At 39.5% G+C, this 242,672-nt stretch overlaps 7 protein-coding genes, 2 non-coding genes and 2 pseudogenes across 18 annotated transcripts in view; 5 read left to right on the plus strand and 6 right to left on the minus strand.

The window, feature by feature from the left end:
- The window catches only part of LOC142861185 (ankyrin repeat domain-containing protein 26-like), an 8,990-nt gene extending 2,726 nt beyond the window's left edge, over positions 1–6,264 (minus strand). Inside the window, exons 1-3 of the mRNA XM_075993419.1 lie at positions 6,161–6,264; positions 3,294–3,387; positions 897–970 (exon numbers count right to left, since the gene is read on the minus strand). Coding sequence (XP_075849534.1) covers positions 897–970; positions 3,294–3,387; positions 6,161–6,217 — 225 coding nt within the window. The 5' untranslated portion in view covers positions 6,218–6,264. The remainder of the gene's footprint in view (positions 1–896; positions 971–3,293; positions 3,388–6,160) is intronic.
- Positions 6,265–27,474: 21,210 nt separating this feature from the next.
- On the minus strand, positions 27,475–27,580 carry LOC142861469 (U6 spliceosomal RNA). Its single transcript, XR_012912694.1, has one exon. It is a non-coding gene; the product is annotated as a U6 spliceosomal RNA (small nuclear RNA).
- A 1,078-nt stretch (positions 27,581–28,658) lies between these two features.
- Positions 28,659–38,374, minus strand: LOC105880363 (putative ankyrin repeat domain-containing protein 26-like protein). The gene is made up of 5 exons (XM_075993420.1): positions 37,860–38,374; positions 34,658–34,772; positions 34,322–34,495; positions 30,388–30,509; positions 28,659–29,011 (listed from the first exon to the last, which is right to left on the minus strand). Exons 1-5 carry the CDS (start codon positions 38,372–38,374, stop codon positions 28,870–28,872), a joined length of 1,068 nt encoding a protein of 355 aa, XP_075849535.1. The 3' UTR covers positions 28,659–28,869.
- Positions 38,375–50,321: 11,947 nt separating this feature from the next.
- ZNF133 (zinc finger protein 133) lies at positions 50,322–71,197 on the plus strand. The gene is made up of 5 exons (XM_076011161.1): positions 50,322–50,454; positions 51,741–51,919; positions 61,986–62,112; positions 62,585–62,680; positions 69,272–71,197. Exons 3-5 carry the CDS (start codon positions 61,992–61,994, stop codon positions 71,014–71,016), a joined length of 1,962 nt encoding a protein of 653 aa, XP_075867276.1. The 5' UTR covers positions 50,322–50,454; positions 51,741–51,919; positions 61,986–61,991; the 3' UTR covers positions 71,017–71,197.
- A 9,430-nt stretch (positions 71,198–80,627) lies between these two features.
- DZANK1 (double zinc ribbon and ankyrin repeat domains 1) lies at positions 80,628–160,190 on the minus strand. 8 transcript variants are annotated; one of them, XM_020282023.2, is made up of 21 exons: positions 160,101–160,190; positions 158,136–158,249; positions 157,215–157,368; positions 146,561–146,690; positions 145,040–145,136; positions 143,944–144,068; positions 138,812–138,897; positions 131,549–131,666; positions 126,409–126,522; positions 123,718–123,810; positions 116,175–116,297; positions 114,816–114,980; positions 112,928–113,135; positions 100,774–100,877; positions 98,781–98,855; positions 96,891–96,987; positions 96,342–96,442; positions 93,205–93,285; positions 92,217–92,344; positions 88,277–88,351; positions 80,628–87,829 (listed from the first exon to the last, which is right to left on the minus strand). In XM_020282023.2, exons 2-21 carry the CDS (start codon positions 158,242–158,244, stop codon positions 87,664–87,666), a joined length of 2,349 nt encoding a protein of 782 aa, XP_020137612.2. In that variant the 5' UTR covers positions 158,245–158,249; positions 160,101–160,190; the 3' UTR covers positions 80,628–87,663. The 8 variants fall into 8 exon arrangements, with proteins under 8 accessions (XP_020137612.2, XP_020137611.2, XP_020137610.2 ...); XM_020282022.2 differs by having other exon boundaries at positions 160,085–160,189; XM_020282021.2 differs by having other exon boundaries at positions 158,136–158,252; positions 160,085–160,187.
- Positions 109,124–109,249, plus strand: LOC142861532 (U4atac minor spliceosomal RNA). The gene has a single exon (XR_012912758.1). It is a non-coding gene; the product is annotated as a U4atac minor spliceosomal RNA (small nuclear RNA).
- Positions 151,265–151,726, plus strand: LOC105879674 (small ribosomal subunit protein uS17 pseudogene; annotated as a pseudogene).
- A 284-nt stretch (positions 160,191–160,474) lies between the features above and the next one.
- On the plus strand, positions 160,475–176,920 carry POLR3F (RNA polymerase III subunit F). The gene is made up of 9 exons (XM_012780068.3): positions 160,475–160,662; positions 162,084–162,201; positions 166,628–166,695; positions 167,186–167,253; positions 168,683–168,795; positions 173,269–173,412; positions 173,635–173,742; positions 174,581–174,772; positions 175,815–176,920. Exons 1-9 carry the CDS (start codon positions 160,601–160,603, stop codon positions 175,890–175,892), a joined length of 951 nt encoding a protein of 316 aa, XP_012635522.1. The 5' UTR covers positions 160,475–160,600; the 3' UTR covers positions 175,893–176,920.
- A 2,542-nt stretch (positions 176,921–179,462) lies between these two features.
- On the minus strand, positions 179,463–189,447 carry RBBP9 (RB binding protein 9, serine hydrolase). Its single transcript, XM_012780032.3, has 5 exons — positions 189,271–189,447; positions 187,967–188,009; positions 186,739–186,844; positions 183,573–183,658; positions 179,463–183,161 (listed from the first exon to the last, which is right to left on the minus strand). Exons 1-5 carry the CDS (start codon positions 189,367–189,369, stop codon positions 182,935–182,937), a joined length of 561 nt encoding a protein of 186 aa, XP_012635486.3. The 5' UTR covers positions 189,370–189,447; the 3' UTR covers positions 179,463–182,934.
- A 6,522-nt stretch (positions 189,448–195,969) lies between these two features.
- On the plus strand, positions 195,970–239,722 carry SEC23B (SEC23 homolog B, COPII component). Of its 3 annotated transcripts, none has more exons than XM_076011162.1 (21): positions 195,970–196,423; positions 198,419–198,653; positions 199,801–199,858; positions 200,975–201,049; positions 202,695–202,781; positions 205,451–205,687; positions 205,796–205,881; positions 206,693–206,837; positions 207,187–207,345; positions 207,703–207,818; positions 211,023–211,146; positions 212,414–212,494; positions 216,841–216,930; positions 221,145–221,251; positions 224,056–224,209; positions 226,945–227,022; positions 229,381–229,542; positions 230,447–230,533; positions 232,421–232,576; positions 232,954–233,019; positions 239,250–239,722. In XM_076011162.1, exons 2-21 carry the CDS (start codon positions 198,433–198,435, stop codon positions 239,337–239,339), a joined length of 2,379 nt encoding a protein of 792 aa, XP_075867277.1. In that variant the 5' UTR covers positions 195,970–196,423; positions 198,419–198,432; the 3' UTR covers positions 239,340–239,722. The 3 variants fall into 3 exon arrangements, with proteins under 3 accessions (XP_075867277.1, XP_075867278.1, XP_075867279.1); XM_076011163.1 differs by having other exon boundaries at positions 195,970–196,405; XM_076011164.1 differs by lacking the exon at positions 200,975–201,049 and having other exon boundaries at positions 195,971–196,423.
- On the minus strand, positions 203,647–203,970 carry LOC142876902 (cysteine-rich and transmembrane domain-containing protein 1 pseudogene; annotated as a pseudogene).
- Positions 239,723–242,672: the final 2,950 nt, after the last annotated feature.

The following is a 242,672-nucleotide window of genomic DNA, read 5'->3' on the forward strand; positions in this document are numbered from 1 at the left end:
AGAAAGTTGTTTGTACCCTAACACCAAAGGTTCCCTTCTTAAAGGTATGATTCTCCTAACAAGACAGTAGAGATGACTTTATGACCCTATTCTCACCCTGGACATAGTCAATTAGAGACCACAAGGCAGAATAAATCTTTAACCATGGCATTAATGACTGACAATATAAAACTGAAAATTTTGAGCCACTGGCAATGGTTACTCCTTTGACATGAATCCAGCTCATTGGCCATCACTGTTAAATTGCTCATAATTTCTATTGCTTATAATTTAATATTTGATGTCACCCTCTTTATCATGTAAGGAGGTTATAAAAATGGAAGAGTAAACAAAATTCTCAAATACATTTGCTTCAATTCCAAGGTACATATTAGCTATAAGTTACTAGAGATTCTAAGAATATTTTAAGTTTTATAACTACTTTAAATTGTTTAAAATTATAAAATAGTAAATTATGAACTATTTATTCTAAAAGCTTAGTCCAGTTACATTTTTTTTTTTTTTTTTTTGAGACAGAGTCTCAATTTTGCTGTCCAGGCTAGAGTGAGTGCCGTGGCATCAGCCTAGCTCACAGCAACCTCAAACTCCTGGGCTCAAGCAATCCTCCTGCCTCAGCCTCCCGAGTAGCTGGGACTACAGGCATGCACCACCATGCCCGGCTAATTTTTTTTTTTGTATATATACTTTTAGTTGGTCAATTAATTTCTTTCTATTTTTACTAGAGACGGGGTCTTGCTCAGGCTGGTTTCGAACTCCCAACCTTGAGCAATCCGCCCGCCTCGGCCTCCCAGAGTGCTAGGATTACAGGCGTGAGCCACCGCGCCCGGCCCCAGTTACATTATTAAAATAAGTAAAATGATGTTAAATCAGAAATTTAAATTAAAATTTTTCCATACCTGTGGCTGGTTATTTTCACTTCCTTCATGCCTTTCTTGCTCATCCTCTGATGTCACTTCTGGATCTTCTGCTGCTAACAAATCCATATATTGAGTTAAAATGGACTACTTAGAAGACTGAGATAAAAGGTAGTCTTTATAGAAATAGATAGAAAATAACATTTTTATTGTATAAATTGAGAGTTTAAAGGAAGTTAAATCTGTGATAGAATACTTCTTTACAAAATACTTCTAACTAAAAAAAAAAAAACTTCAACAAACAACCTGGGGAGACACCAGATGTCACCTGGTCCCAGGCATACAACATTTCAAAGATGCACTCACAAATTCTATTAACTATTAGCCATTTCTATTAACTCAATAGAAAAGTGGGCATAGATCTGTGTGAACATGCTGACTGATGAGGGGAAAAGGGATTATTAATCAGTGGAGAAAATCATGACCCTGAGATGATAACCATCAAAGCTGATGGTAGAATGAACTCAGCAGAATTACTTGTATCATTATACTACAATTATCATGTTCTTCAATTCATCCTATGATTTTAGGAAGTACTCAGTTGCAGCACAGTTCAGTTGAGAGTATAATTCTTCTCTCATCACAGAAAGTATTTGAACTGAGCAGCTTGTATTCATTTGTAGAATGCTAGTTAATGAAAATATTCCTCTTTTTTATTAGTTATATGGTCTATTGGTATGCCTACATTTCTTGTATCCTCTGGGTTAGTCATCTTAAACTTTCTTGATACGCTCATGCAAGAAGCCACAACAACACATCTAAGAAAAAATATATACTAAGTTTTCAATATTGAAATATTTATCAAAAAGGAAAAATCAAATCACTTCAGAATTATTAGATATTAATAACTCTTGATATATCAAAATCAGTACAATATTCATTGCAAATAACAATTTTAGTATTCAAGGAATGAACTCTATAATTTTCTTTCTAAAATTAGTTTGGTTACCATGTTAGTCTTTCAAAAACTTTTACAAAACAATTACCTTACCAGAAATTTAGCTATCTTAAAAAAAGCAGCTGATGCTTCTATATTCAAATTAATCTCATTTGATTAACTAATATTAATACAACATGTATATTTGATGTATGACAGTTATGGGGAAGAAAAAAGTTACTATGGTTCACCCCAATTCTACCACTCCTTCCTGCTTCCAGTAACCTTTAGAGCAGCAATAATCTAAGCTTCTGTTTGAGTGTGAATATACTGAAGTCATCTGAAGTCCTCTCAAGTTTCCTTATCAACTCCAAAATCACCTTCCAAACTTTTTCTTTCCTCCCTCCTTCACCCCTCACAATCCTTCTTCCTTCACAATAGTCATCTCTAGATCTGTGGTCCTTATTCTACCCTTTTTTTTTTTATGTATTATTCCCACCACACCTTTCCTCTTTATTTAGCACTAGTATCTTATATCTCTAATTTCTCCTTCCTAATCACTTGGCTCCTTCCCCTTTGGCTACAAACAAGCTGAGAAATAAAATAATAATAATGCTTTCCCCTGATCCTGTAATGTCTTAAATTGTTATCCAATGGCTCTTCTTCCAGATTTCTCTAAAAGGAAGTATTTACTCAAGGACCACCAGCACCAGCATCAGCTCAGAACTTATTAGAAATGCAGAATCCCAGACCTGCTGACTCAGAGTGTGCATTTTTAACAAGGTCCCCAGCTGATTGATGAAAATTTGAGATGCGCTGGTCTACACTGAGTATGCTTCCAACATTCCCTTACCTGAACTTACCCCTTTTTGAAATCTAACCTCAAGTTCCTCCTTATCATGTCCCCCAAACTGAAACTGCATTACAAGTCATAATGTTTCTAATGGGCTGTTTATAAGGCTATATCTTCCCTGATTTCTTCATAACTGACCCTACTCTCTTCTTCTTTCCAATGCCTTTATGTTGAGCTGCATAATTCTATCCTATGAAGTAACATTTCATACCACACTGAATTATGCATATGCATGGCTGACCATATATGTTTACATTTCTCTGTGGGAGACAAAATATAGTTCTGCAGGTTTAGGTGCCTCAATCCTTAATGCCTTCCCAACAGTGAGGGAGATAAGAAGAGTGAGAAATGTTTGCTATACTTCTCTGACACATTCTGGTATTAGAAGCTCACTTTATATGCTTCCCACCTTTCTAATACTCTGTTCTTCCTTTCTCTGAAGAATTATTTTATTTGACCACCCTCTATCACATATGCCTACTTCTTTTTTTTTTTTCTTTTTTTTTTTTCTCAAAAGTGAGCAAGATGAAACATATGCCTACTTCTTGATGCTTGATGATATTCTTTGGATTTTAGAATATGTCAGCACAAATGTTTTTAAAGAAATGGTCTGTTAAATGAATTTCTTTTCATAAAATATGGTTCTTACCTTCTACTTGTCTATTGGCTGTATTTTTTTGTTTGTGAACTTCAGACCCACATGAATCACCACCATACTTCTGTAGAAGATTCATGGAGATACTCTGTTAAAAGCAGTATCAATAACAAGTTTTAATTTAAAAAATAACAGTAATGAGTCCCATCAAGATTTCCTAATCATATTCTTAAAAATATCTAAATTTCCTATTTAAAAGCAATTAGACTTAAAAACAAGAGAAGCATGTATTGAAAATCAAAACATTTCAATAGGGAACCTCATATACGTTATCTACATCAAGCTTACCTTTTATATATTTATGGCTATTGACTCTGAAAACCAAGAATAGATGGAGAAAGGGAGTATATTCACCAGACAAAATATTAATGGGTATGCACATTTCAACAAGGAAGTAACTTCAAAATACCTAACTGTACTTTGCAATCACCACCAGAAATAGGAGTACTTAAAAATATACATAATACACTTACTGTAATAATTAGATAATTAAATATTTAACATAATTTTAACTATAGAAATTTTTAGTGTTAAAATAAGATACTTAGCATGATAAGAAACATCAGAGTATATAAAGTTCAGGATGAATAGTTCATTTAACAAGCTGCACCATTTTGGAAACAAGGGCTTGCAAATATCTAAATATTTTTTAATAAAATTTTTACTAATAGTATAAATGGTTGAATAAAATGATGAAGTAGTAAGAAAAACATTTCTTTATGTCATATTTCAATAAAACCAAGCAAATTTTAGAGATGTACAAAGTAAAGGAAGCAAACATTAGAGATACATGAAGTAAATCTTTCTCAATTAAACAAAAAAAACTTCAAAAAAGAATAGCAGGCCTTAATAAATAAGGAAGAATAAGAATATTTACTCATGAAGCATCTGAAATGTGCTGGACACTTATTTGCACATTTTTTTCTATACTTAATAATAATAAAAATGAGTAGGGTGGTGGTTATCCCACTTCCTAGTCATTCCAGGATCTTAAGGGTAAAATGAAGAGATGTAATCGACTCATCTCTGCGTCCAGAATGTCCTCCTCCTAGACTTTCACATGGCTGGCTCCTTTTCTCTAGTCATGTGAAAGTGGGCAGCTAAAATGTCACCCTCAGAAAGATCTCTGACTACAGCATTCTACTCTCACTTCCATCCCCATATTAACTACAAACTACATCAATATTTTCTAACCAAACAGTTTCTGTTTTATTTATATGCCGAACTTATAGTGACCTATAGGTCTTTGTTGTTTGTTTTTTATTCCTACTCCTACAGCACATTTCCTCATCTTGCATTTTCAGTGTCTTACTGCCCAGCATGTAGTTTGTACTCAATAACAGACATTTCATCAACATCAAAACATTCAAAATCCCATTGGGAAGATCTCAAGCATCAAATCACTATATTCCTATGGGACATCTCTAGTAATAGTCTGCCCAAACTTAACATAACCCAAATTAGGAATCCATATGCCTGTTATAACTTCCATTCTTTTTTTCTTAGCACTACTGCCTTCTGTTTTGTGAAAAGTACCCTCAGGCCGGGCACAGTGGCTTACGCCTGTAATCCTAGCACTCTGGGAGGCCGAGGCACAAGGATCACTCAAGGTCAGGAGTTCAAGACCAGCCTGAGCAACAGTGAGACCCCGTCTCTACTAAAATAAGAAAAAAAACTAGCCAGGCATGGTGGCACATGCCTGTAGTTCCAGCTACCTGGGAGGCTGAGGCAGAAGGACTGCTTAAGCCCAGGAGCTTGAGGTTGCTGTGAGTGAGGTGGATGCCACAGCACTCTAGCCTAAGTAACAGAGTGACACTGTGTCTCAAAAAAAAAAAAAAAAGAAAGAAAGAAAGAAAGAAAGAAAAGTACCCTCAATATTTATTAAGTCAGTGAATATCAGTGTAATCATTTAGTCCTCCATTTGTATAAACACTCTCCACTTTAAAAATGTTTTCACATTTCTTCCCACATTTGTTCATTACACATACTTAAGGAATAGATGTCACTACCATGTTTATGAAGAAGGTCACTGATATCTGAATAGAATAAATCATTACTCTCAAGATTCCATGGCTAGTAAGTGACAGTACCAGGATGCTAACATGCCTTCTGACTTCCACTCAGTGCTGGTACCACTGTGCAGCAGCTCTTCTATCATCAGACCCTTCCCATCTCTTTCTACAGTTGTCACCTTAATGTACAGTGTCATTACTTTATACTTACACTAGTACAAACATCGGTGCCACAAAAATATCCAATGTGTTCTATTTTTAAAAATGAATTCTACTTATTAAAACACCACTAAACCAAACTCTTGTTACTATAGTCCTATATATTTACTATTCCCATACTTTTCCTTCTCTTGAAATATTGCTTGCAGATCTATACTTGACAACCCAATTACACTAACACTTCAAGTTACAGATACTACCTTTTTAAGTTCCAAGTTGGAAAACACAATAGTCCAAATGGTTTCTCTCATTATCTCAATATCATCAATATCTCAATATCATTAGAATTTTTACACATCTAGATATATCATAGAATGATTCATTTGCCCATAGGTTGACCTGGAATAATTCTTTAGGTTGTAGATAAACATAACATCAGAACCCAAACTGATTCCTTTTCTAAGCCTTATTTTTTTGCACTATACTATAGTAGCTTCTTAAATGAATCCCACAAATGAGCAGAATTGTACTATGTATTAATAATCACTTTCTTAATTATGAGCTGAAAATATAAGAAAATAATTCCTTATGGGCATATGCAGAGGTGAGAATGTAATGTCAAAATACCTCATTTTAGGTTTTAATATCATTTGATACTTATATTTTAAAATATATAACAATAGACAGTACCTCCAAATCCTGAGATGATTCTGAATCTTCATTTTGTCCAGATTCTAATGCAGACATCTTGTCTATAAAATGTTATTCACAGATACATTCATGAGAACATTTTTATTGTAAATTTTAAATTCATATGCAAGTCTATTACCATTCATTTTTATTTCAATAAAATAAAATTAATAGCAAAAATAATTTCAAGGTTGAACCGGTTTTAAGAAGAAAAATTAGACAGTATAAAGAAAGACAGCAAAAGAAAAATATTTAAAAGAAATGGATAATATATTTGGGGCTACATACTTTAAATTTTTTTTCATGATGGCATTTAAGGATCAAAAATTGTCAGAGATATTCACTAACTTACCACTTCTGTTATTAGTGTGCACACATATGAAACTGACATTATTTTTTTGCTGTCTTGGAGTATTTCCAATAATACCAATACCATTTTCCTTTTGTCCAGATACTGGCTTTGTTGCTCTATCCTATTAAAAAAAATCCCAACTTCAGAAAACGTTGCATTTATTCACTCACTCACTCACTTACTTGCTCAGTCAGTCAGTAAGACAATAAGCATTTACTGTGTCTGTCAAGTCATAGGCACTATCCTGAGAGACACTGATAAGATTCAAGGGGAGGTTGAGATGCATGAAATGTATGAGATGTATGAATCAGATAAATGAAATGAAAGAAAATAATAATTCATTGCTTCTACCATTAAAATGAATAAAGGACAGTAAGAGCACAAAGCAGAGAAGCACCTGGGAAGCACAGGAAATGCTGCAAAGATATATGGCCATATTATGAAAGATAAACCAAGTGCAGGAAAAGGGTGTGAAGGGTTGGTAGGGCAGTGAGACAAAAAGGATGAATATTTGTAAAATGTACTTAAATATACTAAACTGGTAGAATTAAATAATGAAAACCTACACAGAACTCTGAAATTTTGAAAATGAAAACAACAGGAAGAAAACATATGATTCAATTTTTTAAAAATTATACCTTTTAATATGTGAATGATACAAGATACAATAGCATTAATATATGAAAATATTTATTTCTTGATTATGGTAATATGCATTTTTAAATTGAATAAAAAATTTAATTCTAAAATACCAATTCAAGATGCTGCAAGAAGACTATTTTTTAAATTAATCTTAAAATTTTAAACTGTAGAAGAGAAATACTTATGTGATGCAGAATTATGAGATATTTCTAAGTACTATTATCATGTAAGAAAGAAACATAAAACCCTCCACTAAATTTCACATGGTTTTCTTATTCCCATGTAAGCAACATTTAATTGCTGAGAAGCAGTAATTAAGTTTTTTAAGCTTCGTTGTGGAACATCCTAGAACAAAAAACAATAGCTTTAAGAATAACAAGTATCAAATTGGTAAAATAATTATAATATTCACCATTACTATATGATCTAACACAAAGAGAAGAGGATTTGGAGTCACTCAGCTATAGATTCAACCCTCAATTCTGTCATTTACTAATCTACATCTTCTCATGGGGTGAAGATTATGAGAAGATGATACAGATGTCCTCAAAATGTTACTCCCTTTACCCATACTTGATTATTCTACAAATTTTATAATATCCATTAGATTATATTCTTAACCAAAATAGCCTGGGACAAAAATGTACCTAGTCAACTTAGAGGATTAGTAAAATAACTATCAATGAAACAATCAATTTTGAGTTACATTGTGAAATGTGTTTGTATGATTTACATTTGGATGACTTGCCTCTTGCCAAGGAAAATGTTAGAGTTCAGTTTTTAGTAATAACTTATTTTAATGGGTTAGTTTTGCAAATAGTATAAATCACTTCTATTATGTTTGTCAAAATGCTAAAGATAAATTATTGTATAGATTTAGGTGAAAGAAAGAAAGAAAGACAGACAGACAAACCTGTGAGACAATGATTGATGAATGAAAGCCACACATAGCTACTCAATAGAAAGTTTTAACTAAATACGATGACAATGAAGACAGAGAGGCACTGAAAGGATAGACAACTGAGGAAAAGGATTATGTAGGAAAACTTTAGGCTGGGGTAAAATCCAAAAATATCATTTCTTCAAAAAATCCATTTAATATATAAAGATTCTCAAAGAATCAAAGTGAAGAGCTGGAAAAAATAGTCCATGCAAATCAATATAAAAAGCAAGCAGGCATAGTTAAACTTGTATCAGGTAAAATAGACTTTGAAACAACAACAATAACAATATAAAGATGGTTATTATATAACGATTAAGGAAACAATTCAAGAAGATTTAACAAATCTAAATATATAACAACAGAGCTCCCAGATTCATAACACAAATACCACTAAACCTAAGAAAAGAAATAAATAGAAACATAATTATAGTGGGGGAATCTAACACCCTACTGACAGAAGTAGATCACTGAAACAGAAAATCAACAAAGAAACAATGGACTTAAACAAGATGATAGAAAAAATGTACCTAAGATACATTTGCATAACATTCTACCAAAAAACTGCAGAATGTACATTTCTCTCATCTGCACATGAAACATTCTCCAAGACAGAACACATTCTAAGCCACAAAACAAGTCTCAGAAAAATTTCAGAAAATCAAGATCATACCATGTATTTATTTTCTCAGACTACAGGTGAATAAAATGAGAAATGATTCCAAGAGGAACTCTCAAAACAATACAAATATATAGAAATTAAATAATCTCCTGCAAAATGATCTTTGGGCCAAAGATGAAATCAAGTCAGAAATGAAAAACATTTTTGAATTGAATGACAATGGCAACAAAAACTATAAAATTTTCTAAGATATAGAAAAAGTAGTGCCAAGAGGGAAGTTGATAGCACTAAATGTCTACATGAGAAAGAGAACAAATTAGTAACCCAATATCATACCTCAGGAAACTAGAAAAATGAGAACAAACCAATGCCAAATCTAGCAGAAGACAAGAAATAACAAATATCCAAGCAGAACTAAACAAAACTGAAATCAAAAAGAAAATACAAAGTGTCAATGAAATGAAAAGTTGGTTCTTGGTAAAACAATTGACAGACCATTAGGCAGATTAGCCAAGGAGAGAGACAATGATTCGAATAAGCTCAATTCAAAATGAAAAAGCATCTGCTGGCTTTGGGTTTAAAATTAAAAAAAAAAAAAAAAAAATGAAAAAGCAGACAGTACAACAGATACCACAGAAAGAGAAAAGAAAATCTGAGGCTATTATAAACACCTCTATGCACACCAACTATAACATCTAGAGGAAGTGGATACATTTTTTGGAAACACACAACTCCCCTACTTGAATCAGGAAGAAACAGAAATCCTGGACAGACCAATGATGAATAACAAGATTGAATCATTAACAAGAAATCTCTCATGAAAAAAACAGCCCAGGACCACATGCATTCACAGACAAATTTTTTAAGACCTACAAAAAAGAACCGGTACCTATTCTACCGAAATTGTGCCACAACACGGACAAGGAGGGAATCCTCCCTTACTCACACAACAAAGCCAGTATCATCCTGATACTACAGTCAGGTAAGTAAACAACAAAAAAGAAAATTATAGGCCAGTGTCCTTGATGAAAACAGACAAATCGTCAAAAAAAAAAAAAAAGCTAGCAAACCAAACCAAAAAGCACTTCAGAAATATAATTCACCATGATCAATTGGGTTTCATCTGAGGGATGCAAGTATGGTTCAACATACAAAAGTCAATAACTGTGATTTACCATATAAACAGAATTAAAAACAAAAACTATATCATAATCTCAATAGATGCAGAGAAAGCATCCAACAAAATCCAACACCCTCATGACAAAAATCCTCAACATACTAGGCTTAGGAAGAACATGCCTCAAAATAATGAAAGCCATATGTAACAAACTCACTGCCAACATCATAGTGAATGGGGAACATCTGAAAGCATTCCCCTTAAGAACTGGAACAGACAAGGATACCCACTTTCACCACTCCCATTTACATGGTACTGGAAGTCCTAGCCAGAGAAACCAGGCAAGAGAAAGAGATAAAGAGCATTTGAATTAGAAAAAATTGAAGTCAAACGATCCCTGTTCACTGATCACATGATCTTATACCAAGAAAAACATAAAGATTCCTGAAATTGATAAGTGAATTCAGTAAAGTGACAGGTTACAAATTCAATTTACACAAATCAGTAGCATTTCTCTGCATTAATAACAAACAAGCTGACAATCACATCAGCAACTCAATCCCATTTAAAATAACTGCAAAATAAATAAATAAATAATCCTGGGACTATACTTAACCAACATTGTGAATGATCTGTAAAAGAAAAACTACAAAACACTGATTTAAAAATATCCTACATGATGCAATTTGAACAGTATTTCATGATCATGGATTGGATGAAAAAATATTGTGAAAATGTCCATATTGCCAAAGTAATCTACAGATTCAGTGCAATTCATACCAAAAGATCAATGTCATTTTTTCCCCAGAATCAGAAAAAACAAACCAAAAACTCATATGATACCAGAAAAGAGTACACATAGCCAAAGCAATGCCAAGTAAAAAGCAAATCAGGAGGCATCACTTTATGTGATGTTAAATTATATTAGAAGGAAATATTAACCAATACAGCAAACTACTGATATAAAAGTAGGTAACAGACCAATAGAACAAAATAGAGAACAGGTGGAAAGTGAGAACCCATGCCCATTGGGAGGGTGTGGATGAGCCACAGGAGAGCAGGGTTCTGTGGGTGAGCCCCATCCCCCTTCCCCACAGAGAACTACCATATTGGAGTTGGCTGTGCCATTGGGACTCAATTTGCATAAGTACTGGTTGCTAGGGAAACTGAATGCCTCACGTGCATAGGCTGACTCCTAGCAACTGTCCAGATCCCCACTAACCTTAATAGAGAGTTCAGCTTGAACCAAGATTTCCATGAACTGCCATTATTCCCCTTGGTGGTGACTTCTGGGGATAGAGAGGCCTACCCACCTTGCCTTGGGGTCTAGTGGCAGAAAACGAATGTACAATTGGAGATCTCCCTATCTGCCAGCAACGTGTAGAGACACGCAACAACAGGCCAGACACACGAACTGTGGGGAAGCTCAAGAGCCCATCTTGGGTGGAGAGGAAACAGAAGTGGACCCATCAGAGGGGAAAGTGACCAGGTTTGTAGATATGGATGGAAAATCTGGCCAGAGGCTTCAGCAATCACATGAGGAGGCACCTCCCATCAGGAGCAGCCCTCCAACTTGGAGAGACAACTCTCAACTCTTTATCAGTGGCTCACCCTAATGGCCAGAGAGGCAACCTCTGAGCCCCATAGAAGCTCACACACTCAGTCTATTGCACCCCAGCTGTGATCCACCTTGCTCCTCTCCCCACCTCAGGGGGGAGCAGGGTCCAAGCAACCCCTGGGAGCTACACCGCCCCTCCCAAAGCTTAAGGCATTCCTATACTCGGGCTGGGAGACCAGAGCCTACCGTGGGCACAATACGCTACCTCAGTAACTGGTTTCTCCACACAAACTAAAAGCAATGACAGCAGGAACAACCCCACAGCTAAACAGTGCTTTCCATCTCAAGCTATTCGGGAGCAGTGGATTCATACAAGTACAATCCACAAGCTTGGACCTTAAGCTGGGGTACCAAACTCCCTACACTCCATTCGGAAGAGGTGAAGACAACAAGTCAGAGGTTAACACAAGTGGTTCATCAAACTTGTATAGAATGATTTTCTGGAACCAATTTTCTATTATAAACATAAAATCATCATAGGTAAGCCACTGGTAAATTTTAAGAGAAAATACTATACAAAATTAGATTCAGAGTGATAAAATTAATTTCACAAGAAACCACTTTACCTTGATATCGACACTGAAGTCTTCACCATCTGATATAGGCCATAAATCATCAATACCCATGTTGGTGGAAATCCTTTAGAGCAAAAATGTACAACAAAAATAAGTGAGGCCATCTTCTTAAAATAAAAACATCTGCAGGGTTATATCCAAGTGCACCCAGTCAAAAACAATAAAACAAGGTGAAAGGTCAGTTATCTATATATTAAATGATGTTTCTTGATATAATTATTAATAAAATTTGGTCTCTGTTTTAAGAAATATTCTAGTGATTTACTTCTGTCTCCAGCTCTCACAATCTTTGAAATATTCAATGAAGACTTACTTTTAGTTTCATAACAAATATTGACAGCCAATATATTGGCAAAGCCTGAGTATGTCTTCACAAATTGTCTATTCACCTAACAACTGACATAACTTCTGCTACCTGAACTGCAAGACAGAGGTAGAAAACAAGGGAGAAAATATACTGTCCCTTCTCCATTACAAGTCTCTGTTTCAAAGACTAATCTGTATCACTCAGAAAATTGACAGTCTTGCTTCTACAAGAAGGAAACCACCTAACAAGGCCCTATTACTTCCCTTTACTCTAAAACCATATAGGGAGTCCCCTGAAACATTTGAAATGTTTGAAAGATAAATGTACAAAAGTCAAAGAAAAATTTATATGTTGTTATTGGGGATATTCTTTCAAGAAAGAGTACAAAATTAAAAATTATAATATCCAATTATTTTGCCTATATAGGTCCAGCCTTATTCAAATAGTTCTATATAAACTAACAAGCCCTTAAAAACATTCATACTCAAGCAGAGAGACTACTGGAAAAAGAGAATCCTGGTAGTCATACTTCTATCTCCCAAAGTACTATCTAAGTAGCTTCCTTCCTATGGGCTCCCGATTCCAGATCCCTCTTCTGCAGGGCTCCATGGCAGTCTCCAACCTTTCAATCTTCAGTCTAATAAAGCTCAGGTTCCTGAAGAAATAGGCTCAAACAACCAAGAGCAAGAAACCTCTATTTCCCTCCTCCTGATAAACAGGCTAAACGGAGTCTCAGTCATCCTCTCCCAGAATGTGCATGTTACCAACTACCCCAGCTCCATGACTGGTTTGCCAGCAAATCTTATCCCTGCTCTACTCTACATGTACATGGGAAAGACATCAGTGAAATGGGAAAAAAGGCAGAGGTGAGGGGACACACACCATGGGCCACAGATCTATGTAATTCAGCAACCTCAAGCCCCCTAGTACTCAAGGAGCTCTAATCCACCCCTGTGTAGATTGGAGTGGAAGTAGACGATACCACATTCCATCTGCTATAGAGACTTGTCCCAGTGGCTCAAATTCTTTTAACATCTTTCGACAGAAACTTCAAGTTTGCCAGTTCCTCCAATTAAACAAACAAAAAAAGCAGCAACCTGTTCAGAATTCCCTTGAACTCTTTATTTTAATGTGCCTTGTTAGATAAATCCCAACATCCTTTCTCATTCATTCATATGATTTATCTTTATCAAACTTGTCAGAAGCCCCAATATTCTGATCTCTTTCCTTAAACCTGTATTTCTCTCCAACCCAGCATTGTTTTTCTTCAAACTTGGTCTTCCACTGCTAATTCCACCCTTACCCACTGCCACTGGGATCAGCAGCTTATTCTCTTCCACTGGGTTCACTAGACCCACTCCGCCTTTCTATTATTAAAACACTCACCTACAGGATGATAAAGAAGGAAGAGCACTGGGCTTTGAATGAAGAAACATGAGTTCAAATCTCATCTCTACCACTGACTATATTCAACTAAATCACTTAAATATCTTTGGGTTTCAATCCTTTGTTATTTACCAAAGTAAAAAGTTTCAGGTATGCTATCTAAATAACTACTTGACCAGGATGTTAAACACAGATTAAAGTACCAGCGGATATTTTTATTAATCTCTAAGATTCCTTAAAATCTTGAATTTCTATGTGCTTTGGAGTCTCTGTATAGAACAATAGGGAATATTTAACTGGCAGAAATGAAAAAAAAAACAAGAAATGCAAAGTAGAAGGTAAAAAAATATTAAGACAAAAGTACAGAAAATCATGAGAGAACAAAAAAGACTATAGAAAAAATTATAAAGCTTCATTGGCTTACACAGGGATACCAGCCTAATGGGAAAACCAAACTGGGAAGTCATTAACTAGAAAAATCAATTAGAAACAACTTCTAAATAGATGATAAGTATAATTATGATAACATGGCCGATATGTAGATATCCTTCACTTACAGTAAAATAATTCCTCTCTAAGACTTGCCTAGTCTTGCTTATATAAAATCCATGGTCCCATGGTCACAGTGAAATGAGATCTGCTCTACAACCTTTGATGTTAAAAAGAAGGACCACTGTAATTGTCAAATACATGAGGATAAGCTCTTGGAATAACCGGACTTCTAAGAAAAACTCTTGATGAGAATTAACATATAACTAAAGCTGACTTTCTGAATTGATCTAGTTTATACCTGTACCTTGATCCCAATACTGCAGAGGTTTCTACTGATCTATGCTAAGGGGCAAGAAAACACATTTGGGAGCCAGGCAGACTGATGATCAAACTATGGGATCATGGGGCAATTAATTAACTTCTTGGAACCACAGTTGCTTAATTAGTAAAAAGTAATAACATGGATTCTTTATGAAGCAGTTGTGATGACTATAGATGATATAAAATGTTAAGCACATAATGTGGTATGTATGTATCCCAGAATAGAACACTCAAATATTAGGTTATTTTCTCTGCATTCCTTTAGTTAACATACAATTTTTAAAAATCTGCAAAATCCTACCTGATTGTATGGTCTTCAGAAATTCCATCCACTATTAAAGAAAAAAAGTAAAATATTTATAAATCAACAATAGAAAAATATAGAACATTAAAAGCATAAAAGAGTATGGGGTTACGTGCCTATAACCTCAGCTACTCTAGAGGATGGGCCAAGAGGATCCTTTGAGGAGCCTAGGAATAAGATCAGCCTGAGCAACACAGCAAGACTCCAACTTCACAATAAATAAATAAATAATGCACACTTCTGTACATGTTTTAGACTTTGTACCAAAATAAGAAAAAGACTGATGCTTTGTTACAAAGTATTCTTTTGGGGTCATACCTGGAGACCATATTAGTATTAATATTATTTATACTATTGGTAGGTAATTAATGCATTAGTAACTCTTGCCTCCCCTCCCCATTGTTATCAAATGCATGGAAGACTGGAATTTATCAAAATTTTGATACCTACAAATGAACCACTGTGTACAATAATCATAATCCCAACTGAAATCTACCAGAGTGACAGAAAATGGTCTCACTAGTAGAATCAGTATTATAAGAAGACAGTGTCAAACTTAAACAGCATGATTTCTGGACTAACAGACAGGGAGCCGTAAGAACAGAGTATACAGCAGTCCCCCTTGCTGTTATATGTTCTCACACCACAACAGTAATTATCAACACAAAAGAGTTCTGTGACCAAATGTGGTGGTGGTGCAGGGGGTTCCCCACAAACAATCAAGCCATTCATTCTGCAGAAGACACCAGCTGAGAGTCCTCTGATTCAATTCCAACACTATCTCCATGGAGATAGCTTCAGATCCCACAGGTTGAGGGTCAGTTCCCAAGGCTGGCTTTTTCACACACAAGTCACAAATATGGGCCTCCAGAACTCCTCACAGATCACATTCAAGCCAAGGTTCCTGTAATTCACTCTTTGCATTTCACAAATTTCCTAGAACAGCTCACAGAACTTGGGAAAACATGTTGCAAAAGATACGGATGAAGAGATGCATAGGATAAGGAATGGAGGAAGGAGTAGAGCGATTCCATGCCTTCCCAGAGCTGGCACCCTAGAAGAACTTCCACATATTCAGCTATCTGGAAGCTCTCTGAACTCATCCCTTGAGTATTTATGAAAGCTTCATTACAGAGATATGACAAATTAAATTATAGGCCATTGAAGATCAAGTTATCTTCAGCCCCACTCTACTCCCTGGAGGTTGGAGGTGGGGTGGAACTCCCAGCCCTCTAATCATGCCTTGGTCTTTGTGACGACCAGCCTCCATCCTGCAGCTACCTAGTGGCTGCCAGCCATAAGTCAATGCTTCACACACACAAAAATATCCCTTCAGAAAGTCTAAAAATTTTAGGAATTGTATGCCAGGAAACCAAATCAAAGACCACATATGTATTTCACAATATCACAACCCATGTTTTGATTTCTGTGGTATCAGTTACCCATGGTCAATCAGGGTTCCAAATTGTTAAGTGGAAAATTTTAGAAATGTGCAATGCAGGTTCCATTCATCATGCCATTCTAAGTAGCATGATGAAATCTTCAGCCATCCCACTCCATTCTGTCTAGAACCTGACTCATTCCCTTGTCCAGAGTATCTAAACTGGATGAGCTATCCACCCAATAGTCATCAAAATGCTCTGCTCCTGATATCCAAATGTCAGTATCATTGTGGCTCCCAGATTCAGGATCATCCAAATGTTCATCCAGATGTTCTTCTTTCTGATGTATAGTCAGAAGGTCAAATGTAGTCTAAACATGCTATGTTATTCAACTTAACTCATCTCAACATGTAGGCATTGTATCATTTCATGTCATCACTAGAAGAAAAAGGGTGAGTATGTACAAGGAGATAATTTGAGAGACCACATCTCCATAACTTTTATGACAGTGTAGAGATATAATATAATTGTTCCATTTTATTGTTATTATTGTTAATCTTTTACTGTGCCTAATTTAGAAATTAAACTTTAGGATATATGTATGTATATAATATATGTGTATAAATATATCATACATATGTGTATCTATGGGATACACATATGTATATATAGGGTTTGGTGCTATTCAAAATTTCAAGCATTCACTGGGAGTCTTAGAACATATCCACAGATAAGGGTGGACGACTGTACTTATTTTGTCATGGCACAACACAGCCTCTCCAGATTTAGTTCAAATTGTTCAGTTTAGGATAAAACACCCCACTGAAGGAAAGCTAGGTATAGGGGCATTGTACTTGGAAGCAAGGCAAAACAGGAAACAGGTCAGGGACAAGGATCTTTGAAAGACTTTGCAGCTGCAGTGGAAAAGAGCTCAAGAGAGATCAATGTACTTACTCTCACTAATCTTCTGAGGCAGATGCTAGTAAGTTTACTTAGTTCTAGCTATTTTTCTGCCCTATGTATGTTGCAAGCAAGGCACAAACTCACCTGCCATTTTTATCTCTCATGGAAAGAACCACTGGAATGATCACTCCCTCAAGCAATAGCTTATCGACTCTGAACTGTTTGTCACATTCAGAGGAAAGCTTAAGACAAAATACTGGGGAGGTGATGGTAAGTTTCCAAGGAGTACTCGCTGATATGAAAAAAATATATATGTAGCTAAAACTCTTAACTTGCTCAAGCTCCAAAAATGGACCAACAGTTGTCCAACTCCATAGTGGAAGGAAAAGAAATGCTTTTTCACTTCACGTAAAGCAAAACAGTGTGACTCTCTTGGCATTCCTCATGACTGATAATCTAGTTTGCGAGCCTTGTTATGATTATATAGACCTTTGTCAAACTCATCCCTCAAAGGAAAAGAATCAGAGAGGAACATATTTATTCACCTATAGTATTCACTGTTAGGTCTCATTGCCAATTACATGGTAAGTATGAAATACTTTGTCATCCAAGTTTTATAAAGTACAACCTTGTGAGATTGCCCTCTTCCATTGCAAGAGTCTATCTGGACCCAACTCATACAGAAAGATAGTCCAGTTAGTGCTGTGTAATACTGCATGATGTCATTCTTCTGAACCCTCCCCATTATGTGGCAAATATGTACAGAAAGCATGCTTTTTTTTCAGTATATAAAGCATATGTCATCAGAACCCACACTGATGAACAACAAAAAAAATGAGAGGATCAGTAACAAGGAATTGTCTTAAATGAGTACCTTTAATTACCTTAGAATTTTCATTTTTTAAATGTTTGAAAAGATATCTATTGTATTATTCAAAATGTGTGACTATTCTGGGAAGAGCAAAACTATGGAGACAGCAAAAAGATCAGGGGGTCATGGGGAGGGGAGAAAGGTGGATGAAAAGGCATGGTATAGAGGATTTGTAGGGCAGAGAAACTATTCTGCATATGACACTACAATGGAGATACGTGTCATTATACATGCCTCTAACCCTATAGAATGCACAGCACCAAGAGTGAACCTTAATGTAATCTATAGACTTTGGATGACAATGATGTGTCAATGTAGGTTCATCAATTGTAACAAATGTGCAACTCTGGAAGGATATTGATAATGGGGGAGGCTGTTCCTGTATGGGAAACATGAAGTATATGGGTAATCTCTGTACCTTCCTCTCAGTTTTGCTCTGAACTTAGAAGTATTCTTAAAATAAACTCATTTATTTGAAAAAATAGATATTCAGTGAACCTGCTACTACCATATATTAATAGTATAGCAGAATGCAGTCACCTTGAAAATTAGGCATATTTAACCATCAAAGTTACAGAATATGTGTATTACCTCCCAAATTGAAATATGCAAAAATACATAAGCCAAATAAGTTTAATTGCAATTTAGGCAAGAAAATAAATAATAAAATTATTTTTTATTTCATAATTATAAATAGTGAATTAACTAAGATTAATTTAAACTGGACCATTCATATAATTAACCTACGAGACAATCTTTATTCTAATTTTAAATCTGAAGTCAATATGCTTATTTTACTTAAAATTTTCCTGAAAGGTTAATCAGATGAGAAAGACAGATTATAATTGCCTGTATTACCATAGTGACTTATGTACAAATATCTGTTAAATATTCACTAATAGTAAATAAATGTAAACAGCATTGCAATTTAATATGGATCATGCAACTGAAACCAGTATCATGTTATGTTATATCATTACATTATCTGCTATTAAATAAAATTTTAAAGCCACCAAAAATTAAGTTGGGCTGTAACTGCTGTGCAGAAAATATTTCATATAGCAAGAATGAGACTGCTATCATTGGCTTTCAAAGTTGGCCCATGGCTGGCATCTGGGACACTGGCTTTGAGAGGATTCCCACCATACCATAAGTGAAAAGAGTGGCACATTGTGTCTAAACTCTTCATACAATGTGACTTACTCTGAAGAGCTACTTTCCTTCTGGAAGTCTGGAATTTGGGTACATGTGAGGGACAGAATGCCTGTTATGACTAGCCTCCGTAGAAAACTTGGGCACTGAGTCTCTAATGAGGCTCTGGTACAGGTAGACAACACAAGCTTGGGGAATTAAGCACATCCTGGTAACTCCACAGAAGAGGAGCTTGTGATTGGTTTCCTCTAGACTTCACCACATTTGCCCTTTGCTAATTTTGCTTTGCATCCTTTCACTGTGATAAATGAAAGCACTTAGAAGGACCATTTTCTTAGTCCCGTGAGTCCTTCTGGTGGATTACCAAACCTGGGTGTGGGTCTTGGGAAACACTGACACAACTGCATTGTATAAATGTTATTATTTAAATTGATATTATGTCATGGAGTAATTATCGCTAATCTGCTTTTTTTTATATTTGCCTTGGATATTTCTACATTTCTATGCACATTTGAATATAAGGGATAGATCCAATAATGAAGCCAGAAAATAATGAGAAACAAGAAACAATCCTATTTTTACCAGAATAAAAAGTGGAGAATCTTAATGATTGATGATATATTCTATACTATGAAAGTTTCTAGAAAAAAATTAAAAACATAACAGTCAATTTTCTTTGATTCAGCAAGGATTAATTCATTTTAATAATAAGGGTACATCAGGCTGGGTGTGGTGGCATGTGACTATAGCCCCAGCTGCTAAGGAGGCTGAGGTGAAGGATCCCTTGAAGCCAGGACTTCCAGATTGCAGTGCACCATGACTGCACTATGTTAATAGCCACTGGACTGTGGCCTGAGTGACATAGGCAGACCACATCTCTTAACAAATAAATGAATAAATAAATAAAATCATTTTTATCATTTAAGTAACTGGAATAATTGTGTAAAAACACATGGCCATTGGATATAGTATAATACTATATTATTGATCATATAGTTACTTTTATTAATTTCAAATATTTCTTAAATTCTTCTAAAACTAAAAATATGGCTCATCCATTGAAGGCAGAACAAGTCAAAAAGTTAAAAAATTTGTTCTTGGCAGAACAAGTGAAAAAGTTAAAAAAATTTGCATCCAAAGTATAGGATGAATTATCCACTGCTCCCCGAAAAGGTGGCTTTGATTATTAAGGATCAATAGGACTTTTAAATACTAGGAGGAAAAGAGGTGTTATCTCATAAATAGAGGCTTAAAAGTGTGGTAACCCAATTCACCACATATTGCAGTTAAATCACAGATCACCAATTTCTAAAGAAATGTAATACCAGGAAAGTACTTCACAGGAAAACTATGTCAGATAAAACAATTCACATTTGACATCTAAGAACATACTTAAAATCTTGGCAAATCATCATCAGAAACCCTGTCATTGTGACACGAAGAAGTTTAGCAAGAAACTAAGTTTAGTCAAAAACTAAAACTATATTGAGTATACTTTAGAAAGGCAGCCAGTTTTCTTAAAATGAAATAATATTCATTTGGCAGACATATATATGTTAGAAATGTATCTTAATAGGATTTTCTTTAGGGATGAAATTCAAAAGGAAGCAGTAAGAGCAGAGATACCAGAAGGCAAATAGAAAGAGAACTGCACTAACAAAAAGATTCATATGCTGACTTTTCTACTGATGTCACCAGAATTCCCAGAATAGTGAAAACCAGTATATTCAGAATCTCACCTGATATTATTCTTTATGATATTATATTATTTTCTGCAATAATGTATTTAATAGATATCGGTTTCTCCAAAACGCTTGTTGGTAAACAATTTCTGATCAAAACTTCAAACTCTGGCAAAACATGGCTTTGGCCAGGCCTGGTGGCTCTCCCTGGTAATCCCAGCACTTTGGGAGCCCACAGTGGGAGGATCACACCAGGAGTTCAAAACCAGACTGGGCAACATAGTGAGACGCCATCTCCACAAAACAGAAGAATAATTAGGCAGGCATGATGGCACATGCCTATAGTCCCAGCTACTCCAGAGGCTGTGGTAGAGGATTGCTTTAGACCCTGAGTTCAAGGCTGTTGTTTGGGCCACTACCCCCCAGCATAGGCAACAGAGCAAGACACTGAATAAAATTAGGGGAAAAAAATGGCTGTGTTATGATTCCATGTCAGAGGGAGGGTATGGATGTCTGACAGTGGCTTCCAGTTGCTGCTGCCAGATTTTCGTTTCTGAATGCATCCAGAACAGCTTATCAAGGACTTGATACAGAACAAGCATTTCAAAATCAAATAAAATCAGATAATCAACAAAAATCAGATAAAAAAGACAATGTTGGCCGGGCGCTGTGGCTCACGCCTGTAATCCTAGCTCTTGGGAGGCCGAGGCGGGCGGATTGCTCAAGGTCAGGAGTTCAAAACCAGCCTGAGCAAGAGCGAGACCCCGTCTCTACTATAAATAGAAAGAAATTAATTGGCCAACTGATATATATATAAAAAATTAGCCGGGCATGGTGGTGCATGCCTGTAGTCCCAACTACTCGGGAGGCTGAGGCAGAAGGATCACTCAAGCCCAGGAGTTTGAGGTTGCTGTGAGCTAGACGCCACGGCACTCACTCTAGCCTGGACAACAAAGCGAGACTCTGTCTCAAAAAAAAAAAAAAAAAAAAAAAAAAAGACAATGTTTGTCCTCACATGTGATCCTTAGATTTTGATAATTCTGGAAAAGTAGTAGCACTCACCAGTCTAGATGATTTTCCCTGACTCTGTGTAGATAGCTGCAGTTACAAAAAAATTAACTAGGACCATAGTAGATGTATTCTTCCAAATGTGGACAACACAAGTACAAATCACATAAATAATAGAACTTACAACTCCAAAATTGTTCTTTTAAAAAGGGTACCACGAAAGAACTTTTAAAAGTTCAACCAAACTTACTTTTTAGTAATCCTATGTGGAAGAATTGGTACTTCCTACGTGAAATTCTCACAATTTTTTCGTTTTTATTTTTGCAACATCATTTCCTCTGATTCCTCTTCTATTTTTCTGTAGCCACTTCTCAATCTTTTCCACTAACTCCTTTTCTTCTGGGAAATGTGGACATTCCCAAAGTTTTGTCACTGGCCTTCCTCTCATTCTACATCTTCCCCATTGTGGACAAGTTCATTTTCACTTAGGATTTTGCCTAATATTCCTAGTTACAACAAGATCACTCCAAATCTGCATCACCAACCTCAGTGTTCCACCTCCAGGTAGAAACACCTATCATGCAACTACCAACTGAAAATACTGTATACCAATATCCATTAAACTCAACATTTATAGAAAAATGTTCATCTTCCTTGTTGACCTGCTGCTCTTCTCTATTCACCTGACAATTGTCACTCCTTCCTCATATTCAGTTTAAATGTTAGTGCCCAACCTGGAAACTTATACATCATCTGAGATTTCTCTCCATTACATTCAGTAATCATTAAATCATATTAACTATACCTCCCTTCTGCCTCTGCTTTAAATTTCCACTGCCATGGGAAATATAAGTAAATCTTTTTTCTTAAATTTTACTTAAGTTTGTTTTATGTTTATAGTTCCAGGTTAAGCATGTGCTTTTAACTGGTGGCTTTCACAGGGAAAAGAAAAACAAAACCACAAACAATTATTACTACTTCTTATATGAAAAAAATATTTTAAGAAAAACAAATGAAAAAGGTCTAATACCAATAAAAACACAACATTTTAAAATGAATAAACCCACCTTGCTAACTACTTCACAAAGGATGGGTGAAAACCTCATGATAGATTGATACTAGTCCAAGGACTGGTAACCGGGAAACTTTGGCTTGGACTACTGCAAAAGCTGCCTTTGTCTCCCAGGTTAACTTCTATCTATCCTCTATATGAAAAGTCAGTGAACTATAGCCCACAGGCCAAATTGAGCCTGCCACATGGTTTGTAAAACGAAGTGTTACTGGAGCACAGTCATGCCTATCTGCTTACATATTTCCTATGACTGCTTTGACACTACAATGGCAGGGTTGAGCAGATGTGAAAGAGCTAACACGACCTTAAATATTTACCACTAGGTCCTTTATAGACAAAGCTTGTCCATGCCCGATTTAGGCCATAAATAGAAGGCCCTGAAACGCAAATCCAATCTTGAGACTCCCCTGCTCAAAATTCTTCAATGAATCCCTACAGCAAACTTTACTGGCTCCATACTCAGTAGCCATTCCTCCTTTCTTGCTGGAGAAACACAATTCTATTTGCATATTTATCATCCCAATACCCCTCCCCGGCTCCACAAAGAGAAATAATTATTCTAAGCTAATCACAGTAATTAAATCTGCTTCCCAGTGACTAATTTAAAAAGGAGCATGTGGTGTAACCCAGAGAATAAAATGTTACCCGGAGTCCACTGCATCATTCTGAGTTTTCTCCCTAGTTACAACAAACATATGAAGAAGTGCAGCCCTTACAACCTTTAGATATTGTCTTGTGAGAACATCATGTTTGGAACTGGTGCTAATCAGCCACCCAGGAAAGGAGACATAAGCATAACACTGCCAAGAGCACCCCTGAAAAAGGGACAACCAGTGGGATCCTGGTGACACCACTGAACCACGAAAACAACTTGGTTTCTATTGTTTCAGTCACTGTTCCTTAGGTTATCTATTACTTGCAGCCAAAGGCACTGAACCTGAGACATTTCCCATGACCTAAAGGATAATATTTATTCTTTTCTATAACATAAAAAAGTCTTTCACAATCTTGCCTTAGCTAAGTGTTCATCTCATTCCCAACCATTCTCATTTTATGCTTTTTGCACAAGCAAAACTGAACTACTCACACACCCTGCAAAGTTCAGTTGTGCATCTCAGATTTTGCACTTGCTGTTCCTTCTGCCAAACATACAATCTTGTTAGATGTTCTTTCTACCAAGCATCATTCTTCTGCCGCTCTACCTGGCATGCTTACCTGACATGTTACCCAATTTTTTAAAGCATGAATTACTTGCCATGGACTTAACCTGTCTGGCATATATTTAACATGGTAAGTACATAAGAAATGATAATTATGAGCTCGCAGAGAGCATCAGACACATAGTAAGCACTGAATAAAGAAATAATAAAAATGACAATAGAAATATAAAGCTTCTGAGTGTATTTCTTAGATGTTTGTATTCTGTAACATTACAAAAATGCTTATTGCCTAAAAGACACTTGACAGTTATTTGTTAATTGGGCAAGGAAATAAATAAATAAAAATGATTTTTGACAATTCTGTTGAAAAAACACAGAAATTCTATAGGTACAGCTCTAACTTATTATGACAACCCTAAAGACTGAACCTGCATCTATCATCATCTCCAGCAACTTGCAAAACCTAACTTATAAAAGTTCTTTGATAAATACGTACTAAATTAAAGGTGTCATCATACAGTACAGATTAGCAGGTGCTAATCCTAGGTGTCACACCTAAAGCGCACAGTACCATTTTTGTTATTGTGAAATGTTATTGTACTTTTATTACAATTTGTTGAGCCTAAAGTTAATCCGTTGGAATAATGACTATGATAATCTTTTGGCTAATGGTAACAGGGTATCCTATTCTAATAAAATTACTGTTATGACGACAATTACCTGGCAGATAGAAGAATATATCTTGTTTAATGTTAATAAATCTTGTTTTAATGAAGTAAATATATCTCATTCAGTTTCAATTTATGAGTATGAGGTCGATAATAGTGAGACCATGTTAGTATAAAAACATGTAAGATGGTTTGTCCTTCTCAACAAGGAATTTCATTTCTGACTTCTGTACTCAGTATCTTTAAAAAATAATCTGCTGTTGGCAGTGGTGCACACTGGCCAAGTTTTACAGTTCTTATTGCTATTTGTTTACGGTACCAGAAAGCTATTTTTGAGTTCCCAGTTTTAAAGATAGTTCCTTTCTTTCTCTTTTTTTTTTAAGATAATTCCTTTCTTAGTAACAGGAATCACTATGTAATACCATTGATCGCTGAACAACAAGGATCTGAACTGCAGGCGTCCAATCATAAGCGTAGTTTCTTCTGCCTCTGCCACACAGAAACAACAGCACCAACTTCTATTCCTCCTCCTCAGCCTACTTCGTGTGAAGATGATGAGAACAAACACCTTTCTGATGATCCACCTCCACTTTGTGAATAGTAAATACAGTTTTTCTTCCTTATAATTTTCTTAATAATGATTTTGTTTTCTCTAGTTTTTTACTGTAAGAATACAGTATATAATACATACAACATACAAAACATGTTAACTGACTGCTTATGTTAACAGTAGGCTATTAGTTAAGTTTTGAGGGAGTCAGAAATTATCCACAAATTTTGACTGCACAGGGAATTGGTGCCCCTAACCCATGCGTTGTTCAGGTCAACTGTAATTAATATTCATTTCCTAGATATATAAATATAAATAACTCATTTTAATAAGAAGCCCAATTTATTATAATGTCACCATAGAGGAAACATATAACATACTAACTTTAAAATCTTTTTTTTTTATTCAAAAACATCAGAAAGCATTTTAGGGACCATAATTAAATGAAGACTTTTTTAGACAATACTGTTTGACATTATAAACTCTCTACAACTAAGTTATTAAATAATTCTGAATTCTAGATTACTAAGAAATAAATTTTAAAAATACACATGCAATTTACAGATTGACTTTTTAACTGCTCTTCTGTGTTCAAAACTTCCTTACTCTTAATTTTTTATCCCTAGAACCACCAAGAGTAATTCACTATCAGAAGTCTTACCTAGACTGCTATTTTGAGCATTGTCAGGCATCTTTTCTTCCTTATCTTCTGAAGTTTGGTGGTGAATGCTATGTATAAAAATGTAATAAATAATATTACTATTTTAATGCTGATATGAAAACATTTACCAAATATATGAAATTCTCAAGAGTATTTCAATAAAATCAGAGCTAATATCAGAACTTTAATTACCCCATATACTTCAAATTTGTAAGCTCTGCAAAGTTCTTATTAAGCTTCTAATTAAAGAATTAAAAGGTAAGGTGAAGTCCTCATGAAGTGTGTGCAGTATAGTTCAGTCAACTAACTAGAGTACGCTTGACATAATGAAAACTGTCCTGAACTTCAAAGAAGTCTTAGCACTATAAGCAACAGCTATTTGTTCATTGACAAGTTGCTTTTTGTAGGCTCGACATCTTCAAAACATGAGGATTTTTCTGCCTTCTGTCAGTATTAATAGATTGTTATATATATTTGATATTAATAATATAACATTTTTACAATGCTTGAAGAAATAGTGAAGTAATGGAATACTTTGTTCTTGAATTTAATTGCTGATATTACTTTAGAATCTCAAATGCAACCCATTCTGAAGCCAAGTATAGTGGCTGATGCCTGTAATCCTAGCACTCTGGCAAGCCAAGGCAGGAGGGTCACTTAAGCTCAGGAATTCTTTCCCAGCCTAGGCAAGAGTAAGACCCTGTCTTTACCAAAAACAGAAAAAGTTAGCGGAGCGTGGTGGTGAGCGCCTGTAGTCCCAGCTACTCAGGAGGCTGAGACAGGAAGATCACTTGTGCTCATGAGTCTGAGGTTGCTGTGAGCTAGGCTGATTCGACGGCACTCTAGCCTGGGCAACAGAGTGAGACTCTATCTCAAAAAAAAAATTAAAAAAATTAAAACCCATTCTGTATTTTTCCATAGCTTGCAATATGCAAATGTTGAAGTTTTCAGAAAATGTTATTAAGTCCTACTTTTCATTTTTAGTAGTCCTATTCTTTGTGGCTTGTAATTCAGGGTATCTCGGCTATTTCATAATTTGTAACGAAATTTATTAATAAATGTATTATCTCTTTAAATTAGATAACACAAATGTCCCCCATTACTGAGCTAATCAATCACACCAAGAGCAGAAAACTAACAAATGTCAAGACCTGGCTAGGAATGCTACTGTTCCTTTTTACCTACTCAAACTCTGAACCAGCAGATCTTCATTATCATGATGCTTAATCTCCATGATTCTCACCAAGTGATGTGGAAAGCAACAAGTTACTTTTATTTTTTCTAAGTTCAATAAAGGAAATGCAAGTTAACAATTTCTCATGTCTGAGATAAGTACCAATAACATATTTGCATGATAACATTATAGATATACAATACTCAACTCCACTGTCATTTCATAGTGCACTTTACACAATTCTCTTCTTAGTGAAAACCACAATTTTAATATTGGGTGACATCTGTTTTGCTTTGACACACACTGTTTCCTTGGAGCTAGTCAGCAAATAGGCAAATGATATTCAAAGGACTGCACAAAATATGGATGCTTCATAAATTTCCATACCATCCTTGAGAGCAAGGACCATGCTAACCTCCATTTTCTTTCAATTTTATTGTGTGTGCTGATGAAGCAAGCACAAAGCCCTGCGTGGACACTGATGAGTCATGGATGAGGCTTGGCCCTGTTAAACCCAACAACCTCCTGTTTATTTCTTTATTTATTTAATCAACAGAGGAGCCAGTCAACCAATTAACCTACTTTAGACTCAGAGAATTCTGTTGACTGGCTTCCTTGTGTGGTGGAATTTGAAAATATTTAATAAACTTGAAGTACAGATCTAAGTATTCATAGCTTGGTAGATTTTCACTATGGAAAACAGATCACTTGAGGGACCAACTACAAGACTGTCACCATAACTCTGCAGAAAGATGAAATGTAACTTTCCAATACCTAAGAAAAGGTACCACACAGGGGAAAAAGGAGGCTTAGCACACAAATCCACTAGCAAAGAAGAAAGGAAGCTCTAATATCTTCCAGCAACACTATTTGAAACTCTCTGACAGTTTAGAACAATCCCAACTATTTGCTAGAGGGAAGACAAACAAGGGCATCAAGGGATAACTTATCAAGTCTAGGCTGAGATGAGCGCACCATGTAAGGTTGCGAGAGTGGACGGGGGGCCATTTTGCTCACTGTGTGTGTGGCTATCGCTGGGAGGCCCAGCTGCCAGAGCAGGGCACTGGTGCTTTAGGAACAATGGTTGAGCATATGCGCCTATGCATGTGAACTCAAAAAATATGTAATGTTGAAGTCTAAGTATGGATCACCATGAAGACTGAGGAATGTGAATCTGTAAGGGCATCCTGGTTGCAAAGGTCAATCATTTCTAGATAGCAAGACCAGTGTCAAATGCAACAACAGAATAAAAGGAGACAATAGAATAACTGAAATGTCCTTTCATTCCCCTCCTTCTGACTTGTAAAAATGACTGTCTTCTTTGCACTTAAAGAAACCTTTAATTTCTTCAAAAATTCAAGGAGGAGGCTATAGGAGATAGCCCCTAGGGGACAGTACAAAATTTTCTGTTAACCAGACACTTCAAGACCCATATAACTAATTAGAAGAATCAAACATGTCACATGATTATTATCCCATGCTGAGGGGTTATTCTTTGAATGAAATGGACATCATTGATATCACTAAAGATAAAGGTCTTAAAACTCCTGAAATAAAGAATTCTGTATTTATTACTACTCTTAACAATTTTAGCCTTTTGTTTGATTTCTGGCTGATGAACTGGACTAACTCACTGCCATTCCCATACTACCTGAAACACACCATGAAATTTCACCTGATGTATAAGATACAAGACTTATAATTATTTTAAAGCTCAATTTAGTGTTAATTAGTCTTTTAATGTAAATACTTACATATTTAAACCACTAGCAGTGGGATAATCTTTTGCAGTCCATCCAAAGATATCTTCAGAGAAAACATCAAGATCTTGCTCAAGAAGAAGAGTGACTGTACTTGGTGATTTACAATGTGCAGCAAGCACAAGGGCTGATCTAAAATAACAGAGAGAGAACTTCATGCCTAGGAACTTTAATAAAGTTATTTAAAATGCAGATTAAATATACATTACCAGCTGAATATTTTGCCTGTCAGTGTAGAATTAACCGTTTACATGTACTAACTGGCACAAGCATCTTGGATGCTCAAGTGTTCATCTTTGCAAATTACCACCAACGTTAAAAGGAAGGGACAAAAAGGGAGCCTTTTGTCTCATTAAGGTATGACATAGTAGAAGTTGGTCATTCTTTGCTGAGATCACTTATCTAAAGTAAGCAAAGTATTAAGTGAAGTACTGTCCATGTCTTCCCTATTTTGTACTGTAATACAAAGTCAACTAGGAGTCAGTTAAGTAAGAGCTATCTGCAGGCTTAAAACAATTACATCAATAATAGTGATAAAAATAGTAGTCACATTAGTTTCAGTTAATGATACTGATGAGCATGCGCTGGGCACTGAATTAAATGTTCTATATATAATCTTACTTGTACACAAGCACCCTGGAAAGGTATATTGTTATTCTCCTTTTCATATGAGAATATACATTTGGTGGTAAGTAGTGTTGCCAAGGTCACACACTTAGCAAGTGGGAAAGCTAGAATTTAAATTTGAATTCTTATGTGAATCAAAAGCCTCTTTTCCCTTTATCATCTACTTATGGCTTATCTTCTTCATTAAAGAAAAATGTTATTCAAATAAAGCTGTCTTTTCTCATAACAATTAAGAAGAAAAAAACTCAAAATACATTAGAAATAAAAATGATAAAAAAGCTGATGAACCCACAGTATCTAGTTATAGCAATTGATAATCCTTTAGGAATTACCTAACATCAATATTCTTCAAAGAAAGCAACTTAAAGCAAAGAGTCATCAAAAAGACAAAATGATTTTCAACTTCTATTTATGTTTCATGTAGCATTTTTGAAGGAAAACTCTAGAAGAAGCAGAAGTTAAAAATATTATAAAAGGATTAAGAACTTCAATATTGAGTCATAAAGTACACTAAAAGTCCACACTTTAATAAAACTAATATGAAACCTCTTTAGCTGATATAAGATCACATGATCAAAAACATCAGATTACAAATAACAAATATCAGTCAGCATTATAAGAGATGATGAATCCTACTGCATACTGTTCTTTAGGTTGCTCAGTCCACATAGTTGCTTTTCTACCTAACTGATGATTTGTGTTGATATTTGTCACTGTATCCTCCCAAAAATTATGTTAATCTTCTTGTTCATTTAATACTTCTGACTTGAGTGACTCTTACTATCCTAAAATAACATTCACATTTTTTTATTTTTTTTTTATTAATAACAGCTATAACTTGGAGGTGGATACATTTTTTTAAAAACCACTAAATACTATACCTTTTCATTTTATCTACTGCATTTACATTTGCATTCTTCTTTACCAAAAAATCTATCATTTCCTCCTTTTTTCCACTTATAGCAAGTAAAAGTGGAGTGAGGTGATCCTGTAATACAGCAAAATCAATTTATCATTCACAAAATTTCATATTTCTCAATTGAACTGAAAATTTGATGTAAGATCCTATGAACTTAAACATAGCATACAGAAAGGAAATGAAAGGTAGTTTCATCCTCTCACCCCTCTATGCTTTCCCATGTGCTGCTCCTTCCCTGAGAAACTCCTCTCCTCTCCCTCCCCACACTAACTCCTGCCATCTCAAAAACTCATTTCAAACATTTATAGGTTCCAAGAATCTTTGTTTCTATCACAACATTTACCATGGTATACTGTCATTATTTTATTGTTTTCCATCCAAACCAAGAACTTCTTGAGGGCAGGGGTTGTATCTTTTATTTCCACATTCCCAAACCCTAAGATGTAGTAGTAAATGCTTCAAATATTTTTATTGAATTAATGATCTCAATTATTATATCCACAGCAATGTTTCTTAAATGACATTCCAAAGAGTATTTATTTACCAGAAGTTAAAGACTGTTCCCCAACAGAAAGATTCTATGACCATCTATGCCACAGAAAGGATGCAAAGCTGTATATCATATGTCCAGCAATGAAGAAATCTCTCAAACTTTGCCTAATCTCTATTTGACAATACTTTTTTGGCAAATTACATGTGAAGAATTAAATCTTGAGAGATACAGTTTTAAGAATTTTCCAGTAAATGTGTAGGTTTCCTCCAGGTGATACAAACTCATGGGATTCTCTTCTATCAGTGGTGTAGGACCCCAGGTGCCAATAACAGGCACCCTTTCTCCAATACTAAGGAAATGGACTCTGAATAAAGGAGAGAGGTGTCAAATGAACTTCAATTCCTTATTATTACGTGGTCCATGTTGTTTCTCCTATGACAAGATGAAAGATGTTTATCTTACCTGTTAGAAGCCTCAGTATGACTTTTCTCCTCAATTATGACAATCCTGGGATGCTAATGCACAACTACTTTATTATACTCTGCTTGTATTCTGATTTCCATTTTAATTGGTACTTACAAAGTTATTTTTACTTTATGCAAAATATAAATCAGAAATAAAAATATAATGGCTTATCAATAAAAATTCTAATAGTGATCTCTGTGGATTATTGTAGCATAATGGAAGCCACTAAATCATTTGCACTTCGTAGTATCTATGCTGAGGAGAAAGATATAATGTTGTCTGAATTATACACAGCCTAGCCAACTATAACCATGAGTAACTTAGAAAACTTATAGGCTTTCTAATAGGAGTATGATTATTTATGGTATATATAAAGAAAAATAGATTTTGTTAAAAAAAACTTCTATATTCTAAAATCCAATCATATTACTAATAGATTAACATATAATATAGATGACATACATCATCAACAAGTATAAACTATCTTGAAAACCTTGAAATCATTTCAAAATATACTATAAAACAAGATTTCTCCTCTCAAATGCTTATGTAGACAAAGTAGGTGACCTTAACATGTGAAGCGCCTAGGTGGGCACAGGAGCAAACTGGAGAACATACACCTTGTATAAAGGGGGAATATCTGCACAGCATAGCAAACAGTAATATGAGCTCAAGGGACAATAGGTTTGATTCTTAGGGGAAGCCTGAAACCCAGGTTCCTTCATGTCTCCTAAATTTTACATGTGGACTCAATTTATGGAGGCAAACTAAACCTCATTATGGGCTGCGTTTTGACTATAGTCCTTGTGTTCTAAAATTTGCTAAAGATGTTTCCAAATAGTTGTGTATAAAGCACATACATATATGTGATATCTTTCCTTAGTATCATAGGTTTTCCAAAATACCAAACCCTAACATGTAATAAAAGTTGCTATTAAGACTCATAATACTCACTTCAAGAATTTTTCAGACATCTGTTTATTTACTGTCCATTCATGTTCATTTTTCCCCAATTGTTAACCAAATTGTTATCTTATGTGGGGTTAGGGTTAGGGTTAGGGTTAGTTCATAGGACTGATAAAACTAAATTATTAAAAGAATTCCTATCTATGTTCTTAGGAACTTCAATGCTTTCAGTGTTTAAAACTGCCATCCTCATTATGCCAAAGCTCTATGAACTTAACAGACATACAGAGATAGTCCATAATACAGCTGCATCTGAATAAAAGGTTATGCTATGATTCTCACTGAGAAAACCCTCTTGTAGTAAACATTTGTTGAACGAATCCCCTGAATGTTAACAAAGAAATGTGAAATCCTTAAAGGGCCTGCTTCTACTTAATGAAAGACTGTCTATAAGCAAATTTCTAACAAGTTTCTGAATAGCAGTGAACAATTGTTAAAGAGAAGGAAAAAGGTGTTATCCTATAAGCTGATAGATATTGCCAATGATATTCTTTTGAACTGCTCAACCACAGAGCTAGAGAAAGGCAGATAAAGTCAGACTAATATTATTAGAAAGGAGAGATTTGAAGGAAGTAGCACCTATCAAACTCCATTTTTTCTGGCGATTTCTTTAGCTTTTGAAATATGGGAATTCACATATTATATTTATCTCTTCAATGGTTCTTAAATATGAGTGCATCAGCATCTCAAGAAAAATTTTTTATTGCTTAGAGAGAGGGTCTTATGTTGCACAGGTGGACATGAACTCCCGGGCTCAAGTGATCCTCCTGCCTCAACCCTCCAGAATAGCTGGGACAACAGGCATATATGAGTGCACCCAGCTTTGGAGAAATCAGTTTAAATATATATGTCCAGGCCTTTTTAGATTTACTAAATCAAAGTCTTCAGGGATTAGCCAAGACTTGTAGATTGTTAAACAATTTCCCCAGGTCACTGTGATATACAGTTCTAGCTGACAATCAGTGGAGTAGACAATCACTTCAGTGTTGTATCTCTCTCACATAGCCAAGTCCCTTTATCATTTGGAGATTTGGCCAAAAACAGGAAATATTAAGACATGGAGTTATTTACCGAAAACTCCATTTAATTTTACTGCATAGAGTTAGAACAGGGACTAAGAAACTAAAAATACAACTTGATTTTGCTTTTTATAAGCTCTGTATCTCCCACCTTCCCAACAAGAAATTCCAGTGGAGTCTTGTCTAAGTGGCAGTTTCTACAAAAGTAGGGTAAGAAGTCAGTTAAGTACTTATTCTTCCCTCTTCTGAAGTCTTTTCCACATCATCACCACCTATTCACTGCCAATCTGGTTTCCTCACAGTCCCCCTAAAATTGATTTTTGGGCAAGTTTACAACTCACTAACACTCTTTCCCAAAATGAGAATTATTTTTCTGAAAACTGAAGAGCACTTTGTCTAAGCATATAAACTGGGAACAAACAAACACACAAAAAACATCTTCATTGTATTTTCCCTAAATTACCTCATTTCCAAACTGGCCTGCATATTTCTGATTGGTTTTTTTTTTTTTCCGTTTCCATTTTTCTCTCTTAAGATTTGCCAATTAGAGATAAGTCACTTTTATATAAATTACATTTTTAGGGAACTTGTCAACAGCAGCAAGACTTCCATTTACTGTATAATGCTTTAGGTATGAAATTTAAGATAAAGTCTATTTTCAGGACATATTTGGCTTCCCTGGGTTGTTTTATACGAATTAGAAAAAAAAAAACTTGAAAAAACAAGTTTTCCTTTAACAAATGCACGGTTTTCACAAATATTAACCATGAATGTATAAAAGAAAGCTGCATCCTCTAATGCTTCTTTAAATGTTTAAATATTTAAAGCAAAATCTTAGACAATTATTTCAAACTATTTTCATTCAGGGAATATTTGAGCTTCCAAATATGGAAAATTAATGTTTACATATGTCAGTGTTCAATATTTCGAAAATAAAGTTCGTTGATCTATACCTTGTTTATTGCTTCTATATTTGCGCCATGTGAAAGGAGTTTTTCTGTGATCGATGTGTTCTCATGATAGACGGCGTAGTGAAGAGCTGTGTTGCCATAGACATCACTGTGATTCGGATCCGCACCGTGTTCCAACAGGATGGTGGCACATTCCTCTTCCTGGCATTGTACCGCCTATCAGTGTCAGATCAAGAAATACATCATAAATTCTAGGAATTTGAAATAAACATTCCACAGATTCCACCACCTAGTTATGTTTAAATAAAATAAATTTATTCTTATTCTGTGTATTGAAATCAAATCCATCTCATACTGAAATAGATGGCTGCTACATACCTTAATCAGAGCTGTCCTTTTTTTACTGTCGGGGACATTGAGCTTGCATTTTCTGTCCACAAGGATAGTAACCACTTTTGGATGGCCATTGGCACAGGCCAAATGGAGAGCAGTCCTGTGAAAGTGAGAGGGATTTTTAGGAAATTGTAGTGCACTATCTTAAAATATACAGTGATTCAGGTAATTGTAAATTTTAAACAGCATGTTATTCCTCCACCTTCAAAACAAATCAAATATGTAATTTTGTGAAGAAAGTACAATATTTATTGGCTCCTATTCTTCACTACATTAATAAAAGAGCAGCTTATTTGAAAAGAAAGAGCTTGGTTTTTGGAGTCAGTTCAACTTGGGTTAGCATCTTACTTTAACCTCTGTCAATTACTAGCTATCACCTGGCCTTTTCTGTGCCTCAATTTCCCCTTCAATAAAAAAGGCAAAAAAAAGTAGCTATTTCATAGGACATCCGTGTGATGCTTAAATGAGAATCTATACAAAGTATTGTGAACAGTTCCTAATGCAAATAATAGCTCAATGATCGTTAGATAATATCATTATTACTACTGTTAAACAAAGACAACATTTTAATTAAGTAAAATGATACAATTACACCTACTTTGTGTTTTTTCTTTTCCAAGACTAGAGATAACATTGTATTTCAATGATGCTACTGTGCTCATTTTCTCACATTTTAACATCACTGACACTGGAATGGTGCTTTTTATTCATGACTTATTTAAATTATAATGAGCAGCATTTAAAAACTACCTCATTGACAAACAAAATAATGGGGCACCACACAATCAATGGTGTCCTATATTAAGTGAAATATGGCATCTACAATAGGTCTATGGCAGTTCTAGTGATATAATTTTGCCATTTATATAAATTTCAGAATCCCATTACTGGGCATCTACTCAAACGAAAACAAGACATTCTATAAAAAAAGACATCTGTACTTGAATGTTTATAGCAGCACAATTCACAATTGAAGAGATGTGGAAACAACCCAAGTGCCCATCAACACAGGAGTGGATTAATAAAATGTAGTATATGTACACCATGGAGTTCTACTCAGGTACAAAAACAATGGTGATCTAGCACCTCTTGTATTACTACCCTGGACAGAGCTGGAGCCTGTTCTACTAAGTGAAGTATCACAAGAATGGAAAAATAAGCACCATACGTACTCACAAGAAAATTGGTATTAACTGATCAACACTTACGTGCACATATAATAGTAACATTTGCTGGGTGTTGCGCAGATGGAGGGGGAGAAGGTGATGGGTATATATTCACACCTAATGGGTACAGTGTGCACTGTCTGGAGAATGGACATGCTTGAAGCTCTAACTCAGGTGGGTCAAAGGCATATGTAACCTAAACATCTGTGCCCCTGTAATATGCTGAAATAATTTTAAAAAGTTATGATAAAAGGTTGAAATAACAAAGATTTTAGAACCAAGTAATTCTTACTTTGATTTTCAAATAACTTCAAAGCAAAGAAAACCCAGGACTCAAATGAATAGATATGTCTCCTTTGTTCAATATTTAGATTTATATAATGTGTGAGAATCAGATATTTTCAATGTTTAATATTAGTATTTAATAGTGTTACAAATTTTAAAAGGGCAGTTAAAGCTCATCTTTTATAATTTTCCACCTTCAGAAATGCTTTCATTTGAAAGGAGGGAGGAAAAGTTTTAACTGAATTTAAGTCCTAATACTCCAATTTTAAATATCTCAATTGCTCAGGCTGCTCAGGTAAATAGGAAGTTTTTAAGGATGGATGTGTCCAGAAAGATAACAGAATATGTCTGCTACATAATAGGTATTCACATTATGTTGGATGAATAAATGGATTAAAAAGAGTTGAAAAGTTCAATATTTTAAAAGAAAACTCTTATAAAGTGATAACTTTGTAATAGTAACAATCATTTATATTTGCTATTTTTCATTTTCATAATGATACAACTAAAATATGATTAATCTGAACTTTTTGCATATAAATAATACATATATAACAAAACAGATGCACATTATACAAATGTATATATAATAAAATCTTCAGGAACAGATAAAAAGATCCCCTTTACTTCTAAAAAGCTAAAAGTTGGTAGAAGACTCTAATCCACAAAAAAATTAAAAATAAATTAATAGAAATTTAAAAATTATTTCTGTCTCTGAATCATATTACTGCTCTTCCCAGGGATCATGTCATTAATAATAAACTTTTACTAGGACTTTTAAAGCATACATGCTAATTGCAGAAATCACAGATAAGAAAAAGGAAAAAAATTCACTTATAATACAAATGCCCAGATATACCAAATTTTATCACATTTTGTACATATTTTCAGCTAACATAAGACCACAGTGTGTTTGTGTATATGTATAATCAAAATGATTTTTATTCTTACTTGATATACCTAAATACTCTTCACATGTCAGCATACATATATATTTATGCCACCTTCTATGGTCACATTTTTCCATCCTATGGACACAACCAAATTGATCTATAAAATCCATCCTATGTGTTCCTCTTAATACATTATTATTTTAAGAAGTGCTGAGAAAAACAAATTGTATGATCTCTATTTCTTGAGGATATTTTAGTAAAATGGAATTGATGTGTAAAGGGCATATATATTTTTTAAATGTGTAGTTACAGTTGCTGCCTTAGTGCAGTAGGCAGCGTGTCAGTCTCCTAAATGTGCATGTAGTTACCACCAAGTTGTCTATTTGAAAAGAAATCAGCAATATAAACTATAAGCACCAGTATAAGTATTTTCAATATTTAATATATAAGTATTTAATATCTTCATTCTTGCAAACTTTGTGGATAGATTAACAGTATCTGATTCCTCTTGTAATTTAAAATCCTTCTCTTAGAAAGGACATTATTTTTTCCTACTTGTAGATCCTCAAAAAATGTACTTTGCCCAATTTTAAATTACCAGTTTTTTTCTTGTTCCCTGAGTAAAGGACACACTTACGTAGGTGTACAATGACATAAAATGGATACTGAATTTCATGCAAAGATGTTTGGCCCAGAATTCGATACATTATGTGAATTATTACTCTCATTATGTACCTTTCTATAATGTATATAACATAATGTTTTAAAATGTGTACATTAAAAATAAAACACCGTATATACTTGTGTTAGTTAAGTAGCTAAAATTGGCGATAGTTCCATTACCTCTTCTGTCTGTCTCTGGCATCCAGGACCTTCTTCTTCAGAGAAAGGACCTGCTCCACTTTCGCTACATCACCAGCGCCGGCAGCCTGGTGAATTTTGCCGAGATCTTTTTTCCGGATGTGGTAGCATGGCTGTAGGAAGGCGCTGTCACCAGCCTGGCCTTCCAGGCCGACCCTGGTCTTGCCCCAGCTGCTGCAGGGGCCGGAGGGCGGCGCGCCCTTGTCTCCCCCAAATGAAAAGGTCTTCTTCATGGTGGTGGCCGCCGGCTTCGGAGGAGCCTCAGCCCACTCCCACCCCAACCCCAACCCCCTGCTTATTCCCCGCCTCAGGTGCCCAGTGCTATCAAGACAACCCGATCTGACCACAACCTTCTTTTCCTTTTCAAGGAAAATCTCAGCTTCCAATAACTGACAGGAACAAATCGCCAGGCAGAGCCAGGCAGCACCAAGCACAGCCAAGCACAGCCAAGTGGCGCCGTTAAAGCAAGTGCGCGTGCGCGCATCAGAATGTGACATCCCTGCGCATGCGCACAACTGCCAACGGAAAAACCGTACCTTCTTTGACGCCCCTGTAGGTGCACGGTGGGTCGGAGCTGCTAGGTCCCCACTGCCTGCATGTCGTGCACCTGTGCGGGCTGGCTGGGCTCGCGCGGGGCTGCCTCAGCGTCCTCGAGTGCACCACCCACTGGGTCTGGCCTATAGTGCCATGGCATCACCCTAGCTCATGGCAACCACAGAGCCCTGAGATTAAGCAATCCTCCTGCCGTAGCCTCCTGAGTAGCTGGGACTACAGGCATGGACCACCATGCCCAGCTAATTTTTGGCATATATATATATATTTATTTCAGCATATTATGGGGGTACAAATTTTAAGGTGTCAAATAATGCCCTTTCTCCCCCTCTCCCCACAAGTCTGAGTTTCCAGCATGACCATCCCCCAGATGGTGCACATCTCACTCATTATGTATGTATATACCCACCCCCTCCTCCTCCCACCTGCCCAATACCCTATTACTATAGTTCCTATGTGTCCACTTGGGTGTTGCTCAGTTAATACCAGTTTGCTGGTGAGTATATGTGGTGCTCGTTTTTCCATTCTTGGGATACTTCACTTAGTAGTATGGGTTCCAGCTCTAACCAGGAAAATACAGGAAGTGCTATATCACCATTGTTTTTTTTTTTTTTTTTTTTTTTTTGCCTAAAACTATGGTGTTCAAACCATTGTTTCTTAGAGCTGAATAGTACTCCATGGTATACATATACCACATTTTTGGATTAATGGCCACTTGGGTTGTTTCCACAGCTTTGCAATTATGAATTGTGCTGCTATAAACATGCATATATATTTTAGTTGTCCAACTAATTTATTTTTAATAGAGACAGGGGTCTCACTCTTGCCCAGGCTGGTCTTGAACTCCTGACCTTGAACAATCCTCCCGCCTCAGCCTCCCAGAGTGCTAATATTACAAGCGTGAGCCATCCCACCCAGCCCAGGCTTAAAATCTTGTTGCAGTCAAAAGCAACACTCTTTTACCAAACAGAATGTGTAGCACCCTTAGTTTCTGTTTACATATTGTGGAAGTGGGAAATAAAGCCAGAAGATATCTTGACCTACACGATTCTTTTCTAGGATTCATATATCAATTCCTTAAGTAAAAGTTGTTCTCTTACATGAACATATATCATCAAGAACATCACAGATAATATTTTAATGTTGTTAGAATTATTTTCAAAGAAAAAAATACCACTCACATCCACTATACCTGAACTAGTTTATTTACTTTTTTATGTATTTACTGCCTGAAATCCCCTGGAAATTGTAAGCTCCTGAGAAGATAGAGGCTCTGTCTTGTTGTTGCCAAATCCTTACTGCCTAAAACAGTAGACTAATAGATGTTCAATAGTTGTTTTTGTTTTGTTTTGTTTTGCTGACTAAGCAAATTTATTCAGCCTTTTATAGTAAGATGTAGGCTGGGCATGGTGGCTCACGCCTGTAATTCTAGCACTCTGGGAGGCTGAAGCGGGAGGGTTGCTTTAGCTTAGAAGTTCAAGACCAGCCTGAGCAAGAGTGAGACCCTGTCTCTACTATAAATAGAAAGAAATTAGCCAAACAACTAAAAATAGAAAAAATTAGCAGGGCACGGGTGGTGCATGCCTGTAGTCCCAGCTACTTGGGAGGCTGAGGCAGGTGAATTACTTGAGCCAGGAGTTTGACGTTGCTGATGCCACAGCTCTCTAGGAGATGCAAGAGAATGAGACTCTGTCTCAAAAAAAAAAAAAAAAATCAGGAACCTAGGCCAAGTTAAGACTACAATGATAATCATGTTGATGAGTATGGTGTTTAGTAAACAATTACTATGTGCCAAGCCACTGTTCTGGTGGTTTATATACATGTACCCACTGAATCCTCATGTCACCCACAGACAGTGTGACAAAAACAATAGTAAAATATTAACTGCACAATTCTCCCAACTTTTATGTTAAAAAACTTTCATAATAAAATGTTTTCATGAAAATAATTAAGGTAGACACAATCATTTACTACCTTTAAATACAATGTTACTCCAGTTTATTCCACTTTCAATTTTCTGCTTTGTAAAAGAGCATTTATAAAAAAATACAAAATTTAAAAAAAAAAGAGCATTTATAACAGTTCTAACCAAGGAAGTCTGCAGAGTGGAAAGCCAATACCTGGGTGGTACTTTTCTCTACTAACATGGCTGGATGGTACTTACAGACACACCCTTCTCTCCCTTAGACTGCTGGGGCACAGGGAGTGCATCTCATTCATTTTGTGAGCCCTGGGCAGTGGGCATTTAATGTGTGGGAAGAGCAGGGTTTTGGAGCCAGAAGCGTTCATATTTGGGTTCTTAAACTTACTGGCTGTATGACCTTGGGCAAATTATTCATGGGCTCTAAACTTCCATGTCTTGTCCATAAAAAGGAAGTAACCTCCATTTGGCAGTCCAGAGGGTTCAATGGGATGGTATCAGTAAAGCACAGCATGTAGCTTCTAAAAAGAGCTTAAAAAATAGTAGCCCATATCTGAGATTGAGTCAGACCTGGATCCTTGGGCTGTCACAGAACTACCGGGGAACAAAATCCCAAAGGAATCACTAGATGATAGCAGTTCATTTCATCAAGACCAAGGTATTATGTCAACCCATTTCTAGGACAAACCTCATTCAACTGCTTCTTCTTTGGTTTGCTTTATCCACACCCTACCTGTTACTTGCAACATGCATCCTGGGGACTGACAATTCCGAGCGTGATCCTGGGACAGAACCATCCCCCTTGATGGAAAATTCAGGCCTCTTGAATCAGAATCTGCATCATAAAAAAATTCTCAGAATATTCAAGTTCTAGTCTACATTAGATGGGTTTTCTTATGGTTCCCTTTTGCTCATTGATAATAAATCTCATTTGTCATTACCAGAGCCATTACCAGTCCTTTACTCTCTTTATCTTACTTATAGTCCTAATTTCTTTTCATTCTTTAGGATCTGCTTCTCACTGTACTGTCATTTTTTAAAAGTCTGAACATGACACTCAGTCTTATCTTAACTATGAATATGGTAAAAAAAATTAACTTATTAAAGGACAATCTGCTATTTTGAAAATATTAACTATATGGGTACATGGATATAGTCCACCCCCCTTATCTGCAGTTTCACTTTCTAAGGTTTCAGTTACCCATGGTCAAACACACTGTGAAAATATGTGAGTACAGTAAGATATAGATAGAGATGATATTCACATAACATTTTTTTAGTATATTGTTATAATTGTTCCATTTTATTACTAGCCATTGTGGTTAATCTCTTACTGAGCCTAATTTATAAATTAAGCTTTATCATAGGTTTATATGTACAGTAAAAAACATAGTATACAATATATAGAGTTTGGCACTATGAAAGGTTTCTGGCATCTACTGGGGGTCTTAGAACATATCCTCCATGGATAAGGGAAACTACTATAATTAAATTTTTAAAACTTAATACATCAATAAGATTCCTCTTCTCAACTGCCAAGTTTTGTGTTGTCATGATTGATTTCATATGCTCAGAGTATGCTGGATCAAGTCAAGATACCTCAGCCAGGCAGGTAAGGAAGCTCACATAGCCCCAACCTAACTGCTCAGTCTGGCCTCCTACCGCTCTGTGCCCCATGCTCCATCCTTCAAGCTCTCACAGGTCTCTGCAACTCCCAATAGCCCTAGTGACACTGGGAGCAGTGACTTGCATATCCTCTCACTGCTACCTGAATACTGTACTTTCTCTTTGAAAATAGTCTACTATCTGAAGGCCTAGTGCTGACTGGAAAATATGGAGGGAGTGCTAGAATTGGAAATCATAGCTTTGTAACCATCAGGGTAAAACCTAGTTTAGGCAAGAATCATTAATGTGAATGCATAGCACATTACTATGCATAACGTGAATGCATAGTACAAGAGAAAAAACTGTACAAGCCAGAAATCAGACACCATCAAAATGTGATAACCACAGAAGATACCACTCCATTTGTGCAAGTAAAACTAGGATTGCATAACTTGAACTTAATCATGTGGAAACAAACCTTACATAAACCCCAAATAAGAAATGTTCACCCACCAAAAAGGACTCTGTTCTAAAAACAAACAAACAAACAAACAAAAAACACTAATAAAAACATTCCAGGATAAAGGAGATGAGAGTCATGACAGCTAAACCTAATTCTAGGCTGGATCCAGTACTAGAAGGGAAAAACGGTTATAAAACATATTATCAGATCAACTGTCAAACTGGAATATGGATGGTAGGTTATGTAAAAGTATTGCATCAATGTTAAATTTACTGAACTTGATAAGTGTACTGTGGTCATGTAAGAAAATGTCCTTATTCTTAGGAAACACACACATATATGAGGGTCTATGACGTATGCAATTTACTATCAAACAGTTCAGGAAAAAAGTACATACATATGTTCATTTGTATGAGTAGAAAGAGAAAGGAGGAGAGAGAGAAAGGAGAGGTGGAGAGAGGAAGGGATAAAGGAGAATTTGCACTTGAATGGGCACGTTGATGAGAGGATTAAGTCATTTGAGATCTCACCAAGGAGTGTTGATAGATTCAACCAAATAATCACAAAACTATTCCTCAGGAGAAGATTCCTTCTTCTTCTCCAAGACTGACATTGTGTGGTGATCATATCTTGGCATAAATACATCAAGCCAGGAAGGATACAACCAGAGTAATTTGGTACATTCTATAAGTGTATTTCTCAGATGTCAGGGAGCTGATGTAACAAAACATGCTTGCAGTTCCAATTTAAAAGTGTATTTAATTCAACCAGCACAAGGACACTGATTAACTAATTGAATGTAAAGAGTGTAACTAGTCACGTCCTATAATCATCAGCACAATTATGTGTTCCAAGAATTTATAGAAAAGCTAAAGTATCTTGTAGTTGAAATTTCATGCTGTATTTCCAAGAATTATTAGTAATACAAATCACATACCTTTTAAAATTTTAGCCTATTAAACTAATTTCATTTTACCTCACAACTGGTTACTGAATACCATTAACTAGTGAAGTATATTTTTGTGAGTAGAAGCAGAAACATAAATTAATATTTTTTTATGGATGAACCTTATTACAACTGCAGCTAATGATTTCTTTTTTGATAGACTACCCTAATTACAGGTACCTCACTGATATTTCAAAGAAATGGTGACAAACTCAACACTCAGTTAAAGTTCCTTATGTACCTCTGGCCTTATTTATTTTAATTAGTTCTATAAGGATGAATCATAGAACTAGGATGGTCAGAAAAATTAATTTTGTGATTTAAAGTAGTTAGCAAATTAATTTGCTCTCCTGGCCGTAGTGGATAACTGGTACCATATTATTCTTCTCATCATAAATAACCGTTAACACTGGAGGAAGTATGAAGCAACTATTTTCAGGCATTGGACCATAGGTTGCACAAAACTGTGCTCCCCAAGAGATGAGTAACTCATAAGATGAATCCCATATTTGCCCTGACTGCTTGGGGACAATTTCCTGACCACAATATGGGATTATGAGGCCAGAGCATACTGGTCCCACTGACATAAGGAGGCAGAAAAGACTTCAGGGACGGTGAAGCAGATGGAATTGTTAGAGCAGATCTCAGAAAGGAGGCAGCTGAGCAGATGGGGCAGTATCCATCTTTGGCTAAAGTTAGGCTTCACTTGTACAAGGCAAGCTATGCAATTATCAGAAAACAGCTGCTATGGGACTGAGAGAAGAATGAAAATACTAGAAGTTGAGCAGGGCTGGAAAGTATAGAAATTCTGGCCCAATCAGAGTAAACAGACTTCTTTAACATCTCAGTCATTCTGCTGAGAAGCCAGAGAGGCCATGCTACAGGGATAAGAACCACATATCAAAATAAAATAAAGACTTAACAATATCTGCATGGGTCAAAGAACGTGGAGTTTGAGTCTTGCCAAGTTAGAAAGGTTTGGTAAACACCTTGAACTCTTAAAGATCTACCCTAACAAAGAATAAAATGAAACCTACACAAGTTCAAAATAATCATCCAATAATTAAACTACCTAAAGTTACAAAAAATCAATTTTCAGAGGAACATAAGAGAATTTACAGTCTTATGTTACATTGATGTCCAGCATAAAATAAAAAAATTACTAGACACGCAGAGAAACAAGACATGTGACCCACTGTCAAGAAAAAAGGCAGACACAGAAATAGATTCTGAGATGGACCAGAGGTTTTAGCAAACACTTTACAGAAGCTATCATAAATCTATTAAATGAAAATAAGTGCATAATAAGGGAGCAGATGGGGGTGGAAATCTCAGCTGAAAAGTGGAAATGATCTTAAAAAAAAAAAAGAACCAAGTGGGAATTCTAGAACTAAAAAATGTAATAAATAAAATTTAAAACTTAACTAGATGGGCTTAAAAAATTGAAGATGGCAAATGGAAGCTTAAGTGAACTTGAAGACAAGTCAATAAAAATGATCCAATCTGGCACATAGAAAAACATGAAGAAAATTGGAAAGAGCCTCAGTGAACAATAAGACAATACCAAGTGGTCTAACATATGTGTAATTGCAGACCGAAAAAAAAAGAATAAATTAAGAAAGGGGCTGAAAAATTATTTAAAGATATGACAGGCATAGTTCCCAAATTTAATTTAAAACATTGGTTTACAGCTTTAGAGACTCTCAATAAACATCAGGTTGGATAAATACCGAAGAACAAACCATTTAGATACATCAATGTCAAAGTGCTGGAAACCAAAAATAAAGCAACACCTCAAGAGCAGCCAGAGGACAAAGAAGCATTATATACACTGAAGAGCAGTATAAATTAAAGCTGACTTCCCATTAGAAATAATGGAGGCTAACCTGGACAACGCAGCAAGATCCTGCCTCTACAAAAAAAAAAAAAAAAAAGCCAGGTGTGGTGGTGCATGCCTGTAGTCCCAGCTACTTGGGAAGCTGAGGCAGGAGGATCACTTAAGCACAGGACTTCAAGGATATAGTGAGCTATGATTGCAGTCACACCACTGCACTCCATCCTGGGTGACAGAGTGAGACCCCATCTCAAAAGAAAGGAAAGAAAGACAGAAAGAAAAAAAGCCAAAATGAAACGGAAACACATCTTTTAAAGTGCTAAAGGAAAATGTGTCAACTTAATCCAATATCCAGCAAAAATAATCTTCAAAAATAAAGGCAAAATAAAGACATTTCCAGATAAACCAACAAAAAATTCATTGCCATCAAACCTGCATTACAAAAAATACAAAAAGATTCTGGGAGGCCGAGGCGGGAGGATCGCTTAAGGTCAGGAGTTCGAAACCAGCCTGAGCAAGAGTGAGACCTCGTCGCTACTAAAAATAGAAAGAAATTAATTGGCCAACTAAAAAAATATATATATATAAATATTAGCCGGGTATGGTGACACATGCCTGTAGTCCCAGCTACTCGGGAGGCTGAGGCAGGAGGATCGCTTAAGCCCAGGAGTTTGAGGTTGCTATGAGCGAGGCTAATGCCACGGCACTCTGGCCCAGGCAACAGAGTAACACTCTGTCTGAAAATAAATAAATAAATACAAATACAAAAAGGTGTTCTTAAAGCAAGAGGAAATTAATACTAGATGGAAATACAGAAAAGAATAAAGAACACTAGAAATGGTAACGATAAAAAAGACTTATTTTTTTCTCTCTTAATTTCCTTATAATACAACAGACTCTTTAAAGCTAATAGTAGTAAGATGGGGTTTATAATGTACATAAAAGCCATGACATACACCAAGAAAGTGGGACGTCTTGTCTCCTTACAGGTCACATTAGTGAAATTTTGCTCTGTTATATTTCATACACTGGAAACCATGATCTTGATACCCTATGAGAGGGCAAGCGACTTGCCCCGGATCACAGTCAATTGTCCCACGCCAAACTCGTTGGATCAGAATGCAGGAACACAGGTGGGACAGAGAAAAGATGTTTATCAGATCCCTCTAACACTCGACACACAGTTTCTTGAGCAGCCCTGGGCACACAGTGTTGGTGCTCATTTGAGATCAAGCAGACAGAAAGAAGCGCATGGATACAGAAAGACCGTGTAAGCTACAGAAGGCAAGCCCAGTGAGAGACAGGGCAGTTTACTGGTAGAGGAGACAAGGTATACCCTTTGTTGGGTAAAGATGAAAGTGCTATGGACTGAATTGTGATGCCCCAATATTCATATACAGAAGCCTAACCCCCAATGTGATGGTACTTGGAGATGGGGCTTTGTGGAGGTCATTCAGTTTAGATGAGGTTATGAGGGTGGGGCCCTCATGATGGAATGGATTAGTGCCCTTATAAGAAGAGGTACCGCAGAGCTTGGTACTCTCTCTCCACCACGTGAGGACACAGCAAGAAGGCAGCCATCTGCAAGCCAGGAAGAGGACCCTCACCAGAACTCGACCATGCTGGCACCCTGATTTCAAACTCCCAGGAGAATTTTGAAGAAAATAAGTTTCTGTTGTTTAAAGTTCTCTAGTATTTTATTATGGCAGCCTGAGCAGACTAAGACTCAGGGCCAAGCAGTCTAAACAGCAGCCTAGGAAGCCAAGAGAACAGCTTCCTCCTCAGCACCCCAATGATGTCTCCTCCATCCTGAGCTGCTGAGTGCTGTGTCATCTGCACGAAGGTCCCCCTCACCTAGACTAGACAGGGTCCCAGGGGATGTTGTGGCTCCTCCAGGGCATCTCCAGCTGGGCAAGGAGTTTGGGTTTGGAAAAGTGCAATTTCTACTCATAGGGAAAGACAATAAGGTGACTGTAGGTTAATGGGCTCAAGATGCCATTTCAGAACTCAGAGCTAAACTGGGTAGAGAAGCCCAGAGTGGCACGGCATAAGAGGCCTCTGAAGAGTGAAAACTCTCAGCACTGGAAAGGGGGATGAGTAAGGAAAGGGAGCCTCAGATGAGCAAGACAGCACACTTAGTCTGCTCCTTGCTGGGTGGACAAAATCTCCCATCTGAATCTAGATTACCTGAGCAGCGAATCCAGTCTGGGGAGAAAGACCTGAAGTGCAGTACGGAAACAGACACAACCCTATTCTACTGCTCTCGAAAGTACCAAAAACAAAACAAAACAGAATTTCCCTGAGGAAACATGAAAAAGTGTGTCTTTGTTTTTAAGTCCAACTCTAAGGCAAAAGTCAGCTATGCATGGCAGCTGCTCTATGCACTGGTTTTTCTGCATGAAGGCTTTAGGCTGCTCAGCAGGTCAGATTTTAAGTAGTAAGAGAAGCCATCATCATCCAGTGAGATTACATTGCCATAGTTCTCCAGCACCACCTTCCTGGACAGGTCCTTCTGAGCAGGACTCCAGAGCCTCCACATCCAGCCCACAGCCATAGCCGCAACCCTGAATATCATGGAAACCCATCATGCCAAGCACAGTCCTGCTCACTCGGTTGCCTCCCTTGCACATGGTTCAAAGTGAGGGAGCAAGAAGGCTGCCTTGGGGAAGATATATAAAATATCTAGATCCTGGTTTTGATTGCACCCCTGATGCTTAGATTCTATGACCATTAACCCTGGTTTCTATCCAATCAGCATCATTTGTCTACTATCTAGATCCTCATCTGGCTACTATGGGTTTAGAAGAAAAAAAGAGTTTCTAACCTCGAGGTACTTTAAATTTAAGGGAATGACACATGAAAATAAAATATATAGAACTGTAATCTGAGTTTTGTGAATTTGGAGATTCCATAATCTAGCGTTTATGTTAGATTTAAGGATCTGAGCCCCTGATTGGGTTAAATCCTTGCTACCCAGTGTGGTTTGAGGGCAAGCAGCATCAGTATCATCTGGAAGCTCGGTAGAAATACTGGTGCTTAGGCTCTATCCAGACATGCTAATTCAGAATTTGCATTCATTATTCAGAATTTGCATGTTTACAAGTCCCAGGTGATATATCTGCACATGCTTGAGAAGCACTGGGTTGAATGACCGACCTAGGCATACGGTTCAGTAATAGCAACAAGTAACCAACAACCAAACTTCTGAGTTTTCAAAATAGTATCTCTCTTCTACATTATTACATGACACTTTGCCTTCCTAGGGTGAAAGCAGCTTTGTTATGAATAATGGATGCCAGGGCTCCACTCTGAACTCATAATTTCTTGGGGTAGTATCCACGGATTGTATTTCCAAAAGGCCCCAGGTAAAGCTGAGGTCAGAGGAATCACAAGTTATCATAGGATAGTGATCAAAGAAGGCTTCATGAAAAAGAGGTGGGTCTTTGGTCTTGAAGGACAGGAAGGATTTAGAGGAGCTAAGGAAAGGAAAGCAGGCAAAGTATTCCAGATAAGGTATGCAGTGGGATCGGGTGGGCTGGAGTGGGTGGGAAGTACCAGGAGGTAAAGAGGAAATGGAGAAAGTAGCAAGGAAAGCAGGTAATCCATATTTTTGGATGGAAACTCCTATATTATTAAATGCTGAGAAGTCTTTCAAATATGAACAGGAGGCTTGCCAAACCAAATACCTGTATGCCACTTGTGGACATCTAGGCAGCATCCTTGCCTATATGCATGGAAAATCAGCCTGCTGCAAGACCACTTGCTACTGAAAACCTCTCTTGCTGTGGTCATGACAGTCTGCCCAGTGGCTCAGACCCTGAGATTATGACCACAGTTCCTGCTTTCTTCCAACTGGCATATGTTTTTCGAACTCCTCATCTGGTCTACTTCCTGAGCGGAGCTCAGGAAGCCACTCATCCTAGAAGTCTTCCCTGGTCTCTTATCACCAGGCCCAGGAAATCTCAGCCATTCATGCCCCTATCATACAGCAAGCATTGCTGAACATTTAAACATGGGCGTCCCTGCGTTGTTACGTTGAACTTCCAGGTCTATTAACAGCTAATTTCTTAGTGAATTACTGAGTCATGGGTGGAGCAGAGAGGGATATCCAAGGATGGATAGAAGTAAGACTGGACACTTCTCCTGGGCCAGGACTGAACTGAATTCACGAAAAATAATGCAACCTCAAGGCAAGAGAAGGGAACAGATTCATCCTCCGGGAGCTAAGAAGGAATTTTAAGAAATTCTCAACTATCCCTGGCTCTCCAGGCCACGCAGTAACTTTGTTGGTCTTCCTAGGGAAGCACAGAGTTTCATAAAGCCTATTTGAGGAAGGTAATGACAAGTGAGAGGGTAGCGAGGTGTAAAAGCCCTCTCACGAGTGAAAGGGGGCTTCCTCCCGAGCTCCCCAACTGGGGCATCCAAGATGGCACCATCGTGGCCTTGTTTTCAACCAGGATCCCGAACAAAGACCCAGAGATTCAAGCTGACAGCGGCGTCAGCTCCAAGCTCTAGCCTAAGAATGAGGCATCCGTGTCCCAGGAGATTAATGAAAATTTGCCCATAAATTCGTGGACTTCAATTAAATGAAAAAAGGTCTCAGGGCACCTGCGGACATTCGGGCTGGGGGTGTGGGATTAGAATCGGGTTCCGTCGTAGGGCATGCGAAACCTTGGGTAGGCTGCTCGGCCTTACCCGGCGCTCACGACACATGGGACGCAGGTTTCCAACCCCACAGCTAGAGCCGGGGAGTCCAGAAGCCACCGCGACACTGACAACCCGGGCAAGAAGTTCAGTCCAGGGTCAGCAGGCGCCACCCTACCCCTCCCAAAAAAACGAACAGAAGTGCCCCTCGACGTCATTTCTGCGCGCCGAGGGGCGGGTGAGAAGGATGCGGAAGTCACCCGCAGGGGTCACTGGGGAGTGTAGTCTTTGTAGTCTTGGAGGCAGAGGCGTTCAGAGAGAGGGTCATCGTAGGGCGAGGAGCTTCACCGGAGTCTCTACGTGTTTTATGCTTGTGGTTTTAAGAAAAAAGGGGGAAATCCAGGTGCCACAGTGGCCGTTCTCCAGGTGACAGGGCTCGTTACCCAGGAGCGGCTCCGTCGGAGGCCAGTGGGAACTGCCGGCTGTCAGTGCGCTTCTGGTCGCGCTGAGCATCCTGGGAGCTGTGGTCCCGGCGCCGTGCCGAGCATTCGTGGTAGTGGAGGAGGTCCTCAGCTGGTGGCCGGAACGACCCCTTGTTCTTTGGGGGCGCTGGTGAGTGAGGCTCCCGAGGGATCCTTGCTGCAGTCGTACCCTTTCCGTGCGGAAGGGAAGGTCCTAAAAGGCTGGCCGGTCTATGGGCTGGGCCTGGGGATGGCGCGGGGGGTGGGGGGAAGGTGCTGGCATGGCTCAGGCCGTGCCCTCCCGGATGTCTTATTTTAGGGGTGTGGGCGCGCATCTCCGAGAGAGCTGAGTGAACCTCACTTGTGAAGCTGGGTGGTGGTGGGTGCGGGGCTCAGGCTTTCTGTCTTAGAGCTCTTAGGGACAGGTTTGGCCTGGGCTGAAATTGCGGTGTTGGGCGGGGTGGAGGGTGGGGGCGTCGCTCATGCTACAAATAACCGGGTTTTGTGGGATTGAATAAAGGGAAGATTTTGGCAGTCAGATATTGCCCAGGTGGTGGGGTGGGGACTGTCCTTTTGGTCATGTGCCCCCAAGGTTTGGTCTGTTAGGGGGTGATTGTCTTCTGGCCTAACTACCCCTCTGCTTTTTTGGGGGTGGAGCGAGGTACTGGCGGCTGACTTGGCCAAACAAGCTGGAGTTGGAGTTGGACTGAGTGTGGGGTGACAATTGTAGGCGATCTCAGGGTCTCAACTGGGCTGGTCGCCCCTGGGTTTGGGGCTTGGAGAAAGAGGTCGGGCTGGGGCCCACGGGGCAAGTTTTAAAAGAAAGGTTCCAGAACTGTCACTGATCACAAGAATCATGGATTCCTATGTTTCTGGTATGGCCAAGCTTTGGGATTTTAAGTTCCATTTAAATTTTTTATTTCAGGAAAATTTTAAACAGCCAGAAGTAGATAGAACTCCATAGACCAAATCTCTGTCTCCCATATTCAACACTTGCCACTTCTTGACCAATCTTGATTCATCTCAAAGTGGACAGGAGGAGAATCCTTACAACCCCCAGAGGTTCACCATCATTGCCCTCACTGTTTAAGAGCATGGTCTCCACAGCCAGATTTCCTCTAGGCTCCCTCACTTTGTAGCTGTATCACCTTGAGCAAGTGGCTGACCTTACTGTGCCTCAATTTTCTTATCTGTAAAATGAGGATAATACATTGAGTTGTTGCAAGGATAGAATAGGTAAAACTCATAAAGTGCCTGGAACAGTCTCTAGTATTAATATTTACTAAGAGCTCAATATTTGTTACCTTTCATTATTAATAGCAGGCGCAGAGAGGATCACCTCATGCTGAGAGTCAACAGCATGTCAGGACAGCCTGTATTCCAGCTCTGTTCTCAGGAAGCTGCCCACAGTTCTTTTCTAGTTTTTTTCTGTGACAGATCCGTTCCTGATGCCATTAAGAAAGAGAAAGTGCTACTCTGCTGGAGCTTGAGGATTTCCATTGACATTCCTGAACATTTTTTGGTTCTTGTTCTGCCTCCTGTGGCCCCTTCCTGCCCAGAGAGGACTGCCTGCTGGGGAAAGGGAGTCTCCCGGGCTCCTGACAGCCCAGCTTCAGGTGGGTGCTACTTACCTTTTGCATTTCCAACCATGAATGGGTTTCCTTTGCTCAAGTTGGACATCTGTGTCCTACAGTGTCCCATCCAGGGATCAGAGTCTCAGCTGGTTCCCGTAGGAAAACAAGCCTATTCTAAGGGTGACAGCTTTCACAGGGAATATATTTGAGGCCTCATGCTCTCATTTATTAGATCTCCATCCTTGCCCCTACTTTCCTTCTGCCAGTGTTTGTTCAACCCTGCTCATTCCCAGGGTTTGGCCGGTGCTATCAAGTTGTCAACATTCTGTTCTTTTGTCTTCTAATGCCCTTCCTTACTCTTCTCCCTGATAGACTAGTTAAGCAAATCCAGTCATATCATTTCACCCGTGAATACTCCAATAGGCATCTCTAACACAAAAGGACTTTTTGTTTTAATGTAATCACGATTTCACTGTTACGTCCAACAAAATTAATAACTAACCTGATTTAATACCCAACCCATATTCAATTTTCCCCAATTGTTTATTTTTATTTAGTTAGTTATTTAGTTAGTTAGTTATTTTGAGACAGGGTCTCACTCTGTTGTTCAGGCTAGAGTACAGTAGTGTCATCATAGCTTACTATAGCCTCCAACTCCTAGACTCAAGTGATCTTCTTGCCTCATCCTCCCAAAGTGCTGGAATTATAGATGTGAACCACCACACCTAGCTTCTCCCCAATTCTTTAAAAAATTCCATTTTTCCCCGGTCAGAATAGCCCTGGTCAGAGGCAGGAGAGGGAGAAGTATCTGGAAACAACATGATAGTTTTCTCTGTCTCTGCCCCTCTGGCCTTCTCTTTCTTCTGACCTTGCTGATCTGCATTAACAGCTGTCTAACTTGATACAAGCTGGGCATCTGTATTTTCCTTGCATCCTGGTGGTTTCCAAATATACCTTCCATTTGATTGGCTGTTGTGTCCTCTCAGTTCCACCTGTGCATACTCCTTGATTCCTCTTCCTTCCCTTTGTCTCCATTTCTGTACTGCCCAAGCTTCCTGTCTCTTCCATCTTCTTGCTTTGCTTTTCCTCCCTTTTAGAACTCAACTCCTTGAAAGAATTATCTGTACTTGCTGTCTCCATTGCCATCTTTCCCTTGTCTTTTAGACATTTCAATAAGGCTTTTCAGTTCTACCCACCAAAACATATCCTTGTCAAAGTCACCAGTGTTCTCCCTGTGGTTAAAGGACCAAGTTAGTTCTTAGCAACATTTTATATAATTGCTTATTTCCTCCTTAATATATCCTTTCACGTGGTTGCTCATGATTTTTGGGTCTTCCTGGTTTTCCTCCTGCTTCATAGGCTGCTCCTACTTTCTCTCCTTTTCTAGCTCCCCCTCTTCTTCCAAACTTCCACTGTGGAAGGTGCCAGTTTAGTTTTTAGACATCTCATCTTCAGCTGTACTGTCTCCTTGGTGGTCTTGTCTACTCTCAAGTCTTTAAATGCCATTTGTCTGAGACTCAGGCTAGATCTCTGCTTTCAACTTTACATCCCAGTGTCCTACTATCTCCTTCACATTTCTACTTGAACATCTGATGGGCATCCCAAACCTCAAACTCTGATCATGTCCCCAGAATATGCTCTGCTTCATTGGAGTATAGATAATTCTTTCAAGGAGTTTAGCTCTAAAAGGGAGCAGAGACGTGGCAACTCCTTCCTTCAGATGGCTCAAGCTCAAAATCTTGGAGTCATCTTTGATTCCTTTCTTGTTTTTACACCCCATCCACACTAAGCAAATATGGACTCTAACAATCTCCAACCCTTGCTGTCTGGTCCAGGCACTATCTCACCTGGATGATCATAACCTTCGAGTGGTCTCCTTGCTTCTTCCCGTGTCCCCTAAGGTATATTAATCAGTACAGCAACTGGAGGGATCTTTTAAAATGTAAATCAAATCATGTCATGTGTTTGCTCAAAACCTTCCAGTGGCTTCTCATCCTAACCAAAGTCAAAACCAATGTCCTACAAAGCTAGGTCTGATCTCCCTACATTTTATTCTTGGATTTCATCTCTACCACTCTGTCTTAGTCATGCCACACCAGCCCCAGTGAACTTCTGTTCCTTGATCACACCAGCCTGACTCTTGCACCAGGACCTTTGCTCTGCCTGTTCTGCTGCCTGAGATGTTCTTTTCAGAGCTGTCCACTTGGTTACTCCCCACTGTCCTTCAGATTGTCACTCAGTCACCTCAAAGAGGCCTTCCCAAACCACCCTATTGAAAATTCCAAAACCTATTTTTCTTCTTCCCTGCTTTATTTCTCTTTATATCACTCGTCACGTTCTGATAATACTCTGTGTCCTATTTATTCATGTAATATGTCCATCTTCCTCCTCTAGACTTCCATGTCAGTGAGGGCAGGTGTTTTTCTGTTTGTTCACTTTTGTATCCCCAAGGTCTATAGTAGTATGTATCACACAGTAGGAGCTTAATAAATGTTTGCTGAACAAAGGAATAACCCAGACTTGTGTGTATAGAGCTAATTCTTGGAGTAATGGGTGAGGCAGCCTGGAATATTGGAAAATGGTCTGCAGAGACTGTCACAAAGCTCCTGCCATTGCCCTAGTACCTCAACTGGTGTACAGGTGGGGAGGAATTGAAAGAGTTCACAGAGATGGAATCAGTCAGTCTTGGTAATTGGTTTGATATGGAAGGTAGGGGAAAGTAGTCATGGGACTAAGTAAATGCATGGATGATAGGGAAGATGCTTTGTCATTAAGAAAGCTGAAGAGAGAGAAGGCACAGTGTGTCTGGAAGGGTTCTGGTTATTGATTGCTATACAGTAAATCACCCTAAAACGTAGTGGTTTAGAAGAACGACCATGTGATAATCTCTCACAGTTCTTTGGGTTTACTTGCATCAGCTGGGCAGTCCTTGCTCTGTGTGATAGATCTCACTATTGCTGCAGTCATTTGGGGACTCACTTGGGTTGGAATGTGCAAGATGGTTCCCTCACATATTTGGCACTTTAGTGAGTTGGCTGGAAGGCTGGAGTCTGGTAAGACAGCCAAGCCTCATTCTCTCCATGTAGTATCGTGGCCTCTGCCGCTCTGCATGGTCTCTCCAGCAGGATATTGAACTTCTTACATCGTATCTTAGGGCTCCCAAGAGTAAAAGCTGTCTAGCCTTCTTAAGACTTAAGACTGTAACTGGCACCGTGTCACCTGTGTCACATTTACTGGTTAAAACAGGAACAAAGCCAACCTGAAGGAGCTCCTAAAGCTTAAAGCTGGAGTAATTTTAACAGCAAAATTAACAGTGATGATACAGCTGATAAGATATGAATTCATACTGATATAAATAAATCATTGAATATAAATAAATAGGGAGACTGAATAGCTTTTGCTTACAGAAGAATTCTAAATAATGAATTTAAAATGAAAGAAGGAAATAGAACATTGTCATTTGGAAGACATCACAATAATACCTGTTGCAGACAGGCCCCACAAACATACTCTAAAATCAGTGGATGGAAGTTTGAAGAGAAATAGGATATTTGTATAATCTTGAAGTATTTCTCCCAAGGTATTTATTCATTATAAAGGGAAATATAGTGACTTTACAGTGGAGAAACCCAGCAGACACTACCTTAACCAAGTGGTCAAGATCAAAGTTAACATCACCAATAATGAGATATATCAGTATCATGAACTCATTGAGATGGTGAACTGAAAAGGATACATTATCACAGCAGCTGAGATATTCTAATGAAAAATGAAATAACCTCATTCTAATCATGAAAAAACATCAGACAAACCAAAATTGAAGGATATTCTTCAAAAGCATCAAGTTCACAAAAAAACAAGAAAAGACACAGGATCTGACACAGATTGGAGGAGGTTAAAGATATATGACAACTAAATACAATATGGAAACCTCAGTTGGATCTTGGACCAGAAAAAGTACATAAATGGAAAAACTGGCAAAATTTAATTAAGGTCTTTAGTTCAGTTAGTATCATTGTGTCAGTGTTAATTTCCTGGTCTTAATAATCGCACTTACAGTTTTCTAAGATGTTAACATCAGCAAAAGCTGGGTGAAAGATATATGGGAATTGATATTTTTGCAGTTTCTCTGTAAGTGTAAAATTAGTTCAAAATAAAAAGTTTTAAAAATCCATCAATCCTATATTCTTGAATTTTGTTGTTTTTTGTTTTTTATCCTTAGACCTCTTCATATGGTGTATTATAATAGATTTCCTAAAACTGAACGAGATTTGCATTCCTGGGTAAATTTCAGTTTTTCATGGTGAAATTTTTTGTTGTGGTGGTGTTAAACTCACTTCACTAATATTTTATTTAGAATTTTTTTCAATATTTATAAGTGATAATCTATAATTTTCCTTTTTGAACTGTCATCAAGTTTAGGTCCCAATGTTATACTTTCTTTATAAGAATGAGGACTTTTAGCCAGGCGCGGTGGCTCAGGCCTGTAATCCTAGCACTCTGGGAGGCTGAGGCGGGAGGATTGCTCGAGGTCAGGAGTTCGAAACCAGCCTGAGCAAGAGTGAGACCCCATCTCTACTATAAATAGAAAGAAATTAATTGGCCAACTAATATATATATAAAATTAGCCGGGCATGGTGGCGCATGCCTGTAGTCCCAGCTACTCGGGAGGCTGAGGCAGCAGGATTGCTTGAGCCCAGGAGTTTGAGGTTGCTGTGAGCTAGGCTGACGCCACGGCACTCACTCTAGCCTGGGCAACAAGCGAGACTCTGTCTCAAAAAACAAAACAAAACAAAAGAATGAGGACTTTTTTTTCATTTTTCAGTGCTCTGGGGACAGTATTTGGAGCATTGGGACTATCTGGTGTGAAGGTTTAGTAGAATTTCACTGTGATCATCTTGGGTCAATTTTGGTAAATTATATTTCTTTGGAAGTTATTCACTTTATCTAGGTCTAAAAACTTATTTGTATAGAGCTCTGCAAATTGGTCTTACGTGACTTTTTAAAAATTGTTTTTTGGTGATTCAATAGTTATTTCCCCTTTGTCATTATTTATTTTGAGTATTTATGCTTTCTTTTCTTGTTTAAGTTAGCTAGTGTTTATTTTGTTGGGTTTTTTTTTTTTTTTTAGAAACTAGGATTTGATTTATTAGATCTACTGTTTTCTGTTCATTAATTTCTGCTTTCATTTTTATTATTTCCTTCTTTGTACTTTCTTTTGGATTACTTAATTTTACTAGCTCTTTAAGCTGGAAATTTAATTCTAATTTTTTTTGGAAAAGTATTTTTTTTTTTTTTTTTTGAGACAGAGTCTCACTTTGTTGCCCAGGCTAGAGTGAGTGCCATGGCGTCAGCCTAGCTCACAGCAACCTCAAACTCCTGGGCTCGAGCGATCCTTCTGTCTCAGCCTCCCGAGTAGCTGGGACTACAGGCATGCGCCACCATGCCCGGCTAATTTTTATATATATATATATATATATATCAGTTGGCCAATTAAGTTTCTTTCTATTTATAGTAGAGACGGGGTCTCGCTCTTGCTCAGGCTGGTTTTGAACTCCTGACCTTGAGCAATCCGCCCGCCTCGGCCTCCTAGAGAGCTAGGATTACAGGCGTGAGCCACCGCGCCCGGCCTGGAAAAGTATTTAAGACTATAATTTTCCTCACTTCACTGTTTAAAATAAATCCCATACATATGTAGTGTTTTCATTATTATTTTGTAGGAATTTGTAATTTCATTTGTGTATTCCCTTTAATTCCCACCTTTGGGTATGCAACATTCAGCAAACTTTTTCTACTTTCCTCTTCTCCTTTCTCTTCTATTTTAGTGGCCTTTCAACCTTATTAGGACATACAGCGATATAACTTAGCATATATTTTTTGCTTCTTTTTTCTTCCCCTTTTTATAATATATCTACAATTATGTATATTAAATGCTCATCATCAGTCTTTTGCTAAAGTTTCTTCTGGAGTATCTGGCTTTGAATAATTTTTTTGGTCAGACTTTTTTTTTGTGGTAACTATGCAGAACATAAAATTGACCATTTTAACCATTTTTGAGTGAACAGGTTAGTAGCATTGAGTACATTCAACATTGTTGCACATCATCACCACCTAGAAATTTTTTCATCTCCCTAAGCTGAAACTTCATACCCGTAAACAATAACTCCCCACTTTCCCTTGCCCCTAGCCATCTCAATCACCATTCTATTTTCTGTGAATTTAACTATTCTAGGTACCTCATATGAATGGAATCAAATATTTGTCCTTTTATTTCTAGTTTATTTCACTGAGCATAATGTCCTAAAAGTTCATCCATATTGTAGAATGTGTCAGAATTTCCTTCCTTTTTAAGGCTGAATAATATTCTAGTGTGTGTGTGTGTGTGTGTGTGTTTTCTAAGGGATCCTCAAAAAAATTATCAGCAGAAATCTTGGGAATCCAGAAGGCAGTGGATTGATATATTCAAAGTGCTAAAATAAAATAAAAACTGCCAATCAAGAATCCTATATCTGACAAAACTTTCCTTCAACACTAAGAGAAAATTAAGACATTCTCAGATAATCAAAAGCCAATGGAGATCATTACCACTAGATCTGCCCTGCAAGGAATACAAACAAGAGTCTTTGAAATGAAACGAAAGGACATAAGGCAATTACTAGAAGCCATGTGAAAAAATAAAGTTCTTTGCTAAAATAAAGTCCTCTGCTAAATACATCAGTAGTAATATAAGCTAGCATTTCATTATAACTTTGGTTGTAACTTTTTGTTTTCTACATGACTTAGGAGGATACTGCATTAAAAAAATTTTGTCTTGACCACATAATACATAAAGATATAATTTTATGACATCAATAACTGACTGGAGATGGGATGGAACTGTATAGGGACAAAGTTTTTGTTTGTATTGAAGTTAAGCTAATAAATTCAAATTAGGGTTTTATTTAACTTTAGAATAATAAATAAAATCTCATTGATAACCACAAAGAAAATTGCTATAGAATATATAGAAAAGGAAATGAAAAGGGAATTTAAAAGTTGCACTAAAAAAAAATGACCTAAAGATTCAGGAATCCGTGTGTCTAGTGAGTAAAAGAATGAATAGGAAATTAAAAAAAAAGAATTAAAATTAAAAAAAAAAATGACCTAAAGATAAAAGAAGAGTACTACAGGAGATGAAGGACAAAAAGCTGCAAGACATGTGGAAATAAAAAGCAAGATGGCAGATACAAGTCTCTCCTTATTAGTAATTACTTTATATGTAAATGGATTAAACTCTCCAACCAAAAGACAGAATTTGACATAGTGTAGGGAAAAACACCAAAACATGATTCAACTATATGCTATGTACAGGAGACTCATTTTAGATCCAAAAACACAGGTAGTTTGAAAGTAAAGGATGGGGCCAGGAGCAGTGGCTCATGCCTGTAACCCAAGCACTTTGGGAGGCCAAGGCAGGAAGATGGCTTGAGCTCAGGAGTTTGAGACCAGCCTGAGCAAGAGTGAGACTCCATCTCATTAAAAAAAAAGAAAAGAATAATAAAAAAAGAAAGTGAAGGATGGAAAAGATGTTTCATGCAAATAGTAACCAAAGAGAGTGGAAGTGGCTATACTAATACCAGAAAAAATAGACTTTACTTTAAATCAAAAAAAGCTTACAAGAAATAAGACATATTAGTGTAAGTTTTAGTACAGCAAGAAGATATAAAAATTATACACACTTGCACACCTAATAATAGACCCACAAAGTATCTGAAGCAAAATTGGCAGAAGCGTAGGAAGAAATAGACAGTTCTACAAAACGGAGATTTCAATATTCCACTCTCAATAATGGATAGAACAATAAGAAAGACAATAGGTAAAGAAATAGAGAACTTTAATAGGACAATAAACTTTAATAGGACGATAAACCAAACAATAGGAATACATATTCTTAAGTGTAGATGAGACATTTTCCAGGATAGGGCCACAAATTAAATATCCATAGATTTAAAAATATAGATACCTTAAGAAGTATCTTATACCACAACAAGATGAAGTTTGAAGTCAATAACAGAAGGAAAACTGAAAAACTAACAAATATGTGAAAATTAAGCAACATACTTTAAACCAGTGCATAGAAGAAGAAACCACAAGGGAAATTAGAAAGTACTTAAGAGACAAATGAAAACAAAAACAATATATCAAAACTTATGGGATAAAAAGAAAACAAACTAAAATCTGGAGATAAAAAGTACAATAACTAAAATGAAAAATTCATTAGAGGGCTTCAGAAGCATATTTGAACATACAGAAGTATCAGCAAACCTGGGATAGGATGAAGTAAAAGTGCTAGGAGGGAAATTTTTAGCTGAAATGCTTATATTAAAAAGAAGAAAATTTTCCAGGGAACAACCTAATTTTACAACTTAGGGAACTAGAAAAAAAACCTCAATAAACTAAACCCAAAGCTAGCAGTAGGAAGGAAATAATAAACATTAGAACAGATTCAAAGAATATAGAGAACAGAAAAATAATAGAGAAAGTCAATGAAACTTAAAGGTAGTTCATCAAAAACATTGACAAATCTTTAGCTATCCTGACTAAGAAAACAAGCAACATTTACTAACCTCAAATTATTAAAATTAGACATAAAAGGATTATCACTTATTTTTGCAGAAATAAAAAGGATTAAAAGAGAGTACTATGAATTATATGCCAAGAAGTTGGATAACCTAGATGAAATAGACAGATTCCTAGACACAAAATCTATCAAGACTGAATCATGAAGAAATGGAAATTTTTAATAAGCATGTAACTAATAAGGAGATTGAGTCAGTAATCAAAACCCTCCTGACAAAGAATCAAATCCTTCTAGACCTGATGGCTTTACTGGTGAATTCTACCAAACATTTAGAGAAGAACTAACACCAGTCCTTCTCAAACTATTCCAAAAGTATTAAAGAGGAGGAAGCACTGCCTAACTCATTCTATAAGGTCATCATTACTCTCATAGCAAAATCAGACAAAGATACTACAAGAAAACTATAGATAAATATCCTTTATGAATATTTATGCAAAAAAACCTTCAACAAAATACTAGCAAACGGAATTCAACAACATATTAATAGAATTATACACCATGACCAAGCAGAATTTATTTCAGGAATGCAAGGATGGTTCAACATATAAAAATATCAATGAATATAAAATGTTACTTTAACAGATGGAGGAATAAAACACATGCTCATTTCAATTGATGCAGAAAAGAATTTGACAAAAATCAGTATCCCTTTATGAAAACAAACTGGAAACTACCTCAACATAATAAAGGTCATATATGAAAATCTCACAGCTAACATACTCTATGATGAAAGAGTGAAAGCTCTAACATCAGGAATAAGGCAGCAATACTCACATTTGCCACTTATAGTCAACAGAGTATCAGAAGTAGGCAAGAAAAAGAAATAAAAGCCATCTGAATTAGAAAGGAAAAATCACAATTATCTGTGTTTGCAGATAACAGGATCTTATATGTGGAAGACTCTAAAGATTACACATGTACACAAAATCTAGAACAAAATCAACACACAAAAGTCAGTTGCATATCTATAGACTAACAATGAACAATCCTAAAAGAAAATTAAAACAATTTTATTTAAAACAGCATTGAAAAGAATAAAATACTTAGGAATTAATCAAGGAGGTGAAAGCCATACACATTGAAAACTACAAAACATTGCTGAAAGAAATTAAAGAAGATATAAATGGAATGACATCACATGTTTATAGATTGGAAAGCTTAATAATGTTAAAATGATAATACTACCCTAACTAATCTATACAGTCAGTATAAGCCCTGTCATAATCCTATTTTTTTTCACAAAAATAGAAATATTCATACTAAAGTTCATATGGAATCTCAAGGGACTCTGAATACCTAAAACAGTCATGGAAAAAATAATAAAGTTGAAAGACTACACTTCCTTATTTCAAAATTTACTACAAAGCAACAGTAATCCAACCCATGGTTCTGGCGTAAAGATAGACTTACAGACCAATGGACTAGAATAGAGCACATCCATGGGCAAAGCTGGCTCCTGGGTAACCAGGGCTGGGTTTTGTGTTACAGGCACACATGGCATTCAGGGATGTGGCTGTGGACTTCACCCAGGAGGAGTGGAGGCTGCTGAGCCCTGCTCAGAGGACTCTGTACAGGGAGGTGATGCTGGAGAACTACAGCAACCTGCTCTCACTGGGTAAGCATGGGACATGCAATTTTATTGCTGAGAATTTTAGGCTATGCTTGAAGCAGCCATCTTGGTTTGTGCCTTGGCTTTGCTTTTTGTGTTAGACTCCAAAGCAAAGACATTTTGTTTCCTGTTTCCCCAGTGAAGGTCTGATTTCATAGAATTGAAAAGGGATAGATTTGTGTCTGCACATGTATGTGTGCGATGCTCTGCATTTGTAGCCCTTGCCCAGGCTGGGGCTCTCTTCCTAAATTAACTTCTTTTGAATAAGAGAGGTGTTCATCCACTCAATGTGGAGTGGAATCAGTGTGCTCTCATGCAAGTTTACCTTCCCCCTTCCTCCCTTCCATTGCTGAGAGCCCACTGTTCTCAGATCTTTGTGCCATCCTTTGAAGTTCCTCACCTAGTTTGGATCTGGATTCTTGACTGGGCCCTGGATCCTATAACCCACAGTTACCTTGTTTTCTTTTCCTGTGAGCAGGAATTCCATTTTCTAAACCAAAACTCATTACCCAGCTGGAGCAAGGAAAAGAGACTTGGAGAGAGGAGAGAAAATGTCCACCAGCCACTTGTCCAGGTGAGTGGAGAACACTGGGCAGATGGGGCCCAAGGCTGTCAGTAGCCCAGAGGCTTGGGAGAGAGGAGCCATTGCTGAAATGCTGAGATGGGAAGGTATTCTTCTGCCTCCCAGGCTGTTGTTTAGATCAGCAAGAATATGGAAGAAAAAACAAACAAACAAAAACTGATCTAGAGAGAAAAGACAAGTCTGGAGGGAGAAGAAAAGCTTAGAAAGCAAGTCAAGAAATTGAAATGGAATTCTAAAAAAACTGTGAGCTAAGTATGTCTCTTACATTTTTTATGGTCCATTTCACCTCTTAGCCCTTAAAGCCTAAACTATTTACTATCTTTAAAAAAAAGTTTGCTGACCCCCACCTCTAGTAGTGTATAATATATAGCCTTAATGGTTTATAGTCTACTTAATTTGGGTACCACTTTATGTAAATCATACAAACATTATAATTGCACAGTTTCAGTTAGCCCTTTCTCCCAGCATCCTTTATGCCAAAGTTGTCATTTGTATTATACGCTCCATATGTGGTTTTTTAATTAAGAGAAAAAAATAGTCTTTTTATACTCATCTAGATAATTTACTGTATTCTATTCTCTTCATTTTTATCCCGAAGATCTGAATTTCTCCTTGGTATCATTTTTCTTCAACCTTAAGGACTTCATTTAGCATTTCTTGTGGTGCAGGTACAATGTATTCTCTTATATTTTGTTTTTCTGAAAGTGGTTTTTTTTCACAACTTCATTCTTGAAGGATATTTTCATTGGATATACAGGGTGCTCCTTTGTTCATCTTTTTATGTTAAAATAAAAATAATATGACTTGGGTGTTTTGCTTTTTAAGTAGCAGCATGAAGTTGGTATAGCATTTTATGCCAAACTGAGTGGTATTACTTTTAAGAGGGACTTTGGCCTTTCATGTTTTTCTTTGTAGAGACTAGCTCTCACTATTGCCCAGGCTGGTCTCAAACTCCTGACCTCAAGCGGGTCCTCTGACCTTAGCCTCCCAAAGTGCTAGGATTACAGGTGTGAGCCGCTGTGCCTGGCCTTTTTTTTCTTACAGTTCTGGAGGCTGGAAGTCCAAGATCACAGTGTTAGTAGGTTTGGTTGCTCTGAGGCATCTCTCCTGGGATTACAGATGGCCACCTTCCTGCTGTGTCCTCACATGGCCTTTTCTCTGTGCTTGCAGTACACCCCTGTTATCTCTTCCTCTTCTTAAAAGGGTACCAGACTCATTGGAGTAGGGCCCACTAATGACCTCACTTACCTTTTAACTCTTTAAAGGCCCCATCTCCAAATATAGTCACACATAGGGTTCAATGTGAATTTGGGGGAACACAGTTCAGTCCATAATAGCATCCTTGTGAGGACCTCATAGTAGTTTCATAGATTCTCAACTGAATATACAGTTCCATAAAATATCAGTTGGGTATGTAAGTCCATTGGATCTCAGTCCTATGAAGAAAGAAGTAAAGATATGAGGGACTGATGTATAAGGAGAAAGGTCATGGTTTGGAGCCCCAAGAAGAGTTAGGGAACTAGGGTGGTCATGGTGCTTAAGCAAAGTGAGCCAGAAAGTAGAATAAAAGGCTGTATCAGAGAAGGGAATGGGCACAGGAGTGACTTTGAAGATTGTGCAGTGTCTGTGGACAGTGTCCAAAGTATTATATAAGTGCCTGTTGAAGAGTAAAGTCAGTGTTGCTGAGAAGCCAGAATGTCAGCCAGTGGTTCATCCCCACAGAACCCCCTGAGAGTGGTGACAGGTACTGGAGTAGAGAGGTTGTGAGCCAGGTGATCTGGTCTTCAGGGGAGGATGTGAAATGAAGAGGGCTGTGGACGATCCTAAAATAAGTTTAATAGGTTATGGTGTGGAAGGTACATTACAAAACAAGGACATTTGCCCAACGCTGTAATGCTCGACATATGAGAGGAAAAAGCTGTTCATCTACTTGAGGAAGACACAAAAGTCTTCCTCTTAGGGGACAGCAGAAGTACATCTAGCCAAGAATATGGAAGGCATATTGGATAGAGAGGAAAACGACATAGGGACATTATCTGATCTGAATGTTCATTCTAAATTGTCAGGAGGAGGCTGGGAAAATGCCATATACCCAGACCTTTGTACATTTATACAAATACTTATTTTTTTCAACCTGAAAAATATGTAATTATTGAAACATTTACATTAATAGTAAGCAGTTTACTCATAATTGTTTTAAGTTTAAACTTATCTTTTGATTTATCTGTTTTGTGTTTAATCTTTAATTTAAAGAAAAATAGTAGCTCTTACAACAGTGTTAAGCAAATTAAAACCTGAAGAATGCTTTACAAATTTAAGGAACAAATCTTTGTGATTGCCTAGAAAGCTATCTTAGAAATCCAAAATACAGGTATAATGGAGGAAAAGACTGTTCTGTTTTAGGTATAAAATATATCTTGACAGTTTCATTCTATATTTGAGACCTGGATTTAGGAAAGGCAGTAAGAGAATCCTCAGAACAGTCTAGTTACAAGAAAAGCATAGAGTTGTCTTGGGTACTTCATTGATCAGAATACTAATACAGTTATATAATATAGTAAATAAACATAACAGGATTGTTTGCAACAACATGGATAAATCTGGAGGATAATACCTTAAGTGAAATAAATCACAGCTAAACAAATACTGCTCAGTCTTACTTATATGTGGAATCTAAAAAAGTCAAACTCATAGAAACAGAGTGGAATGGTGGTTACAATTGAGGGATGGGATGGTTGGGGAGATGTTGATCAAATAATACAAAATTTCAGATAGAAGTAATACGTTCAAGAGCTCTATTGTATAACATGGTGACTATAATTAATAGCAATGTATCATATTCTTTAAAATTGCCAAGACATTGCGTGCTGATAAGTTTCATAAAAGAAAAAAAAAAATAAATAAAAAATAAAATTGCCAAGACAGTAGATTTTAGGTGTTCTCACCACAAAAAAATGATAGATATATGAGGTATTACCCATGTTTATAATGTTGACTTAGCGATTTCACAATGCATACATATTTCAAAACATGTACATGATAAATGTATACAATTTTTATTTTTCAATTAAAAATTAATTCATTTTTTAAAGAGTAACAGGAGTCACCATAATCATTAAGAATTTTAAACCATCCTGAAGTAAACTATCCTTGTTATTTAACTTGACTGAGGAGTCTGTTAAGAGGTAACACAAAAGCATAAGAATGAGACTGTTGAAAATTAAAAATATACATATAGTAAGGCAAAAATAGAGCTTTTGTTTCCTAATTAGAGTACACAGAAGACAAAAATTAATTATTTTTTATATAGAGGATAGAAATTATACACTATTATAATTCCCTGTTACCAGTTTTCTTATTGGTTTAAGCTATTTTCTTTATGGATATGCTATGTAATTGTACATGTTTTTAAGCATGTATATTACTCAGTGTTGATAGACAGTATTTAAAGTTTTAATTTATAGTCTGTAAAATAATTAACTTATTTAATATTAACATAAGGCGATCCTGTTAGTTTAGGCAAGAATATAAGTAAAATTATTGCATGGGAACTCTATATTGTTTAGTTTTTTCAATTTTTTGTTTAAATATTTATTGATTTTCATAATGCTTTCTTAATAGGAGGTCTTAGAAATTAAAAAGCAACTTAATCAGTGTTGATGTAAAAAATTGTCTAAAAAATAATTCTGGAGTTATTTTGTTTCAAGTAATTGTAGATTTTCATAATTTCCAGCACTATCTGTATCCTTATCATAAACATGTGTGAATGCAATATTATTCATAGCTTATCTGATTTCTAAATAAGTATAGGTGAGTATCCCTTGTCTGAAATGCTTGGGACTATAAGTATTTAAGATTTCATATATTTTTGCATTTTGTAATATTTGCATATATGTAATGAGATATCTTGGGGATGGGACCCAAGTCTAAACAGGAACATTGATGTTTCATATATATCTTAAATACATAGCCTGAAAGTAATTTTATTTTTCCCTTGGGGATGCTGAATAAACCATGTTGTGTGCCTGCATTTTTACTATGACCTGTCACATGGGGTCAGGTGTGGAATTTTCCACTTGTGGGGTCATATTCATGCTCAAGAAGTTTTGGATTTTAGAGCTTGTCAGATTAGGGATGCTCAACCTGTATATGAGTCTTGTAGGTTTAGATTGATTAAACTTTCTTTGAAAAAGTGAACCAAGTTTTCTATAACTAGGATATTATGCTAATGCTATATTTACACTCTGATAAAATAAAGGAGAAGCTATTACATCTGTCTAATTTCCAGGCTTTATAATATTTAGAAATGTCACCCTTATAGTTACATACCAGCTAGTAAAAGTCTTTACATACGTAGTTTATAAGCCCTGAATGCCTCACCTACTTTCTTACAGTGTAACCTACTAACCAAAGCCCCTAACTTAACTAACAGCTGAAGTTTTTTCTTTAGAGCCAGAGCTCTAGCTGCAGCAAGATTTCCTTTAGAAACCAGCATATTAAAATAATTAGGAGTTCAATTTTTATTGTAATTTGGATATTCTTGAGATTTTAAATTTGTACCAGTGCTCATTAATCTCTATAAACCTATCAGTATGGGAGCACCTATAGACTTAAAATACTTTATAAACTAATTCATTAAGTTGGTAATATTTTGTGTTAAATCTCTGCTCAGACTAAATGTTTTGAGAGTATACACATAATGGCTGATTTTATAACCAACTGAAAAGATTGACCAGTGGAGAATTGAAATTTTGTTTTTCTTCTGTTATTCCCTATCAGTGTTAAAACTATGTTAAATTTAAAATTTCTCTGAAGTGGCCACTATGATTCTGAATTATATTTAGTATAAACAAAAGCCTGCCACTTTATATACATAGGCACAGAAATTGGATATACATATATAGGTATAAGAAGTCGACATACCAGAAGCCGTGGTTCCCATGGGGGGTTGAGGGCTTACCTGTGTGCCATAATCATAGTTACCATGCTTAAAAGAGAACAGACACAGGAGTTCTTTCTGCTAAAAGACCTACTTACCTAGTGACCTAATATGTATGAAAGGAAACCAAGGAGTTATCAGCAATTGCTTCCTTTTTCCCATCATATCGAAGAGTAAAAAACAGCCAACAAATCAAATCTAAAAACTGTTTGCTGGCCAGAAATAGAAATACAAAATCAGTTACAAGTTGTGGACTCCCAAACAACCTACATTAAACAAAATAATCTTAGTTAGAGCTCAGTGAAAGCAGTCAGGGTTCAGTCGTTGCTGTGGAATAGTCTAGAGAGACCATTGGTTGACCAGTCCTGAGTAGAAAGGGTTCAGGGAAAGCGTGCCTTCCCAGCAGGAGCCCCACAGCACTGGAGCTGGGGAGAAGTGGGCATCAGGTGGCTCCTCAGACTGGCAGCAAAGCCTGATAGCTACTGTCATCAAAGGCCACCAGAGCTACTGAAGAAAGAAGCTGAGCTTATTTATTGGCTAGGCAGTCAAACACAAAAGGGAAAGGATTCACTTAGCCATTTGCTGAGTGGAAAGGGTCAGGATTTTTAAGTGTTAAGAAAGGGTGGTTATGCTATTTATAATCAGGATTGCAGAGTAACATTCTGTATAGGATGGAATAATACTGGAATGTAGATGTTTACACAGTTCTAATAAGCCTGATTGTTCATTGGTCACGAAAACTGTTCAGGTAGATCTCATAAGATCTATAACTGGTTTCTCAAATTGCTTGGTCATTGATTGCCTTCAGCTGACCAGAACCAGTTGTGATGAAACAACACATTCAAAGTTGACATCTCCTACACAAGAGATACTCTAAGTAGAAAATTTTTCTTTTACATTGGTTTCTGGGGAAAATTTTATTTATGCTAATTATGGAAATAAACAATGCTTAGGTCAGGGACAGCAGGAAGAAGCATCTTTTAAGTCAGTAGGGGTCTAGATTATGTGCGTGTTGTCCATTGCTGACAGCCTACTGCCTTGTAGAAATTTTGGTACAAAGTAATCCTCTAACAAATATTTGTTAATGAGTGGGCAGACTCCTATGCAGGTGTTTCACACTTTCTCTTTAATCACTCTCTTATGCTGCTTCCTGCACCAGGGGTTTTCTGTCCACTCCAAATGATTGTTCTCTTGGTCTATCCCTTTGTCCTTACAGGGAAATAGGGGGAAATATAAGGACATTTTCACATGAGTCCTATGGTTAGATATCTCTCAAAGAAAAAAAAATATTTGTGGGCATGGTTTTTTATCAGTGTGGTGTGTATGAGTTGGAGGGTAATTGTAGTGTAGGGGAGACTGTTCCATATTAGCCCTATTTACATACCCCAAACTGCCTGTGATGCTTTTATAGTCTGATACATAGAATAGGTCTTAGGAGTAGATTTTCTGGATTGTAATAGAAGATGTAAGATGTAGTAATGGGCTGGAAAGTAGGCCGTGTAAAGGAAGTCTTGGTTGGGGAGCCCTTAGCTTGTAAGAATTTCAAAGAACAGGGGATCAAAAGTGTCACCATCAGACTAGGCAGAATTGCTCAGGCTGCCCCACTGAGGATTCAGTTCTGACTCGAACTTTTCTCTCTACAGAACCAAACACAGAACTCCACCTTGGTCCTTTCTTCCCTCCAGATTTGTCCAGTCAGAAATTCCCCGTGCAGCGTGTGCTGTGTAGTCATCCCCCCTGGATCTTTACATGCTTGTGTGCAGAAAGTCACGTCCAGCCGGGGGATCCACGCCCCGGGGACGAAGAGAAGCAGCAACAAGCCTCCGATAGAACTTCCTGGAGTGATAAAGCACAAGGTCAAGAGAGGCAAGGTGCCAAGCCTTTGTTTGGAAGGACAAAGAAAAGGACTCTGGGAGCGTTTCCCAGGCCACCCCAAAAGCAGCCAGTCAGCTCTCGGAATGGCATCAGAGGGGTGGAGATAGAGACCACACCAGCCCAGACAGGGAACCCTGAGGAAACGGACAAATTGTTGAAGAGGATAGAAGTCTTAGGATTTGGAACAGTCAACTGTGGAGAGTGTGGGCTGAGCTTCAGCAAGATGACAAACCTGCTCAGTCACCAGAGGATACACTCAGGAGAGAAGCCTTACGTGTGTGGGGTGTGTGAGAAGGGCTTCAGTCTAAAGAAGAGCCTCGCCAGACACCAGAAGGCACACTCAGGGGAGAAACCTATTGTGTGCAGGGAGTGTGGACGAGGTTTTAACCGGAAGTCCACACTCATCATACATGAGAGAACACACTCCGGCGAGAAGCCTTACATGTGCAGTGAGTGTGGGCGAGGCTTCAGTCAGAAGTCAAACCTCATCATACACCAGAGGACACACTCAGGGGAGAAGCCTTACGTGTGCCGGGAGTGTGGCAAAGGCTTTAGTCAGAAGTCAGCTGTCGTTAGACACCAGAGGACACACTTAGAGGAGAAGACCATCGTGTGCAGTGATTGTGGCCTGGGCTTCAGCGACAGATCAAATCTCATCTCCCACCAGAGGACACACTCAGGGGAGAAGCCCTACGCCTGCAAGGAGTGTGGGCGATGCTTTCGGCAGAGGACAACCCTCGTCAACCACCAGAGGACACACTCAAAGGAGAAGCCGTATGTGTGCGGAGTGTGTGGGCATAGCTTCAGCCAGAATTCTACCCTCATCTCTCACAGGCGGACACATACCGGGGAGAAGCCATATGTGTGTGGGGTGTGTGGGCGGGGCTTCAGTCTAAAGTCACACCTCAACAGGCACCAGAACATACACTCAGGGGAGAAGCCCATTGTGTGCAAGGATTGCGGACGAGGCTTCAGCCAGCAGTCAAATCTCATCAGACACCAGAGGACACACTCAGGGGAGAAGCCCATGGTGTGTGAGGAGTGTGGGCGAGGCTTCAGCCAGAAGTCAAACCTCATTGCACACCAGAGGACACACTCAGGGGAGAAGCCTTACGTGTGCCGGGAGTGTGGGCGGGGCTTCAGCCACCAGGCAGGCCTCATCAGGCACAAGAGGAAACACGCAAGGGAGAAGCCCTACATGTGCAGGCAGTGCGGCCTCGGCTTTAGCAATAAGTCGGCTTTAATCACGCATAAGCGGGTACACGCAGAAGAGAAGTCATGTGCGTGCAGAGAGTGTGGCCAAGGCTTTATCCAGAAGGCACTCCTCACCTTACATCAAATGACACACAAAGGGGAGAAGCCATGCCTGTGCAAGACTTATGGGCAAGGCATTGGCCAGAAATCTCACCTCAGTAGACACAGGAAAATGAAGTCTGGCCACCACAGACAGCCACTCCAGCCTGACCCTGAGGCCTATTCAGGGCAATCTTCTGAGCCCTTATATTCTCTTTGAAAGTGAAGATGATGACAAGGACTAGCAGTCAAAATTTTTATCCTTTTATGAATTGGAGAAGGAAATGCATTCCATAAGTGGTCAGAGGGCATTTGACTTAGTTTATTTTCTTCACACTAAGTCTTGTCCATGTTTTGTGGCCTTTTGTTCTAATAAACTTAGCTTCCTTACAAATCTGTAACCTTGGCTGTGTATTTCATTCTCTCACCTACAAAGGTAGGGAATAAGGAGCGATATAGATAGCTCGAACTCTTAAGTCCACTACTCCGCCAGCATTCATTTCTTTAGAAAACATAAGAACCAAATCATTTGTATATTTATTGGAAAGTCTAATCCTTTGTCTGAGGAGAGAATCTAGGAACTGTAGACAGAGATTTCAGGAGGGAAGAGAATCTTCCAGAAAATGTGGCTTCCTCTAGTCCAGTTTCATCTGCAGTGACCCTCCTCCCTTGGCTCTGTGACAGCTCCCTTTCCTGCTTCTCTCCTCCTGACTCTTAACATCTGTATTGTTGCCTTTGTGGAATCATCCCCTGACTTCCTGTGTTGCTTTCAGGCTTTAGTCCCTGGTCCTCCCTCTTTGGGGCCCTCTCACCAACACATTGTCCTCTGTCCTCAGGAGCCCAGTCCTGGGGCCTGGTCTTAGCTATGACTAAGCAGAGCCTTGGATCTCAGTTACACCTATATCATGCTACCAAGAACATGGATAACACCCAGCCACCCCAGCTATACCACCTCACTGGCACTCCGGTAACTACAGTCATGCACTGCATAATGATGTTTCAGTCAACAAGAGACCACATTATGACAGTGGTCCTATAAGATTATAATGGAGCTGAAAAATTTCTATCACCTAGTGACATCATAGGCCTTCCAGTGGGACAAAATGTGGAAGAAGAAAACTGGTATTGATGATCCTGACTCTATAGACCTAGACTAATATATATGTTTATGTCTTAGTTTTTAACAAAAAGGTTTAACGAGTAAAAAAAAATAATAATAATAAAAAATGGAAAAAAGCTTACAGAATAAGGATATAAAGAAAAAATATTTTTGTACAGCTGTACAATGTGTTTGTGTTTTAAGCTAAATGTTATTACCAAAGGGTCAAAAAGTTGTATAAAGTAAAAAAGTTACAGTAAGCTATGGTTTATTAAAATTTATAAAAAATTTTTAAATCAATGTAGTGTAACCTAAGTGTACAGTGTTTATAAAGTCTGTAGTAATGAACAGTAACATCCTAGGCCTTCACACTCAGCACTCACTGACTCACCCAAGGCAACTTCCAGTCCTGCAAGCTCTATTCATGGTAAGTGCCCTATATAAGTATATGATTTTTTATCTTTTATACTGTATTTTACTGTACCTTTTCTATGTTTAGATACACAAATACCATTGTGTTACAGTTGCCTACAGTATTCAGTATGGGAACTTCCTGTATAGGTTTGTAGCCTAGAAGCTATAGGCTGTACCATATAGCCTAGGTGTGTAGTAGGCTACACCATCTACATTTGTGTAAATAAACTCTACGATGTTGACACAATAATGAAATCGTCTTAGAATGTATTCCTATTCTTAAGTGATGAAATGATTGTATATGACAGTCTTTAACCATGTGTCTTCCTCAGCCCTCTAATAATAGGGATAAGACCTTTGAAACCACGCCCCCAAATCAGTCCTATAATTTCAGGGTATAAGACTTTCAGTCATGCTCCTTGGCACTATCCCTGGACCTACTCCTTTTGCCAGTCATCAGGTAGCTGGTCTAAGACCCCTTAGCCACACACCCTCAATAGTTCTCCAATAGCGGGGCTAAATATATTTCTTAACCATGCCTCCTACACTGTGTTCAAGTGCAGAGTGGGTTTGCTCAAAATAAGTGGCTTTCAAGATAAAGATCATCTCAAGGATACAACTGTAAGACCCTTTTTTATGACTTCAAAAAGATTTAATTGTGTGGTAACTGGACATACACAAAATGGTTTCTGAATTTTAAGGGCATTATCCCATAGCACCTTGACACTCAACCCAAACCAGAGAAGCACTTATCTTGAAGAGCTTTGTGGATATGATTTTGTCTAATGGGATGAACTTCAATAAGAGGCATAGGAAAACCATAACATTTGTAATAGGAAAACCAGCTAGGTCTGAAAAGGACAGAAAGGCTTCTACCTTTCTGTGGGCAGAGGGGCAGGCTGAGAAATCTACTAAGCTGCAAATATGGGTCATTTCTCATGGAAAAGGAAAAATAACTCGGAGTGTAGACATTGTGGAGAATCACTGCTAGGGAGCAGTACTGGGCTCTAAGCAAGGAGCTGGCAAAATGTGCCCAGCTGAATTGCTGAATTTCTGTGAACCTGTGCCAGCCATTTCCACATTTTTTAATAGGAACTTTTATTGGGGTTATCCTGTCCCCATGTGAACATTGGATGTTAGATATACTTTTTTAGATCACAGGTCTTCCAATAAAGCATCTACACCTTGACTTGATTTAGGGAACAAGATCCTGAACTTTGCACCAACACCATAGTGGGATAAGACTCTGGGGGTCTTAGGAGGGATATTTCACATGGGATAGACGTGCAGTTTGGTATTCAGAGAGTGGACTGTGCAAAGAATTTCCAAGATGGACACCATCTATTCCTTCGCTTCTTATGTGTATATCATAATGAAATCTTGTTGCCCTTTCCGTGGATCTGGACTGGCCTTAGTGACTTTCTTGATCAAGAGAGGGTAGTGACATCATGAGACTTCTGAGACTGGCTCAAAAGAAACCTCACAGCTTCTACTCTTCAAACCCTGTTGCCATGTTGTGAAAACTTCAAGCCATATATGGAGAGCCTCATGGTGGCACTCTGGTCATTGGCCACAGGTGAGCTAGCCAATAGTGAACATCAGCTCCAGTCGTGTGAGCCAGCCACTGTGGATGTCCTGTCAGGCCTTCAGATGACTAAAACTCCAGCTGACATCAGCAACCATGTGCGGGACCTCAAATAAGAACCACTCAGCCAAGCTCAGTCAACCTATAGAACTGTGAGGGATGATATTAATAATTTGCTTGAAGCCCTAAATTTTAGGATCGTCTGTTACACAGCAATAGGTAGTTGGAACACCTTTATAACCTAGGACTGGCTTCCTAATTATGGCTCAAAATCTCAAAGTCATAATGAAAAAGGTCAAATTTGTCTATAGCAAAATAAATTCTGCAAGGCAACTCACACCCCTTCAGCCAAAATAAAAGACAAACTGTTGGAGGTGGGGAGCACCTATATAGATAGTTTTTCCTATCTATATTATATAATACCTCTAGAAATAAAGTTTTAAAAAATAATACAACAGAAAATACTCAAATATAAGAACAGACAAATCACAGTACAGGAAGCCTTTTTTCATTTGAAAATATCCCTTACATCAGTAAAGATAAAAATGAAAACGACACACAGATATCATTTGCACCTATCAGATTAGCAAAAACTACAAACTTCGAAAACAGTATTGTAGACTGGAAACAGGAACACTTACACATTAGTTTTGGGAATATAAATTAGCACACGTCTTATGGTGGACAACTTGGTAATACTACCAAAACTAAAAATTCATATTCCCTTTGAGCCCTTAATCTCACTTAAGGGAATTTATCGAATAAGCTGTATGTATTCATGCACAAAATTGTTTATATAAGTTCTTCAGTGCAGTAATTAGTAGTAAAGAAAAAAATCTTCAGTAGAGTGACTGCTTAACTAAAAGTCAGTCATGCACAAATAGAACAAGTGCTGTCATAACAAAAAATGAGAAACATCATTATATACTTATATGAGAGAATCTTCAAGATCACAAAACAATCTGTTTGCTAAGTTTTAGATTAAAAAGAAGCAATAAGCCGGGCGCGGTGGCTCACACTTGTAATCTTAGCACTCTGGGAGGCTGAGGCGGGCGGATTGCTCGAGGTCAGGAGTTCGAAACCAGCCTGAGCAAGAGCAAGACCCCGTCTCTACTATAAAGAGAAAGAAATTAATTGGCCAACTAATATATATAGAAAAAATTAGCCGGGCATGGTGGCGCATGCCTGTAGTCCCAGCTACTTGGGAGGCTGAGGCAGGAGGATCGCTTGAGCCTAGGAGTTTGAGGTTGCTGTGAGCTAGGCTGATGCCACGGCACTCACTCTAGCCTGGGCAACAAGCAAGACTCTGTCTCAGAAAAAAAATTAAAAAATAATAATAAAAAAAAAAGAAGCAATAGAACACATTTTTAAAAGAGAAAAATTGGAGAACTTATGCTTATCAATTTCAAAATTTACTATAGAGCAATAGTAGTCAAATAATCGGTGGAGTTTTCTTTTTAACATAGCCCAATAGCAGAATTTTCTTCTAAAATGGCCCCAAAGGCATTTGTCTTCTAAATTTGTATAACAAGTAGGATTTTCTGGATGTAATACCACATTTTTCTTCCAAAATGGTCTTGAAAATAGGATTTTTCATCCAAATTCACTAAGTCTTGTGGGCTTTTAACCACTTTGGGACCACGCTCACCGGCTGGGAAACCTTGCCCACAGCCGGCACTCACAGTCCGCATGATAGCTTGTGCTGTGCATTGACGACGAATCCCTTTTGCTCTTGTGTGATGAGGAAAGCTTTAAAGCACTGAAAGCTTGTTTTACTTTACAGGCAGCTTTACTTGTAATGTAAATCAGAATAGGTAACATATACATATATGTTTTCATTACGTTATTTTTAAATGTTCACAATTTTACTTTGAGAAATGAAAAATTAGAAAAATCATATCACAGCTGTTGGCTAAAGTCGACACTCGGCTGTGCACCTTCATATCACGGCTCTCGGCTAAAGTCACTGTGCGCGTTCATCTGTGGCTGTCGACTATAGTCGACGCTGGTACCGAAGTGGTTAAAAATAATTATTAGGCCAAGGGTGGTGGCTCACACCTGCAGTCTTAGCACTCTGGGAGGCTGAGGAGGATTGTTTGAGCTCAGGAGTTGGAGATCAGCCTGAGCAAGAGCAAGACCTGTCTCTATTAAAAATAGAAAAATTAGCCAGGTGTGGTGGTGCATGCCTTTTGTCCCAGCTACTCGGGAGGCTGAGGCACAGTGTCGCTTGAGCTCAGGAGTTTGAGGTTGCTGTGAGCTACAGTGATGCCGCTGTACTCTGCCCAGACGACAGAGTGAGACTCTGTCTCTAAATAAATACATAAATAAATTTTTAAAATGTAATTATTATGCCAGACTTTTCTAAAATGACCCAGAAATGTGATTTTTCATTTAAATTTGCTCGAATGTTTAGGATATGTGGTCATAAATTCTATGCCACATTATTTTACAAACCCACCTCGAAGTAAATACATTTTTCCACTAAATTCATTTAAGTCATAGGTTTTGGGAGGCACAAATCCTGGGCGTGGTAGATGGGGTGAGGTGTCAGGGAAGGGGCTACAGTGAGGAAACCAGGAAACTCCATGTGAAGCCAGATTTTTCCAAGCACATCCACAGAGTGTTGGCTAATATTCTCAGGTTTTGTCTAATTCCCACCCTACCCCCTGTGTGAAAGTGCCAAGAGACGCAGGGACATATATACTTTCCGGATATATGCTTTTTACATTTTTATATTTATCTGCATAATAACTTTCAGTTTTAGGTGATCAATGATGAAAAGTAAGGACCATGTTTTCTGAAGCTCATCGACAACTACTGTGGAGTGCAAAGCCTTTATTCTCTAGGAAATTTAGTAATTGACTGTAATTTGTTTATTCCATTAATTTACTCACTGTGGTGGCCAGCTTCCCAAATGGCCCCCAGTGATCCTTACCCCTCCACATTTGTGCCCTTGTGTGATTGCTTTTCACACTAAAAGGAGCTGACCACAATATAAATGGAGGACACGATGGTAAGTGATTTACGAGGTGAGATGATGAAAGACAAGTGGCCTCTGCTTTCTGTCTCTCACATTGCTCACTTGAGGGGAAGCAGGCTGCCATGCTGTGAGGCCACCCAAGCAGCCCATGGAGAAGCCCAGATCAGGAGGGATCGAGGTGCTGACAACAGCCAGCACCACGTGAGCAACATCTTGGAAACATACCCTCTGGCCTCAGCCCGGGACTCAGGTGACCAAAGCCCTGGCCAACATCTTGACTAAAACTCATGAAAGACCCAAACCAGAACAACCTAGTTCAGCAGCTGCTGAATTTCTAACCCATAGAAACTGTGAGATAATAATCTTATACTATTTTAAGCAACTAAATTATAGAGTAATTTATTATGCAACAATAAATATTTAATGTACTTAAATATTTACTATCTATTGTTTACCAGGCATGGGTCTAGAAAGAGAAAGAACAGAGACGGAAGCTTCCCTGCATGTATGGTGTCTGAGGTGGAGGGTCTGTGGGAGACCTGAGGACGCTGTGGTGGAAATGTCAGCTGGAACAGAGAGCGAACAGCCTTGGGGTTCTGCATGCACAGGGCTGCTGGGGAGAGATTGGGATCAAGGCAGCTGAGACCTTATGAAAAAATAAGTGAAAACACAAAAAATACCCACACTATTCAAACCTTAGAGCAAGGGGTGTTCAGAGGCAGACAGGTGTTTCTAAAAATTACATGTCTCATACCCCATGAGGCCAGCACCTCCCTCATCAAACAGACTAGGGAAGGATGTAAAATGTCAAATTCTAAAAATCTCTAATACCTCCCCAAATTTGAAGGGAAAACAACTGAGGGAGAGAATGCACTTGAGAAAGGTAAAGACACAAATGTCCTTCTAATCATGACACCTCCCTAACAACTATTACTAAATACTGTCAAAGCAAACCAAGACTGGATAGTAGTTAAAGAGGTAAAAACAAATTTGATTCAGGAACTATTGCAATAGGGGAAGAGAGACCACACTATAGAATTGGGCTCAATTCTGAACACAGCAGGATAGATAAATGGGGATTTATAACCAAGGAGCAGAGTGGTGGTCAGTGGATGATACATTACTAAGAAGGCTATTGGCTGTAAAAGCTGTCGCCCCCATGCGGGGCCAGGCCAGAGCCACTAACAATAGTGAGCCACTCTGCAACCTGAGCACCGACCACAGGGCCTGAGCTGAGCTTGCCGGGTGTGGGCTCTAAGGACAGTGTTGCTGCTGCCCTCCCTAGCATCCAGGAGCTGGCTCAGTAGCAGCTGTGGGCAGCAGCCAGGCCCGTGCCTCCGGCAGCTCCCTGATCTCTGCCTTCAGCTTCCCTGTGCCTGGGTCAGGCACCCGTGCAGCTCATGGTAGACAGAGATGCACGCCGCACCTCCTTCCTGGTGGGGCCTGCTGCCTGGCTGCAGAGCACGCAGCAGCAGATGTCCTCTGGCCTCAGCAACTTCAGAGAGCTGCCTGCCCTGAGGTCCTACCTCGTGGGGAAGCTTTCCTCTGGTGACTGAGCACAGGGGCTACAAAGGCACAGTGGACACCATGATAGGCAATCACAGCTCATGAGTGTGTCCCCCGCCAAATCCAACAGCCCCCTCCAATGGCCGTGTGGCTGTTGATTTCTCTCTCACACCATCCTTCCCACAAGTGTTGGCCCCAGTAAACACACATCTTCCATCCCAGGCTCTTGGCCTGGGACTTGCTCCATGGTGAAAGATGCCAGTGTCTCCTCCAAGTTGCCTGTGACCCTGAGGAGGGAGCAGGGAGGACGATGTGTCCCATTGGGTCCCAGCTTGTCCTCACTCATCCCACTTCATGCCCACCTTTGCTTCCCAACTGCGGCCCTGCTGAGCCACAGTGACTTCAGGCCCATAATCAGACTCACCAACTCAAACACCATGGAGGGTCTAACTCCTTTAATCAACCTTTCATTCCTTATCACTCATAATGGCTTTGCTCCTGTCATCAAGCCCCAACATGATACAGAGTCACCAGGAAAAGAGAAAGAAAGCTTCAAAAAGGACAAGAAATAATCAGAAAGGCCCTGCCTTAAAACATGTTTAATTTTTCAGAAAACACTCACCACATACCACTGCTCAAGAAATGAAATTCTCTGCAATTACAGCTGCTGAAACTCCCTGTTGTAACCTGAGACCACTTTTAACTATAATTGCTGAAATATCTGGCTACAACCCTAAGACTAATTTTGCCCGTGGGCGTTGCTCACTGGAGCTTGCCAGCCCTCCAGAACCTGCCTAGCACCAGTGAACTTCTCAAAGAGCAATATGTAACATTTCTCTGTTTCATAAAATTTCCAACCTTCTCTTTGTTCTTTGGACAGGACATATCAAAGACCACCCAGCCTGCATGTGTGCTCCAAACTGCAATTCTTTCTTCCCAAATAAAGTGTTAAAGTTAGAGACTCTTTTTTTTTTTTTTTTTTATGGAGACAGAGTCTTGCTCTGTCATCCCAAATAGAGTGCAGTGGCCTCGTTGTAGCTCACTGTAACCTCAAACTCCTGGGTTCACATGATCCTCCTGCCTCAGACTCCTGAGTAGCTGGGGTATGCTACAGGTACATGCCACCACACCTGGCTAATTTTTCTATTTTTTGTATTATTTTTTGTAGAGATGCTTAGGCTGGTCTTGAATTCCTGAGCTCAAGTGATCCTCCCACCTCAGCCTCCCAGAGTGCTAGGATTACAGGCACGAGCCACCACGCCCAGCCTCATCTCTACATTTTTATTTTGACTTGCACAAATGTTTTATGTGACCCTGAGGATTTCATCAGAAAGTGTTTCCTCAAATCTTAAATATTAAGCTACCTTTTCACTTTTTAGTCCCATTTTAAAAAGATGATTCTGAAGGCATGAAATTCAAGAATGAGGAGTGCAAGCCATGGGCTGTAGGGAAAGAACCCCAGCACGAGACATTGGGTGCATGCTTTACAGATCCCTGAGTCTGGCCAGTGCCTCTGGGGTACAGAGGGCAAGACCCTCCAAAAGGGAGTGTGGAAAACCCAAGGAATCCTGAAGACAAAGTTCCTGCACTCAGGGCATGAAAGTGCCCCACAAGAGCCCTGAGGTGATTGTTTCTGGAACCCATGGGCCCTACCTGCTCTATGAGGTCTGGGGAAAATGGCCTTCAGCTCCACACCCCCCAGCCCCTGACCATCGATTCCAGAGCCTGTGGAACTTGAGCAGCAGCGGCGTCTGATGCTCCACATGCATCATCTAAGCACAACAGCTGTTGCTTCTCTTCAACCTTCTGAAACTCATGCAGTTTTTCTCGGGGTCAACCCTGAAGGGAGCCCTAGGGGAAGAGAATTATGGGCAAACTGCCAAACCAGATGATCACACTCCCAGGTACTTCTGGACACTGGTCACCCACACAACAGCCTCTCTTGCACAGATGGCCGAGGGGCTGCTGGGTGGAGGGGCAGGCAGTGTCTGTGCCTGCCCGGTCCCACCAAGGTCCTGTGTTCCAACAACTCTACACCCTCTGACCGCACCCAATCTGAGGGAATAACGTGCAGGTAGTAATAACGGTAACCACCTCAACAAGGTCCATTATTTATTGTGCTGAATTAATTATTCTATAAGAATAGTTTATTTACATACCTTAAAGGAAACAATTTGGGGACTCCAAAACTGTAGTGTTCCTATGCAAAGATCGAAATAATGACTCAAAGAAAGGAGGAAGTCAAAATTACACATTCCTGAAAATCCTTTATTTAATGCTGATTTATAACCAAAGAACACACCACAATAATAGGGACACTGATAAGTTCAACATCAAAAAATTTCAATAAGCTGAATCGTTACATAATCATTTGTAGCCACCTGCAGGATATATTTAGCAGAAAGAACAAGACGCAGAACACTGTGTGGTTGCTTTGCTACTATTTGCGTTTAATAGAGGGGAAGGAATATATATGTATTATACATTTACATTCCATGATTATCCTTATGTACACATACATATATATCACATGTATGTGCTTATCTAACCCTGTACCACCCCTAGAAAGACACAGCCGACACTGGCATCACAGGTTTCTCTGCAGAGGGAGGTGAAGCCTGTGGGGCAGGATAGGGGCAACACTTTCTACATAGGACTTCATACCTCTTAGCTTTGAACCATGTACAATTGTTATTTATTAAAAAATAAATTAAAAACTAAAATCCAAATTCCAAAAATACCCAGCAATAAACCATTAAAAAACAAACATAAGTTCATCACAATCCAAGGTATACTGGGAGCTGCCCATGTGGTATTGATGACTTATACTGTCACATAATTTAAAATAAATTAAAAAAAAAAGATTGGAAATAGAGTGGAGGCAAGATGGTGGACAAGAAAAACCTCCAACCAGAGTGTCTCTGCAAGAAAGAAAGATTTTAGATGACAGTGAAAAAAACAAACAGGCAGAAAAACATAGATCAGATGAGGGTCGGAAGGAAGGGTGCCTGAAAGTACAGGAAACTCCACAGGAAGAGGCTGCAGAGCAGAACTGGAAGGAAAACGGCACTGACAGGGTCTAAATCCCGAGAGGCTTGGAGACCAGCAATAAGGGTAGGAAAAATGGTTAAATTTCCCCTTCCTTGCCTCTAAGACTGCTGGTGGGCTCCTGAGTTGCTGGAGGGACCTGCCAGCACCAGCCCAGAGACAGCTGACGCCAGTGAGCTGTGAGCCTCTTACAGACAGGATACCAGGCTCCCAGCTCCCTTGGGATACCATACCTCCTGCCCCACAGACCCAAGCCGATTGGCAGGTGCCATATTGCTTCATTCTCCCCTTCCCCTCTTCTACCTGCGGCTGCCAAGAGAGACAATTTAGCCACAACCCAGAGGCATCTGCAGGGAATGGGACCTTTCCTTTTGAGGCCCTGCATCAGACTGAGGGATACTCAGACTGTGAGCTCCCTACCAGCCCTCTCAGGTGCCGCTTGCCTGGTGACTCTAGCAGAGTGGGGAAAATCCCAAGGTGGAGAGACATTGATCCAGCTTGGGCACCCTGTGGGTGACTTGAGACCAGCACTCTTCTTCCTAGAAAGGTCAAGGATTGATCTCCAGGGCCAAGGGGGACAGGCATGCAGGGCAGATCCTGTACAGGTTTCAATCACATTGCCCAGGGGCACAGAAGGGATATCTGTGAACTAGTCTACTGAGGTGTGTGTGCCTTCAGGGGCAGATCTGAGTGAGTCCTAGCTGCAGCATGCTTGAGGGGCAACCCTTCTCCTTGGGGAGGGCTGCACTTCCAGCTGAGGCTGTAATCCTGGGCAGAGAATCCCAGGGCGGAGAACTCCCAGCTCGCATCGCAGTCAGAGAAGCTCTGCGAGCTTGAGGTCCTGCCTGCCAGCAGAGGCCCAGGACAAACTGCAGAAAAGGGGAGGGTGGAAAGGAGCGAGGCCTGCTCCAGACTGCAGGTCTCAGACAGCCCCACCTAAACACGCAGTCTTTCTGGCTGAGCGAGGCCATTCCAGCCCCTCCCTGGCAGCTTTGCCCAGAAGCAGAGAACAGACCTTTGATCCCTGCTAACAGGTGTGGAGCCTTAAGGCAGGCTCACACAATCTAGCTCTGCATAGCCTCACTCTCCTACATGCCCCTGCTGTGGTGGGGAATAAGGGCACACCTAGAAGTCCCAGGGCCCTACCCACCATCTAAGGCACTGACGTGCCTCCACAGAGGAATGAAAGCTGGTTACAGGTCCCAGAAACAACACTGCAGCTTACTACTCCCAGCAAGCACGACCTACTGTCAGGGAGGTCAATTTGCATGCCTTTTTACTGCATTTACTGACTCATCATACAGGGTGTGCTTGAATCTCACCCACATGCACCACCTACTAGCTCAGAGACTAAACTGGGCATGTCATTATCTAAACAAAAATCCAAAGGTAAGTGGCAACAGCTGCTCCAGATGGGAAGAAATCAGTGAAAGAACTCTGGAAGTATGAAGAATCAAACAGAAAGCACACCCCCAAAGGGCAACACCAGCTCTCTAGCAATGGATACCACCAAATTCAGAACGCTAAAATGACAGAAGAATTTAGAACATGGATTGTAAGAAAACTCAAAGATATGCAAGAGAAAATGGATACCATACACAAAGAAACCATAAAAAAATCCAAGAGTTGGAAGAAAACTTCAGTAAATAAATTGAAATATTAAAGATAACTGAAACAGATCTTCTGGAAATGAAGAATTTATTCAAAGAATTACAAAACACAGTGGAAAGCCTCAAGAATAGGGTAGATCAAACAGAAGAAAGGATCTTGGGGATTGAAGATAAAACGTTTCACTTAAATAAGTCAGTTGCAGAGATACAGCAGAGAAATAACAGAAAAGAGCAAAGCATACAAGAAATGTGGGCTTATGTGAAGAGGCCTAACATGATAATTATAAACATCCATGAGGGTGAAGAAGAAAATATACGAGAGTTGGATAAGCTATTTGAGGATATGATGAAGGAAAATTTCCCTGGCCTTGTTAGAAATATAGATTACCAGGTACAAGAAGCTCAAAGAACTCCTGAGAGATTAACTGCAAACAGGAAGACACCATGACACACAGTCATCAGACTGGCCAAAATAAACATAGAAAGAGGCCCTCCTACGAGCTGTAAGGCAAAAGAAGCGGATAACCTACAAAGGAAAACCCATCACACTAACTGCAGACTTCTCAACTGAGACCTTACAAGCCAGAAAAGATTAGGGCCCCATTCTCACTCTTCTCAAACAGAATAATGCCCAGCGTAGAATCTTGTACCCCGTAAAACTAAGTTTCTTATACAAAGGAAAAATAAAGACCTTCTCAGACAAGCAAAGACTGAGAGAATTCATTATGACCTGCCCTGCCTTCCAGGAAATACTCAAAACAGTGTTACACATGGATCAGCATAATAAACACTTACCAGTAGAAAATCATCCAAAAGCTAAAGGTTAAGGGCCAGGTACCACAATGGCTCAAGACAGAAAACAAAGCAACAAAATTCAACTCAACAGGAAAAACAGAAATCTTCCCCCCTTATCAATTCTTTTGATAAATATAAATAGCTTGAACTGCTCATTAAAGAGACATAGGCTAGCCGAATGGATAAATATATACAAGCCAAGTATCTGCTGTCTTCAGGAAACACATCTAACCCATAAGGATGCATTCAGACTCAAGGTGAAGGGATGGAAAACAACATTCTACTCAAACAGAAGCCAAAAGAAAGCTAGCGTAGCAGTTCTGATTTCAGGTAACTTAGTCTTCAAATCAACAAAACTAATGAAAGACAGAGATGATCACAATATAATGGGGAAGGGTAAAATTCAACTAGAAGATATAACAATTCTAAATATTTATGCACCTAACTCAGGTGCACTAAGATTCATAAAGCAAATCCTACTTGACCAAAACAAAATGATAAATAGCAACACTATAATAACGGGGGACTTCAATACCCCTCTGACAGAACAGGACAGACTTTCCAAACAGAAAATAAACAAATAAATAATGGAATTAAACAGAACTCTAGAACAAATGAGCCTGACATTTATACAATATTCTACCCCCAAATCACTGAATATACATTTTTCTCTTCAGCTCATGGGTCATTCTCTAAGATTGAACATATCCTAGGCTACAAAACATATCTGAACAAATTTTAAACAATAGAAATTATACCATGCATCTTCTCAGACCACAGTGGAATAACATTAGAAATCAATTCCAACAGAAACGCTCATCTCTATACAAAGACATGGAAACGACTCTAATAAGCTCCATCAGGAATGAAAAAGGAGAAATTACAACTGATACCATGGAAATATAAAATATTATCTATGAATACTATAAAAACCTCTATGCACATAAACTTGAAAATGTGGAGGAAATGGACAAATCCTTAGAGACATACAGTCTCCCTAAGCTCAATCTAGAAGAACATAATTCCTGAACAGACCAATATGAAGTACCAAAATTGAAGTGGTAATAAAAAAAACTTCCTAAAAAGAAAAGTCCCAGACGAGATGGTTTCATACCCAAATTTTACCAGACCTACAAAGATGAATTGGTGCCTATCCTGCAGAAATTTTTCCACAACATTGAGAAGGAAGGAATCCTCCCCAACATGTTTTATGAGGCCAACATCACCCTGATACCAAAACCAGGAAAGAATACAAGAAAAAAAGAAAACTACAGACCAACATCCCTTATGAATATAGATGCAAAAATTCTCAAAAGAATCCTAGCAAACCAAATTCAGGTGTTTATCAAAAAAATAATCCATCACAACCAAGTGGGCTTCATCCCAAAGATACAGGGATGGTTCAACATATTCAAATCTATAAATGTAATTTACCACGTAAATTGAAGTAAAAACAAAGATCAGATGATCTTCTCAATAGATGCAGAAAAAGCATTCAACAAAATTCAGCATCATTTTATGATAAGAATGCTTAACAAAATAGGCACAGATGGAACTTACCTAAAAATGATACAAGCCATATATGACAAACTCACAGCCACCATCATACTGAAGAGGGAAAATTTGAATGCATTCCCACTTAGACCTGGAACCAGACAAGGTTGCCCTCTATCACTGCTTCTATTCAACATAGTGTTGGAAGTTCTAACCAGAATAATCAGATGAGAGAGGAAATCAAGAGCATCCATATGGGAGCAGAAGAGGTCAAACTATTGCTTTTTGCTGACAACATGATTTTATATTTAGACAACCCCAAAGATTCTGCCATGCAACTACTAGAATTGAGAAACAAATTTAGCAAAGTCTCGGATTACAAAATCATTGTACAGAAATCAGTAGCATTCCTATATGCCAACAACAGTCAAACTGAGAACCAAATAAAAGACTCAATACCCTTCATAACAGCAACAAGGAAAATAAAATACCTAGGAATATATTTACGTAAGGAGGAAAAATACCTCTACAGGGAGAACTACAAAACACTGAGGAAGGAAATAGCAGAGGATGTAAACAGGTAGAAAACCATACCATGCTCATGGACAGGCAGAATCAACATTGTTAAAATGTTTGTACTACCCAAAGTGATCTACAGATTCAAAGCAATCCCTTTTAAAATACCAACATCATTTTTTTGCAGATCTAGAAAAAAATAATTCTATACTTCGTATGGAACCAGAGAAGACCCCGTATAACAAAAGCAATCTTAAGCAAAAAGAACAAATTGGGAGGTATCAGTTTACCAGATTTCAAGCTATACCACAAGGCTATATAGTAACTGAAACAGCATATTACTGGTACATGAACAGAGACATAAACCAATGGAACAGAACTGAGAACCCAGATATAAAACCATCCTCATATAGCCATCTAATCTTTGACAAAGTAGACAAAAACATACACTGGGGAAAAGAATACCTATTCAATAAATGGTGCTGGGAAAATTCACATGCAGAAAACTGAAACAGGATCTGCACCTTTCATTTCTCACAAAAATCAACTCACTTAACAAATAACAGACTTAAACCTAAGGCATGAAACTATAAGAATTCTAGAAGAAAATGTTGGAAAAACTCTTATAGACATTGGCCTAGGCAAAGAATTTATGAAGAAGACCCCAAAAGCAACCACAGCAACAACAAAAATAAATAAATGGGACCTGATCAAATTAAAAACCTTCTGCACAGCCAAGGAAACTATCACGAGAACAGACAACCTACAGAATGGAAGAAAATATTTGCATGCTACAATCTGATAAAGGGCTGATAACTAGAATCTATATAGAACTCAGGAAAATCAGGAAGAAAAATATCAAACAACTCCATTAAAAAGTAGGCAAAGGGCACGAACAGAAACTTTTCAAAAGAAGATAGACTAATGGCTAACAAACATATGAAAAAATGCTCAACATCTCTAATCATCAGGGAAACGCAAATCAAAACCACAATGAGATATCACTTAACTCCAGTGAGAATGGCCTTTATCAAAAAGTCCCAAAACAAAAAATGTTGGCATGGATGTGGAGAGATAGGAACACTACTACATTGCTGGTGGGACTGCAAACTAGTAAAACCTCTGTGGAAAGTAATATGGGGATATCTCAAAGAGCTACAAGTAGAACTACCATTTAAGCCAACAATCCCCATTACTGTGCATCTACTCAAAGGAAAAAAAGACATTCTCTAAAAAAGACATCTGCATTTGAATATTTATAGCAGCACAATTCACAACTGCAAAGACGTGGAAACAATCCAAGTGCCATCAATATGTGAGTGGATAATAAAATTTGGTGTATATATATACCATGGAGTTCTACTGAGCCACAAAACACAACAGTGATCTATCTAGCACCTACTGTATTATATTGGATAGAGCTGGAGCCCATTCTACTGAGTGAAGTATCACAAGCATGGAAAAACAAGCACCACATGTACTCACCATCAAATTGGTATTAACTGGTCAACACTTATGTGCACATACAGTAGTAACATTCACTGGGTGTAGGGCAGGTGGGAGTGGGGAGGAGGGGATGGGTATATTCACACCTAATGGGTACAGTGCACACTGTTTGGGGGATGGACATGCTTGAAGCTCTGACCCGGGTGGGGCAAAGGCAATATATATAACCTAAACATTTGTACCCACGTAGTATGACGAAATGAAAAAAAAAAGATCAGAAGAAACATGATTGGAAATTAAAAAACTCAAGTTCTAAAGTCAAATACACATTTTGGAAAGAAACGAACAAATAGCCAAGGCTGTGTGCCTTGGGCCTAACGGTCATCCAGGCTGAGGCTCCTGGGGCGGACGAGCTGGTCCTGAAACCCTTGGTCAAACTTAGCAGCAAAGAGTGAGGAGATAAGATCATCCCCAATGCTCAGAGCCAGGTCGTATGCCGTCTGGCCTGTTGCATTCTTCTTTTGGATGCTTGCATTGCATCTGTGGAGGAAATGGGAAAATGGAGGTGCAATGAAGGACTCAGCACACAAGCCTGGGGACCCGACTGTTCCCTGCCACAAAGCCCAGTCTCGGCACCTCCGGATCCCACCTCCCAAACCCGTCTCCAAGAGGCTATCAAGACTTCAGCTCTCAGGGGAAGATATACCCTGAGAACTTTTAAGTGGCTCTGTGATTTTAAAATATTAAATTGCCAACCCTGGCCATTGGTTCCCATTGAATCAAAGGCCTACAACCAAGGATGTTTAACAGGGGCAACATTTTCATTGTGCTTTGAAAAGCCCTTAGTGCCCTGGGGCCATGGTGAGATGGGTGCCCCCAGTCAGAGGTACAGTGGTTCAGGAAATAGGGACCTTCTAAAATCACCACACATCAGTAGGGAGATTGCTGTGGCCCTAAGAAGTGCCCACCAGAGGCCAGGGAACATACCCCAGTAGAGTGGTGATGCTCTCCCTTCCCGCCAGGCCAAGTAAAGTTGCTTCATGAAGAGCTGTATTTCTGAGCCTATTTAAGGAAAAAAAAAATCGTGGATGAATCTTTAGCTAACATCCTCAGAAAACTTCAGAGGGTGCATGTGACCCAAGGGGCCTTGGTTTTATTCAATGACCTATTTAACTAACCTGAGAAAATCTCAGGTCTCCTCTCTATGCCTTTCCCTTGGAGAAATACTGTGATGGAGGGTAAACTTTGACATTAGATAGAAAGTAAAAAGTCTATAAACACATTCATTTTTCAATATGAGGAACCTATAAGGATCTGGTTTGTAATGATTTAATCAATGCTAATAAATGCTATTTTACTAAATTTCCTGCAAGAGTTTATAGAACATATTGGACATACTCTCAGCATTGGCTTGGGCCTCTTGGGCATTGCCTATATGATAAAAAGTTTTTAGGGCTGAGGATCCTGTTTTTGTTTGGGGAAGATGACCTTGGCTCTAGTGAGTTTGGTTCTCATGATATGAAAATAAACACCAGTCTTAGAATGCAAAGGGCAGGCCTGAGATGTCAGGAAGATCGCCTGTACCTGGCTCTCAGCCACTCTGATTATTTGTTCATCTATTCAGCACATGTGAATGCCAGCCTGGTGCCCCCATTTGTGCCAGTGTCAGAGACAACAGGTCACATGTGACACAGTGCTTCTCCCTCTCAGGGGACTCAGAGGACTCAGTTGTCAATGTGGGATGGAGGGGTGCACAGCACACCGTGGAAGCACTGATATAGGATGTCCCAATCAAGACAGTGACACCAATCTCCTTCTCATCTTTCATCCTTCCTTCCTCCCTAGTGGCATATTGCTTAACTGTCTGTCACTTCACCCCTCAAGTTCCTTGTGTCTTTTAAGGCATTTGCCATTTGAACTTGGATACATTCATAGGGTTGCCATGTCTCCTAAGTGGACATATGATCTTCTTCCTTCACAATTCTCCTTAAACCGAGAGCAGAGTATTCACTCAATTTCCTGAATGGTGGTTTGCTGATGGCTAGATTTTCTGTGCTGGCTGTTTTCTGTGTAACCACAGTTCAGTTTTGGAATACGCAGAACTGCAACCCTGCCAACTCTAATTTTGTACGTTGCCTCTCAAACAACTTAATTCCTATAGGGCAAGGTCACTAGATGGAAAACACCTTCTTGTTAAGAACCCCATGTTTCAGAGAAGTGATACTCCAGTATTATCTCATCAGACCTTCTAGAGCTCGGTTTGTACAGTGGGTATACTATGGTGTTCCTGAATTTGTATTTTAAAGAAACTTTACTATTGCTGTGAGCTAGGCTGATGCCACGGCACTCACTCTAGCCTGGGCAACAAAGCGAGATCCTGTCTCAAAAAAAAAAAAAAAGGAAGAAAAGAAAGAAACTTTACTATTAATACACAAACAACTCAAACTGTTGATTCAGATCTGGATTAAGGTACATTCTCTCCTTGAAAATCCTGAATTACCTAATAGAATAAACCTCTACTGCTGAACCTCTAAGAAGTAGACTGAGGGTGGCATCTTCCTCACCCGGCTACTGGGGCAGAGGGCAGCTATTGTCCAAAAACAAACAGAACTTCTCTATCTCCTACTGAGATCTTAAGTCTGTGTTTCTAAAGTCTGCTGGTAAGAGGCATCAGCTTCAGTAGATGATGTGGATTTCTCCTTAGCCATTCTTTTTCTCGATTATGAGCTCACTCTGGTGGGAAGGATGTACACCTGGGGCTTTCTACCACCTGCCAAGCTGCTTCATGGAAGTTATCTTGTGTAGACCACGTAGGCTCCACTAGTCCAGGCATCCTCAAACTACAGCCCGCGGGCCACATGTGGGTGTTTTTGCCCATTTGTTTTTTTACTTCAAAATAAGATATGTGCAGTGTGCAAAGGAATTTGTTCATAATTTTTTTTAAACTATAGTCCGGCCCTCCAACGGTCTGAGGGACAGTGAACTGGCCCCCTGTTTAAAAAGTTTGAGGACCCCTGCACTAGCCAAACACGCTTGGATGGGAGACAGGACCCCTGCACTAGCCAAACACGCTTGGATGGGAGACAGCATTTTAATCTTTGTTTGCTGAGGAACAACTTGTTGAACCTCTTTCACAGTAAAGCCAGATCTCTGGATGGCATACACCTAAGGGCATTGGGATGGATGGAACCTTGAAGTCACATTCCTGGATCTACAGAGGTGCAGCTGTGGGGCAGAGGCCAACTGATCCAGGCCTAAACTCTTCAGACTAACGGATATGAACCAGACTTAGCAGAATTTGGCTCTCTGGGCGAAAAGCTACTTTCCTCTACTAATGATCACTGAAAAGAAGGGAGAGATCCCTGTGCTCCATTTGGGAGAGAGTCACTAATCTGGCTCTCTACCACCACCACCACCACCACATGAGCTAAGTAAGTAGTGCTCACCGTAACCATAATAATGCAGTGGGAGAAACGAAGGGCTATTATACCCCAATCAGATAGATAGGTATAACCAGAGTCAGACTTTACAGACATGCAATGGGATCACATGCAGATACAGGTCAATCTGTAAAATGGTGATGAAGCAAACACAGAAAGTGAGGAACATCAAAATAAAACAAATAATCTGTTCAATGCTCAGAATAATTTCGTCCTCTTAGCTGCACTTTTCAGAAAGCCAGGATTCATCATACTTAACATATCAATTCATATCAATAGCATGCTCTAGTGATTTTTATATCAACCATAAAACATTATACTTAAATGGTATATGAAAAGCTTTTCTGATTATAAAAATATACCTTAACACAAGACAACATAGCATCATATTTATTAACAATGATGAAAATACAACAGTGTGGGACAAATGAAGAAGCTGACACAGTATGATAAATGTAAACCTTAAGAAAACTTGAGAAAGTATATTCTAGCCATCAAAGCTTTACCAATATACCAAACATTCTGCTATAAAATAAAACTAAAAAAGAGATAATGTCTATTGATATAACTTTCCTGTTGCATAGAAACTTATAAAAATGCACATACAAAAAATTAACAAGGATATATTTTGAATAACAACACTGGAGAAAATTTTGAACCCGAGACTAATAGAAGCAAAGCAATTGAAATTTTGGCCTCTGCAGTGGCTTGACATACACAGCAGCATGTTTCACTGATCTGGGCCTTGACCTTGTCTAAGAATTCAGGAGGCCACAGGTGTGAAGATACCTGTGATATCCCTAGAAGACTTCCTTCAATAACCCAGTCAGCAGGATACAAGTGTTGACATGAATGATCCATACTCAAGGAACTTTCCACCCAGGTTTTCAAAGTAATTTGCAAGAGAACCATAGAATCTTAAGGCTAGGAGAGAAGGTTGTGGGGCAGGACTAGACTAAGACAAGGACAGGAAGTAGTATGACTTGGTACTTCTCCGTCCTGTTTCACAGGTGGGAAAACAAGGCACCAGGAGATCAAGTGGTGAAGTCAGACATACCAGCCTTCCCCCTGGTGGTGGTGGTATCTGGAGATAACCATGTAATGTTTTCTTGCTGCATTAACTTCGCGGGTATATTTCTACAGGGAATTCACTGAGATCTCTCTTCTCTTAGTGCTGATCATGATTAAAACATTGCTAAACACCCCAAGGGCTAAGGATTTGCTGGCCCCAGCCATTATAAATTTGTGAGTTCACAAAATGTATCATTATTACAAAAGCTACTAAATTAGGCAACCTAATAGTCCATTTTTTAAATTTTGTTTTACCCAGTGTTGGAAAGCAGAAGTCGTTAGGCCTTTTATTAAGTAAGGCTGAAACAGGTTTAAGCGGCTCAGCTTCTAAGTGGTTTAAACCAAATAAGGCCGTGTGTATCGGCTGACTCTGCAGCAGGGCCTGCCTCAGCTCCCCTTCCAGGCCTCTCACTTACGGTCCCCATGGCTGGTCAATGTCTGCTCCTCTCTGCACAAGAACTGGAATCACTTCATGGTGCCTATTCACAACAGCCACAGTTATCACGGGTCGATCTTCCTTATCACAGCAGTTGGGGTCTGCTCCCTGCAGCATATAGAAAAGGACAAACTTGCCACAAAACCTTGCACTCCACAGCATCCGATAGCCATCCTACTGAGTGTAACAAGAGTCCTATTAAAGAGCTGATGGGGTTGGGTGCAGTGGCTCACAACTGTAATCCTAGCACTCTGGGAGGCCGAGGCGGGCGGATTGCTCAAGGTCAGGAGTTCAAAACCAGCCTGAGCAAGAGCGAGACCCCGTCTCTACTATAAATAGAAAGAAACTAATTGGCCAACTGATATATATATAAAAAATTAGCCGGGCATGGTGGCGCATGCCTGTAGTCCCAGCTACTCGGGAGGCTGAGACAGAAGGATCGCTCGAGCCCAGGAGTTTGAGGTTGCTGTGAGCTAGGCTGATGCCACGGCACTCACACTAGCCTGGGCAACAAATCGAGACTCTGTCTCAAAAAAAAAAAAAAAAAAAAAAAGAGCTGATGGAACTAAACTGCTCTTAGATCAAAGAAGAGGAGAATTAGGAGCCTCAAAATCCAACCTAGAATGGGCAGAGCTTCGAATCACCCCACAGTGTGGGAGGCACACACCCTGACGACCTTGCTTCTTAGGAAACTCAGGCTGAAGGTCACATGGGGTCACAGATTCTGTCCTGCTTCATGTGTGTTTCTTGGGTTCGTGTGTGCTTGTCTGCCTACTTTCTTTGCTATAAAATTAACAGGTAAGAATTAACATAAAGCTTTTCACTAGCCATTTACTCCATTCCCAAACAGTTTTTCATTAAAGTGTAGTAGAATTTCCATAGTGTTGAACAAAACTTCCATCCTAAAGAGCTGGAGGTGGAATGCCAGGCTGAAGTCTTCAGCGACTTGTTCTTTTGCTCACACTTACTTCATCCAGCAGCTGTTCAATCACAGAGATTCTCCCTTCCCCTGTTGGTCCGACTTCCTTCAGCAGGAGTCTGTTTTCAGGCTGTGGGATTACAGAATGTGGTCATTCCCAGTGTCTCAAAATAGTTTTACTATCAAGTTCCAGGCTCAACACTCAAGGCAAACACTTCCTTTCCAAGGTTGAATTCTGAGTCCTGGGGACCGGTGAGTGAGAGTGTGTGCATGGGAGTGTGTGCATGTGAGTGTGTGCATGTGTGTATGTGGTCTTCAAGAGCCTACAGCACAAACATCCACATCTAATGTCAATCCTGCTGGTCCCCAAAACCTTGCTTTGGGCAAGGTCCCCACACAGACATTGTTTTACATTACGACAGAGATGCAAAGAAAAACCTCACAAAACCCCAGAAACTCTACACTAGCTTTATTGTGACTGCTTCTAGAAAGAGCAATGAGGTGAATCCTAAAATTTACTCTGCATGCTTTATAAAGCCTTCAAGGTCAGCCTAAGCATGACAGCTCAGAAAGTGTGCTCACCTAAGGAATAAGCCAATTAAGTTGACCTCTTGTTTAGGAAAAGAAAAAAAAGCTCTTGTTTATCATCAGAAATTGGAAGAATTTATCTTTTTATATTTCTTAAATGCCATGAAATTCATCTTAATATAACTGTTCTTTATTTATAAAGGATTTAAAATGGTGGAAGGCTGAATTGGAGGTACGTGAACTTCAAAAAAAAAAAAAAAAATGCTGGAAGGCTGAAGGAAGCCATCTAGGCAGGAGAGGTACTTTCAGGATGTTCTTGCTCCTGTGTCCCTGGCATGACTATGGTGGTCATGGGACCACCATTTCCATTTGTAAAGTGGAAATAACACCTACCCCTCCCTGGCTCCCTGAGAAGCCATGAGGATGAGGACACTGGTCAAGGCCCTTAAGCCTTTCAAAAGAAGATACCCGATCCAGTCTGTGCCTCCTCTTACCCCACTGCCCCCACCTTGCTGGTGCATAGCTTAGAACAATGTACTCTAATCTCTAAACCCCCAGGAGGGGTCTTAGGGAGCGCTTGTTCATACTGAATTCCATTCCTTATGGAAAAATGTATTACAGTGCACTAGACTATAAGCTTCATGAGATCTGAGACCTTTATGTCTGTTGTTCATATTTTATTTAAACAGTGGCTGGTATATTAATATGTGTGTTCAAAAATAATCACTGAATAAGCAAACAAATGTTATAGCTTCTGATACTTATTCCCTAAATGCAAATGAGAAAATAAAGACATATAACAACGGGAGATTCAGGTCACACACAGAGTAAGTGGGTAAAGTCTCCAAAATTGTGAATTGTTAAGTTTATGGAACTCTATACTTCTTTTGTACTCATTAACAATATTTCAAACTGGGAGAAGGTGGACAGTACAAGAAATCATAAGCAATAAAAGTTAAAACAATTTTAAGATCTTTTCCCCAAGTTTACTGGTGTTTCTTATATGCAAAGCATGCGGTAGGGAAAACAAGATAAAGAACAGAGTCCCTGCCTTCAGAGGAACCAGCTGGGCAATGGTGCATGCACCGAGGAGGATGGATGCCTCCAGAACCTGGTGGTGGAGATCAAGGTGGAGGGAAGCACCTGACACTATGCCTGTGTCCAGCTCTGGCCTGTGGCCCAGGCCTTGAGGTTTGCTCCACAACACGTCTCTGTACTGCAGCCGAAGAGGACCAACTAAAGGCAAGGTGGGGGACGGAGCAAGGGCATCCACTGACCCTTTCTCCAAAGCTCTCTTTGGTATTATTCATGGCATATATTTTTGAGAAACAAAACTCTGGCTAAGCATGGTGGCTCATACCTATAATCTCAGCACTTTGGGAGGCCCAGGTGGGAAGACCACTTGAAACCAGAAGTTTGAGATCAGCCTGGGCAACACAGCGAGACCTCATCTCTACAAAAAAATAAAACACTTAGCTGGTGTGGTGTGGTGGTGCACACTGGTAGTCATCCCCAGCTACTGGGGATGCGGAAGTGGAAGGTTCACTTGCGCCCAGGAATTTGAAGTTGCAGTGAGCTACGATCGAGTCACTACACTCTAGCCTAGGTAACAGAGTGAGACCCTGTCTCAAAACAAAAAAACCAAACTCTAAAAGCTGTGAAACTCTAAAAGGGTAATTTTGAGAAAGTCCAAGAAGATTGAAATTAAATGAAATCTGACTGACAGGGAAATCAAAGCAAAGAAACCCAGCTGAGACACCAGAGGTATGTTTTCTTTCCAGGGGAGCTCTGCAGATGCTCTAAGTAATCAATTAGGAGGTTAGGTGCTGGTTGTAGGCAGAAGCACGAATGGATTACTAAGGGCTCCACTGTGAATAGCTGAGACAGCTGCTGGTCTTCCCCATGTCTCCCAAGTAAGAAGGGCAGGAGGCTTGTGTTCTTGACTTAAACCCTGATAAATGTTTTCCAGAAAGTACATAATTCACCCAATGAAGGCTTCTACTGAGATCACTGGGGCCCAACAAGGGAGAAGGGCAGAGCCCAAACCTCCACAACACACAGAGGAGGGTGTGGTGTGCAGCGAAGGAAAGACCACTCCATCCAAAACTGAAACACAAGCAAGCACTTCACACCACCAATAGCAACACCACCAGGGGAAAGACCTTCTACACAGGCAACACTGAGAGCTGAAGGCTCTCCCCTGCACCCTGCCCACACTCCCTCCAGGGACATCTGTCCCATCACATGCCCATCCACTCACATAGGGACTTCGGGCCCACATACTCATGTTGGGCAGCCATGCCAGACACCTGTCCTAATCCAACTAGGCCTTCATTTGTTGAATGACCCCACAACCAAGGATCATCGTGTACATGAGGCAAACCAAAACAAGAGAAATATAGGCAGATAGAACTGATACCAGAGGAAACAGAGATGATTCAGGAAACTGATGGGAACTTTTAAATAATTCTAATTCATAATCTTGAGATATTTTAAAGAATTTTGCCTCCATAAAGTAAAAATGAGCTATTTTATATAATATATATATAAAAGGAACAGAAAATGGGAGATTATTCTTCCATTTAAAAAAAAGTCAAAATAAAACATGAAAATGATAGGCTGATGAAGACAACCACAAGGACCAAGGAGGATACTTACTATAAGCTGCTTCTTCTTTTCTGGAAAGTTTTTAGTCTTGTAATTCCTTGCCCTCATGACTTTGTCAGGGATTTCTGAGGCACCGTGCATGTAGTCATTTGCTGAAATGACAGAGTTGAGGACTGAGATGATGCCTTTCCTCCACTCCCCACATGTAAAGAGCCACTTCTACTGCCATGCCCCCCTCTAGAGTCAGAGAACAAAATGGCTTTTCTAGAAACTCCTATTTGAGTAAACCTGGTAGAAGGGACTACTGGAGCCATCCCCCTATACAGGAACCAGAGAATGGATGGGAAGGAGGGGACAAGAAAGGACTTCAGGTTTTAGGCCCAAAAGTGCACTATCCCTAAAATGAATCTCTCTAAGCCCTGTACAGGACTTCAAAAGTCTCACCCCTGACTTCAGAGAAGCCAGAGAAATAAAATGGCTGGAACATAATGGTAACATGCATGATTGGGCTGGCAAATTTTTAGCAATTCTCTGCATCCTTGACAAGTCAATGTGTCCCTGGTAAACTGTTCTAATGTCACCTGGAAGGGAAGAACTCACCCCAGCTGGCCCTTCTGTCATATAGCCCATGACCATCGTCAATGGCACAGCTCAGGAAGTAGTCACTGAAATTCTCTGCCTTGTTCACATAAACGCTCTGGCCGGTGAAAAAATTCAAGCACCATAAATGATTAGGTTGCTTTGTCACAACAAAAAGAAGGATCTCCCTGCTAACCTGCTCCTCCTTACTAAAGATGGGTCTACCTACCCAGAGAGTCAAGCCTGACACCTGGACATCCTTCCTGACTCTTCCCTCACCTCACAGGAGCTTTACCTGTCTCTTAATCAGCAGCTCAGTCTGGCCCCTCTTGCCCCCCTCACTACTGCCATGGCCTCCTTTTTCTCACACTGGGACCATCTCAACAGCCTCCCAACAGATGTCTGCCAGCCTCCCTGCCATGGGGCTGCCCCAGTGACCTGTACACCGTTTAGAAGTAACTGTGTCATTCCCCTGCTTAACTCCCTTCAGTGTCTTGGGATCAGGGTGGCACGATGGGGAGGCCTCAGGCTGCAGAGTTTGAATCCTGGGTCTTCCACTTACTAACTTTGTGACCTTGGGAGAAGCAAGTTGCTTAACTTCTCTGAGCCTCAGTTTCCTCACCTATAACATGGAAGGATTATGACCTCCCTCAAAGGGATATTGTACAAGTAATGAGGTAAAACAGGTGTCTATAAAATGAAGAAAGATACTCAGCAGACATAGAGTTCCATGTGTACCTGGCCCAATTCCACAGGAGGACAACCTGCCCCACCCTCCCACAGGGAACCACTTGCTGCTTCCTGAACACTAGAACATGCAGGCTAAGAAAAAAGAGTCCTCAAACCTGGGGCAATTACTCTACTTCTATTTGATTGACATCATGTTGTAGATGCTGCTGTCAGCCCACCCAGTTCCCACCAGCCAGCCAGGTCACTCATCCAGCTGCCGTGTGGTTGCTGACAGCTCACTGCTGGACCCTCCTCCCCAGTGAACTGTCCTCAGTAGATGGGCGCTGCCTTGACCTACAGGTTATGCCCCTGCCCTCCCGGTCTCAACTGGGGACAACTTTGTGGTGTGATTCATGCTCCAGAGCTCCCCCTGGATCAGGCTACAGCTAGATTTTTCTTTTGATCATCTGCTCATTCAGCTCCTTCCTCTGCCCTGATCCACTTCCCCCACTCCCCTTCTCCTGAAGTACCTCCAGATCCATGCTGTGCTCTAGCCACACAGCTGAAAACACAGCATTGAGTGTTTTCCCTGGTTTCAAAGCACTTTCATGTGCATTAGCCTGTTTGATACTCCCAGCCACCCCTTGAGTTAGGCAGGGCCTATGTTTCTATCCTGATTCTAACAACACCATTAGTATCTTGCTAGGCATATAGCCAGAGCCTAATAAATATTAGTTCCCCTCCTTTTCCCTGCCTTCCTTACCCATCTTCTTAATCCATTAAACATTCGTTTGTATATTCTGACTTCTTGACCAATGAAACTAAAGCCACTAAAATCAATCAATTAATGTTTGTTACACACTACAGGCTCTGTGACAATGTCCCAGTCACCATATAAGAGGGACGATCAGGGATAACATGCCACTAATTTGGTTTATTTTATAAAAGGAAATAGGTCAAAATGCATATCAGCAAACATTTTTGTCAGTCTTTCCTCAAATCAGTTGTATCACAGACATGTCATCAGACTTCAGTGAGCATGAATAAAGCCTGAGAACTACAGGACAATTCCTGTTCTTACTATATCTTTATGTGCCTGAAAGCTGGCTTCTCTGAGGTTTAGATTAATTATTTATCTAATTAGTCAACTTTCATGTTATCTGAAACTTTTCCTTAACTTGTAAGCCACAATTTACTATTTCATTCAATTCTCAAATGAATAACTTCTGAAGGCTTGCTTACCTTGTTTGAGACTTGATTATAATTCAGCCTGATGCTAACTTCATAACCATCTTCATGGACAGTAGCAGAGAGAAGCTTTTAAGAGATTTTTAGAGAGAATTAATAACTGTGGAGGTGGGACTCATTGCCTTGAACAATAGCCTAGAAATTCTGAGATGATAAACTCTGAATTTAATCAAATATTTAATTAACACAAAAGGAGGTAGGAAAAGAGAAACAGAAAAACAAAAACTAGATGAAATAATAGAAAACAAAGAACAAAGTGGCAAACCCAAATCCAGATACATCTTTATTTCCACTAATTATAAATAAACTAAATACTCTTATCAAAGGGCAGAAACTGCCGGATTGGATAAGAAAGCAAGATCCAAATTTATACCTCCTTCAAGAGACACACTTTAATCAAACCACATGACTAAATGTCCCTTTGGAAAAGGTATTCTGGTGGGGAGTAGGGGTAGGCCGTTAGCAATTAAGGGAAAAGCATCAAAGTTGAGCAGCTTTCTCTGTAAGTAGTGACAGGAATTTAGATTCAACCAGGGAGTAGCAAATGTTTTCAGGAAGGGTCAGATAATAAATATTTTAGGTCTTGAAGGCCATATATTCTCTATCATGCAAATTTAACATTGATGTTGTAGCATAAAACAGCCACAGATTACAAGTAAATAAATGGGTATAACTGTGATCCAATAAAACTTTATTTATAAAAATGAGCAGCAGGCCAGATTTGTCCCACAGGCCATAGTTTACAAACCTCCATATTAGGTTAAATCTACCAAAACAGATTATCAGAAGAAATTGAGAAATACTTGAGAATTAGGGAGTTTCAATGTTTGCCTATTTGGTGGCAGAGGAGCAGAAAGTCTGTTTTAAAAGGTTCCTTCTAGTCTTACAACAGAGGAAAGGTGCTCTCACAGAGATGTTTCTTTCAAATGGCGATGTAGTGCCAAAGAAAGGGCCTAGGGCTTGGGGTCTGACAGACCTGTTTTATTCTGAATCCCCTGAGACCCAGCAGTATAACCTTGGGCAAGTCACCAAACTTCTTGGAGCCTCAATTTTCCTGGGTGTCAAATAAGGCTTGTTCTGATTATCTATTGCAGTATAAAAACCACCCCAAACTTAGTGGCACTGGCATTAAACAACCACCACTTTATTATGTTCACAGATTCAGAAAGGGCACAGCAGTAATAGCCTGTCTTTGTTCCACATGTCTGAGGCCTCAGCTGGGGAGATTCAATGGCTAGAGGTGGTTGGAGGTGGCTTGGACTTCTTGCAGGATAGTGGCTGGACTCTAAGGAGTGCTGGAGGTGAGTGAGCCAAGCAAGAGAAAGCCATGTGACCTTACTGGGCCATGCCTTGGAAGTCCCATAGCATCACTTCTACCATACTTTATTAGGTGAACAGTCATAAGCCCACCCAGATTCAAGGTGAGGGGACATAGATTCTACTGTTTGAGGGAAGACTTTCAAAGAATTTGTGGCCATTTTTTAATAAAACCACCACAAAGGTAATACTCCTAACTCATAGGTTTGTTATGAGGGCTAGAATGATGTACATGATGCTGAAACTCAATGTACTGTTAAATGGTCACTCTTATGATTACTATTGCTATATTTTATTTTTTAATTTTTATTTATCTTTTCTTGCTATATTTTAACACTGTATGATTTAAGTGCACAATCTGGCTAGACTAAACTATTCCAGGTTTTTAGCTCTGACCCTCAGATTTTCCACAACATGTGGCATCCAAGCATGAGATAATCAGAACCTTACTGTCTTAGGTCAGGTGCCCCAGAAGCAGACTCTGAGACAACACTCATGTGCAAGTGGTTTATGAGGCCAGAGCTCCCATGAGAGAAGAGTAAGCAAGTGTGGGAAGCAGAGCAGGAAAGGGGAAGGAGTCAAGCAGATGCAATTTCGGGCAAAGTCCAGGGAGGGCACCTACAGCCCGACCCCATGAATGCTTCTGGAGTGGAAGTTTCATCTCACTCACCTTACCCATCCTGGGTTCGGCAATTAAAGCCCGGAATTCAGGGTTGTTCTGAGCATAAGACCGGAGGTGAGCAGAGATGTGCTCCAACTGTTTTCTCCAGTATCCTAAAAAAGAAGAGAAACCAAGCCGTCTGGATAATTCTGAAGCTAAGAAAGAAAAAATGCTGGGGTGGGATATACGTCCTCGTGGAGGTTATTTTCCTTTGGCAAACTTTGTGATGGTTTTTCCTCACCGAACTTTAGGTATGCACTGGAATAAGTTCCATCCCCCCACAGCTTCTTGTTACACATGATTAATCATAGAAAATTACAGAATCTCAAAAGAATATATTTCGATCACCACACATGGGCTCTTCTCTTTTTCTATGATTCCCCACATATAACTTACATAGTACTTTAAATGTACATTTTGAGTTTTGTGAAATGTACACATCCCAATCAATATATAGGACATATCCATCATTCCAAAAATTTGCCTTGCGCCTCTTTCCAGCCTGCGGAGGGTTTAAAACACATTTTGAATTAGTTGCCACCATTAAAAACTTAGGAGATTTCACGTAGGGCTGACCTCTGGTTTCTCACATGCCAGTGGAAGCTGCAGCAGCAGGGGGCCTGCTTTCCTACACAGGCTCTGTGCCTGGGGTGGAGGAGCAGCTGGCCGCTGTGGACAGGGCCTGGCCTTCCAGCCAGACATAGCTCCTGTGGGCCCAGCTGGCTCCCTTTACTCCCTTGTTGAGCCTTGTGGCTACTTGAGTCTGCAAACCCACACTGGATCCCACCTCATCATTTTACCAATGAGGACACTGAGAGCAAGTGGGTGGTTTTTCCAAGGTCACCCAGTGTGGTTTAGTGGAAAAAGCACATGAATTTGAGTTCAGACAAGCCTGCATTTAAAACCTAAATCTACCATTTATTAAGATGAGCAATCTTGAGCCAGACACTTAAATCTCACTAAGCCTTACTTTCCTTACCTACAAAGTAAAACTAATGCCTCCTACCTCACGCATTATTGTGACATTAAATAAGAGAACCTAAGTGTCTTAGTTTGGGTTATTCTGTAAGCAGAGCCTGAGATAAAGACCTAGGACAGGTGGTTTCTTTGGAAGATGATCCTGGGTTGCACATGTGATGAAGTAGAAAGTGCAAAACAGGGAAGGGAGGGAAGAAGGAATGTGTTAAAAACTGGCCAATACTTCGTGATGCTGGGGTGTGATCCTGCTGGGGACCCGTGAGGAACCATGTAGAACATGCCCCAGAGTTGTCCACTGAAGGACAGAGAAACTGAGGGATTTACTCTCTGGCTCTTTTCCCATGTGTGAGAGGGGCCCCAGCGATGTTAACTCTCCAGCACTTCTGAGATGCACCTGCCCGTGGATAGGCAGCTGCTGTTGGGGAGAAAGCCAAAGCCAGCAAAGCCAAGAGGGATGATGGGCCACATCTGGTGAGGCACGGAACTGTCTACCACAGCTGCATAGAAATCAGGCAGGCTGATATCTGACACGGGGCAGCATGAGAGTCATGCTGGGGGTAACTGAGATAACAACAGAGATCATACTGAGCCTAGCACAGAGTTTGGCACAAAGTAGTCATTCATCCCACAAATATATATTGAACACCTACTATTCATCATGCACTATTCTAGGCCTGGGATATAGGAATGAACAAAGTTCTTGTCCTTGTGTAGCTAATCACATTCTAGTGGCTATAGATAATATGTAAATAAATAAATATGAATGTAGGAGTATGTAAAAAAATGAGGTTCTGACTTAGAATGTACAATACAATCAGTATACAATAGAAAATTTCCAACACCAAATCTCAACTCTCAAAGAAGCCCTGAGAAAGGGCTTTGTGAGGGGGTTCCTTTGGAAAGGGTCAGTGTAAGACTATGTCCTCCACTGGGAGGTAAGGTCTGTTTCCTTCCAGCTCAGGCTGAAAGAGGGGGTTGCAAGGGATTGCCTTCTGCTATAGGAAACTGAAAACCAGTTTCTATCATCCATTGCTTCCAAACAAAACACCTCAGAACTCAGTGGCTTAAAATGTCAACCACTTTATTGCTCATGCTTCTGTGAATCAAGAATGTGATCAATGCTCTGCAGGGATGGCTCATCTCTGCTCCACATGGTGTCAGTTGGGCCATCTCAGCTTGGGCCTGGGGGATCCAAGATTATCTTACCCACAAAGCTGAGGCCTCAGCTAAGATGGTACAAACTGCTGAGGGCTGGCTGAGATTACTGGGCCTCTCTCTTCTCATAGTTGCTGTCTGCACTCACTCAAGTGTCTAGAGCCTTTGGATTTAACGTTGGCTGGACTGCCTCTGTTCTCCTCCATATGGCATCTCTCCTCATTCAGTAATCTATGCCAAACTTCTTTACATAGTGCTAGCTTCCTGAAGAATACATGAAAACTTTCAGCTCTTGTAAAACCTAGGCCCAGAGCTATCTTGGTGTCTCTTCTACCACTTTCTATTGGTCAAAGCAAGTCACAAGGCCAGTCCAGATTCCAAAGGAAGAGATACAGCCTCTTCCTTGTGAGGACAGGAAGGATGTGAGGAATGATTCTGACCATCTCTACAAACAATCTACCATAAAACTGATACCACACTCATGCCTGGAAAAACTCAACCAGACTGTGGACTAGGTTCTGACTCCCAGTAGAGAAATACAGAGGGCAAAAGAAGAGCTGGGAATGATCAACTTCTGGGGTGGTAGCCTAAGGAGTTGTGTGGACCTACTACCCAGTAAAACTATGTTTAAAAAAACAAAAACAATTATTTAAAGTCTCTAGAAATGGTTTTAAGGCCATACAGCAAATGAAGAAACATTTAATGAAGAAAATGTATTAAAACTCAGAAAAGTGAGAGTCTGTGGTGTTTGAACCATGACTCACTCCCTTCTGCACCTTCTTAGTGAGGCATGGTCAAAACTCTACTACAGATAAGTGTAGCCAAGAACACAGGGCTTCCTCCCCTCACATCTCCCAAATCAAAAGGCTGCACTATCTTCCTAGAAGGGACAGGATGTCAGTATCTGTCATCCTGCTCAATTGTCTGTTGCACAGGCTAAGTTCTGGGCAAGTATAGTCAAGAGATGGGGCTCCCTATTTCTGCCCAGCTATCATTCATAGGGTGGAGGCTCTACCTTGGGTCAGGTAGAGTACTGAGGTCCAGGTCACCTATTCCTGGCTCATTCAGCACAGGTGTTATGTTGGGAGAAGGAAGTCATGAAGATCAGAGGCTGAAGCTGCACTCACCTCTGCTGGGTGCCCAGGCCCTGGCACAAGGGTGTTCATCAGAGAGAAACACAATTGTCCCCAACACCCTGGTCCAGAGCATTGGCTCAGATTTTGCTGAGGGGAAGAGGTAGGCCATAAAACAGAGGGTTCAGAATCCTTCGCCAAAGAACTGACTTCATTTGCAACAGAATGTGGCAAAAAGTTCAAGCCTGATGATGTTCTCAAAACAATGGAGGGTATGGTAAAAAGAAATTAAAAGGAGACTGGCATATTCATTACAGCTAAATAGGCTGGCCAGTTTACCACAGAGAACCAGGAAAATAAACAGCCAAGAAGAGCTCCCTGAGGTCAGAAAAATATTCAAATACTGACCTAAAACACTAACCCTGGAAAGGATCCCAAATTTAATTAGATCAGTTTGTGAAGCAATTTCTGCCCCATGGCATGGCTGAAAGTAATAAAGCTGCGGTCCCCAACCCCTGGGCCAAGGACTAGTACTGGTCCGCAGGAGGTTAGGGGCAGGCCAGTAAGGCTTCATCTGTATTATAGCCGCAGCCCATGGCTCGCATCACTACCTGAGCTCCACCTCCCTCCTGTATGCTCCCCACCCCAACTGTGGAAAAATTGTTTTCCATGAAACCAGTCCCTGGTACCAAAAAGGTTGGGGACCACTGCAATAGAGCAATCATCTAGCAATAAATGGAGCTTAATGGCTGCATGTGATCAGGAAAAGAAACCAAGAGAACCCTGCCAAAACCACCATCATCTTAGGGTGACAGGGTACATACCAAGAATATACTCCTCACTAAGGAGCAACCTTGGGGGCTTCACACTGTGAGTGTGGAATAGAGTTGACTAAAATGTGCTGTAGTCTCGGCTATTTGGGAGGCTGAGCCAGAAGGATCATTTGAGCTTAGGAATGTGAGGTTGCAATGAGCTATGATGATACCACTGCACCCTAGCCCAGGCAACAGAGTAAGACCCTATCTCAAAAAAAAAAAAGAAAAAAAGAAAAGAAAGAAAAAAGAATTTATAAAACAAACAGAAAACAATTAACAATATTATAGGAATAAAGCCTCATTTTTCACTATTAACATGGAATGTAAATGGGTTGAATGCTCCACACAAAAGATAACAGATTGGCAGCATGAATAAAGGAACATGATCCAACTACATGCTGCTTATAAGAAACTCATCTTACCTAGAAAGACACATAGACTGATAGCAAAGGAGTAGAAAAGATATTCCACACAAATGAAAGCCAAAAGTGAGCAGGAGTAGCTATACTTATAATAGACAAAACAGACTTTAAATTAAAAACAATTTTAAAAAAAGACAAAAAAGATCATTATATAATGATACAGGGATCAATTTAGCAAGAGGATATAATAATCCTTCAAGATTTGTACCCTAAATGTATATGCACCCAACATTGGAACTACATGATTCATGAAACAAATACTACTAGACCTAAAGAAAGAGATAGAAAGTAACAGAATAGGCCGGGCACGGTGGCTCAAGTCTGTAATCCTAGCACTCTGGGAGGCCGAGGCAGGCGGATTGCTCTAGGTCAGGAATTTGAAACCAGCCTGAGCAAGAGCAAGACCCCGTCTCTACTATAAATAGAAAGAAATTAATTGGCCAACTAATATAGATAGAAAAAATTAGCTGGGCATGGTGGCACATGCCTGTAGTCCCAGCTACTGGGGAGGCTGAGGCAGGAGGATTGCTTGAGCCTAGGACGTTGAGGTTGCTGTGAGCTAGGCTCATGCCACGGCACTCACTCTAGCCTGGGCAACAAAGTGAGACCCTGTCTCAAAAAAAAAAAAAAAAAAAGAAAATAGGACAATAGTGGGAGACTTCAACACCCCACTAACAGCACTGGACAAATTATCAACACAGAAAATCAACAAAGAAACATTAGACTTAAATTAGACTTTGGACCAAATGGACTTAACAGACATTTACAGAAAATTCTACCAAACAACTACAGAATGTGCATTCTTTTCATTAGTGGATGGGACATTCTCCAAAACAGACAACATATTAGGCCACAAAACAAGTCTTAACAAATTTTTTAAAATGTAAACATTATCAAGTATCTTCTCAAACCACAGTGGAATAGTGCTAGAAATCAATATGAAGAGGAACTTCAGAAACTATACAAATACATGGAAATCAAACACCATGCTCCGAAATGATCATTGGGTCAATGAGGAAATTAGGCAGAAATTAACTTTTTTGAAATGAATGAAAATGAAAACACAATATTCCAAAACCTATGTGATACAGCAAAAGCAATGTTAAAATGGAATTTTATAGTAGTAAATGCCCACATCCAAAAAGTCAAAAGATCAAAATTAACAACCCAACATCATACTTCAAGAAACCAGAAAAACAAGAACAAACCAATTAAAAAGTTAGCAGAAGAAAAGAAATAACAAAAATCAGGGCATAACTACATGAAATAGAGAACAACAACAACAACAACAAAAAATACAAAGCATCAATAAAATGAAAAATTATGTTTATGTTCTTCAAAAACATAAACAAAATTGATAAATGACTAGTTAGACTAACCATGAAGAGAGAAGATCCAAATAAACAAAATCAGAAATGAAAAGGAGACAATACAACTGATACCACAGAAAAACAAAAGATAATCAGAGACTACTATGAATAACTATATATTCACAAACTAGAAAACCTAGAGGAAATAAATAAATTCCTGGAAACATACAACATGTCAAGATTGAACCAGGAAGAAATAGAATGCCTAAACACACCAATAACAAATAGTTATACTGAATCAATTAAAAAAAATCTCCCCAAAACAACAACAAAAAAAAAACCCAGGACCAGATGGATTCACAGCAGATTTCTACCAAACATAGGAAGAACAATACCAATCCTCCTGGAACTGTTCTAAAAAATCACATAGAGGGAATTCTCCCTAACTCATTCTATGAGGCCAGTATCACTCTGATACCAAAACCAGACAAAAACACAACAAAAAAAGAAAGCTACAGCCCAATATCACTAATGAACATAGATGCAAAAATCCTCTACAAAATACTAGCAAATCAAATCCAACAGGACATCAAAAAGATAATATACCATGATCAAGTAGGTTTTATACCAGGGATGCAAGGATGGTTCCACATATAAATCAATAAATGTGGCGCATCACATAAGCAGAATTAAGGACAAAAACCATATGATCATCTCAGTAGAAGCAGAGAAAGCACTAGATAAAATTCAGCATCCCTTCATGATAAAAATCCTCAACAAACTAAGCATAGAAGGAACACCTCAAAATAAAAAGGCTGTATATAACTCGAGCCAACATCATATTTAATGGGGAAAAGTTGAAGCATTCCCCTTAAGAACTGGAAAAAGACAAGGATGCTCACTTTCACTATTCTTATTCAACACAGTACTGGAAGTCCATGCCAGAGTAATCCGGTAAGAGAGAAAAAAAAAAGGCATACAAATTGGAAAAAAAGAAGTCAAATTATCCATTTGCTGCTGATATAATCTTATATCTAAAAAACTCTAAAGACTCCACTAAAAAACACTTAGATTTAATAAATGAATTCGGTAGGTTGGGCGTGGTGGCTCACGCCTGTAATCCTAGCACAAGGGGAGGCCGAGGCGGGTGGATTGCTCGAGGTCAGGAGTTTGAAACCAGCCTGAGCAAGACCTCGTCACTAGTAAAAATAGAAAGAAATTAATTGGCTAACTAACATATAGGGAAAAAATTAGCCAGGCATGGTGGCGTATGCCTGTAGTCCCAGCTACTCAGGAGGCTGAGGCAGTAGGATTGCTTGAGCCCAGGAGTTTGAGATTGCTGTGAGCTAGGCTGACTCCATGGCACTCACTCTAGCCTGAGCAACAAAGCGAGACTCTGTCTTGAAATAAATAAATAAATAAATAAATAAATTCAGTAAAATTTCAGGATAAAAAATCAGTATACCAAAATCAGTAACAGGCTGGGCGCGGTGGCTCAAGCCTGTAATCCTAGCACTCTGGGAGGCCGAGGCGGGCGGATTGCTCGAGGTCAGGAGTTCGAAACCAGCCTGAGCAAGAGCAAGACCCCGTCTCTACTATAAATAGAAAGAAATTAACTGGCCAACTAATATATATATAAAAAAAATTAGCCAGGCATGGTGGTGTATGCCTGTAGTCCCAGCTACTCGGGAGGCTGAGGCAGAAGAATTGCTTGAGCCCAGGAGTTTGAGGTTGCTGTGAGCTAGGCTGACGCCACGGCACTCACTCTAGCCTGGGCAACAAGCGAGACTCTGTCTCAAAAAAGAAAAAAAAAAAATCAGTAACATTTCTATACAGCAATAATGATCTACCTGAGAACCAAATCACAGCACAAACTGAACATAAAAGCCTATAAAAAATAATTACACACCCAAAACAAGTGAGATTTATCCTAGGAATGAAACATTGGTTTAACATCTGAAAATTAATTAATATAAAACACCATATCAATGGAATAAAAACAGCAATCACATGATCATATAAATAGATGCAGCAGAAGCATTTGTCAAAATCTAGCACCTTTCATGATAAAAAAAAAAAACAACCACACTACAAATTAGGAATAGGAGGAGAAATCCTCGATCTGCTAAAGGGCATCTAACATCATACTTAATAGTTAAAAACTAGATGCCTTGCCCTAAAATCAAGAGCATGATAAGGATTTCTGATCTGACCATTTCTATTCAACACTGTACTGGAGCTTCTAACTAGGGCAAGTAGGTAAGAAAATGAAATAAAATGCATTCAGATTGGAAAGTAAGATATAAAACTGTACCTGCCTGCAGATGACATGATGTTTTACATAGAAAATCTTAGGGAATTAATTTTATTAGAGATAATAAAAAGGTTCAGCAATGTTGTAAGATACAAACAAGATCAATACACAAAAATCTATTGTATTTCAATACACTTGCAATGAACAATCCAAATGTGCGTTAAAAAAATTCCATTTCAATAACATCAAAAACAATAAAATACTTAGGTATAAAGTTTTTAAAAGAGGTACAAAATTTATACTCTGAAATCTACAAAACATAATTAAAGGAAGTTAAAAAAGATCTAAATGAACCATCCTTTTCTTGGGGTAGTACTACAGTCCAATGAATGAGTAGTGAGGGCAGTACTGCTAATGCCTACACAACATGCCCACATCAGCTAGAGCTTTGCTTTACTTTGGTGCAATTTTTGGGAAAAGAAAAACCTCTTTTCCACAAAAAGAAATAGAAATTAAAGAAGATCTAAATGAATGAAGAGACATCTCATGTTCATGAATCAAAAGACTCAATATTGTTAAGATGGCAATACTCCCCAAAATGATCTACAGATTCAAGACAATCTTGATCAGAATCCCTATTGGCTTCTTTGTAATAACTAGCAAGATGATCCCAAAATTCACACAGAAACTCAAGGACCCACTAAAGCTAAAACAATCTTGAAAAAGAGCAACAAATTTGGGGACTCACACTTCTCAATTTTAAAACTTACTACAGAGCAAACATAATCAACAGTGCAGTTCTGCCATAAAGACAGACATACAGATCAATGCAGCAGAACTGAGTCCAGAAATAAACCCATGTATCCATGGTCAACTGATTTTGACAGGGGTGCCAAGTCCATCAATGGAGAAAGAATCATCTCTTGGACAAACAGTGTTGGGACACTTGGAGAGCCACATGCCAAAGAATGAAGTTGGGCCCTTACTTCACACTCTATGCAAAGACTAACTAAAAATGGATCAGAGACCTCAATGTGAGAGCTAAAACTATAAAACTCTTGGAAGAAAATATAGGGATAAATATTGGTGACCTGGATTTGGTAATGGATTTCTTAGATAAGACACCAAAAACATAAGCAACAAAAGAAAATACAGATAAAGTGAACTTAATCAATATTTAAATTAAAAAAAAATTTAAATAGACTATCTTTTTAAGAGCAGTTTTAGGTTCACAGAAAAATTGAGCAGAAAGCAGAGTTCCCATATACCAAACTCCCACTCTTTTCCCTATGATTAGCATCTTGCTTTAGTGCCTACATTCGTTACAGCTGATAAGCAAATATTGATAAATTATTAACTAAAGTCCAAGGTTTACATTAGGGTTCACTCTTTGTGTTATGCAGTTCTATGGGTTTTGACAAATGTATGATACAGTATCATACAGAATAATTTCACTGGACTAAAAATCCCCTGTGCTCTACTTATCCCTATCCCCTACTCAATCAATTTTCAAAACAGTATTATGAAGGGGAATTTTATAGGCATTGTTTTAACTGAGAACTCCAATTCCTCATTTTCCTTCTCTATAAGAAAGAATAATAATAGCATCTGCCTCATAGTGTTGCCGTGAGACTTAGTGAGTTAGTATACACAAAGGCCCAGGTATGTGGGATCTGGTGCAACTCTCAATTATCAGACTTATTTGCTCATATGGCCAGAATAAGATTTTCCCTTCTGAGGATGCTGATTGGTTTCACCTCTTGCTTAGGAAAACAGGAGCCATAATTCTGGGAGAAGCAGAAGATTTAGGATTAGTCTTTTAATAACAGCAAGAACGAACAGAAAGATGGCTCCACGGAATAGCAGCACCCAGCAGTTTCTTGCTTCGTTTTAAGCTCCACAGACTTTGAGATGGAGTGCAAGCCAGAACGCAATGTGCAGTGCCCACAGCGCCAGGTCTTGGGTGGTGGTGGGGGTGAGAAGCAGGTCTAGGCCGGGCCCAGTCAGTGCTCATTGAGATGCTGAGGCCAAGCTGCAGTGTGCCAGGGAGGACATGCAGCCCTGCAGCCTTTCCCTGGCCCCTGCCACACTGTCCCCATTTCCTGAGGCTCCGGGCTGCCCTCACTGAAAATGAAGTCTTGTCCTACCTGTAGGCCACTGGGATAGGGCTTGGACATCCTGTCTAGCTGTTACCTGTCTCCTAGAGAGCAGAAGCCCAAATCCTCAGAGGCTCCCTACGTCCCATTCTGACTTTCCAGAGTCAAGGTGTGGTCTCCCACAGCAACCCTAGCCTCATGGTTCCACCTCTTTGGCCATCACCTCCAGACTGCATACAGTCTGTGCCATCCACCAGCCCCACCTGCCTCGTTTCCCCAGAGCTTTCTGAGGAGGCCTTATTATGTGTGTGAGAGTGTGGACAGGAGTCACCAGAGTGGTTGCGAGTTCTGTGAGGGCAGGAGTGTGTCTTTGCTGTCCACATAATTTAAATAGCATGACACAGAGGACATTGGTTAGGAAGATGTAGGAACACCCTCTTGAACATATCTAACAGGCCCCATTCTGACTGGCGACACTGGCTCCCTGCCTTCTGGTCCAGCCTGGGGCCAAGAAGGCCCCCAAAGAGAAGATTCTAGACTGCTCAGGCTGCCTCATAAATATATGACTCAGGAGCCTCAGCAGCACTTCCTAAAGCAGACCCTACACCCAGGTCATCTAATCCAGATCTCCCCACCTTTGCTGGAATATTCCAAAGTTCCAGCAATCGGAATCACTGCAGGGAAGAGTGGGTACCTTCCATGATAGGGTGGAAGTTTAGAAGTCTTTGTTCATTTGCTTACTTTACTTCTCACTTGCAGAGTTCTGAGCTGTCTAAAATTTAAAATTTTTATGCTTCATAGGATACTATTCAAAAAGTTAAAAGACAACCTATAGAATGGTAGAAAGTATTTGCAAATCATATATCTGATAAGAGTCTAGCATCCAGAATATACAAAATACTGTTACATCTCAACATAAAAGACAACCAGCCAAACTGAAAAATGAGCAAAGCATCTGAATAGACATTTCACCAAAGAAAACATACAAATGGTCAATAAATACATAAAGAGATGCTCAACATCATTAGTCACCAGGGAAATGTTAATCAAAACTATAATGAGATACCACTTTGTACCTACTAGTATGGCTATAATGAAAAAGTCATATGGTAACAAGTATTGGTAAAGATGTAGAAAAATCATAATTGTCATATACTATTGGTAAAAAGGTAAAATAGTGCAACCACATTGAAAAATAGCCTGGCAGTTCCTCAGAAAGTTAAACGTGTTACCATGTGACCCAGAAGTTATACTTCTATGTATATATCCAAGTGATATTTTCACAGAAAAACAAATGTTCACAGCAGCCTTACTCATAACAGGCAAAGGGTATACACAACTCAAATGTCCATCAACTGATGAATGGATAAACAAAATGTCATATATCTGTACAGTAAAATATTATTCATCCATAAAAAAGAATGAAGTTTACTAAAAATGCTACGACATAGATGAACCTTGAAAACAATATACTAAGTGAAAGAAGCCAGCCACAGAAGACCATATATCACAGGCTTCATTTATCTGCAAAGTGGGCAAATCCATAAATACAGACAGCAGATTGGTGATTACCAGGCCCTTGGGAGAAGGGATGTGGGGAGTGATGACTGCTTAAAGAGTGCAGGGTTTATTTTGGGGGTGATGAAAATGTTCTCAAAATCAATAGTGGTGATGGTTGTATAATATTGTTAATGCACTAATTGTTACTAAAATGTACACTTTAAAATAGTCAAAATGGTATATTTTATGTTATGTGAATTTTACCACAATAAAAAACAGAGAGATAATCACAAATGGCAGAAACATCACAGACTAAAAGAAGGACTCCATCTGTGCCATTTGACTGATAAACCAGACAACAGGGCTGTGAGCTAAAATATCAGGAGTACTAAAAGTTTACGGAAGAGCTATTTTCATACAAAGAAAATTACTTAAAAAAAGAAAACTAAAGGAACTAACTTCTTACACATAAAAATACATCTAAAAGGAAATAAAAAAGAAATGTTTTTTCAAAGAAAGAGTTCCCAACCAACCAGAAGAAATCCCATCATCCCCCTCACCTCTTCCTGGGCTGACAGCTGTGATGAAAGGTCTGTGGTCACTCATTTTCTCCTGCCTCTGCTTTTGAGCAGCCAGTTCCAGATCCTTCTTTGCTATTAGCTTGCCGGATGGGTAGAACAGGCCAACGGTCTGCGTGCCTATGTCCTTCTTAGTCTCAGAATAAGATTTGGGCAAAGGAAAATATAGGGAATGCCAGGCAGATGGGGGCTATGAGCAAGCCAGAAAACATCAAGATTAGAATATAACTTAATTAGTCCTCCATTTTACTCATAGAAAACAATTCTAATCAGAATGAAAAATATCTCCAAAAAACTACACTTTGAACTAAAAGGAGTTTTCCAGCCCTTGCCTCACCATCCTTGCTGCTGTCTTTCTCAGCAACTCCCAGACTGATCCATGAAGCAAGCCCCATCCCCTTGGCCATTTGTTGTTTCAAATTCAGCAAATCAAGGGGTGTTTCCTGGTCTGCCTAAGGCCTAGAAGACATCTATACTTTCAGCTCTACGATCCGATGGAACACGCAGATTCACTACTCATCCAAACTCAATTACTAGGCACCAACATTTTCTTTAATAGTCTCTCTTGCCTCTGAACCTGAGGACCTGAGAGGACTTCCATGTAAGGTTATATGGGTTGTGTACTACACATCACTGTATCTAAAGCAGCATCATTCACATGGTGAACATCATATTTCTACATATATATTAGGATAATTTTTCTGGTAGAGGAAAGTAAATATCTAAAAAATTTAGTACATTATAAGCAATTTTCAACAGATGGCAGTCAAGCATTTTGAGAAAAGAACACCTTTGTTTCATTTGCACAAAGGTATTATATGGGCTAGTGGCAGTCCTAGGATCTATGTCTTTCAATTGGGGTTAAGAAGGCCATGAATTTTCTAAAATTGTATGCAAAATGTTGAGTACATGTGCATTCTATCTAATAATTATTAATCTTCAAATTTTTATAATGAAGAGATAAGAAGAAACCTGGAAAGTCTTTACCCAGCTTAGAGAAATTCATAAAAATCTAACATAAAGCCAGTGGTTAGAGCGTGTTTCTGAAAAATAACTGTGTAAAAATAAAATAATAAATAACTGTGTAAAGATTTATAACTGTGTTATAAATGTCAAAAGCAATCTTATATACCCGACATAAGTTTTCTAAAATATAAAAAAATAGCTCTTGGAATGCTACATAAGAAATTCAAGAGAAGTACATTCTATCCCATGTATTTTAAATCCACTTCTTCTTTGTGGCATTATGTCCATTGCCTTGCAAATGCAATTTGAACTCAATCTACCACAGACAAATATGTATCTAGATCTTTGATTTCTTTTTTTTTTTTTTTTTTTTTTTTTTTTTTTTGAGACAGAGTCTCACTTTGTTGCCCAGGCTAGAGTGAGTGCCGTGGCGTCAGCCTAGCTCACAGCAACCTCAAACTCCTGGGCTCAAGCAATCCTTCTGCCTCAGCCTCCCAAGTAGCTGGGACTACAGGCATGCGCCACCATGCCCGGCTAATTTTTTATATATATATCAGTTGGCCAATTAATTTCTTTGTATTTATAGTAGAGACGGGGTCTCGCTCTTGCTCAGGCTGGTTTTGAACTCCTGACCTTGAGCAATCCGCCCGCCTCAGCCTCCCAAGAGCTAGGATTACAGGCGTGAGCCACCGCGCCCGGCTTAGATCTTTGATTTCTAAGAGAAATCATTTAAGTGTTTCACACCTAAATTGATTGAATTTATTTATACACCTAGTTGAATGTCCATGTGAAAGGTCTAACTGCTTTGGCTCTCTTGGGTTGATTTATACGGTAGAGAACACAAATTCAGAGTTACATTCTTCTCCCAAGGAGAGACCAGTTCTCACTATAGTGGAGGTCTCACCTCAGAATAATGGCGAGGTTCCTCAGCAACTAGAGCCAGGCCGCCGTCCAAGCTAAGTCTTGCCGAAGACTTCACATAAAAACCACAGGAGCCACAGAATCGGGCAGACAGGTGGTTGTTAGCCCTACAGTTAGGGCAAACAGAGGAGCCAGAAGGAATGCCAAGCTAGAGGATAGAAAACATTTTAATGAATATTAGAATTACAATTTTTCCATATATTCTCATACCATATAATCTCTAACCACCAAAATAACATATGCCCATACCCTCTGACCTAGGGATTCTACCTTCTAGAATTTAACTTACAGATGGACAAGTAAACAAAGAAGTATATTCCAGGCCATCCCCTGCAGAATTGTGGTTTTAGAAGAAATCATTGGAAACAACCTAAGTGTCTATCAATAGGAGATGGCCTAAGTATATCATAGTACATACAGACAAAGAAATATTATGAAGCCACTGAAAAGAATGAGGTGGTTACTAACGATATATTGCTAGGCAAAAAGAATTAGATCAGTGATCATAATAAGCACCAGTTAATGCATAAATGCATCAGGACTGGGTGTGGTGGCTCACACCTGTAATCCTAGCACTTTGGGAGGCCGAGGTAGGAGGATCACTTGAGGCCAGGAGTTTGAGACCAGCCTAGGCAACATAGCAAGACCCCCATCTCTACAAAAAATAGAAAAACTTAGCCAGGCATGGTGGCGCACGCTTGTAGTCTCAGCTACTTGGGAGGCTGAGGCAGGAGGATCCCTTAAGCCTAGGAGTTTGAGGCTGCAGTGAATGGAGCCACTGCACCCTAGCCTGGGCAACAGAGTGAGACCCTGTCTCAATCAATCAATCAATCAATCAATCAATTGATGCACTGAATAGCTGAAAGAACACTTCAAGAACTAGATATTAGCAATTGGTTCCAGAAATGGAAACTGTGAAAATGAGATGAGAAGGGAGAATAATCCTTCACTCTAAACCGTTTTTATCATTTACATGCAATACTCAGATATATAGATAGATAATTTTAGTGTCCTATTAAAAAGGTAGAAATGCCAATAGTCAATAAATGAATGAAAATGTTTGACCTCAAAGAAATGCAAATCAAAACAGCAATGAGAGATGGTTCTCAATGTAAGAGGATTAATTATCTCTCTCTCCAAATTCTTAAGTAAATAGGTGCCAATACCAAAATCACAAGAAGTAATTTCTGCAAGCCATGCAAGATCCTGGCTCTCTCTAGGCTAGTGATAAGATGCTCAGCACAAAGAAGTTCAGTTTTAAAATACCCACCCTCTTTGAGATGAGTCTTTATCCTTAAAAAAAAAAAATAAAAAATAAAATAAAATAAAATAAAATACCCACCCTGGCTCCACACCAGTCGCAGAAGGTCACCTCCCGGAGATTCATGTGACCACAGCTGGAGCAGGAAATCGCCTCTCCTCTATGAGTGGACAGAGAAGGGGCTCTATCCCCACCGCGCATTGACTAGTGAACAAAATAGCATTTACAGAAAGGATTAATATTATACTCGCCAATCTCCCTCACAATCCAAAAAAGATAAAAAGCCCGCCAACAATGCAAGCCCTGGAAACAGTATTTTTTTGCCAAAAGAAGTAAAACTATGATGTGCTTCACCAGTTAATACAAAGAACACACATTCCTTTACACAGATCACAGAAAGTCAATGAAACTGATGCCTCAAAGATGTCTCTTGATATTCTGCAATATCTTTAATATCAAAGGTAGCAAGCCTGTTGATTTAATAGAACAATATTAATAAATAAAGGAAGGAAAGTGAGCTGAGCTACCTAAGGTATAATGATCAAGGTTTATTTTCTATACTTTGGGGTTCTGGTTTCCATATGGAAATCTCTTACCAGATTGCCTGTAGGATACTCTTAAAACAGGCAATCCGGCCGGGCGCTGTGGCTCACGCCTGTAATCCTAGCTCTTGGGAGGCTGAGGCGGGCGGATTGCTCAAGGTCAGGAGTTCAAAACCAGCCTGAGCAAGAGCGAGACCCCGTCTCTACTATAAATAGAAAGAAATCAATTGGCCAACTGATATATATATAAAAAATTAGCTGGGCATGGTGGCACATGCCTGTAGTCCCAGCTACCAGGGAGGCTGAGGCAGAAGGATCGCTCGAGCCCAGGAGTTTGAGGTTGCTGTGAGCTAGGCTGATGCCACGGCACTCACTCTAGCCTGGGCAACAAAGCGAGACTCTGTCTCAAAAAAAAAACAACAAAAAAAAACAGGCAATCCTAGTAAGGTATTCCTTACTAGGCAATCCTATTAAGAGATTTTCTCATTTTCCAAATGGGGATGATAGTCACAGTGACTGCTGCCTGGTCGCCTACTGTGTCCAGATACTATTCTAGCACTGCCCCACACCTGTGAGGTGGGTGCCATCGTCTTCCCTATTTTACAGAGGGAGGGTAAGTGGGGCATAGAGAGGGTAAGATCCAAGATTTGAACTCAGGCCATCTGACTCTAAAGCCTGACTCTTCTCCATGACTCCATATAGCCCCTTCAAATACAACGGCTTCCTCACAGGACCGTAGAAGGTTTCACATGATCAACAGCAACTCAATGTATAGGAATGCTCTGCACAGGGCCACACTGCGCCAGCCAGCTTCCTTTACTTACCATCTTGGTTTCCACTAGATGCTGATTTGTTTGAGAGAAAGAACTATGATTTCACATTTTTTCCCCACTAGGACAATACTTGGTTCCTTGGCACATGAGAGTCATTAAAATAGTCACTGAATCAATCAATGAATAACTGATTCAATTGATAATTGAACACATGTATTGCCACATATTCCATGAGTAATACTAAGGATGTGAACACTAAGGGAAATGTTTGCTAAGGGCAATTTCCCCTCAATGGTGGATACTTTAGTTGACTTTATTTGTCCAGCTATACCCTGTTTTGCTTCAGGGGCTGCCCTGTTATCCCCAAAGAGAACTATCCAAAAGAGGCCACATACCCCTCAACATCTGCAGAGCCCCTGAGAAAGGAGACCTCTCTTGTTGTGTACACTTACCCTCATTTCTGTGCAATTAGAGAGATACTCCTTTGGGTAAATCAAATGAGAAATTCTTTGCAAACTTTTTCTTCAGACCTTACATTTCAAATATCCCACTCTTAAAACAGAATGTTGACATAAAACTTGCCAACCTGTGTTTTTAAACATATTGCCTTCAGAACTTTCACTGAAATGAATCTACTGTTCAAGCAGATTTTTAAGATAACATTGCTTTAAAGAAAGAAAAATTATCTTACACCATCATATTAATGCTGCTAAACAAACAAGCAAAAAAGACATAAAGCTATCAGATTAAACGTGCATTGCTACTTCTATGCCACTTCAGTGATAAATGTTCTCATTGTGATATCTAAACTGTGATATACCATTCAGATAAAAGACAATTGCTAAAACAAATTCAATTTTGGGAATGAGACCTAGAAACAATTATATCACTGAAAATTCATAAAGTCAATTTAAATTATTTTACTATTTATAAAAGAAGTTCAGAATGCCCGAGGAAAGGATGTCTGAGAAAATAAATCTTTTGCTTGGCAATTTACTTTAATCTATCAGCAAGACCATTTCAAGAATTCCAAAAGTTCCACTGTTTTCTGTTTTTATGTTTTTCCAATCTCAGTATTTCTCTCTCTGGTGCCTTGAAAAATTATAGATGTCATTTCATGATGGGAGAGTGATATAAAGTCTAAAACTGCATTACCAGACAGACAGACAAATAACTATCAACAGACTACCATAATATCACATCAGGTTTGACTTTGGAATGTGTTTTCTGATTAAATTCACCACTGCATTAGTATGTTTTTGGTCTCAGTTCTGAAAAAAATATTATGCAACAGAAACCGTTAAAAAAAAAAAACTACACAGATTTTTCCTTCTGGTAATGTAGGATTAAGACCATACCAAATGATTCCCACACAGAAAACAACTAAAAATCTGCTCATTGATACATGAAGGCAGTGGAGAATGAACAGAAGCAGGTAAATTCTTGTAGCAAGTATACACAGAAGGAGAGGAGTTATGTAGAGTTAGTTCCCATCTCCACAGCTTTTAGCCTGGGGATAAGGACAGTACACATAGTGTGTGTGAAGGGGTGGGCAGAAGGCAGCATTTCTGGCCAGGAGAACCAGAAAACTGAAGCTGAGGAATATTTGGCTGCCGAAGAGGTAGGCACCTCCCAGAAAGCAAACAGACAGAGAGGGGATTCTCAAATTCTATATACTCACATCTCTTACTGATCCCTGAACAACATATATGTAGAATAGATTCAATGCAGATCAACTAAAGAAAAATACCTGAATGGAGACCAAACTTGCGGCTCCCCCTACCAAAACGTTTTTTCTTGGGCTTTAGTATGTTGGGGAATTTTATTATTGTTTTTTTTTTTTTGAGACAGAGTCTCGCTTTGTTGCCCAGGCTAGAGTGAGTGCCGTGGCGTCAGCCTAGCTCACAGCAACCTCAAATTCTTGGGCTCAAGCAATCCTGCTGCCTCAGCTTCCCCAGTAGCTGGGACTACAGGCATGTGCCACCATGCCTGGCTGATTTTTTCTATATATATGTTAGTTGGCCAATTAATTTCTTTCTATTTATAGTAGAGGCGGGGTCTTACTCTTGCTTAGGCTGGTTTCGAACTCCTGACCTCGAGCAATCCATCCACCTCGGCCTCCCACAGTGCTAGGATTAGACTTGAGCCACCGCACCCAGCCTGTTGGGGAATTTTAGATTGTATCCTACCATTATGAATGTTAGGCCGTGATGCTTTGGGATTATTACTATTCTTTGATGAATAGTAACTGGGTTTTTTGTTGTTGTTTATTTTTCTGTTTTGTTTTAACAGGTAATAATATATATGTCTGATTTGGGGAATGCAATGCCTAGAAGGAACCAGAACCAGTCCCTCTCCAAAGAAAAGAAAATCAACTGAGTTCAACTCTAAGATGAATCAGATACTGGAACTAGCCAACCAGAATTTTGAAGCATACATTTTGTTCACAAAGAATAAAAAGATAGGAAATCTCAGCAAAGAAATAGAAACATTAAAAAGAAAAACAAATGAGAATTCTGAAAGAGAAAAAAATAATATTTGAAATAAAATGTTTACTAAGTAGACTTACTAGCTAAAAGGAGCTGCTAAAAGAAAGAGTACATGAAGCAAACTTTCTACTGATAGATGAATAGAAATCATACAATGTGACAAGAGAAAAAAAGATTTTTAAAATGACTAGAACCTCAGGGATCTATTAGCTAATATCAAACAATCCAACAGATGTGTATATGGAATCCCAGAAGGAGAGTAGAAAGTGAGTGGGATAGAAAAATACCTAAAGAAATCATGGATAAACAATTCCCAAATTTGACGAAAGACAGAAATTTGCAGTTACAAGATTCTCAATGAACACCAATCAGAATAATTGCAGAGAAGTTCACTCTGAGGCACATGATAGCCAAACTGTTAAAAACCAACAAAAAAAGAGTAAATCTTAAAAGCAGCAAGAGAGGGCCGGGCGTGGTGGCTCATGCCTGTAATCCTAGCTCTCTGGGAGGCCAAGGCAGGCGGATTGCTCAAGGTCAGGAGTTCGAAACCAGCCTGAGCAAGAGTGAGACCCCCATCTCTACTATAAATAGAAATAAATTAATTGGCTAACTAATATATCTAGAAAAAAAAAAATTAGCCGAGCATGGTGGTGCATGCCTGTCGTCCCAGCTACTCCGGAGGCTGAGGCAGGAGGATCGCTTGAGCCCAGGAGTTTGAGGTTGCTTTGAGCTAGGCTGACGCTATGGCACTCACTCTAGCCTGGGCAACAAAGTGAAACTCTGTCTCAAAAAAAAAAAAAAAAAAAAAAACAGCAAGAGAAAAATGATGCATTGCATACACAGAAATGTCAATCTGATTTACATCTGACTTCTGAGTTAGAGGCAGGAGATTGTAGAGTATCTTTAATGTTCTGAAAGCAAGTAACTGTCAACACAGAACTATATATCAAAAATAGTCTTTGATTCATGCATTATGGGATAAGAAAAAAATAAAAAAAAATAGTCTTTGAGAAGAAAGGTAAAATAAAGACATTTTCAGATAAAAGAAAACTAAGAGAATTCACTGGCAGCAAACCTGCATTATAAGAAGTGATTAAGGGAGTTCTTCTATTTGAAGGGATATGATACCAGAGAGAAACTCAGATACTCAGAAAAGAGTAAAGAACATCAGAAATGGTAAATATTATGTGTAAATGCAAAAAACTAGTTTTTATCTTTTTGTTTTTTCCTCTAAATTTCTTCTTAAACCAAATTATTTAAATCAGAAATGTAACATTATCTTAGGACTTATTTGATATATATATGTGTATAAATATATAACTATAACATAAAGTATGGGTGGGAGGGATATAAACCTACATAGTTGCAAGATTTATATATTTTACTTGAGTTGGTACAATAATAACTAAGTAGACTATGAAAAGTTAAAGATGTATATTATAATCATTAGGGAAACTACTTAATAATGCCAAGAAATACAGCTAAAAGGCAAATAGAGAAATTAAAATGGAATTCAAAAAGGTAACCCCAAAAAATCAGGAAAATAGGAATAGAAGAAACAAAACAGATAAGAAAAGTAGAAATCAAATTAAAAAATGGTAGCTCAAAACTAATCATATCAATAATTACATTAAACTTTGATAAACTAAATGTTCACTTAAAAAGGGAGAGATTGTCACAATGGATTTAAAAAGAAAAAATACCTACATGTAAGCCACAGACAAGCACCAACTATATACGCTAGAAGGAAATATTTAGAAAGAAATATTCCATGTAAACAATAAAAATAAGAAGGCTAACTGGGAACGGCGGCTTACGTCGGTAATCCTAGCACTCTGGGAGACCAAGGTGCGTGGATCCTTTGAGCTCAGGAGTTCGAGACCAGTCTGAGCAAGAGTGAGACCCCCGTCTCTACTAAAAAAATAGAAAGAAATTACCTGGACAACTTAAAATATATAGAAAAAATTAGCTGGGCATGGTGGCGCATGCCTGTAGTCCCAGCTACTCGGGAGGCTGAGGCAGGAGGATCACTTCAGCCCAGGAGTTTGAGGTTGCTATGAGCTAGGCTAACGCCAAGGCACTCTAGCCCAGGCAAGAGAGTGAGATTCTGTCTCAAAAAAAAAAAAAAGAAAGGGAAATCTGGACATAGAGGCAGATACACAGAGAGACACAGGGAGAACCTCATGTGACAGCAAAGGCAGAGACTGGAGTGGTGCATCTAAAAACCAAGGGAAGCTGGAGGCTACCAGAACTAGGGTAGAGGCATAGAACAGTTCATTCCCTGGCACCCCTTCAAAGGAAGCATGGTCCTGTCTACAGCTTGATTTTAGACTTCCGGCTCCAGAACTATACAACCATAAATTCCTATTGTTTTAAGCCACCCAGTTTGTGGTGCTTTGTTTCAACAGCCCTAGGAAACTAATGCACTCCCATTTGATACTAACCATGTTGACCATGCTAATCATCACATGTTGTCCAGTTTTCTGAGGAATCCCTCTAAAATGCAACAAACCCCACAAACAGTCAAAAAAATACGTACGTAATAGCCCAAAAGAAACTTTTGTTCTTTTCTTCTAAGTTGGCTAGTAAATGCCACCTTCTCAGTACTGTTAGGCCAGGGCAAGAGTCACCTGGAAGTAATTTTAAATTTCAAGGCCCAGTGCGGTGGCTCACACCTATAATCCTAGCACTCCGGGAGGCCAAGGAAGGAGGACCACTTGAGGCCAGGAGTTCGAGATCAGCTTGAACAAGAGCCAGACCATGTCTCTACATAAAATAGAAAAATTAGCCAGGCATGTTGGTGCATGCCTGTAGTCTCAGCTACTTAGAAGGCTGAGGCAGGCAGCTTGCTTGAATCCAGGAGTTTGAGGTTGCAGTGAACTATGATGACACCACTGCACTCTAGCCAGGTGAAAGAGTGAGATCCTGTCTCCAAAAAAATAAATAAATAAAATAAAAAAATAATTTTATCAGAAATATTTTATAAACATAAACTAGGTTATCTGAACAGAACACATTCACTGTACCTAAATTGTACATACTCCTATTCCTTCATTTCAACACTCAAAATAGGCCGACAGGAAACCTAAGAAATGAGTGGTGGCCGCATGCTATGGCTCACGCCTGTAATCCTAGCTCTCTGGGAGGCCGAGGCTGGCGGATCCTTTGAGCTCAGGAGTTCGAAACCAACCTGAGCAAGAGCGAGACCCCGTCTCTACTATAAATAGAAAGAAATTAATTGACCAACTAATATATATATAGAAAAAATTAGCCAGGCATGGTGGCACATGCCTGTAGTCCCAGCTACTCAGGAGGCTGAGGCAGGAGGAGTACTTGAGGCAAGGAGTTTGAGGTTGCTGTGAGCCAGGCTGACGCCACGGCACTCACTCTAGCCTGGGCAACAAAGTGAGACTCTGTCTCAAAAGAAAAAAAAAAGAAGAAGAAATGAGTGATGACAATGTTTTAAATTTCAAAAAGCAGACACATATATAGTCAGCAAAGACATATCTGCCTGTAAATGAAATGTGAATGGGTTCACTTTCCCACAGGCTACTGCCAGCCTCCCATGCAAAGTCGTTAAACAAAACTGCAAGAAAATTTCATTTTATTGGAATCTTTTTGAATTTAAGACTTTGAAAATAATTTTGTCTTGACGAATACATAAAGTCCTCTTCACATATAGATATGATGCTTTCAGTTTACCATGAGAAGCTTTTCTTGGTCTCTTTCCTACCACTGTAAATTATATTTCTCTACTTTTCATTAACACTGAACATTTAGCAGCCACTAAATATAGGATTGTCATATGCAGTCAACTTACCTCATGTGATGAAGGCAGAGGCCCTTCACAGGTAACACAGTATCTCAGGTGGGGAGGATTCCCCGTGCCACAAGTCCTGCAGATTATCTTCTCCTTGACAACAGAGAATAAGAAATACATGTTCTTCTGAACAAACAACTGTGCAAACAAATCATCAATCAGTATTTTCCATCAGTCAGCCAGCTACAGACCCCAGGCCCTGAATATTGGATTGGTTTAGGAATTACTACAACATAAATAGTGTCAGACAAATTAATGGAGTTTCAAAAGAAACAAAACCACAAACAAACAAACACACTAAAAAGAGTATTCATTTAGTCCTGGGAAAACAAATTGAAAAATTTATACTGATTACGTGTGAGATTTTTGTTTGTTTCCGATGTGGAAAATGGGATAGTCAGTGGTAGGCTCTCTATTTCATGGCTTAAACAGTAAACAGAAAGACCAGCAAAAGATCATCTGTGTTTACAAGTAATCTGGTTCCAGGGTTGGGGGGTTACCCCATAGGGCTTTCTGTTAAATATGAATTTAGGTTTGCTCTATAGTTTCTCACTTAGAAATGGAAGGAGTGGAAAGACTGCCTTAGAAAGAGAATGGTAAGTGCAACTTTCTGACTCAGGACTCTGGGGTTAAGTTGCAACACAGAAAATAAAAAGAAAAAGAAATGGTTAAAATAGTCTAACTAGAATTCAGCTAGCAGAGGCTTGATAGCAACTGTTTAATCACTGGACCATTCTGTATTCTCAGAATACTATCTTTTCGAATTGCCAAAAATCAGATGCTCAGAGTTCCTTTCTATTCCAAGACTGTGGTTTCTAGGTGTCTTGAAAGTAATACAGTATGTTCTGAAACTGCTACAGGTAAAGAGGATGATCAAGTAAAAGAAAGCCCAACTTCTGGAGTTTTATTTCTGATACTGACAGGTAAAACTGTCACCGCGTCCCCCCTGCTCCCGCCTCCCTGCCGCTCCCACTCCTAGAGTAGGTGTGCAGGTGAGGCCCTCGCCTCCCTCTGCTGCAGCGCTAGATCTTGATTGGATACTTTTTGAATCCCACTGCTAAGTGGATAAAGCTTGTTGCTGATTGGACGCTTTTTGAATCCTGCCAAGGGTATAAAAACTGGAGGAGAACAAAGAAGGGGGGTCAGAAGTTGGTGGCATGTTGAGCCTGCTGGCGGAATAAAGGCTTTCTCCGACTCTCCGTGTGCCACTCGGTTCTTTCCCCGGTCAAGTGCTGTAACACTAGCTGTAACATTTGCCGTAACAATACCACTAGGTAGTTTTATGAAATCCCAATCTATTGCACCCATCACTGCTAACAAAAAAAAACAAGAAATCCCAATCTTTCAAAGTCTGGTTAACTCCACTGTTAGTAGAAGACTCTGACGTCTTCATAGGAACCTGAGCCAACTCAGGCTTGATTTTCTAAATTTCATCTTTGAATTCTTAGTTGGTTTCCTCAGCATGAGGTTTATGTTCTAACTTTGGCCCACCAATAGAACAGAAATAAATTGCAAGTGACCATCTCTCATAAAAATTGCCCTTTAAGAAAGGGACCACTCCTGGATTTAATTCTACTAATCACGAAAGAAATCCTGTTTACATTCTCAATGTAGGATTTACAACAAATGAAGGGAAAAACTACTTACTAATACTTTTCTATCTCTCTGTCTTCCCACAAAATGGAAAGAATTCTATATTTCAAATGCCAAAGATGGCATGACATTTACCCTTACCTCTTTTCCTCCAGTTTTAAATAGTCCAAAGAGTTTGGAATAGTATTATCTTCAAACATTCTGAGTAGATGTATTAATAAGAATAGGTTCTTCTGTGATTAACAGAACACCCAAAATAACAATGAATCGATTAAATAAAAGTTGATTTCTCTTTCTCATATATAAGAAGTCTGGAGATAGGTTTCTAGGGCTGTATGGTGGCTTCCTGGGGTAGCTTTTAAAGTTTCTTAAGATTGAAAATACTCATCTAACAAAAAGCTTAGTAAATTTTCATATAATACCTGACTTTGGCCCAGCCAGTTCTTCAAAATTTCTGGAATTTTTTTATCACCCCAATTCCCTCTATTAAATCTATTTTATCCTCTAGTGACCTTTACTTGGGATTAAAGAGGAGGTAAGTGGGACTGTAAATTGAAAAAATGGAGAAAAGATACAGTTGTATGTTCAATGATTCTACCAAAAATGTTTTCATGATATGATATCATTTGTCTAGCAAAGTTTTTTGAATGTTGTGATTATATGTAACTTTTTCTTCCATGTGACTAGTTCTAATCACTTTTTCTACATAATAGGGACCCATAGTTAAATAAAGCAAACAAAAACCATGAAGCCACTTTAAGAACAAGATTATAAGTCAATTATTGATGTTTAAATGTATGAAGTAAAAAATTGTCTAAGTTAGCTGTAGTGCAATTTTGTCCTCCAAATCCATGTTCATGGAATACATTACTATATATCTCTTTTAACATTATAGATCCAACCAGCAAGTTAAACTCTTTACCTTTCCAAAAATTAGAATGGATTTTGTCCTTGCATATTAGTTTATTCTTTGTTACCCCATTCCACCAGCTGAAGAAGGGCATAAAATTGTTCAAACATTACTTTCTATGTATTTCATTCATAGAAAGATATATACATACATAGATTCTGTATTTCTACAGAATCACATTTCATTACCTTCATGCGGCGGCTGGGCTGTGGCTGCAGCTGTAGAGCAAGAGGGGCCTCACACACCACACAGTACGGAGTGTTCATAGGAACCATGCTTCCACATTCTGTACATAAGCCCCTCTGCACAAAAGAAAAGGCCAGGTTTGTCTTGGAATGCAAAAACCAAAGATATGAGTAGATCTTAGTATGTAAGGTTTAATTTGCTTTTGTAAAACAGCTTTTAAAATAATTACCTTTATGGCAGATATGCTTATTAATCTGATTTGATGGTGGTCAAATATCACTATGTACCCCATAAATATGTACAATTAATATGTGCCAATTTAAAATAATAAAAATAAAATAAAATACAATTACTGTTATTATTATTTTAGTCCCAGTAAGAGTAAAAACATGTGTAATGTAGAAAAAAAGGTATTTTAAAAAGAAAAAATAACCATAGGAAATTAACTTATATAACAGCATGAGTTAATGAGTAGGTTGATAAATTCTCTTCCTGAAAAGCAATTATAAAGTGAGATAAAGTTGTCAAAAATCAACCATTCAGCACTCTGAAAGTCAACCAAGGGCAGACAACAAACTGAAAAGTTCCTGAAAATGACTGAACTTCAGAAAAGAACACTACATTTATTGTAAGTTGACTAGGAAGAAAAAAATACAGCTATAGAAAATTTAAAAAGAAAAACAAAACAAAACAAAACACTACAAGTGTGGTTCTTGCCTGAGGCTGTTTCTCCTAGTTCTATCTGTGTGGTAGCTCCAACAGGGCAGGGCAGGCTGTGAAAATCAGCATTATGGGTGCTGATGGACAAAGTTGACTTGATTTGAAGTGTTGTTAAGGTGAGATCTCAGTGGCAAGCAAATGGGGAGGACCAGCAACTCTATGGACCTATTTAGGGTAATCAATGGACCTGTAAACTGGCCGAGGATCTAACAGGGAATTTCAGAAGGTGATTCAACTACAGAGGTTTGAATAGCTTTCCACATATGGCTGACTGAAGGCTATGCACATGCACAGTATAAACCAGAGTGGGCCCAAGCCATCCCACATCCCTAGCTGACGGAGAATGCACATGGAGATGCAATAGAGCTCAACATAGAGTAAAAGCTGGGGTGGACTTCAAAACAGCCTGATGTTCGAATGTTCTACCCAGCCTACACACAGATCCATCAGCGGAGAAAGGAAGCCTTACTGGCTCAAGGTAGTTAAGCACAATTTCTGGCCAATCTTCAATTGAACATTAAGATATGCAGACTCAAAGGTAACTCCAGGCTTAAATATAAAAATAAGAAAAAGCAAACAAACAAAAACCTTGACACAAATGGCCACATATTGCAAGGGAAACAGATGTTAAATATTTAATACAAGTAAATAAAAAAACAAAACAACAATTCACAGGGAAAAAGTCAGAATCCAGAGTTGCTACAATATGTGACCTAAAATGTCCAATATTCAAGAAAAAAATATTACACATGCAAACCCTAGAAAGTGTGGCTCATACTCAGAAAAAACAGATAACAGAAATTGTCTCTGAGTGTCCTCAGATGTTGGATTTAGCAGACAAAGATTTCAAAGCTGCTATTATAAAAAAATGTTCAATGAACTAAAGGAAATCATATTTAAAAAATTAAACAAAATATGACAATGATCTGATGAATAGAGAATCTGAGTAAAGAAGTAGAAATTATAAAATAAGAACTAAATCAGGCCGGGCGCTGTGGCTCACGCCTGTAATCCTAGCTCTTGGGAGGCCGAGGCGGGCGGATTGCTCAAGGTCAGGAGTTCACCAGCCTGAGCAAGAGCGAGACCCCGTCTCTACTATAAATAGAAAGAAATTAATTGGCCAACTGATATATATAGAAAAAATTAGCCGGGCATGGTGGCGCATGCCTGTAGTCCCAGCTACTCGGGAGGCTGAGGCAGGAGGATCGCTTGAGCCCAGGAGTTTGAGGTTGCTGTGAGCTAGGCTGACGCCACGGCACTCACTCTAGCCTGGACAACAAAGTGAGACTCTGTCTCAAAAAAAAAAAAAAGAACTAAATCAAAACTCAGAGTTGTAAAGTAAAATAACTGAAATGAAAAAAATCACCAGAGGGATACAACAGCAGATTGGAGGTGAAAGAAGAATCAGTGACCTTGAATATAGTTTGATAGAAATTATCCAATCTGAAGAACAGAAAGAAAAAAAGATTAATGAAAATAAGCAGACCATCAAAGACATGTGGGTCAACATCAAGCATAGCAACATATGTGTAATGGGAGAAAGAGAAAGAGGCAGAAAAAGAACTTGAAGAAATAATAGCCAAAAACTTCCCACAGTGGAAAAAAATTAATCTACAGATCCAATAAGTTCAATCAAGCCCAAGAGGGATAAATATAAAGAGATCCACACTTAGACACATTATAATCCAACTGCTGAATGTCAAAGACAAAGAGAAAATCTTTATAGTAGCAAGATAAAAAAACCTACTTATCATATACATCAAAAGCAATAGAGACCAGAAGGTAATAGAATGACATATTCAAAGGGCTGAAAGAAAAAAATAACTGCTAAATAAGAATTATATATATAGCAAACCTAGGCTTCAAAAGTGAAGGTAAAATAAACATTCTCAGAGAACCAAAGACATACAGAAATTGCTAGCAGACATGTCTTATAAGAAATATCAAGGGAAATCCTTCAGGTTTAAAGGAAATGATCATCTGAGTTCACAGGAAGAAATGAAAAGACAAGGTATCATAAACATGTGGGTATATATAAATGACTCCATAGACAGTTTTTTGCATTGTCTTTAAATGACATAAGATTGTATAACACTGCATTTTTCCATTTAAAACACATAGCTGTATAATACATAAAATTATTACATGTATATAAATATACAAGTAATATATATTACATAAAAGATAAAGGAAGAGGAAACAGAGATCTACTAGAGCAAAATTTCTGTATTTTAGTAGAATTAAGTTAAATTATTCTGAAATAGACTGTGAGAAATTAAGGTCCATATTGCAATCTCTAGAGCACCAGATAACTTTAAAAATTGTACAAAAAAATCAACAAATGAATTTAAATGACACAAGAAAAATTATTTCACACAAAAGAAAACAGTAAAGGAGGAAAAGTGGAACAAAAAGACATGATACAACTTGAAAGCGAACAGCAAAATGGCATATGTAAATATTCAACCACATTGATAATGACATTAAATGGTAACAGACTAAACACCACACTCAAAAGGCAGACTGTCAAAATGGATAAAAAAGTAAAATCCAACTATATGCTGTCTACTCTAACCACACCTTAGATTCAAAGACACAAATAAGTTGAAAGTAAAACTATAGAAAAAGATATACAACACAAACAGTAACCATAAGAGAACTGGAGTGGCCACATAAATATTAATATCAGAGAATAAAGAAATTTAAGATAAGAAATATTACTAGAGTGAAAGAGAAGACATTTTTATGATAAAAGGGCCAATAAATCAGGAAGATACAGCAATTATAAATGTAGATGAACTGTCTTAGTCTGTTCAGGCTGCTATCAATATAACAAAATATCATAAACTGGGTGGCTTATAAAAACAGAAATTTATTTCTCAGTTTTGAAGGCTGGAAAGTCCAAAATCAGGGTGCCAGCAAATTTGGTATCTAGTGAGAGCTTGCTCTCTGCTTCATAAATGGTGCCTCCTACCTGTGCTACACGGTAGAGGGCATTAATCCCATTCATAAGGGGCCTATCACGACCTAATTACCTCCTAAAGGCTCCACCTCCTACTACCATCACCTTGGGGTTTAGGATTTCAATATATGAAGTTGGGGGGCACAACCATTCAGTCCACAGCACAAGCATGAAAACAAACACCCAAAATATATGAAGCAAAAACTACAAGTCAGACTTGAGGTCATACTCCCTCTATCATCTGAGCACTTGCAGTCCCAGCTTTTTCTGGTGGACCACAGTGGTGTTTCAGGTCTCCAAGAATTAGTATGAATTCAGAGCCAGTATTAACAATCTCCCAAAGGTTTGGTCATTTCCTTTTCAGAATGCACACTCTATTGAAAGAAACACATCCTTTCTGGAAAGGCTTCAAGGAAGATATATGATATGAACTTGCAAAGCTAGTACATATCTTCCCTTCAACCAAGATACTCCAGGTTTGTGAACTGGTGTATTGTCTGGAAACACAGTGAGAAACTCGAATGCCCCAATGTAGTAACTTAAGTCAGTTTTTGGCTACAAGACCTAGTGTTTTTCAATTTATAGACCAAGAAATATACTAGTAGGCTGCTTATTTCATTCCTAGGAACACCATCATCAGACCCTGCTTACTCAAATGTCACTGCTGTCCTTGTCTTTGGTAGTTACGTGCTGCTGCTTGACCTCTGCCACTCTGGAATCCTGTTAGCCCCAGTGGGATCAGGGAACCAATCTAAACAGCAGCACCCCTTGTGATCATATCTGGCATACAAAGGAAAGCAGCCATGGAACTTTTTAAGAAAGCAGGTACAACTCTCACTTAGGTATTCTTCAGCATCTTAGTGAAGGAAGCGTCTTTCTGGGCCTTCTTGTAAAATATAGGGGCCTATAGGACACACATGATAAACCCACTCCAACATTCCTGTTTTCCTAAGTCTTCGAATTCCCTCCTCTACATGATGTTGGGTGTTGTAGAATAAACTGTTTCAGCCAAAGCTTTTAAATTTAAATATAATGATTAATCTACAGCTTCTTTGGACAGAATGATACATCTTATGGATATATACATATATACAGATATAAAGTAATTAGTGCTTCTCTCCATTTATGATTTCTAAAATATATTTTCTTATTGTACCCAGGTTATGAGCAAAGATATCAAACAGATAGTAAACATTTATTTATCTATGCATGCCTCATTGAAACAACACAATTTCAACCTCTTTCTGAGCATGTGAATCTGTAAGGCCACACAAAAGACATAACATTGTAGATAAGTTTTTCCATTCTTAAGTAGGAGTCTGGATAATAAGAGTTTAATCTGCCAGTGATTCTTTCAACAAGTATTTGTTAATACGTGTGTGGTTCGTGTATACCAGGCACTGCTGCAAATAAAGATCAGATCAACCAATGAAAGATATTTTTAAGATTCTGCTGCTTACCTGAGCTGCTTCAGGAGGTGGGAGATGATAGCCATATATGGGCGGGACAGGAGAGCCACATTCTTGACAGAAGCGAGCAAAGGGATCAGATGGACGAGAGGCAAGGCAACCGGCACACCTACAACAAAATAAGTTCCCAATTGGCCATGACATTGCTAGTTAATGATGATATTAACAAGCCTGGTGAAAATTTAAAAGCATTCAAACAGTTTTAAAGACAAAACAAAAGCAAACCATGTTCAATGGCTATGGAACAAGTTCAAGATAAGAAATGCTTCCCTAGGGAAAAAAAAAAATTTTTTTTTGAGACAGAGTCTGACTCTGTCACCTGGGCTAGAGTGCAACAGCATCTGCCTAGCTCACAGCAACCTCAGCAACCACAGCAAACTCCCGGGCTCAAGCAATCCTTCTGCCTCAGCCTCCCGAGTAGCTGGAACTACAGGCATGTGCCACCATGCCTGCCTAATGTTTTCTATATATTTTTAGCTGTCCAATTAACTTCTTTCTATTTTTGGCAGAGATGGGGTCTCACTCTTGCTCAGGTTGGTCCTGAACGGCTGAGCTCAAATGATCCATAAGCCTCGGCCTCCCAGAGTGCTAGGATTACAGGCATTAGCCACTGTGCCTGGCCTTCCCTAGGTCATTTTATTACAAAATGACCTCACAGCTGGAATCCCTGGTGTCCTTTTCCTGTAGGCCTGGTCCATCATACTTCCTGACTGTGGCTATGTGTAAGGGTGAGCCCTAGGAACTCCACTAATGTTTACATTGTACTTTTCTGACTTCTTGCAATTGAGCCCAGTCTAAGGGACAGATCTTCTTTCTTGCCTAGTACTCTGGAGGGTCGCTGTGGGTCCAACCCTACTTTTCTCTTTGCTTACCTGGTCAGAGTCCCAAGGCCCTGCTCTAGCAGCATCAGCCCCATATCTTGGGCAGCTGAATCCATCATTTAGCCCCTACCCACCCAACTGGATTCCAACTGCCAACCAAAGTTAAAGGATTCTTGGAATTAGGCTGCCTTGTATGTACACTGCTGCTGCCATGCCTTCCCAAGCAGGTTGGGCCATGATCCTGTCACCTATTGATATGAACTGCTCCTCAGTGACTATGATGCTCAGATACTGTATACTGGATTGCCTGGTCAACTACACCAATCTCCACCATGGCCTTCTGACAATTACCAGCCTTGATGGTTGAGCTGACTTCCCACATTCTTCATCCTACTCAGTCCTTGCTCACTGTACCATGTTATGAAGATTTTACCAGGTTTCCTGCCTAGTCCCACCCACTAGGACAACAACAGTTTCCTACTTTCTATGCCCAAAGCTTACTAAATGTTACTCAACAATCCATGGAATAACCTTTCTCATTTCTTTTATATGAATTGAGGGCATAAATCTGGGAGTCTGAGAAAGTCAAAGCAACCAGAGTTTTTAGGACTGAATACCAAAGAAGAGCTGCAGAGACAGCTTCAGAATTTTGCAGAGGGTCACCCTCAAGTCTTCAAATGGGTACTACTGATCAGTGCATGTGTTGGAAGAAACTACTTAAGGCCAGAAAATAAACTCCAAAGGGGAGCAAAGGAAACATCCTTAGGCCTCACACAGGGCTGGGAAGTTCATGCTTGCACCAGCCAAAGTAAAGAAATTCATATGTAATAATGGGGCATCAGTTAGAATACATATACTCTAAATACCCCAATTAGAATGCAGAGCTTATCAGATATGATTTTTTAAAAGCAAGACCTAACTATATGCATATAAGAAACCAACTTTAAATAGAGAGACACAAATAGATTAAAGGTAAAGGTATGGAAATATATGTGAATTATTTTATGTTTTATATATATTTATACACATATAAACACACACATCATATAAACACTAATCAAAAGAAAGAAGAGTGGCAACATTAACATCAGAACAAGTAGATTTCTGAGCAAAGAGTATTTCTAGAACTAAAGAAGGTTATTTCATAATGATAAAGGGGTCAATTCAGCAAAAGGACATAAGAATCCTAAAGGTCTATGTACTTAATAGCAGAGCTTCAAAATACATGAAGAAAAACTTACAGAAATGGAAATGCAAGGATAAACAGGCAAACTTACAATTACCATCATAGATTTCAATATCGCTTTCTCAATAATTGAATATGCAATAAACAAACTCAGTAAAGATAGAGAAGGTTTAAATGATACTATCAACTAACAACCTAACTGACATTTATAGAACTCATTTTAACAGAATACACATTGTTTTAAACTGCACATGGAACATTTTGCCAATCAAATCATACAATATATATTTTCTGATAAAAAGGAATTAAATTAGAAATAAATAACTGAAAGATATAAGGAACATCCCCTAGTATTTGGAAATTTGACAGAACACTTTTAACTAAGCCATAGGTTAAACTGAAATAACAATGCTAATTAGAAACTGTTTGAAATGAATGAAAATGAAAATATAACATATCAAAATTTGGGGGCTATAGGTAAAGCAGTCCTTGGGGAAATGTATAGTTCTAAATGCTTATATTAGAAAAGAAGAAAGGCTTAAAATCAATGACTTCATCTTCCCATTAAAGAAACTAAAAAAAAAGAGAAGCAAATGAAACACAAAATTCGCTCAAAAAGCAGCAGATAAACCTGAATGAATGTGTATCTAAGAAAGAAATTGAATGTGTAGTTAAAAATCTTCCTGAAAGAGAACTCCAGATCTAATCATTTTACTTGTGAATTCTACCAAACATGTAAGGAAAAGGTAATACCAATTTTATACAAACTCTTTCAGAACACTGGAGAGAAAATACTTCCCAACTCATTCTATGAGGCCAGAATTGTCTTGATACTAACAGCCAAAGATACTAATAAGAAAAGAAAATCACCCATTCAGGTGCATTCAAAAAATTCTTCAAAACCTTTTAGCAAACCAAATTCAACAATATATAAAATAGATAATATTTCAAGTGGATATATCATAGGAATGCAAGGTTGGTTTAACATTTGAAAATCAATCATTGTAATTCACCATATGAACTGAAAAAGAAAAATCATATGATCCACTTAATAGATGAAGAAAATGCTTTGGATGAAGTTCAACACCTATTCCTGATTTTTTAAAAAGAAAACTCTTGGCCGGGCGCGGTGGCTCACGCCTGTAATCCTAGCTCTCTGGGAGGCCGAGCCGGGCGGATCGTTTGAGTTCAGGAGTTCGAAACCAACCTGAGCAAGAGCGAGACCCCATCTCTACTATAAATAGAAAGAAATTAATTGGCCAACTAATATATACAGAAAAAAATTAGCCGGACATGGTGGCACATGCCTGTAGTCCCAGCTACTCAGGAGGCTGACGCAGTAGGATTGCTTGAGCCCAGGAGTTTGAGGTTGCTGTGAGCTAGGCTGATGCCATGGCACTCACTCTAGCCTGGGCAACAAAGCGAGACTCTGTCTCAAAAAAAAAAAAAAAAAAAAGAAAACTCTCAACAGGATCCAGGTGTGGTGGCCTGTAATCCTAGCACTCAGGGAGGCCAAGGCAGGAGGTTTGCTTGAGGTCCAGAGTCTGAGACCAGACTCAGTAAGATTGAGACCCCATCTCTACTAAAAATAGAAAAAATTATCTGGGCAACTAAAATAGAAAAAACTAGCCAGGCACGGTGGTGCACAACTGTAGTCCCAGCTACTTAGGAGGATGAGCCAGGAGGATTGCTTGAGTCCAGGAGTTTGAGGTTGCTGTGAACTAGGCTGATGCCACAGCACTCTAGCCCAGGCAACAGAGCAAGACTGTCACAAAAAAAAACAACAAAAAAAAAAACAGAAGGCCGGGCGCGGTGGCTCACGCTTGTAGCTTGTAATCCTAGCACTCTGGGAGGCCGAGGCAGGTGGATTGCTCAAGATCAGTTCAAAACCAGCCTGAGCGAGACCCCATCTCTACTATAAAAAAATAGAAAGAAATTAATTGGCCAACAAATATATATATATATAAAATTAGCCGGGCATGGTGGCTCGTGCCTGTAGTCCCAGCTACTCGGGAGGCTGAGGCAGGAGGATTGCTTGAGCCCAGGAATTTGAGGTTGCTGTGAGCTAGGCTGACGCCACGGCACTCACACTAGCCTAGGCAAGAAAGCGAGACTCTGTCTCAAAAAAAAACAAAAAAACAACAACAGAAGAAGAAGAAGAAAGAACCTAATAAAGGTCATTGACAAAAAACCTACAGTTCATACCATATTAATGCTGAAAAACAAATGTTTGCCCCCTAGAGTTAAGAATAAGACAGGATGTCCATTCTCAACATTTCCATTCAAAATTATAGTAGAAGTTCTCACCTGTGCAAGTCAAGAAAAAGAATGACAAGGAACACATATGGGAAAGGTAGTAAAATAACTGTCTTTATTTGCAGGCAACCTGATCAACTATTAATACATAGATAATCATATGGAATATATAAAATAGCTAATAGAATAAGTGAATTTAGTAAGATTGCAGGAGATAATGCCACTACAAAAAAAATTATATTTTATATTCTAGTAATAATCAGAAATTAAAATTTTTATTGTGGCAAATATATATATAATACATAAATTTACCCTAATAATTTTTAAGTGCACATTACAGTATTGTTAACTTATACACACTGCTCTACAAAGATCTTTGGAACTTACTCATTTTGTATTACTGAAACGCTATACCCACTGAACAAACACTCCTTGTTTCCTCCTCCCCTCTGCCCCTGGCAACTACCATTCTAATTTCTGTTTCTATGAGTTTGATTACTTGAGACATTTCATATAAGTGGAATCATGCAGTATTTGTCTTGTGAGAAATTAAAATTTTGAAAGCATTTACAACAGGATAAATTTGACAAAAGATGTGCAAAGCTTGTGCACTGAAAACTACAAATATTGATGAAAGAAATTAAAGAAGACCTAAATAAATGGTGAGATACAGCATTTCTATGTATTGTAAAGACTCAATATTGTTAATATGTCAATACTCTCTAAATTGATATGTAGATCCAATGGAATCCCAATTAAAACCAGCAGACATTTTGTAAAAGTTGATAAGCTGATTTTAAAATTTATTTGAAAATATTAAGGGGATAGAATAGCCAAAACAGATGCTGGGCGCAGTGCCTCTTGCCTGTAATCCTAGCACTCAGGGTGGCCAAGGTGGTAGGATTGCTTGAGCTCAGGAGTTTGAGACCAACATGAGCAAAAGTGAAACTCCATCTCTACAAAAAATAGAAAACTTAGCTGGGTATGGTGGCATGTGCCTGTGGTCCCAGCTACCTGGGAGGCTGAGGCAGGGTGACAGAGTAAGACTCTGTCTCAAAAAAAAAAAAAAAAAAAAAAAAAGAATAGCCAAAATATATTTGATAAGAAGAACAAAGCTAGAGGATTTACAATATTTGGTTTTAAAACTTATTATAAAGCTACCATAATCAAGGCAGTGTAGTAGTAAATAAATATAGAGAAACATCAATGGAACAGAATACAAAGTCCAGAATTAGACCCACACGAATATTGTCAATTGATTTTCAAATATTCCAAAACAAATCAATGAAGAAAGATAATCATTTCAAGAAATTGTACTGGAATAATTGGATATCTATATTCAAGAGTATGAACCTCAAAACCCTTACCTCATATCATATATAAAAATTAACTTAAAATGGATGATAGATCCTAAATATAAGAGATAAAATTTCTAGAAGAGAACATAGGAGAAAATCTTAGAGAGTGGAATATATCTTGAGTTTGGAAAAGGTTTCTTAAATATGACAAACTTAAGAATGAAGTATGAAAGAAAACAAATAAATTGGGCTTCAGGAAAATTAAGAAACTTTAGTTCTTAAAAAAACATTGTTAAGAAAACAGTCAAAGACAGGGAGAAAATATTTACAAAACTCGTATCTGACAAAGAAGAACATGTACAACTCTCTAAGAAGAATATATATAACCTAATTTTTTTTTTTTTTTTTTGAGACAGAGTCTCGCTTTCTTGCCTAGGCTAGAGTGAGTGCCGTGGCGTCAGCCTAGCTCATAGCAACCTCAAACTCCTGGGCTCAAGCAATCCTCCTGCCTTAGCCTCCCGAGTAGCTGGGACTACAGGCATGCGCCACCATGCCCGGCTGATTTTTATATATATATATATATATATATATATATATATATATATATATATATATATATTTATTAGTTGGCCAATTAATTTCTTTCTATTTTTATAGTAGAGACGGGGTCTCGCTCAGGCTGGTTTTGAACTCCTGACCTTGAGCAATCCACCCGCCTTGGCCTCCCAGAGTGCTAGGATTACAGGCGTGAGCTACCGCGCCTGGCTATAACCTAATTTTTAAAAAAGGAATAGACACCTTATCAAAGAAAACGCACAATAGCAAATAAACACATGAAAAGATGCTCCACAACAGTCATGAGGGAAATGCAAATAAAAACCACAATGAGATACCACTATGTCTCACTAGAATGGCCAAAAATAAAAATAAAAGTGTTGGTGAGAATGTAGAGAAGTGGGGATTTTCATACACTTCTGGAGAGAATACAAAATGGTACAATTGGAAAAACAGTCTGGCAACTTCTTAACATATCTCGAGTTTGGAAAAGGCATTTACCCCAAGGGAAATGAAAGCATATGTACCATACAACGACTCCTGTATAAATGCTCACAGGAACTTTATCTGTAATAGCCCCACACTGGAAATAATACAAATGCACATAAATAAGTGAATAAACAAATTGTGGTGTATCCATGTGGTGAAATACTACTCAGTGATAAAAAGAAATAGATGTTTGTTACAAGCAAACACAGATGACTCTCAAAACAACTGTGCTGAGTGAGAAAGAAGCCTGGCAAAAAAGAGTACAGGCTGAATTACTCCACTGATACGTGGAATCACATGCAAATTAAGCTGTAGTGACAAGAAGCAGATCAAAATTGGCCTGGGGATGAGGAGGGGCAAAGGTGAGGACTTACAATCGGACACAATACAGGAAACTTTGGGAGGAGATGAATTTGTTCATTTTTTTGATGATGGTGACAGTTTCATGGTTACATTACATACATCAACTCGACTCTTTAAATACATATGCAGTTTATTGTATGTCAATTATACCTTCTAAAAAGCTGTAAAAATTTAATTAAAAAAGTTGGAGAGGGGCAAAAATTATTATGTCCCATCTTCAAATTCTCTTTGACCACAGTGTATCTTTGTAGAATGTAAGACAGAGTAAAGACAATATGATACTTACCTCAGAAAGTCTGACTCCCTCTGAATTCTCATGATCTCCGTGCTTGTCAAACTCTTCCGGCTCCTTATATGTGCAAAACCAGGGGGCTAAAATTAAGAATACAGGTGTATGTAGATATGTAGTCAATATAACAGTGGTAGAGGCTATGATATAGTAAAATTATGGGGAAGGTCTAGGTAATTAATACTCTGGCATCTAATATTTAAAAATTACTTAAAGTGCTATTCATAATCAGATATGTATATTTCATTAAAAATAGAGTTTATAATAAAGAAAGATCTGAATTTACCATCACAAACCAGATTTTAGAATTTAAAGACTTAAGTTAGTACTCATTTTTCTCAAAAATTATTTATCTCTAGGAAACTCCTATAAGAATGTGTGCATTAACTGTCTGCTGTTATCCAGAAACACTTAACTTCCTTCAATACATTATTATTTGGGTATCCCCTTTGTACCAGGCACTGTGGGCGATGCAGGGAAGGGGACAGAGACAAATATTACATGGTCCCTGCCCCCAAGGAGCTGAACCCATGTACATATAAAATAATTGAAACACAATGGGTTCAGTAGGGTGACACATTTGTACTGAGTCTCAAGGGAACCTAGAGGAGGGAACAATCACATTCACTTGCTCCAGGGAGCAAAGCTTCTCAGAGGTAGTAATATCGGAGATGGGCCTGGGAGAGGAAAGAAAAGCTCGTCAAGTGGACAGAAAGACAAAGGGAATTCCCAGTAGAAGAAACCCTATGGCAAAGGGACAGTGGCAGAGCAGCACATGGCCTATGCTGGCACTCAGGGGGGTAGATGTCGTCTAAAGTGGCAGGAGAATGGGACAGAAAGAAAGGTTTGAAGAAGGAACTTGATGGGGAAAAGCTAACACTTACGGAGGATCTAACAGTAGTAAAATATGCCTGGCATTTTGTGGCAATATCTCCTTGACATGTCACAAGGACCCTATGAGTTAGGTAATATTAACCAATTTTATTTTTGTAACATTTTATTTTGATATAATTTCAAACATGGAAAAGTTGCAAGGATAGTACAAATAATGCCCAGCTTGACAAATTGTTTATGTTAACATTTTGCCCCATTTGCCTTTATTCTCTCTCTCTCAATCAAGTAAGAAGAAGTTGCAGTCATGATGTCCCTTTGCTCCTGAATAATTGAGTGTGCATGTCCTAGGAAGAAGGCTGTCCTCTTACACAACAGTGTATCCAAATCAGAAAAGGTAACAGTGATATGATATTATTATTCGCTCCACAGGTCTTTATTTAGACTTCATCAGCTATGCCAATTATGTCTTTTACAGCTACATAGTTTTTCCTGGTCTAGGATCCAGTCCCATACCACACTCTGCATTTAGTTGCCATGTCCCTTTTGTCATTTCTAATCTGGAGTAGTTCCTCTGTTTTTCTTTATCCTTCATGATCTTGACATTTTTTTTTTTTTTTTTTTTTTTTTTTTTTTTTTTTTTTTTTTTTTGAGACAGAGTCTCACTTTGTTGTCCAGGCTAGAGTGAGTGCCGTGGCGTCAGCCTAGCTCACAGCAACCTCAAACTCCTGGGCTTGAGTGATCCTTCTGCCTCAGCCTCCCGAGTAGCTGGGACTACAGGCATGTGCCACCATGCCCGGCTAATTTTTTATATATATATATATCAGTTGGCCAATTAATTTCTTTCTATTTATAGTAGAGACGGGGTCTCGCTCTTGCTCAGGCTGGTTTTGAACTCCTGACCTTGAGCAATCCGCCCGCCTCGGCCTCCCAAGAGCTAGGATTACAGGCGTGAGCCACAGCGCCCGGCCGATCTTGACATTTTTAACAGGCCAGTTAATTCATAGAATCTCCTTCAATTTGGTTTTGTCTGATGTGTCTTCATAATTGGATTCAGTTGTGCATGTTCGCACCGATTCCAGAGAAATGATATTGTGTCCGTCTCAGTGTACATCAAGAGGCTCATGTAATCCCCATTTTTGAGATGAGGATACGGAGGCTCAGAATGGCTGAGTCACTTGCTTGAGCTCATCAACAGTATTTGTGCTGAACTCAGGCCTACCTGACAGCCTGTGTGCTGAGCTCAGGGCTTTAGACTTTATCTTACAAGCAATGGAGAGCAATCACAGCTTTTCACTGCTTTTGTATTGCATCTAACATGGCCTAAACCAGAAGTCACCAAGTCGTGGTCCTCTGGCCAAATCTGGTCTTCTATTGAGTTTCATCTGGCCCAGTGTATACTGGCCCCCACAGTGTTTCAAAATTTGAACTAACTGTCAAATTTGTAAGTTAGGTTATTACACATAAAGATGTAGGTTTCTGGCTTCTCATGCAAATTCATTAGATGTGGCAATACTGAGCCTGCAATCCTTCTTGTCAAGGGTTGGCTGGAGCTGAGTAGAGTGACCCCTTTAGCTAGCTGGGGCATTCCACATTGTCAGAGAACCCACGACCCTTGTGCCCTCTCACTAAGACCGAGTGGGATTTCATTTATTTTATTTTCAGCTATCATTTATCCTCTACCCAGGCTGTGGCACACATTTAGTCGGCTGCCTGGCCCTTGAAGACATCCTCAAGCCAAATGCTTAGCTCAGAGATATACTGTCTCCCTAGTAGTTGCTGACATAACACTCACCAGAATCATTAATTCTGATACTTGCTGAAGTACGCTTCAGCTGGGATTGAGCTGAAATATTGAGAAGAATCTCTTACCAATATGAAGAAAAAGAGTGGAAGAAAAAAGTCATATGGTCTTTTTTGGCCTCTTTGGCTTTCTGAACTCTACTCATGTTCCCCTAACTTTGTCTTTGTCCCTATATTCCTAGTTTCTTGGGATTCTGAACTGGAGTCTTTAAATATTATTTTATTCTATCTTCCCCTTGCAAACAATAACTTTTAAACAACTAAGTGGGAAAGCCAAATATTCATGCACAAAGAAAATAACTATTTCTAGACACATTACAAATAATTATGACCACGGGAGACTGTTTTTCTAAAGTAGTTATTGTGTTTCGTCATACACCATTCATTCTTCAAAATGGTATGTTTTACCTCCAAAGCAGTATTCGTATTTAGGCCACACTGGTATGTGCTGCCCACAGGAGTTGAGAGCGCTCACTAGTCCATTTTGTAACCAAGTAATCATTCTTTCCAGAAGATTGGGAAAGGCAATCTTCCATGGTAGGGATGGTTGCCCTTTTGTTCAATGTGTGGTCCTCTGGGCTGGGCTTTGTGGTCTTCTAGAAAATATAGTGGGTGGGCAGATGGAAGAACCCACTAGGTCAGGCTGAGTTACACTTTGGCACTAGAGTCTAGAAATGAAGGAAAGAGCTTGACCTGGGGATAAGGATAACTGCTCTTCTAGGCCAGTTATTCTCAGACTGGGCTGATCATCAAAGACATCCGTGGACTCCACCTGAGACTATCTAAGAGGCTTGCAGGAGTCGGTGGGTGGGAACCTATATATATATATTTAAAGTTTTCCCTGGTTGATGCTGATATGCAACCAGATTTGGGAGCCATTCTTTTTGCCTCCTTTATATGTGATGGTAAGCTGTGATTATATAGAAAACATGACTTCAGGTACATTATACTTGGGGCTCAGAGAAGAGAAAGAGAGCAAAGGCAGCTGGGTTGCCCTTAGGCACCAAAAATCTAAATTGGATTTTATAAACTCTAAAAACTCAAAGCTCTATAATGTAGTAGTAGACAACTAGTGTAAGGGCATCTTTCTTGTGTTATAGTGGTAAGAATGCATTGATATGGCTTTTATTAAGGTCATAAATCACCTCTATCTTCTCAAATCCAAAGTACATTTGTCTGTCCTTGTCTAATTAGACTCTTCTGTAACAAGTGCCATAAATGACCTCTGCCTTCTCCTTGAAACTCTTTCTTCTCCTGGCTTACACGGCACCACATTCTTCTGGCTTTCTTACTGCTTTCAGGCTCCTCTTCCCTGCTCGACCTCTAAGTTGAGGATTTTGTCTTGTGCCACTCTCTATTTTCTGTACAGCCTTGACAAGCGATCTCATTCAGACCTAAACGTTAAACATCACCTATATATTGAATACTTCCAGATACATAGCTCCAGCCCTGACCTCTCCCCTGAGTTTGAACTTGCATATCCAACAGTCTACGCAACATTTCCACTTGATGTCTAATGAGCCCCTGAACACCTGCTCCTCTAGCATCTTCTCCATCTCAGTCAATGTCACCATCATCTTCAGATGCTCAGGCCAAAGCCCTGATGGCATCTTTAGCTCCTCCCTCTCCCTTGTCCCATCTATCTGATCCCTCGGCCAAGCCAGTCTGAATCCCATCACCTCCTTTTCTCACCACCTCTACAACCTTGGCCTGAGCCACCATCATCTCTCACCCGGAACTAACTGATGTTCCCCTCTTCTCCTTCCACAGTCTAATCTCCATGTAGTGGCCAAAGAGAAACCTTTAAATGTAAATGGGGATCATATTTTATCTTCCAGATAGATTCCCTTTACAGCCAGAATAAGATCTAAGCTCCTTATAGGCAGATTAGCATCTGTGACTTTCAATCATGTCTGCCCATTAGAATCACTTGGGGTGTATTTAAAAAGAAAAAATCATGCCCAGGCCTACATCAGACCAATTAAATCAGAATTTGCAAGGTTATGTCTCTGGGATTGGTTTGAAGTTCCTCTGGTGATTCTAACTTGCATGCAGCTATGTCTGAGAACCACAACTCTAAGTACTCTGGTCCCAGCCACCTTCCACCTCCTCTCCCACCTTGTTCATCATGCCCGAGAATGTGCATTTCAAGGAAGCTCCAATGTGATGCTGATGCTGAGGTTCTGGGGACTACACTTTGATAACCATAGTCCCTTCCATCTCTTTATCCAGTTTCATCTTTTTCATGACACTTATTGCTGTTTTAAGGTTTTTTTTTAATTATTTACTTATTTATTATCTGTCTGCCCCCAACCCCAATAAAATGTAAGCCTTATGAATATAGGGATTTTTCTTGTCCAACACGATATTCCCAGAACAGGAACAGTGCCTGGTCCATGGTCAAAAATCTAGGAGATGATGCCTTAAAGTATTTCATGGGAAGCATTAAAAACATAGAGGGCATTTTGGTACTAAAGAGTATCCTTAGAAGTTACCTGGGGCTGGCGTGTAGAGGGTCTAGACCTTGATGCTTCATGGTAAGCTGGGATTTCCATTGGACTTCCTGAGAAGCGAAGATCTTTCAAAGTTCTAGGGTCACTTCTTTCACCTACCTCGAGGTCTACAATTATATTAAAAACATTGTTCTCTGAGCATCTGTAATTATATATTATCACACAAAGATGTCTTCCTAGTTGGAAACCTTTTCATAAACGACCACTGTCATCACATTCTTTCCCTAGAAATAACAATTATATAAAGACCCACACACACTCAGTTAATTAGGACCAAGAAAAAAAAAATAATTCCCGACTGAGAAAATAATCTTCCACATTACATTCTACAACATTCCACAACAGTCTGGGAAAACAGACAGATCAATCCAATGGTGAGGTTAGCAGGAAACATTCCTCCCATGGACACACTGCAGTGGTTAAATGTCTTAATAGCCCTCTCTTTGAGTGACTACTGCTTTCTTACTAAGAAAAAAACCTTGTTCTCTAAAATCACAGATAATCAGAAACTTTATTGTTTGAAATTCTATCAGTAAGAATGAAACATCCAACTCTTTCCTGGAGGACCTAAGTCGCATGACATAGAGAAGCAACCCTGGTGCAAAGATAAGGGTTTCTGAATACAACATTTCATGTGCATCTTTGTAGTTTCCAAGGCAACAGAACCCTGAATCCCCTTCACAGTCCATACCTCATCTTACCACTTACCACTTCACACCCAGCCCAGCTTTGCTTTGAGCCTATCAAAACTCTTTCATTTAAATTTTACCCAAACTCCACCCTGCCCCCAAACCCTACAAGTACAACTTTTCCTTTATGGTGAGATGTCCATGGTTCCCTGGCATGTGGTCTCCCTGTTTGAAATGAATCAATAAATCTCACTTTGTCGGATGGTTTATTTATCCCTTGTAGTCTTAAACTGTTAGCTGGAACAGCACTAAAATTCAGATTATTGTATAGCCTACTTTCCTATTCCAGTGTTCCTTATTCCAACACTTCTGTGGACAAGAAAACATGCAGCAAACCTGTTAGGTGGGTTTAGAATACTAAACCTTGCCTTTGTTCTGTGGTATCATACCTGGAAACTTTCTAAAGTTAACATTCCAACTATGTTTGTTTTCAGTGTTCTTATGTTTCTTCTTCAGTTTTGATCCAACAATTCCATTTTTTAATTCCTAGGAATAAATGGCATATCAATTACTTGATTATGCCCACTTACAATGTGAAAATTTAAAGTTCTTTGAAAGAGACAGGGTCATGGCATGTATTTCTTACTTGAAAGTGTTTACAGTAGTTTTTACAAATTGATCCCTGTTTCACTTTACTCTGGAAACACATAGCTTTGTGGGCTGGGCTGCTTGGTTAGCAACACATCTGGATGGTAGCCCCACCAGGCTAAATGGCCAAGACAGGAGGAAAGAAGCAGCACATGTATGCAATCATGGGAGTCTGAGTAATAACAGATGAGTAATAACCAGATCCAGGTGGCAAAGATAGGATGGGGCCAGACCAAGATAGGACTTCTCTCCACTACCTGCCTGCACACAGTCCTTGAACACTCTTCTCTCTGGACTTTCTTCTCCACAGACTTCATCTTTGCAAGCCTCAGCACCTGCCGACACATGTGGGCTCAGCCTCTGCTGGCTGCCCCTGCCAGTCTAGATCCCTGCCTTGATCACATTTGGGCCCCACCCTGTGCCTAAACCCACTGCTTTGGTCACACGGTATCCCTTCTGGCCTTAGGTCCACCGTTGGGCTTAAGGGATACCCCCCAAAATTCCTCTGTCACTCCCAAGATCCAAATAGCTGAGATCTCTTGGTCAGTTGCCTTACCCCAGTCTAGCCCAGCCTGTGGCCCTACTCCTGAATCCATCTCACTAATGCCCAAATCCAGGGACTAAAGTTTCAAACATCCTGTTTAGTTAGGTCTAGTTGGCTCTCCAAAGAGGTGAGGCTTTGCAGATAACGAGAGGTAAAGATTTGAACCCAATAGAAGTCTATGCCCATTGAGGACTTCTACTAGCCTGATGTATCTATTCAACAAATATACACTTGCCATCTTCCCTTGCCTACCCCTGTGCAAGGCAAGGAGGACAATGGCCATGCCCTCTGCCACCTTAGAACTCAGTGCATGGGGATGATAGATAAGCAATGAAGTAATCCCATATTCAAAGCAGTTTATAAAAGGAGAAGGTCTGGGTGCCAGGGTAGCAGTGATAGAGCACAGCACAGTTTAGTCTAGTTGGAGTATATGTTGGGGGTGGGGGAGTAGAGACAAACAAGAGAGGCTGACCAAGGACAGAAGCTGATTACTTGGATGGCATGCTAAAGGGTTCTGCTTTCTTCAGCAGGTAAGAGACAGACACTGAGGACACTGGAGTGTGGGCCAGTGATACCGGATAGGAATTCTAATCTTCAGGGTAGATGCGGGAGTGACAAGGGGCTCAGAAATTACTGAAGATGCTTTGCAATGATTGATCCTGACTTCTATTGTAAAGATCTGACGGTGAGTAGAGGTGATGTAATGACAGGGAAGACGTGCCTACTGAGATAAAAGGAACCAAGAACACAGGGACAAGATAAATAATTATAATCTTACCGTTTCATTACTCGCCTGCTTCGATGAAGCTTTGAGAACATTTTCAACACTGTCTTCCGAAGGCTCTATATTTGGTGGTTCACAGTCTACCTGAAACATCTTTGTTACAATGCCACTCTGTCTTCCATCTCTGAAAATTATTTAAAAAGGAAAACGTCTGTGTTACACAAAGCCAAAGAAAAGGTGGCTAGCAATTAAGATGACTTTATCAAAGTCCCTTAGTCTAGCTACTAAATTTATTATATTTCAAATTGGAGAGATCAAAATAAAATTCCTTACCTCATTCCATCAGGATTATCTATTGCTGTGTAACAAACCACTCCAAAACACAGTGCCTTAAAATACAACTTGTGGATTCACTGGGCTCAGCTGGGCAGCTCTCATTTGAGCTCTTTCATATTGTTACAGTCAGATATCAGCAGGGGTGGAGTCAATCAAAGGCTCAACTGGGCTGGATGTCCAAGATGGCTTGTTTCCTCATATATGCAGAGTCTAGGCTGGGATAACTGGAACAGCTGGGGGCTCGCCAGTCATCTCTCTAGCTCTGTCAGTCTCTGTCTCTCTCTGTCTCTCTGTCCGTCCCTCCTTCTACATGTGGTTAGCTTGGGCTTCCTCACAGAATGGAAGTCTCAGGTAGTCAAACTTCCTACACAGTGGCTGGCTTCCTCGAGCTGTTTATGTTGCAAGAAACCAAAGCAGAAACTGGAACGCTTCTTGTGATCTTAGCGGTCATTGGCATCATTCTATTCTATTGGTCAAAGTAAGCATTCTATTGGTCAAAAGTAAGTCATAGGGCCAGCAGAAAGGCCACAAAATGGCATGAACATTGGGAGGCTTGGTTCATTGGCAGTCATTTTTGGAGATTATCTACCACATTTATCATAAAGATATTGTACCGTAAGGATCAAACTATTCTAAAACAAAAAATACAGTTACCTAGGTACCATTCCATGTGACTCAAGAGCATTTTCCTTATCTCAGGTGTAGGCAGCATAATACATGCTGCTCTCGTAGATTTTGTAACTGTTATTCCTCAAATACTATCATGTTTTCAAATATTCATAATATTTCACAATCAGTCTTGTTTTTCTTTGATGCAAAAGGAGTTCCATGATAGAATAATGTAGAAGTGCCTGGGACTAAAAACTAGTGCTAATTTCATCTCAGTAACAGTAGCTCACCTATCCTCTTTATTTTTTTAACAGCTTTATTGAGGTATAATTTACATGACATAAAATTCACCTGTATTAAGTATCTAGTTCAATGAGATTTAGTAAATTCATAAAATTGTGCAACTATCACTGCAATCCACTTTGAAATACCTCCACTACCCAAAAGAACTTCCTTGTGCCTGTGTGTAGTCACTACTTACTACCACCCATTTCAGCCAATCACCAATTTGCTTTCTATCTCTACAGTTTTGCCTTTTCTAGAAATTTAACATAAGTGTAATTACAGAAATGTAGTCATCTTACATGTCTGTCTTCTTTCATTTATCATTTGTTTCTTTTAGGGGACAGGGTCTTGCTCTGTCTCCCAGGCTAGAGTGCAGTAGTGTCATCATAGCTCACTGCAAGCTCAAACTCCTGGGCTCAAGTAATCCTCCTGCCTCAGCCTCTCAAGTAGCTGAGACTACAGGCGTGCACCGCCTTGCCTGGCTAATTTTTCTACTCTTTGTAGAGACCAGGTCTTGCTTTTGCTCAGGCTGGTCTCGAACTCCTGGCCTCAAGCGATCCTCCTGTCTCAGCTTCTCAAAGGACTAGGATTAAAGGCATGAGCCACTGCACCTGGCTTCATTTATCATTTTTTTTTTTTTGAGGTTTTCCATGTGGTTGCAACTTGTTCATTTTTATTGAGTAGTACTCCATTTTATGGATATACCACAATTTGTTTATCCATGTCCCAGTTGCTGGTCATTGGATTATTTCTATTTCAGGGCTATTATGAATAATGCTGCTATGAACATTCACATGGAAGTCTTTGTGTGGACATTTTAATTTCTCTTGGACAGATACCTAAGAGTGGAATTGCTGGGTCACATGGTAAGTATACGTTAAACTTTTTAGAAACTGCCAAACTGTGGCTGTTCCATTTTACATTCCCACCAGCATCATCTGAAAGTTCCACTTGCCCTACATACTCATTGACATTTTATATTGTCAGCCTTGTTGATGGCCTGCACTCTTGATCATCTTCTCTGTGGGTATCTGCTTGATATGTATCTCTTGTGTGTCAAAATATAGGGTTGGCTGTTGTAACACAACTAAAATAATAGTGGCTTAAACAAGACAGAACCAACACGGGGTGAGCAGTCCATAGCTGGCACAAGGTGTCATGGTGACAGGGGCATGATATCAAGTTTCTACCTTGCCACTCCCCCATTCCTGGGACATTGCACTTGACCTCATGACCCAACATGGCTGACAACCACATCTGCATTCCAGCCAGTGGAACGCAGGACCCACCTCTTCCCTTTAAAGGCACAATCTGGAAGTTGAACACATCACTTCTACCTATATTCACTGGCCACAGCCTGGTGACATGCCTCTAGCTAGGTGCAAGGGGTACTGGGAAATATCGTCTAGGCAACCATGTGTCTGATTAAAAAATTACGATCTAGAAGGGAAAAACAGACACTGGGAGACAGCCAGCAGCCTCTCCACATCACCATGACCGTACCTGGTGTATTTATTTGATATGTTTAACCCTCACCCCCACTCACTTGTATTGAAAGCTCACAGCTGCAACCCAGGTTTCCTATGTTATCCTCTCTATGTGATTATGGCTCCCTGATTACTCACAGCCAGTGATTCTGTTTGATTTGTTTGAATTTTGAAAATTCATACTTTTTTCATTTCTAATTATCTGCTTTCCTCAGTGTTCTTTGTCTGCTTTGCTCTTATTGATTTTCATATCGGTCTTTGGTATCTGTTTTTTGTATCTGTTTTTTTTTTTTTTTTTTTTTTTTTTTTGAGACAGAGTCTCGCTTTGTTGTCCAGGCTAGAGTGAGTGCCGTGGCGTCAGCCTAGCTCACAGCAACCTCAAACTCCTGGGCTTGAGTGATCCTTCTGCCTCAGCCTCCCGAGTAGCTGGGACTACAGGCATGCGCCACCATGCCCGGCTAATTTTATATATATATATCAGTTGGCCAATTAATTTCTTTCTATTTATAGTAGAGACGGGGTCTCGCTCTTGCTCAGGCTGGTTTTGAACTCCTGACCTTGAGCAATCCGCCCGCCTCGGCCTCCCAAGAGCTAGGATTACAGGCGTGAGCCACAGCGCCCGGCCTTGTATCTGTTTTTATTAGTATTTCTTCAGCAACTTCTTAGATTAATTACCTGCCCATTTTTTATATTTCATAAAATTCTTGAACCTTTAATAAGTGTCCACAGTCCTAAAATTCTTTATGTACTCAGAAATGTATAAACATCATTCCAAAACAGTTGAAATATGTTTAACATTAAATATAGAAATTTTAAGCTACATTTTTAGAAGACAGAGAAAAAAATCTCAGAAATGTGTAATTCATCTAAACAGCCAATACCATATTGTGAATGACAATATTTAAGAAAGAACATACATGCTTGGCTTTCTGTGATCAGTGCATACTTCCATGTTCACTGGATGGAGTGACTCGCAAGTGGCTAAACTTTAGGGAAGCACTTTTTTTTTTTTTTGAAACAGGGTCTTGTTTCTCTGTTGCCCGTGGCAGAGCACAGTGGCATCATCATAGCTCACTGCAACCTCAAAGTCCTGGGCTCAAGTGATCCTCCTGCCTCAGCCTTTAGAGTAGCTGGGAATAAAGGTATGTACTACTATGCCCACGTATTACAACACTCAGCTAATATTTCTTTCTTTCTTGTTTTCTTTGTAGAGATAGGGTCTCGCTATGTTGTTCAGGCTGGTCTCCAACTCCTGGCCTCAAGCAATCCCTCCCACCTCGACCTCTCAAAGTGCTAGGATTATAGGTGTAAGCCACCATGACAGACCAAGAAGCACTTTAAAAAAAATAATAACAACACCATATTTATAGATTCATAAATCTGGATGCAGATAGAGATGATCTTTTAGACAAAGCACTTGCTTAACACAGTCACCTCAGCATCCATCTCATCTGCCTTTTCACCTTTGGCCCCAGTTCTGCTGAAATCCAAGATCCACTGTCTTCCTTGTTAGCACACTTCCCAGAAAGCACGAACATCTCCATCCAGGGATCATTCAACTCCTGGATGATAGCTGGGCTCCCTGGATGTGCCATTACGACCCTAGCAAGGTCACATGAGTAGAAGCCTGGTTCTCATCTACTTGTTCTGCCCCTCTAAGGTCCAGGTTGTCTGCCCCACCACAGCTGGTCCTTCCTTGGGGACCCAGCTAAGGCATTCACCCAGGGACTCTGTCTCAGCCAACAGCAGCCCAAAGACTAGCTTAAACTGCCTGATAAATAGAAGGATTTAATCCTGATTATAATCCAAAAAAAGGATTAGGTTTGGGGTTGGAGTTATAAATCCTACTCAGAGCCCAAACTGCATTTGAAACACAGGTTAACTTTTGTTAGGGCTGAATTAGAGACACTAAAGATATATATCTAGGAATACCAACAAAGTACATCTGGCATAAAAAAAAAAATCAGTATAGCTGTATCCCCACAAAGATTACCAGGCCCTCAGTAGACACCAAACCTCTTTCCCTCCGATGGCTGAAAATATGGCCAACATTCACACTGAGCATGCCTACCAAAAGCAGCCCACCACCTTTCCAAACGAGAGGGTCCTGCTAGGAGACACTAGCAAGGAGAAGCTCCCGCTGTACTACAAGAGCATATCTGGCCTTCAAGACTCCCAGAGAGGCCACTGAGGGCACCCACATTGACAAGAAATGCCCCATCACTGGTAACTTCTCCAACCAAGGGCAGATGCCATCTGGTGTGGTGACTAAGATAAAGATGAAGAGGACAACTGTCATCCACTAGGACTTACCTCCACTACACCCGCAAGTACGATTTCTTTGAGAAACACCACAAGAACATGTCTCCCTGCTTTAAGAACATTCACATGGGCAACATTGTCACAGTGGGCATGTGCCAGCCCCTTGAGCAAGATGGTGGGCTTCGACATGCTCAAGGTCACCAAGGCAGCTGGCACCAAGAAGCAATTCCAGAAGTTCTGAGACTGGATGGCTGCCCACTCCCCAAAATGAAATAAAGTCATTTTCTCATTCAATAAAATAAAATAAAACAACAGAACGTGAATGATTGCAAGGAAGTTATGAAGCTGGATCTGTAGGAATTCCAGTGTGATCTAGGTCAGGTTTTGTCAACCTATTGAAAGGTATTGAATAAAAATAATGGTCGTGGCTGGGCGCGGTGGCTCACGCCTATAATCCTAGCACTCTGGGAGGCCGAGGCAGGCGAGGCAGGCGGATTGCTCAAGGTCAGGAGTTCGAAACCAGCCTGAGCAAGAGCAAGACCCTGTCTCTACTATAAATAGAAAGAAATTAATTGGCCTTAGACCACCCTGCTTTCCAAACCCATAAACATCCCTGAGCCTTCTGGAAGGCGGATTTGAGAGCTCTTCTCCCACCTCCTCAATCAGTAGCCTTGCAATTAAATCCTTTCTCTTTTGCAAAATCCATTCCACAGTGATTGATTTACTGTGCGTGGGCAGAATGGACCTGGGCCTGGCCAGTAACATAGGACAGCTTTTACCTCTGTCCAGCTTCATTTATTGTGATGCCCAGATAAGGTCAGTGATAGGGAGAACCATGTAAGTTCATTGCTAAAACACTATAAAACGATGTTATCCTGAGAGAGGAAGTTCCTGACCAGAAAGGAGGCTTTTAAAGAAGGCAGATATCAGAAAGTTTACAGGCCCTGGACTAGATCATTAGCATGGACCATCACTGACTGACAACTCTGTCCTCTTCCTCTTCCTGAGATGGTCCTGAGTTCCTGGCCCTTCTTGTCCACCTATGTTCTGTACTGACCATTCTCTGATGTAGAATTCACAGACATATATATGGGCACATTAAAGCACATATATGACAATGTCCTTTTTCCTTTTATTCTAGAATACTCTTTAATAAAAATATCTTTCTAACAAGTTGTATCAGGCTAGGTGCAGTGGTTCAGACCTATAATCCTAGCACTTTGGGAGCCCTAGGTAGGAGGATCACCTCAGGCCAGGAGTTCGAAACCAGCCTGAGTGATGCAGTAAGAACCCTGCCTCTACAGAAAATAGAAAAATTAGCTGGGTGTTGTAGTGCAAGCCTATAGTCCCAGCTACTCTGGAGGCTGAGGCAGGAGGATAGTTTGAGCCCGAGAGATGAAGGCTGAGGTGAGCTATGATGACATCATTACATTCTAGGCTGAGCAAGAGAGCAAGACCCTGTCTCAAAAAAAAAAAAAAAAAAAAGTTGTGTCAAATTTCTATAAATGGAAACATTTTTTCCATAGGTTTATATCAGCTGTTGTCAATCTTGCTTGTATACTGAAATTACATGGAAAATTTAAATATACTGATGCCTTGGTCCCACCCTAAGAGATTATTTTTAATTGGTCAGGATGTGACCTGGGATAGGGATTCTGCAAAGCTCCCTGAGTGATTCTAATGTCCACTTGTGGTGCATTGTTACAACAAGGCACCATACCTCCCAGTACTCATGTCCTTGTAGAATCCCCTCCACACTGACTTTGGGTTTGGCCATGTGACTTTCTTTGGCCAATGAAACATTAGCAAATATGACACAAGCAGAGACTAGAAAAATGTCTGCAACTTGGGGCTTGCCCTTTCTCTTGCTGTTTTTTTTTTTAATTTAATTTTATTTTTTTATTCTTTTTTAAATTATTTATTTTTTTCATTTTTTTTCTCTTTTGTCTCAACCACACTGGAATGCATCTCTTACTGTTTCTGGAACTGAGATACCAAGTCAGAAAATTCAGGCTAGTCTGCCGGAGACACAGGGCTCAGCTGACAGTTGGAACCAACTACCACACATGTGAGTCAAGCTTTCTTAGATCATAAAGCTCAAGATGAGTCAAAAAATGACTACAACATTAGTGATTCCAGGCAAGACCTGCAGATGAACTGCCATGCTTAATGCACATCAAAATGCTAAACCACAGAATAATGAATAAAATGGCTATTTTTTAAAAGCACTAAGTTTTAAAGAGCAGTTATTTATGTAGCAATGGCTGACTGATTCAGCAATCAAGGCTGAGAAGCATGGGTTATATCATAATTTCAGAGAGCCTTTATTTATTATATATTCTTTGTTTATTATCACAAAAGTAATGATCATTGACAAATTTTGGAAGCTACAAAAATTATCAGGAAGAAAAAAACACACTGAGAAAAGCATCTTAAGAGCAATCTATTTCCCATTTTGCAGAATTCACTGACCATCCTTCCTACAGACAGTCTGCTGGCCCACCCTGCTTCTCTGACCCTGCAACATCAGCTCTGACCTGTGTTTCCTGGGTTTCTACCATGCCAGCTCACCCTAAAAAGACTTTCAGGCAGCCAGGTGTGCTTGTAATCCCAGCTACTGAATCGCTCAAGCGATTCTGAGGCAGGAGAATCGCTTGAGCCCAGAGACCAGTCTGGGTAAAACGAGACCTGGTCTCAATTAAACAAATATTTTAAAACAAAAACTTCCAGGGTGCCAGCCCCCACAAGATGTGTGCACTAATTCCTTACTTGTATTTCAGAAATCATGAGAAATGGGCCAGATCCTGGGCCCCTAGTCTGCTCATTCCTGAGTAGGAAATACCTGATGGTGTGAGGGGACTCCTGATCTTAAAGGGGATTATTTTGGGGCCCTTCTCCTGAACTGGAAGGCTAACACGTATACAGAGCTGATTTGGGCTTGGCATCCTGACTATCGGGACATTGCCATATTCTCAATATATCCCTTTTGTTCATGTCCCTATGTGGCTCTTAGTATTTACCCATGCTTTGGGCATTACTGTCCCACTTTGGTATAATAAATTACTAGCAACCCTAACCCCAAAGCTACAGAGGGAATTCTGCGTTTCTGACAAGTTATAAATGCTCCCTCATGTTTCAATCTATTCCAGTGGTTATCACTGAAGTACCAATGTTGACAAACTCTGACAAGGGCTCAGATTCTGAAAAGGGCAGGTGGGGTGGTTAGAATATATACCACTTGTGTGTTTGCCCAGTGATACAGGACACAATCGGGGGCTCAGTCTGCAGATATCTTTTGTAAAAATCTGTTTCCCAAAAATCACTTTAGTGCCAGACATTAGGTTATTACTTACCAGTATTTTGTGTTTAAACTTTTTTCCTCCTCCTCTGATTAACTATTCCTCATAATAAAATTTTATTACTATTTCTTTTAATAAATTTATATTTTAGTAAAAATATTTATTAAAAAAGCAAACATATATGATTGTATCACCTGAGGCAATGACTGCTAATGTTTGGCATATTTTCTTCCAGTCTTTTCTCTATGTATTTTTAAACATAGTTAATATAATATAATAATCTAATTTTTTCACTTATAATATCATAAATATTTTCCTACATCACTCAAACCTTCAGGACCATAATTTTTCATCTTAATACATTAACGACCTTTAATTGTTATCAGCCTCATTTAAAGTCTTTTGTCTTCTATTAAGAAACAAATTACCTTAAGTACCTAAAAACAGGCTTGAATGAAGCAGTACAATTCCCATAAAGAATTATTTTATGGCAAATCTATAAAAGCACTCATTTTTTGAGTTGAAAACTCAAAATTTTTTTGCATAAATACTTTCTCTAAGATGAGCACATGTGAAATACCAACAGTACTTTTCAGAATAGACACTTAGTGGGCACAGAGCAGAATGGTGAGGACCATAAAGAATGACCTTATTTTTTTGTACCCACCCAGGAACACGCACACACAAAAAAAGGTAAAAAAAAAAAAAAAAAAGAATTACCTTATTTTTTAGACTCTTTTGAAAGCTTTATTAATGCCTTTGAATGACATAGTCATTAATTACTTCATTTTACTACTACCTGCAGCTTCTAAAAAGGCTTGCCTTACAGCATTAGGCACCAGAGTATGTAGCTTCTTTTAAAAACTGAGATGGCTTGTTTCTATAGAAGCGCTTTGGCAAGTGAGAAAAGGCTGCAAACTCAAATCTAATAAAGAATAATGGGCCGGGTGCTGTGGCTCACGCCTGTAATCCTAGCTCTTGGGAGGCCGAGGCGGGCGGATTGCTCGAGGTCAGGAGTTCAAAACCAGCCTGAGCGAGACCCCGTCTCTACTATAAATAGAAAGAAATTAATTGGCCAACTGATATATATATATATAAAAAAATTAGCCGGGCATGGTGGCGCATGCCTGTAGTCCCAGCTACCCGGGAGGCTGAGGCAGAAGGATCACTCGAGCCCAGGAGTTTGAGGTTGCTGTGAGCTAGGCTGACGCCACGGCACTCACTCTAGCCTGGGCAACAAAGTGAGACTCTGTCTCAAAAAAAAAAAAAAAAAAAAGAATAATGTATAGGCTGGGTGGGGTGGCTCAAGCCTGTAATCCTAGCACTTTGGGAGGCTAAGGTGGGAAGATCGCTTTAGAACAAGAGTTCAATCAGCCTGAGCAACGGCAAGACCTGAGACCCTGTCTGTCTTAAAAAATAGAAAAAATTAGCCAGATGCAGTGGCACGTGCTTCTAGCTCCAGCTGCTCGGGAAGCTGACGCAGGAGGCTCACTTGAGCCCAGGAGTTTGAGGTTGCAGTGACCTACCATGACACCACTGCACTCTAACTGGGAGACAGAGGGAGACTCTGTCTTCAAAAATTTTTTTAAAAAAGGAAGAATATATATAAAGGGGTTGTTTTATTTATTTCATTTTGTTTTATTATTGTTTTAATTTTCAGATGTCAAAACAATCATCTTTGGTGTAGAAGTCATAGTTTTCCTAAAAAAGCCATACACCAGTTCAGCCAGCAGGGGGAGCCTGGAGAGTGTTTTTAAAGTACCGTGACAAACCAGATGCTGTATTTGGTTTTGGGGTTTAAATGTGTTACCAAAATGTGATCAAACCTGTCTTGCTGGACAAGCCATACAGACTTTTCAAGGATTTGAGTTTTTTTCTAAAATACATGGTGAGGTTTTCCAAATTAAGTGGTGTTTCTATATTTGAAAATGGGAAAAAAGTCATTGAGTAGGAAAAAAAGGATAAAGAAAAAAATATGGTAGCTAATGTCCAACAAGTTGAAACAACAGTAGCCTTGAAATCCAATTAAGTCAATAGAAAAAGAAATATAGAATGACTGTGGTGGTGGTAGGCTGCATTCTGGGGAATAAAAGAACCGTCCACTAAACCTAGTATTGTCTTCAAAGCTAGATGAAATTCTTCAGAAGTCCCCAGCCCTGCAAAGGCTCTTCCTTCCAAAACCCCAATGTGGAATTCAAAATCAAAACAGAATTAATACATGTAACACTTCACTGAGCTGCACACTTATGGCTTGTGCATTTTACAGTATACCTCAATAAAACACAAATTTTACCTATATATGCTGAAATTAAAAGAACTTTTTCATTAGTATCTTTTTTATGCTGCATTGATCCTATTAGACAAAAAATAAAATTAGAACATAATGTTGTTATATTATAAATCAGTTTAATCAACATGCTCTTAACTTACTTAGAGACTGCAACAGCTTTAACTTGTATTTTCCCATTAGGCAGAGTAATAGGTTTTATATACTTAAATGTACTGTTTTCACCATAACCAATTTTCTTTAGAAATTCAGGTTTGCTGCCATCCAGGGTATAATATATGGTGACATCTGGGGTGTCTGAAAAATCCAAAATAGGATGAATGTAATTAACACCAAAGTAGCAAGTCCCTAAATAATGCCTATAGTTAGGTATTTAATGATATTTTTTATATAACAATAATTCAGTTTGTATATTCAATTATTGAAGTATTATAGTATATTAAATATACTAAATATGTATAAACATATTTAAGAGTTTGAAGAATAAATATTAGCAAGACAGAAATTCACTGCTTTGTTTCTATAATAATAGTTAAGATTTATTTTGTACACCTCACATATATGCCAACTCATTTAATCCTCACAATGGCTCCAAGTAGTAATTATTATCTTTATCTTACAATGAGGAAACTGAGACTCAAAAAGTCTAAGTAATGCACCCAAGATCACTAGAAGTAGTCAAAGCCAGGATTCAATCTCTAACCTGTCTGACCAAAAAAAGCCTCTGTTGGTAGGTCAAATTTATTATCCAAGCTAAATAATGAGCATCTTGGAAAAGTAAGGGGAAGCACTGGGACATCTTACCTTGGCTAACGTGAATCAAGGCATTGCTGCAACTACATACCTATACAAATCAAAGGTTGGTCAAAGCAAACTGTTTTAAGTTAAATATATACCACTCTATAATATATCAAAGTACAACACTGTTTCATATTTTGCAAGTTTTACAAAATTCCCAAAGTCCTAACTATAGAAAGCATACAAAGAGATAAAGCAGTAACCAGATGAGCACAAGGGATATGACAATGTTATTTTAAACAACTTCAAATACGTGTGATTCCTACCCGATTTCATTTCCAATAGTGTGTTGTTATCAATTTCATGGTTAGCTTTTCCAGGTTGAGGCACTCGCAGTGGTATGATCTGAGGGACACACACTGAACCAGCAGTCATTTTCTCTGCTTATATTAAAAAAAGAGAGATAAATTCCAACATGCACCTATATCTGAACACAAAAGCTAAAGAGCAGCATCTCATTTAAATGCAGCAAAACTAGTAAAAAACTAAAAACTGTTAATATGCTACCTACGAATATTATTTAATTTTAATTGAAATAATTTTACATTTCAGCTGTGTTTTTGCTGTTAAGTTCTCATGTGCGGTTTTGATTATCTAAATACCTACTTCTGAAAAAGGAGCATGAATGAATGAATGAGATGGTGGAATGGAATTACTTTAAATGGGCAAATTAAACAAATAAGGCAGAACAGAGACCACCACTAATATTCTGGCCTGAGTTCCTCTAGATTATCATTATCCTTTCCTGCTCTGGTTAGTGTGCCACCTCTCTTGGCTTCAGGGCACGTCATCACACAAAGAGAATACAAGAATACCACAAAATGTTGCAGATGTGGGGAACCTGCACTGCAGCCTTGCGGCCACAGGTGGCCTTCTGGATCCTTGAGTGCAGCCTTTTGAGTAAATCCAAATTTTACAGGATTAGGAATTTGCTCTGTAAAATTTGGATTCTGTTAAGTGGCTGCACTTGGGGATCTGGAGGGTCACATGTGGCCTTGAGGTTCACAGCCCTGCAATCATCACCACAGTGGTTCTTGAATTTGAAAGCTGCAAAGACACTTCACAAGGACTGCAGAGTACCATTTCTCAGCAGAAAGGACATTGGCATGAATATACACAGTGACCAACAAACACAAGTCTAACACTCCATCTAATGTATTTATAAATCATGGTAATTAACTACCAGTAGGGAGGCCTTATTGGTCTTGGGGGTGGGGCGAGGTTGTCATAATTTTTAATGCGTAGCAGATTTCAGGAAAAAAAAACAACCTTATCACAGCAACCATTTACATATCTGTATTGGCTTTTCAAATTTCAATGATTACAGATACATATACTTTACTCAATTAAAATCTCTACATTCATTCAATTTTTTCTTTTTTTTTTTTTCCCTTGTTTTTAGCCAGTACAATTTTAGGTGAATTCATTCAATTTTTATAGTCTACTTCTTGCTCTATTTTTTTTTTACAATATTCTATATATTATATAATCTTATTTGTCAATTTGTGGTTGAGCATTTAGACTATTTCTAGTTTCTTTTTAGTTTTGATTGTTGCAATTCTAATAATGCTGCTCTGAACATCTTTACAGTTTGAGTTTCGTCAGACCTTAGTACCAAATGTGGGATAAATAAATTTAAGGGGTGAACGTAATTGGATAATTCCAGAACGCGAGGGCCAAGAATATAAACTGCAGATACTGATAGCTCTGCAATAGCTCTGCAATAGCTCTGACAAAAATATGGCTAGGCTTGAGGGGACTCGCCCAATGTCGCATTTCCATTTACATGAGAGACAATTAAAATAAAAATAATTGAAAATTTCGTTCTTAAAAAAAAGAGAGAGAGAAAAATTAATTCTAAATAAAAATATGGCGGAGAGGGAGTAATTCGCGTACGTCACCTAGTAGCTGTCCTTGGGAAGCTGAGGTGGCCAGTGGGCCCCACGCGAAGGGAATGGAGAAAAAGGCCGATCCGCTAGGTCGACGGGGCAGCACGCAGTCAATAGCATCCCCCAACGCCCCCAATATCCTGCACCTAGACCACCCCCTCACCGCCCGGATCCGCAATCCCTGTCTAGTCCTCGCCCCTGCGCATCAAGGGCAGCCAGAGACGCCTGCATCCTTTCGGCTGGACTTAGGGAGACCCCCTTCCTTCTCCAGCCGCGAGGACGAAGATAGTAACCCCGAGGCACCTCCACCGCCCCCAACCCAGTACCTGGCTTCTCACCCACCGCCTCTTGCCTCCTTCTCCGCAGCCGCCTGAGTTACCACAGACGCAGCAAACCGCGCCCCACCCACTGGGAGCTGGACAGATGATTGGCAGAATCTCAGTTTCCTAGCAACCAACTCCGCCTCTGCGGCAGTGAGGAGACTGGTACCTGCCTTTCCCAGGGCTTTACCGCAGGCATCCAAGAATATGCCTTCACGGAGGTCGATAATTACTAAAAGCTGGGGTCCCCGCTCAGAATAAGGGAAACAGGGTTGTTCGTCCGACAGGCACTGACATTCTGGAAAACAAGAATAAGAAGCCGCGGTGGCTCCGGAGAGTGGGGCGGTTCAGGCGCGACTTGGCCGCCCCAAGCCGACAGACAACGAAGGACCGGCGGCAACGCGACGAAAAGGTCCCTTGCACCGGGTCTCGCTCTGTCTTCCACTGGTTCCCGGGGCTCCCCTGCTCACTGTCTCGCGACTTGGTGCGTCTGTTCCCCCAGGAGTCGGGAACCTCTCCCTCATGGCTGAGGTGAAAGTGAAGGTGCAACCGCCCGACGCGGATCCGGTGGAAATAGAAAACAGGTAAACAGGGAGGCTCGGCTCCTGGCTCGGCCACCCCGCAGGCGGCCGGTCATTTGGGCAGCCGGACCCCTTGTCTCGGAGCCCTTAGGAGAGGCCGCAGCGAGTTGAAGGAACACGCGGGAAAGAGATTGCGGGGTTCTGGACCACCCCTCCCCCCACTGCCGCCCTCGGAGAGCAGAACTCTTAGGAAGTTCAAAACGGGCTTGGCAACTTGCAACTTTGTGTATCTGGCTTTGCCCTGATGCTTTTGGGGAGGCTGCGATGTTGCTCTTCTTTGCTATATTGAGGTGATCAATGCCTTGAGAGAGGACCTCGGCTTTTTTTTGCCGTAGTACTGGTGGATACATGTTTTGATTCAGGATCTGCCTTGTCACTAAGGAATCTCTCATGACAAAATGGTTGGGCAGAGTTAGGGTGCAGTTTGTGATTACGAGGCAACATTAAGCCAGATGATTTCAGTGCAATATTGAACTCAAGACTTTTAGGACACCTAAAGCCTCTCCCAGTTTGATATTCTTTTTTTTTTTTTTTTTTGAGATAGAGTCTTGCTCTGTTGCCCAGGCTAGAGTGAGTGCCGTGGCGTCAGCCTAGCTCACAGCAACCTCAGACTCCTGGGCTCAAGCCATCCTTCTGCCTCAGCCTCCCGAGTAGCTGAGACTACAGGCATGCACCACCATGCTTGGCTAATTTTTTCTATATATATTAGTTGGCCAATTAATTTCATTCTATTTATACTAGAGACGGGGTCTTGCTCTTGCTCAGGCTGGTTTCGAACTCCTGACCTCGAGCAATCCGCCCGCCTCGGCCTCCCAGAGTGCTAGGATTACAGGCGTGAGCCACCACGCCCGGCCAGTTTGATATTCTTTACCAGTGCACTGCTATTCTTAGGTTACCACACAGTTTTAAAAAACCCCAACTTTCTCAGACTTTATGAATAACATATATTGACCCTATTGACAAAGTGAATATTTGGACTTATTTTTGTTTGGTAAGGATAATTCCATAAGCAGCCCGTCATTACGGTGAATTGTCATAACAAAATTTGGCTTCCCACCAGAGGTGTCTGCATTTGTCTCCTGCTTACTGATTTATGGCTTAACTTTGTCATATTTATTTCATCTAAGAACACTGAAGTCTCAGCTTTAATATTTTTTTCTGTGTTTTCATTAGATTTTTGCTCTACAGTTTATTTTAGTGAGGAAAAGAAATACTCCCCTTCGATAACAATAATAATGTAAACATGTATTTAGAAATCATCATCCTTAATTTCTAACATGCTTTGATTGAAAACCATCATAGAAGCCCAGATTATCTGCCAGATGTGAAAAAGTTTCAATTTCAAACTGTTCTGCTTTTATTTTTCCCTAATCCTTCTTGAAACAGGTAAACATGAAGAATAACATTAATGCATTTGCTTCTAGGATTATAGAATTATGTCACCAGTTCCCTCATGGAATTACAGACCAAGTAATTCAGAATGAAATGCCTCATATAGAAGCCCAGCAGCGGGCAGTGGCCATTAATAGATTATTGTCTATGGTAAGGTGAACCCAATTACTTTGCATAATTACTTGTGTGCTATGATTGTCATTGTGCCCTATTGTATAGTTGTGATGTTTAATTTCATGTGTCAACTTGACTGGGACACAGAATTCCCAGATATCTGTTTAAACATTATGTCTAGGATTGTCTGTGAGGGTGTTTCAGTTGATTAGCGTTTGAATTGGTGAACTGAGTAAAGCAGATGTGGCCTCATTGTGAGTGGTTATCATCCACTCCATTCAGGGGCCTGCATAGAACTAAATGGTGGAGGAAGGTTGAGTTTGCTCTCTGCCTGACTGTCTGAGCTTGGATGTCAGTCTTCTGCCATCAGTACTCCTCATTCTCAGACTTTCAGACTTGAACTGGAATCTACACTGTTGGCTCTTGGCATTCAGCCCTTTGATCTGTGCTACCAACTTTCCTGGGTCTCCAGCTTGCTGAGGGCAGATCATGGGACTCCTTCAGCCTCCATAATCACATGAGCAAATACTTTATAATAAATATATTTCTCTCTATATATCCACATATATATGTAGATATGTCTGTCTGTCTATCTATCTATCCATCCATCTATCCTATTGGTTCTGTTTCTCTGGAAAACTGACTAATATAATAGTCATAAAACTAGAAAGTGTATTAGGTTTGACTGATAAGACTCCAAACCAGGAAACAGCTCAGACTGGATGAATTGAGAAAAGAAGAAACAATTATGTACCATTTTTATGAGACAAAGGAAATAAATGTATTTTGTTGTAACTGTTGTATTTATTAATCAAATTGCCACTAAGATACATAAGGGCACACACACATACTCTGTTCTCACCTTCTGTTTGCTTCCTACTGCTGGTTTTGGGCCATTTCTTATAAAATATCTCCTTCCTGATTTTTCTGTGAGTCATCACAGAGCCCATTCATTAAGGTATCACTTTCCACATTGTCATCAAGAGCATTTCAGGAAGCAGGAAGGAGTCCAGTTGAAAGACAGTAGTGCTGGGCCTTCAGGAGGAAGTGTAGCTTTAGCCCCCAGTGACATTACAGTAGGGTTTTTCAGTGAAGCCCTTACACCTGCTCTTACCTCTTCTGTCTTTAAGAACTTGGGACCCTTATGTCATTGTCCTTCAGTTGTCCAAAAACAAAACAAAACAGAAAACTGTTTAAAAACCCACCTAGTGGAACCCCTTGCTCTAAATTTATTTCTCCTTCTTTCCCCCATTAACAAAACAAAACTCCCATTTCCTGAGAGCATCTGAATGACTGATTTGGGTTTTTTGGGGTTTTTTTTTTACTTTTATCATATTATGGGAGTACAAATATTATTAGGGTTACATATATTGCCCCTGCCATTCCTCCCCCCACCCCCTGCCTTACCAAAACATCAAGCATGTCCTACCCCTGATTTGTTTTTCAAATCTACCAGCCTTGTTGGATTTCTTAAGGCTCTGGATGTGGAGATTTGGGGACAGGTGAACCTTTTGTTAAACCATTCCCTTCAACCCTCTAGCTCAGAGATTGGCAACCTTTTTCTATAAGGTGCCAGATAGCATACGTTATAGGCTTTATGGGCCATATGGTTTCTGTCACAGCTACTCAATCCTGTCATTTTAGCAAGAAGCAGCCATAAATGATGATAGATAAACTAATGGGTATGATTATGTTCTAAAAATCTTTATTTATAAAAACAAGCCAAAAGAGTTTTGGTGATTTTAGTCATTTCACTGTGGTGAAGGTCTTCAGCTCCAGGAAGGATGGAGGAAGGGATTCTGGGGGGTTGTGGCAGTGGAAAATGTTCCTTTTTGTCCTCTGACCACCCACGTAGCCCTTTCCTTTCTGACTGAAAATCATCCTCAGCACCTCCTTCCCTTTCACCACCTCTGCAACTGCTTGTCCACTGGCAGTCCTGTTGCCTGTAGGCTATAGCAGTGGTAGAGCTCCCAAACGGTATTAAGCAAGGGAGTGATTATTAATAAACCACAAAGTGTTTTTTTTTTTTTTTTTTTTTTTTTTTTTTTGAGACAGAGTCTCGCTTTGTTGCCCAGGCTAGAGTGAGTGCCGTGGCCTCCTAGCTCACAGCAACCTCAAACTCCTGGGCTGGAGTGATCCTTCTGCCTCAGCCTCCCGGGTAGCTGGGACTACAGGCATGCGCCACCATGCCCGGCTAATTTTTTATATATATATCAGTTGGCTAATTAATTTCTTTCTATTTATAGTAGAGACGGGGTCTCGCTCTTGCTCAGGCTGGTTTTGAACTCCTGACCTTGAGCAATCCGCCCGCCTCGGCCTCCCAAGAGCTAGGATTACAGGCGTGAGCCACAGCGCCCGGCCAAACCACAAAGTGTTTTGACTTTTAAACAGCTCTCAAATTTGTTCCACCATTTCCATTCCTACTATTCCTGCATGTGTCCAAACTCTTGGCTTTTACCTGGACTGTTGCAGTAGCATCCTAACTGGCTTTCCTGACTCCATCTGCCTCAGAGAAGCCAGCCTGATCTGTCTTAAATGCAGTTCTGACCAAGTCACTCTACCACCTAAAATCTGTCAGTACTGGAGATTCAAGCTCAAACTCCTGGGTTTACCACACTGAGCTCCTGCCTTCCTTGCCAGCTTCATATCCTCCACCACTCTGCCTCAAAAGTTATGCTTCAGAGGGAGCAACAGATTGTTTTTGGTTGCTTGCCACACCATGCTGTTTCATGCCTCACGGCTTTGGCTCATGCTGTCCTCCCTGATCTGAAGGCTTTTCTTCTTCCCTTTCTTCACAGACTCACTAACTCCTTATTATCCTTTGGGACTCAGCTCTGCCCTTGTCTCCAGGAAACCACCCTGCACCCCAGGATTGGGTTACAGCCTCTTCTCTGAGTGCCCATCTACCCTTTACTTACCTCTGTCTTAATGCCAACCAAATGATTGACGTTAACTGTGTATTTCCCTTTTAGAATTCGTGTTTGTTCCCCTGAACACCTATCATAACACCTGGCACAGAATAAGTGTTCTGTAAATGTTCATTGGCTGAATAAACAACTGAATGGAGCCTCCAAATGGAGTTTGTGGTCCCACTTTGCCACTTAGTGGGGTCAGGGGGATGGATGGAGGGTGTCACTGTTCATCCAGTATGTAAACCAGTTTCCAGGTCTTAAGTCTGTCAAGTCTTAACACATGAGAGTAGAGCTCCTCTCAACATGGCTTTTGAGAACTGTCAGAAGCCCAATGATACAGCCATCTGAGTTCTCCTAAGTTCAGATCCAAGGAAATTTAGAAACATGACAATTACATGCTTTATTTTATTTTTGATTTGTTATATAAAAAACAATACTACTGGCCGGGCGCTGTGGCTCACGCCTGTAATCCTAGCTCTTGGGAGGCCGAGGCGGGCGGATTGCTCAAGGTCAGGAGTTCAATACCAGCCTGAGCAAGAGCGAGACCCCGTCTCTACTATAAATAGAAAGAAATTAATTGGCCAACTGATATATATATAAAAAATTAGCCGGGCATGGTGGCGCATGCCTGTAGTCCCAGCTACTCGGGAGGCTGAGGCAGGAGGATTGCTTGAGCCCAGGAGTTTGAGGTTGCTGTGAGCTAGGCTGACGCCACGGCACTCACTCTAGCCTGGACAACAAAGTGAGACTCTGTCTCAAAAAAAAAAAAAAAAAAAAAAAAACAATACTACTGTAGTCCTTTTATTCAGTGGGTGACTTATATGCCTAATTTTCATGTAACACAATAAAAATGGTGCATATTGGTAAATGTCACCATTTGTAAATTTTATTATTTTTTTATTTTTTTGAGACAGAGTCTCGCTTTGTTGCCTAGGCTAGAGTGAGTGCTGTGGCATCAGCCTAGCTCACAGCAACCTCAAACTCCTGGGCTCAAGCAATCCTTCTGCCTCAACCTCCCGAGTAGCTGGGACTACAGGCATGTGCCACCATGCCCGGCTAATGTTTTCTATATATATTAGTTGGCCAATTAATTTCTTTCTATTTATAGTAGAGACGGGGTCTTGCTCTTGCTCAGGCTAGTTTCGAACTCCTGACCTTGAGCAATCCGCCCGCCTCGGCCTCCCAGAGAGCTAGGATTACAGGCGTGAGCCATAGTGCCCGGCCTAACTTTGTAAATTTTATTTAGTCATTAAGCTGCTTTTTAAAAATTCTTTATGTATTCATCATATAACTAAGACATGATCTAGCATATAGGAAATTGTTAGTATTGCTATTTTGAAAAATTTTAAGATAAAGAGCTAGGTTTTGAAAAATACATTGTATGTGATATATAAGCAGAACATAAGTTGGAAGTGAAGAACTGACAAATAACTGTGGGAAGTAGAATATTTTAGTCTGTGTAATAAAAATATTAATGCATTAACATTTGTCATTGGATTTAATATAGCTTCAAAATAATTGACTCTTATTTTCAATTTTTAAAACTTCAGGGTCAGTTGGATCTCTTAAGGAGCAATACAGGCCTTTTATATAGAATAAAAGACTCTCAGAATGCTGGGTAAGCACTTATTTTTTTAATTTTAAGAAAGTTTTAATTATTACAAAGTAATATATGTATTGGAAAAAAGCTGATACAAAATTGCATAATGTAAACCTGTCCTGCATATCATCCCTGCCTCCTATAATACATTCCATTTCCCAGAGGTAACCGCTCTTAATAACTTGGTATATATCCTTTCTTCTAGATATATATAAATACACACAGATGATTATATATTTATATATAATCTCTCTTTTTTTTTTTTTAACAAAAATGGGATCATGCTATCCATACTGTTTTGCAACTTGTTTTTTTTCACTCACTGTATCTTGGACATCTTTTCATGTTGATACACACAGCTCTGTCTCATTCTTTTTAAGGTAAGCCCTTCTTTTGGTAAATATGTCACCGTGGTGACCTTGTCTGCTAATTCATTTAAGTAGTCATGTAGATTGTTAGATTATCCTGTGCCCCTTTGCTTTTTTAATTCTGTTTTATCTCTCTGTAGTAAAATGAAGGGATCAGATAACCAAGAAAAACTAGTATATCAAATCATAGAGGATGCAGGAAATAAAGGTAAGCATGTGAAGAATAAAGCAGAAAAAAACATTGTCATTGGGCCTAGATATAGGAACTGAAACCCCAGTTTCCCAGGGTAGAGCTTGGTGTGTAGAGTGTGCTACCATTTGTGTAAAACAAGGAAGACAGGAACAGAGCATACATATATAACATGCATGTGCCTGAAGGATACCAAAGAGTGATGCCATTGTCACCTTGAAAAGGGCAAGAACTAGATGGCCATAGCCAGTGTTGGAAAGAGACTTCTGAATTCTGAGCCACATGAATGTATTATCTATTCAAAATAAATAAATGCTTAATTTTTAAAAAAATCCTTACTTTCTAGCTATATGATATCAGCAAGTTACTTAAATTTTGTGAGCCTCAGTTTCTTCATCTTATCTATAAATTATAGATAATAACACTTCTGGTATTTGCAAGGACCTGAGGGATACCTAGTACAGGGTAGCAAAGTCTTGACGGATGCCCCTCAGCAACTGTGGTTCCCCTTCTATCTCCCTTGCGGGACTGTATATAGATTGCACTTACTATGATTTAGGATCTATTTGAGTCATTGATACTAGCTTGAAAAATTATGATGTAATCTGAAATTTGTATATTTATAAAATGTTAATAAATATAACATGTCCTATGAGAAAGCCATTCTGTATTTTTTTTTAAGTCTTCCTATCTCATTATGCCTCTACCTTGGGACATAAATAAAATAAAATATTTTTACATACATTCCCTTTCCACCTATAACACTTATTTCCTTCTTTGAAAGAGAAATCATAGCTTTCCATGCAAGGGCTTTTAGCAGCTGTAAGAACTAAAGCCTTCCTTTTTCCATCTCACAAATATAGTGTTGTATAGATAATGGATTACATTCATGCAAAGGGGTTTTCTTGTTCCCAGTTAAGAATGGCAGTTGACTCTGACCCAAATTTAAGTTTGTTTTTTACATGTACAATATAAAGTGAAAATACCAGAAAACAGATTAGGGTACAGGAGAAGACAGAAGAAATGACACAGTTAATTCAATGGTATTCATTATTTTTTCTTCCATTTCAAAAACACCCTTTTCATGGATTTTTAAAAAATGTATCATACTGGGATTCCAAGAAATTTCCAGTTAGAATATAAAACACATGACTTATTTACTGTTTTGCATACTTTTGCTACTTTAGCCAAGTCATTTACCTAAGTCATTTAATTTTTACTGTTAGCACGCTGGGATTCCAAGAAATTTCCAGTTAGAATATAAAACATATGACTTATTTATCGTTTTGCATACTTTTGCTACTTTAGCCAGGGTTCTTACCTAAGTCATTTAATTTTTACTATTAGCTTAATTTTGCTAGTTTTGTAATAAGATATAAGCTGTATAAATAGAGACAAAAGTCCGGGAACACCATAGTTCAACTTAATTTACTTTACTTTCTCATAGGAATATGGAGCAGAGATATCCGATATAAAAGTAACTTGCCATTAACAGAAATCAACAAAATTCTGAAGAATTTGGAAAGTAAAAAGCTTATTAAAGCTGTTAAGTCAGTAGCAGTGAGTAGTTCTTCCCTCAAATATTCACTTACATATGTTGCTTCAAGTGTATTTCAAGTTTTTATTCTCGAAAGCTATGTTGTGATTTAAAATAACTGGTCATGCTACAGCTCATGCTGATGAAAGAGAAAAAATAAATAAAAACAAGTAAATAAAAAAAAAGAAATAAATAAAATAACTGGTCACAAAAGACTTTAAAACAATTAGCTTATATTGGATTGGTTTGGAGATGCTGCTTAGATTTCCCACTACCTTGTTAACTCTTGGTGTCTGACCCACTGAAAAACCTAAAACTCCTTTACTCTCTTCAGTGAACAATTTTTGGAGTCATGAACATTTTTCCTAGATTTTGTGATATGTAAAATAATTTACCCCAACTTATTAGCCTACACATTCAACAAATATCTCTTGAGTGTTTGCTGTGTGCCATATGGTTTTGAGTGCTTAGGATACATTAGTGAACAAGTCAGAAGAAAGATCCTTGCCCTCGTGAAGCTTTGTTTCCAGTACATTGGCGTGTTTCTTCATCCTCATCCCACCCTACCCCTACCACATCCTGGGGCTCCATGCTCCAGAGCTGTCTCCATCAGGGACATCTGCCACTTACCTTACTGATTTAGGTGTCAGAGGAGCTGAGATTCCCCTAGAATAAAGTTTGCTTGGGCTAGGCATAGTGGCTCATTTCTGTAATCTCAGCACTTTGGGAGGCTAAGGGGAGGATTGCTTGAGGCCAGGAATTTGAAACCAAACTGGGAAGTGTAGCAAGTCCCCATCTCTACAAAATATTTAAAAATTAACCAGGTGTGGTGGCATGCACCTGCAGTCCCAGCTACTGAGAGACTAAGATGGAGGATCACTTGAGCCCAGGAGTTCAAGGTTATAACGAGCTATAATTGTACTGCTATACTCTAGCCCAGGCAACAGAACAAGACCTTATTACCAAAAAGAAAAAAAAAAAAGTTTTCTTGAACACAAATTCCAGAATATAAAAATTTGATGTTCATTAGTGATTTTTATTTATCAAATGATATTTATATCTTACTATTTCCCTAATTTAGAATAGCATTTCTCGTCCACATTTTTAAAAATATATACAAAAGTAGAGAAAATAATATAATGAATCCCTATGTATCCATCACCTAGCCTCATTTTCTCTATCTTCCTTCTATATCTTTATTTTTTATTTTTTTTGAGACAGTCTTGCTTTGTTGCTCAGGCTAGAGTGTGTGCCGTTTTGTCAGCCTAGCTCACAGCAACCTTAAACTCCTGGGCTCAAGCAATCCTGCTGCCTCAACCTCCCAAGTAGCTGGGACTACAGGCATGCGCCACCATGCCTGGCTCATTTTTTCTGTATATATTAGTTGGCCAATTAATTTCTTTCTATTTATAGTAGAGATGGGGTCTCGCTCTTGCTCAGGCTGGTTTCAAACTCCTGACCCAATCCGCCCGCCTGGGCCTCCCAGAGTGCTAGGATTACAGGCATGAGCCACCGCACCCGGCCTATATCTTTATTTTTAATAACAGCTTTATTGAGCTATAATCACATACTACAAAATTCATCCTTTTAACGCATACAACCCAATGGTTTTTAATATATTCTCAAAGTTGTGCAGCCATCACCACTGTTCTAATTTTAGAACATTTTCATCACCCTAAAAAGTGACCCCACTAGCATTCACTTCCTAGCGTTCCTCCCCACAGGCCCTGACAACCACTAATCTACTTTCTACCCTATAGATTTGCCTATTCTGCACAGTTTCTATAAACAGAATAATAGATTATGTGGTCTTTTGTGTATGACTTCTTTCACTTAGCATGATGTTTTAAGGTTTATCCATGTAGTACTTTATTCCTTTTTATTACATTGTAATTTCCACTGTACAGATATATACTACCTTTTGTTCATTTGTCAGTTGATGGACTTCCATGTCCTTTTAAGGATTAAAATAATCTTACCTAACTGTAAAGTGCAAAACTCTTTTTTGAAGAAAGCATAAGAGAAAATATATATGACCTTGGGTTTGTTGATGAGTGTAAGTTGGACTTTATTAAAATTTAAAACTTTTGTCCTGCAAGACACTATTAAGAATGAAAAGACAAACTACATACTAGAAGATATTTGCAAATCACATATTTGATGAAGAACTTGTTTCTAAAATTATACAAAGAACTGTTAAAATTCAACAATAGGAAACAATTCAGTTAGAAATGGGCGAAAGACCTGAACCAATACTTCATCAAAGAAGATATACAGATGGCAGATAAGCATATGAAAAGATGTTTAACATTATTTATCATAATAGAAATTGCAAATTAAAATAACAATTTGGGTCACCTCAGTGACTCTCGCCTGTAATACTAGCACTCTGGGAGGCTGAGGCAGGAGAATCACTCGAGATCAGAAATTCAAGACCAGCCTGAGCAAGAGCAAGACCCCATCTCTACAAAAAAATAGAAAAATTAGCTGGGTATGGTGGCACACACCTGTAGTCCCAGCTATTCAGGAGGCTGAGGCAGGGGGATTGTTTGAGCCCAGGAGTTTGATGTTGCAGTGAGCTATGATGACATTACTGTACTCTAACTGGGGCAACAGAGCGAGATTCTGTCTCAAAAAAAAGCAAAAAAATTTACTGTAGTTAGATACCACCACACACCTATTAGAATGGTTAAAATCCAAAAATTGATAATACCATATGTTGGCAAGCTACAGACCAACAGGAACACTCATTCATTGCTGGTAATCATGCTGAATGGTATAGCCACTTTGTAAAACAGTTGGGCAGTTTCTTAAAAACTAAAAAAAGTTTTGCTACATGATCCAGCAGTCATGCTTCTAATTATTTACCCAACTGATTCGAAAACTATGTCCACACAAAAAATTCCATGTGAATGTTTATAGCTGTTTTGTTCATAATCGCCAAAAACTGGAAGCAACCAAGATGTCCTTCAATAGGTGAGTTGATAAACCAGAACATTATTCAATGATAAAAAGAAATGAGCTATCATAAAAAGACATGCATGAATCTGAAATGCATGTTACTAAGTGTAAGAAGCCAATCTGAAAAGGCTGCATGCTGTATGATTCCAACTATATGATATCCTGGAAAAGGCAAAACTGTAGAGACAGTAAAAAGATCAGTTGCCAGGGGCTGGGGATGGGATGATAGAGAAAGTTGAATAGATGAAGCACAGGAGATATTTTTTAGGGTAGTGAAACTGTTCAGTATGACACAAGCATTAAGAATGTGTCAAAACCCATACAACCTTATAGCACAAAGAGTAAATCTGGGTCCCACCCCTTTTTTTCCCTCTTTTTTGAGACTAAGTCTTGCTGTGTTGCCCAGGCTGGATTTGCATGCCAAGGCTCAAGCAATCCTCTTGCCTCAGTCTCCCGAGTAGATGGGACTGAAGGATTGCATTACACCAGCTGAGAAATGTTAATGTGTACCAATTTTTACCGTCATTTAGGAGATAGGGGGATTCTAGGGTGGAATGCAGAATGTAACAGCAGAAACTAAATGTATTACAAAAGAGACAACCTCACTGAAAAAGGTAGAAGAATAAGGTGCTGATCTAAGCAACTGTGGAAATAAATGGTGTCTGTAAGACTAAAGGCAAAAGGAAATGTACATAAACAGTGTATTCACTGTATTTGAACTGATTGACTTATTTCCCTTGAGGCTCCTGGTTAATCATTCTGATACCACTACCTGTAGTATGCTAGTCTTAAACATTTACGTAGGTGGATTGGGGATGCTGGCTGCAGTGCAATTCTAACTACCTAAAGTCCCAAATTTCATAGGTTAAAGGTACAGTCTTCCCCAAGACTATCCTCACTTTAGACACCAGTCCCAAGTTCAGGAGTGCCCAGGCCACCCACACTTTGACCAAGTGGCTACAAATTTGTGGGTTCCCATGACTCCCACAGATTCAATAATTCACTAGAATGACTCACAGAATTCAGGAAAGCACTATTCTTACCATTATGGTTTTATGATAAAAGACACAAAGAACCAGCCAACAAAAGAGGACAAGGTATGGAAGGATTCCAACATGAAGTTTTATAACTCAAAAGTATAAATAAATACTCATGAGTCCATACTGATATATAAATAAGTGTTTGAGAAATTGTCACAACCAAAAGGAGCCTAAGGAGAGATGACAACTAAATGTAGCATGGTCCTAGATGGGATCCTGGAGCAGAAAAGTACATTGAGGGAAAACTGATGAAATTTGGGTAATGTATGAATTTCAGTTAATAGTGATGTATTAGTATTGGTTTATTGTGACAAATGTAATGCACTAATACAAAATGTAAATAATAGGGGGAAGTGGGCATGAAGTATATGAGAACTTTCTTTACTATCTTTGTGATAATTCTGTACTTCTAAAACCATTCTAAAATATATGTTTACTTTTTTATTTAGTTTTCAGAAACTATCATAAACATATGAACGTGCCGTTCTTTCCTAGGCCTCAAAAAAGAAGGTGTATATGCTCTATAACCTGCAGCCAGACCGATCTGTGACTGGTGGAGCCTGGTATAGTGACCAAGATTTTGAATCTGAATTTGTAGAGGTGCTTAACCAACAGTGTTTTAAATTCCTACAAAGCAAGGTGAGGCATAATTGAGGAAACGTCACTGCAAATCTTCTTTGAGAAAGTTTCTTTATAAAGGATTTTTATCTGATATAGCATATTTTATAGGAATTAAAAATCTGAAATTAGAAATTTACTAAACAAAATATCTTCTGCTGCTGGTTTGACTCGATATAAATTGTATTCAGAAAATACTCACCAGAATTCTTACTTAGATTTCTTATGTTTAAACTCTTATAGGCAGAAACAGCACGAGAAAGCAAACAGAATCCAGTGATACAAAGAAATAGTTCATTTGCTTCATCACACGAAGTGTGGAAATATATCTGTGAACTGGGGATCAGTAAGGTCAGAATTCAGTTTATAACCTTTTCATATAACTTTCATCTTATTTTAAAAACTTATTCTTCATCATAAGGATATGGTTTATAGTGTATTCCAGAATGTATTTGATCCAGACCCTTTTTTTCAGGTGATAACTATGAACATACTGCAGAATCCACTGTGGGAGAATACTGTTCTATGCCAGAGGCAAAGGCAGTCACTGCCATCAGGCACTCTCTGAACTGTTCCTGAGCTTGGGACATAGAGCAATGGAGTGCAGTCCTGAGAGTGCATTTCATTCTCCAAATTTAAAAGTCTGTTCTGACAAGTTCTTAACTTTCTCAGGGACGTTTCAGCATATGTGCATAATATTAATCATGACATCAGTTGTTATTTATTGGTATTCTCTTACTTTGGAGATGTAAATGGTGTCACACCATTCTTTTGAAGACCTGTATAGAAAGACACTGATGCTTTCCACAGTGAAGAAGTCAAAGTGGCCAGTTGGACAACTCATTTTCATGTCCTGGGCCTCAGATTTCTCATTTATAAAGAACTAGGAACTTGGACTATCTGATATCTAAAGTACCTTTCTGCTCAAGCGTTTTATAAATCTCCACCATTACAAGACTTCTATATTTTACTTAGGAGTTGAGGACATTAGAAAGTGTCAAACTCAGCATGACATTTCTGTCCCTAACATGTCAGTGGTTTATGTTAACTTCGACTGTTGTTCATTCCTCTCTGGCTTAATGCTTCTCCCATTTCACCATAGAATTGTGACCCTTTACTATATAAAACACCTTCCAAATGGATGTCTCCTTGTCCTTTTTGTGTCCTTTCTAATGTATCCATTTTTTAGGTAGAGTTGTCCATGGAGGACATTGAAACTATCCTGAATACACTCATTTATGATGGGAAAGTGGAGATGACTATCATTGCTGCAAAAGAAGGTACAGTTGGCAGTGTGGACGGACACATGAAGCTGTACAGAGCAGTCAATCCAATCATCCCACCCACAGGTTTGGTCCGGGCACCCTGTGGACTCTGCCCGGTGAGTTAAACTGGCTTCACCTTACACTTGACTGCCAGGTGCATATGCCACATAAAGAAATCAGAGGAAGCACATCCTGGTTTTCTCACATTGGAGTTGACCAAGAGCTGCCCAAACCTCCACGTAAACTGTTCATTAAATGTCTATTTGATCATTTAATGAACAAATCATTGCTTTACATTCTTTTTTGGAAAAACCAGGTTAAAGACATTTGCATTTTCTGCTTTTGGCCCTGAAATGGACACTTTCTGATGAGGGAGAGAAGTGAGATTTGTTGAGAACCTGCCATGAGCCAGGTGTGTCCCTGATGACTTTCATAGGTGGTCTCATTTAATCTTCCTTTGTCCTTAAATCTAGTGGTATTATTTCCCTTTAAGAATGAGGGAGCTTAGGAAGACCTGAGAGCATACAGCTTGGAAGAAACAACCAGGATTCAAACCCAGAGATCACATCTTTCCCCTACAGCATGCCCCAGCACTATGCATTCATCTGTCCCCAGATAGGTTGTGAGTGTCAACTCTGTGCTGTAGGCACTGAGAACACAACAGAGAGCAGGAAACATTGTCCCAGTCTTCATGGCATTTATATTCTTGGGCTGCTAGACTGTGCCTTATTTCTGGCCCTTGTCTAAGGGCCTAAGCTCTCCATGCCCTGGTTTCAACTCCTAGATAAAAGGCTAACATGTTGGGGATTCTATTTAGCATCCTTCACAAAATGGAAGGTAGCTAAACATGAAACATTCAATTAGTGAAAATTCATTCATTCATATGCATAGATCTCCCTTCCTGTACTCTTGTGTTACCTGCTGTTAGCCTTTTGCCCAGTGGGCAGGTGAACATGATCATCTTAACTTAATGCCACTGTAAAAGGCCTCTCATAACTTTATGATCTCAAAACAGGCCCCATTATAATATGTTCTTAAATACAGTCCTAATCCCTTTCAATTTGAACTTTGTTTTTAATATTGCTGTAAACAGGTGATTGGGTCTTAGATATTTTAAAACTTTAGTTTGAATATAAACTGTTTTTTCTTTTTTTAAAGGTGTTTGATGACTGCCATGAAGGTGGTGAGATTTCACCATCTAACTGTATTTACATGACAGAATGGCTTGAATTTTAATAGAAAGTTATGAACTTTACTGACATTTTGCAAATGGAGTTACTTTGGGAGAAGACAATTCAATCAGGATGGAACATCAAATCTTCTTGAAAGCAAACTTCATAATAATGGATATAGACTTGCTGCTATGAAAACATATTTTTTATTTATGCAGACTAAATTTATATTGGTAAAGTAGCCAACAGAATATGGAACAAGTAAGGTTAGTAGTGAAGTCCATTCTTCAGCAAATAAAATACTTTTAAATTCTGGAGGATCACATCTTCTGAAGCTTCTGAGAATTTTGATGGGTCAAGCAAAAAGAAGCCAACAAACCCATATTTACCAAGTACCAGGATAATGGTTAGAGTGTAAATATGTTCTATTTAAAGTTATTTCTTGGCCGCGCGGTGGCTCACGCCTGGGAGGCCAAGGTGGGAGGATTGCTCAAGGTCAGGAGTTCAAAACCAGCCTGAACAAGAGCAAGACCCCGTCTCTACTATACAGAAAGAAATTAATTAGCCAACTAATATATAGAAAAAATTAGCCGGGCATGGTGGTGCATGCCTGTAATCCCAGCTACTTGGGAGGCTGAGGCAGCAGGATCACTTGAGCCCAGGAGTTTGAGGTTGCTGTGAGCTAAGCTAATGCCATGGCGTTCACTCTAGCCTGGGCAATAAAGTGAGACTCTGTCTCAAAAATAAATAAATAAATAAAAAAAATAAAGTTATTTCTTAAGATCTTCATTGGAAGTTTTTTATATCTGGTTCACTACCACCATTTGTTTTCTATTTTCTCAGTAGTTTCATTGAGAAGAAATTAAAAGTATACAAACTTAGGGCATAACTAGGGGAGAGAATAGAATATAACTTTTCCACACACTGCTAATTCCTTTTATATCAGAAATATTCTTTGAGAGGATTATGCTACCATACTTCAAAACCAAACAATGACTATTGTCAAGGATGTATTTTCAGTGCATAAATACTATCATTTTCATCCTACAGGGAATATTTTCACTGTTCTTTATTAAAGTCTTATAAGTTTTACTCTGTGGCTCAATTGTATTATTGGTTAGAATTTTCCCTAGATTCTTACTTAATGTTTACAATAGACTGAATGTCTGTGTGCCCCCAAAATTCAGATCTTGAAATCTAATCCTCAATGTGATGATATTTGGAGGGGGGCAGTCTTTGAGAGGTGATAGATCAGAAGGGTGAAGCCCTTAACAATAGGATTAGTGCCCTTATAAAAGAAACCCAGACAGCTCCATTGCCCCTTCTGCCATGTGAGGACACAGGAAAACCATCTATCAATCAGTGGGCTCTCACCAGACACCAAATCTACAAGTACCTTGATTGTGGAATTCCCAGACTCCAGAATTGTGAGAAATAAATTTCTGTGGTTAGCACCAGAAAACACTAAAGACAGGCTGGGCATGGTGGTTCACGCCTGTAATCCTAGCACTCTGGGAGGCCAAGGTGGGCGGATTGCTCAAGGTCAGTAGTTCAAAACCAGCCTGAGCAAGAGTGAGACCCCGTCTCTACTAAAAGTAGAAAGAAATGAATTGGCCAACTAATATATATAGAAAAAATTAGCCGGGCATGGTGTCACATGCCTGTAGTCCTAGCTACTCGGGAGGCTGAGGCAGAAGGATTGCTTGCGCCCAGGAGTTTGAGGTTGCTGTGAGCTAGGCTGACACCATGGCACTCTAGCCGAGGCAACAGAGTGAGACTCTGTCTCAAAAAAAAAAAAAAGAAAACTAAGACAATGTCTAATCATTTAACTAAAATTAAAACTTAAAATAATCCATTGCCCTCCATTCATACTTTATATTGTTGAAGGTGGATATCATTCTTACCCTGCTTTAGATTTGTTTCCTTATTCTGTTATAAAAATCATGGTATGTTATGTCTAACCAAAAAGCCATTATAGTCCTCAGTTCTAAGAGCACTTTCAGTTCCAATCATCAGCCACAGAAAACACTAGGTTATTTGATGTATTGATGCACAGAAGATAGCTGGAGAGGTTTTTAGGATGTTAGCTGTTGTATTTTCACTGTGTAGCTCCACTTAAAAGTTTCTGTATCCAGGCCAAAAGCATAGACCAACAGAAAGGAATTCAAGCTCAGCTACTACTGAGACCTGACTTCTAACACCAGTTTGGAGATCATTAAGTGGACAACATCAGAAAAGTTATTTTGAGATAAATGGTATCAGTAAAATAAAATTCAGCTCAGTAACCAATTTTTATCAAATTCTGTGGCCAGCTGTATAGAATTAGCATTTGATAATACTAGCTCTTTGTAACAAAGAGTATTTCAAGTAATAAATATATATAAGATAGAGAAGGACAAATCCTTCCCAAAGGAGCCTGAAACTACAGAGGGTTTCTCTTCTACCCCAGTGACAGCTGGAATGATAACAACGTCTGTACTTCCTGGGACTTGGCCTATCGAAGAGGCATTAGTTTTATTTAATAAGAAAACTGAGCTTAGAGAAGAGTTAAAAATGGGGAGATGGAACCAGCAATTTTTCTTTCTACTTTTTTTTTTTTGAGACAGTCTTGCTCTGTTGCCTGGACTAGAGTGCAGTGGCATCATCATAACTCACAGCAACCTCAAACTCCTAGGCAGGAACAATTCTGCCTCAGCCTCCCCAGTAGCTGGGACTACAGGGGCACACCACAATGCCTGGCTGATTTTTCCATTTTTAGTAGAGATGGGCCCTTGTTCTTGCATAGGATCATCTCAAACTCCTGGCTTCAAGCAATCCTCCCGCCTCAGCCTCCCAGAGTGCTAGGATTACAGGGGTGAGCTATTGTGCCCGGCCCAGCATATCTTTTAAATACAGACTTTGTATTATGTCTTTTTTTTTTTTTTGAGACAGAGTCTCGCTTTGTTGCCCAGGCCAGAGTGAGCGCCATGGCATCAGCCTAGCTCACAGCAACCTCAAACTCCTGGGCTCAGGCAATCCTTCTGCCTCAGCCTCCCAAGTAGCTGGGACTACAGGCATGCACCACTATGCCCGGCTAATTTTTTCTATATATATTAGTTGGCCAATTCATTTCTTTCTATTTATAGTAGACATGGGGTCTTGCTCTTGCTCAGGCTGGTTTTGAACTCCTGACCTCAAGCAATCCGCCCACCTGGGCCTCCCAGAGTGCTAGGATTACAGGCTTGTATTATGTCTTAATAGCCAGAGATTGATTTTTAGAGCTGAATCAATGGCTAAACAAAAGTGTTCGTTGCTTCACTGGAATAAAGAGATCCTTTCAACTTTTTCCCCATAGCATATTTTTAATTCTGAATATTAACTGAAGGAGACAAGACACAACGATACAGCACCTCTGATGAATAGTTAATTGGATTGTTTATCCTACAGGGATGAAGTGACCAAAACAAACTGGGGGGGTTGGAGACTCATGACAACACCAAAAAAATCAAATTACAAATGAAGTCCTAGTATTTAAAGCTGGTTTCCATCTAGTATTAGGTATTTTGCTCACCTGAGAATGGATATTCCCCAGAATCTATTGAGGTTTCTCTATGTTTGATGATCCACAGAGAATCGAACATAGAAATCTCGAGAGTCCATGATTATAAGGTTTTTAATGAATAGTTTATGTGAATTTTCCCATGAAACTCCCCTAATCTTAGTTGGCGATGAGTAAATTTTACAGACCTGTGATTTTGACAGTGATCAACTAAGCAAACTAGTGAAAAAAGTAATTTCAAATTGAGTCACTTTTACTGTGAACTGTTGTTCATTATTGGATGGTGAGTGAGGAAAGAATATAAAATACATGGCCTAGACCAGTGCTGACCAGTAGAGCTTTCTATAATAATGGAAATATATCTACTGTCTGTCCAATAAGGTAACCACTAGCCACTAGTGGCTATTGAACACTTTAATATGACAAGTTTGACTGGAGAACTGAATTTTTAATTTTATTGCTACCTGTGGCTATTGATTACTGTATTAGACAGCAAAGCTCAACAATCATATAGGTCTATCTTAATTACTTTTATAGGAATGAAGAATATCAGAATTATTTCTCAATTTGTATATTTTTTTATTTCTATGGAGGGAAAAGACAACAAAGTTTTATGAACTGTTATTATGTGTATAAGTAAGTTTTTTAAAGAAAGGATTTCAGAAAACAAGGCAGAGAGTAACACAATTACTAATTTCCAAATAATTCAAATAGAATCAAACTTTGATCATAAATTTGGCCAAATCAGTGCAGAACAGCCTTTTAAAGAACGTCATTATACAACTGATATATTTAATTTGCTTGTCACTAGCCAAATAAGTTGTTTTAAGTCTTAATTATTTTTAATTATAAAAGTAATACATATTCAGTGTAACAAATTCAAATAATCTCCAGGTAGATAAAAATCCAATGGGGACATCTACCACATTGTACCTACCAAAATTCCCATTCCCCAAAGAAAATTGCTGTTATAAATTTAGAGTATCTTTCTTGACTTTTTTCTTTGTCTAAGGACATTTAAAAATCAAAAGACTTTGGGTTTTAAATGATGGCTCTGAATCCCCTGTAGGCATAAATAGTGTGGGAAATCACATTTCTGCAGCAAACGCAGGTTTTGCAACCAAGTGTGAATCACTGGAAATTATTTGAAGTAATACTTAAGGATCATAGTCAAAAAATGTTGGAAAATGAAAAGGGTTTTTTTTTTTTTTTTTGGCTGGGCAAGGTGGCTCACGCCTATAATCCCTAACACTTTGGGAAGCTGGGGCAGGAGGATTGCTTGAGGCCAGGAGTTTGAGATCAGCCTGGGCAACAGCAAGACTCGATTTTGACAAAAAATTTAAAAAATTAGCCAGGCATGTTGGTGCCTGCCTGTAGTCCCAGCTACTCAGGAGGCTGTGGTGGGAGGATTACTCCAGCCTAGGAATTTGAGGCTACAGTGAGCTAGGATCACACCACGGCACTCTAGCCTGGGCAACAGAGTGAGACCCTATCTCTTAAAAAAAAGAAAAAAAGAGTTTTTTTCAAGGGAGTAGCATCAGAGAAAGAGTCATGGAATGTTGCTTGAAAGAGCCTCTTTAAAGGAGAAATTAAAAGGTTGAACTCTACAGAACAAAATGTGAAGTATGGAAAGGTTATTTTAAAAAACACTTAAGATTTTGTAACAAAATCTCAATTGTTCCCATGATTTCATTCTTTGACATTATATTCATTTTCATTTTCTTAGGCTTTTCACAAACTTTATAGAGAATCCTCTAAAAATCCCTGGCTAAGTAAATGCTTATAGCCAACGTTACAAATGGAGGGCCTAGATTTTTGTTTGTCTTATAGTTTTTATAATTTTTTTAATTTACATTGTTGTTGCCAACTAACATATCCATATGTATATGGATTGGATATAATTCATATAATACATATGGATTGTATATACATACATACCGTGTTTCCCTGAAAGTAAGACCTACCCATAAAATCCTGCCCTAGCAGGATTTCTAAGCATTTGCACAATATAAGCCCTACCCTGAAAATAAGACCTAGTGATGGGTGTGGCTACGCAGCGGATCTGCACAACCCATGCATTTCCCATGCATTTAGTCGCAGAGCGGTAAAGAAGACTAGCAGCCCTTCTCATCTGGCCCAACGTGACAGCTACTGTCACAGAGGTGACAGGAAAGGTGCGGGCAGCCCCACCAAGGTTGGCTCCCCCTTCAGGTTGCAGCCATCCTGTGAAAGCTGCAAGCAGAGGCTTTGAGGGGAAAATAACACATTCCCTGAAAATAAGCCCTACAGTGTCTTCTTGAGGAGAAATAAATATAAGACCCTGTCTTAATTTCGGGGAAACATGGTATATATTCCCAAAATTTAAAAAAACTGTATTAAGATTTCTTCCCATAAAAAATCAGAAAATTGGCAACACCTTGCCCCATTTCCACATGGCAACAATTTAGGGTACAAGCTTACCACATGGCCCTGATCCCACCACTCTTGTGTTATACAAATCTAGTCTGTTGTGCCCATACTATGTGTATGTGTGTACGTTGTATTCATATGTGTGTGTATATATACAAATATATTTTTTTATATATATGTGGGGGAGAGGGGCAGGTGCAGTGGCTCATGCCTGTAATCCTAACACTCTAGAGGTTGAGGTGGGAGGATTGCTTGAGGTCAGGAGTTTGAGACCAGCTCTGAGCAAAAGTGAGACTCTGTCTCTACTCAAAATAGAAAAAAATCAGCCGGGCATGTTGGCATGTGACTATAGTCCCAGCTTCTCGGGAGGCTGAGGCAGTAGGATTGCTTGAGCCCAGGAGTTAGAGGTTGCGGTGAGCTACAATGATGCCACTGCACTCTACCAAGGGCAACAGAGTGAGACTCTGTCTCAACAAAAAGAGTAAGAAAAAAGTATGTGTATATGTATATATATGTGTGTGTTGTATATATATGTGTGTATATATGTGTATGTGTGTATATGTGTGTGTGTATGCTATGCTTCTTCCCACCTGATTGAGCAGACCATTGACTCAGCATCCTTACATATCAGTCTTTCTCTGCATGTTTGAAGAACTAAAGGGGCAGGTATCAAAGGTAAAGGCCCTAGTCTAGGTTTAATATCCTAGGCCAACTTGAAACAGCAGCAGTTTTGAGCTCTATGCCAACACTCCGGACCTTTAGTCATGTTTTCTTTCCCCAATAAAATAGAAAGTTTTATTTCAAAGAGGAAAATAGTGAAATATCTACAATGACATGAAGCCTATTTAGTTTTATTCTGAAATAGGATCAGGAAACCTGGGTTCTGTTTCCAACTTAATTCACTTTGGATAGAGAAGGGTGGTAAAGCTTACGTCCCTTAGCAAATGGGGAAAATATTGCTATAGTTCATAGCAATTTGGGGAGATTTAGACTCTGTGGAAAATGGAAATGCTATTTGTAATTTAGATTGAATGTTAAAACTTGTATTTGTTTTTCAGGCACTTTTGGAACTTAACTAGATGTTTTATGTATCTAGTAATCATCTGATCATAGATACTATTACTGTACCCCTATATTGGGATGCAAAATAGCAATCATTCTATGCTGGTACTTTGAGCAAAGACTTTACCACATTAATTAGTTCATGAAACTCTGTGTTCTGAAAGTGACCACGGTCAGTGAATTTGCACAATTTGGCTTCCAACCTATCAGCCACTTCTTGCTGTTCCTTCCTGGGAAGGAAAGGGTCATCAGTGGAGCCAAACTGCACAATGTGATGGCAGTTAGCCTTGATCTTCTCCCACTGCCAGGGGCGGCTGAAGTATCCTATGGGGGGAAAAATAACCTATCAGTGTCGAAGGATACTCTCCATGCTAGATATTTTAAAATATCTAGTGGGGACCCTTGCAGAGATACAAAGGATCAGGGCCTAAGTGTGAGATAGAAGCACTTCTTTTGTTTTCAAATCTGTAGGGCTCAATACCATAGCTACTTGTGAAGAGGGAGCATATGACTCAAATAAAACCAGGCCTGTAGGGTTCAATTCTATATTATGAGTCAGAAAGAGGTCTACCACCTCTCAAAGGGCCTAACTTATATCCAAGGATGGATGGTAAATCTTTCTTATATGCTATTAGATTTTTCAGCCTATCTGAATGACAGTACTGTTTTATAACCTGAGCAGACAGCCCCACATCTAGGGGAGGGCATCTCTGGGGTTTCTGTCTTCATACTTACCGCTTGCACGCTCATTTTCATCCCCCAAGTCTGATGTGTATGCAGACACTAACACAATAGCATATACTCGATGTGTTTCTGCATACCTAGAGAGAGAAAAATAATGTCAGCTGATATGTAACATTAAATATTATCTCTAAAAAGTCAATAAACCACTTAAAAACTCATTTTGATGTAGCCTGCAAAAAGCATGTGCTATATATGCTGTTGAGGTTAATATGAAAAATAGCAAGGAAACTGCAGAACTACAAGCCCAATCTTGGCTACCTGATGAGCTCCTACTCATTTTTCAAGGTAGTCCAAACCTCTTTTGCAATCCTTTCTTAATAAACAAAAAAAAGTATAATTATTCTCTTTCATGTGTGCATTCATCCACCTTTAGTATGCATCAGTGCTATTTGGTTGGTTAACATGTAGATTCCCAGGCTCAGCCCCAGAGCACCTACCTGATTCAGAGGGTTGTGAATGAGGCCTGGGGATCTGCATTTTAAGGCATGATACCTCCTCTAACCCAGGTGACTTCAATGCAGGTGGTCTTTGAACCATATTTTAAGAAATACTGGGCTGGGCGTGGTAGTTCACCTCCTAGCATTCTGGGAAGCTGAGGTATGCGGATCACTTGAGGTCAGGAGTTTGAAACCAGCCTAAGCAAGAATGAGACCCCCCATCTCTACTAAAAAAAAAAAAATAATAATTGGCTAACTAAAAATATATAGAAAAAAATTAGTCGAGCATGGTGGCACATGCCTGTAGTCCCAGCTACTGGGGAGGCTGAGGCAGAAGGATCGCTTGAGCCCCCAGGAGTTTGAGGTTGCTATGAGCTAGGCTGACGCCACAGCACTCTAGCCCAGGCAACAGAGTGAGACTCTGTCTCAAAAAAAAAAAAAAAAAGAAAGAAAGAAAGAAATACTGCACCATACCAGAAATGTACCTCTATTTCCACAATACAATGCATTATTTATTTGTGTTGCATTACATCTCCCTCAGTAAATCGTCAGTCCCATAAGGGCAGACATCAGTCTTACTGATCTTTTTGTCCTGGTGCTTAGTACAGTCCCCGACAAGTAGACACCCGGCTAACTATTTACAGACAGTACACTCCCCTCAGCAAAGACTAGGCTAAGGAAAGTCATGGCGCAATAATAGTTTCAAGAGGCCTTTGTGCCTGGAAAGATTTGGGTTAGTATTTTGTTCTTGGGTCTGCACTCTTTGCCCCCAACCATTTATTTTGAAAAATATCGAACCTACACAAAAGTTGAAAGAACAAAAAGCATCTAGATTCATTAAGTTTGCCACATTTCTCCCTTACTTTAGCATGTATCGCCTAAGAACAAGGCCGTACCCTTATACAGCTACAGTACCATTATCACATCTAATAAATTTAACACTGATACAGTAATACATCTGTATTTATTTTTCTCCAATTATACCAAAAATGTCCTTTAAAACTTTTAAAATCCTAGACCCAGTCAAAGATCATGCATTGCATTTGGTTTCCATGACTCTTTAGTCACTTTTAAATCTTTCTTTTCAATGACACTGACATGAAGAGTTTAGGCCAGTTGTCTTACATACTGTCCCTTACACTGGATTACTTGTTGCCTCACAAATAGACTGAAGATACACATTTCTGGCAAGGACACTAACTACATAGGTGATGTTGTGTCACTCCCACTCCATTACATCACAGGACATGTGAGGTCAGTCTGTCCCATTATTGGTAAGATTAAGTTTGATCACTTCCTTAGGGTGGTATCGACTAGATCTCTCCATTGTAAAGGCACAATTTCTCTTTTGTGATAAGTAATCTGTAGTGTGGTTGGTCCTCTGTGATGTGTCAGTTTCCTGTTCCCCTACAGACTTAACCGGATGGTTTTGGCATCCATTTTTCTCCTTGTCTCCCTCAACTTTAGAAGTCAATTCTTAGAAGGTTGCTAACAATCCTGCAGTAAGTTCAAGGGTCTTTAAAAGAAGGTACATCTTTACTAGCCAGTGGCTTGAGAAAAATTCAACTGGCCTTGAGTTGGGACAGATTTCAGCAATAAAGGGATCTCTTCATTTTCCAGATAACCCCTGGCAGCTTATAAATATCCCTTACACTATGACTGTACCATAATATTGTAGTTCCATGCTGAAAAGCATTATTCTTCTCTTAGCTTTGATCAGTGTGGCTGAAAGGTTATGGAATTCGGCATGGTTCCCTGACATGCAATTCATTTGACATCCTGAGTGACTGCTTGGGACAAATAAAAATTATTATCCTTTGTCATTCAGCCTAGCAAATATGGAAGAAACTCAACGCTTATAGGCTTATTCAACCAGCTAAGTCCTGAGCTTTATAAGTATAAAGGAGGTTCTAGGGTCACTTACCAGGAAAATTAAAAAAAAAAAAAAAAAAAAAAAAAGGGAAAAAAAGGATAAAGGAGGAGATATGTGATGTTCTAATAGGAAGCATCATGGTTGTGTCCATGAATCCTAAGGACTGGGGGTTGCAGGTAACAGCCCTCATCCTCCAACAAATACTTATTGAGCATCTACCACATGCCAGGCTCTCTAGACACTGAGCTATCAGCATCCCAGTGAACAAAGCCTCACCCTCAGGGAGCTTGCATTCTATTGGCAGGAGACAGACAAAAAATAAACAGGATGTCAGCTGGTGAAATGTGCTATAGATAATAAGATATACAGGAGATGGGAGCCAATAGGGCAAGGCTACTGTTTCATACGGAGTGACTAGAGAAGGCCTCACCAGAAGTGGATATTTGAGCAGAGGCTTCAAGAGGCCATGTGGGTGTCTCAGGATACAGTGTCCCAGGTAGAAAGGTGAGAGAATGTAGGTACGTATACTTGGCATGTTCCAGGAACTGCAATGAGGTCAGTAGACCTGGCTGGGAGCAGAGAAGGGGAGATGGTAGGGACAGCATTAGAGCTGAGTAATGGAAATCCGCTGGGGTTTGGAGCTGCTTTTTCTTTAAAAGGATCACTGCATCCCAGTATGAGCAATAATTTTTTTCAATCCACTTGCAAAACTAGGAAGCTATTAGGACAGATTATGTTACCACTTTTGAGGTCAGCACTGTTCCTTTGGCAATAGAAACCTAAGGTATTTCCCAAGCAAGCATGGCTGGAGCCCATGAAGGGGGTGGCAGTTAAACAAGGATCCCACCTCATGGCCGCAATGGCCCCAGAGCTGTGGCCGATGATGATGGTCTTCTCATCACAATGCAGTTCTGTCTCCATGAACGGCAGCCAGATGCTCTCTCGAGCTGTAACTGAGGTTCAGGGTAATGAAAAAGTCTGTCATTGGATAGGGACAGTCTCAATCTAACGCTGCCCTACCTTGTTAACAGATGACTATTCAATACTTCACAGCTTTTAAAACTGCACAACCACAATAGGAAACAGGGCTGTTTTAACAGAGCCAAAGATTTATGTGTTGCTCTTTGAAAGACCCAAATCTGTAGTTTTAGTAAACAGTTTTACCTTTATGTTCTACCATGCTTTTGTAGGCAATACCGAGGAAATAATAAAATATACCTCTGAAGCTTTAATGTAAACTTTCAAACTTTAAACAAAAAACAACTCTTGGCCGGGCGCTGTGGCTCACGCCTGTAATCCTAGCACTCTGGGAGGCCGAGGCGGGCAGATTGCTCGAGGTCAGGAGTTCGAAACCAGCCTGAGCAAGAGTGAGACCCCGTCTCTACTATAAATTAAAAAAGAAATTAATTGGCCAACTATTATATATAGAAAAAAATTAGCCGGGCATGGTGGCGCATGGCTGTAGTCCCAGCTACTCGGGAGGCTGAGGCAGGAAGATCACCTGAGCCCAGGAGATTGAGGTTGCTGTGAGCTAGGCTGACGCCACAGCACTCACTCTAGCCTGGGCAACAAAGTGAGACTCTGTCTCCAAAAAAAAAAAAAAAAAAACTCTTGACAACATTCTGTCTAAAATTCATGTACATTATATTCTTTCTTTCTAAAAAAGAGATTCTTGAGGCAAGACATGGGCACACCCAAAACAAAAGTGGCACTATTATATTTTTAAATACTAGGATCTCAAAGGGATGCTGTAAAGTTTGATCATATCTCTGGCCTTAAATTTAACATCCACAAATTTGCCTGAAAATACTCATATACTTATAGAAGGGAAAATCAAGTTGCTGCAAAGTTGAAAATTACATTTTACCAAACCCATGTGCTTTTCTTGATCCTCACTAGAATTTTCCATGTTTTTTGATTTATACCCTCCTCCCCAAGCTACACGCCTTATTCATTCTTAAGTTTATATTCATTTTTGGCTTCTCCACTATGATATTCTCCTGTTCTCTACCACATAAATGGTAATATCAAAACCCAACAAGATGAGGCTATTTAAAAATAAGTTTAAAACTTACTTGGGTCAGGCATGTTTTTAGCCAAACACTGGAAACCAGGTATCTATGATATGAGGGGGGAAAAAAAGCTATAATAAAGAGCTTCATTACAACTAAATACTTTGCCATTAAGAAATGAGAAACCTGATATGATCTTTACCAATTCAATAAGTATTTGCTTATGAAACAAAGTGGGTTAAGTGCTACTGGATTACACATGGATGTACAATCCCTCCTCATAAACTCCATCTGTATTCTATAACCGGCCAGCTCTGCTGATCTCTATACAGAGAGACCTATATCTGCATTTGTACATCTATATTTGTCTCTACAGCCTGTATCTACAGAGAAGCATGAACAAATGTGTTCTAGTCAGAGTGGCCCAGAGCCAAGCAGATTCTGTGCCAGGGAGAAGGTAAAACGTGGTACGGAAATGTGGTACAGAAATCTGGAGACCCCATCCTCTTGGAAGCACCAGCCCTGACCTTTTTGGTTTGTAGCTCTAACCATGGTTTTCAGCCACAACTCTGAAATTCTATTCCAGAGACCTACTCTAGAGGACAGCAACCCAGGAAGCCAATTTGTCACCTGGTTATAGAAGAGGGTTAAAAAAATAAATGTTTTTCACCAAACTGATGCTAAAAAAAAAAAAAACAAACCAAAATCAAGACTCACAAGACAACCTACAGTAGCCATTTTTATAAAGCTCACAAAGAAGCCAAATTGAACAGTATATTGTTTAAAGGATACATTCACAGGTTTTAAGAGTATTTTAATTTTAAAAAGAGAAGCAGATGAAAAACACAAATTTCAGGATGGCAGGGGGATGGGAGGGGGGAGACATACAGGTTGTTTGGAAGACAATGCATTGGTAATGTTCTAGATTTTAGTTTGGGGATTCACTACATTATGCTTCATAATTTACACACATATTACATCCTTTGCATATGTTAAATATTACATATTTAATTTTAAAAAAATCTGAAGCAAGAAGCAATGAAGATAGATGTATTAATAACATTATCTGGGAAGTCCCAAATTCGAACCGACTTCAGATACCGGGAAGGGTGGGGGACTCGGTCTCTGTAGTCGTACAAAGTGGTTCCTTTTACTCTAACGACTGAACCCTCAAGAGAAGTCTTCCAGGCAATTTTATCAACTGAAATTACGACCCCTTAGTTCTAGAGTTTGAGAGAGGACAGCAGGGGAGAAGAATGAAAACACACAAGGCTTCGCGGGAGGGGGGCGGACTCCCGTTCAAACTCCAGTCCTCCCTCCCTGTGCTCCAGGCTGACTTGCCAGAGCAGCCGGGCCCGGGCTCTTACCTGCTCCAGCTGCTTCTTCACCCAGCCATACCAGCCGTGGGTGGCCACATCCCCGCCTCCGTTCCCGGGGACGATCACTGCCTTGCTGGGAGAAGCCATGAGTGCGGAGCGGAGACCCGGGCGGCAGCAGGTCCTGCGGCGCCCAGAGCCACGCCTGCAGGGGCTGGGGGCCGCGCGGCCTTCTGGGAACTGTAGTTCCGGGACACACCAGGCCGGCTCCGGACTCCTGGAGGGGGGCGGAGCTCAGGTGGCGACCAGGCCCTGTTTTCCGGTACCAGGCTGTGGCCCAAGGGTTGGGGACGATAGTCTTAGAGGTGTATCCACACCTTCATAGAGGTGGGCGGAAGGGTACGTGTGCTCTTATAAATGGGAACGAACAAGACAGTGGCTCTTTTTCCTTGCTTCTCCGTGGACTTATTCACTCCCTATGGCAGGCGTGATGTAGCACCTGATGTTGTGAAACACTCCCGATCAGTGTAGTTTTTGAACAGGCACCTGTACAGCAGTGATAGACTTGCCCGTCCACCACGTTCTTTAGCAAGAGCAAGACAAGGCGAGCGGATCCCTCAAGGTCAGGAGTTCGAAAACAGCCTGAGCAAGAGCGAGACCCCGTCTCTACTAAAAATAGAAACAAATTAATTCACCAACCAAAAATATATAGAAAAAATTAGCCAGGCATGGTGGCGCATGCCTGTAGTCCCAGCTACTTGGGAGGCTGAGGCAAAAGGATCGCTTGAGCCCAGAAGTTTGAGGTTGCTGTGAGCTAGGCTGATGCCACAGCACTCTAGGCTGGGCACCAGAGTGAGACTCTGTCTCAAAAAAAAAAAAAAAAAAGAGATCGTCCTGCCTCAGCCTCCCTAGTAACTGGGACTACAGGTGAGTACCACCCCATGCCCACCTAATTTTTTCTATTTTTAGTAGAGGTGGGTTCTGGCTCTTGCTCAGGCTGGTCTTGAACTCTTGAGCTCAAGCAATCCTCCCACCTCGGCCTCCCAGAGTGCTAGGATTACAGGTGTAAGCCACCACACCCGGCCAATAAAGGTGTTTAAAATTAAAAATAAAACATACAGAGGCATTCCTATACCCAATGGGTTGTTTGCTTGGTGAGTTTTAGTTCAAGAAACACGATACTCCCTTAACAGGAACTGTGGGCTGAAAAAGGATCTCTTTCCTTAAGATTCAGTTAGATCTTCCTTCTAGGAGGAGGAAAAAAAAGGCAATGGCATTAACTCTCACCTTTCTCACACTGTATGTGCCAATAATGATTGCAGAGATTATAACTACACATAAATCCACCTTGTTTTCTACTTTTTATCTATCATATAAGCATTTGCTGAGCTTGTCATTATCACAAAAGAAATAGCTTTGGTTTCAAAACTTAATTATGAATTTTTTAAAATCTTAAAATGCACCTTCATATCTGATTCATCATTTGCTAATATTGAAAGAGCTGTTCTCAGGAACTTGCTGAGGCAATTTCAATCTTTCTAAAGGGTCCAACCACCCTCCACTGAGGCCCTTCATCTCAAAAATCTTACTCTGCCTGAATTTTTCTTTTCAGGTCAGTAGCTCTTCTATAGGAAGTTTGTATGTAACACTTTAAACTCACTGTCCAAACCTAGTCTCCCCTCATCTGTAGTTACTTTGCATTTCTTCCACTGTTTTTGTTTGCTTATTGTTTGTTTGATTTTTGTTTTTACCACCTTGGGGAGAAGGAAGGTCAAAGGAAAGTGGCTTCAAATTCATGATGGACACATGCGAGTTCATTAGGAAAGGAAGGGAGGTGAAGAGGTTTCTTGGCAGAGAGGAGGACATGAAAAAGGCACAAAGATAATAAACAGCATATGTGGGCTGGGAAGGGTGGTGTTTCATGCTATAGGATTGAGGTCTGTAGATCATGGGGGCCCTTGTGTAGCACAAGGGGCCTGTACTTTATCCTGTGAGGATTGGGAAAACTATGTAGAGTTTTATGTAAGAGAATGTCAGCCGGGTTGGTGGCTCATGCCTGTAATCCTAGCACTCTGGGAGGCTGAGGCAGGAGGATTGTTCAAGGTCAGAAGTTCAAAACCAGCCTGAGCAAGAGTGAGACCCTATCTCTACTAAAAAAGAAAGATCAAGATGATTCTACCTTGCCAAAAAAAAAAAAAAAAAAGAAAGAAAGAAAGAAAGAAAGAAAGAAAGAAAGAAAGAAAGAAAGAAAGAAAGAAAAAAAGAAAGAAAGAAAGAAAGTAGCCAAAGAACTAAAAATATGGCCATGGTGGCACATGCCTGTAGTCTCAGCTACTCAGGAGCTTGAGGTTGCTGTGAGCTAGGCTGATGCCACGGCACTCTAGCCTGGGCAACAGAGTGAGACTCTGTCTCTAAATAAATATAAATAAGAGAATGTCAGAGTCAGATTGTGATTTATAAAAATCTATCCAGTAATGTGATTTTTGGTTCTGGCAAAATTCAGGCAAAGAAATCATTTGAGAAACTGTTGCAATAATACAATGAGAGAGGGAGAGTGCGTGCACTAAGCAGTTTTCATCTCTAAGAGTGCCTAAACTTGAGAAATATTTAGAATAACAAATTGACAGGACCAAGTAATTCATTGTTAGCTTCAAGGGGGAGGTGTCAGGTACAAGGAAGGGCCAGTGATAACTCTCTAGTTTCTGGACTGCAGAACTGAGAAGAGAATGGTATCTCCAAGAGAAATAGAGTACAAGAGGCAGAAGGTTAGTTGGGAACTGGAGGAAAGATGAATTCAATTTAGGACATGCTGAGATTGAGATGCCCAAGAATACCCAGTGATATCTGCAGGACAGTTCTCCAGATGGCCTTAGACTGATCCAGCTCTCCTCCCTTTCTTGCTTGTAGTTCTAAAGCAGGCGTCCTCAAACTATCATCTGCCGACCACATGCCGCCCGCCTAGGACATTCATCTGGCCCCCTGGGTGTTTTTGCTGTAGCTGCCTTTCCTGCTTAGCAGCCCACTGGTCCCGGGCCCACAGTGCATACTCTCCAATGGTCTTAGGGACAGTGAACTGGCCCTCTGTTTAAAAAGTTTGAGGACCCCTGTTCTAAAGACTAACTGTATAATATTCTGGGAATACATAAGGAAGAACTGGCCAGACCAGCCTAGGCTCTGTTCCAGCCCCCCCCTAAAAACAGGATGTCCTTCGTGCTTTAGCTCAGCATATCATGTTCCCCCCCAGGGTCTAAAACCCAGGGCAGGCTGCTTTCCAGGTCCCTCAGCTGCATGGTTCAAATAGGCATGCAGAGATGAGACTCCACCTGCACTGTGCAGCTTTCCTGAACCTTGAGGGACCAGCTCATCATGAATCCTAGGCTTCTGCCATCTTCATTTAACTTGTGTATGTGAGTGTTTTCTATAAAAGTGCAGCCCAAGATTCAGTGGATGGAAGTGGTAACCAGTGCATAGTGAATCTACTCTGTAGCATCCAGCCGGTTGCTGAATATATTAATCTAGTGTTAGGTAGAGAAGTCTGAGCCAGAGGCCGGGTGCGGTGGCTCACACCTGTAATCCTAGCACTCTGGGAGGCCGAGGCTGGCGGATTGCTCGAGGTCAGGAGTTCGAGACCAGCTTGAGCAAGAGCCAGACCCTGTCTCTACTAAAAAATAGAAACAAATTAATTGGTCAACTAAAAATAGAAAAGAAAATAAAGAAAAAAAAAAAAGAAGTCTGAGCCAGAAATATAGAATTTAGAGTCAGGGTATAGATGATGATAATATGTCAGGAAAATTATAAAATATTTTGAAATAGTAAAAAGACTTTACTGGGTGAATGTTCCATGAAATTCTGGACATTTAAAAAAAGATCTCTGGGGGTCATCTGATTGTAAGGGGTATGTACCTTTGTCTTTTACTATTCTATTTTACAACTTCATAGAGATAAATTTTTTTTTTTTTTTTTTTTGAGACAGAGTCTCAATCTGTTGCCCTGGCTTGAGTGTCGTGGCATCAGCTTAGCTCACAGCAACCTCAAACTCCTGGGCTCAAGCAATCCTTCTGCCTCAGCCTCCTAAGTAGCTGGGACTACAGGCATGCGCCACCATGCCCGGCTAATTTTTTTCTATATATAATAGTTGGCCAATTAATTTCTTTCTATTTATAGTAGAGACGGGGTCTCACTCTTGCTCAGGCTGGTTTCGAACTCCGGACCTCGAGCGATCCACCTGCCTCAGCCTCCCAGAGTGCTAGGATTACAGGCGTGAGCCACCGCACCTGGCCTAGAGATAAAAATTAACTTACAGAAAACTGATAGTGATGCAAATATTTCCTGTACGTAACAATGTAAATTGTTCCTGTCCACAGCAATGCAAATTAATTTTGTGTGGTAGAAAATATGACTATATAAGTAAATTCTTCTTAGAATCAGTTTGAACATTCCTATTGATTTTAGGAATGAATTAATCAGTAATGAATTAGTTAAGTAAAATTTTTGGCACATGTTCACTTTATATTTGCATGAGGGCCATAATTTTACCTTTTCAAAACACTTTAACAGGTTTAGAGATTTCACCAACATCCCAATGGATTCAATTGACAGAACCAGGTGTAAGCCACATTACTAAAGAACACCACATGGGTTGATGAGCCCAGGCATGGTTATTCTCGGCCCCCAGACTGACTACCAAGTGGCAATAGTACTACTACAGTGGTGCTGACTCTGTTTCTCTAGGTGTCTTTTCTCCTCTCTGTTGACTTGTGTTTTGTTTCTGATTCACCCAGGGCCAGTAGGGTTTTCCCCATTGGTGACCATAAGAATTAGGAATTTGATTTTCTATTCTGACCATTTAGTAATCTCTTTAAGTGAATTAATAGTTTATAGAGATCTATTCTCTTGGATAAGAGATGATGAAGAATCTGGTTTGTTAGGTTTTTTTTTTTTTTTTGGTCAATTTTTTTGTCTATTTATGAGTTCAAATCAGTTAAGACTTCCATGTCCACTGGGAAGGAGAATAGCTTTATGTTACTTGGTCAGTTGAATTTTTATGTTTCTGTGTTTACTTTTGACCTGTGGCCAAAGTTGTAGAACCAAAGCTATAGGCTCTCTGTGTCTAGGTGTCTTCATGGGTGTAATCAAGAAAGGCCTTCACCCCTTGTTGTGAGAGTGTAAAATGTTTTACCACCTCTGTAGAGCCTTAACACATTAGATTATGACATCTCTTGAAGAAACTCTTTAGTTTATGGAAATAAATACATACATATAAATCAAATATTCTTAAAATTCCCAGAAAATGGCGAGGCACGGTGGCTCACACCTGTAATACCAGCACTTTGGGAAGCCAAGGCAAGAGGATAGCTTGAAGCCAGGAGTTCAAGGTCAGCCTGGGCACCATAACAAGGCACTCTCTCTACAAAAAATTTTAAAATTAGTCAGGCTTGGTGGCACACACCTGTAGCCCCAGCTACTCAGGAGGCTGAGACAGGAGGATCTCTTGAGCCCAGGAGTTCAAGACTGCAGTGAGCTATGACATGGTGAGACTCTGTCTCAAAAAAAAAAAAAAAAAAAAAAAATCCCAGAAAATAAGTATATTGAATCTAACACTTTAAATATGCTAGATTTAAAAAAATCCTGCTTATACCATTTTAATTATTTTTACTATTTTAATTTCTGATTTAAAAAAGCCTAGCTATGTCTCTTCTAAATGTTAATTGTAATACATGTGTACATTTTATTTTACTTGCGTTTGTTTCCTTAGAGAGGGTAATTTGGACGTCCTAAACTTATACAGGTTTACTAATCAAATAAGGTAGCATTAACTTACATGTTTAAGATCATGAAAAACGTAAATTTGTTCAACAAAACTGAATCATTATTCTGACAAATTTCATATTAACAGTAATTGTTTCATAGTGCATTGACTATGACTTCTATGATCTATAATTTAAAACGTTGTAGTAAATTGAGCTAATTAATGGATGCCGAAATATAGTTTATATCGTTTTCCTTATATGTATATGCAACAGCAAGATTATACCTCTGAGTCAGAATAATAAATGTGCTCCATTTTGCCACTTGTAAGAAAGTGATGGCTGGCCAGTCGCGGTGGCTCACGCCTATAATCCTAGCACTCTGGGAGGCTGGGGCAGGCGGATTGCTCAAGGTCAGGAGTTCGAAACCAGCAAGAGCGAGACCCCCTTTCTACTATAAATTAAAAAAAGAAATTAATTGGCCAACTAATATATATAGAAAAAATTAGCTGGGCATGGTGGCACATGCCTGTAGTCCCAGCTACTCGGGAGGCTGAGGCAGGAGGATTGCGTGAGCCCAGGAAGCTGACGGCACTCACTCTAGCCTGGGCAACAAAGGGAGACTCTGTCTCAAAAAAAAAAAAAAAAAAGAAAGTGATGGCTGTAAAAAATTGTGTTCTCTGTAGTTATATGCGCTTTGTTAGTCTTCTAAAATGCTTGAATATTACAGTTCTCAATTACTCATCTCCTTGTAGAAAGATGACAGGGATGCACACACAGAGAGGGTCTGTGCGCTGTAATAACTTCCGCTGAAAACGCAAAACCAGTACAGCAAGCGGGCAGAAGAAAACCTTGCAATGCTCCACCTGCAGTACTTCAGACTTCACTAGAGAGAGTTGCTCCCCGTGATAACATGTGCGCATGCGTCCCCTTCCGCCCCGCCCCTTCCCTTATTCTGACTCCTTCTTTCCACCGCTTCAGTTTCCTCGGGCTGGCGGCCCACCCTCTTCCGGAGGCATACGTCATCGTTCTCGCTTCCAGGTAACTAAGGCAATGAGAGGGACTTTCCGCTGAGACAAGAGGCGTCATATTATACCAGGGCTAACCCTTGAGGAGTGTTGGCTGCTTTTTAGGGGAACAGTCCAGCAGGCGCTGGGGTTTTCTGAAGCAGAAACGTTTAGGCGTGAACTTGTGGAAACGTGCGTGCTGCGGAACTGTGGTTTTGAAGTGCGAAGCACAACTGTCTTGCCCTCTTCCAAGATGGTGGCGTGGCTTCTCTGAATGTCTCCCTTCCGCTTGTCCGCTCTTTGATTGGCCAGTAGACGGCGTCGTGGCCTGACGGGTGGGTCGCTGACCAATCGGCTGAGAGCTGAGCTGGACTTGCCTGTGGGAGTCGGAGCGCGGCTCTTTGGGTTGTGAGTGCTGACGGTTCTGGCCAGGTGAGCAATTCCGGCCAGGTAAGCCGGGAACAGAGGTGACGGAGGGTGGACGCCAGGGCGTGAGTTTCTGCTGGGGACGCGGTGGGCTGCCCCTGGGATGAGGCTTCTTCCCGGCAGGCAGGGGAACCGGAGAGAATCGCTCACCCAGGAGTTTGCTGAGAGTTACGCGTCCAGCGCCAGGCCGAGTGGCTAGACTAGAGGATCGGTTTCTGGCTCCGGGTCCTTCAGTATCTCAGGTGCACACAGCTAGAAAAACCCAACTCCCTATTTGTAGTTGAGAAACTTAAGTCTCAGGTGAAATGACTTTTGCTTCATGACAGAGCTGGAACTAGAAGCCAGGTTTTCAGACACTCGTCAAGAATTAAACCTTACTTTTGTCTAACAGATGGTTACTATGTCTTGAACAGTTATGACTTGTTGAGATAAGGGTGGTTCAGCTTTTTTGGCGGATACTCCTAAAGTATCTTTCCAGGTCTTTAATTCATTCACTAATTCATTCATTCAGCTATTAACCTCTTCAGATACCCTTCCACTTTGATAATTTGGTGTAAGCCGTGGACTCATCTCCCTAGGAAAATACACATTCGCTGATGCATACAGTTGTGCACACAAGAGGATTCGTGGACCCTCTGTAGTCCCCTGTGAATTATGTGCTGGGGGCTAAGAATCCATGCCATAGAGGGGTGAGAGAAAGAGGCAGTGAGAAACGGAGGGAGCAGGTTTTATATGTAAATGCTTGGGAACATTAGATGGAGTCAGTACCTTTTAATATAGAACTGTTTTGAGAGGGGAGTGGTTAAAGAAATCTGCTGAGGTACTTGTTGAGAATTATAATATTAGAACTTGCTTTCATTCCCACCTGAGTTATTTGTTTGCCCTCCCTCCCCCACTCCAAGCTGCAGAAGTACCTCCTGTGTGCACAGTGGTTCAGGTTTCTGCTTTTGTCAGAAAGAACAAATAAGATGTCTTAGAGTTTGACTTGGAGTAAACATTTGGACTTTTGATGGTCTGGGTTCAGCAGAGGAGAGTAATCTGTTAGCTTTTCTAGCCATTTCATATTATTGCCTTAATCCAAATTATTTACCATATGGCACTTCTCAAAATAACATGGAAACAATTATTATCCACCATTGGATAGTGAACACTAGAGGCCACTTTAATATAATAGATGCTTTAATTTGCCTTTTTCTGCTTGTCTTAAGGGGCTTGTTCCCTTGAACCCCAATAGCTGAGGTGTGTGTTACCCTAGATTTTAGGATGTGAACAGCATGTATAAAACACTGAAGTTGGGATGATCTGGGTTTGAGAGCTTAGTCTTGAGGACTGTCTTATTGACCAGAGTCTTTCAAGCCATGAGCCTAAGCAGCCATGGTGAGGAAAGAGGTTCTAGTGAGATTCATTATAATAGCAAACTTTCCTTTGTAATTTTCATAATACTAAGTAGAAATACTTTAGCTCAGAAGTGGTTCTTTATGAACTGGACTTGTATATTAGTATCCAGTTCTTTTCTCCAAAGTTTAAGAAAGTGAGGAGGGGAGTGGGGACAAGAAAAAGATCACTTGAAAGCTAAAATTTAGTGTAGTACCTTAAGAGAGCAAAGAAGGAAGGGGATCAGAAAGGTAGCTGAAATAGGGTTTGAGACTGAAATAGGGTTTGAGACTAACCCTTGGGCATGGGGTTGAAATTGGCTTGGCTGAGGTGATGTGTGATCTGCGAGAAAGTTTAAAATAGAGGAATTCAACTACATGCAGCTTAGATATGATGAAATGATGGTAAACCTCCCACCTCTCTTATTTATTTTTAAGTGCTAGAGAAGAGGGTTGAGAAAAGATCAGTAGTCAAAGATAACTGTGAAGCGTATTGACTTTTGGGCATGAGAAGAAGGGGAAATACTGTCATTCCACAGCAACAGGTTCTTCCAGACTAAGTGTTTAAGAAACAGTGTTGGGTGACCATCTTGTTTTTTGAAGTTTAGTTGAGAATGTCACATACGATTAAAAGTTTTATCTTCAGTTCCCTTTTAGACTATGGCGACATATCTGGAGTTTATTCAGCAGAATGAAGAACGGGATGGTGTCCGTTTTAGTTGGAATGTGTGGCCTTCCAGCCGTCTGGAAGCTACAAGAATGGTTGTTCCCCTGGCTTGTCTCCTTACTCCTTTAAAAGAACGTCCAGACCTACCTCCTGTACAGTATGAACCTGTGCTTTGCAGCAGACCAACTTGCAAAGCTGTTCTCAATCCACTTTGGTATGAATTCTTTTAAAAACTGGTAAAAATGATGAATACAGTGAATTATTACTTTTATGTAATTCTCATAAAAGTCATTCAATTTGAACAAGTCACCAAATTTGAGATGAGCAATAGATGGTGAGATTCTTAGGTGGTGCATGCTTGTAGAAATCTCCCTGGTCTAATACTCCAGATAAAATTGGAATCTTATGGGAATGAGGTAGAGGTAAAAGGAGAGGATTTGGAGTTCATTTTTTTTGTTTGTAGTCAGTTTGCTTTTGGCTTAACTGTTGACTTTATTGGTGCCTTTTAAAGTATTTTCCAAAAAAAATTCAAAAGCCTTAGATCATTTTCTGATACTTACCTGGTATGCGAGAAATAGTAGGTAGAAGAAATTTTAACTCTTAATGATTTTATTAGGTGTAATCTTTTTGTACCTGAGATAGTGACCTATGATATTTCTTTTAAATGTGGGCACTATTTGAATGAATTTTTAAATAGATGGAGAGTATCATAAAATTTTTACATGAGGGAACATTTTTTTACTTCATTTCCCTTTGCCTTTATATAATGTACCCATATATGAGAGTGTTTCTCTGCTTTTAAAATGATAGCCACTTGTTACTAGTTTTCTAAATGGGGGGGAAGGGATGAAGCATTATCTTGAACTAATTCTAGGAAGTCTATCAACCCAGAATTGTTCCTGCCCAACTTCTCTTCAATTGGGCTAAGTGAAGTTGAAGTCCAGGAAGGTTTTCCTGTGTGTGAAATATGCTTTTAGTGTTGAAATTTAGTAGTTTCACATACCTGAACAATAAAGATGTTAGAAAAATTCATGAAGACTGTTCGGTACAGTAACAAGCAAAAGGAAATAACCTATAATTTATATAAATTATGAAATTTAAAAAATTATCTTGGAGATTGGGAAAAAGAAAAAAGAAAAAAAGGATTTACCGATTCTTTACTTCAGCTGTTTGCAGGAAACTTTTGGTGTACTTAAGAGCCAGAATTCTAAGTATAGTGAACATTTTACATACTTTTATATAACTGTACACACATAGAAACACTTATCTGTGTGATTTACTGAACTTGAAATTTGGATGTGAATGCTTTCTACTGTAAAAATAAAAATGCTACCTAGTTGTAATATTTATCTTTCTCACAGTCAGGTTGATTATCGAGCAAAACTTTGGGCCTGTAATTTCTGTTTCCAAAGAAATCAGGTATGTGAATTATTTTTAAAAGTATGTGTTTCATTTTAATTGTACTACACTAAAAAAATTAAGTGAGGTTGAATTTGTGTCTACACTGGCAGTCAGCAATTTCTGCTGAACTCAAGGTGATAGCTTTTGTTAAGCATAGTAATTGAACATTGAACATTTGTGATTTTTCTGTCAAACAGTTTCATTATTTGGATCCTTGTCATTTACTGTGGAGGGGACATAGAGTTTCTTTTTCTTATAATTTTTCTGTGGACAGTCTGTTACCCTAAGAAAACAGATCTGTTCATATTTAACTTTAGTATTCTAATTGATTGTGCATATTACCGAATTTTAATTTTCTGATCTTTCTAACTTAAGAGCCAAGTATGAGTGTTAAGCTTCTTTTTATTTTATTTATTTAATTTTTTTAGAGGAGCCAGCTCTAAATTGAGCTTCTTTTGATTTAAAAATTTTAAAGTACCAAACTAGGCCAGGCGTGGTGGCTCACGCCTGTAATCCTAGCACTCTGGGAGACTAAGGGACCAAGGTGGGTGGAATGTTTGAACTCAGGAGTTCGAGACCAGTCTGAGCAAGAGCGAGACCCTGTCAGTACTAAAGAAAGAAATTAGCTGGACAACTAAAAATATATATAAAAAATTAGCTGGGCATGGTAGCACATGCCTGTAGTCCCAACTACTTGGGAGGCTGAGGCTGAAGGATCCCTTGAGCCCAGGAGTTAGAGGTTGCTGTGAGATAGGCTGATGCCATGGCACTCTAGCCTTGGCAACAAAGTGAGACTCTGTCTCAAAAAAAGAAAAAAAAGTACAAAACTAGAAGAAGCTCACGAATGACAAGAAAGACTTCTCTTTAAAAGTAATTGTGCCCATGATAGGAATGTTCTAAAACTGGATTGGGGTGACTATTGCACACCTCTGCACACTTATCTAAAAATTATTGAGTTGTACACTTAAAATGGGTAAATTTTATGGTATGTAAACTATATTCAATAAAACTATTAGGAAAAAATTAGTTGTGCCCAACATAGTATACACTAGTATAATAGATCTTAAGCTGTTAATAACATGCATTTTATATGTTCATATGTTTGATCATAATTACAGTTAATCTCATACTTAGATATGGCACATAATGAATGAGTCCAGTGGCAAAGAGAACAATGTACAGTTGGTGACTGGCCTAGGTTCAAAAACTGTAAGCAGATTCCATTTAAGATTTACCTCCATGAGAGATTCATAAGTATATATAAGTCTTTAAAACATTTCTCTGTCCTATTACATTCAGAATTGATGTCTATGTTTAATATAATTTATCATGAAAATTCTAAGGCATGGTAGCGTGGTAGTTAAGAGTCAGGACTCTGTAGTTAGGCCACCTGGGTTTGACTCTCAGATCTACCACTTACTTCCTGTGTAACTTTGGCACAAGTCATTTAACAACTCCTGTGCCTCAGTGTCCTTGTCTTTAAAATTAGGATAATAGTACTATACCTACTTCATAGGATTGTTCTGTGAATTAAACTGATATTTAATGAGTGTAAAGGATTTAGAACAGAATTTTACACATAGTAAATGCCATATAAGTATTTTTTGTTATTATGTTTACTTAAGATTTCTACCTGCCAGTTGATAAATATGATCTGAAAATCTGTCATGGGCAGAAATAATGTTTTGTAACTCTCCCAGGTGGACGATGGAGAAAAGAGCCCCTAAATGAGTGTAGCTAGAAGACAAGGGATGGCCCCTGGAGGAATCTGGGTGATTTTGACCTCTTTCCTCCCTTCTGTGCACCCGAGTAGCTGGGGGTTGGTGAACAGGGTCTCTCTAGGTTGCCAGTGTGTCTGGGTGTCTGGGCTCACCTGTCTTGTGTTCTCCATGCTTTTTTGTAGTCATAAAGTTTTACTCTGCTGGGAGCTGCAGCCAGTGGGCAGTCATGGCCAGGATAGGGCTAGAGGTTTTTGGTGGCTCCTGCTGGGGTTCTGATGTCCTGTAATATCTGCCTCCTGGGCAGTGACCCATTATAGCTGCCTGTCAGCTCTTAAACTTGACTTGAATTTGATCACTCCAAGGTCATTGGCCTGGGGTGATCTTCTGCTGGGGAGATACACCTCAACTTTTGTTTTTATTATAGAACTAAAGACTTAGGATTAAAAACAAGCCCACATGCTATGAGTTTAAATTGTTTGCACAGAGTTTTAAAAACAGAAGAGAATGCCTATGCCATTAATGTTAAGTGCAAAGAGCTATCCCAAAGTTGTATGTACAGGATGATCTGAATAGTGCTTAAGTAGAAAAAATCTGGAAGGAAATATTCCAAGATCTTGAGCTGCCTCTAGATGATAGGATTTGGATTTTTTTTTCCGCACTCCTGTTTTCTATTTTCTTGAATTTGCCTATTTTTCTATACTGAACATTTATTACTTTATTGATAAGAGCCAAAATAACCCAAATAAGGCTTTTGCCTTCCACATGATGATGAGACAAGTGAAATTTATCCTTTAATTTGCAGGGCAAAGTTTAAGAAATGATTTTTAATAGTGTGTTTTTAAACATTTAGAAATTTCAACAATAACCTAAAACTGCTCTAAATAATAAAGTCTATTTTTTTAAAATTATAAAATGATATAAATGTAAGTTGGGGTTAGAAGTTGTTTTTTTTTTTTTAAGGGGGGGGTTAGAAGTTTTAAATGCTGATTTTTGTGTTTCAGTAATGTGTTCTTGTATTTTGTGCTTTCAGAATTAATATGTGATCATTATCATTTTTATAAATGGAAAATAAAAAGTGTAACATAAATATCTGTCAGCCCCAATAGAACATTACTTTGTTTTCTTTTTTTCAGTTTCCTCCAGCTTATGCAGGCATATCTGAGGTGAATCAGCCTGCCGAACTGATGCCCCAGTTTTCTACAATTGAGTACATGATACAGGTACCTTGTTTGTTGTGCATTTAATAAGTAATGTTAAATATTGAGTTTCTCATGAAATCTTTTGTCTTCTGTGTCTCTTACCTGGCTGGGGAAGTTAAAGCCATAAGGGCAGCAGGATCCTAACCATTAGGTTTTGGTGTGTGTGTATCTACTGGCATTGTTTTTATTTATTTATTGAGGTTTGGACGAATTTATTGAGTGTTAGCAGAGAAAAATTATTCTGTGGTTTGTTACATTTTCCCACTACCTTGAATGTGTAATTTAAAATCATAAATATATATTTCATAACTAAGCCTTTGGCCAATAAAAGGAATCATTTAGCACATTTATTAAAGATCAGTAAGAAATATATTTCGAACATCAAAAAGATCAAGTCACTGAATTAAACAGCAGCAATCTCCACTAATCTAGATTCCCATAGTGCTGAAAGTAGAGGTTTCTGTGCAGAGCTAGTCTTTTTTTTTTTTTTTTTTTTTTTTTTTTGAGACAGAATCTCACTTTGTTGTCCAGGCTAGAGTGCTGTGGCATCAGCCTAGCTCATAGCAACCTCAAACTCCTGGGCTCAAGCGATCCTCCTGCCTCAGCCTCCTGAGTAGCTGGGACTACAGGCATGCACCACCATGCCTGGCTAATTTTTTCTCTATATATATATTAGTTGGCCAATTAATTTCTTTCTATTTATAGTAGAGACGGGGGTCTCGCTCTTGCTCAGGCTGGTTTTGAACTCCTGTCCTTGAACAATCTGCCTGCCTCAGCCTCCCAGAGGGCTAGGATGATAGGCATGAACCACCGCGCCCAGCCCAGAGCTAGTCATTTATTACAGCAATCAGAAGAGATGGAGGCTGGCACCCCTTTTGGAGGTGGTGGCAGAGCTGGCAGGACAGGAGGACTGGCCTGGTCAGGTGAGCATGTCCCAGAGACAGCAGCAACACAGAGTAGTCCAGCAGGCTGTAAGGCAGGTGAATGGTCCCAGGTTGTCCCTTCTTTGGTCTTACACCACATACACTATGGTTTTAGGTGGCTCCTGAGGTCCACCCTGCCAGCCATACTGTGGGTATCCTTGGTAGGGGTACCCCAGAGGAGGTGGGTAGGGCCCCCCATGGTCCTGGACCCATTGGTTGTTGTGGATAAGGTGGTATGGGGCTGTTGGACCAGGGCCAGGATATGGTGGAGGGTTCTCTTGGTTCATCAGGGACCTGCCAAATACACCTCTCCTCTCCACGAACTGCCTGGATAGTGGTTGGGCCAGGAATTCTGGCATTGTGTTTAGATCTTGATAGAAGGCTATAAAGAAAAGTGGAACTGATTAAATTCAAAATTTGTCTTCAACAGCCTTCTCCCTCTCACTTGATGGTACTCCATCTTCTAGTTGTTCAGCTTAAAAACCTTAGATTCATCCTTGACATCTCTCTTTCACGTTCCATATCTAATCCACTAGAAAAGCCCACTGGGTCTGTATTCAGAATTTATCCAGAATCCACCCACTTCTCTCTCCTTGCTGCTAACTGTCCTGGGCCAGCCACCGCCTCTCATTTGAATTACTTCTCCCAACTGTTCTCCCTGATTTTACCATTGCTTACTTATATTTTATTCTTAACCCAGCAGCCAAAGTAGTAACTGTTTAAAAATATACATTGTATTACTTCTCTGTTCAGAAACCTCCATTGGTGAAAATGGTTCCCCTTTCACCCAGGGTAAAAGACTTTCAAAGCCCTGTGTGTTTCTTCTTGGACCTCAGTTTCTCCTAGTGTTCTCATTCAGCCTAGTGGGCCTCCTTGACTCTCCTCACCAAGCCAGGAACACTCCTGCCTAAAAACTTTTGCTCTAGCTTCTTTGTCAGGCTGGAATTCTCTTTTCCTTATGTCTGTATTGCTCCTTCCCTCTCCACCAGGTTTTTGCTCAGATGTTATTTTCTTAATGAGGCTACCCTGGCCTCTTTATTTAACACTTGAACCTGCCCCTTGCCTCTACTCTTCATGCTCACAATCTCCCTTAACATCTCCATTCTAGAAAATGTGTTCCTTGAGGCAGGCAGGGGTCTTTGTTCTTTCTGTTCATTGTGTATCCCAGGACCTGAAACAATGTCTGACACATGGTAGGTATCTAAAAGTATTGAATAAATTGTTGGATACAAATAGTTTTTATGTTTAATTTGTTTAAATAGACTCTAAGTCACTTAATGTGGTAAGTAGAGCTTTGTATAGGTGTTCTTATCCTCTGAGAATAAATATAGATCAAGACTTGTGATTTTTGTACCCAATTGCTTTTTTTTTTTTTTTTTTGAGACAGAGTCTTTTGTTGCCCTGGCTAGAGTGTTGTGGCATCAGCTTAGCTCATAGCAACCTCAAACTCCTGGGCGCAAGCCATCCTTCTACCTCAGCCTCCCAAGTAACTGGGACTACAAGCATGTGCCACCATTCCCGGCTAATTTTTATGTATATATATTTTTAGTTAGCCAATTAATTTCTTTCTATTTATAGTAGAGACAGGTCTTGCTCTTGCTCAGGCTGGTCTCGAACTCCTGACCTTGAGCAATCCACCCGCCTCAGCATCCCAGAATGCTAGGATTACAGGCGTGAGCCACCGCACCTGGCCCCTAATTTGCTTTAAAAAGGACCAGTTATGTCTATTTGTATACTGATTATTATGCTATTTTTCTTTGCCTAAAGCGAGGTGCTCAGTCCCCTCTGATATTTCTCTATGTGGTCGACACATGCCTGGAGGAGGATGACCTTCAAGCGCTCAAAGAGTCCCTGCAGATGTCCCTGAGTCTCCTTCCTCCAGATGCTCTGGTGGGTCTTATCACATTTGGGAGGATGGTGCAGGTTCATGAACTAAGCTGCGAAGGAATCTCCAAAAGTTATGTCTTCCGAGGGACCAAGGATTTAACTGCAAAGCAAATACAGGTTTGTACCTTGCTTGTACAGGAGGAGGAGCAAGAACACTTCTTAAAAAATAACTAATCATTCACTTTTAGTATCATGGGAAATGAGTCTTTTTGGTTTTTTTTTAAGGATATGTTGGGCCTGAGCAAGCCAGCCATGCCCATGCAACAAGCCAGACCTCCTCAACCACAGGAGCACCCTTTTGTTTCCAGCAGGTGAGACACTGATATGTAGTGGGTATGCAGAACAACCCATAGGAGTAAGGGAAGAAAAGTATTATAACTTTTTAAAAATTATTATTAGAGGTAAAAAATAAATGATTAAACTAACCAATACTTAATGTTTTATCAAAAAAGTTTTGAACCATTATACTCAATCATTCCCCTCCTCTTGGACACATGGCTGTTTTGTCCTTTTTGATCTTTAAGTAAAACTGGAAGAACCAAAAAGGCTTCTTTTGGGTGCCCTCAAAACACCTATTAGCAGGTACTCACTTCACTCATCCCATTGAGTGCCTGGGGTGCCCCAGCCAAGTTAACAGCCAGTAAACTCAATAAAATGCATTGCCTGACATGCTAGGGACAACCTCTTACTCTGGTAAGAAACCAGAGTGTTTCTTTCTGTATTATTCTTAAGGCTCAAGAAAAATACAAACTAAACCATTAGAATAATGAACATCATCTACATAAATGGACCTTACTTGGACTGAATTCACGTTAGGCATGTCCTTAGGATTTCATTGCTGCTTAAAATTTAATTAAACTGATTTGATTTGCTCTTTTCAAGTTGAATTTTTTTATGCTGCATTTGTAAATTGCTAAGTATTAGGCTTTAAATTATGTTTGTCGATAAAATTGCTTTAAATTGTTTTGTGTTTGTAGTTTGAAATAGCTTTGAAGAAAAAAATTGCAAGTTTTTTCTACTCTCAGTAATTACTTTAAAGAGCAGTAACTATATGTCACCTAGGATTGAATACCAGAGTACTTTATTAAACCAGGATTGATGTGCCTGTTAAATATCATGCAGATTTCTGCAGCCCATTCACAAGATTGATATGAACCTCACTGATCTTCTTGGGGAGCTGCAGAGGGACCCATGGCCAGTAACTCAGGGGAAGAGACCTTTGCGATCCACTGGTGTTGCTTTATCCATTGCTGTTGGCTTGTTGGAGGTAATTCCGAATTTACCAGGGCCTCTCGAATCATGCAGACTTGCTCTCAGAAAATATATTTGTTGACTTTGTTTGAAAATCATTTGTGACCTAAGTCAAGTATCTGTGAAAAACATAAGAGAATTAGAGCAATGGGAAGTGCTCACAGCCAATTAATAAAAGTGTACAAACCAGGTTGGAGGAAGATAAGTGCTGCTTTTCTGCATTATCATCTGTACTATTCTGCAGCATCACCAGTGTTAAGAACAGCTGAAGAGAATCCATCTTTGGAATATTTCTATGGGGAAATTAAAGCCATAATTGGAGGTAGGGATGTGTACCTTTAAAATGCTGCTATTCACTATTTTAGGGCACTTTTCCAAATACGGGAGCCAGGATCATGCTGTTTACTGGAGGTCCCCCTACCCAAGGGCCTGGCATGGTGGTTGGAGATGAATTAAAGATTCCTATTCGTTCCTGGCATGATATTGAGAAAGATAATGCACGTTTCATGAAAAAGGCAATTAAGGTAGGTACTCTTGGATACGGGCTGTTAATTGTGGTAGCTCAGAGACAGGGCTGCTCTGGAGTGGCAGCTACTTTGCTGAGGCCATGCATCATGGTCAGCAAAAAGTTCTTTCAGAGACAATCTTCCACATCTCAGCTCCTGTTAAATTACTGCCTCTGCTTTTAGACTTTAGTTAGAGTGGGTGGCCTTAAATTGCCCAGAGAGTTTTGAGATTGAAAACTATGTTTTTATTTTATTTGGGTATTGTAAAGGAAATGATTTCTATATTCCTATATTTGATTACATCCTTTGGTATAGTTAAGCATCTCTTGGGAATAATGTTACTGTTTCCTAAAGGTAGTTTTCCTCTTTTCACAGCACTATGAGATGCTTGCTAATCGAACTGCTACAAATGGTCACTGCATTGATATTTATGCTTGTGCCCTTGACCAAACTGGACTTTTGGAGATGAAGTGTTGTGCAAATCTTACTGGGTATGTTGACAGCGAACACATGGGAAAAATGAGTGTTATTTTAAGGAAAGAGAAATGAGTGATGGAGCCATAGGAATGGGTGAGGCCACCTTAGAGAAGCTTTTAGGTATCTCTGAGCTATGTTTTCAATGGCTGGGGATAGGGGTGTGGACTCCTTGGAGGAAGATGCAGTGATTAGCAGGAGGTCCCGGGGGTTCACTACAAATGAGTCATATCAGAGTAACTTCATTTCTTCCTTAGAGTTGTTGGACTTGTACTGAGACCAGGCCAGGAAAGCAGGCAAGCATGCAATATCTGGCCTTCGTCAGGTCACTTCCTTGTGAGAAGTGAAGAAAATAGGACCTGAATGCCGAAGCAATTAGGAGAGACCTGACATAACTAAGTGGCCATACTTTGTGACTAATATCGAGCACACACTCCGCCTAAAGGATGCACTGACTCAGAGCCTCAGTCAGTCTTGTACTCACAGGTCAAAGTGTAAAGCAGTGGTTCTCAATGTGTGCTGATGCCCAGACCAGCAACTTGAGGGGCTTCTGGAAAATGATTAGTATTGTACATCCTTGGGCCTTATCCAGACCTCCTGAATTAGAAACCCTGGGGATACAGCTCTCCAGGAGATTCTGGTGCATAGGAAAGAGTTAGAATTGCTGATGTGAAGCAGTGGGCTGAAGCTGGCTACACATTGGAATCACCTGGGGAACTTTTAAAACTATTCTTTCTTTGGGTCTTTTCCCAGAGATTCTGATTTAATTAGCATAGGATGTGGCCTGGGCATCAGCATTTTAAAAAGTTTTCCCAATGATTCTAACATGGAGTAGAGTTTAAGAACCATGCACCATCAGCCTCACCTGAGAGATTGTTAGAAATGCAGCATCTTGAGCCTCACTCTAGACCTACTGAATCAGAACAAAATCTGCATTTGAACAAGATCTCAGGTGATCTGCGTGCACAAATGTTTGAGAATCACTTGTGTAGAGCCATAGGGTTAGCCTGAGGCTCTGCACTTCTGACAAGCTTCCTGCTCATGCTGCTGGTCCTCATTGAATAAAAGGGTTAGGAGGTGGAACCCAAGTCATTTGATGCTGTCCTAGAGAGCAGTATATATGTTAGGTGATAACATTAGGGTCTTGGGTAACACTGATATAGCTGTATCAGTGAGCCACATCTAATAAGATGAACTCCTACCAGGGCCCTTCAGGAGTTCTTTACTTGGAGCACCCGTAGAAAAGCTTCAGTGTATTTGTACACATCCCTGAGTTTGTATGCCGGTGTGTATGTGTGTGTGAGTGTGTGTGTGTTTTTTCTGTGGGAGAGGTACCGTTGCTTCCTTCAGATTCTTACTGAAGTTTCTGACTCCTGAAAGACTTAGCATTTAGATCAAATCACCTGTTGTATAAATAAGTTAGTAGTGACACTTAAAAAAAAGGATTTAGTGATTTTGGAAGATAGGTCAAGGTGAGCCAACAATTTGGGATGACTTCCAGCAAAGGCAGGTCATTCCAGGCTGCATTATAGGAGTAGATTATTGTCAAGGAAGATCATAGTCTTGTTTCCTTAGTGTCAGTCACACCTTATCCAGATTATGTTGTTTTCCATTCTGAGCATTTCAGTTTCAAAGGGCAGTGTAGATGCACTGGATATGTTCAAAGGGGAGCAGAGAGAATGGTGGAGAGTATGTGGAACTGTGTCACATGAGGAATGATTAAAGGAGCTAGAGCAGATTAAGCTGAAAATAAATTGGAGCATGAGAACTACATCCATCAGCTGAAGGACTTTCCCATGGAGAAGGAATCAGATTAGCTCTATATGTGACTAAAGTGTAGACCTAGAACCAGTGTGTGAAAGCCACTGGAAAACAGAATTTCAGTCAGCATAAAGACAGACAAACAGGGAATGGACAGCTTCTGGAGGAAGTGAGCTCCCCAATGTTGGAGGAGTTCAAGCCTAACCTGGATGATAACTTGGCAGGTACATTATAGAGGGATCGATGTGAGTTATGATTAGATTTGTGTGAATGTGACAGAAAACCCAAAACAAGTTTATTTCTCTCTCCATGGAGGTAGGCAGCCCAGGGCAGGTATGTTGGTTTCATTGTCATCAGGGGCTAAAGTCCTACTGAGCTGCCCGTCACCCTTAATATGCAATGTATGGCTCAAGAGTGTTGTTGAAGCTCTAGCCAACTACAGAAGCAGAAAGGAGGCGAGGTTAAAGAAGGATGTGCCCCTTTTGAGAACACACTCCACATCTCATAAAGGACACTCCAGCAGGCAGACCGGAGTTACATGGCCACATGCAAAGCAGGCTGGGAAACATCTTTATTCCAGGCACCTATAGAATACATGACCAAGGAAAGGGGGAGGGTGGATGGATATTTGAAGTCAGATAGTTGACCCCCTCACTGGAGAGTTCAGACACTCTGAGATAGCTGGACCATATGATCTTTCTTGTGTTCTTCCCAATTCTGAGATCTTGTTTTATGAATAATGGCTGGATGCATAACATGCATCAAGTTGTGCTTCTCTGCCCCAAATACATGAAATGCTGAAATTTTAAACAATATTTTCATCTAACTTCAAACAGCCTCAGCCGATTGTCACCCCAGAAGCCACAGTGTGCTCTCTGTCCAGAATATACTTGTCAGATGGAGGGACCATCTGAGAATAAGACCATTGCTGTTACAGGGATTGTATAAACATGCTGTTTTGTTTTTTCCTACTGGGTGTTATATGTGTGGTGTCTTATGGATTTGTTTCAATGTATTGGAAACTTTCCATTTTATTCAAGAAATCTATTCCATATTGAAAGCCTTGATTAAAGAGGAAGTTTTTATAATCTAAAAAAAGGGATGAATATCAATATTCATGAATTAGAAAAGATAATTCTTGTAAAGTCAAGGATTTGAGGCAATGAATTCACCTGAAAAGGATTTCCCACAGGCCTGGATATTTTCCCACACCAAAGAAGTGTGAGAGGAATTGGAGATATTCTTAAGGATTCTATGTTTAATGCTTTGGAAGTAACTTCTAAGTACAAACTGTATTTGCTATTTTCCATTTAACTCAGACAGTAACATCTTTATGGACCTAGTTTCTGTCTTTTTTTTTTTTTTTTCCTTTAAATTACTGCTTATAAATACTGACGGGGCATCTGAAAGGCTTTCAGTCATCCTAATGTTCACTTTCTGTTTTCTTTTTTCTTTCCTAGAGGCCACATGGTAATGGGAGATTCTTTCAACACTTCTCTCTTCAAGCAGACATTCCAAAGGATTTTTAGTAAAGATTTTAATGGAGATTTTCGAATGGCTTTTGGTGCTACTTTGGAAGTAAAGGTACAATAGACTTTTAAAACTTTAATGGAATTATAGTGTTCTTATTCAGTAGTCAGACTTCAGTCAACCTCAGCCTGCTGGAGATAGGCATCTAAAAATCAGTTAAGAGGATTCCAACAAAATGGCTATCACAAAGTACATTGTTCACTTCATGCCTTTTGCTTCTTAAGAGTGACTTGAACATTTATTCATGTTCTAAACAAAGAGTTGCCTGGCTCCCCTGGAGGCTTTGCTTCATCCTACTGGTATAGGATGGCGGGAGGTAGAAGGGGAGAAGGGTTGAATGTTAGGAGAAGCACCATGGCCAGAGGACAGGGGTAGCCACACAGTGGTCAGTGTCCACCCAGCCATCAGTATGGCTCATTGGATCACACAGAGCTGTGGTTATGCTAATGTTTAGTGCCTACCTGAATAATAGCCAGAGCTCCCTGAAATAGACAGCATTGTGGGTTTTGGCTTTTCCATGTAGGAACTCAAAGCCCCATACAGTTCATTCTAAGTCATTGAACAAACATTAAAAAGGGGCCGTTAGAGGATATGATTGGAATCATTATTTGGAGAATTGGAGATAATAAGTAAATTATCTAGGTTAAACTTTAAATCTTTAAATAACATTCTCATATGGTTGAGATTTTTTTTAAAAAAAGATGACAAGGAATGGGCATTTTACTATTTTTAAAAACAGGGTCTCACTTAGTCACTCAGGCTGAAATGTAATGGCATTACCATAGCTCACTGTTGCCTAAAACTCCTATGCTTAGAGAACTTCCCACCTCAGTCTCCTGAGTAGCTGGGACTAGAGGCATCTGCCACCACACTTGGGTAATTATTTTTTAGAGATGGGGTCTTGTTATGTTGCCCAGGCTAGTCTTGAACTCTTGGCTTTAAATAATCCTCCCACCTCAGCCTCTCTAGTAGCTGGGATTATAGGCATGTGCTACTGTGCCTGGTCTAGTGTTGTTGGTAGAATTGTTATCTTCTATGTGTACAGTGGTTTTAAAGTATAAACAGTGAGTTGAGAGAGTTGAAAACATTCTGTTCCAAAGATGATGTAGTTTCTAAGGGCAGATTTTATTAAAGTTGTAATCAGTTGACATTGGCCCTGGAAAAGCTTGTAGGAGAGTAGTTGTGATCCATGTGGAGTTTTCTCTTAGCAGAATGATAATATTTCCATATTTTTTCTCTGTACTTGCCTTGTTACCATAATGAGAGCAGGGTGGATTTCAGTGATTTCTAACTTCATTATACTTTTACATATTTGTTTTAGACCTCTCGGGAACTGAAGATTGCGGGAGCCATTGGTCCATGTGTATCTCTGAATGTGAAAGGACCATGTGTGTCAGAAAATGTAAGGAAAACAACTTCATCACCCTCACATCCTGTCCCAGATTTAACCCGTTTGAAGTGTTGGAGCATGATAATCTTGCCTTGTGTCATCCATTGGGTGTGTGGGGGGTAAGAGGAGAAGAGCTAACCCTCATTGACAACTATAACTGAGAAGTGGTGTTATTTCCATCTTCATCCATCTACCTAAAGGGTGAGAGAGAAGGAGACTGAGGCTCAGAAAGGTTAAGTATCTTGCTCAGGGTCAGAGCTAGCATGGAGGAACTAGAGTCCAGGTCCCCCTGCCTCCACCCGTGCTTGGGTTACCGTGCCAAAGCCATAAGGAATTCTGTGCCTCAAAAGGCAAACAAACATTCAGCACAATCCTTCAGGAATAAATCTATGTGCTCATTGTCCTGAGAGGTGATACCTTTGTCTCACTCTCAGCTAAATAACAAGCCTTATACAGCAGAGACCACCATGAGTTGATCTGGCAGCAGATGACACTGTTGTGTATGCAGATATCTGTGTTCTCTAGTAATAGATTTTAAGAGTATGTAAACAAAGTTTAGTTATCACTTGGGATGAGTGGCTTTGCCAGTGGCCCACTTCCTCTGATTATACTTTAGCTGCCAAGAGGCAAACCATACCATTTGGGTTGGTGAGGCCTCTCCAGGCTGGTCCTGGGCTACAGTTACTCAGTTATGTCCTTCCCTCATTGTTATCATCAGTGGGAGGGTGGACTGTAGAGCCACTTGTGGATTCAAGGTACAACTCTACACTTTACCTAGCACAGGAAAAGTACTTACTTGCTCTGTGCTTCAATGTCTTTATCAGGCAAATGGGGATAATAGTACCTACTTTACATCATTGATAGGAGGATTAAATGAGTTCAAATGAAGCAATTAGGACAGTGCCTGGCACACTGGAAGCCCATAGGAGATGTTGTCTTTCACATCATCATCTTTGTCATTGTTAGCGACGAACGTTCCTGAGTGACTACACAGATTAAACTTTTGTCAAGCTTGGCAGAGGCAAGGTGATTTGAGAGAACATTCCTGTAGTCCCCTGGATGAGACAGGTTGCTGCCTGAAAGCTCCTCTGAGTGCTGAGGGGCTTGGACTCCTATTTCCTGGCAGGGCTTTGGAAGGCTGCCCTGTTCTAAAATAATTTCCACCAACTTAAAATATGCCCAATGAAAGCAGTTTAAGAAGATATTTTTATGAATTAGTACAAATAGATTAGCTGTTCCAGTAGAGTTCAGCCATGAAAGTTTTGATTGGAGAATGAGGATGCGAAGAGGAGGAAAATACAGTTTTCAAGCATACAGAGAAGTTTAAAGAAGGGTATAAGTGAAATGTGGCATACAGAAAAACCACTCCCCAGTGTTTCTTGTGGGAGGCCCAAGTCATGATGGGGGCGTATGGAAGAAGGGTATGATGAATCCCTGTATACCTACGTTTAGAGTCAGTAATTGTTAACATTTTGCCATAACTTCTGTGTCATCTTTTTTGCCACATTTGCTTGATCTGTCTGATTATCAGCTATTTGCCATGTTTGCTTTATCAGCTTTTTTTTGCAGGCCTTTAAAAATAGCTTGCAGATATTATGACACTTAGTCCTTAAGTGCTTCAATGTACACTTTCAAAAAATAAGGATGTTCTACCATGATATCATTATCAAACCTAAGAAAATTAACAATAATTTCCTAATATCTTATCCCCTTATTCCTGATTTTCCCCCAACTGCCCTTTGTAGCTGTTTTTTATTTATTTTTTTTAAGACAGGGTCTCATTTTGTTGCCCAGGCTAGAGTGAGTGCCATGGTGTCAGCCTAGCTCACAGCAACCTCAAACTCCTGGGCTCAAGCAATCCTCCTGCCTCAGCCTCCTGAGTAGCTGGGACTACAGGCATGCGCCACCATGCCCGGCTAATTTTTTTTTTCTACATATATTAGTTGGCCAATTAATTTCTTTCTATTTATAGTAGAGACAGGGTCTCGCTCTTGCTCAGGCTGGTTTCAAACTCCTGACCTTGAGCAATCCGCCCGCCTCAGCCTCCCAAAGTGCTAGGATTATAGGCGTGAGCCACCGCACCTGGCCCTTTGTAGCTGTTTTAACCCCCAGCTAGCTTTGCATTTGGTATTATATATCCTTAGTTTGTTTAAAAATATCTAGAATACAGTTCCTATCTTTTTATTCATTCGTTTGTTTGTTTATTTATTTATTTGCTTTTTAAAAAGTTAAATGACATTAATTTGTTAAAGAGACAGTGCCAGGTTAAAGAGACAGTACCATCTCTAATAGAAGATCCCACATTCTCAATGATTATCCCCTCAAGGTGGTGGTTAACTTGTTTCTTTCCTCCCTGTATTTCTTGTAAAATGGAAGTTAGGATTAAAGGGTGATTAGATTCAGGTTAAGCCTTTTTGCCAACCATACTTCTGGGTGGTGTGTACTTTGTTCTGTGTTATGTCCAGGGGCACCTATGTCCGCTGGTCCTCTGTTAGTGAGTTAGATTGCATGGTGAAAGTGGTGACCGCCCTGTGTCTTTCCATTGTAAGGGCCTGTTTTCCATTTGCCACTAGCAAGAAATCTGTTGAATGAGATTGTATTTAATAGTACAATATGAAGATCTTGTTTGCCACTAGCCTAATCTTACTTGAATCGATTTATCTCTTTAGAATTTATAAAATGGTGATTTCCTAATTCTGTCTTTATAGTTGCTCCAATAAAGACATTTAAAGGCTAAATGCTTAAATAAGGGTTTTGTGTATTGGTGAAATAATGTTGTTTTGGAGCTCTGGAGGGTTTGTGGCCACACTGGGTCTGGTGCCTAGAGAAGGGTTAGTGAGGCAAGAAGGGGAAGCACAAAAACTCCTTTGATTCTTTGCCATTTCTCCTGGGCGCAGTGCTTTACCTTCTAGCAGTTGATAAACCCCTGCCTCTTTTAGAAAAGGCTACTAAAAGAAAAGGTGAACTCCCATACATCCATCCATCTCATGATCTAGCTTAGGAAGTACTGAGGGAACAGAGTGCACCCTTCCTGGTCTCCACCTTAAAGTTGCTGTGTTATTTCATGTAAGAGTCTTCCCTCTGACTGTCACCTTCCTGAGATTGCTTGTTCTGTGGCCAGTTACATAGGCTTCTGACATGGCTTTGTAGAGAGACCAGACTGGCATCAGCTATACTCAGCTGACAGTGTGCAGTATGGGTGGATTCAGAGTAATATAGAAGTATCATGACTCTTAACGCACAGTATTCCACAGTTTGATAAGGGTGTGTTAGCATGTGTAGTACTCAGCGCCTATAGAATGATAGAATATAGGTTTCAGAATCTAGTGATCTCAGTATTTTTGACATTTGTGGCCTTTTCTTCTACATGTCATGATTAAAACAGTGATATTCAGCATCACATTTAATGAATCCCATATTTATCACTTGGAGCCATGGTGCTAATCAGTAAAAAGCACCCTTCATACTACTATAATCTCAATTCTCTTACTGAGAATTTATATATAGCTTTTTGCATTAAAAAATGGATTAAAAATTCATATCTTGGCCGGGCGCTGTGGCTCACGCCTGTAATCCTAGCTCTTGGGAGGCCGAGGCGGGCAGATTGCTCAAGGTCAGGAGTTCAAAACCAGCCTGAGCAAGAGCGAGACCCCGTCTCTACTATAAATAGAAAGAAATTAATTGGCCAACTGATATATATATAAAAAATTAGCCGGGCATGGTGGCGCATGCCTGTAGTCCCAGCTACCCGGGAGGCTGAGGCAGAAGGATCACTCGAGCCCAGGAGTTTGAGGTTGCTGTGAGCTAGGCTGACGCCACGGCACTCACTCTAGCCTGGGCAACAAAGCGAGACTCTGTCTCAAAAAAAAACAAACAAACAAACAAAAAAATTCATATCTTATAGCTAATGTTCTACAACTTTTTGTTTCTTGTTCTAAAAATGATGATTAAAAAAATACATAATTCCATGGTGAACTTCTGTTAAAAAAAAAAAATACATAAAATTTTCACGCTAAGTAGGTAATTCTTCCTCCTACGGTTTACTGCTTCCTCAACCCTGACTTGATTCCTTGTTAACTTCAGTGTTATTACCGTATATGTTGCATAATATATATGATGTAATGGAAGTTGGTCAGAGTGACAGTATGAAAACCTTAAGTTACTGTAAATGTAAATGTTAAGCCTTCTCCTGGTCCATAATTATACTTTTTTTAGTAGAAAATTTTCAATTAAACTAAAATTTTCATCTAGAAGAAGATATTCTAAGTGACCTGACCTACCCAGTTAGCACTTTTCATAAACAGTGAACCATGGAGTGGTTTTGTTTTGGTTTTTTCAATTCCTCTTCTCACTCATAGGAGCTTGGTGTTGGTGGCACAAGTCAGTGGAAAATCTGTGGCCTGGATCCCACATCTACACTTGGCATTTACTTTGAAGTAGTCAATCAGGTGAGTGGGATTTCTCACATGTCTTCGTGTCTTAGTGTCCTATTTTCTGATTTATTAAAACCAGTGTGTCTGGTTACTTTTTCCACAAACTGATACAGTGGTGTTTTAGGCCCAGTGCTAGTCTGGCATGATCTGTTTTTATTCCTTCCAGGATTCAGTCAGAGTCATACAGAAAATGCTTTTGTTCCTTTATTGTTGAACTAATAGGGTCATTAGAAGAATATTGGCTTTTATCATTTATCCTAATGTTGGTAAATATTTGAATGTCAGTTCTTTTCCCAGTATTTTATTATGAAAAATTACAAACATACAGAAAAATTGGAAGAATCATACAGTGAACACCCACATATACCCACTGCCTGTCACCAAATTCTATAATTGACATTTACTGTTATAGGCATACTTACTTGATAGATATTGGGGTTCAGTTCCAGACCACCACAATAAAGCAAGTCACATGAGATTTTTGGATTCCCAGTGCATATAAAAGTTATGTTTAATGTTTATAACTATAGTATATTAAGTGTGCTATGGCATCATGGGTAAAAAAATGTACATACTTTAATTAAAAAATACTTTATAGTTGACCCTTGAACAACTCAGGTGTTAGGGGCACTGAACCCCCACACAGTTAAAAATTCACACATAACTTTAACCCCCCCAAAATATAACTAGAGATAGCCTACTACTGTTGACTAGAAGCCTTACTAAGCACATAAAAATTGATTAACACATATTTTGTATGTTATATGTATTTTATACTGTACTGTTACAATTAAGTAAATTAGAAGAAAGAAAATGTTATTAAGAAAATCATAAGAGGCCAGGTGTGGTGGCTCACGCCTGTAATCCTAGCACTCTGGGAGGCTGAGGAGGGTGGATTGCTCGAGGTCAGGAGTTTGAAACCAGCCTGAGCAAGAGTGAGACCCCGTCTCTACTGTAAACAGAAAGAAATTAATTGGCCAACTAATATATATAGAAAAAAAAATTAGCTGGGCATGGTGGCGCATGCCTGTAGTCCTAGCTACTCAGGAGGCTAAGGCAGAAGGACCCCAGGAGTTTGAGGTTGAGGTTGCTGTGAGCCAGGCTGAAGCCATGGCACTCACTCTAGCCTGGGCAACAAAGTGAGACTCTGTCTCAAAAAAAAAAAAAAAGAAAAGCATAAGGAAGTGAAAATATATTACTGTTCATTAAGTGGTAGTGGATGTTAAAGGTCATAAGCTTCATTGTGTTCATATTGAGTAGGCTGAGGATGAGGGGGGTTGGTCTTGCTGTCTCAGGGGTGGCAGAGACAGAAGAAAATTTACATATAAGTGGACCTGTGCAGTTCAAACCTGTGTTGTTTATGAGTCAACTGTATTGCTAAGAAATGCTAACGATCATCTGATCCTTCACCAAGTCATAATCTTTTTACTGGTGAAGCTTGATGTTGATGGCCACTGACTGATCAGGATCAGGTGGGAGGGGCTGTGGCAATTTCTTAAAATAAGACAACAATGAAGTTTGCCACATCAGTTGACTCTTGCCTTCATAAAAGATTTCTCTGTAGCATGAGATGATGTGTGATAGCATTTTACTTAGACTTCTTTCAAAATTAGAGTCAGTCCTCTCAAACCCTGCCTCTGCTTTATCAACTAAGTTTATGTAGTATTTTAAATCTCCTTTCATGTCATTTCAACAATGTCCACAGCATCCCTCATATGGAATAGATTCCATCTCAAGAAATTACTTTTTTTTTTAATTTTAGCATATTATGGGGGTACAAGTGTTAAGGTTACATATATTGTCCATGCCCCCCTTCCCCCAAGAAATTACTTACTTTATTCATACAGAAGAAGCAACTCCTCATCCATTCAAGTTTTATCATGAGATTGCAGCAATCCAGTCACATCTTCAGGCTCCACTTCTAATTCTAGTTCTCTTGTTATTTCCACCACATCTGCAGTGACTTCTTCTATTATAGTCTTAAACCCCTCAAAGTCGTCCATAAGGGTTGGAATCAGCTTCTTCCAAGTGCCTGTGAATGTTGATATTTTGACTTCCTCCCACAAATCACAAATCTTCTTTTTTTTTTTTTTTTTTTTTGAGACAGAGTCTCACTTTGTTGCCTAGGCTAGAGTGAGTGCCGTGGCGTCAGCCTAGCTCACAGCAACCTCAAACTCCTGGCTCAAGCAATCCGTCTGCCTCAGCCTCCCAAGTAGCTGGGACTACAGGCATGTGCCACCATGCCCGGCTAATTTTTTCTATATATATTAGTTGGCCAATTAATTTCTTTCTATTTATAGTAGAGACGGGGTCTCGCTCTTGCTCAGGCTGGTTTCGAACTCCTGACCTCGAGCAATCCGCCCGCCTCGGCCTCCCAGAGAGCTAGGATTACAGGCGTGAGCCACCGCGTCCGGCCTCACAAGTGTTCTTAATAGCATCTAAAATAGTAAATCATTTCCAGAAGGTTTTCAATTTACTTTGCCTAGATCCATCAGAGGAATTGCTATCTATGGCAGCTATAGCCTTACGAAATGTATTCCTTAAATAATAAGAGTTAAATTTGAAATTCCTCCTTGATCCATGGGCTGCAGAATGGACATTGTGTTAGCAAGCATGAAAACAACATTAATCTTATAGATCTCTTGATGTCACCAGGTGATGTCACCAGATGCCTTGTCAGTGAGCAGTAATATTTTGAAAGGAGTATTTTTCTGAGCAGTAGATTTCAACAGTGGGCTTAAAATATTCAGTAAACTATGCTGTTAACAGATGTGCTGTCATCTAGGCTTTGTTGTTGGATTTATAGAATACATGCAGAATAGATTTAGCATAATTTTTAAGGGTCCTAGGATATTCAGAATGGTAAATGAGCATTGGCCCCTAAGAAGAGAATCAGTTTGTTCTTTGAAGCTTTGAAGCCAGGCGTCCAGGCATTGACTTGTCCCTCTAGCTAGAAAAGTCCTAAATGGCACCTTCTTCCAATAGAAGATTGTTTCATCTACACTGAATATCTGTTGTGTAAGTGTAGCCATCTTCATCAATGACCTTAGTTAGATCTTCTGGGTAAGTTGCTATAGCTTCTACATCAGCACTTGCTGCTTCACCTTGTACTTTTCTGTTATGGAGATGGCTTCTTTTCTTAAACCCAATGAACTAACCTCTGCCAGCTTCAGACTTTTCTTTTTGTAGCTTCCTCCGTCAGCCTTCCTAGAATTAAAGAGAATTAGGGCCTTGCTCTGGGTTAGACTTTGGCTTCAGAGAATGTTGTATCTGGTTTGATTTTCTATCCAGACCACTAAAACTTTCTCCATATCAGCAATAAGGCTGTTTGGCTTTCTTACCGTTAGTGTGTTCACTGAAGTCACACTTTAATTTTCTTCAAGAACTTTCCCTTTGCATTCACCACTTGGCTGTTTGGCGCCAGAGGCCTAGCTTTCAGCCTGTCTCAACTTTCAATGTGCTTCCTCAGTAAGCTTGATCATTTTTAATTTTAATATAAAGTATATACTCTTCTTTCACTTGACTACTTAGAGGCCATTTTAAAGTATTAATTGGCCTAATTTCAAACTTGTTTTGTCTCAGGGAATAGGGAAGGCCGAAGGAGAGGGATAGAGATGTGGTAATGGCCAGTTAGTAGAATGGTCAGAACACACATAATATTTGTTGAATAAGTTCACTATCTTATATGGACATAGTTTGTGGCACCCCAAAACAATTAGCATCAAAGATCACTGATCACCATAACAGATACAATAATAATGAAAATGTTTGAATTATTGCAAGAATAACTAAAAAGTGATACAGACATGAAGCAAGCGCGTGCTGTTGGAAAAATGGCGCCAGTAGGCAATAGACTTGCTTGATGCAAACCTTCACTGTATCTGTGAAGTGCAATTAAATGAGGTATGCCTCCATTTGCTTTGTTACATATATATTGATCCATTAATCCATTTTATTTTTGATGCATTTCGTAGCAAATCACAGTCATCAGTGTATTTCATCCCTAAACACTTCAACATATATATCATTAACTTGAGTTCAGTATTGAATGTGGCTCTTCTTTGTTTTGAGATAAAAGTTATATACAGTGAAATGTGCAGATACTAAGTATACCTATCAAAATTCATTACTGTTATTGCTATCAGTTGTTTTAGAAGAGCATGATGGGCTCTGTTTGTATTTGAATCATGCCTGTAACAGTAACGAGGTTATGGCCTCTCACCCCACAGCACAACGCTCCAATCCCCCAAGGAGGCAGAGGTGCCATCCAGTTTGTCACACAGTATCAACACTCCAGCACCCAGAGACGCATCCGTGTGACCACCATTGCCCGAAAGTAAGCAGCCCCAGTCTCTTCTCTGTGGAGCCACTGACTGTTCCTCTGAAGAAATTTTTTTTTTTTTTTTGAGACAGAGTCTCACTTTGTTGCCCAGGCTAGAGTGAGTGCCGTGGCATCAGCCTAGCTCACAGCAACCTCAAACTCCTGGGCTCAGCAATCCTACTGCCTCAGCCTCCCGAGTAGCTGGGACTACAGGCATGCGCCACCATGCCCGGCTAATTTTTTGTATATATATTTTTAGTTGGTCAATTAATTTCTTTCTATTTTTTTTGGTAGAGACGGGGTCTCGCTCAGGCTGGTTTCGAACTCCTGACCTTGAGCAATCCGCCCGCCTCAGCCTCCCAGAGTGCTAGGATTACAGGCGTGAGCCACCGTGCCCGGCTGAAGAGATATTTTAAGATCTCTTAGTTTGTCTTTTTGATTCATTGAGTGGTTCTGAACAGTCCTCACTGGCTTCTTTTTTTTTTTTTTTTTTTTTTTTTGAGACAGAGTCTCGCTTTGTTGCCCAGGCTAGAGTGAGTGCCGTGGCGTCAGCCTAGCTCACAGCAACCTCAAACTCCTGGGCTCGAGTGATCCTTCTGCCTCAGCCTCCCGGGTAGCTGGGACTACAGGCATGCGCCACCATGCCCGGCTAATTTTTTATATATATATCAGTTGGCCAATTAATTTCTTTCTATTTATAGTAGAGACGGGGTCTCGCTCTTGCTCAGGCTGGTTTTGAACTCCTGACCTTGAGCAATCCGCCCGCCTCGGCCTCCCAAGAGCTAGGATTACAGGCGTGAGCCACAGCGCCCGGCCTCACTGGCTTCTTTAATCTGAGGAAGAAGAGGAGGAGGCGGCATTCCTGGTTAACCTAGTTTGGCCTATAAACACTTATCTAAAGGAATCATCTTTCTGTATGAAAATAGTTTCTTAAAAATTATTTTTTATTATTTTATTAGATAAGTAGCCTATAAATACATTCTCCTCATAAAGGTTTAAGCAGCACATAAGTACAGTCATCCCTTGGTATGCGTGAGGGATTGATTCCAGGACCCCTGTGGATAACTAAATCCATGGGTAGTACTCAAGTCTCTTACATAAAATGGTGTATTATTTGCGTATAACCTATATACATCCTCCCATATACTTTAAATTATCTCTAGATTACTACTTAATACAATGTAAATGCTATATAAATAGTTGTTTTACTCTATTGTTTAGAGAATTATGACAAAAAAGCCTCTACATGTTTAGTACAGATACAACCAGTAGGCCTGATTACAGTTTTGGTCTGTGGTTGCTTGAATCTGCTGATGCAGAACCCATGGATACTGAGTGCCAACTGTATATAAACAGCTCTGTTCACTCATCCTCCGCATAGGGAAATGCTGTTACTGGCATTTAACTTCACCCCATTCTGTCAACTTATGTACCATATATGTTTATTATATACGTGTACTACAACTTATGATATTTACATATCTTTTCTCTATATCTTTATCTTTTTTAAAAATATTTTTAAAATTCTTTTTTATTTTATTTATTTATTTTTTTGAGACAGAGTCTTACTTTGTTGCCCAGGCTAGAGTGAGTGCCATGGCGTCAGCCTAGCTCACAGCAACCTCAATCTCCTGGGCTCAAGGGATCCTACTGCCTCAGCCTCCTGAATAGCTGGGACTACAGGCATGCGCCACCATGCCCGGCTAGTTTTTTGTATATGTATATTTTTTTAGTTGGTCAATTAATTTCTTTCTATTTTTAGTAGAGATGGGGGTCTCACTCTTGCTCAGGCTGGTCTAGAACTCTTGACCCCGAGCTATCCTCCCACCTCGGCCTCCCAGAGTGCTAGGATTACAGGCGTGAGCCACTGCACCTGCCTATCTATCTTTGCATATTTTCAATTTGCAAGCCTGTATCTCATTAATTTTGATGGTTACATAGTATCATATGGTTTAGATGGGTTAGACCACTCCTCTGTTGAAGGTCTTGCTTTTCAGTGGTGCTGCATTGATATTTTCAGGTCTTTGTGCACATCAGTATTTCTTTCTAGCCACTTTGTAGAAGTGAAATTTTAGATACTGAAAAACTTTGTCCTGGGAACCTAATTTGTACTTTGCCCCATAGTTTAAGGGAGCAAATAGATATATTTGGAGGCCTGTAGATATATATATAGAGAACATGCAATATGTCACTTTCATTTGTATTTTTCCACTTATCAATGAATTGAGTACTTTTTCATATTTCTTATCCATACTATATTTCTTCTGTGATATCCTTTGCCCATTTTGTAAAACCTATTTTTTTCTTATTCAGTGATTTGCAAAGACTCTTTATTTTGGATATGATTATTGTTATATTTGTTGCACATGTCTGTTATTGGTCTATCTGTTGTCTTTTGGCTTTGTTCATGATGTCTTTATTCATCTGGAAAACTTCTGTATATGTGCTAATTCTTTTTCCCATGGATGTGACTCTGGAAAGTCATTTTGTGAATTTGTAAACATTTATATATTTTCAAGATTGACCTAGAAGAAGGAACACTGGATTGAGACTCAGTACCTTTTGGGTATCTACTTTTGTGATGTATTGCAGAACATGGGGACGTTCTCTTTAATTTTTCTTTTAAAGTTACAGCCTTCAGAGATCACATAAGGGTAACTGAAATGTATGTAAAACTCCTGCGATTCCTTATGGAAAATGACATTCAAGTTTGTGTCATCTTAGATGAAGGAACAGGATTTATGTTTCTTTATCAAAATGATGCCTGGTGTTCTGATCTCTCCAGAACTTAAACATGGCACTAACTCTGGACTTGTCAGTTGGGCAGATGCGCAGAGTCAGCTCAGGCACATAGAAGCAGCATTTGACCAGGAAGCTGCAGCGGTCTTGATGGCACGGCTGGGAGTATTCCGAGCGGAGTCAGAAGAGGGGCCCGACGTGCTCCGGTGGCTGGACCGACAACTCATCCGACTGGTAAATTGGGAACAATGGCATTAGATTCAGTCTTGGTCTCTGCTCTACTTTTGAGAGGAGAAAATTGTCACTTAAGCCTATTGTTTTATATAGCCAGTCAGCAAGAATTTATCAGTTGCTTATCTTGTGCAAGACATATCTGAGTGACATGGAAGAAGTTGTTAAATATGCATTTTTCCCCCTCGGGTTTACATTATTGTTGGGAAGAACAACACACATAGAACATTTGGAGAGATGCATATCTGTGTTAAGAGTTGAATTAGATGAGTCATTTTGCAAAGGCTGTGGTCCTATATTTTCCCTCCAGATCTGGGAGATTGTTTTGGATATAGAGATGGCCAGTGAGTTTAGAAAGATGCCTCTTATCAGTCTGGGTCCAATGGGGAGAGAGAAATCACATAGTAATTTAAATAGGGAAGGTCTTATATAAAGAATTACTACTACAACAGGGGAGTAAAACAATGAAGGATTGACTAGTAGGAAGTAAAGAGAACTAGCAGATCTAAGGGGCAGCCACTACTTGTAGGGCTGAGATAGAGCACTCAAGGAAGACACCTCTCCCCAGGGCTGATCTAGACCTAGTTTGAAGGGCATGGCCATGGGTCGGTGAATCTTTCGTAGAGATTTGCCATGGTGGTGTGCCAGAGGAATTTGCTAGAAATTCACTTTCTAGAATTTTGCACCCGCCTAGGTACTGGGGAAAACTGTTCACAGGAAAGTGTCTCAGCAGAAGCTCAGGGGAGTGCTGGGGTGGCTGCTGGCTGCCCTGTGCTCCAGGAGCTCAGCACTGGGGACACAGCGTCCCCAGCGGTGTTGCTGCAGGACCTGGCACTAGGGAAGCTGCCCAGTGAGCACACTGGCTCCCAAAGCTTATGCTGGCTTCCAGCGCCCTCTACTGACAAAGCTTGACATCATGCCAACTGGTAAAGGAGAAGCAGTTAAAGGGCCCATATCCATTCTACAGCAGGCAGAAGGGGTGAATTGGGAGCCACTAACCAGTAAATCAGTGATTGGCACACTACATAATCTTACCTTTCTGGAGATTCACAGCATGAACCTGTGATCAAAGGCACTGAAGGGCCTGGCAAGGAAACCTGTTTAACTTGTTTAGCTCTGCATTTGCCATTGCCATCTCATGGAACCATTTTCCAGGAAGTGTCATTTCAAACACAATTTGAAAATTGTTCCTTTAGGATTTCACAGGGAGGATAGTCAAGCAGAGGGTCCAAGTGGTTAACAAAGGCTTCATGTGGGAAGGCAGCCTCGAATCAGCTCTACTGATAAAGAGTCAGATGATAGGGGAGGAGAAGGCAAAGCTTACTGAGTGGAGGCCTGGTAGGAACAGGCCTGTGGGAGGTAGCCAGGCCTTTCAACTTATGCTGGGGACATTGGAGAGACCACTGTCACAGAGGCCAGGTTCCTCTGGTGAGGAACAGAGGCAGTGAAGATACACCTTGATTGGGGAACACCTTAACTTTATCCCTAAGAAGGAGACTTAGGGGTGATTCTTAAGCAGGATGTGACATCAACATGACACTGTGTTCACATTGACATCACCATAAAAGGCACATTGCAGGGAGAAAAGGCTCCTGTTGTGATGGAGGATTTTGCAGGTACAAGGGCACTGAGACCAGGGTGGTGGCAATAGACATGTGGGGAGCAGAAGGTTTGTTTCTATGTAGAATTTCTGATTTTATGTAGAATCAAAAACCAAAAAGCAAAGAAACATTTCCCATGTGGGTGACTATAAGAATGATGGTGAGGTAGAAAATGGGAAAGGAGCTCAAATTTAGGATAGGAGAAGGTGAATCATTTTTTTTTTTAAATAGTTTACTTTTGATAGTTGAATGTGCACTTGCAAAAGTATGTCCAGGGAAAGCTGTCTTGTATTTGGGTGAAAGTCCCAACTGGAGCTTAGGCTAGAGGTCAGAACTGGGCCTGGGGGAGGAATCTGGATGACATGCATCTGGCTTGGGTGTTCATTTGTAGCTGAGCAGTGAGGGTGGAAGCAGAGGGCCAAGAACTAACCTCAGAGGAGTCCCCGATTAGGAAGATGGAGGAAGACAAGGAGCCACTGAAGAAGTCAGAGGAGGGTTGGGTGAAGAGATGATAAGAAACAGGAAGGTGATATTTCAGCAGCTGAAGGAGAAAGTTTCAAGAAGTTTAGGAGGTCACTTGACTCCCGCTGCTAGGAAGTTCAATAAGATGACAACTGTGAAAGGATGCCAGATTTGGTTGGGACAAGGTAATTGTTAGAGGTGGGATTTCTTTAAATGATGGACAGCCTAGTTCTCTAGTGGTTGGAGGAAATGTGTGATCAGAAATAAAGGCAGGAAGAAACGTGGTTCAGAAACATGCCATTGAAAGGAGGAAGAAATTTGAGCTATAGTGTGAATGTATATCAGGTCTGTCTATAATTGCTAGTTTTCATAGTCTCAGAGGGTTTTCACGTGGAAGAGGAGCCTGAGAGAGCTTATCAGGCTTCTCTGTGGTTAGGGTGGTCCTCAGGTCAGCATTGCCTAGGAACTGGTTAGAGATATAGAATCTTCAACTCTTCCCTAGAGCCTGCATTTTAACAAGACCCCCTGGTGATCTGTCTGCCCTTTGATGCTTGAGAAGTGCAGGACTCACAGTAAGGGGCAGAGTTAAGATCGGAACTTAGCTCTTAGTCCAAGGGTTTTTTCAGGTAACACTAATTTAGGTTTTTCTCTCTTTTTGGTATTTCCTTTCATCAGTGTCAGAAGTTTGGACAGTATAACAAAGAAGACCCCACTTCTTTTAGGTTATCAGATTCCTTTTCTCTATATCCTCAGGTAAGTAATATATATTTTAAGTAATATATATATATATAAAAGCAATATATATATAAGTAATATATAAGTATTATATAATAATTAAGTAATATATAAGTATTATAAGTAATATATATAATACATATTACTTATGTGTATAAGTAATAAGTAATATATATATATAAATAACTATAGAACAACTGATTGTGATAGAAATAAACTTCTCTGTTCTCAGGGTAAAGTGAAGACTTTTTGTGTTTTGAGATTCAGTCTGTAGTTGATAAAGGTTGTTCAACTCAAGACAGTAGTGTTTCTGCAAGACAGTACCCTAAGCCCTACAAAAGACAAAGATGACATGCAGAGAGGAGAAAATAAGTGCAAAACTTTTTCACGAAAAGGCAAAATAGGATCATTGGTATAGGGCCACAACAAAACCTCTAATATGTAGAGGTTCTGGGTGAACAATCAGCTGTCTCAGTAACAAACCAAAAAAAAAATGAGCACACATGAAGGTGGATGTAACAAAACCACTATTAATATGACAAATATTTAATAATATGTCTGTTTTTATTGTGCTGCACATAACCAGGCATTGACAAGAACCAGCTCCTGAAGGTAACTGCATTATACATGAGCCAAGTGTTTGGGAGCCACTGGGTAAAAGAAAGGAGGGAGAGAAGGAGATGGAGCAGGAAGCCACTGTCATGAATCTGTGTTTCTGCCTTTTCTGAATCTCCATCCTCATCTGCAGATGAGGAAATAGAGCTTAGCTCAGTGAGTGGTTGTGAGGATTACAGGAGCTGGGGCCAATTGAGTATTAAATATTTAGTGTGGTGCCAGGCGCACATTCAGGGCTTTAAATGTGAGCCAGCTTGACAGTGGGGCCTGGGCCTTTCAGGTGCCCATGACCTAGAGGTTGAGGCCATGAGGTGTTATAGGAAGAGCCCTGGACTGGCCAGAGTCAGGGCAGAGTTCAGCACTGGCCCCACTGCTGCTGATCTTAGACAAGGTCTTGGACTTCTGTAGATTTTAGTTTCCTCGTCTTTAGAAGGAAGCAGTTGGTCTGAAGAAGTGGTTTGCAATCTTCCTAAAGCTGTGGAACCCTTTCTTCAAGAGGACCCGCCCTCAAAAGCCAGCACATAAAGCAGACAGACACAGTGCTGCTCTGCTTGTGCCCACGTACCACCCTCCACAGTCCCATTAGAGCCTCCACTGAGGATTTCCCAAGACTCTGAAGAGCATAGTTTGAAAACCACCAAATGAGATGGTTTCTAATATTCCTTCCATCAAAGTGTTCTAGGATAGAGGTCAAGAACCCAGTCTCTGGAGCCAGATGGCCTGGATTAGAGTCCAGCTCTGCCACTCAGTAGTGGGGTGACATTGGACAAGTAGCTTGCCCCTCTGTGCCTCAGTTTCTTTGCCTATAAACTAGGGACTGTAAGAAAACCTACGTCATGGGCTTATTGGAAGGATTAAATAGTACTTGTCAAGTGCGTTGTGCCTTGCACATAAGATGTATTGAATGTCAGCCTTGGTTATTATTTAGGAACCTGTGATTCAATATTTGGAGTCTCAGGAAGCTTTATTCTTCTCAAGGCAGCTCATTTTCATGTTCTAACAGCTCTTTAAAGTGAGCTAAAAGTCTGTCGCCTGCTTCCTTCTAATCCTCAGGGTGAAAAATGTACCATTCCAGCATTACCTCTTGTCCCTCCCTCCCCTGAACCCCTTACTCCAATCTACCAGCCGGTGTTCTGAGCTCTCGTCTATTGTCCCTGTGCCTGGACTCCCCGTTCTGCCCCATTCCTCTAGCTTCCTCAGGCATGTCTCTCAGGGTGTGCCCTCAGACCTCATAGCTTTGGGAAGTCTCCTGCCGGCCCTCCACCCCCACCCCAAAGTACTTTCCTGTACTATGGCTTGTAGCTTGAAGACCCAAGTGTGCCTTCTCCCACTGGACCTGACTTCTTGGAGAACAGATATACTGTCGCCACAGCTTGGCCTAGTGACTGTGGGAATAAACATTTATTTGCCTTTCCCCTTTCATGTGGAAGCTTTGACAGATCCAGAGGCCCTTTTATTGAAGGAAAAAAAAATATTTAAAGCTTTCAAAAAACATAAAATTTACCATCTTAGCCATTCTTAAGTGTACAGGTGAGTAATGTTAACTCTATTCACATTGCTGTAAACTGATCTCTAGAATTTTTCACCTTTCAAAACAAACTCTGTACACATTAAACAACTCCTCATTTTCCTCTTCTACCAGCCCCTGGTGCTACCTTAAAACCTGGGTTCTCCTGTTTCAGAGGCCCAAGTGGATCTACTCTCTGGGTGTCTACGAAGGTTGCAGCTATATGCATTTGCCTTTTTTCTTTGTAAATGCAGTTCATGTTCCATCTTAGAAGATCTCCATTTCTGCAAGTGTTTAACAACAGCCCTGACGAGTCGTCCTATTACAGACATCATTTTGCCCGGCAAGATCTGACCCAGTCCCTCATCATGATCCAGCCCATTCTCTACTCCTATTCCTTCCAGGGGCCTCCAGAGGTAAGCTTTGACCTGAATGCTCTTCTGAGAATTGGAATCACCTCATATATATTTTTTTCTAGCAAATTTACTCTTAGGGTAAAACTGTAAAAAAACAAACAAAAAACTTTGGAGTTTTTATAATAGTTTAACATTATTTCTGAGTATTAAAAACTATAGGAAGAAATCAAAGCCGTATAAAGCTATTATTTGTGGAAGATGGAATAAATGTAAAAAACTTAAAAAATACACGGGTACTTTTTTTTAATGTGTTCATATGCTTTCATCCAGTAATTTCATGTCTTATAATGTATCTGAAAGAAATACTGCTAGAAACAACAGGCTTTGTGCAAAGAAATAGTAAATGAACTGTTATAAAACAAAAATGGATAACAATGCAAATGTTCATTATCAATATTTGTTATATTTGGGTACAGATTTTTAAATTTTCTTTAATGAATACAAGTTCATTTTATTATTGGAATAAAAATCATAATAAAATGTATTTTGTATTCAACTTGAAAAACTTGTATTAAATGCTATTTTTCATATAGGCATCCCTGTTCTTTCTCATCTACAGCTGTAGTAGATTTCAGAGAAACTCACTCTGGTTGATAAAAATCTATGTCCAGTACAAAACTGAGAATATTGGGAATTGTTTCTGGTTCCTAGATCAAAAGATATTAATCTCCTTTCCCAATTGATGAGGGAATATTTGGATCCTGATTTTTCTGTGAAGTAGAGTCTGAGAACTGCTGAGTCAGGAGCAGAAAGTGGGTACATGGCAGGAAGAGGGACGAGCCACTGTGCCGGGCACCATTTGTAAACAGCCTCTGCATTGCTGTGGACACTGGGTGTGGGGTGGGAGTGATCACCATATGAGGACCAGGGAAGGCCAACGCCGTCTCTCTCCCTTTTTCTTCAGCCGGTACTCTTGGACAGCAGCAGCATTCTAGCTGACAGAATTTTGCTGATGGATACTTTCTTCCAGATTGTCATTTATCTTGGTGAGGTAAGATATGAATTTCTTTCTTTACTATTATTTTTGCTTTCTTCCTATTTATTAATTTAGGTTTTTAATGACATTTGAAACAAGAATTTGGGTTTAGGAAACCATAGTTTATTATAGTAATAAATGCAGTGGTTTTCATTCTAGTGAATAAAATCTTTTTTCAGATCCTGGGAATATTTGTATATTTAGTAATTTTATTAACATTTACTGGCAGGGTGTGGTAGCACACGCCTACAAACCTTTCAGAGGTGGAGGATCACTTGAGGCCAGGTGTTTGAGGCTGCAGTGAGCTATGATTGTGCCACTGCACTCCAGCCTGGGTGACAGAGCAAGACCCTGTCTGTAAAAAAAAGTAAAAAAAAATTTAAAAAATTAATGTTTACTGTAAGTAAATCTCAAGTGGTCCTTTTAAATCATTATAATTTATAACTTTCTAAGTTGTTAGGCAAGACTAGTTTATTCTTTCTCAGAAAACATTTTATACATACACACTACTCTCTTTTCAGAGTTATGTTAGAGTTTAGGGCTAAAGGTTTTCTTTGCTGAAATAATGGGGCACAGGGAACGTTATGCTGGGTCTGTGGATGCTGGGATGGCTGTAGATGGCTTTCTGGGGAAAGTCTGTTTCTTCCTAAGAGGGTTTCATGCCCTAAGAAAGGGAATGTCTCCTCTGAATTATTTGCATCTTTATGGGAAAAAAATCCTTTAATTGGGCATTATATTTAGTGATGCCTTTTCTTCTATTGTATGTTCTTTATCTTCGTTAAGTTGCTTTGGTGATTTATTTGGCTGCCTAATGTCTGAACATTAGGAATGATTTTATGTGTCCTAAAAAGATATAAATTGTGTTTCAGAATTCCCTCGATTACTTAGGAACTATTAGTCTTCTAATACTAATAAATATTGTATAACTTTAAAACTTTTTTTCAGTATATTAACACCCACTGTGCTAGCCACTTGCTCACAGATGCTAGACTACTATACTGTCAGTAATGGTTCTAGACCAAGGGTCATTGGGTAACCAGTTACTTCTTCCACTGGTTCCCTAGTAGCAGTGCAGCCGGCTTCCACATCTGTGCATTCCACATCTGCGGATTCAACCAACCATGGGTCAAAAATATTAAAAAATAAATAACAATACAGCATAAAAAATACAAGTATAACAACTATTTATATAGCATTTACATTGTATTAGGTATTATAAGTACTCTAGAGATTTAAAATTTTGGGGAGGATGTGCATAGGTTATATGCAAATACTACTTATTTTATATCAGGGACTTAAGCATCCTCAGATTTGGGAATCTGCTAGGGATGGAGTCCTTTTATCTCCTTGCCAAGAGTATCCCAACTCAGGACCCGAGTGAGCAGGGGGTGGGAATGGATGGATTCTACCTGGTCTTTTGATTACTGTGCACCAGAGGAGGTGTGTAATACATGTGCTGTTAGGAAAAGAGAAGAGGGGATGGATTCTATAAGGGCAGCTGACAAATCCTTTTCCCTACCAGGTGTGAGGAGATTAGAGGCTAGACTGAGTGATAACAGTGGAAGTGGTAAGGTGGGGAGGCCATGGTTCCTTAGGTTAATTAATCCATGGGCTTTGTTAACTAACTGGCACATAAAGTTAGGAAGGGAGAGGAGGCCTGGCTGATGACTGGCATTCCTGGGAGAACTGAGCAGGTGAGGTGTCCTGGATGCACACTCTTTGCTTATTCTTGTTTTTCTTTCTAGTCACTCTGCTCTCCCTCTGAAACTTGTCACCTTTGACATAAGACTACTTCAATAGAAACAAGTTCTGGGTGGTGGTGGTGGTGGTGGAATGTCATGTGACCATGAAGGCTGTCATTACAGTTTCTACAATAGTTTTGGTTGGTTTGTTTTGGTGTAGACCATAGCCCAGTGGCGTAAAGCTGGGTACCAGGACATGCCCGAGTACAAAAACTTCAAGCACCTTCTGCAGGCACCACTGGATGATGCTCAAGAAATTCTACAGGCGCGGTTCCCGATGCCACGTTACATTAACACAGAGCATGGTGGCAGTCAGGTATGGAGCTGAATTTCAGCTCTAATGTCCTATTTTTTTTATTATATATTTTATGGCCATATATCCAAACAGAGTGGTTAAATTTTATGTGGTGACATAAATTGACATGCAGGTAATCTTCCCAATGGGACTTCTTTTTAAATGAGTAGTCAAAATATGCTGATATAAGAGTAGAGGATTGCCAAAGTAAAATGCATATTTCACGTCTCAGGATTCTTAATAACTGGAGAGCCAGTGGGTTTATGCTAAAGAAATAGGTTCCCCCTAAGTAAAATGATTTCCAATTTAACCAAAGAATTGTTATAAAACTTATTTTACTTTTTTCTATTACACTAATATGAATGTCATTTGATCTTTAAATTTTTTTTTTTTTAAAGGCTCGATTCCTTTTGTCCAAAGTGAACCCATCTCAGACACACAATAACCTGTATGCTTGGGGACAGGTAAGAAATTGTCAGGTATTTGGAGAGGATGCCAGGCTACTTTTTTAAAAATTTGTTTTAAAATCCTACAGATTGGGTCCCTTTTGGCCCAGAGACACAATTACTTGAGTATTTTGCTGGGGAGGGGAGGACAACTTTGAATAACATAGCTGGGCATGAAATGGGGGTTGGGGGTGGGAGGAGCTGCCTATGGGGACACTTTGCACAGGTTTTGCACAGGAGGTGATGCAAGTGATGGGGTGTGGCCTATAGATGAAGCTTCTGCTTGCTGGCTGCTCCCCTCCTGATGTGTCCCCCCCCCTTTTTCTAAGTTTCATTTTCATGAAGGACACATTTTCCACTGGTGGGGTGGGGGTAAGCAGTATTGGTCTGCAGCCCTGGAATTGGGGACCACTGCTTTGCACAACACGCAGCGTACATGCCAGGTTCAGGCCAGGGGACAGAAGTTTGCACTGTGGCCTCCATTTGGCTGTCTCCACACAGCAACGGAGCCCAGGTCCTCACTCCCAAGACCACAGGGAACTCCTGCTCACCATCCTTCTGCCTCCTCTTCAGTTTCTAGGCCCTGATTCCTTCATTGTTCTTTTTTTTTTTGTCCCCAATTACTTCTTTATCTAATTGTTCCCAGAATGTATGTCTCTTTCAGATGACTTTTCTTTCATTCTGTTCTCTTATAACATTTTTTTAACTAAACTTTTTTTGGGATAGTAGTAAATTTACATGCAGTTTTAAGAAATAATACAGAGACAAGACTAGCCTGGGTGATGTAGTGAGACCCTGTCTCGAAAGGAAGAGAAGAAGGGAGGGAGGGAGGGAGGGAGGGGGTGAGGGGGAGGAAGAGAGGAAGAGAGAGGGAGGGCAGGAGGGAGGGGGAGGGGGAAGAGGAGAGGGAAGGAGGAGGGAAGAAAGGAAGGGGAGAAGAGGAAGAAAGAGACAGAGGAAAAGAAAAGAAGAGAAGAGAAAAGAAAAAGAATACAGAAAGATCCCTTCCATCTTCTGTCCATTTTCCCTTAGTGGTAACATCTTGCAAAATCAGAACCAGAATATTGACATTGATATGGTAAAGATGTACAACATCTTCATCACCACGAACAGCTCAGGTTACACTTGTATTGTAACACCCACTTCCCTCGTGCCTCCACTCCCTTCCTAACCCGTGGCAACTGCTCATCTGTTCGCCATTTCTTTAATTTTATCATCAAGAATGTTATATATATGAAGTCAACAGTATATAACCCTTTGGGGTTAGCTTTTTTTCCCTCAGCATAATTACCTAAAGATTCATTCAGTTTGTTGCAGGTATTTTTATTTGCCAAATATTATTCCATAGTATAGATGTGTCATAGTTTGTTTAATCATTTACCCATTGAAGGACATCTGAGATGTTCACAGATTCTGATTATGAGGAACAAAGCTGCTGTAAGCATTCATGCACATATTTTTAATGTACATAAGTCTTCATTTCCTTGACATAAATGCCCAGGAGTACATTTGCTGGGATGTATGTTTTTCCTGCCTTCCCATGAGTAATGTGAACATTTTTTAGAATTCTTTGTTGACTTGTTTATAGTGTATTTGAGTGTATCTCTTTGTATAGCTATTTTGGTTGCTTCTGGTTGCCCTAGGCATTACATTATATATGCATAACTTATCACAACTACTATTGCTGTCTTTTTACTGGTTCAAGTGAAGTATAGAGAACTTACCTCCCTTTCCATCCCTTTACTCTCCCCCATTTGTAATATAATTCTGTTAAATATTTCCACTACATATATTTAGGATCACATCAGACGTGTTTTGAAAAAACATGCAAGCTGTTTTTGCTCTGCTCTCACATCACAACAATCAGTAGAGATTTCTGTGACCAAATGGTTGGGGCTTTTTCCCCACCAACAAGCAGTGTACACCAGCTGGATATCCTCCGATTCAGTTCTGACACTGTCTACCTAGAGACAGTGTCAGGTCCCAGAGGATGAGGCTCAGTCCAAGACTGCCCAGCCCCTACACCCTTCAGACACCAGTTGCAAATCTGGATCTCCGGAACTGCTGACAAATCAGCTTCAAGTTGGGGATTCCACAGTCCCCTCTTTTGGTTCAATTAGTTTGCCAAAGTGGCTCACAGAACTCCAGGAAATATTTACTTTCCTTTATGGTTTATGTAGGATATTACAAAGGATATAGATGAAGAGATGCATTGGACGAGGTATGTCCTCTCCAGGTGCACCACCCTCCAGGAACCTCCCAGTGTTCAGCTATCTGGAAGCTCTCCAAACCCTGGCCTCTTGGGTTTTTATGGAGGCTTCATTACCTAGGCATGACTGATTAAACCATTACTCAGTGGTGATCAACTTGGCCTTCAGTCCCTCTCCCCATCCAGGAGGTTGCGGAGAGGGTCTGGAAGTCCCAAGTCTCTAATCATGACTTTGCCATTCCTGTGACTAGCCCCCTCCTGAAGCTATCAGTCAATATTAGCATACAAAAAGACAGCACATTGGAGATTCTAGGGATTTTAGGAGTTGCTGGGACAAAGAACAAATATATGTTTCTCAATATCACAGACAGTGATCAAACATAATTTATAAGTCTTAAGAGGAAAAGGAAAAACTGTATTCATTCATATTTTTGCTTCTGTTTCCTGTTTAGAAATCTTCCTTTATTCTTTTAGGATAGGGTCTGCTGGTGATAGATTCTTAGTTTTCCTTTATTTGAGAATGCCTTGATTTTCCTTTCATGTCTGAAGAAATATTTTCTCTGGGTATAGGATTCTGACAATCCTTTCCGTTAAGCAGTTGAAAAATACTGTGCCACTTACTCTGGCCTCTATAGTTTCTAATGGGAGGTTCACTGTCATTCTCATTGTTTTCCCCCGTAGATAAGGTGTCATTTTCCTCTGGCTGCTTTCAGTATTTTTTCTTTGCTGTTAGTTTTCAAAAGTTTAATTACAGTGAGTCTTGGCATAGGTTTCTGTGTGGGTTTGTCCCGTTTTGGTTTACTCAGCTTCTTGATTCTGTAGATTTATGTCTCTTGCCAAAATTGGAAAGTTTTTAGCTATTATTTCTTGGAATACCTTTTCAGCTGCTTTCTTTTTCCTTTCTTTCCTGACCTCCAGCGACAGGAATGTTAGATCTGTTGTAGTACCACAGGTTCCTGAGGCCCCATTCAGTTTTTACCATCTGTTTTCTTTCTTGTGTTCAGTTGGGTAGCTTCTTTTATATTATGTTCCAGTTTGCTGATTCTTATCTCTCTTCCCCTTCTGCATTGAACCTATCCACTGGGCTTTTTATTTGTTATTGTATTTTTCAGTTCTAAAATTTCCATTTGCTTCTCCGTATCTTCCCTGTCTTTCCTGGGAATTTGTATTTCTTTACCGAGGCTTTCTGTTTTTCATGTGTTTTAAGTGTGTTTATAATTGCTCATTGAAGCATTTGCCAAGGCTGTTTTAACACCTTTTGTCAGATAGTTCTAACATTGCTGTCAACTTGGTGTTGGTACCTATTGATTGTCTTTTTCATTCGGTTTGAGATCTTGGTCCTTGATATGACAAGTGGTTTTTGATTGAAACTTGGACATTTTAGTATTTGTAGGAGACCCTGGATCTTATTTAAACCTGCCACTTTAGCTGGATTTTTGTTACACTACTCTTGACAGGGAAGAGGTTGCACATTATTTCGTTATTGCCAGGTGGAGATAGAAGTCCAGATTTTCTGCTGGCCTCTGTTGACACTTGAGTGGGGGATAGCGATTTCTTGTTACTGCTCAGTGGGGATGGGAGTTACGCTCCCCAGGTAGCCTCCTCTGGCACTGTTGTGGAGACAGCCTCATTACACTTGGGTGACGGTGAAGTCCCTACTCTCTACTAGGTCTCCTCTGATTTCACCCCAGTGGGCAGGGGAAGGACAAATTTATTTCTGCTACTAACACTGTCAGGATAGGGAGGTTTCTTATTAGCCATCAGGGATGAAATTCCTGGTTCCATACTTACCCTTCTCCACCATCCTGGTGGGGGTGCTAGGGTACCTTGTTACTGCCTTATGAGGGTGGAAGCTTTTTTTTTTTTTTTTTTGAGACAGTCTCACTTTGTTGCCCAGGCTAGAATGAGTGCCATGGCATCAGCCTAGCTCACAGCAACCTCAAACTCCTAGGCTCAAGCAATCCTGCTGCCTCAGCCTCCCGAGTAGCTGAGACTACAGGCATGCACCACCATGCCCGGCTAATTTTTTCTATATATATTAGTTGGCCAATTAATTTATTTCTATTTATAGTAGAGACGGGGTCTCGCTCTTGCTCAGGTTGGTTTCGAACTCCTGAACTCAAACGATCCGCCCGCCTCGGCCTCCCAGAGAGCTAGGATTACAGACGTGAGCCACCAGCCCGGCAGAGGGTGGAACCTTTTAAGTGCCCACTCAGCCATTCTGAAGTGGGCAGGGCATGGCCATAGTTTCTTCTGTCATTTTTGGCTGGAGTAGACTGATTGTTATCCAAGAATTTTCTACCTTGCTATGCCTATCTGGTCATTTGGCTAAAAAAAGCAGGTACTTTTTGTTTTATTTCTTTTAGGTCTGTGCTCAGTGATAGTTTGCCAGCTTATTCAGCTTCAAATTTGGGGTATATGAAAACCTAAAAGGAACTCACCACTGTGTTGTTCCCTGGGTCCCAAGGTCCCTAGTTTGTCTGCTGTTTTCTTTCTACCTTTCAAAGTCTTCTTATGTTAGTTTATATAAAATGTCCAGGGGCCGGGTGCAGTAGCTCACGCCTATAATCTCAGCACTTTGGGAGGCTGAGGCAGGAGGATTGCTTGAGGCCAAGAGTTTGAGACCAGCTTGGGCAACATAGCCAGACCCTGTCATTACCAAAAAAAAAAAAATAGCCGGATATGATAGCATGTGCCTATAGTCCTAGCAACTCAGGAGGCTGAGGTGGGAGGATCACTTGAGCCCAGGAGTTTGAGGCTGCAGTGAGCTATGATTACTCCATTGCACTCTAGCCTGGATGAAAGAGCAAGACCCTATCTTTAAAACAAACAAAAAACAACTGGGCAGGGTTTTTTGTTGTACTTAGTGGGAAAAATAGAGAAAAGAACATCATCTACTTTTTCTTCCTGAAACTGGCAGTCCTCCTAAAACATTTTAATCATGCTTATACTTTGTAACAGTACAGTTGCATGTTAGAAGAATTTGCAATGTTAAAAAATAATAAGAAAGAAAATTAAAATTACCTATAACCACTATATAGAGTTAACTATTTCTGTCCTTTTTTCTAGGTAATATAAAGTAGTATGTATGTGTGTGTGTGTGTGTATATATTTATTCCTTTACAAATTTGGGGTATGACTGTAAATTGAGGTTTCTATTCAGTTCTTTTCCCATAACATTAATTTTTTTTTTTTTTTTTTTTTTTTTTTTTAGACAGAGTCTTGCTTTGTTGCCCAGGCTAGAGTGAGTGCCATGGCCTCAGCCTAGCTCACAGCAACCTCAAACTCCTGGGCTCAAGCGATCCTTCTGCCTCAGCCTCCGAGTAGCTGGGACTACAGGCATGCGCCACCATGCCTGGTTCATTTTTTCTATATATATTAGTTGGCCAATTAATTTCTATTTATAGTAGAGACAGGGTTTCGCTCTTGCTCAGGCTGGTTTCAAACTCCTGACCTCGAGCAATCCACCTGCCTCGGCCTCCCAGAGTGCTAGGATTACAGGCCTGAGCCACCGTGCCCGGCCCCCATAACATTAATTAAATCATATGCATTTTCTGATATTACAAATACCCATCTGTTCAGTGGAGGTACTGATTCTCTCATTTATTCATTTGTGAATACACCATTATTCAGCTAGTTGTAAGCAGAGTACTTAAGAACTGGGGTTAGGTGCTGGCAGAATGGTAGGGAAGAGGAGGGGGAAAGGTGCACCCTCAGGGAGCTCACACTGGTGGGGAGCTAATCTCTGGTGAGCCATCAGAACTGTGGCGAGGAGGCAAAGTAGAAGGGCATATGTTCAAAACTGGGTCTGTAGCAGGCAGCAGTAGCCTCATCTCTGTGGAGCAGGAAAGATTTTTATGAGAAAATTAGGCTTCCATTTGAAAGCCCTAGTTAACTAGGCAGGGGATGGGAGTGATGGAAAGTACTAGCAGAGAGGACACCACCTGGGAATGTTCTGAGGCGCAAGATCCTTAACAGCTCATGAACTCTAATCTGCTTTTAAGATATCTGCTAACAAACTTTTCTCATTAAATTTCAGGAAACTGGAGCGCCCATCCTAACTGATGATGTTAGCCTGCAGGTGTTCATGGATCATTTGAAGAAGCTGGCTGTCTCCAGTGCCTGTTAACACGAGCATGTGACCAGGAAATTGAAGAAAACACTGTGTTCACAATTGTTTATAAAGGCTTAATAACATTCCTTTTACTTTTCTGGCAGATTTTAATAAATAATCAAAGAAAATTTTGTATGTAACTCTTTAGGTTATAATTTATTTGTATGCCTTAACTGTATCCCTTTTGCACCATAAAATTGTAAGGTCCTAAATGTTTTGGTACTTATAGATGTTTATGTCCTCTTTGTATCCTAACCTTTAGAATTTAAATAAAATCAGAGGTAATGTATTTTATGGTAGCTTGTTTAGGTAAGCATCTTAATGATCATAAAAAAAAAATAAACCTGGATGAGGAAAATACTGGCTAAAATAATGCTAATACAAATTTGATTTCCTGAGGTCTCTGTGTGTTTTAAGTGGCTCCCTCAAGAGATATTCCCTGAACTTAATCCTCATTTACTAAATGTTAACAGGCCAAGAAAAAGTATGAAATGTGGTGGGTGCAGTGGCTCACACCTGTAATTCTGGCACTCTGGAAGGATTGCTTGAGTCCAGGAGTTTAAGACCAGCTTGAGGCCGGGCGTGGGGGCTCACGCCTGTAATCCTAGCACTACTGGGAGGCCAAGGCGGGCGGATTGCTCGAGGTCAGGAGTTCGAAACCACCCTGAGCAAGAGCGAGACCCCTCTACTATAAATAGAAAGAAATTAATTGACCAACTAATATATATAGAAAAAATTAGCCGGGCATGGTGGTGCATGCCTGTAGTCTCAGCTACTCGGGAGGCTGAGGCAGCAGGATTGCTTGAGCCCAGGAGTTTGAGGTTGCTGTGAGCTAGGCTGACGCCATGGCACTCACTCTAGCCTGGGCAACAAAGCGAGACTCTGTCTCAAAAAAAAGACCAGCTTGAGCAAGAGTAAGACCCTGTCTCTACTAAAAATAGAAAAATTAGCCAGGTGTAGTGGTATTGTACCTATCCTCCTAGCTGCTCAGGAGGCTGAGGCAGGAGGATTACCTGGGCCCAGGAGTTTGAGGTTGCAGTGAGCCACGATGATGCCACTGCACTCTAGCGGGGGGCGACAGAGCAAGATTCTGTCTCATAAAAAAAAGTATGAAATGTATGAGACTTTACTGAGGGTGGTTTGGAGTGGTACTTGTCCCTAACACACATACACTATTTGATGTAAGGAATCCAGCCCAGGTAGACATAAAGAGTGGCTGGCGGGCAGAGGTGGCTCCTAGAGAATGAGCACATGTTTATGCTGGGCATCAGGTAAAATAAATTAATATATTTACATGATCAAAACAAATACCTTAGCCAAGCACAGTGGCATAATCCCAGCAGTTTGAGAGGCCAAGGTGGGAGGATAACTTGAAGCTAGGTATTCAAAATCAACATGGACAACATAGACCCCATCCCCCCCCAAAAAAATTAGCCACATGTGGTGGCAAGCACTAGTAGTCTCAGCTACTCTTGAGGCTGAGGCAGGATTGCTTGAGCCCAGAAGTTTGAGGCTGCAGTGAGCTATGCAAGTACTTCTAAAGAGTTTCTCTAGATTTAAAGAGTAGAGGTAACTTATTTGTTATAAGCTATTTAGGATAAGGTATTTGGTGGGGTTTTGCTCTGTTGCCCAGGCTGAAGTGCAGTGGTTCTATCATAGCTTACTGCAACCTTGAACTCCTGAGCTCAAGTCACTCTCCTGTCTCAGCCTCCCAAGTAGTTGGGACTACACACCCATACCACCATCCTCAGCTAATTTTTAAATTTTTTGTAGAGACCAGGTTGCTATGTTGCCCAGGCTGGTCTTGAACTCCTGGCCTCACGTGATTCTCTTACCTTGGCCTCACAAGGTGCTGGGATTACAGGTGTGAACTACTGTGCCCAGCCAGTAACTGCTTTTAACTTTTCCTTACAAGATTTTTGTTGATGTATTCAATTTTAGCCAATATCTCTCAATTCCCATGTTCATAGAATGAGGTTAAGGCCTTTATCTCCACCTTCCATTTTTGTCAGCTATACCTTTATTTTCATATTATCAAGGTGGTAAAATTTGTATGCTGGTCTATAATCCTATTTTTTGTTACTAAGTTGATTGTGAAAGCTGAAAGATGGTGAAAAGAATTTACAGAGTTATGATGTACATATTGTTCATGTCCAAGCCAGGTAGTATTACATTTTTCTCTAGGGGTTTGGTGTCCCAGTCGGTCTCTATGCCACTTGAAGGAAAACATTCCCAATGACAAAATTGAGTCATTTTTCTTATGTTCTGTCATGCCATGTGTTGGCTTCCTATTCAGGTTATAATTTCTTAGGGAAGTATTGTTTCCTATTGGGGGTGGTATTGATAAATTCAATTATGGACATTTTTTAAATTTAAAGAGCTTGTGAGATATAGAGCTGAAAATGTCCAACAGGTCAGCAGTAATTAATATGGATTTGCTCTCAAGGGAGAATCTGGATTTGATTTGAGAGTTATTAACATATAAAGTAGGTAACATGAGTAAAGATAATGAGAAGGAAGATGAGAAAAATGTAAGGATGAGAAGAGAAGCAAGTTTGAAACAAAACTGATTTTTCTCTTTATAATAATTTTATTGAGGTGTAGTTTGCATACAATAAACTGCACACGTTTAAAGTGTAAAATTTGATGAGTCTTGCCAGATGTGTACACTCATGAAACTAGTAGGTGTGTAATGGTGTCACTGTATTGTGGTTTTAATTTGCAATTCTGTGATGACTAAGGATGCCTCTGTGCTAATTGGTCAGTTGTATATCCTCTTATATTCAGATTTGCTGCTTGTTTTTTAGTTGGGCTGTCTTTTTATAACTGAGTTGTAAAGAGTCTTTATATATTCTAGATACAAGTCCTTTGTCAGGTATATGTATTTTGAATATTCTGTGGTTTGTCTTTATCTTTTCATTTTTTCAACTGTTACCTTCAGAGAGCAAAAGTTGTAATTTTGGAAAAGTCCAATTTATACAGTTTTGCTTTATGGTTTATGCCTTTTGTATTCTAAGAAATCTCTACTTATCCCAAGGTAGTAAAGATTTTCTCCTATGTTTTCTTCTAGGTTTGTAGTTTTAGTTTTTACACTTAAGCCAACGATCCTTTAATTTTTTTTTTTTAATTTTTTTTTTGAGACAGAGTTTTGCTCTGCTGCCGGGGCTAAAGTGCCCTGGCATTAGCCTAGCTCACAGCAACCTCAAACTCCTGGGCTTAAGCCATCCTCGTGCCTCAGGCTCCCAAGTAGCTGAGACTACAGACATGTGCCATCATGCCCGGCTAATTTTTTCTACAGATTTTTAGTTGTCCAGCTAATTTCTATTTTTAGTAGAGATGGGGGTCCAC

The sequence above is a fragment of the Microcebus murinus genome, chromosome 16 (assembly GCF_040939455.1).
Source record: "Microcebus murinus isolate Inina chromosome 16, M.murinus_Inina_mat1.0, whole genome shotgun sequence".
Taxonomy (NCBI): domain Eukaryota; kingdom Metazoa; phylum Chordata; class Mammalia; order Primates; family Cheirogaleidae; genus Microcebus; species Microcebus murinus.

Coding starts and splice junctions, on each gene's coding strand:
- POLR3F (XM_012780068.3), top strand. CDS start 160,601: ATGGCTGAGGTGAAAGTGAAGGTGCAACCGCCCGACGCGGATCCGGTG. Junction 173,743..174,580: donor GTGAACTGGGGATCAGTAAG/GTCAGAATTCAG, acceptor TCCATTTTTTAG/GTAGAGTTGTCCATGGAGGA. Junction 174,773..175,814: donor CACCCTGTGGACTCTGCCCG/GTGAGTTAAACT, acceptor CTTTTTTTAAAG/GTGTTTGATGACTGCCATGA.
- RBBP9 (XM_012780032.3), bottom strand. CDS start 189,369: ATGGCTTCTCCCAGCAAGGCAGTGATCGTCCCCGGGAACGGAGGCGGG. Junction 186,845..187,966: donor TAAAAACATGCCTGACCCAA/GTAAGTTTTAAA, acceptor CCTGAACCTCAG/TTACAGCTCGAGAGAGCATC. Junction 183,162..183,572: donor TGAAAATGAGCGTGCAAGCG/GTAAGTATGAAG, acceptor TTCCCCCCATAG/GATACTTCAGCCGCCCCTGG.
- SEC23B (XM_076011162.1), top strand. CDS start 198,433: ATGGCGACATATCTGGAGTTTATTCAGCAGAATGAAGAACGGGATGGT. Junction 198,654..199,800: donor GCTGTTCTCAATCCACTTTG/GTATGAATTCTT, acceptor TCTTTCTCACAG/TCAGGTTGATTATCGAGCAA. Junction 205,688..205,795: donor TAACTGCAAAGCAAATACAG/GTTTGTACCTTG, acceptor TTTTTTTTTAAG/GATATGTTGGGCCTGAGCAA.
- ZNF133 (XM_076011161.1), top strand. CDS start 61,992: ATGGCATTCAGGGATGTGGCTGTGGACTTCACCCAGGAGGAGTGGAGG. Junction 62,113..62,584: donor CAGCAACCTGCTCTCACTGG/GTAAGCATGGGA, acceptor TCCTGTGAGCAG/GAATTCCATTTTCTAAACCA. Junction 62,681..69,271: donor TCCACCAGCCACTTGTCCAG/GTGAGTGGAGAA, acceptor TTCTCTCTACAG/AACCAAACACAGAACTCCAC.
- DZANK1 (XM_020282023.2), bottom strand. CDS start 158,244: ATGACTGCTGGTTCAGTGTGTGTCCCTCAGATCATACCACTGCGAGTG. Junction 126,523..131,548: donor CACCTCCTGAAGCAGCTCAG/GTAAGCAGCAGA, acceptor TCTTTTGTGCAG/AGGGGCTTATGTACAGAATG. Junction 123,811..126,408: donor AGCCCAGCCGCCGCATGAAG/GTAATGAAATGT, acceptor TCTGTTGTCAAG/GAGAAGATAATCTGCAGGAC.
- LOC105880363 (XM_075993420.1), bottom strand. CDS start 38,374: ATGTCACATTCTGATGCGCGCACGCGCACTTGCTTTAACGGCGCCACT. Junction 34,496..34,657: donor AAAGGACAGCTCTGATTAAG/GTATGTAGCAGC, acceptor TGACACTGATAG/GCGGTACAATGCCAGGAAGA. Junction 29,012..30,387: donor GCAGTAGATAAAATGAAAAG/GTATAGTATTTA, acceptor CTGTTATTTTAG/ATCAGCCCTTGTGCTTGCTG.